Consider the following 243,793-nt stretch of genomic DNA (forward strand, 5'->3'; position numbering starts at 1 on the left):
CCATTATTTATAAGAATAATCATGTTCGGATGACCGAATTTAGGAGCATGACAGCTAATTGATTATTGTATGTGATTTTATCTTCTAACTCTTACTCCTCATAGTATTATAGAGGTAGTAACAGCCTGTAAATTACCCACTGCTGGGCTAAGGCCTCCTCTTTCATTAAGGAGAGGATTTGGGACATTTTCCACCACGCTGTTCCAATGCGGGTAGGTGAAATGCACATTTCGATGAAATTAGACACATGCAGATTTCCTCACGATGTTTTCTTCACCGTCGAGCACGAGATGAATTATAAACACAAATTTAGCACATATATATAGTGGTGCTTGCCTGGGTTTGAACCCGAAATCATCGATTAAGATGCACGCGTTCCAACCACTGGGCCATCTCAGCTCTTATAGAGGATTGACATGCTTTTCACGATTCAGGCTTCAGATGGCCTAACCGAAAAACATAATTTAATATTTGTCCAACACATGATACAAACTCAAGACCGCATAATTTGCAGCCTTATAAAATGGCCACAAGACCAACGAAGCATTTATAGCAAACGACAAGTGTCATAAATAACGACGGCCGCTATACAATGATAATCACACAGGATATTCGAAAATTGCTCCGTAACGATCAGTCGTGAACTCTCATTTCTATTTCAAAGGCTCACACACTTCTCAAGAACGTAATCATAAAATATTGTAGCTGATCTCCAGGTATACAAGTGTTTATTCACAATACCATACCTAGTAAAATATACCAACCTTTTAACTGATTTTTAAAGAATATCACTACATATTATAAAACAAAGTCCTGTGACTGTCAGTCTGTATGTTCGCGATACTCCAAAATTTTTCACTAATAGAAACAGGTATTTATGAGGTTTTTTGTAAATAAGTTAAAATGCAATGATTGATAAAAAAGCTTGGAATTAAGGCAGGACACATTACATACATATATAATTGTATTTAACTAATATGATTGTATTTTTGAAATGTTGAAAAAGAATAACTACTGAGTTTCTTGCTGGTTCTTCTCGGTAGAATCTGCTTTCCGAACCGGTGGTAGCTTCACTGAATTTTTAAATGACGATTCAAAAGTGCTTGTAAAAGTGCACTTGAATAAAGTTTATTTTGATTTTTTCGAAAAAAAGCAAGCCGCCGGGGAGTTTTACCATGCGAAGCCGGGACGGGTCGCTAGTTAGAAATAAATCAATAAGTAAACGGAAGATAAAGTGTCACAATGATATATTTATTAAGCAAATGATTAATATTTCAATCTAAATATAATAATAATAGTTACGTTCATACCAATAAATCGTAATAAAGAGATTTATTAGTTGTCATAGTAGTGACAACAATTACACGTATACAAACATACATACCATGCATACAGTAAGATGTTGATGCCGAGACATACGAGTACCTTTCCAAAACTCCAAAAAATATTTAAAATGGAACCTCCCAGAGATAATCCTGCGAGACGAGATTATAACAAAGGCCTTTTAACCTAGTTTTATGATCCCTTTATAACCAATTCTACCTTTCATAAAACGACCCAAAGGTCTTATTCCTGTTGCTTGTACTTATACAAAATTACATTGTTAAAATATAATACATACACAAAGGAATTTAATTTTGAAGACGACAATTTTTTATAAATATACCAACAGTGGAAAATCCTCTGGGTATCCATATTCAGAATGGTATCCCTGTGCAGGTGGGTTGATAAGGGATGCCCATGCTACCATATGAATTTGGATCACGCACATGCGGTTAGATCTACCCTTGATATCACTGTAGCATATGATCTGACAACTGGTCATCTCTGATTTTGAGTTTCGGGGTATATAGTTGTTCATCATATTTACAGTGCCCATCGTTGAAAAATGGTGTCACGCCTCAAGACGCAACGCAAGTAACTGGACCATTTTGGATATATGAAAAGTGCCTATAGAAAAGACAAACCACGTGCCCAAGACCAGGCGTGAGTCAGTTACGAACTCTATTTTTTTTTGTTTTACTATTGTTTTTCGATGGAGTACAACGTAATGCAAAAATATGCACAGTCCTTAAATATATACAAATATGAATTAAAAATACTTAGCGTACCAATCATGACCGCGTGGAATGGTGACAAGAATGCTAGCAACAGTTCCCCATTGAAATGCAATTTAGATCCTCTAGACAAAAAATGAACGAGTCCTCCTTTTACCAGTAGAATCAAAAAGGCAAGGTTATACTTTTAATAAAGATTTTTGCAATACTCCACGGACCCAGAGTTTCAACTGCAAATGGAACAAAGAAATTCAGAATAAATGACGAATATTTGAATCGTTTATATTTTGAATATTTTATGATGCATAGCAAGCTTGGACTGTAGTTACAAAAAGTTCTTTTTATATTAAAACATCAAACCAAGGAAGTAAAGATGTTGGCAGTTGTTTTATTAACTGATTCCTCATTACCATACTCCTCACGTCGTTCAAACAATTCATCTGCGAGATTCAGTGTTCAGCTCTCCCCCGGGTCGATACCACCTTTTAACTTTACTAAACTAGTCACGACTTCGAGATGGTTATCCAATAAATTATACTTACAGAATTTTTGTTTCAGTTGTGTTGAAATATTGTTCATAATCAAACATTTTTATACGGAAACGAATGTTTGTTCTTGAAAAGGATTGGTGAAAATTTTCTAATTTAATTCCATAAAATAAATACAACTTGGTATGCTATATTTGCCGAATAAACAAAGCGGAATGATTTATTACGTTTTTATGGCATAATACTAAAGAGATCAAAAGAAACGGATAACAAATACCAATATTTCTTTATCAAAATATTTCAGCAATTTTTATTACAGAAATAATTGCCATTAAGAGGTAAATTATAGTCTAAACTTCTAACAAAGCCTATAATAATATTTCATTAAAACCATTTATTTTAATATGTACACAAAAAAATCAAGAGCACTCTCACGCTATTCGATTATGGGTCTTGATAAAGGAGAACCATAAAATGACCTCCAAAATATATGGCGTCTATTTAATAAATTATGGAAAGCGCCGTCGCACCTCACCGGCTTTTGTGATACGATCAGTGTAAGTGACGCGTGTATTTGTATAGTAACAATATTCAATACACGAATTAAAAAGATTGTCAGAAATTGAAACATATGAATACTAGTTTAATAAAGGAAAAATTAAACATAAAGGTAAGTGAAAATTAACGGTGGGTAAAAGTGAAAGACAATTCCAATAACTGACTGATGACTGACTTCGGAATGGTTTTCAATTGTTTATTCTTTGAATTTTCTAGTTTCATTGAGAATGGGTAATAAATAATGGGTGGTAGGTATACTTTTGATAAATTAGGCACGCGTGGCACTTCTGACAACACGGTATTTGCAAGGTCAGAGAGCTAGAATATGAAAACGAAATTAAGCGGTGACAATATGGGGCCTAATTCTAACGATATTAGTTATTCGTCAAATGCTTCATAAGTAGTTTCGATAAACATGGCACGAAAATCACCCCACTCTTTAAAATCGAACAAACAATTGTCACACAGAAGCAGCTCTAGGAAACACTCTTAAAATTAATAACATTTCACGATTAAAATAATTTATACAAATAAATTTGAAGAAACATATTTAGTCCTAACATCATTTTTGAAGATACATATTTGGTCCCAACATACATCAAATTAGAATATTCATATTCGTATGCACGAAAATGACGACAAATAAAGTAATTTCAAATACTTTAAAAACTATGACTATACATAAATATCTACATACCTACTATATATTATGTGTACCAATTTGTTTTTACAAAAAGCAAAACTTTTAATCTGGGTTAATAGTAACCATTAGTTTTACAAAATTGACGAACAAGTTTGTGAGACGCTAGAAAAAAACGCAAATAATTAATTATTAATATTATTTTATTAGAGCTGAGATGGTCCAGTGGTTACAATGCGTGCACCTTAACCGATGATTGCGGGTTCAATACCAGGCAAGCACCAATATGTATATGTGCTTAATTTGTGTTTATAATTCATCTCGTGCTCGGCGGTGAAGGAAACCTGCATATGTCTTATTTTATCGAAATTCTACCACATGTGCATTCCACCAACCCTCATTGGAACAGTGTGGTGGAATATGTTCCAAACCCTCTCCTTAATGGAAGAGGAGTCCATATCCTAGCAGTGGGAAATTTACAGGCTGTTACTTTGCTTATACTTTTACTTTTATTAATTTATTATAAATTAATTAATTGTTAACAGTCGTTGTAGTCAACTATCAATAAATGGACCAGTATCTAACAGTAATGTGCATTAAAACGCAAGCATCAAACGGGTCGCAGCTGAAAGCGATCACGCGAGATGTAATGGCCCAATTAGTTTTAACATTGTCCGAAATTGGACCCAAAGTGTGAACGATAAAGTTGCTTACAGTAGTTTTAAACTGTTAGTGAACTCTGTTGGTTAATATCGAGGACCTATTAGAAATTTTATGGCCTGTTAGTGTTAGAATATTAACAAAACAGATTGAATATTGCATTTATGATACGATGAAACGTACATTCCAAAATTAAATAATAAAAACCGAAAATAATCAACTATAAAAGGAATATTATTTTAAATATGGAATTATATTTATCTTTATAAGTCTACATCATACATACACTTGTCTTTATCAAAATTATTGGTAAGACTATTCTATAAAAAGCTTCGATAAAAAGACATGGGATTTTTTAAAGGTTAGCCATCCACGTTTTTTCCGAAGAAGTGCTTGATGATTGATTAATACCGACATAAGAGCTCTTGCTCGATTGATCTTTAGGTGTATCTTGGATTATGGACTCACAAATTGAATAATACACTTCACCTAAATAACTTTCAATTAATTTCTTTTTTCAGACATTCCAGGGCTTTAAACCTACAGATATTAACGCGCTGGAAGTAGAATCGTTATACAGATAATATAAACTTAATAATCTATAAATCACAAAATATTAATTAAAGATAACTTTTTAACATTAAAATCACCATCTGACCTTAGACAATCCGTAGACATTGGGGCCATTATTTTTTAACCATTCCTTATATCACCAACAGGCCCTAACTTGTGAACTAAGATATTGTCATGCCTATTATTAGCTTCCTTCAAATCGGAACATAATAAGACTGAGAATAGTAAGTAAATAACTTAGCCCCACAATCAATTTCGATAATAGCCCAATAATACCAACATTGCGAAATACAGATTTAGATTATCTTTGCATCTAAACGAAAAGGACACAGCTCTAAACAAAAATGTCGCTGTGACCAGTGTTCCGACAAAAATACTCCAAGAAATTGTAAGCATCGTGATTGCCACGAAGATACAAAGCTTTGTTGAATATATTTATTTTCATAAAATATTACAATATAAATGTATAATTTTGCAACATGTAAGAGGAGCTTTTTTGTTAAAAAAGGACGTTCTAATAAAAATATATCATCATCATCATCATCATCTGCCTGGGTTTGTCCACTGCTGGACATAGGTGTCCAAGTGCACACCGCTGTGGTCTTTCTGCGGCTACTCGTATCCAACTCCTACCTGCGGTCTTGCGTAAATCGTCACTCCACCTTTTTTGCTAAATATGGAGTTTATTAAAAAAAACTGTTTAATATTATTAACCCTACAGTTCGACATAATTTTCGTCATTATTTAGTTATAAATTTGTCTTCGAATGCTCTATTTATTTATGATATAATTTAATATGATAAGTTCTTGTTTAATTTAGATTAAACAATTATTAACATTTCCTGAAATCAATACATAATTTACAAGAAGTTGATGTTGAGCATTCATTTCGTGAATATCGTTAGAAATATTTAATTATAATTTTGATTTATTTATAATTGCGATAATTTACTTAAACATTGTTAACCAAAATATTAAATTACTTTTCTATTAATTATATATTTAATCGCTAGAAAATTATTATCAACTACGTCATCAGAATACAATTAATAATATTACCTGCATTTAAATAATGATTATCTAGTACTGAGTATAATTATATAATTATTGTCTAATATTGTACTGTCATGATTATTGCATAATATGCTCGATTTACAAAAAAGAATGTAGTTAGGTCCACAGATTTCGTGATGACATCAATATTGTGAAGGACCGATATAGCAATGTACTCTGAAAGCATGTGTTTTTATGTTATAGGTGATAAACGGGCACAAGACTTACTTGATGGGAAGTTGTTACCACCGCCCATGGACATCTGCAACACTGGGGGCTTGTAAATGCATTGCAGGCCTTTAAGGAAAGAGTACGCTCATTTATAAGTCCTTAGTCCTATAGGCACGATAAAACCGCCCGCGAAATCTGGTTCCACAGATTGGTTGTGCGAGGCAGAAAATATCCAAATAATCACGTTGTTGGGGATTTTATGTCATTGATTTGCAGGTTGACGTTTAACGAGCAAATAGACATTGCGTTGATCTGCACGGAATCATAGTTGTAGACCGTTTTCCTCTTTTATATTTTATGTCCGGGCTCTGGGATGGCAAAATCTTCCATGAATCGAAAGTAAATCTGCCATATCTGCACCAGCCCTTTTTGGAACAAACCTACTTGAAAATTGAGGAAGTCTTATAGTGCTATATTTGTAACAGTGATATATTCTACAATGAAACAATATTTATAACAGTAATAACAATATATTCTATAATGAACCGTGTTACAAAACCAGGCACAGGAGTTAAGTCATTTTAATTATACACAATCATTAGTATTAGTATAGAGTATTAGAATTACAATCTAAATTTATCGCTTATTGCTTCCTTACTTGCTGTGCATAATAGACTTGAGCACCAACTTTGTTGGAAAAACCACGTATTAAATACTTTAAAAACTCTGGACGAAATGTTCCTCTATTAGTTCAGAAAGGAAATGTGCAACCAGTATTAGAGTTACTGGAAGCAATTTATAATTTCACAATAGAATTAAATTGCGGTAACTCATCAAAGGTATTGAGGAGTTATCGGGAAAACTATTGTTAGTGAGTATATTGCCTTAAAGAGCCGATAATTGATTTACTCTTGCAACTTATCATCTTTGGCAACTAATTATAAAGTTTAATAAACTGCTTAAACACCTTATAATACGTTTATACTGACCGTTATAAGTTTGTACAGTAGCATAAGTAAAGTAAAGTAACAGCCTGTAAATTTCCCACTGCTGGGATAAGGCCTCCTCTTCCATTAAGGAGAGGGTTTGGAACATATTCCACCACGCTGTTCTAATGCGGGTTGATGGAATGCACATATGGCAGAATTTCGATGAAATTAGACGCATGCAGGTTTCCTCACGATGTTTTCAGCACGAGACGATATATATATATAGTGTTGCTTGCCTGGGTTTGAACCCACATTCATCGGTGTTAAGATCACGCGTTCTAACCACTGGGCCATCTCAGCTCAGTAACATAAGGCCTCTATAATCCTTTACTTTGATTATATTATCATCAAATGAGGGGGCAATCCACCACCACAGGAGAGTTTATGCGACTAAACGACCCAATATTTAATAAAGGTAAATTTGTGTTTAAACTACTGTAAAAGCTTGAACTACGGTAAATCTTAAGATTGAAGGGTAAATCTTAGAATTTACCGACATGAATTGGTAAATGTTAGTATTTCTGAAAAGGGGACGATTTTTTCAGACTTTTACAATTCAGTTTTTAAAGGACGGATTACATTATATGCTACGTTTTATAGCGGTCAGCTGGTCGATGTTGGATCTAGGAAGAAAATTAATGAGTAATTCTTTGTCATTTGTTTCAATTCACTGTAAGGCAATACCTTAGGTACATATTGTTATGAAGGTGCTCAAACGCGTCAGACAAGTGACTACCAGCGGAGCGGAGACGGTGCGGGGGTAGCGGGGGCAGCCAGCTGCCCGATGCACTGAACGCGTAATGACATGACATTTTTTTTTCAACATTTACCAAGCTTTAATGCATATTCAAGGTTTAACTTCTGAATGGTAGTAAAAGTTCGAATCGTAAACATTTTTGGACATTTATCGTTCATAATTGGTAAAGTAAATCTTATGTGATACTAGAAAATCTTAGAATTTCCTCTTGTTCGATTTTTCAAACATAATAACTTATTATTAGTGTGCTCCAGTTAGTTATTAACAGGCACAAGGAACATAACATCTTAGTTCCCAAAGTTTCTGCTGTATTTACGGAATCTTATCATAAGAGAAGGAAGTGCTATTATATATATACATACCTTACGTCGTCTGTCTCTATCTTTCTCTCTATCTATCTCCACAAAAGGGCGAGGAGATCTTTGCCCAGTAGTGGGGAATTAACGGGCTGATATTTTACTTTTTATAATAGTTTATGGACAGTGGTCATTATCAGGTGGCCCATTTATCCGAACACCAAGAAACATTTCAAAAAAATAATAATCATGATAATTTATCGCGTGTTTCTGGGTGAAGGAAAACATATTATTACAAACATATTATATAATATTTTTTGTCACACGTCCAACACGGCATGGGGTAATAAGTTACAAATCATTTGCTCAAAAGAAAAGGGAGTCTATACTACACTTCGGAAATAAACAGGGTGTGTTTCTACTAACAAGTTGTCAGTTTATTGCATAAGAATTGAAACGTACTGTTGTCTTTCAGACGTTTTCGTATTTGAATAACGCAACAATACAGATGTCTCTGTCGAACCTGACATTTAATGGAAAACAATATAATAACATGAATTGTAAATTAGTTTGGAAGCGGTTTAATTCTGAAACTTTTTTATATATGTTGGCCTATTGTCACCTATAAAAGTTGCTATGTTCTCTCATGATCTCGTCCTTGATATATATTGGAATAAGACAGATTTTTTTGTTTGGGTTGATGTAGGAAATTTAATTGAACCCTTTTGGTATAAAAAGTAGAATCGGCCCACATTGACGGTCAAGGTTTATTTTTATGAGGAATATTATAAGTTATTCGAATAAAATCGGAAACGTATCATTACTGTTATAACTTAGTAGAATTTCCCTCAGGACATTGTTACACGGATGTAAAGAATACTTCAATGTTACATTGTATCTTACCTCAATATGTACAGTTTTCTCATAACCAAGACAAACACGGAAACTATATTATTCGATCTTAATTCATTAACTGCAATGAACTACTAAGATGAACGATCTTATTTCTCAATATTTTTTTTAATTCGAAGTCTGTAATTGAAATTTAGCAAATGGAACCTAAAAATTATATTAATAAAAAATACTTCGACATTTAAAATTATACTTTTTTTATAAACTTATAACTTAACTTTTAAAACAAAAGATCCATTGATAAATCAGTAGCTAATTTGTAAGGTAGAATTTTTACTGAAATCTTAATACAGCATTTTGTTATTAATAAATATATATCAATGAAAAATACTTATTTTTTACTTTTAAGTATATTTACCCTAAGTATTTTATTATTATAGGTATTTGAATGCTTTTGAAAAGTGATACTATCGTTGTATAAAAAATATACCATATTATAAATATCCATACTCGTATATCCACAATATTGTGTGCCTTGTGCATGTCATATACTGACTCACACTTCAGAACGAAAAAAAAGATAAATTCAAATGTATTGCCATTTAAATCATAAATAAAAAGAAGCTCAATGTCATTTTAATTTGTCCCTTAATATGGTTACGATACAAATGATAATGACGCTATTTAAACTCAGCGAAATCGAGAGTTCAAGTGCGGGCAAGTACTTCTGGTATGTACTTCTTGACAGGAAATATCATAATTTTTTTAAAATATATATTCAAGTAAAATTAGCCAAAAATACACTAGTAAGTACCCTAATTAAAGTTATTAATTGCGCAATATTTACCATTTTTTTATGTTAAGTGGAGCTCGATATTTCGACATTATCTACGAATGTCTTGTTCAAGTTCCGTCTTGTGAACAAGACAATAAACAATCATAATAAAAATAACCATGTTAATTTAAAAATCTAAAAAAGTAATCCGTCACATCTCATGTATTACAGCTTCCTAATTTATCTCACTCGTCTCGTTTCTGTCCGTTGATCGCGGCCTATTTGCAAGACGGATTGTATTAGATAGTTTCAAGTCATATAAAGTTCAGTGACCTATTCGCGAATGTAAAGCTACAACCAAACTGATATACAAATCAGAAAATTAAATATATATATTAAGATTAGGAGATGAGATGGCCCAGTGGTTAGAACGCGTGCATCTTAACCGATGATTGCGGGTTCAAATCCAGGCAAGTAACACTATATGTCTTTGCTTAATTTGTGTTTCTAATTCATCTCGGCGGTGAAGGAAAACACCGTGAGGAAACCTCCATGTATCTAATTTCATCGAAATTCTAGGACATGTGCATTCCACCAACCCGCATTGGAACAGCGTGGTGGAATATGTTCCAACCCTCTCCTTAATGGAAAAAGAGGCCTTATCCCAGCAGTGGGAAATTTACAGACTGTTACTTTACTCTTAATAAGATTATGTGGCATATCACATAAATGGAAATAATATGAGTTATATATTTATTTGTTCGATTTTAATTCGAGACTGAGTAATTAGACATAGTATATATGTCTAATCGAGTACAACCACTCTGTGGAAAAGCTTTCGCCGGCCGTTTTTTCCGAACCGATACAACTCGGAAACCTTCAAGGAAAGAGCGTACACTTTCCTTAACGGTCGGCAAAGCACCTGCAAGCCCCCGGTGTGACAGATGTCCATGGCCGGTGGTAATCACTTTCCATCTGGTAGTCTTCCATCAGGTGAGCCTCCTGTTATATAAAAAAATATATATCAAGTAGTCTCAATGTCAACTGTTTACACACAATTTTTCGATTCACACCTTTATCGATTTGCCCTTAATGGGCTTCTAAATACAATTTATTGAGATATTTCTGGAAATATCTGCACAAATCGTAAAGCGTAGTTATTATTTTTTTTTGAGATGATGTTAGACACTACAATACACAAAATATATGCATACAACAACATTTATCTTAAATTACTTCATACTTAGAAAGAACTGAAACAATTGCGATACAAATAATATCCGATTCTGCCGATTTTCCGAAATGTTACATTATAGAGGAATAAAACAAATCCGCATAAACGTTGCTTATCCTGATATTCTAAATAAACGGTAAATTATAAATCAAAGAACAGATGTTACCTCATAAACGAATCAAAATTAATATTACTTTCCTCGAGTAAGACAAACTCTTTTGACTGACATTTTACTAGGTTAATTTTAATTTTTAGCTAATACCGATTCGAAATGTCAAGTCTCCCAAAAATAGGACTATAAGTACCTAATTTCCTAAATTATCCAAATTATCCAAAATTAATAAACCCTTCGCGAAAAATCAGTAAACATTAAATAGTCGTAGCGTTAAATAAAAACCTATAGGTTCAATATGTAAGGCTACTTTATAACAAGAAATTTGAACCTCACCGTAGAAGTCAATGTGGATTTTGGAAAATTGCGTATCACTGTAAGTGAGCTGTCAAAATTTCACGAGTGAGAATCGTAGTGAATTCCTTCAGAATAACACTGCTGATCCGAAGTCGATTATAAACCGCTATCAAACAAACATCTTGTAAAGAGCGTGCTCAATTACTATGTGGTCAATTTGCCGGAACGGGTCCCTTTACCGACAAATGTTTATACTTATTTAGTAACGCTAATTGAGCTTCAAACCGTTTTCCTCAACAGGGAGGAAGGTCGTTGTCCAGTGAGATAAAGTTACGATTGACGTTTATCCCATAAGGTATCAAGTATAGAGGGAATACGAAAAAGTTTTTATATATAAAAAAAACACTTACTAATAAAACTCATATAATATTGACTACATATTATTTATTTAGTTAGCATACCTTTGTATTTTATGCAATGGACTAGACGGATGAGCATATGGGCCACCTAATGGTAAGTGGTCACCACCGCCCATGGACAATAGTGCTGCAAGAAACATTAACCATTCCTTTCATCGCCAATGCGCCACCAACCCTGGCCCACTGGCCCACTGGCCCACTGGCCCACTGGCCCTCTCACCCTTCAAACCGGAATACAACAATAACAACAGTAATTGCTATCAATTACTGTTGTTTGGCGGTAAAATATCTGATGAGTGTTGGTACCTACTTAGACGGGCTTGCTCAAAGCCCTACCACCAAGTATATATTAATAAAATATAAGTATTGGCTATATATCATATTCATTTTGATATTTGATTTAGAACCGCTTATAAGTGAGCACGTATTTTTTGATGCGCAAGTTTATTTTCCTTGAATAACTAGACGACAAAAATATGTCAGTCACGATACGACTCATGACACGGCAAATAACATCGAGCTAAATTCACAATAGTTTAAATAAGTAATAGTTAAAGAAAATTAATATATTTAAAAAAAAAAGTAATAAAATTTAACTATGTTATATAATCTATGGTATACGAACAAGCACAAGAATATTACTTTATTTGTCAATTATCCAAAACGTGCCAATCGATGTTTGAAATAAAAAAGGACAATTAAAGAAAATCATATACAAACTTTTTAAAGGAATTTATTTTATTTCATACCAGGTTTATGCAGGTTGGTGGAGATAATTAATTAAAACTGCAATTCCATTATATTCCTTAGATCGAACTAATTTTTGACGTCACCGGCATCTGTAATACCGACACATTTTCTTCCGTTTCACTGGAACAAAATACAATTGCTGTAAGACGATAAAATAAATGGTGACTGGTTTAAATGGGTATCTTTAATAAATAGTATTAATTTAACAACGTTGAATTACTTGATATTTTGCGAAAAATCATTTACGAATTGTGAATTTGTTTTGAAACGGTTTTATTCTGATGAAATGGTACTCAACATGTTAACTCATTAGAGACGTTATATATTTTTTTAATTTATGGTCCGAATAAAGAATGAATGAAGAGTGCTGATGTCTGAATAAAGATATTAGACACTATTCGTTGTTATATTGTTAATTTTAAAATAATTATTTTAAAAAAAAATAAAAATATTTATTTTGTAACTAGCTGTGCCCGCGACCTTTTACGCGTTTGAATTTAAAAAAAAAAAAATATTATTGTAGCCTAAGCTACTCCCTAATATATCAGTTATCTGCCAGTGAAAGTCCCGTCAAAATCGGTCCAGCCGTTCCAGAGATTAGCTGGAACAAACAGACAGATAGACCGGCAAAAATTGTAAAAAATGTTATTTTGGTATATGTACCGTGTATAAATACATATGCATTGAATAAATAAATAAAATTTTAACAAAAAGAAAAACCGACTTCAAACAAAACACTATTTTAAAACAAATGAATATGCACGAAAAAGTAATAAAAATAATTGCGTATTCAACATATTTTTTAGAGTCTTCCTAAGTTAAATGAAATGAAAAATATTAGACTACTTAAAAGTCGATTAACGATTATATCATGTAGTTATAGTTATTGGTATATTTGGAGCCGGTGTCAGCCACGGTGCCCTTGCCCCAACAATCAAAAGAAAGAAGCGATACGAGCCCCTTGATTGATCCAGTATATTATTGTGTAAAAGGTAATTTGTAAAAAACATATTTGTTAAAGTATTCTCGTATTGTTTTTTGATAGATATACTGTAGGGTTTTATTGGCTGACACCGACTCCAAATATAACAATAATTATAACTACATGATATAATCGTTAATCGACTTTTAAGTAGTCTAATATTTTTCATTTCATTTAACTTAGGAAGACTCTAAAAAATATGTTGAATACGCAATTATTTTTTTTACTTTTTCGTGCATATTCATTTGTTTTAAAATAGTGTTTTGTTTGAAGTCGGTTTTTCTTTTTGTTAAAATTTTATTTATTTTTTGATTTTAAGTGAAGCTGATGTTGACTAACTAATTTTTTTTAATATGGATAGATTAAGCGTTCCATTTATATGAGTCAGAAACTACTTCGAGGAAAATTTCAAAGGAAACTTGCGAATAAAGCACAAATAGACTTTCGAAAATGCGGATTTAATACGTCACGCGGCGTAAACTACAAGGATCCCTCGAAAGAGCTGTAATCGAACTCAGCAAAAAAACTTTGAAAAAGACCAACTATATTTCGTCATCATTTGACATCACATCACATACACAAAATTTGATTAAAGACAGTAAGAAATTCTGCCCCATATCGCACCCTAACTGCGAGCCGTATAGGAGTTCCATCACTACATAGTATAAAACAAAGTCGCTATTTTCTGTCCCTATATCTTTAAATCTACGCAACGGATTTTGATGCGGTTTTTTTTAAAAGATAGTGTGATTCAAGGGAAAGGTTTGTGTATATAATACATGAACAATATAGTAAAGAAACACTGATAATTTTAGAAGTTTGCGATGTGATGTCGTATAGAAACAAATTCTGTAGTATATTTAGTATCAGTATTGCACCCGTGCGAAGCCGGGGTGGGTAGCTAGTTGATTATAATATTCGACTATGATAATTACATAAACATAACCACATTACGGAAGGTGACTCAAATATCCAAATAACCTATAAATAAAAGATTCGACCGAGTATCGCTAACGTGCTCCTCAGAATTGTTCCGTTCCCTTCCGTTCCGTTACTTTGTCATGGATCCTGTGCTCAGAACCTTACCAAACTTTCACCAAATTACCCTTGAAGTATATATTTTATAATAAAAAAAGAATTATCAAAATTGGTTAACGTGATTTTCAGTTATTCACCTATTTGTCGCGCATATACATAATGCAAATTTAAGACTTATGTCGTTTTCACATGGATACCATCATCGGAAAAAAAAATAAAAAAATGGGACCCCACGGGAAGCACTACCTTTCAAACAAAAAAAAAATTATCAAAATCGGTCCACCCAGTAAAAAGTTATGAGGTAACAAACATAAAAAAAAAAAAAAAATACAGACGAATTGATAACCTCCTCCTTTTGGAAGTCGGTTGAAAAGGGCTACTTTAATAGTATAAACTGACACTCCAATTTTATTATATGTATAGATTACAAATAAATAATGCTTTTATATAGGTATTTTAGTAACATTGCGTGCGATTAAAAAGATTGCCCACACCATAAGTTTTCCATATAGGCTGAAAAAGCCTGGAAAAAATATAAATAAATATGAATATGCGTTAAAAATACTTACCGTAAAAATCTTGCCCGCATGGCATACCACGTGGTTAAGATGTGGCAAAAATGCTGGCAAGCAAGCTTAAATTAGTTTAATGAAGAATTCAGTTGCTCTATACTTGAGACTTTATTTATATATACGCGTACATTTTCTGTGAAGACTTATTAAGACTATCTAAAACATTGCTATAGGAAAATTAATCTCGATCATGATACATTTTCATCTATACATATAATATAATAAAATTGGAGTGTCTGTTTGTAATATTAAAATAGCCCTTTTTTACTTAATGCATATGTATACTCGGTACATATACCAAAGTAATATTTCTTACAATTTTTGTCTGTCTGTCTGTAACGGCTCTGGAACGGCTGGACCGATTGTGACGGGACTTTCACTGGCATAACGGATATAATAAGGGGTAACTTAGGCAACAATAATATTTTTTTTTGTTAAATTCAAACGCGTACAATGTCGCGGGCACAGCTAGTATATACAAATAGGGATTTCAAAGCATTCTCTACAAATTTAAATAAGTGTTTTATCCTTGTTGTTCGTGCTAGTTTGATCGCGTGGTTTATATGTGAATAACAGAATCTTACTCATCCGAATAATTTCTTAAATGTAATATCCTGCGTCGTATATAAGTGTCAGTGTACAATATTCCTCTCAGTATATATTAGTGTGTGCGAGATGAAGATACTGGTAAATGTGTTGCTCCTTGTGGTCGCATCGCGTTGTCATCACAATCACAACCGTGACCACAGACATGACCACGACAATGATGCTCCAGGTCAGTTTTAATTGGTCAAATAATAATCGAAGTGGAAATCATTATGGTTATTTCAAAACTATTTAATCAAACCAATCTATCATGGAATATCAATTATTCTTAATTATCTATCTTAATAATTGATGTAATGGTTTTTATGGTTTAATTGTTACGCCACTCGGAAACCCCGGGTTCGATTCCCGATTGAATTGATGTAGAAAAAGTTCATTATTTTCCTATATTGTCTTTGTGGTGCCGTCGTTACTTATGATTTTCCATAACACAAGTGTTTTAGCTACTTACATTGGGATCAGAGTAATGTATGTGATGTTTATTATATATTATATTTAAAAACAAATTAAAAATCGACAGTTATTTTTAAAAAAGGTAGTTACAATTTGAGTGCAGTTATTAAATAAACATCTTATGTATAGTATGTAATACATTAAGATAATAAATACTTTTTAGTGCATACAAATGTCACGTAAGTGTGTTTACATAAAGGTCTTGGCCGTGATATAAATAACACTTTTATTACACTAAGGTCAGTTCAATTCAAGGACAATAACGTGATCACGTTCTAACAGCTCCTATCCTTCCTAGCTAGTCACTCAGTATACACATATAACTTTTCACTGGTAATGTTTTTACTAGTGATGTATTTCGTTACAATAATGAACAAACTTTTCAATCGCAACTTATACTTACATAAATCATATTTTCGTACTTACCAAGTGTAATTAATAATTATCTAAAATTTTGATCCTTTTTGTGACCAATGAATGACCAAACCAATGAACCGATTTTGATGAAATTTGTTGTGAATCAAACTTTAACTCAAAGAGAGGACATAGGTTACTTTTTTTCGGACAACCAATCACTTAAAATGCGATCGAATTCTGGTTCAATTTGTGAAGTTGATAAGCTAACTTATATATAACCTCTTTTTTAAACTAAATAATATGCTTTTGTTTGTAAGTATTTTTTATCTGTGTTTCAAGATTAGCATTAGCATGTTAACCATGTAAAAGGAACAACATAGGACTTCCTATTGATTAGCTGCTGAAGAAGGCCTATAAAATAAATGGTTTGGATTTTTTCCCACGTTACTCCAGTGCGTGCAGATAAAAAAATACACATGAAGCTGGTTTAAAATATAAGTGACACTTTCGCTTGATCATGAGAACTTTTTTAAGCGACTTCAAAAAAGGAGTGTTCTCAATTCGAACGTATATATTTTTTTTATTTTTGTTCGCCGATTACTTCGCCGTTTATGGACCGGCTCCAGATATAACAATAACTATAACTACGTTATATAATCGTAAATCGACTTTTAAGTAGTCTAATATTTTTCATTTCATTTTACTTAGGAGGACTCTAAACATATGTTGAATACGCAATTATTTTAATACTTTTTAGTGCATATTTATTTGTTTTGTTTGAAGTCGGTTTTACTTTTTGTTAATTTTTTTATTTATTCATTATTTTCGTTAATATCGAATAACTTTTTGAGTTTTGCAACAATCATTATAAACCTTTCGATTTTAATTCGCTAGTTTATGAATCCATGCATACAGTAAAGTCGTATTTTATAAGTTATAGAAGTATAAAGTGACTACTTATATAATAGGCACAAGTGCTCTACTCGATTGAGAAGGCGTTTATCAGAAAAACAGGTGAGATATTTTCAAGACCTTAATTAGTTTAATTGACTGCATAGTATCAATTAAAAATAGAACAAATAAAATTAATTTCAAATATGCGATTAATTTTCAAACAAGAGATTATAAATTTCAAGTTATACACTTATATTATACCTTTAAATTTACTTAAATAGATCCTATATCTTATGCTATATTTTAACAAAATAAAAAATAATACAAAATAACTTGCGATTTGATACCTGGTTGGAAGAAAAGAGAAAAAAAAAAGAAAATATACATAGTATACATATATAATAATACACATAAAAATATACAAGAAAAATAAACATAGTTCCACCAACCCACATTGGAGCAGCGTGGTGGAAAATGCTCCAAACCTTCTCCCCAAAAGGGAGAGGAGGCCTTTAGCCCAGCAGTAGGAAATTTACAGGCTGATGATGATATTGATACATAGAACAAAATTAAATTAAATGTTTGTGAATCATAAAATGTCAGCGGCATAATTATTAATAAGGGAAATTCCCATGTGAATTAAAACAATAAATGAGTTCTAACAATATGACATATTATAACCGCATAAAATAGAAAGAGACAAAGGAAAAGGGAAAGAGTGGGGAAGATTGCTTCGACTCAAAATTTTCAATAAACAAACTAGTTTTGCGTAAAATATTGCATCTTTTTATATTAATGGAAAATAAAAATGAACACATGCTTTATTATTAGATAATTACGTAAAATCATATTATCGCTATTTTTGTGTAAAATTGTATAAAGAACAAATAACTCTTTTTTTAAATTACAATCCGTAAACAATTATTTTAAATTTAGAACGCAATGCCAACAACGACTCCACGATATTAACGCCAATAAACAAGAACAAAACGGGTTACCAATAACAAGCAATAAAATGCAGAGACAAAGGCCATGAATTTTATAGCTTGAAAAAAAATAAAACCCAGTACTGAATTAATACTTTTTTAACAAAAAAATTCAGATGAACCTTCTTGTAACTACCGGCACCTGTAACAGAGAAGCTATGTGGAAACCGGCTGTCGTGGTATGGACATATTATGAGGATGAGGGCCATATTTTAAGGCAGGTCTTGAGTATGGATGTGGATGGATATAGAGGTAGACGACCAAAGAAACGATGGATGGATTGTGTGAAAGACGATATGGTTAGAAAGAAAGTTATTTGTGAGATGACGTCAGAGAGGTATTGAAGGAAAAGAAATACTTTGACCCAGGTAGATTTGGGATAAAGGCATGAGAATGTATGTATATATAACTTTCTAAAGTAAAATATCAATTTATGCCCCCTAAGGGTCACACCAAATTATATGCCGTCTCAACAAAAGGTATAACTTTTTCTTATACCGTCTACAACGACGGTTTTTCCTGTGAGGCGCGTAAATTACATACTTGATTTCTATATATTGTTACTAGCTATACTAAGATTATAAATGTGAAAGAATCTCTGTCTATTCGCCGCTCTTTCACAACCAAACCAATGAATCGAAATTGGTGAAATTTGGTGTGAAAGAAACTTGATCTCCAAGGGCGGACATAAGTTACTTTTTTTGTTGGACAACCAACCCCATAAAACGCAAGCGACTAGCCGACAACTAATTACAAATTATTACCGAACTAAATATGTGTTTTAAACACGTAGTTTTTAAGGCCCAGAGAGTCGGAATTGAAATCCGAAGCGAATTTCTGCTACTTGTAGCATTCTTGCCGCCATTCCACGCGGTCATGATTTTTACAGTAAGCTAAACTTTAACTAACCCAAAAACTTCCTATAATACGTATTTTAAACAAAGTTGAAAAATTCATATTACTAAAATTAATTACATAAATAAAGAATTTATATTTTAAAGTAGTTACCGTCCGTGGCTTCGCTCAAAATTTAGGAGTCGGCATGAAAGCCTCCCTCCTTGGAGATCAAGCTTGCTTTATAATATTAATCTAGGTAAAATAAGTAATTCATGAGATTTACTTTGGGATAACATGGTGCACCATAATGTAATGAAATAAATTTACTACTATTTTTAATTTTTTGAATTATGTCTATAGTTTTTATAATTTCGGCATAAGCTTTGTCGCAACTTATTTGTTAAATTATCCATTGTAGCTGAATTGGCCTTGAAACTCTGCTAGATAGCTGATCTGTAACCATAGAAATATACGAATTTAAAGAAAACATATTGTATATATTTGAAGATGTCACACTAGCATGATTTCACAATTTATAAAGCAGCCAGCCCATCTATATAAAAAACATCTCGTCCGACTAACATATTATATGTTTAAGTCTTTTATACTAACACACTTTTCCTTCGACAAAGATTTTTTTATTATATATTGGTTTATGAACAATTGGGCCAAACTCCCAAGATGCTTTGTCACTTTTGCCTGTACTTTTACTGGCTCACCCACCCTTCAAACTGAAATGCTATAATACTGAGTACCGCTGTTTAGCGGTAGAAAATCAAATGGGCCTGCACAGAGACCACCAAGTAAAATTTTATGTTGAAGTAAGGATTGACAACAGGTGATTATTTATTATTCATTATACATTTCTGTTTTTATTTTTATAAACACAAAACAGATACACCAAAACAGCCAATCACCGTATCGCCGTACGGAGAGTTTCACGGCGGATACAACGTTACTCGACGCGGGCGCAAGTTTGAAACCTACCGTGGCATACGTTACGCACAACCACCCATTGACAGTTTAAGATTTCAGGTAAGAATTAACTAAGAAGTATTCATTTTTTTATGCTATTGGTTGGCGAACGATCATATAGGCCAACTGATGGTAAGTGGTGACTACTGCCCCTAGACAATGGCGCTGTAAAAAAGATTAACCATTCCTATCATCGTCAATGCGCCACCAGCCTTAGGAACTAAGATGTTATGTCCCCTGTGCCCGTAGTTACACTGGCTCACTTATCCTTCAAACCGGAACACAACAATACCAAGTACTGTTGCTCGGCAGTAAAATATCTGATGAGTGGGTGATACCTACCCAGGCGGGTTTGCGCAAAGCCCTACCACCAAGTAAACATCATGGGAAACGTACCAGAGCAAATGCGTTAATGGCAGTGTTTATGTTGTAAAAAACTCATCTTCTATACTTATAATAAAACTGGAGTGTCTGATTGCAATATTAAGTAAGAAATACCTTAGCCTACTTATATTTTAGAATATATTATACAAAAACAATAATTAAGTAACGCTAAAATGTCCAAATACTGTCCAGTACCGCACGCAGCCCTCTTACCTCCACCACGTTGGGTTCCTTTCAGCAATTACTTAATATCAAAAAAGCTGAATTAATAAATTAAAGTAAAATCTGCAAACTAAACAATATTTTTTTTGTTAAATTCAAAAACGCACAAAATTGCGGGCTAGTCTTATTTCAAGTTAATCATCTCATTACGTTTCTATTCAACATTATTGTCAGTATACAGAGAACTTAATAATTACCGACAATATTATTACATACTTCATTTAATTAACTAATGAAATGGTAAAATACATACAAATTTCAATGCTGATTTATAGGGTTGCTCATCTAAGCCCTATGCTGGCTTAGGAATACAGTTAAATATGTTGTCTGTCCGTCATAAAGATCGATCACTAGAAGTGTAAGAACTAGACATAATATTTTTATAAGTTATTTGTATTTGCTATAATAACACTAAAGAATTCAATCCAAAGGTGGTTTCGACATTCTTAAACGGATTGAAGTACTAGTAAGTACTTGATGATTTTTGATTGAATACTTGGTACCTTTTCTCTTAAAAAAAATAAAACTATCAACATCAAAATATGCGTCACATATGATCACAATAAGATCGCAAGTAACAAATTTCATACAAAACTTTTCAGTAAGAATAAGGAAATAAGGGTACCTACGAGGACACCAAAATTGGAATCCAAATCCAAAACAGTAATATTTTTTTATCAGTGCAAATAACTGGTGAGAAAACCGCTTAAGATACAGCAATAACGCAAGCACGTTTAAAATTAAATACGCAAAATTTCCACAGCCACCAGTACCGATTCTGGAGTACAAGACTCCAGTTGACGCAAGTGAAGATGGTCCTGCATGCCCATTCCGAGCATTGGCTATCAAAAACATCGATGAAGATTGTCTAACTATCAATGTATACACTCCGCTAAAGAAAGACAGGTAAAATTTGAATTTCAAAAAAAAAATTCGAATTCTTTATTTAAATTGCTGAAATGGTCAAATGGTTAGAACGCGTGCATCTTAACCAATGATTTCGGGTCTGCCCAGGCAAGCACTACTGAATATTCATGTGCTAAATTTGTGTTGATAATTCATTTTGTGCTCGGCGGTGAAGGAAAACATCGTGAGAAAACATGCATGTGTCTAATTTCATCGAAATTCTGCCACATGCATTCAATCAACCCGCATTGGGACAGCGTGGTGGAATATGTTCCAAACCCTCTCCTTGGAGAGGAGGTCTTAGCCCAGCAGTGGAAAATTTAATTTCATTTATTTCCATTTAATTTTAACATTTCAGAACAGATCCCCTGCCAGTGATATTCTTCATACACGCTGGTGGATTCTACTCGATGACTGGACGTAGTGATCTGGCTGGACCGCACTATCTCCTTGACCGGGATATTGTACTTGTGACTATCAACTATAGATTAGGCAGCTTAGGTTAATAGCTTAATTTAATTTTGGCTTGGGTATAATTCTAATAGAATCCTCCCCAAGTATACCTTATTTAAACGTATAAAAACTTTTTATTCTTGCGGGGAATGAAGATTCATTACACGTTTAGACACAACTTAGATGTAGCATCGACAAAATTCGTTAAACCGTTCACATCCGAATTGAGTACGCTATCCCAAATTATCATATTTATTTCTCATGTGAATATGATCTTTTCACAAACGCAATAACTTGTAATATCATACGACCTAATATGTTCGTCAATTTGACACATCGATTTACATGCCCATGTCTTCTCGCAAGAATCTATAGCGTCGAATGGCGCGATAGGGTGCTATTTCTATTGGTCTTGTAAATCGGCAGTAATCGGTTTTATTTTCATTTCATTGCATTTTCCGATGCTACATTCTGCATCTTATTTGTATCATATTATACTAAACTCTGACAATTTTATATTTATTGTAAGAATTTTAATTAAAGGCTTCCTGAGTACTGGTGATGAACTGGCTCCCGGTAATAATGGATTAAAGGATCAGGTGGCCGCACTGCAGTGGGTGCAGCGCAACATTGCTGCGTTTGGAGGAAACCCCCATAGAGTAACTATAGCTGGCTGTAGTGCTGGTTCAACCAGCGTCATGCTTCATATGGTGTCGCCGATGTCCAAAGGTAGAACTAGTATAATGCTAACAACTTCCTGTTATCTTGTTAGAAGAAATGCTCAGCAGTTTTTCAGTCCACTCCTAGACCCTGGGGATCTCTAGATAAACAAGTCACTTTTATATAATTATAATAATTTATTGGTGTAAAAGAATATAATAAGGCAAGTATAGACCCATAGACTATTCAATGAAAGGAATATTCCTATGTGCTACCAACCATAGGACATACTACGTCATATCCCTTGTGCCAATCATACTCAGTAAGTCAATATTCCCTACAAGAACGTAATAGTAAGCAATTTTGAAATATCATAATTTTAAATTGGATATAACAACGACACAGAATGCAGTTCTTTGGCAAATTATCCATACGTATAATAAAATTGGAGCGTCTGTTTGTAATATTAAAATAGCCCTTTTTTACTCAATACATATGTATGTATACACAACATGGTATATGTACATTGTAAAATAATATTTTTTACAATTTTTGTCAGTCTGTGTGTCTGTTTGTTGCGACTAATCTCTGGAACGGCTAGACCAATTTTGACGGGACTTTCACTGACAGATAACTGATAATATAAGGTCGAACTTAGGCTACAATAATATTATTTTTGTTAACAAGCAACAATATGGTTAAATGTAACTTTCGAAAGATCTTATATGACCCGACAATATACTTTAATAACACCTGTAAAGTCTTTAATAACACAAAAGCATCCTCTTTGGCAAATTAATGGCGTTCAAATGTTGACATTGACTTCCTTAGTTTCAAACCCGGTTTTCATTCCTCAAATGTGTTTCAGATTTGTTCCACAGGGCAATTTCAATGAGTGGTTCACCCTTGAAAGTGAGACCCTTTCCAAACAATTTATATCAGTTAGCAGTGAGGCAAGCAGAGATTGTTGACTGTCCCACAACCAACTCAAAGGCCATCGTCGACTGCTTGAAGAATAAACCCTGGAAAGATATAGGAAACTCCGTATCGGGTTTTTATGTAATATTCTTTTAATGACAACTTTTTATAAACGAATATTAAATCTTGAGCCGATTTTTGCGGGTTCAAACCTTGGGAAGCACCACTGAATATTCATGTGCTTGAATTTATAATTAGTCTCGTGAAGGTATGATGTATCGGCGGTAAAGGAAAACATCGTGAGGAAACCTGGACGTGTCTAATTTCATAGAAATTCTGCCACATGCGTATTCCACCAACCCGAACCTTCTCCACAAAAAGGAGAAGAGGCTTTAGCTCAGCAGTTGGAAATTTACAGGCTGTTGTTGTTGACATAAAATATTGTGTATTATAATCGAAAATTTTAATCATTACAGGAATTTGGATATGACCCATTAAGTATTTGGGTACCAGTCGTGGAAAAAGACTTTGGGCAAGAGAGATTTTTGCCGATAGATCCTGTGACTGCCATTAAAGAAGGCAAGATGAATGCCGTCCCCTACATCATCAGTCAGACTCAGGATGAATTCTTCTGGAAGGCTTTTAGTTCGTATTAAATTATAATTTTACTTTTTTTTTTTGATTGTCCAGTATCTTCGTTATAAAGTTTAATTTTTTTTCTTTAACAGCAATAATAAGGAATGAAACATTACTGGATAAAATGAACTCTGAATGGGAATCAATAGCGCCTATATCATTCCTGTTACCGAAGACGAATGCGACTTATACTACGAACCGACTGCGTACCGAGTACCTTCACGACAAGCCATTGAAAAATGACAATGAAAGTGCAAAGAATCTAGGCCTACTATATCAGGATTCAATAGTGAGCTATCCTGTTCACAAGTATGTTGTTTCAAATAATATAACAATAAGCTTTTATTGAGAAAAATAAAACAAAAGAATAAAACCACAATTATCTATAAGAACTGGGTACATGAAATGTGTTAGGCTAATTATAGAAACTTCCAAACTGTATTTTGAGAGCGAAGAAAGTGATGATTCCATGCAATATATAATACTATATATACACTTATGTATATATATGTAGACCCATTAGACCAAGGGCGATAAATCACTGACTCATTATGGGGTATTGATTTTCTGTCAAGAAATTCTCAGTATACCCATGGAGTTTGTAAGCTGGCACAATTAACACTCCCTTGTTCAGAAAACAGGTCGAACTATTGATCCTGTCGGAATACCGTCCAGAATTATAGAATTCTAAAGAGAATGGTTTCCGAGGCCGATAGCGGTCAAGAGGAAACCAGGATCCCTATCTTATTATATTTTTTTAGTACTTATAAAAATGTATAAGTTAATTTAATAGTACTTAAGTAACGATATCCATATAAATGGAATCGGGATGGCTCAATGGTTAGGGCACGTGCATCAATGATTGCGGGTTCAAACTCCGGATAGCACCACTGAATTTTCATGTGCTTAATTTGTATTTATAATTCATCTTGAGCTCGGCGGTGATGGAAAACATCGTGAGAAAATCTGCATGTGTTTACTTCCAATGAAATTCTGCCACATGAGAATCCACCAACCTACATTGGTGCACATGGTGGAATAGGCTATCACCCTCTCCTAAAGAGAGGGGGGAAATTAATGAGAGTGGTATAAAAAAGGAAGTACTGACACTCGTCTAAAATTGCAGGTTGGTTAACTTGATGAGTCGCCACTCCCCGCAGCCTGTGTGGTACTACGAGTTTGCCTATATTGGCACTAACAGCTATTATCAGGATCTTGTCACTGAAAAACCATTAGGTAATTATAATTTTCGTTTTGTACAAAGCAATGACATTGAAGTTTTAAATTATTCGTTAGTTTATTCGTGTTCACATTTAATTGGGATCGTAATTTTTTTTAACTCTAAATTATTTATATTCACAATTGATTTTTTTAATCTCTAAAGAATATTCATATTAAATTAAGAAAACACTAAGAGAATATTTGTTTATTGTTTCAAGAATTATATTATGATGAAATTGGATTTACATTATCAATTATTTCTGTATTGGGTTTTATTAAATTTTTTTTTTTAAATATAGTAACATTTCTCAACTGACAATTAACGGCCGGCTTCTAACGTTTGGACATAAGTTTTTTTTTTTATATTTTTACCTTTTATTTGTTTTATTTTTGATACTATTTCCGTCATGTTTAAACAATTGTCGTTCTATTTCAACTTACTAACACAAAAACCTTAATAATTAATACACCTAAACCGTCTTTATGAATTCCTCTGTCCATTAGTGAAAACCTCATGAAAATCAGTCAGTAGTTTTGGAGTTAATGCGAACATGCAGACAGACGACGCCTTGGAACTTTGTTTTATTGTTATCAATTGGATTATCAATTTATCCAGGCGCGGCTCACCATGACGATCTGATTTATCTTTTGCCACTGAGCCTCCGTTTCCCGGCCATCGGCACCAACGGCTCGGACGCCACCACCGTCGACAGGATGACCGGTATTTGGTACAATTTCGCTAGACACGGGTAAGTAGTGTCATTAAAATAAAGACTACAAAACCCATAACATTCCTTACAAACAAGGTGGGCTCTACATTCACAAAGAACTTCAAAGAAGACATAAATATAAAAAACGGTTTATATTAGTCGTACCTTGATAATGTACATTAGCATTATTTCCTCCCGGAAATGAGTTGATACCATTTCATACGTGTTTGGTTTTACGTCATTTGTATATTTTATATGATTATATATTATTATAAACAGACGACCTCCGTGGTCGAGTGGTGTGTACACCGGTTTTCATGGGTACGCCACTCTGAGGTCCCGGGTTCGATTCCCGGCCGAGTCGATGTAGATTACCAAAAGTTTTCTATGTTGTCTTGGGTCTGGGTGTTTGTGGTACCGTCGTTACTTCTGATTTCCATAACACAAGTGCTTCAGCTACTTACATTGGGATCAGAGCAATGTATGTGATGTTGTGTTATATTTATTTATTTATTATTATTTATTATAAACAGACGATGTAAACGAAAACATTAAAAAACGGTGTTACATGACAGCCGTGGAACGAAGCTTTTGATATATCGAAACCTCCAATGCAATAAGTCGTATGACAAAATTTGTGATTTTTCAGGAGTGTTTTTAACTTTCATCTTTGCATTGCTCAGCCACCAAACTCAGTTTGTGATTAATTTTGGTACATAGCACACATTGTATGTTATGAGAGTATAATAAAGCTTGTCTATTGATTTAAAAATTTATATTTTAATGAAAAAGGGGAAAAAATAAAACTTTACGACTTTATTCGTGTTTTCACAAAGCCTCAAACGTCGACCACGCATAAAGTCGTAACTCCTGTGTTGCAACGTTTTGCGTCAGACATATGTAGCAATTTTTGTTCTTCTATCTAATCATTTTGGTTCACCTAATGTGCGCTTTAATGGATCAACGCAAGTCGTCATAACGGAAGACACGATTATATGCGCAGTAGTTTAAATATAATAAGACTATTAGCGAATTAAAATCTTATTATTTAAAGAAAATATGAAAATATGGTTTTAACGTATGTGCAGTATTTATATTTTAATACATTATAGGACCAAGTACTCATTTTTGCCAAAAATCAAGTTACGACCTAATTCGTGTCGATATATTAATAAGGTTTTTTGTTAAGAATACATAATCCATAAATAACATTGTTATTAAAATTATATTTTCATTCAAACAATAAAAGTTTAAATTGTATAAAACCGTATATAATAGAAAGAGATAGAGATAAAAAGAAAGAGAGGAAAAGGTCGCCTAGAGAGCATAACGCGTTTTCCTTACTCGACAATTTTATTCTTCTGTAAACCGCGTAACACAGCTTCCTTCTAATAATTTTATGCATTGAAATACTTTTGCGTTCCTAAGAAAAAGTTTTGCTTAAACAAATATATTTTCTTGTTAGTATTCTTATTGTTTTACAATATAACGTAACAAATGGAGAAGAATTAACTGCCTGTCAAAATAAATAAAGATGAGAATATAAACACAATATATTCTTACACGTCTCGAATCATATCGCCTGCAATTCGCCTACATTTAAAGTATTTTTCCGGTTGTGGTCAAAACAAAGAAGCATAATTGCCATATTTCAAAGTAGCTCGTTGAAATAGTTCTGATTTTATTCACATTTTTGTCCGCCCTGTAAAATTGCACTATTGTACATAAGTTTTGCTGTGAGCTTTCTGAAATATTTCTAAAGAAATTTTTAAGCGTCCACATCGAAAAGATATGAAAAAGTGAAAATCTTTAAACTGTCCCACTACTGGGCTAAGGCCTCCTCTGTCTTGAAGGAGAAGATTTTGAGCTTGTTTATATGGGACAGAATTTCGTTTAAATTAGACACATGCAGGTTTCCTCATGATGTTTTCCCTTTTCGACGAGCACGATATGAATTATTAGCGCCAATTAAGCAAACAAAAATTCAGTTTTGCTTTTCTGCGTTTGACCCAGTCCTAAGCAAATATATATCCCTTCTCACCACTACGCCCTCTCGACTCATTATTTTCATTAATAACAAATAGTTGATGACGACCTCCGTGGTCGAGTAGCATATATACCGGTCGTCAACGCCACTCCGAATTCCCTGATTCGATTGCCGTCCGAGTCGATGCAGAAAAAGTTCATTGGTTTTCTATGTTGTCTTGGGTCTGGGTGCTTGTGGTACCATTGTTACTTCTGATTTTCCATTACACATTGTCCAATATTTATATTTATTTACAATGCAAATTAATAGCACATACGTTTTAAATTTGGTTGAAATTCAATTTGGTATTATTGCTGTTTCAGTGACCCCAATTATGGCGACCTTCCCGAACTGGAGAATTTTAATTGGCCTCGCTTTTTGCCTGGCAATCGCCAGTACTTGCGTATTGACACAGAATTGAAAGTAAAGAAGAATTTGAAAGAGGACAGGATGAAGATCTGGGAGGAACTATTCCCAATGTCATATTAATTATATATAAATATTATTATGTATTCAGTAAAACAGATGCCGTTATTGATTAGTGTGTAATGTAAATATGCTTATTATATGTGTATTAAATTTTTTTTTAAATATTACTATGATCTTTTTCTACTACCTATAAGTTTGCTTATCATTTTACAGCTGTTGTAAGTTATGTCAAACTCAAGTTTACCCGAAGTTATGAAATAACGCTTATTTAAAATATTATTAATAAGCATTACCTATAATTTATTTTCTACATTAAGAATTGTTAATATTAAATCCTTAAATATATTTGAAATTTAAGTTTGAACACTTAGACGTTCCGAGTAGTGACGCAAAAAGGTTCATTGAAAGTATAACACCTCGCCTTATTGCCTCCACTGGTAACAGGAGTTTTGTTATTTTTTATTTGATTCGTTTTTTTTTTTCCAGAGGATCGAAATTGTGATTCAAAGGGGAGCTTGCATTTCCCTCTAGTGGTAACTGTTTAATTAATCTATAATTGAATTAATGATTCATATTCTTGAGTGTATCATTAACGCTATTAATAGATGAATTATATGGATTTTTTTATTGAATAAAGCATTAGACTTACCTATTTATAGTTAAAGTAAAAATATTAGTTTCCAAAAGACAATACTCATACAGACTGATATGAACTAAAATAATTCATTCCAATCTTCAATAGCTATAATGATTTACTTACATGAGTCTTTTGTCAATCCAAAATGAAAAAAGCTACTTAGCCAATGCACATAAAATTATTATTATTATAAGAAGATGCAGCACCCTTTGGACAGAGTTAAAGTAAATAATATGATTATACATACCCTTTGCAGATATACTTGCTTAAAATTTAGCCTATTGAAGAGGCAAGTGTGAATTTCATGTTCTTGTAAAAAAATATAAAAATATACACAATATACAAACATATACAGTTTGCACACAATGCAGTTTCGATATTTTTTGGCATTCGGCTGTTAAGCCTTAAACATTGGCCCGTTGAAGGAATACTAATGTAGTAAAAAAATGTAACAAATTTATCTTTTGTTCAATGTCATAGTGTCTCACAAAATCTAAATATTTCGAACATCAAACGTCCCAAACATTAAATTTGGACCACAAATAACCTTTCTCGTCCATCCATTCTTATACCCAATACCTTATTTGCTGTAACAACAAACCCACAATACGACATAAAGTTTATTTTACAAGGATTTAATAAACATGACACATAAGCTTAGAAGATCTGCATTTGCCTAATTTTACAAAACGAGTAATTTGAATAAATAATGTGAATAAATCAAGTATTCCATCCGAGGGAAACACAGCCGCTATCTGCGAGAGCTTGTTATCTTTGTAAATAAGATAAATAAAATTATATTTGTTTCTGATTACAAGGAATGTTTTATTTTTGTTACTCTTTTAAGTGTCATTAGCAAATGAGAATGTTTTTTTTTTACTTACAGTAATAATAAGAGAGATTGATTTATTTTATTTAAAAAAATAATGGTGTAGTGGGTCGCATAGTATGAAATAAGTTGCCCTCGCTATATATTATAAACTAGCGACCCGCCCTGGGAGTCGAGATGGCCCAGTGGTTAGAACGCGTGCATCTTAACCGATGATTGCGGGTTCAAACCCGGGCAAGCACCGCTGATTCATGTGCTTAATTTGTCTTTATAATTCATCTCGTGCTCAGCGGTGAAGGAAAACGTCGCGAGAATGCAGGTTGCATGTGACAAATTTCATAGAAATTATGCCACATGTGTATTCCACCAACCCGCATTGGAACAGCGTGGTGGAATATGTTCCAAACCTTCTCATCAAAGGGAGAGGAGGCCTTTAGCCCAGCAGTGGGAATTTACAGGTTGTTGCTGTTGTGCTGTTGCTGTTGACCCGCCCTGTCTTCGCACGGGTGCAATGCTGACACTAAATATACTACAGATAGATCTTGTTTCTTTACTATATTGTGCATGTAGTCAAAAACCTTCCCCTCGAATCACTCTATCTATTAAAAAAAAACGCACCAAAAGCCGTTGCGTAATTTTAAAGATCTAAGCATACATAGGGACAGACAGCGGTAAGCGACATTGTTTTATACTATGTAATGATGATTAATTAATAGACCCAATGCTATCAATTAACATCGTTCGAAAATAAATAATTAAATAACAACTTATTTTATTAATTCCGTGTGAATTAAAACATAGCAAATAAAACTATATATAAAAGAAAAAGACACACATCAATAGAAAGAGAGAGAAAGTGGTGACGATTTCTGCCACTTCAATCTATAGTAAGCCGTGTAAAAGAACATCGTTCCAAAAAAATCACCGCCTGCAAATGTTTCACTAGCGCTCTCCCGCTATTTTGGTTCTATTCAACACACATCACAGATCTTCGTTCGATATATGCAGGTTTCCTCACAAAGTTTTCCTGCAACTGAACGCGTGGAATGAACCCAAGGTTTTCACATATGGCCAATCAGTCAGCCAATCGTCAATCTCGGCTCAATAAAGCGTCGTAAAATATAAATTTAATGAAGTCGAGATGGCCCAGTGGTTAGAATGCGTGCATCTTAACCGATGATTGCGGGTTCAAACCCAGGCAAGCACCGCTGTTTCATGTGCTTAATTTGTCTTTATAATTCATCTCGTACTCAGCGTCGAAGGAAAACATCGTGAGAAAATCTGCATGTGACAAATTTCATAGAAATTCTGCCACATGTGTATTCCACCAACCCGCATTGGAACAGCGTGGTGGAATTTGTTCCAAACCCTCTCCTCAAAGGGAGAAGAGGCCTTTAGCCCTGCAGTGGGAATTTACAGGCTGTTGTTCTTGTTGTAGAATATAAATTTAATATACAGAAATTTCTAGCGTTCGTGTTTCCGTTCACATTTCTATTAACATTCACCCTTGTCTGTTGTTTTAAAACAATAATTATGCGCAAGTTGCTGGTGAGGTGATGTTCCGTTTTACATGTTTGAGCTTAAATTGGATGCGAGCCAACACGATCATTCAGAATAAAACAACTTCCATAGTATAATAAAATACAACGCATTTGTTGTCCCTTCACCCCAAAGTATGCTCGCGTGAACTCGCATATATAAATGAAAATAATACTTTAAATGAACAGCACTGCTGGGCTGAGGCTTACTCTGCTTTGAGGAGAAGGTTTGGAGCATATTCCACCACGCTGCTGGTTGTATAATGTGGGTTGGTTACAAACAGGTTTCCTCGCGATGTTTTTCTTCATCTAGCACGAGATGAATTATAAACACAAATTAACCATATGAAAATTTAGTGATGCTTGCTTGTGTTTGAATCCGCAATCTTCGGTTAAAATGCACGCGTTCTAACCACTGGGCCATCTCGACTCTGAAAGATAATACTTATGTTAATTTAATTTTAAAATTTGTTCTTTCTTAGAATATTTTGTTTGTTAATTAATTCTACGTAATGGTGCGTGAAGTCCGAAAACGTGTTGACAATTTACTATTCTGAGTTATATTTCGACGAGTATATTTATTTTTTACAAATCACATTACACTTTCACAAAATACAATGCATAGTATTTAATTTTCTTAATTTTTTATAAATATAGTCGTACTCAAACCCCATTTAAGTACAATATATCTTACTTATTTTTTCAAAGGGTGATATGATATATATGATGCATTGGAATAGCATGCTGAAATAAGCCTGTAAATTTCCCACTGCTGGGCTAAAGCTTCCTCTTCCATTAAGGAGAGTGTTTGGAACATATTCCACCACTACTACCAGATGGAAAGTGACTACCAACGGCCATGGACATCTGCCACTCCGGGGGCTTGCAGGTGCGTTGCCGGCCGATAAGGAAAGTCGACGCTCCTTTCTTGAAGGTTCCCAAGTTGTATCGGTTCGTAAAAACCACCGGCGAAAGCAAACGTTCCACAGAGTTGTCGTACTCGATTAGACATCTATACTATGTCTAATTACTCAGTCTCGAATTAAAATCGAACAAATAAATATATAATATAACTCATATTATTTCCATTTATGTAATATGTCACATAATCTTATTAAAAGTAAAGTAACAGCCTGTTAATTTCCCACTGCTGGGATAAGGCCTCCTCTTCCATTAAGGAGAGGGTTTGGAACATATTCCAGCACGCTGCTCCAATGCCGGTTGGTGGAATGCACATGTGGGAGAAATTCAACGAAATTAGACATATGCAGGTTTCCTCACGATGTTTTCCTTCACCGCCGAGCACGAAATGAATTATAAAGACAAATTAAGCACATATACATAGTGTTGCTTTATCACATACCATTTCGAAAATACCAATTAGTTCGAAACTATACATATGTCAATATTAAATTTTATTGAGCACTTGTCGGAGGACAAACAAATTGATGAATATAAAATACTTGCCTGGTACTAAAGCGTGACTCGAAGTAATCAAGAGTTAGTTACAAATATGTTACTTAAAGTTGTTTGAATCGTCGTTATAACAAAAGATATGCATATATTTCTTGACTTCAAACTTCACTTCTCAGATTGACATCATTCCATTGAAGATTGTATATACGTTTCGAGTCGAAATGAAAATATGTCAATGAGATATACTCCTCTGATTTGGGCCACGAACATAGCGATCTCTACACTCTTTTGATCGCTTTTTCAAGTCTTTCAGAGACTCGGAGCGAACGCGATTGTTTCGAAGCTTTGAACAAAGAGTGCCGACCCTCACGAGTGGCCGGAGAGCCTTCTATTTTGAGCACGAGCTCAAAACACACTCGAAACGGAAATATACACACGCTACTACTACGTATTGCTCTATACTGAGTTGTGTACTACGGAAACGTAATTAGTTTTCATTTATTTGTATTCAATGTGTTTGACTTTTGATCTCTCCAGCTTGGAACCAAATTTTTACATGGAAATTCCAGTTTATTTGTAACTAACTTTAAAAAAGAAAATTCAATTCGAATGTTTTTTTTTTAGAACGCCGTCAAGAATCGATTTTGTAATTTATTTATTTTTTTATTAGAGGAAGAACTTGTATTTTGGATATTTTAAAGTAAGCATCGCATAATACTGCCTCTGCCCAAAGGTTTAACTTATATTTGGATAGTTTTTTTTATATTAAAATACAATATAAACAAAACATTAAAATACATATTTTAGAAGCAGAAATAGGAATCACAAAAAGAAAAAAAAAGCAAATAGTCTAACCTCTAAAAACAATTAACTTAAATTTGCAAATACAATCAATCTATCATAAAGGAAAAATATTTAAGTAATCTGCAACACAAATAACCAACAATGATAATAACCCTACACCGTATTAAATGATAATGGCGGTAAAAATGTATAAGCCACAAAAGTCCCGCCCCTTTTTTAAAAAAAAGATTTTATGTGACGTGACGCATACGTCGTTCGACTTAGATGTTTATTCCAACAATATATTTATTTAATTAACCAATTGTTCCTATTCATTGTATTTACTTGGTGGTAGGGCTTTGTGCCAGCTCGTCTGAGTAGGTACCACCCACTCATCAGTTATTCTACCGCCACATAACAATACTCAGTATTGTTGTGTTCCGGTCTGAAGGGTGAGTGAGCCAGTGTAACTACAGGCACAAGGGACATAACATCTTAGTTCCCAAGGTTAGTGTCTCATTGACGATGAAAGGAATAGTTAATATTCCGTACAGCGTCATTGTCTATGGGCGATGGTGACCACTTACCATCAGGTGGCCCATATGCTCGTCCGCCAACCTATACCTAAAAAAAAAAAAATAACTAAGAAAAGTAAAATCATTTAAGTGTCACCATTCTGGGCTATGGACTAGTGTGTCCTGGAGATACCTGGGTTTTGAGCATATTCCACCATTCATTAAACTTAAACATTCAGATTTTCTCATGATGTTACCGGTTAGAACACGCTATCACCGGTTAAGATGCACGCGTTACCAAATTATTAGGAAAAAACCCGTTTGGTATAATAGTTTTTTTTAGTTTATCTTTGACTAAAAGAGTTACTTTCACGGGCTATAATTGTAATTGCGAAGTAAGGACTATAAACTCTTTATGTAATAACGGACACAGGAAGGAGTTCAGAAATGTTCGGAGTAATCTTTTTAAATAACACTGAGGTCACGTACAAGTTGGAATACACCCATTCCTTTTTATTTACCTCCGACCCACGCACACACGTAATGGTGTTTTGAATGGCTTAATTGAGGGTTGAGCATTTATGTTGCAAAAGTTTTTACTTTAAGTACATTAATGCCTTAATGGAAAAAAATATTATTTATTATTCCAAATTTGACATATAATCCAATGCATTTACTTGGTGGTAGGGCTTTATGCTAGCCCGTCTGGGTAGGTACCAGCCACTCATCAGTTATTCTACCGCCAAATAACAGTACTCAGTATTGTTGTGTTCCGGTTTAAAGGGCAGTGTAACCACAGGTACGAGGGACATAACAGCTTAGTTCTCAAGGTTTTTGGCACGTTGACGATGTACAGTTTAGTTAATATTTCTTACAGCGTCATTGTCTATGGGTGATGGTGACCACTTACCATCGGGTGACCCATATGCTCGTACGCCAACCTATACCATAAAAAAGACATATATAGCTAGATACAAATATATATTCGCTTCATTGATCTTCACATATAAGGAACATTGCCATATACATATATTTCGTTGTTGTACAAAGACATTTTCTCTTATGAAGGTGTGGAACATTTACCACCACGCCACTCACTGAGTTGCTAGATTTACACATGGCAGAATTTCATCCAATGATATTTTTCTTTAACACAATTTAAGCATACAACAAAATCCACATTTTATATTAAATTTTTGCTTGAAAAGAAAATAGTTTTTTACACGAAAGAATTTTGAACAAGCGAATCAGAGAAGAAAAATATGTAGTACGTAAAAATCACATCATGGCTGAAAATCAACGTTCACATTTTTGTAAATATATTGAAAGTCCTCACAAAGGTTTCCTAGTATCGGGTATATGTGTTATAAAGAAATGAATTTAAAAAATGTAGTTTTAATAAAAAAATGCTATGGCAATAATATTACACACTACCAACAATTATTTTAGAAAAAGTATTCGTCTAACATTATTAATTGAAGTAACTTAAATATATGAGAAATAATATATTAAATACAGATTATATAATTTTATAATGCTGGCAACATTGCATAAAACAATTATTTTTTTATATTTCTATGCTACAAAAATACTAACAAATAGCACAATCCAAACAAATTCTGAGAGGTCACTTATAATTATATTATTTGTTTCACTAAATTATATATTTCTTTTTTTTCCTGCCTGTATCTGCGATAGGTACATAATACTAGCGACTTGCTCCAGCTTCGCCCGGGTGCAATACTAGTATACTACAGAATTTGTTTATTTACGACATCACATTAGAAACTTCTGAAATGTTCAGTGTTTCTTTACAATATTTTCCATTTATTATGTACAAAAACTTTTCACTCGAATAGCTCTATTAAAAAAATACTCTATTAAAAAACAACATCAGAGTCCGTTGCGTAATTTTAAAGATCTAAGCATACATAGGGACAGCCAACGACTTCGTTTTATACTATGTAATGATTCTGTCGAGACGTTTAAAATAAAAACTCCTAACAAATATATACAGAACAGAACTGTCCGGTCTTACAGTTCCATTCGTCATATATAAGCGCAATGATTTTGAATATAAGATATAACATTACGTTAAAATAAATTGGCCTCGTCTGCATCGTAATCGGCACCAAACATTGTAAATAAGCCAGACTTCCGATGGAAGAGTATGCATTCGCATAACGAACACTGAAGTAGGACGTGAACAGTTGGCACCGGCGTGGAACAGCGAGATGGAGTCTGGAAATTCATGTTTTGAATCTACATAATGAATATTGTATACCTACTCGTAACTGAAGTGAAATATTCAGGAATTACATTTGCAAGGAAACGCTAACCTCCACTGACGTCACACTGTTTTTAACTGATCAACATATTTAGTTATTCAGAAATATATGTCTGCTTATACTTTCGATTTAGTACATCGCTCTATATAAAGATGGCAGAATTAAAACTAATAAATCGAATTTTGGTTTAAACTCGACCAAGCCCTACTGGGTTTTCATATTTTGACGAGCTCCGTGTTCGATTGGCGTGTACACCGGTTTTCATGGGTACGCAACTCCGAGGTCCCGGGTTCGATTCCCGGCCGAGTCGATGTAGATTATCATTAGTTTACTCTGTCGCCTTGAGTCTGGGTGTTTGTGGTACCGTCGTTACTTCTGATTTTCCATAACACAAGTGCTTTAGCTTACATTGGGATCAGAGTAATGTATGTGATGTTGTCTCATATTTATTTATTTATTATGTGTTTCTAACGTGTAAGAATCAGATGATATTTTAACACATAATAGTAAAAATTATTTAAATCATATTGCATATTTATGAATACAAAACAGATTGCACTTCATCCATTTGATAAATAACATAAATAAAATTAGTATGAAATATAATTCAGAAATGTGTTTATTAATTTCATGCGGTAAAGCCGCAGGCTCAACTAGTAGTAAATGATACCTATCGGATGACACATACGTTATATTCCATTTATTAAAAAAAAAAAAGTTTCGATATACATGTATTAAAATAAATAATGATTTTAACTCTAATTAAAAATGTTGTCCCGTTGTAAGGAAAGGTACGTTTTATTAATTCTAATATATACAAAGATAATAATAAAACGACTACTTTTATTAATAAATGAGGAAAATAAGAAAATATATAAGTGCGTGCTTGTCTTATCGCATAAACATATCAAATAACCCATAAATTGCAGATGACGTAAAGAAATCGACATCAACGGAATCATGAACAGCTGTCATAGACCATATTAGTGTCTTGATGTGCCAAATAATAACACTTTTAACGGATCAATTGAATTAATTTAAATATTGAAAGAGCTTCTTTGTTCCTTGTGTCGCATAACATTATAAAATAAAAATCGTCTACAAAGTTTCAAAGCATAAGAATTATATATACTAGCTAAATCGTTATTTTACGCCGTAAGTGAGTAACACTACTATGTTTTTATTATACTTTTATTTTTTAAATTTATTTTTAGGGGCTTATAATTATTTATTTTCTTTGTATTACCTGTACTGTATTTGTATGACCTTAAACCATATTTGTCTATGTTTGTTCTAGCTTAAGTTTTTAATATTATTTAAGAGTTTATTACTTTTTATTCAATTCAACAGTACTGTAAATGCCTGTAGTTGTGTACCACACTGCACTGGTGTACTTTTATTACATAAGTGTTTTTGTGCATATGCCGATGGTGTTTCAAATAAATAAATAAACGTGCGACTTTACCCGAAATTTTTAAAACTCAGACTTCCAGACTCCTTTTTAATTTTAGAGTTTCGTAAAATCTCAAGTCTGTAGGTGTTATGACTTCTGAAATTTCGTAATTAATCGACGAGTGTTATTTCTCGTATATATATAGATTTACTAACTAGTAATTTCGACACAGATAATCTGAAAAATAATTAGACTAACAAATACTTAACCTCGAAACTGCGGTGAAATATTCCCAAAACATTTCGAAACTTACGCATTCCTGTATAAATTTATCAAATACATTTTCAAACTACACCAGCGTTTAACGGGTAGCACGGTTTCAACTTCAAAGGCAACATTAGGCGAAACAAATCTTAATCCTTTATAACAGATGTTCCTTTGATCATGAGATAATAAATACGCGCCCCACCGAGATGACCCAGTGGTTAGAATGCGTGCATCTTAACCGATGATTTCGGGTTCAAACCCAGGCAAGCACCTTTATATATATGTGCTTAATTTGTATTAATAATTCATCTCGTGCTCTGCGGTGAAGGAAAACATCGTGAGGAAACCTGCCTGTATCTAATTTCATCGAAATTGTGCCATATGTGCATTTGAATAGCGTGGTGGAATATGTTCCAAACCCTCTCTTTAATGAGATAGGAGGCTTAGCCCAGCAGCGGAAAATTTACAGGCTGTTACTTTACTTTAATTATTTACTTCCGCAATTTTATCAATTAAAATATTTGCTATCACACATCAAAGAAAGTCTTGATATCGTAATTTTACGTACAAACAAGTCAAGCTAATAAAATCGTTGGCCTAAATACACTATCCACTTTGTATACAGTCTATTTAGTTATTTTTATCAGACATTTAATAAAATCAATTGAATCGAATTTAGATGGCCTAGAAAGAAACAAAATTATCTCAGACCTAGTTTTTGAAATCAATTTCAATTAATAAAAATAATCTATTGTATCTATAGAATGAATTTTAAACAAAATGATAACGAAAAAACCATAATAAATTTCTACATAACGTTATGACGAGTTTACTTTTAGTATGCGCAATGGTCTTGATTAAAATAATTAATAACGGTAATATATTATTAAAACGTTCCCCATTACGTAATAAATTGTTAAAATTAGCAAAATGCGGTTAAATTCAACTGCAATTAGTGGAGAAGCCGAGACATGCTATCTGATTAAGCTCGTTGAGACACAAGAACGCTTGTTAGCGTATATACCCTGTGTGTAGTGTTTATAATCAAATTCTCCGCTTTATACGTTCGTTAGCACGTTTTATCTATTTTTTCTTTCAATTGAATGGTAATTGAATTACTTTTAATCACGTTGAACTAGTTACAATAGTTTTAAGCCTAAAATTTGACAGGGATTTATGAGACAAAAATATTAAGCAAAATCAAAATAAACTTTATTCATGTAGGCTTTTACAAGCACTTTTGAATCGTCATTTTACAATTAAGTGAAGCTACCACCGATTCGGAAAGTAGATTCTACCGAGAAGAACCGGCAAGAAAATCAGTAGTTACCCTTTTTCAACATTTAAAAATACAAAGTCATGTTAGTTAATACAATCATTTAAATGTACCAATGTATTTTTTACAAACGATTTGAATTTACGAAACGGTAAAGTTAAAAATGTCTGCGGAATTTTAATATAGAAACGGATACCTTGCCTCAGGAAGCAACAATACAATTAATATATATTTCTTTAAATTTGTTTTTAGTTGAAGATTTTATTTTAATTTTATAGATTAGATACAAAACAACCCACCAGCGACTACCGACGACTGACAATTATAAAAAAAAATTAGCACTTTAAAAGTTTTAAATTATATTTTTTTAATTAAAATATGATTCTAATGTTAAAAATATATTTACTTCATTTATATTCCGCCTACGAAAGTATTATCCAAGCAATATTTCTAATATTTGCAAATCTATTATTTAGTATGACAGTTTGTTTCAACCTACGCTAAATATATTCCGTTCGTTTTGCTGAAAGTATTTTCTGGCTAAAGTAAGCAATATAATACTTTATTAAAAATATTTGTACAAATAAAAGCCTGTAAAACGATAAAAGCAATTTCATTTGAACTCATTATTGCTAAATTTGGGTAATGTGCGATTTCAATTTTTTTTATATTTTTAAACATCTGCAATTCTGGGGGGCTTACAGGTCGTTTATGGGCCTTTAAGGAAGGATTCCTGCACTGAGTCGATGAGAACATACACACATCTCACTCGTAAAAGCTTGACAACATTCTCATGGTCTCGTTTGTAGGACACTGTGGAAATCTACCTGAATAAGTACCATCTAATCATAACTTATTCTAGCGTTAAACAGCAGTAATAAGTATTGATACCGATTTAAATGGTAAGTGACAAGCACGGTTCCCTGGGTCGGCAACGCATTAGTAATGTAAAGAGATGGTGATAACCACTTACCATCAGGTGGTTGATTTATTATTATTATATTGTATGCAGTGTTGGGCATTAATCAAGCAATTGTCAATTATTTTATTAATTGACTAAAAAAGTAATTGCAATTAAATTAATTGCAATTAAATTAATCGCAATTACACTTTTAATTGCACCTTGCAATTAAATTAATTTGATTAACGTATGTCAATTGCAACTTACAATTAAAACAATTGCAATTAACTTTTTTAGTTGTTTTATAAAACAATTAAAACTAACAATTAACTTTATATATCAAAATGTAATTAGAAAATTTTTAGGAAAATTAAGCTATAAGTATTAGACTTCAGACGAATAAAAATGTGGTAAAAGGCTCTAAAAAAAGTGTTTATTTTTATATTATATAATATAAAGTTGCATTGATAAATATTTCTGCAGCGTAGGTATAAGACAAAAACATTTCAAGTCGTCGTCTTCGTTCAAGTCTTTTATTTGTTGCTAATATATTTATTGAACTAACTATATATGAAAAGATAGGGGGACACTATTCTACTACTCGGAACCACACTGGTATATTGTATTACCTTATATATTTATATACACCGGCTTTATATTATACAGCAGTATTTTTAATTGTTATTTTTAATTAAAATTAACAAAACAATTAAAAATTAATTAATTGTTAATTGTTACTAATACAGTTAACAATTAAATAATTGTTAGTTGTGATTTTACACAATTACAATTGATTAATTGTTAACTGTAGTAGTAACAATTAACAATTAATTAATTGTTAATCTTTAATTTTAATTGCAATTAAAATTTGCCCAACACTGATTGTATGGTACAATACAAATTAAAAAATTAAATACATTTTGTAATTCCACGACCGTACTCTGCCTTAGGTTTTGAGTTTAATTTCACAGAATATATTCTGAAAAACATAATTCCTCTAGCTTAGAGTACTTTATGAAGTCGCTTAAAAATGGTAAAATACAATATTTTTTATGAGAGCTGAGATGGCCCCGTGGTTAGAACGCGTGCATCTTAACCAACGATTGCGGGTTCAAACCCAGGCAAGCACCACTATATATATATGTGCTTAATTGTGTTTATAATTCATCTCGGGCTCGGCGGTGAAGGAAACATCGTGAGGAAACCTGCATGTGTCTAATTTCATCGAAATTCTGCCACATGTGCATTCCACCAACCCGCATTGGAACAGCGTGGTGGAATATGTTCCAAACCCTCTCCTTAATGGAAGAGGAGGCCTTATCTCAGCAGTGGGAAATTTACAGGCTGTTACTTTACTTTACTTTACTTTATTTTTACAATATTTTATATTTACCATTGTTGATAAATCATAGTAATAAACTGTCTGTGTACAATTCCTTGAATGTAGAAATTTCCTACCGACCTCTTTCTAAAAGAGATTTAAATTAATTATAACGTTGGAAAGTGTTCATGGTTGAACGCGCTAATTAATCTCACTGACCACAAGACCGATTTTAATCATTCTTTTTGCGAACGTTTATCGAATAAGTACTTTAACTTTAAGCTACGTAAACTTACGTACGTAACCTTAGGGATCTTAACGTTTACCACTACTGTAGCAAAATGTACGAAGTACGTACAAAAAATGTGATTTATTTGTGTAACAATCTCGATCGAAATATCTGACCGGTTAATATCTGGACCGATTTCGACGAAACTTTCACTGGTCGAAAGCTGATGTAATAATGAGTAACTTAGACTACAACAATAACTTTCTTATGGTAGGGCTCTGTGCAAGCCTGCCTGGGTAAGTACCACCTAATCATCAGATATTCTACCGCTAAACAACAGTACGCAGTATTGTTGTATTCGGGTTTAAAGGGCGAGTGAGCCAGCGTAACTACAGGCACAAGGGACATAGCATATATGTTCCCAAATTTGGTGGCACATTGACGATGTAAGGAATAGTTAATATTTCTTACAGCGTCATTGTCTATAGGTGATGGTGATCACTTATCATCAGATGACCCATATGCTCGTCCGCCAACCTATTCCATAAAAAAAGAACTTTGTTAAATTCAAACTCGCGCAAAGCCGCGTTAATCAAAAATTTGACATAAGTATAAATGAAAATTTTCTCGTTAGTTAAAGAAAAACTGGTTAATAACTAAGTCGAGACGGATAACGAGTGTCTTATAAAATTAAATGAAAGATTATCTAGTCGTAAATGTTATATTTTATTACATACTCACATACCTTGCACAGGACTAATTGCAATTTAACGGTCTAGCAAATCGAGTCTCGACGCTATAATATTATCGCGTAAATGTTTTACTAGTTGAAAGTAATTTTACATCAGGATAAAAAAAGCTTTCGCGCAATTAGCATGGGGTGACGAATCTATTATCAGCAAAGGGAGTTCGGCTTTTTTCAGATCTATGTTTCTTTTTTTTTTAAATCGTTTTAATCGACATTACGACCTCCCTGGTCGAGAACTGTGTCTGGTTTTCATAGGCATTCCGAAATCCCAGCTCCGATTCCCGGCCGAGCCGATGTGGAAACAATTCATTAGTTTTCTATGTTGACTTGGATCTGGATGTTTGTGGTACCGCCACTTCTGATTTACCATAACACAAATGCGACTCCAAATATAACAATAATTATAACTACATGATATAATCGTTAATCGACTTTTAAGTAGTCTAATATTTTTCATTTCATTTAACTTAGGAAGACTCTAAATAAATAAAATTTTAACAAAAAGAAAAACCGACTTCAAACAAAACACTATTTTAAAACAAAACACTACTTAAAAGTCGATTAAGTAGTCTAATATTTTTCATTTCATTTAACTTAGGAAGACTCAAAAAAATATGTTGAATACGCAATTATTTTTATTACTTTTTCGTGCATATTCATTTGTTTTAAAATAGTGTTTTGTTTGAAGTCGGTTTTTCTTTTTGTTAAAATTTTATTTATTTTTTGATTTTAAGTGAAGCTGATGTTGACTAACTAATTTTTTTTAATATGGATAGATTAAACGTTCCGTTTATATGAGTCAGAAACTACTTCGAGGACAATTTCAAAGGAAACTTGCGAATAAAGCAAAAATAGACTTTCGAAAATGCGGATTTAATACGTCACGCGGCGTAAACTACAAGTATCCCTCGAAAGAGCTGTAATCGAACTCAGCAAAAAAACTTTGAAAAAGACCAACTATATTTCGTACATCATATGACATCACATCACATACACAAAATTTGATTAAAGATAGTGAGAAATTCTGCCCCATATCGCACCCTAACTGCGAGCCGTATAGGAGTTCCATCACTACATAGTATAAAAGAAAATCGCTTTCTCTGTCCCTATATCTTTAAATCTACGCAACGGATTTTGATGCGGTTTTTTTTAAAAGATAGTGTGATTCAAGGGGAAGGTTTGTGTATATAAAACATGAACAATATAGTAAAGAAACACTGATAATTTTAGAAGTTTGCGATGTGATGTCGTATATAAACAAATTCTGTAGTATATTTAGTATCAGTATTGCACCCGTGCGAAGCCGGGGTGGGTAGTTAGTTGATTATAATATTCGACTATGATAATTACATAAACATAACCACATTACGGAAGGTGACTCAAATATCCAAATAACCTATAAATAAAAGATTCGACCGAGTATCGCTAACGTGCTCCTCAGAATTGTTCCGTTCCCTTCCGTTCCGTTACTTTGTCATGGATCCTGTGCTCAGAACCTTACCAAACTTTCACCAAATTACCCTTGAAGTATATATTTTATAATAAAAAAAGAATTATCAAAATTGGTTAACGTGATTTTCATTTATTCACCTATTTGTCGCGCATATACATAATGCAAATTTAAGACTTATGTCGTTTTCACATGGATACCATCATCGGAAAAAAAAATAAAAAAAATGGGACCCCACGGGAAGCACTACCTTTCAAACAAAAAAAAATTTATCAAAATCGGTCCACCCAGTGAAAAGTTATGAGGTAACAAACATAAAAAAAAAAAAAAAAAAAAAAAAAAAAAAAAATACAGACGAATTGATAACCTCCTCCTTTTGGAAGTCGGTTGAAAATATGTTGAATACGCAATTATTTTTATTACTTTTTCGTGCATATTCATTTGTTTTAAAATAGTGTTTTGTTTGAAGTCGGTTTTTCTTTTTGTTAAAATTTTATTTATTTTTTGATTTTAAGTGAAGCTGATGTTGACTAACTATTTTTTTTTAATATGGATAGATTAAGCGTTCCGTTTATATGAGTCAGAAACTACTTCGAGGACAATTTCAAAGGAAACTTGCGAATAAAGCAAAAATAGACTTTCGAAAATGCGGATTTAATACGTCACGCGGCGTAAACTACAAGGATCCCTCGAAAGAGCTGTAATCGAACTCAGCAAAAAAACTTTGAAAAAGACCAACTATATTTCGTACATCATATGACATCACATCACATACACAAAATTTGATTAAAGATAGTAAGAAATTCTGCCCCATATCGCACCCTAACTGCGAGCCGTATAGGAGTTCCATCACTACATAGTATAAAACAAAGTCGCTTTCTCTGTCCCTATATCTTTAAATCTACGCAACGGATTTTGATGCAGTTTTTTTTAAAAGATAGTGTGATTCAAGGGGAAGGTTTGTGTATATAATACATGAACAATATAGTAAAGAAACACTGATAATTTTAGAAGTTTGCGATGTGATGTCGTATATAAACAAATTCTGTAGTATATTTAGTATCAGTATTGCACCCGTGCGAAGCCGGGGTGGGTAGTTAGTTGATTATAATATTCGACTATGATAATTACATAAACATAACCACATTACGGAAGGTGACTCAAATATTCAAATAACCTATAAATAAAAGATTCGACCGAGTATCGCTAACGTGCTCCTCAGAATTGTTCCGTTCCCCTCCGTTCCGTTACTTTGTCATGGATCCTGTGCTCAGAACCTTACCAAACTTTCACCAAATTACCCTTGAAGTATATATTTTATAATAAAAAAAGAATTATCAAAATTGGTTAACGTGATTTTCAGTTATTCACCTATTTGTCGCGCATATACGTAATGCAAATTTAAGACTTATGTCGTTTTCATATGGATACCATCATCGGAAAAAAAAATAAAAAAAATGGGACCCCACGGTAAGCACTACCTTTCAAACAAAAAAAAAATTATCAAAATCGGTCCACCCAGTGAAAAGTTATGAGGTAACAAACATAAAAAAAAAAATACAGACGAATTGATAACCTCCTCCTTTTGGAAGTCGGTTGAAAATGGTCTTCTGGATTTGGAGCTTGCTATCAGAAGAACCTAGATGGCCCAATGGTTAGAAGACGTTAATTTTAACCGATGTTTTCGGGTTCCGTGTCCAGTAAGCAACGCGTATTTTTATGCCCTTAATTTGTGTTTATAATTCATCACTCGCTTGGAGGTATAAGAAAACATCGTTAAGAAATTTGTACCCGACAGCCCGCTTTAAAGTATCGCGGTGGAATAAGCTTCAATCCTTCTCGTTGATAAACTACAAATGGAGGCATTTAATGCTTGACCATCCGTAAGTATCAGAAGCCGAATAGCTGAGATATTCTATCTTGATATTTTAATTAAAGAAACATATTTATTAATATATTATACTTGTATTATTATCACATGTTTATATTGATATATAAACGATAAGAACGACAGAGTCGAAATGGCCCAGTGGTTAGAACGCGTGTATCTTAACCGACGATTGCGGGTAGCACCACTAAATTTTCATGTGTTTAATTTGTGTTTATAATTCTTCTCGCGCTCGGTGGTGAAGGAAAACATCGTGAGGAAACCCGTATAAGTCTGAATTGCAATGAAACCAACTGACACTGGTGCAGTCTGGTGAAGTATACTTCAAACCTTCTTCCAAAGGGATATGAGTCCTTACCCAGGAGTGGGAAATTGACAGGTTGTTAATGTAATAAACGATTGGTTTAATATTAATTATTCTAATAAAACCAAGATAAGTCACAATTATTTAAATTAATGGTGACGTAGTTCTGTTTGTCTATTTTATAATATATAAGTTTGTAGTATCTCGGCTCTTAGTTTGAGTAATCAAGAGTAATTATAGATATATGAGACACCATATTTTAGCTCGTGGCGCCAAATTGTTTGTTTAAGGAATACCTACGAATGACAAATGCCTGTGGTCGGTAACGAACGCTTTCCGTTACATACACATTTAAATTGTTTTCTTTCAATATACATAAAAATAATACATTATGTTTAAGCCATTTTAAGTGTTACTTTGTGTTACACTTAATCACAATTTAAATTAATAACAATATTATTTATACATATAGTAAAATTGGAGCGTAATTTTTTACCCAATGCATATGTATACACGGTTCATATACCAAAATAACATTTTTTACAATTTTTGTCTGTCTGTTTGTTCCGGCTAATCTCTGGAACGGCTGGACCGATTTTGACGGGACTTTCACTGGCAGATAACTGATATAATAAGGAGTAACTAAGTCTACTATTATTTTTTTTTACTTTTGTTAAATTGAAACGCATTCAAGGTCGCGGGCACATCTAGTTTTAAATATTTAACTTTCTATCTTAACGTATAAATTAAGTTTATACATGAATAAAAAATGCATCAATAATTCAAAGCATTCTTTATTAACATAATTGTCAATTTATTCGCGAGTGTCTACAAGCAGGCCTTAATCATCGCCAGCAAAATGATCCGTCATTGCGCCAATCGAGAAACAATCACTGTATACTTACTCATTAATCTTCGTCGAATCGATTCTGTATCGTCGTGTACACGTCATCGGCGCCAGAGTATTTAAACGAACACGTAACATAACAACACACGAACATAATTCCAGAGTTATTTTAACAGGAAATTCAGCATTCAGTATTGTGATATCCCTTTAATGGGCTATTTTACAATGCGAAAAATAAAGTATCTATTATTGTAATCAGTACATATTATGAGGTTAATAATGGTTATTTATTAACGAGTTGACAGTAATAATTAAATTGTTTAAAAATCCATAAATAAAAATGCATTTTTTCAAACGTTTGTCACACGACATAAAACGATCCTGATTGGTCGGGTTTATGTTGGCGTCGCTTGCTTGTTAAGCTCGTTTGCCTACTATATGCACCACAGATTACAATACAGGAAAGTGACGACACCGACCCCACTGCAGCGCCATATTGTCCAAGTAGCGTTTGCGCGCACTGTTTAAATATGGAATTTTTAATTTGATATCTTTCGCCAAATATGTACTAGAAATAAAACACAAAATCCTGTATTATTTATTAATTTGTCAAAGAAACTGCGGTCAATTAAAATAGAAAAATGCGTGAATCTTTTCCATTGCAACGTTCACAAATGGACGGAAAATGTTCGAATTTGATTGATGGCAGGAGTGGAGTGCTTTAAACGGCAGTACGTCAATGTCACAGGGGCTTTTCAAACTTCAACTCGCATAAAAATATTTGATACTATTTCCTAGTTTTACGGCCTTGTCTCGTGTCATTTATCTATGACGTAGTGTCGCTCTGATGTTTTCGTTTGTTGATTCAGATAAATACGTCAAATGGAATTTCCTGACGCGTTCAAATTAATTGTTTTATCTAGATTCTAATTTTAAAATATAAAACCTCTTTTTTACTTAATCACACCTGATTGCGTATAAACAAAAACTATTATAAATGGGTATTAATTTACGTGTTAATTATGTATCGTTTGATATACATGGTAAAGATATAAGATATCTATTGATACAATCATGATTAAAGGACATGTTATCGCTGAAAATGGGAAAACACAGAAAATCTCGGTCAGCAATTGCAAGTTATCGTAGCAACTGAACCCTTTACGATATCTAAAAACCAGCCTATACTCTACTTATTAAAAACAACATCTCAAATACGTTTTATTCGCACTTTTATATGTACACAGAATGTGCGCTTATACATGAATATATAAATTACTTAATTTACCTGGGATATGGCAAGCAAGTCTAGGATTGCTCATGCCAGTAGTGGCTATAATATTAGTATAAAAACGTATTTTTACCATGCATTGTTTTTTGACGGAGCTTGTTTGAGCCTGCATCAGATGTTACATTTTGAAAAGGTTCTAATTTTTTAGTAAAAGATTTTAAAGCTATGAAATCAAATAAATAAATATGTATTTATGTATTGTACCCAGCCTGACAAACATTGTTTGAATTGTTGTTTATTGTTTATAAGCGCCTTGGCTTCGTACGGGTGCACTACTGATAGTAAATATTCTACAGAATTTGTTTATTTACGACAACAACAACAAGAACAGCCTGTAAATTCCCACTGCTGGGCTATAGGCCTCCTCTCCCTTTGAGGAGAAGGTTTGGAACATATTCCACCACGCTGTTCCAATGCGGGTTGGTGGAATACACATGTGGCAGAATTTCTATGAAATTTGTCACATGCAGGTTTCCTCACTAGGTTTTCCTTCACCGCTGAGCACGAGATGAATTATAAAGACAAATTAAGAACATGAAACAGCGGTGCTTGCCTGGGTTTGAACCCGCAATCATCGGTTAAGATGCACGCGTTATAACCACTGGGCCATCTCGACTCTGTATACTGTATTTACGACATCACATTAGAAACATCTAAAATTAACAGTGTTTCTTTACCATATTGCCCATGTATATACAAAAACCTTAATCATGAATCACTCTATCTTTTAAAAATATGCACACTATAACTGTCTGAGTTTGACCCTTTATGGTAAAACAATATTAGCAAGATTTATAATTATGCTGTTAGAAAATTATACAATTTTTAATTAGTTTTTTAAAAAATATACAATTTTATGAAACATTTTTAACGTTCCTAATTTCTTGGAAAATAAATTTCAATTAGAACTAGTTTATATTTCACCCAAAACAATGGAATTACAATTAAACGACGCGATTATTATATTCTTAGAAAGCGAATTATTTAATCCATATAATATTTATTATCTAGTAAAATCGACTAATGTTTGTTTATTCTTTTGTTTGATAGTTTTTATGAATAGGTACAGTTTATGAAATTAATCAGATCAATTTCATTTCGAATTATATCGATGGACGCGATAAAAAAGTCCATCGTAAGTATCATGATTGTGAGTATAAGTGCTGTATCAATATTTTGCAGGAAAAACCGTAATTACTTTACAAATATTCTGACGTTGCTACTCACTTATCTAGTTCAAACGGTATTTGGTAAAACCCCTAAAATATGTGATTGAAATCATCTAATGAATTCAGCGTAGCAACGTGCCAATTTTTTTAAGTCATCTTTTTTGTTTTGGATTAGATCCAAATTGCCAATTTACTTGGTGGTAGGGCTTTGTGCAAGCCCGTCTGGGTAGATACCACTCACTCAACAGTTATTCTACCGCCAAATAACAGTATTCAGTATCGTTGTGTTACGGTTTGAAGGGGAGTGAGCCAGTGTAACTACAGGCACAAGGGACATAACATCTTAGTTCCCAAGGTTAGTGGCACAATGATGAAGTAATGAATGATGGCGTATGGAAGATATAGTTAATAAGAAGAAGAAATAGTTAATATTTCTTACAGCTTCATTGTCTATAGGTGATGGTGACCAATACCATCAGGTGGCCAATATGCTCGTCCGCCAACTTATACCATAAAAAATGCCAAGGTAGCTTATATAAATTAAATCACACACATTTAAAAGTAAATACACGGGTCAGGACAAATCTCTAAATTTTTTATCTGCCTAATTTACTAAACATTTTTTATTTGTAGTATAACATCAACAACAACAACAACGTTCAATCCGAGTTGGTGGAATACACATGTAACATAATATCTATGAAATTAGACACATGCAGTTTTACTCACGATGTTTTCCTTCACCGCCGTGCTCGAGATGAATTATAAACACAAATTAAGCACATGAATATTCAGAGGTGCTTGCCTGGGTTTGAACCCGCAGTCGTTGGTTAAAATGCACGTGTGTCCATCTCGGCTTTAGCGTAGTATAACTATAAAATGCAATTTTAAGACAAAAAAGCAACATACTATTCCAAAAAAGTGTAAGTTTGTGTATAGTATCTAGATATTTTCCAACGTATAATGAAACACGCAAACATAGGTGCAGTCTCTATTTCCTCTGCCATTGTCTGATGGGCGGAAATCCTACAGAGACCGGAAGAGGGATCAGACAAGGGACCAACGAGTTTAAGCAAAAACGTGAGTGCAACAATGCTAAACTCCAAAAATATGATAAAAATCAACAAATTCATCGTGTAATGTAAAATAAGTGACTTTCACTTCCAACGCGTGCATTTTTGCGTAAACGTAATTCGTTGACACAGCATTTTTGATGCGCTGACGATATCTACTTGCTCTTAAATTAAAATGTCGGTAATTTTCATCTACTTATTCAGCATTTTACCCATTCATAATTTCCTTATGTACCTACTTGTTTTTTTTTTATGTGATAGGTGGCAAACGAGTAGGAGGCTCACCTGATGGAAAGTGACTACCACCGCCCATGGACATTGGCAGCACCAGGGGGCTAGCAGGTGCGTTGCCGGCCTTTGAGGAAGGAGTACGCTAAATGTACAAATATACTTTCCATAAATATTACGATAAATCATGTACATAAAATCAATATTATAAACGAAGATCATAATTTCTGTGTTCTGTAGGCGTTTAATTAATATTAAAAAGGTGATCGTCCATAACAGATGATACAGTAATACTGAACATGCAAATGCTTGACGAAATTCGCCCACTTCTGCACAAAACGCAGCTCTGACCAGATCCAAATATGGAAGGAATGCTTAGCAATGAATCATTAACTAACTATTAAAATACAAACCAACATAACATCTCATGTGAATACAGTTTATGTGATTTTAGTTGTATGAAATTGTATTTTCAACTTTTATATTACTAAACTGAAACCAATCAGCTCGTGGACTCGTTTCAAGTTTCAAACGGAAAAGTTTTCATTTCTCGCTCACGATTTCATACTACTTACAACTATTGGGTTGTTTTAACGACTCCTCAAATCGTTCTTCCACGATTGCGATTAAAAGTCAGCGGGACTTATCTAGTTCATCGAGATGTCGTAAAGAGGATGGAGCTGAAAGCTAGCGAGGCATTTATGTTCCTCGTAAATAGTTTCACAAACGCTTTAACTAATGACTGTTTTACGACCATGAAATTACGGATCTGCTATCTGATGTCTAGCTATAGCAACGCTATATGAACAATGCAAGAAAGAAAGAAAGATATGTTTATTTAGGACACGACATAAAAGTGGTTAGAATGCGTGCATCTTAACCGATGTTTGTGGGTTCTAACCCAGGCAAGCACCACTGAATGCTTAATTTGTGTTTATATTTCATCTCGTGCTCTGCAGTGAACATTCAACAATTCTGCCACATGTGTATTCACGTTAAAACAACAGTACATATTCTACTTGATGACAGCTTTATACATGATGTAAACATTAGGATAACAAAAACATATCAATAATATTAATTGTATATTCAAACGCACTTACTAAATTACGTTCAGTTGGAATAGTTAGTAATTAAATTTGCAAAAATGATGTCTTCGTACGTTTGAATATAAGACCCAACATTTAAAAGTAACTGTTTTTTAATTTAAGAGTAGGACGCCAGCACACTATTACAATAATTCATATATTTTCCTTATAGAACTAATAAAAAAATGTAAGTAATATCCGATAGACTACATTTACGAAATCATATTTATAAATTAATTAATCACCGATTCAGGCGGAAAAACCAAATACTGAGTATTACTAAGAATTTGTGCGTAGCGAGTGATATGGAAATCACAAGATGCACAATATTATTGTGCAACTCAATACTTGGATGACAAATGAGGAACCAACCATAACTGGAGCCAATACTAATTTTGATTGTTTATAATTAATTTATAATTCATCTCGAGCTCGACAGTGAACATCGTGGGGAAACCTGCATGTGTATAATTACATAGAAATTCTGCCACATGTGTATTCCACCAACCCGCATTGGAACAGCGTGGTGGAAAATATTCCAATTGTTTATATTATTACTATATAATTGTTTATATTATTCAAATTGTTTATATTATTACTACTTACACAATATAGGTCCCAATGGCGTAGGAAGTAGAAATATTTGATCTCGAAAGTACGGAAATATATGTTTTGTTTTTTTAATATTGTCTCTAGAGCCTTTGGTGCTTTGCACTGCCTTGCATGAGGATAGCTACACCACTAGATGTTTTCCCCGTGTGAAACGTTATGGCGTGGTGGGTTTTGATCTATCAATAAATGGGCGATATCTAAACGAAAACATAATGGGCTATCTAACACAGGAACATTTTCAAATCGAGTTGGTAGTTCCTGAGTAAATAGTCGGGTCTCTCCAGCTTTACCTGGAAATAGCCCAAAGGTGGACTGAGGTTTCGGTACTGAGACAGATGTGATAGAAATTCGAACACATGTTTGTACTTCGTTATATACATTATACATGTCGCAGTCATCTAGTTAATCTGCTATTTGATTGTATGACTAGCGCGGTCATTGAATGACGACATTCAATAAAATGACTAAAGGACATCTCGTCGAATTATTTAATGTAAGGTTGATTATCATGATTGAACGTCATTCAATATAGTCGTTGAATGGGGTATAGCTGACTTTGTCATGTTTGGTTTGATTTGGTTAGGTTATGTTTCGATGAAATTAGATACATGCAGGTTTCCTCGCGATGTTTTTCTTCACCACAGAACACGAGATTAAGTATAAACACAAATTAAGCACATATCTACAGTGGTGCTTACCAGGGTTTGAACCCGAAAACATCAATCCCCTAACTAATTAGAACTTGAGTGACGCTTGTTTAATCTACGTTCGTCCCTAGTCATTCAATTTAATTTCGTCATTCAATGAACAGCTTTCTTAAAGGCTGGCAACGCAACTGCAAGCCCCCCGGTGTTGCAGATGTCCATGGGCGGCGATAATCACTTTCCATCAGGTGAGCCTACTGCTCTTTTGCCGCCTATAACATAAAAAAAAAACGTGCTAGTCAAAAAATCAAATACCAGATTCAACTAGATGACGGTGACATACATATATACTTTTTAGAAGTTACAAAAAAATATTCTAAAATAAATTAATTGGTGTTTACACGGATTTTAATTCGTAATTTCAGTAACGGATTTCTCCAATTGTATTGCAAAAAAATATAAGCGTCATAAAGGTTATTCGTTAGGCTTTTTTAACAATGATATATTATATGTCAATAGTAAGCAAATTACATTTTAAATTAAATGTTTCAAGGTGACAATAAATTCAAGGTATTTTTTCTCATGACTAAATTTCAAATGGTTTTTCCGTTAATTATACAGCGGATTTCGTCTTATTTTTTTAATATTGGATATACCCTAGCGTCAAGGATATTCACATCCTGGCATTCCCTAGATTTGCCCCAGTGGGGCATTCTATGAGCTCTATATATGTGCTTCAGTCTATATAAGTGGTGTCGATTTACTTCCCAGGAAATTATCCGGTTCATCTCTCGACAGTTTTCCTAATAGTTAAATCTTATTATAAAGTAAAAAGTAATAGTAAAGTAACAGCCTGTATATTTCCCACTGCTGAGATAAGGCCTCCTCTTCCATTAAGGAGAGTGTCTGGAACATATACCACCACGCTGTTCCAATGCGGGTTGGTGGAATGCACATGTGGCAGAATTTCGATTAAATTAGACACATTCAGGTTTCCTCACGATGTTTTATTCACCGCCGAGCACGAGATGAATTATAAACACAAATTAAGCACATGTATATAGTGATACTGGCCTGGGTTTGAACCCGCAATCATTGGTTAAGATGCACGCGTTCTAACCACTGGGCCATGTTATTATAAAATACTATAAATTTTATTACAGATTTTAATAAATGGACTTGTTTCAGAAGAGCCATTCTGTAAAAACTAACTTGATATCCCATTCATGATCTTGACTTTATGTATGATTATTACAGCAAATGAACAAAAACTTGATTATATTTGAAATGTCACAATCGTCTTGCGTTTGTTTACAAATAATAGCGTTAATGCTCTTCATAAAACTAATGACGTCAATCCAGTATTAATAGGTAAAAGTTATCACAGCTTAAGTTAAAAAACAAAATATAAAAACATATGAGTTATTAAAGTTTCAATCAAATGTCTGTATCCGGTTCTATTCGGTTGATGAACCTGTGAATCACTCGTAGTTTTACTGTTATTTAAACAATTTTCCTCGTTGTAAGGTCATCGCCGTAACATAAGTCACGGGTACAATGAATCTCGCGGCACTGAAGGTACTGGGTTTTTCTGAAAAGACGATATCAGAAGCAACACGAAGATGGACTAGGCATACATTCCCGTGCCTCGAAAAGCACGTAAAAACATTCATCCTGCTAATACCTTACCAATTGTGTCGGATTGTCTGACGGTAGATTATAACACAGATTATACAAATAATACAATTAAAAATCATGTAATGTTTGAATATAAGTTGTATTTATATTGTATTCGATAAGGCAAATTGTAAGATAACAATGGGACTGTCATATTTTGTATAAATAAAAGTCCCTTACATATAGAAATTAAAAAAATAATAATATAGAGTGTACCCTTGATGAATTCATCCTTTTTACAACATATCTTTAGGGTCTAGGTTTGCAAGTCCATCTAGCCAGGACGACCACCCACATATCTGACATTGTACCACCAAGCATCCATTCTTATTTTAGTGGTCCGGTCTGCAAGGAGCACTCATCTTTTTGAGATTGACTAACCACCCAGGATTACGTCAGGTACAAGGGACAACGTCTTAGGTTGGTAACGCATTTATGATTGTTTAATGAATATAATCTAATAGATAGGATAAATACTTGAAACACATTTATTAAATATGTATATAAAATAATCAGGTAGATTATATTACATTTATAGACCAACATAAAGTGTTAATATAAATACTAATAAATGCATACGAGTTAAAAATCCCCTTCCTTACGTATTGATAATCGTAAAAAATACGCTTTATAAATAATATACATTTTATTATATGAAATGGATTTCCGAAAATGTACAATCCCGATGTTGACAGGGGAAGTTTCTTTTCCAATATCTCGAACATTGATAATATTTATTTTCATTCAGAAAAGTCTTGCAAAGAAGAATACCAAAGAAATTATATTACACATGCTTACTTGAAAAATTTATATGTAAATAATAAAACTGAGAGCTATTTACTAATTTATTTTTTACGCTCAGCAAAGCGAGCTGATTAACTATTATGTCATTGGTTAGGTATGTCAGATAGATAAAAAAAGTCAACAATATTAATATTATTATAAAATCATCGTTACTAATTATCGGTAAAACCCGTAGCAAACAATGCACGCCAGGTCTTTTACACATGAATTGTAATTTAATGCACCTTATGTAAATAATAACGTCGCTGCGATAGGTACTTTTCGTTTTGCACGGGTGCAATACTGATACTAATTATACTATAGAAATTGTTTATTTACGACATCATAATAGAAACTTCTAAAATTATCAGTGTTTCTTTACTATACTGTCCATGTTTTATATACAAAAACCTTCTATTCGAATTACTCTATATATTAGAAAAATCGCATCAAAATGCTTTGCGAAATTTAGGAACAGACAGCAGTAAGCGACTTTGTTTTATGTTATGATAATACGTGTTGAGTCCAGTTTTATTTCGTGGAGATATTTACAGCTTTATCACTTTTTAGTAGACTTTTGTGCTCGTTTGCAGTGGCGTATTTACAAATTTGCCGCTAGTAGGCTAGCAGGCTATACAATTTTTGCCACCCCTACTTTTTTTTGCAAAATTTATGATTTGTGTTCTAACGTTTATGGTCTCATTACATCGGTTTTTTATGGTATAGGTTGGCGGACGAGCATATGGACCACATGATGGAAAGTGGTCACCATCACCCATAGACAAAGACGCAGTAAGAAATAGTAACTATTCCTACATCGTCAATGTGCCACCAACCTTGGGAACTAAGATGATATGTCCCTTGTGCCTTTAGTTACACTGGCTCACTCACCCTTCAAACCGGAACACAACAATACTGCGTACTGTTGTTTGGCGGCAGAATATCTGATTAATGGATGGTACCTACCCAGACGGGCTTGCACAAAGCCCTACCACCAAGAGTTATAGTATGATTATAAACTACGTGATATTTCTATCAGTTACTAGATTATTTTTTCAACCCGTTATTTAATGACGAGTATACAGATTACGGACGTAATGTGTATACATATAATTATAATTTTTTTTATTTCTGTAAAATAATAACAAGTTTGGGCTAAATCTGCCGCCCTAGGCTTCAGCCTACTTAGCCTATTGGTAAATCCGCCTATGCTCGTTTGGTCGAGTACTAGGCCTATAGTTGGAATCATATCAAGCACAAATAACATAAAATCTTACATTAAATAGCTTCTACAAACGATGGTTCTTGCCTGTTATGCTCATAGCCCAATTGCTCGCTAATCTTAATAAAACATCAGCAGCGGCTTCTTTTTTTATTTGGTCCATTCCTGCGGCACGGGGCTTTTAAGACCTTGTATGATAACTATTATAATACCGATACGGGGCTTATTAGAGCCCGTAGCGTTTAAGAAACGATAACTCGATGAGATGTGATGGTATGAAATGACCGAATTTTATTTCTTCAGTGCCATACGTGGTTAAAGAGACCCCGTATTAAAGTAGGTACGATATAGATTTTTGTTTTTAATAAGCATCATATTAATATATTTATCACTTTCGACAATATATCAAATAGACGTTACGGCCTCCACACGACAAAGAAATGTATGTTTTTCTTAGCTGCACCGAAAGAGAGACACGAGGCGTATAAGACCTCGCTCCACATTAAACGTGTTAAAGTGATCAAGTAATTAAAGATCACGTCTTGTTTGTATTCCTTCATAATCTAAATATTTGATATAACATTTTGACAAAATCGCATACATTACTCTGATCCCAATGAAAGTAGCTAAAGCACTTGTTATAGAAAATCAGAAGTAACAAGGGTATGACATGACTCGGTCGGGAATCGTACACGGGACCTCGGAGTGGCGTACCCATGAAAACAGGTGTACACACTACTCGACCACGGAGGTCGTCAAATGATTAGGAGGATATGATGATTCGTATCGATCAAATAATCCTCATCACAATAAAACTTCTTATGGTAATAACAATGTACAATCAAATTTTCCCTCTCCTTTATAAGTCCTACGTATAATAAATAAATACATTTTTTCCCACTAAATACTAATGACTTGGGAATCTCCAAATTAACTGACGGATTTTGCTTACATAAAATATTTATCATTTTGGAGTATTCAGATTCACGTTACAAATGAGTCAGGTTATCGAGGCACAAACATTCTGAGAATTACATTCGTTTAGTATTTAACTCTGTTGCCAAGTAACATATATTATACTTGTATCGCTGATTATCCTGAGATTTGACTGCCTCGTCTTTTTTTATGGTATAGTTTGGCGGACGAGCAAATGGGCCACCTGATGGTAAGTGGTCACCGTCACCTATAGACAATGAAGCTGTAAGAAATATTAAATATTCCGTCAATATGCCACCAACCTTGGGAACTAAGATGTTATATCCCTTGTGCCTGTAGTTACACTGGCTCACTCACCCTACAAATCGGATCACAACAATACTGAGTACTGTTATTTGGCGGTTGAATAACTGGTGAGTGGGTGGTACCTACCCAGACGGGCTTACACAAAGCCCTACCACCAAGAAAGCTAGTAGTCGTGCTAGTCGTGCTAGTAGCTAGTTTATGGACACTGATTACGATTACAGTTATTAATTAAGAGATATTTACCATGTTTTTTATTTTTATTTGGTGGAGCTCGATATTTCGACATTATCTACGAATGTCTTGTTCACAAGACTGAAGTTTGCGGGTACTTAAATGTTGATAATGTTAGAATTACACATATCTATACGGACTACCTCCTTTCTCGTACGTTTGGTGCGTGAACACCGGTTACTAATGTTGTCACTAGTTATATTTATTTTACGTACAGTCGACAGTCGATCCCGTGTTTTACATATGAAACTCACCGTATCGATTCGCGATTTTTTTTATTTTCTTTTAAAAACTGATTACGATGTATAGGATTCGCATCTCTGGTCGGTCTAATAAAAAAATATTAGTATTTTTATGGTAACAAATTCGCATTAGTGTCCTGGAATCTGACTGAAGGAATGTAGTGTACATACACAATTTAGTACTTTTATTGATTGTCCAGTTGACTGGTTTATCTAAAAAACCAATTGACCGATTTGAATTATACTGCGTTTTGAAATAAAGAAAATTTTAAGGATATTTTGAAGAGTCAAGGATGAAAACTTACAAGAATGTACTAAATTTATATAAGTGTGACATATTATGTGGCCTGAGTCTATGCTAAATATGAAAATCTTTTAGGCTTCTATGTTTAGATTATGTCGATATAAGGTGAAAGTAAAAATAACAATATACGTCCTCTCAGAAAGCGCGTTAAATTTAAGACTGCCTCAGGTCCATAAGTAAAATTAAATGTTTAAGTTTTCTGCGATGAATTAAGTGATACTTGAAAGACATTACTATATATTAGCCGTTTTAGACATCTTCATTTAACATAATTAGCAGATAGGCAGGTACCATACACTCACCAGATATTCTACCGCCAAACAACAGTACTTGATATTGTTCCGTTCCAGTTTGAAGGGTGAGTGGGCCAGTGTAACTACAGGCACAAGGGACATAGCATCTTAGTTCCCAAGGTTGGTTGCGCATTGGCGATGAAAGAAATGGTTAATGTTTTGTACATCGCCATTGTTTATGGGCGGTGGTAACTCACACACAAATAGCATAAAGAAAAAAGAAAAAGATAGATTAACCACAATCATAGATACTACTCGAATCTAAAATTGTTCTTCATATCTCCTACACTTAATTTATCTCGATAAATTATTATTCAAACGATATTATCATAACTTTCTTCAATAAACTATACAAAGCTATTGGAAAAGTAATAAATTTATGATTTCAGAAAAATTGATATCGATTTCTAAGTAATAGATATATTTCCTTCGTGTTTAAAATGAAATGAGTGAACTACATATTCCCAATAAAATTAACCGTTAGTACATAAGCACCCGTGTCCATGTTAGGTATGGCTATGTGTAACCGACCGGGTTTTCCTCTCGACCGGGAAAACCTCGCATTAATAATGTTTATCGATGTAACACGAGTACGAGACGAACAATGGAAATTTCACAATTTTTCCACATGCCTCCAACACTCAATATTTCAGACGTGGAGATCTTCATTGATAAAAACATAAATTTGTTCTAAATTGATAAAATTAATGCCCTCTTTCGTCTAATTTCTTAAACTTTGTGGAGTAATATTTATAAAAAGAAGTTAAAAGCTAAATGAGTTAAGACGTTTTCCATGTTAAATTATTAGTTAGCAATTAATATTCAAAACAAAAGTAATTCGCATCAAGTGAAACAAAAGCACATAATTATGTATGTATATGTATTCGATATTTTTTAAGTAGGTATTTTCATACCATACAAATGTGCTTGTATGTTATTTAATACATACAAGCACATTTGTAGTAAAAGTAGTATCCGAATGAAAGAAGATTTTTGGCCTGAACCGAAGCCGATGGTTTAACAGACCCAAGAAATTCATTCAGACATTAGTAAAACGCTATAATAAATATTTATAAGTGGGCTTTACCGATAAATTGTATTTAAGGGGTCATTCGTTCTCAATCCTGCCATTTGTATAAGACCATTTAGTGTTTAAGTCACCGGTTACGTAATGTTAAATACTGTCGAGAAATTCCAGACACGTGTAACTCAAACATTGTACATTGTACATAGTAACATACTAATTATAAAGGGCAAACAAGTCGAATTATGCTAGAATTATATCTAGAGTATTCTTTACAACAATAACAACAACCTGTAAATTTCCACTGCTGGGCTAAAGGCCTCCTCTCCCTTTGAGGAGAAGGTTTGGAACATATTCCACCACGCTGTTCCAATGCGGGTTGGTGGAATACACATGTGGCAGAATTTCATAGAAATTTGTCACATGCAGGTTTCCTCACGATGTTTTCCTTCACCGCCGAGCACAAGATGAATTATAAACACAAATTAAGTACATTTATAATCAGTGGAGCTTGCCTGGGTTGGAACCCACAATCATCGGTTAAGATGCACGCGTTCTAACCACTGGGCCACCTCGGTCCTTTATTGCTTCCTTAACTCGTAAATTGAATTGAAATATCGACATTTATTTGATTAAGATAATTGTATTTATTAATTGCTTCTCTTAAGATATTCAATAAATATCTTCTTCGCTTCCGTCTCAAGTTTTTAATTATCAATTAAGCTCCAGATGTGGACGCAGTCTGTCGAAACGTCGATGCGCTGCATGATAAATTATATTTATTAAAATTATTTGCATAAATTTTCTAAATATAATAAACTTTTAATACGTCCTGGTCGTTGAAACATTTGGGAAATCCACTTTGATCTTCCGTTACAATCCCGCATATCGGTATTTACCAAAAACCCAAAACCACAAAATAGCAATCGGTTTTTTTTATTTGTATAATAATACCATGTATGTACAATTTACAATTTGACCCGCTGAGTTTTTTTCCCCGGTTCTTCTCAGGTCAGGGTGTATCCTTTACCGAAACTGTGGTAGTGTTAAATTTGATTATCAATGAGTAAGCAATGCTTCCACATTGAATAAAGGAATTTAAGATTGAGTACATGCTATCGTAGTATTTATTCTGTAATTGATTGCGCATTTATGATATGAGAACTTATTAGGATACCTTCCAATACCAAGCTATGATTATCGGTGAACACTTACTTTCTGGTGGGCAATTGGTAAGTCCATTTATGACATTAAAAGTAAGTAGTATAGGAAATGAGATGGCAGAGTAGAGATACTTATTCTGATGTAATATTGTTAGATATTATACTCATATTTATCAGGATAACAGCCTGGCCTGGCTTGCCACAGTTGAAATATTGACACTAAATATACCTACTACGAAATTTGTTTATTTGCGACATCACATTAGAAATTTCTTAAACTATCTGTGATATTTTACTATATTTACTTGGTGGTAGGGCTTTGTGCAAGCCCGCCTGTGTAAATACCACCCACTCGTCATATATTCTACCTCTGAACAACAGTACGCAGTATTGTTGTGTTCCGCTTTGAAGGGAGAGTGAGCCAGTGTAACTACAGGCACAAGGGACACAGCATCTTAGTTCCCAAGGTTGGTGACGCATTGACGATGTAAGGAATAATTAATATTTCTTACAGCGTTATTGTCTATGGGCGATGGTGACCACGAGGTGGCTCATATGCTCGTCCGCCAACCTATTCCATAAAAGAAAAAAAAACATATTGTCAATGTATTATATACGAAAACCTTTCTCTCGAATCACTATATCTTTTAAAAAAAATCGCATCGAAATCCGTTGCGTAAATTTATAGATCTAAGCATACATGGAGACAAATAGTGGTATGCGACTTTTTTTATACTATATAATGATACCCTCAACTGTATCCGTAGGAAGAGTGGCGCTGTGAGTATTTCAAAGTGATATCGATCTGATGTCAGAGACTGAATGTCATAACGAACAACGTACGTACAGTCGGGGTAAGAAAAGGTTCGTCACTTTAAGGTCTATTTTCGGGTGCTCAGTATGAGCGATATCCGCTTTACCGATGGAGAATTACCTATTGCGTCGCAATAATTTGATGTTTAGATACAAAAGGTAAGAAGAGTTTAAGATTTGATAAAGGAATTAATTTGAAAACTGACGAAGGTTTTCTTACTCTAACTGTACTTGTAACCCGTTTTACTACGATCCAATATGAGCGCCTTATAGTTATATCCTATGAGGAGAACAAGCTAATATCCCAGGCGCAGGTGTGCGGATAAACTGCACAATTTTACCAGCGTTAAGTTTATTTCTCACGAGTTTATATTGTAACAACTGCGCGATCTACGGTAGGCTGAGATTAACGGTAATGTATCTACTTCCAAAAGGTTTTAGTTTCTAAAATGTTTAAGAAGATTTCTTTATATTAATATTGACTTGATATAGCCTTACCCGAAGACTGAATATCTGGATCTGGTTCAAATATTTCAAGTTATTTTGAGTTTCACATTTTGTTGTTAAGTTGGCTATAGTAAAAAAACCTCCCAAGTTTTTCTTAAAATTCAAACCGAAGTCATTGGAGAAGCGTGTTGGCGAAACTATAGCTACTTCTTCCTTAAAAATAGAGCAAGTTATTCCTCGGCTATAGATACCTACTGTACATTTTTATATATGGACATCTGTTACACCAAGCATTTGAAGGACGCTATTTTCTTGAAGGTTCCCAAGCCGTATCGGTTCAGTGAAACAGCTAGGGAAACATAATAATTCGATGTAAAGAATTTTATTTAAATACTCCCTGAAAATGTGAAAAACGTCCCTAGCAAAGGTTAGTGTAGTTATAACTTCGGTAGTAATAAAGAAGTAACAAACATAAAACATTCATGAAATTTGCAAAGCGAGTGATGAAAATTGAATTGTTTGTGAGTAGCTTCCTTTAAGCTTACTTTGTTTTATTTTCTCGACTATCCTTTTAGTTTCTCTTTATTAATACGGCTGAAGTACCCAATAATTTACTTGATAATATGACTTTGTTCAAGTCTGGGTAAATACGACCTGCTTTTCATATATTCTTTCGCCAAACAACAATACTTGTGTTGTGTTCTGATTTAAAAGGTAAGTGTAACTACAGACAAAAAGGGCATACTCGTAACATTTTAGTTTCTAAAGTTGTTAGTGCATTGGCGATTTATTTAATGGTTACTATTGGACCGCTGGCACTAACTATCCTGATGGCCAATCTTGCTAGGGACCATATAAAATTTTCACTTTCACAAATTAAATTGAAGAAATAAATTTAGAGTAATACTTGCAATATCTGTTCTTGCAAAAACTACGGTGCACATTTCGGCCCTCGATATATTAGCGAGACACGTTAACGTCACATAAACTTTAATTATTTATGGACCGAGTAGTGAATGCCAACTCCTTAAACTAAATAAAGTTTGGGAATAGCCACATATCATGAAAATATATCTTAAAAGACAATTCGTTATTTATTACGAGGTAAGCATCGATAAATAATAACTTGTTTTGGATTCATATTTCGTTACGAAAAGTTAATTTTAAAAGCATTATATAATTTTCTATGAAGTTTAACGGTCAGGGCGGTAATTCTACTAATAATATGTCAACCTTTCAACCTTCTAATAAAACAACGATCCCTTTGCGGTTCGGTTGAAGTTAGATCGGTATAATATTGAGATTGTATCATAGCCGATATAAAAAAATAGAGTTTATCCTCAGTTACGATGAAGCTGGGGCTTATTTTTGTAAGGAATAGTCCAAGTTTAAGCCGAATAGAATCAGGAACTTATCATTACAGATATAACTTAGTAGAATTCACCCTTTAGTGTTACCATTTATTATATAACGTTTTTAAATAATTCAATTTATTTTCCTTTGTTATTATAGCACGCCAAGTCTCCAATTCGTTCTCAGGATATATTTTTGATTCCCTATTATAGAACAATTTTCTTCAGTAATTGTTTCATCGTATGAGTTTGGAAACATGAAACTTAACTTGTTTAATGGGTTCTACAAGAATTACTCATACCTACTGCTTTATTTGTTTGTTATTTTCATTCACAAGTTTTCCTTTTATATTTAAATAAATTTCGTATTAGTAAAATCTTTATTATAGGTACGAATATAACTCAACGCGTATATGAAAATTATTATTATTAGTATTTGAAAACGAGTAGTAACCAAAGACAAAAAAACAACCCTAAAGATAGGAAGATATCGAATGATTGATTGTCCAACCACCGAACTTTTTGCTGTTAATCGATTCTATCACGTATAACTTTATACTGGATACGATTGAGATGATTCTTGATTTATTAGACAAGGAAAAAATCAAAGGTTCACATTCATAAATTTGAAAAACAAGATAAGTTCCTAATAGTAAAAATAAATCATTGTTTTTATCCTTCGAACATTGACGCACATAGCATTTCGATAACGTTTTAACTTAATGCTTTCATGACGGGTTGGAAATAATTTGGTGATTAAAACAAAAGACTATCTAACAGCTAAATTGTGTTGGAATTATTTCACGCGTCTTGTTGAGAATTTTAGACCTAATATTGTTAGCTGCCCAATCCCGTGTCATGCGGGGAAATGTGAGATACGGAATTTACCTAATTGTAAACGAGATAAAAAATCACCATAATTATTCACAAATTTTTGAATAAAGGCATTTTATGCAGGCTTACATAGGTTGAAAATTAAATTACAGTTGATTTATATGAAAGTAGGTATGTACTTTATAAAAGCAATTAATAATTAAAGTAGCTCATAATATAAATAAACAATAATTAAAATATAAGTAGTAATTATAAGAAATTTAAAAAGTTATCAAATATTAAAACGGCAAAGATTAGCAAGAAAAATATTTTTTTTTTTTTCGGTTATCTGTTTTGATTATATTAACGAACCTTCATCAATACCCGATTGAGCAGTGCATCCCGTTGCATCATTATTTTAAGCTTTTTAGTATTTTATTTTAGTCCGTATACATTTTTCGGTATATTTTTAGTCATTAATGTACACGAAACGCAATATGATTTTCCTTAGATATATTTGAACTTTTAACCATTTTTTTCAAACGTCATAATTTGTTACATTTTTATCAAAATAAATACGAATTTATTAATGGCACATATAGTAAATTAAATCATAACAAGATTCATCATAAAGTTTAGAAGAAGAAGGTATACGTACCCTAATACCATACCAAATAAAATTCTTCAATTTTAATTGAAGGTCAGGAGATCAATTTACAAATTTGAATTATTAATCGTCAACTTTGACGTGGTATTATTATAAGAATATTGACATTATATTTTGTACGTGATAACTTTAAGGTTCCAACCACACATAGATAGATTTAATAATGATATAGGATAGGGATCTTGCTATTCAGTCTATACAAAATATTTCTGATTTACTGTGGAATAAATATTGAGGTGCTACCCACGCTAAACCCTTCAATCACTACATAGTAAATAAAATCCCTTGCCGCTGTCTGTCTGTCTATCCTGTCTGCATATGCTTAGATCTTTAAAATTACGCAACTGATTTTGATTTGGTATTTTAATAGACAAGGTGATTAAATACATTGTGAATTTAATATAGATCAATATGTCCTTACAGCATGTGATTACAGATTTAAAATTCAAACATTTAATTAAATTATACTTAACAATATTTAATTAAATTATAATTAAATTATTTATTATTATATTATACTCATAAATTCAGACAAATAAGCTGTGAATATGGTATACAAAAACATTCTGCAGTTTATTTAGTTTTAGGATGCATGAGGGCGAGGACGAGTGGGACGCTGGTAATATATATATATATGCTCAAATATTTCAAATTAGTTGTTATTAATTCAAAAACAAGTGTTTTGTTAAAACTGTAATTAGTTGTATGAAAACTGTGAAGGTAAATCTAATGACTTCATGTTAAATTCTGTTAAATCAATTAAAGTTTGGGTTGTTGGAAGAGATGGCTAATTAGCCAAAAGTCCGCCTGTTGTACAACACTTTTAATTTACATTTTTTCTTTAATATTTTATTTTATGTTTTTGTATGTAAAATTTTAATGTATTGTAAGTAATTTTGTGTTACTTTTTTTTGTTTGTGGTGTGCAATAAAGTATGAAGTAATTTCAAATATTGCAGACAAATTTTCACTATTCAAAATTTCCCAGAATTATTCAAAATTAATCTTCTGTCACATAATGTTTACATAAATGTTTCAGTTCAATTTATAAGGAAACATTATATAAAATCATTGACCTTAAAAATAATGGCAATAAATAAAAAAGACAATAAATTTAGTATCAATTTTACTTTAACAATAAATACAAATATCACAAGTAAAATTGTCATTTTCATTTAATTACAAAATTAATGACATTAATTTTATTTAACATTATATGCCCAGCCATTACAGATTATAAAACAACAACAATAATATCAGATTATTTGTTTTAAAACACCCTGTCTTATAAGAGTCTGGCATTCAGATGTTGGTAAGAAATGTCTACTGTTTTTCTTGAGCATAATTACATCACCATCTTCCAATTCAAGCTTCCCGTAATCTGTGACACATAGTACCTCAATATATAGAGATTTCGGTGGCCTTAGGTTTTCTGTGAGATCTATACCACTGTAGCCTATGTCTTCTCCCAGTGATCGCATATATGTAGCCAGATTTGTTGAATATTTTGAGAACCACTCATATTCACTATCTGATAGAAGCTCTCGCACATCTGGTGGCAAGACAGAACCAAACTCCCATCGCAAAGTCTTAATTTTTATCATTCTATTGTAGAGATAGGCTAAAAGACATCTTTTGTTCCTCTCTAAAGCTGAATGACGGACTTGAACGGTTGTCCATAGTGATTTATTTTCAGTCGTTGCATTGCTAAAACATTAATGATCAATAAACATTGTACATAACCAAAAAAAATTTATTCAATTTTAAAAATTCATTCATGCCTTCTAACCACTTGGTTAAAGAAATGAATCTTAACTTATAATTAAAAATGACAAATTGATAATTTACTATTACATTATAAAAAACTAAAAACTTACGCATCACTCATATTCATTTTAAAGAGAACATGCATTTCTTGTATGATTTGACGTATTTTTTCATCCTAGAATGAAAGAAAATCTTATTATAATAAATTTATATCATATATTATCACAAAATTTATAATCACTACATGATTTTTAGCAGTATTCCAAAGATCTTAGAAAGATATCAAGATATTTACATTATATAAATCAATTGTCTCGCGGTTTCTCTCCGCTTCTTTTAACAGTTCTATTACTTTCTCTCCAAACATCACAAAAGAAAAATAAAGTCAGTAGTAACTTATAAACAGAAAACCTAACTAAAATTTGAAAATAAATTCAAACTAAAACAAACTTTCAATGTGATTGTTTACTTTCAAAATCATATTTCAAATGTCAATGTATTGTCACCGTATTTGTTTTTTCTTTTAAACTGTACTATAAAAAAGGCAAAAATATTATAGCATGCAGCTTCGTAATTTTATATAATCCTTTCTATTAAATGCAATGAATATTTAAAATTTTCATACGTATTATAGATTAGTACATATATGTATATGATTGATGAAAAAGAGGAACTTTTGAGTTTCTTATTGGTTCCTCTCAATATTTATATCCATGTATAAATAATAATTGGAACCTAAGGTTAGTCCTTATTAAAACACTTTTCATTATTATGAGCATCGATGCTGATTTTCAAAACACATTGCTAAATAAATTAAAACGATAAGTTTTATATATTTTGCTAGCCGAATATCCGATTGTTGTGAAATTCCCTTCTACGCAGTTGTTGACGTTGATAAAGTTCAAAGTTGCTGTGACGTTACTACATAATCACATTGAGCTCATTCATTCCCCATTCCATTTTCATTTTCCATTTTGTGATGGCATCTTGTCCTCATGCTCATTGCGCACGCGTACTTGCAGCGATACGGTTGCTTCTTTAAGAGCATAAACATAATATTTCAAAACATGTTATTGTGTCATTACGAAGTATAAATTTAATAATTTTTATTGAAATATACGTTATAGGTATAATATAATTTAATTCTAAAGTGTGATAATCAAAATGAGTGCCAAAAAGGTTTGCGAAACAAAAATTTTCGAGGACGAGAATACGGACTCTGGATTTTTATCTGGACCGTTGAGTGAACAGCTGTTGTCCTCGGATGATTTGGATACAAGAGAAGATCGGTTAGATAGTGAAAATGAGAAAAAAGTGATAAGTGATTGTACAGAGCTCGACAGTGGTGTGGACTTGTGTTTGTCAGAGTGTCTGTCAAATGTTAAACTCAGTGATCTTCCGACCAATACCCAGGGCCCCTTAATAGTTATCGAAAGCGAAAGAACCCAGGATATCCCACCACTCGCCATATTATTCCAGCAGGATGACGACGGTGATACGTAAGTCAACTTATTGTCTTTCTTTAAAACAAATCTAAATGGCTTTCAATAATATGTTACATTATGTAAGAAAAGTATGTTATATTGTCCATTACTAATACATTCATACATATGAATATACAATATTTATCTTGAGTATTTGTTTCCTAATTTAAATAAAGCTAGGATGCATTAAAAGGCAAATGTTTAAATGATTAAGAAACAACTAAACATACTACAACTTACAATATATTAAGTCTCTGATTGTATTAACATGTTGACCACCAAGCCTTTGACTCTTGAGTATTGAGTATAACACCAAATATTAGATTTATTTAAATTTTGTTGTAATATTCGAATATACTAATTTTTCGAGTTAATATAAATAAACTCGAAAAAATATTATTATTATTGTCATATTATTAAATGAATATTGGCATTTCTTATATTTGATTATCATGATCCCTTCCAGTGTCATGAATTATCTTAGAGATTCTACTTATCAGAACTAAAAATATTGTTAAACTACGGTCTCCGAATGGATCTTCCTATGTGTTTTAACAAAATACAGTTGTTTCATTGCTCCTTGTGGGTACTTTAGTTGTTATTTATTACAAAAAAGATTAATATTTCATACTATAACTATGTAAATTTAATATGTTAATAATAATCATTTCTATGCAAATAAAATTTATAATTATTGTATATATAATTCACAGTTAAATGAAAATTAACATTCTGACTTCCTTATCTCAACTACCAATTTAACATGATGCTACAGCTTCCTGTTTGAATTTAAATAATATATAATTTTATATATCCTACACTCGTGTCAATGATCAGTGCATTATTTTATCCTATAAATTTAATATTATGTAATTACAATACATATTTTTTTTATAACAAACTACCTACAAGAGTTTTTGTGGTTAGTTTTTATTTAATGTTTCAACTCTGTACAAATGTTTGAGGTCACACTATATATATGTTTACATAAGTGTGTTGTAATCATTTTAAATTTAAATATTACCATATTTTATTGGTAACCAGAATAGTATTTTTTTAATAATAGGAAACAAATGCTTAATATAATTTAAATAAATATTAATTAGTATAATTATAATAATTTTTTTTTTTATTAATTTTTTGGCTGTATTTGTAATGGTCTGTTTATTTAATATTATCTGTATACAGTTCATCTACAGCTAGTTCATTTCAATCAATATATTTAACCATACAATTTTGAACCTTATTCACATATGAATAGGACTGAGATTTCAACTACAGTAACTTTTCCTGTTTTAACAAGCTTTTATTTAACTTCAACACATGTGTATAACATACTAATTCCAACCCATTGAGCATACTTTTTTGTAACAACATACAAAATAAAAAGTTTATTCGCTACAAAGCTAATGTTCATTGTAAAATAGTTACATTTTACAAAATGCATTCACCATTTTGCAAGGTTCAATAGATTGGAAAACCCGCTTTGTTGCTCTCACTGTTTTCTTTATCACGTTGACAACTGCAGTATCTTGTTTTGATTAATACATTTAACAGACTTTGTAATTGATTTCAATTATTTTTTTTACCTAACAAAATTAATTGGTCGCTATTCTCTGATGTTAAGTCTTAAATTAATATTGTATATAATATATTATGATGTAGATGAGTTGTTGTTTGAGATGTTCTTAATACGAAGCTGATAAAAAAAACTGTGGGAACAAATATTTTTTGCTTAATCACATGTTTTGATTTTTGTATTTATTGTGAGAAACACTCAGAAGTATTGTGGTATGTAATATTTATCACAATAGTAAATATGTCCTGTACATATATCGAATTTTTTTTATAATTTATCGGAATCGATCACGCGCGAATTTACGCATTTAACTTTACATTTGTAAAGATTAGATTCCTTATATTAATTGTGTATTATTTTTTAACAAAATCCACTATCTTCTAGGCAACTCCACATTGCTGCGGTTCATGGTTGCGAAAAGTCAGTCGGTACACTAATAAGAGTGTGTCCAGACAAGGCATGGCTGGACGTGCCCAACGACTACGGCCACACGCCTCTTCACCTCGCAGTTATGAGCGGTCACGCCGTCGTCACCAGAATGTTAGTCAGGGCCGGAGCCTCCTTGGCCATGAGAGACGTCAGCGGAGAGACACCCATTCACAAAGCTGTCGCTGGAAAGAGACTAGAGTGCTTGAAAGCGCTACTGTCGGCGGTACCAGAACACCCACCTAGGAAGCTTTCGACGATATTGAATCAGAAAAATTACAAAGGTATTTATCCATTGTATACTTAACACTAACTAACTTTTCCTATGAACTTGTTTAGGTGATCAGCTGGCTCGTAAAGACATTTGGTATTAATTATATTTTTATGATTGTTTACAATTCCTTTTTTATATCTCAACAGCCTCGAAATGATCGTTAAACTTAGACGCAAGACGTTATCTTCTCTCAAGTATTCGCGTTATCGTCTATTCCCTCGTTTTTCTAACCTTTGGCACACATACTCTTAACATTTTACTTCGAACGTTTTCTGAGATAATGTTCTAAAAGCGAATATTAACCTCAAACTGTCGGCTAGATAACATTTGCGTACTTTTACGAATTCGCAGAGATACTTGAACTTTTAATTACTTGGAAATAATACACATGGAAATATTATTAAGTATTACTTAATAATATAAGGAGTTTGCTGTTATTGTGTTAACTTTGGAAATATTTCCGAAGCGCCGAAAATAAATCTTTCGATAAATTATCATTCTAGTAGCTTAAGTAGTGTAATGGCATCCGTTTGTAATTGTAACGAACTACGTTATTCGAATGACGTCATCGTACAGATAATAACAGTGGTCGTTGGGGTCACAGATAATAATTACAACTGGAATATTAATAAACGAGCTCCGTCTGCAGCTTCATTTAGTTAGACATTTCTCATAAATATATAGCTTTTTTACAATGCTCTCGGACCTCCTTATTAATCTGGTATCTAAATATTAATTAAAGAATAATACACACAGTTGTATTCACGCGACATCTGCGTGTGTACACTGTAAACAATGTTTGCATTTGACCTGTTTGAAAAAAAAAATTAATATTATAAAGTTTAATTATTTCAAATTCAATTGAATATAGTTATTTATTCAATTGAAATTGTAAACGTGTATTTTTTTTTGTTGTTTTGTCATTCATTTCATTCGCAATACGGAAATCCCACAGCGCTGCAATTCCCTTAATTGTTTTCTATGTACCATAAAGTACCAGCTTGTGATTCACAAGTAAATACCCAATAATCGGTTTTTCCATCATTCTCTTTAAAATAAAAATGTGCCCACACACAAGTAGACGGCGACAGCGAAAAGAGCATCATGTCTTTTGCTGCCACGGCGTACTTAAAAATCGGTTTTAAGGTTAGCTCTCAAAGTGCGCCGATTTGTATTTCACATTTATCATCAATTAACTTGTCTTTGGTATTTCGATATAGGTATTTGCCTTTGTAAGCTGCTCTTTTAGATATCAAGGATAGAACGGGTTAGTATGGATTAGTAATCTTTAATATATTCCAAATATAAGTAATGTTATCTCTCGTTTGTGTAATGGAAAATACTTTATCGATTTGTTTTGCTTCTATTTATATCTCTTGACATAAAAGTCGATACAAAAATGAGACGGTATTATTTGCTTAATTTATAATATTTAAACATGTTTTTTAACAACAGATTTGAATATAAATATTCTCGAAGTTGAACTTTTTAATATAAGCGTGGCCTAAACTATTTATTTAATTATGTAGCACTGGAATATCAATCACAAAAAAATATAATGATATCATAAGATCTTCATTTATCTTGACCTCTTGATACGAAACATCAAAGGCCTCCAATACAATGCGATAAATGAATTGATACAGCGTTATGAGAAAAAATATCTTTTGTGAACAATTCATTGATATTTTTATTAATTTTAGATGTTTTAATATATTTTTTTAATCTCTGATAAGCGATTGATTGATTGATTGATTGATTATTATAGCGTAGAGGTTCACGAATTGCGAAGCGTTTTGGAAGTAGCTGATCCATTGGACATTTTTAATGTGAGTGAACATATCACGCTGAACAAGTCCGTAAATGGAGGGCAAGATCAAGATTAAGGTTATTTATCAATTAATTGATAAATAAAACTTAAGTCATTCTTTCCGCGTTATCAATTAGATCATGGATAGTCCAGTAGAATGTTAATCGTAATTGCATAACGGATATAGAAGTGGTTTGCGGATATCAGAGGCTGTTTACCTTCACCGGATGGCATTGTCCTATGAAGAATTGTCCATCAGGACACAGCACGCGAGAACACGTCATCATTATAAAAAAATCGGTTTCACTAGGATCTTGAATTGTAATAGAAACCAGTTTATATACACAGACGTTGTTTACGCGTTCAGTCGCCGGCTTGGGTTTTCAAGGTCTCAATTGTGCTCTGTGCCATCAAATTCCCACAGCACAGGAAAATAACTATATAGTACAAAAAGTATTCGTATAAATTCAATTCCTAAACTTACGAATTAACGCATCATTACTCAGAACTCTATCTGGTTTTGAGTCGCGGTTTATACGAATATACCAACCAATTCAGTTAGTGTTTGCGGAAAAAACATACATGGAATTGTTTTCATTATTCGTTATCTTCGATTCTGAAATAATCCACATGAAATCAAAGTCAGACAAAGTAATATCTAGTGTACGTTTGGATTTTCCCGATTTCGTAAATTTCAATAAACAAAACATTTCTGCCGGTCGAAATAATAAACTTACGTACGGTTTTTCCGGCGTTATACAATGTCTTATTCTCGCCTCAACACTTTCAGCTTTGTATTCTTCATTTGCATTTGGTTTTACCCGTTCGTGTAGCGTCGTCTTTGAAGCGAAGTTTATATGTCATGATTATTTTACATCCAAGTTTTGAATTGTCTACATATTTCCTTGGCGGTTATTTCTTATGATCGGAGTTAAGAATATAAAAATTGATGATTATATCAAAACCTGTTAGTTTGCGAAGTAATAACAATCTAAAGATTTTGGAATAACCCACACACGTTGAAGATACCGAACTGTATAAATACGGTAGGTTGGCCCGCGGTCCGCGGTCACGACGACCCGTGGGTATTCCCAAAGTCAGGCGCTGGCGTAACAGAACGAACCGGCTAGCAGTGAAAGCGTGTGCCTATTCGTGAAACGAAACGTTTGGGCTACCCGATCTCAGCGAGCGCGCTAATTGAAAGGTGGTTACATGAATGCAAAAAAACCCACGGTCGATTCTTTGCCATTCTATCTACATCTGGTACGTTCAACCGATTCATCTTCGTTTGTTAATATTATTTACTTAAAATTTATTCAGTATGAAATTTTGTAACAATAATACCTACTTCGTCAGATAAACATAGGTGGATATCTAGAGCTATACGTTACACACTAAATGTAATAAATTATGTTTTTATTTTTTATTTTATCGTTTTACTTAGAAACTTTAAGGGAAACCTATGTGAAATAATTGACGTCGTCTCAGGAAAACCGCAGAAGTCGACGAAGCGCAACGCCATTCCGTAATGGTATTAGGACAATATCAACTGTAATGATGATTCTTTCGGGTTATTCCCACGTGAAAGTATACATACAATTATAAAAATACAACTACGGAAATCCCAAACGGGCTTAACTGTTATCGTGCGATTATATAAACTGCATCCTCTTACTTTTACTCCACCTCAATGTACTATTGTTATCTATAATAAATATTTTATCAGTCTTAGTTACTTGGTTATTATTTTTTTATGTTTGAAACAGTCTGCTGTTGGAATGAAACCTCTTTAGTTACCGCGTACCGACGTGTGGACACATTCGATCCCTAGATATATGAACAGTACCCGAACATAGGCCGTTATCTTTTAAGTGTTTCGAATTCTTTTCCTCATCGTTACTAGGTTACAATCTTATCGACGCTTTTTGTGCGTCATCTATCTCTTTTCTGTGATTACCGTCAATTGTCCTCTTATGTCGAGTCGAGATGGCCCAGTGGATAGAACGCGTGCATCTTAACCGATGATTGCGGGTTCAAACTCAGGCAAGCACCGCTGAGTCATGTGCTTAATTTGACTTTGTAATTCATATCGTGCTCAGCGGTGAAGAAAAACATCGTGAGGAAACCTGCATGTGCCAAATTTCATAGAAATTGTTTCACATGTGTATTCCACCAACCCGGATTGGAACAGCGTGCTGGAATATGTTTCAAACCTTCTCCTCAAAGGGAGAGGAGGCCTTTAGCCCAGCAGTGGGAATTTACAGGCTGTTGTTGTTGTTGTCCTCTTATGTTTTAAGTGTGATCGAATATATAAATCATTAACAGTTCATTTATTCACAGTCTGATTTGTATATTATATTTGATGTCGACTTTATTATATATAGATTACGCTATTTATATTTTCTTGGTATTTCCAAAGTATATGATAAATTACACAAGTACCGTGTCGTAATGAATTATAGTGTTGACGTTTGTTTGAAATCGACTCATTTTATTCTACAATATATGTATGTAAATCTTTACAAAATAAGCTTCTTTACACGTGTATATTTTTCAGTGTAATTATTGAACCTTTAAAATACATAAAACATAAACATAACCAGACTGTGAATTTCTCACTGCCGGGCTTAGGCCTCCTCTCCGTTTTACATATTCCACCACGCTGTTCCAATGGAAATTAGTGGAATACACATGTGGCAGATTTTTGATGAAATTAGACACATGCATGGTGTTTTCCTTTGCCGTCGAGCACGGGATGAATTATAAACACAAATTAAGCGCATAATCCAGTGGTGTTTGTCTGGGTTTGAACCTGCAATCATCGGTTAAGATGCACGCATTCTAACCATTAAATTCCAATCTATTAAATGATGCGCCTAATTTATGTTAAGTCGAATCAAGGTTTATCAGATGATAGGGGTAAGGATATCGATTTTGCGCACGCGCTCGTAAGTCCGTCGTAACGGAAATTCGGTCAGGGGAAGCTATTATAATTAGAACAGAATTGCACCAGAAATAGCTGATCGACCTATTTCGAAATAGTAGTTTCGATACGCTGTTACGCATCGAATTGAAAAACCTATTTATTCCATGCAAATATATCTATACTTAATATTATAAAGAGGAAAACTTTTTTGTTTGTTTTGTAATGAATAGGCTCAAAAAGTACAAGACCGATTTGAAAAAAAATTGTACCATTCGAAAGCTGTATTATCCACGAGTTACATAGGCTAAACGAAAAGAGACGTATGTACACCCGTGCGAAGCTGGAGACGGTCGCTAGTCTTTTGTTATTTAGGGATTCCTCTATTCCTTAAACTAGTGATTTATTCCTCGATAAATGACTTGAATAAATCGTATCAGCTTATGTAAAGATTGTTACTAAAGCATATATTTGCCTCGGCTGAATGTCACGTACGTATTCAACTATGTTAACGTTATCAGTATCATTTGTTTTTTTAATTTAAGTCGGGGTTTTCCACAGTTTGACCTGGTTTTTCATGTACTTGACTCGTATCTATAGTGAAAATTTCGTCATTTGTCGCGGATCGTGCCGTGGTGAAGGTTGCTTGTATTGTTTTATAATATGTCCTTCCATCGTTCGCCATGTAGTAAATAAACGTATGTATATAGATTGGTATTTAAAGAATGTTTTCTGTTCGTATTATTTTGTATGAAAGCAGCCACGTTTAACATTTACGAGTACGGAAACGAAATATATGTCGTCTGCCTTATATGGCGAGGGCAGTTCGCTGGCGCGTCGGTCGTCAGTCGTCACATTAATGGGAAAACCCCACCGTCCCCCGCCGCGCCTCGCCGCGCCCCGCCACCGTCCGGCGAGCGGCGCGCGCGCACCGCACCTACACGTTGCGTTTTAAAATTTAAATAATCGCAATTCATAGCATAATATAAACATATTTACAGCCTCGTGTCATGCGTATTGTTTTTACTACGTTACTCTAGTACAAGTGACTAAACGCTCACTCATATCTATCCTAACCACACATCCACCTTGGATTAATATGATGTAATCAATAGTGGAATTTTTTTATACACCAATAGCAGATAATATCGTTTCTGAAACAATAATTCGTTTTTAATAAACGCTACGTGATATTCTCATATGACATAATCTATCATGCTCGTGTTTATGTGATGTCGGCGTTTCTAGATATATATATATATATATATATATATATATATATACGTATGTACATATTTACACGTGTCAATGGAGTTCATAATTGGATATAACTAGTTTGCTATGTCGCTATGTCGTATGTTTCGACCGATATGAATCCTTGAGGACGTTATTCAAATGCGAGTAAATTAATTTGTAATTAATTTATACCCATTAAAGTTTTGTTTAAATTTAAATTCCTTTATGTAATAATGACAATAATAATTATCTATATCGCTATTCTTATATTTCTGAATATGAATTTTAAAAAAAGAAATTTACTGTTCCATTTTTAAAAATGACGTACGTGCCTAATTAAATACAGATTTTTTAGTTACTAGTCAGTATGAAAAGTTAGCATAGTTAGCCTTGTCGTTATTTCGACGGTACTATTATTATATTTAATCTTAAAATAAAATGGAATTTGTAAATGCTCATACAATTTGTAAACTTAAAAAAAGCCTGGATTTCAGCGATTTATTTTCGACGCGGTCGAAATAGTTTTGGAGTATTTCCAACTTCATCTATTGATTCTGGATACACCGGTGATGAAGAATATTCTTTACAGTTTTGTCTGAATAATCATTCTGAACCGGATCTTGCTGATCTTTGATCATAATCTTGCATTTTATTTATCAAATACCTAGAATTCGCTTATTTCTATTACATCATTTTATTAATCTTTACTTAAAGAATAATTTGTCCGAATGAATAATTATCAACGCCCAGTAATTATTGGGTCTAGGTAATCGGAATTTGGAGCTAGTTAGGTATTGTTTGGATGTTTCAACTTTGTAGGGAGGAAATAACTATTAGTATATTAATTATAACCCTACGATTTAAAAATAGGCATCTTATATTTTTATACGAATCCTGTTTGTAACATTTTTTTATTATTTAGTCGGATTATTATATATATAATTCAGTGTAATGAATGACTTTCGTGAAATTACGTTTAGTGTTGCATTTTTTACTTAGGTTTTTCTAAAAAAAATTTAAACTATTAACATCGAAAATACCTAGTAACTACTACTTAATATTCATAGAATATAATATGTCTTTCTATTTTCCTTAATCGATGTTTTCAACATGAATATAATTAAAGTTACCACTAGTAAACATATTAGAAGATTTGTATCTTATTTGTTGAAAAAAAAAAGGGTTTTTTTATGTCAGGATGCCAGACAAGTACATGAGCCAGTTGATTGCAAGTGGTGTCCTTGGTCCATAGACACAGGCTCTACGAGAATTTCGAAAAAAGCTCACTTGTCCTTCAAATTAGGACTCGATACAATTTTCCAGCAATAGTACCCTAAGCTTAGCGTAGCTTTGAAAACCCTGCAAGCAAATTCTTGTAGTGATTAGTAAATGATGTGCGTTTGAACGTTTTGTATAATGTATAATATTTGTTGTTTTAGGTCAGACGTGTGTGCACCTCGCAGCCACAGCGGGACACATCGAGTCGCTCCAAGTACTGGTCTATTTTGGAGCCGACATTAACGCCAGGGTGAGTTCTATTTGCAATTCTTAATAAACTTTGCAAAATATTTTAATGATACGATAGATACAGATACTGTACTCTGTGACGATTCAAACAATATAAAAGTAAAGTAACAGCCTGTAAATTTCCTACTGCTGGCATAAGGCCTCCTCTTCCATTAAGGAGAGGGTTTGGAACATATTCCACCACGCTGTTCCAATGCGGGTTGGTGGAATACATATGTGGCAGAATTTCGGTGAAATTAGACAAATGCAGGTTTCCTCACGATGTTTTCTTTCACCGTCGAGCGCGAGATGAATTATAAACATAAATTAAGCACATATATATAGTGGTGCTTGCCTGGGTTTGTAACCGCAATCATCGGTTAAGATGCACGCGTTCTAACCACTGGGCCATCTCAGCTCAAACAATATACTTTCAATATATTACCCATGTATCTCTAAGACCTTTCTCTTTGTAACGGGTCCGTAACGCTTGAGTCACAAAGGTACCTGGGGGAAATCCGCTAATCAGTCCGTCGACTAATCTCTTGATAACGCGATAAGTGTTGGGTTTTTTTCCGCCTCCAACACGCATAAAGTTGGATCAACCTTGCGCCCGCTGCCAAAGTCTGCCTGCATAACCCCAGGGTTTTACGGAGGTCAGAGTGCTTCATTGAAAAACCCCACATTTTCCCTAAAGAAACGCCCACACATAGTTTTTAAACGGTTAACCTTATCGGTGCTCATATATTTATATGCGAGACATTTTATGTCTAGTAATGATCGATACTATGATAATTAGTATATGCGCAATATTAATGATAATATTTTTTATCAATTCTATCTACTTGACTGTAGATATCAGATATTCTCCGGACAGTAGTACGTAGTACTATTGAGTTCCGGTTTGAATGGTGAGTCAGTGTAACAGGCACAAGGGATATAACACTTTAGTTTATGTAAGGAATGTATCAAATTAATTTAACAAAAAAGAAGACCCGCTAAGTTTCTTTCGCCGGTTCTTCTCAGGTCAGTTTCCTTTTTCCGAAGCAGTGGTAATGTTTACTTTGACCATCAATCAATAAGGGTAATGCTTCTATGTTGAATGAAGGAATTTGAGTTTGAGTTTGGGTACTGTTTCTTGCGGCGTCATTGACGGTGCGAACTACTTACCATCAGGTGGCCGATTTGCCCATCTATCAAAAGACATCTATCAAAAACTATTGAAACAATAATTCTGACAATATTAAACTAGAACGTATGTACGAAATGAGATCGTTTGCAATGAAAAAGTAATTTTAGATATTTTTGCAATTGTGACGATGTCGTTCTGTATGAGCGATATAGTTAGTTGGTACTATATGAAGTAGCTCATGAGTGTCTTCTACCATAGGAAGGTCTGGCGGGTTGGACGCCACTGCACGTGGCGGCGCGTCGCGGGGACGTTTCCCTCGCGAAGTTCCTGCTGCAGCGCTGCGGCGGCGCGGCGGACGCGCGCGACTACGCGGGCCGCACGCCGCGCCGCCTCGCGCGCTCCGCACGCGTCTGCGCGCTCTTCGCGCCCGACGACGACGAAGACGACAGCGACGACGATGTGAGTACTCGTTACCAACCAGATTACGATCGTGTTTCATATATTTCATGACGATTTGCCGATTTGATTTGACGACCTCCATGGTCGAGTGGTGTGTACACCGGTTTTCATGGGTACGCCACTCTGAGGTCCCGGGTTCGATTCCCGGCCGAGTCGATGTAGATTACCATTAGTTTTCTATGTTGTCTTGGGTCTGGGTGTTCGTGGTACCGTCGTTACTTCTGATTTCCATAACACAAGTGCTTCAGCTACTTACATTGGGATCAGAGTAATGTATGTGATGTTGTCTCATATTTATATTATATATTTATGCCAGACAGACAAACAGTTATTGTCAACGAAGATTGAGTAAATGTACAGCTCATCTACACATATAATAAAATTGGAGTGTATGTTTGTAATATTAAAATAGCCCTTTTTGACTCAATGCATATGTATGTATACACGGTACACATACCAAAATAATATTTTTTTACAATTTTTCTGTCTGCCTGTTTGTTCCGGCTAATCTCTGGAACGGCTGGACCGATTTTGACGAAACTCTCACTGATATAATAAGGAGAAACTTAGGCTATACTAATATTCTTTTTTGTTAAATTCAAACGCGTATAACGTCGTGGGTACAGCTAGTGTAGTATATTATTTACCGGAAATATTACAACCGTAACCTTATTGAGCTCGTAGTCTGTATTACAAATTAAAAAGATGAAATTTACTCAAGCTTTCTTTCTCTTTCAGATGTATGACAGTGACAGCGACAGCGACAGTCTGTTCGAGAAACTGCGACAGAACGCCAACCCCATCAACGTCGCCTGATAAGACGCGTCGTACAACAGCGGTGTCACTTACAACAGAGAATATTGACCTGACCTTGCATACATCGTTCAAAACGAATATTTTATCTTTGCCGCTCTGAAGTATGGTATTTGGGCACTTCAGGTAATTTCGTAAATATCTGTGACAAAATTAATAGCGATTACTGAGAACCCACTTACCGCTGCTTCAGAGCGGCAAAGTTAAAATAATTGTATCGTATATATTATCATATTATTATATAGCGAGGAATTATAAGCTCTATTACAGCGTATATGTTATTCAAATGTAAAACTGTATTAGAATCTTGAAACCCACTTCATATTATATACGATAAATGTAAATAATAAAAAAAAATAGAGATTCAATGACACGCCTTGTTATTATATACTTTACCTATATACAGAGCATGTTGAATTAATTATATATTACCGGCAAATTCCTCATGATTCAATGATATATTAATAATTTCCATTTAATCATCGTTTAAGTACATATTATATAATAATATGCAATTAACAAGAGAAGTGCTTTAGTATATCATTAAGCTATTATTTGGAACTGTTACTGTTATATTTAACCATTTTTTTATTCTTCATTTGTTTTGTATTTTATTATTATATCATTTAAAAAATATATATTTAAAGTAGGATTAAAAAATATTTCTTATGCTAAAAGCGAATTAAAAAAAAGTAATTGTGTTGAAATGTTTTTTAATCTATTTTATATTCATATATGCCTGTATAGTGGGTATACTTGCCGTATATAATTGTTTAAAAAAAATGGCGCCTTAATCTAAGCAACTAATTATATCATATCTTTGATTGATGTATGAAATGTAATGTTCTAAATTACTTCGAATATTGAATGTTGTAACTAAATTACTAAGTTACTCTTCTCTAAACTATGTTTGTCGTAGTTAAGGACTCAATTTGTTGTTTGTCATGTATTTGATATTGAAGTGGGTCGAAAGTGACACGACTAAGCCTTTAAGTGCTTAGTTATTGTAATGTTACATATCCAGGATTCCATTTCGTTACAACATGTTATAAATTTAAAAAAAAAAGTGAAACTAGAACACATTATGACAATTTTTAATTTATTATATATTTGGCTGAATAATTTTTCCTTTCACTTTTTGTAAGTTTTTTTTTTTAATGTATAGTCTGTAATGAAATGGAGCATATGTAACAATTCAAAATGTCTTCCTAAATATTGAATATTTATATTGTGTTACTAGAAATACTATGTTCTATTAAATATGTGTGTTATATGTATTTTATTTATTTTATACTCTTGATAATAAAATTCGAGGAAGGCATTGTAAATTAGGCCAGTTATAAACGATATATATTGTACGGTCTTGCCCTAACTTTCGTGAGAAAACAGCGGTTAAGGCCGTTTTTATCGTCGCGCCGCAGAGTTTTCAACTACGAAAACGTTTAACGCGATTAGGTTACAGTAGACAAATGTTTGTTAAGAATCAGCTGGTTATTGTATAAGTTTAGTGTTTAGTGTGCAGTTATACAACTCGACCGCCGAATTTCTCGTCGGTGAAGCGCCGGTCGGCGTACACGATCGCACGATCCAACTCAAGTAGGCCTCTAGTTCGTTAATTGTAAAAATATTTGAACGTATGTTCTGCTAGTCGTTGTATTTTATTAAATTATAACATGTTTGAATAATACAGATATTTTATTTCTCGACTTGAAACAAATACTCATTGAGTCAAATTATCGATACGAACGGCATTTAATCCTTTTTTTTTATTTTACAATAAATAAATAAACTTTTGAAGTTTATGATTTAGATTAAGATATGATTTTATATATTTAATTTATGTGTTGATAAATATAATCAGATTGGAACAGAACCGCCTGATGATATCAAAGATTTAATATAAATATATAACATTCTATTTCATAGTGTGATGGTGTACGCCAACCTTTTGACGCAAATATTCACTTTTAATTTATTTTTATTATTTCTATATATAAGTTCGTTGTACACGAATTATATTCACGTAGTACAGCTAAGTTTCTCTATTATTATTTGTAACATATATATCGTTTTCAGTTACAATATATAAAATAATATATCATATGCTTTTTGATTTCATCCCCATTATGACAACCAGCGGCGTACAAGCCGCCACAATATTTTTACTCCACAAATTGACGGTTTCAAAGTTACTATTAGCATTTCTTTAAAAATAACATAAGTTAAACAATCGAAAACTAATTGAAAGCCTACGCATGAAGAAAATGTTCTTAAAAACCTTAAAATATATTTTAGAGGAGTATCATTTTTCGATATACATTTAAAATAATAATTTCCAAGTACCCAATATACAGACTTTGAACCGCAATTAACAAATGCTGAATAGGTTCGCTAGGCCCATCTATCAAAGCATTGTTATTTACTTTATAATTTTGCATAAAAAAATAAACATTATAAATAATTCATTTAATGTTGCCCGAAAAAAAAATATCAGTCGAATTAAAACAACTGCCATACGTTCATTCACTAAAGGTGAACGTTTGAATTAGTTTTCTTTATATCTATGTAATAATAATTTACTGGGCGAAATTTGTACTATACGTTTTTAATCCAACCTCATTTTAACAAGTATTTACAAAAATAATTCTCAATATTTCTATATTATAATATTCTTATTATCTGGGGAACAATTCTATGAATTATAAAATTTTAAAACGAGTACCAAATCCGTTTCATAAAGTCATCAAATTTTGTTAGGAACATTGTTCCCTTAATTCGACTGTGGCGGATAATCTTATGGATTAGATATCTTCACAATGGATATATTATTTATATAAAAGCGTAAGCTACAATACAATACACAGGTGCGCTCAAGATTTTGAAGTTTAATCATCCTAGGTTCTGCCAGCCTGCCCATGATATTATAACTTTGCCAATAGAGCATATTGTGAAACAATCAGGGCTTTCTTAGACCTAGAACCTTTGATCACTCTATAAAATTGGACTATAGAAATCGCGGATGACTGTTTTTCGTAAATACTTCAAATATATAAGAGCCTCGATAAATTACAACAACAACAGCCTGTAAATTCCCACTGCTGGGCTAAAGGCCTCCTCTCCCTTTGAGGAGAAGGTTTGGAACATATTCCACCACGCTGTTCCAATGCGGGTTGGTGGAATACACATGTGGCACAATTTCTATGAAATTTGTCACATGCAGGTTTCCTCACGATGTTTTCCTTCACCGCTGAGCACGAGATGAATTATAAAGACAAATTAAGCACATGAATCAGTGGTGCTTGCCTGGGTTTGAACCCGCAATCATCGGTTAAGATGCACGCGTTCTAACCACTGGGCCATCTCGATAAATTACAAATCACAAGTTTAATACATATATTTTTAAATAGCTCTATGTTGCCCTTAACTTCGTCTCTAAATACTTTTGTTGGTCTATAGAAATCTTACAGTATAAGCGAATTTATCAGTCTTTCGTGATGCCGTATGATAGACCTCGCCTATGTTTCAAAACTCATAGTTGAAAAACATAATGATATAGTAATGTATCATATTATTGACACTTGATTAAGTTATATTTAGTTGATTTCAAATGTTAAAACATCAAAATATTAGAAATGCATACGATACTAGAAGGAAATTATATATATTTATCTATCGTTTCATTTCATACCTTTTAGGTATAAAACATTGCTAAACAAAGAGCTCGTATCATTTAAAATGAAATAAACTTTGTCTCCGCCGTATCAAACTGATAAAGATGTTAAATAAAACAATACAATCGTTATAAAAATATTTTAATATAGGTACGTCTGTGCAATTGTGTTGTATGGCAGTAGCCTTATCGTAAGTTATCACCAGTTCACGACATTGCGGTGCTCTGTGCGTATAATAAATTAATTAGTAACAGCTTGTATATACAGTCAATTTAAAACATGCTATTATTACAATCACATTTTGTTCTAAGATTAATTTCCCAATTCTAAATATACATATTTTCTAAATTAATGAAAAATATCAAAGTTCCTATGTAACTCGGCAATATAAATTATACTATTTTGTAACCTGCATTGATTATTATTTAGTGTGATGTTTTTTTTTATATCTATAACAAGGTCTTGGGCTTAATTGTAAACATCCTAGTACTATCAATAATTAAACGATTTATATAACCAGACACGTTCAAATTTTCCTTATAAAAACTATGCTTAATAAATGTAGGGTGTATATGTAATATGACATATTATATATGTTAACTTTTTTTTTAATTTATACAAGAATGTAAGATTTTAATGTATCAAAAATATATTTATTTCGAATTTATGGTAATGAATAACAAAAACGTAATAACACGCGATTTAATCTTATGATAATAAATTATATTTTTAGATTACAACGAAGAATACTATTGTACTTAAGTTCTAAAAGGCAAAAATGGGGACACTTGTCTTTTGGCGTTAGTTCTCGTTATCTATGATACTGATGTCAAAATGTAAATTGTAATCATAGTTTGTTTAAATAGATAGCGGCAGAGATCTGTGATGCTATTGCCTATTACGTCTAGAGCATAGCAACTGTTGCTATCAAATATTTGTTGCGTTGTAGACCTATACAGTAACATATGACCGCAAAGCACCACACCAACACAGATTAAACGTAATTTTTTGTTACTTATTGATTATTAACAATTAAAACAATAACAAGGAATTCGACAGCAAACATTTGAATATTTGTGTGTATTAATTACCTTTTAAAATATTATCCGCGCAAATTGACATGACTACTTTTCCATTCATAAACAATAAAAGAATTGCAGTACAGATAATATTTCGAAATAATTAAAAAAAATAATTACAAGTCTATTTATAAATAGTCCCAATTTTAATCTGTTTTGTGTGGTGATGTTAATTAAGGTTAATGTTTTGTAGTCATTACTTTGATATCTGGCGCTTCAGGAGGAAAATCATTAAAAAAAATATGGATACTATAACCAGTCACTAAATAGGTTGGCGTTTGGAAATTTAGTGTTAAAAAATAAAAGTAAACATGTCGAATCCAGCCCAAAAGTGGTCCTAAATTTTTTGGGGCACTTTTGGACACCCACCCTTTTCCTCTGACTAAATTTGCAAAAATATAAATCTGGTTTTTTATGGGATTCCATGGCGTCTCCCACCATAAATTTACATGGGACATCATCAGTTAATGATAAAAAAGAAAAAAAAATTTGGATCACTTTGGGGTTGCAGCCCAGATTCGACATATTTAAAATAATAAATTTTATGTTCCACATTAATGTTTAGTATATAACGGAATAAATATATCAATTAGTTGCCCTGTATTTTCAGAGCTTCTTTTGGATTCATATTATTTTATTAATATATAAGTTCAAAGTTAGTTTATGATAATGGAATACTTTAATGGTAATTTCTTCGTTTAGGAAGGACTAGAATGAGAAGAAAATGTGTTGCTTCTAAGAATATAAAAGATAGTTTATAAAAACAATTATCATTTTTATTTAAATTTAATAATGTAATAAATTATGTTGATCATGGACGCAAAATTTAATTAATCACATACGATGAGTGTGTTGCTAACAATATATTTAAAAAAAAACATAAATGAGGTAAAAAGTCACGTGATTCTTTTGTGACGTCATAATGTTAAATTATGAACATAAAATATTTTCATATATAAAATTTGTGCTTGTATTTGTTCGTATTCCATTTGTGCATGCATTGTTTGATTGTGTGCACTCGCTGCACTAGTGTGATTGTTTCCAATGTAGTACCATTGACGTACGATAGATGGCGCTTCTTGGTTTGGACAAAACAATTAGACATTACAGTAATAAGGAAAAAAATTAAAAATACCCAATTATATATAATAAAAACTTAAAAAAGAACAGTTCTAAGACTAGGCTATAATCTATTTACATATTATGTATATCGACCATACATACGAATACTAAGAATTTATATTACATTACAATTTATAAAATTAACAACTACCTACCTATATATTTGGAATGAACTAGTAAAAATTACATCGAAGGAGTAAATATTTAAATTCAACAAATCATGTAAGTTCAACTCTCGTTACAATATCGAATTGTTTAATAAGGACACTTTCCCACGAAGCTCGGATGCGACTAAATCTCGGTATAGTAGGTCGGCCTGTTTATGAACAGCAGATCGAAGACTGTGGGCAGCACGTAGGTGGTGTTGAAACCGATGAGGCCGTACGTGATGTACTTGTAGGAGTACTCGACGATGACGGTGCTGGCGCCGAGCAGGGCGCACGCCAGCGCGAACGACACGGACTTGGCGAGCGCGCGCGTGGCCAGCACGCCGCAGAAGCCCAGCGTGGTCCGCAGCAGCGTGCAACCCCACATATCCACGCTCGGCCACTCCACTGCGTAGGGCGGCGCCAGCGGGCTGGCCGACATGTTGCCTAACTGGTAGTTCGTCCACGAACCCGTCAGGATGCCGGCGCACACGCTCACTATCATCGTCGTGTCGCCCCTGGGGATGTCAAGTCATTTTTTTTTTAGTGTTGTCTTAAATTTTCGCGATTATTACACATTTAAATAAAACTAGTTATACCGGATTTGAATCGCGTATAATAATAATTATTATTTTTTTTTCTTTTATTTTTTTATTTTATTTTTTTTTTTATTAATATACGCGATTCAAATCCGGTATATCTAGTTTTATTTAAATCATTTTTTTTTTATTATAATTTTTTTATTAAAACATACGTTATAAAGCAATGAATTCGTTCACACACAAATCAAGTTACCACTTAAAACTAATTCATGCATAAATGTCATGATGTCATTATTATATCTTTAAGTGACAAGTTTTATTTTTGTATGAAACATTTATTGACACGCCACGAGCCCGTCAGGATGCCGGCGCACACGCACACTATCATCGTCGTGTCGCCCCTGGGGATGTCAAGTCACTTTTTTTTTTTTTTTTTTAATTGTAACTGGGAAACATACAGTATACACCACATACATTATAAAGCAATTAATTCGTTCACACACCAATCAAGTTACCACTTAAAACTAATTCATGCATAAATGTCATGATGTCATGATATCTTTAAGTGACAAGTTTTTTTTTGTATGAAACATTTTTTGATAAGCCGTGAGGGTAAAATCATCTTATGCGATCTAATGCCTAGTCTTACATACCATTGATTCATATAAATTATAAAACTACCAAAGTAAATTTAACATTGGTAAATAAAACATCAAATTATCTGTCAGTTCAAGCTCAATAAGCCATCCTCACTAATTTGCCTGTAATTTTTACTTTGATTTGAGATTTTTATAAGGTTCACATTTTCTTTGCTTACCTTGTGGGTGTCCACTTGTCTGATTGTGGGTGATATACAATAACAAGAATCGAGATGGTGATGACTAGTAGAGGTGACCATTGGGAAGTTAGCAAAAACCAATCCAGTCGGTCCACTACAGGGATCAAGACTACCAGCAATGCCGATGACAACAACAGACCTGCTGCTATATCCTATAAATAAATAAAATATATGTTATGTATATATTTTTAAATAATATTGTAGATTTACATGGGTTATATTGTTGGGAGGGGGTTCTCTTCTTATTGTAAAAGATTGTTTTCAGAAGTAATAAATATATTTTCATATTCCGGGTGCTTAATGATCAAAATCAAAACAATTAATTAACAGAATCTAACATAAACTTGATTCATTGTTGATTTTCTAATAATCATTATGTCTGGCAATAACAGTTTATTTTAAATGACCGAACTTAAAACATTAGAAAAATTATCAAAAGGCTACTTAAGATCAATGTCATGTATAGATTAATTTCATATATGATAAGCAATTGACAATATTTTTCTTTAATTCACTTATTAATAAATTACAAATTCTTAATTCCTTACCAGAATGCTATGCATCCCGAGATAAACTCTGCTAACACATATCAATGTACACCAAGACACTGCTATTATGACTCCCCAGTGCACAGGATACTGGTACCTATTCATGGTATAAAATAAGACTGAAAATGGTATTGAAACACCGACCATAGCGTGGGTTGAGGGCATACCATACTCTATTGCCCACTTATCCTGCAGCTTCTTAACTGGATAACCGGGCCGAGGCCATCTTATTATATCTTTGAAGCCTTGACCTGAAAAATGGAAGATTTATCATATAGATAAATGTTAATCATTCCCTATACTTTTTACATCACACTAATACTATAAAGTAAATAAACATACATCTTGTGTTTTTATTTAATGTAAAAAACATACTATTAAAATGGGACAAAGAAATTTATCTAGTTCTTATATCCACTTGGGAAACTTACACACAAACGAAACATATCTTGGTTCTCAATTATTCTAAATGACAATATAATAATAATAAATAATAAACAGTAATGCATTGTTACATTAAGTATTTAGGAGTTACAAATATTTATTTTTATAATCTCATTTTAAAAGTTGATACAATAATGGGGTAAGAGGTGGGAATCAAAATTATCATTTTAACAATACAAGATGGCCTCTGTTTAATATATAAATATTAGTATAAGGTGACAACGAAATTAAACCAATAAAAATAAAAATGCACAATCTTCTTTTAGAATCACTAAACATTAGTGGTATTTAAGTTGTTAAGGAAGTTGTTGAGCATGAAATGAGATAATATAGGTCAGAATATGAGACTATAGATGTCTGTATTATTATTTTATAGAAAAATCAAACACTTCCTACCTATATACATAACAATAGTCCACACTAACACAACTCTTCTCCCAACGGCACCATCAATATTCCAAAACCAAAATGGTATAAATGTTGCATAAAATATTTCATCACCCAGTGCAGTTCCTAGTACAAATAAGTAGTACCAGAATTTGTTATTGATCAAACATTCCACTTCTTCTTGACATTCTGATGAAGTATCAGTCTCACAAGAAGACTGTGAGGTCCCCGATATATCACTGGGGATTCTCTTGTGCTGCCTCGTACTATCATCTTCAGAATTATTTCTATCAGAATGAATGATACTCGTTTCATCACTTGAATTGTTCTTTTTATAGATGACACCAAAAAAGTTCTGTACTTTAACTACTAATAGTGGATCCTTCAAATAATCTATTATATTATCCCACATTTTTATTGGGTTCAGTTTTAACCTCCCTTGTATAAATTGTTTACTTTTTTCAAATGCAGTCTAATGATCTGATTCAAGACCTTATCAAATGATTACAACAAAAGTAATTTTACAAAACTGAGAAGTCATATAGTTATTAGTTATATTTATTTTTTCGTTTGTTGATCACTAGTTAAGAGTTACGTCAAACTGATTATTTCATTACACAATTTTAGGCACTGTTTTATATCATTTAGATCCATCTAAAAAGTAAAAAAAAAAAACTTTTATAACCATGACATTTGACGTGACAAATGACACTTGACATTTATCATTATTAATTTACCGAGCATGTACCATGTGAAAGTGTAAATGTGCATTGAATCGATGCATTCTTGTAATACCTGATGATAATATAACATTTAATTCAAATCTGTAGTATGATGAATCACAAATGATTTAACAAGCCTACTTAAATAAAATACCTACTTTTTACTTTATAAATAAAATGAATAGGAATGTAATGTGTGTTTTATTGGTTTCTTTTTGTGGATCACTATAATTTATAAGTTGGTATATACCGATAGTGTTATATTGTTATAGTATTATGTTATTTAATAAGCACAGCAATATATAAAGCGAAAGTCTTCACTCTTCGTTCTTTATCATTGGACTTATAGTAGGTACATTAATAGTTTTTAATGACATTTTAGCTTATGTTTAAGCTTACGCTTAAAAATGTTTTCTAAGACTTCAAATATCAAGTCCTGGATTCAAGTCTATTGTTAAGGTAATTGCGCAAAAAGTAATAATACATAATTTATACACAGCTTGCTAACAGCATTTCCAAGATTTCGATTTTCTTACGATAGTTATCAATGTCAAATTTGACAACTCTTTACGTCACAGTCAGTACGCAAAGTGTCAATATTGCAGTTCAAACTTCAAACTTTAAATCAAAGTGTGTTTCGCCGCAAATCGGATTATAAACAATTAACTTTGTAATATTTTTTGTTTAATTTTCAACGATATAGACAGTAAAAGTTTTCCATTTTTTCAAGTGTGTCTTTTTTATAGTAAAACTTTTACCCGCGCAGAAATAGTTCATGTAAGTCATACAAATCCAATAAATAAAAAATGGTTTGCAAACAATTGCATTTCGTAATAGAATTAATTAACGGTTTCCTTTAGCTAAGCACAATATTTTAACAGGTAATCATTGTTTTTATATTAACGCTGTTCTTTTTAAAATAATATATATTTATTCAGAAAAATAAATTCACTTATATTATTGTGAGGAAAGTTACCCCACGCTCAATATTTGATTTTTAACTATCAATTGTATTAACTGATTCTAAAATTTTTCCGACAAAATCCAGCCAGTGATTGATCTCGAGAATCATTCAACTACTCTTGGGGTAGTCTTTAATATAGTACAATAGCATACACTTTCTACTCATTCTTATAATCTTATTGGAAAGCTATTTGAGAGAAAGATAGTAAATCATACATTTTCAATTACTAAGAACATTTGGTTTTGCATTGTTTGCAGGTTACATTGATTAAAATGCAATATTTATCTAAATGCCTGTAATAAACAACAATGTTTTGATTTGTTTACATTCCGTTAGCCGTGTCACCTTATATAATAATATAATAAAATTAAGCATAACATAATTATAAATGAATATTAACAAGTAGATAAGTTTTTCTGCAGTTCATTACACTTAAATGTTTTTAAAAAACAGTGAAGGTGATATATTTTAGACTACTATTATTGTTTTTTTTTTTTATTTGTTACCTTTGCCTATGTTCTTCAAAATGTTCCAAGTTATTTTATGTATGAATTTTGCCTTTGATAATAATATATTGAAATTTCATATATTGCTATATAAATACATACATACATAGTTTCCTACCTATAGTACATTTGTACCTAGATTTTTTTGGTAATAGTAAAAACTAATGGGTTAATAATTATTATTATGTCCCCTTAACGGCATAGACACAATTTAGAAGATTCTTACTCGGCCACCTGCCCTGCGACAATGTATAACCGTGGAAAAGCTTTAAATTATAGTAATTGGTTTCCCTTTACCATGCTAGTGGGGCACTTGTGCTTGATATCGTTATAATTAAATTATATTCATTTGTAAGCATTATTTTTAGGCTTACTCTGATACAATATGTAACTTGTTTTTACATTCCCAAATTACCTACTAGAAATTATCAGATCTAGATTGTTCTACAAGAATTTCAAAAACAAACAGTTAAGAGTTTTAAAAAAATTGTACTGTCTTTAATAATAACTGTAGTGTTTTGTTTAGAGATGGATGTTGACGGGGTTTTTAATTATTACGATTATAATCTCTCAAAAATTAAGTAATAACTCTAGAATTTGTCTTGGCCCATCAATTTTGTTTATAATTCTTTAAAGCAATACTATAATAAATAAATATTGTGTGATATATTTTGTAAAATATTTGAATGCGTGAATTCGCGTCTTTGGGAATTTTTAGTTACCTAACTAATAAGCAAAGTTTAAAATGTTCGTGGTAGACGTAATACAATTTCGCAACGTATCGTTCCCAGTTGTAAATAAATTTACGCAATTTGTCATTTACACCTAATAACTATTGTTTTTGTTATATTGTGTGTACCTTTACAAATATGTTATGAACGTATGTACGTTGTACACTGGGCCATCTCAGCTCATCATATGTATGTACATATGCCCAGTGGTTAGAACGCGTGCATCTTAACAGATGATTCCGGGTTCAAATCCAGGCAAGCATCACTATATATATGTGCTTAATTTGTGTTTATAATATGTCCAATAATGACTAATCATTTTTCTACCGTGATATCACGTCAACAACATGGGTTCTGTTCTAAAAAATCCACCGTCACAAACCTTCTGAACTATACTACTGATCTAGCAAATGGTATCGATAGTAATAAAGTAATCGACTCGATTTACACAGATTTCAGTAGTGCCTTCGATACTGTTAATCATAATATTCTATTGGCTAAACTAAAATATTACGGGATACATGGAAACCTTCTGAACTGGGTGAAGTCTTACTTGTACAACAGAACACAACGAGTAACTATGCAGGGATACAAGTCATTTGCATATTTTCCTACCTCTGGAGTACCGCAAGGCTCACATTTAGGCCCAATTCTTTTCCTGGTGTTCATTAACGATATTAATAACCATATTAAGTATAGCAAATGTTCTATATTCGCAGACGACTTAAAGTTGTATCATACAATAGACTCCATGGACGATATTAAATTTTTACAAGCAGACCTAGATTCAATCTCCCACTGGTGTAGAATCAACAAAATGGATTTAAATGCAACCAAGTGCCATCATGTAAGATTTACTAAAAAAAAACACGTTTTGTATTCTCAGTACTCAGTTAATAATGTAACGCTTAGTGCGCCCACATCGGTAAGAGACCTAGGTGTCCTATTAGACAAAAAATTAAGTTTCGTAGAACACATTGACCAAATAACATTACGAGCCTGGAAGATAACCGGACTAGTTAAAAGGATTTGTAAAGATTTTAATAATCCTGCCTCTATCTTGACCCTGTACAAAGCACTAATTCGCAGTAACCTCGAATATGCATCTCCTATCTGGAACCCCTACTACAATGTTCACATTAATAGAATCGAACGCGTCCAACGTAGCTTCACTCGTTTCTTGGCTTATAAAGATCGCAATTGTCCCTACCGTGCCGATTATCGTACCAGGTTATCTTACTTTAAGCTCGATTCTCTTGAGATACGACGAAAAATTAGTGACATTAAAATACTTTACAAGCTCTTCCATGGTCAAATATTATGTTCTGATATTCTCCAGCAGATCCCAATAAATGTCCCAAGATCTATTCCAAGATACCCTATTACGAAAATTTTTAATCTGAAAAGTTCCAGGACCAACGTAGGGAAATATTCTCCTTTGAACAGACTCATGGCAACATAATAGGTTGGGGAAAAAGTTTCTTCGTATTTTATATGAAAATTCAAAAGGTTTTTTTATAGTTTATTTACATTTGACTAAAGTATGTAGGTGCCATTTTGTTCCATAACTTTTTGCCATCTTGTTGGTAGTGACATGATCCCATTGCTGTAAAAATTTTGGGGATTCTGATCGAAAAACTGCGACAAGTGGTTTTGGCAGTCCTCTCGTGATGTTAACCTGACACTGCCTAAGGAATTCTGCAGAGACCGAAACAGATGAAAATCTGAAGGTGCAAGGTCAGGACTATACGGCGGATGCATTAATACCTCCCAGCCAAACTCTCGTAATTTTTGTTGAGTGACTAAAGATGTGTGAGATCTAGCGTTGTCATGGTGAAAAACCACACCCCTTCTGTTGATCAATTCTGGCCGCTTTCTCTCAATTTCTTGCTTCAGTCTCATCAATTGTTCGCAATACAGTTCTGAATCGATGGTCCTGCCGGGCGGTAACAGCTCATAATGAATGATGCCCTTCCAATCCCACCATACACACAGCATTACCTTGTTGCGAGTTAATCCGGGTTTTGCCACAGTCTGTGAAGCTTGACCGGCCTTTGACCACGATTTTTTCGCACGTTCTTGTCGTATGTGATCCACTTTTCATCACCAGTTATCAGCTTCTTCAAAAATGGTTCGGTTTCATTACGTCGTAATAAAGAATCACAAATGAGTTCGGTTCATTAGGTTTCTTTCAGTGAGTTCATGAGGCACCCATATATCGAGCTTTTTTGTGTACCCAGCTTTATTCAAATGAGTCAAAACCGTTTTGTGGTCAATTGCCAGTTCTTCAGCTACATTGTAACTACTAATATGCCGATCTTGCTCCACTTTTTCAAAAATGGCATCAATTTTGTCCGTAACAGGGCGACCAGAGCGATATGCATCTTTGATATCAAAATTTCCGGCTTGAAAACGCTTAAACCAAACTTGCGCTACTCTTACAGATACTGCATTAGGTCCATAAACATCACAAATTTTTTTCGCGGCTTGAGTTGCATTTTTACCTTTTTTATAGTAAAATTTTAAAATGTATCGAATTTCTTCTTTAGATTCACTTATTTTAACAACAACAAAAACAATTGAAAATCACACAAATTCCTAATTTGAATTTGGAAGTGCCTTCTTTAAAATTAAAACTTTTTAATGATACCAAAACCAGCCAGATACAAATGGTGTAGCCAAAGAGATTTTATTACGAGTTCATACATACTATATGCGAAAAGACTTTTTCCCCAACCTAATATAACGAATTTTCGTCTAAGGGTGACATCGATATCTTTCACCCTCAAGATTGTGCCAAATTTGTTAGAAAGTGTTTAGATGTTATTTATGACGAAGAATGATTGTATAGTTAATAATTATTTGTTGCACTTTTCTTCTCTATCTCATCTAGATTAAGTGGATTAATATTGTTATTAATTTAATTCTTAATTTTTAACTTTGTTTGCACCTAGCTTTATTTTGTTTTGTTTTGTTTTAGTTTTATACTATTTAGATGATACCTTAATAGCATCATGTAATCGCACAGAAACAAATGCCAACAATGTTGTATACACCTGTAAAGGCAAATCATACTGAATTGTATATTTAGTGCATTATAATATTGTGTTAGTTATTATGATAAGTCGATGGTGTATCTTAATAAATAAATAAATAAATAAAATAATTCATCTCGTGCTTGGCGGTGAAGGAAAACATCGTGAGGAAACCTGCATGTTTCTAATTTCATCGAAATTCTGCCACATGTGCATTCCACCAACCCGCATTGGAACAGCGTGGTGGAATATGTTCCAAACCCTCTCCTTAATGGAAGAGGAGGCCTTATCCTAGGAGTGGGAAAATTTACAGTCTGTTACTGTACTATTACTTACTTTACTGTACATACATATTATAAAGCAATTTCTGCACGCGATTTCATTCATAATAACTTTCATATCTGCAGCAAAAATAGACTACATACACATACACTGCATTGCATAGATGTGTGTTTGTAATTAATTGATTAAGTAGACTAGATTTCTTTAATATGATATGTATAGCATCTGATGGAAAGTGAGTTTTGGGCCATGTAGGTGGTGCGGATGAAACTTAGTATTTTGTCTCGATGTGTGAAGAAAGTCAGCAGCCGGGATTAATGTCGATTGCCAAAAAAGACATTATTACAACCGGTGTCGATTCGGGGGCCGCATTCCGCAGTACGAAGGAATGCTATTGAATTATGAATATCCAAAGAAAGAATTGCTTTATATACGGTACTTTAGCGAAATTTAAACTCCAGCATTGTAGTATCACCGCGGGATTTTTGGTGGTAACTTTCGTCAGCCATTCAGAGTCAAGCTGGATGCGTAGAATATAAAGAAGCATGACAAAAGGTTAATTTAAATTTTTAGTTAAATATTTAATAATTTAAAGAACTAACAAACAATAAAATTTATTTTCTTGGTGTGCGTGTCAATTACGTTTTACACTCGTCATAGTGTTACTACTTTTAGTCTGTGTGTACTCAGTAGCCAACTGTTGGTCTTTATTTTCGACGTATGCTCAGTTCTGACGGTCTATCTAGATCAGCGGTTCATAACCTTTTTCGCTGGTGACCCAAAATGTAAATATCTTTTTATATTTATATGTTCCAGTGATATTAAAATATTAGGAGTATATTATTTAGTGCAAATAGATTCATTGTGGCAAATCTTTCTTTTAAAACTCTATCACCCTGCAATTCAAGCAATTCTTCTTATAATCCAGCCGTCTCATAATACGTATTGCGTTCCGATCCTAGTCAAGAATGACATAGATTACGGAGTTCACCATGTCTTTTTAAAATTTCTGCGACCCATCCCAATACAGCCCGCGACCCGGATTTGGGTCGCGACCTGAGGTTAAGAAACGCTGATCTAGACATAAATAATAATTTTTTGGTATTATGTTATATTGTTATATAACATAATACAGAACAGACTCCTGTTAACATGTTTAAATATACCACAACTGTTATTATTAAGAGCAGTTTTCAAATAATAATATCTTGGTATGTTGGATGTCTGTCTATCCCTTAGTGTATTTAGTCTAAAGTTAATTTAATTTGCGTTGTTTTTTATTCATTTATTTCCGTCTATTGTCCTTTTGCAATAAGTACAGGTGCAATATTTATTGAAGGTTTGATGACAAGAAAAAATTAACAGACGTATCAAATGAGTTTTAAATATTACAAGTATAAATCGACGCCAAAACTGTGCTCGTATATTTTAAAAATAAAAAATGCTTTACTGAATTTGATTAAACGAGGTAAAAGATTCATGTACTAGTAACCACCGATCGTCTTAACATGAAGGTTTTACTGAGACCGACTATCGATAAAAAACTTTTGTCTTTTTTTTTTCAAAAACAAATTTATAACATCAACTTTATAACTACCGTTAAACAATCCATAATGTAGGTTCATAAACGAATACCAATCAACAAAAAAACTACAAATAACGGTTTTAAAAGCTTTAAAATGATACTAAAATCTCAAGCAACATAATAATGTTTAACAACATTGTTTAACATTACTCAATAAATACCTAAATTAAGGCAGATTTTGCAGAACGCGATAAAGTTTCCAATTAAAGCGTTCATTCACTATTAAACCGGGCGCGGACACCGTATCACTTGTTAGTTGATAACATAAACACACACTGCTATCAGCGGACAACATGAAAACGACATGTAAATGACCGTATGTCTGTCTGATTATATATCAATATATATTTTAATAGAATCGATTTTAAAAAATATCGATTACAGACTGCGTCAAAAATAATTTAATCGTACCTATAGATACTTTTTTTAATTACTTAGATTTTTTTTAATCTTAAAATTACAATATTTAATTATATTTTATTTTACTCGTAATGAGAATGCTAACCTTTTCCAATGAGTTTGCAAATGAGGCTAATATTAAAATGCTAATCTTATTCTCAAAGATAATATTAAAATATCTTTCTTGTGTAATATCTTAAAATAAACACCCTTTTAAATTTTAGGAATAAATTATTTTCGATATCTAGGAATAATGGCCTCAGTTTCTCGCGATATTAATTTAATTAAATTGTGTTTATGTGTGTGTGTGAAAATAAGATAAAATAGTGTGCTTACTTATGCTTAAGTGAATTTTACAATAATATTATTTAGTAGATTTATAATTATGGGTCTGAAGATACAATATTAAGGGTAAATAATTATTCGCTATTTCTTAATTGCCGGATTTTTTTTTTTTTTTCGTCATAACTTTGATAATAAGGTGAGAAATTTTGGTTACGATTCATAAATTCGCCATTTTCAACCGACTTCAAAAAGGAGGAGGTTATCAATTCGTCTGTATTTTTTTTACACCGGCTCCAAATATAACAATAACTATAACTACGTTATATAATCGTAAATCGACTTTTAAGTAGTCTTATATTTTTCATTTCAATTTACTTAGGAGGACTTTAAAAATTATGCTGAATACGCAATTATTTTTAATACTTTTTAGTGCATATTCATTTGTTTTAAAATAGTGTTTTGTTTGAAGTCGGTTTTTCTTTTTGTTAAAATTTTTATTTATTAAAATAAGAATAAGGCGCTGTCAATGATTTTGTTAATTTTTTTTTCTTCTTCTAAATAGCGAAGTATTGTCGCGGCCTAAGAATATATTACATGTAATGACCGCTTAGATAAGGTTTCTTATAGTCAGTGAGTATCCAAACAGTCATTCTGTACAGCGTTCGTAAATATCTCGCGGATAAAGTGTTTACGTTTTATATAGCGATTAGTTGTGATTTATTTAAGGTAGTTCAGTGATTGTGAAAGGAAGACGGATTACTGCCATACTACTCATAGATCGGTAGATGTGGTTACTTACGCAGGTCAGATAATATTTATAAAATTAAGTCAAAAATAAAATTTAAAAAAATATGTTTTTAAATGTATGTTTATCGAGTTAATAAAAACAGTTCGTTAATTCGACTTTTATTATATTACACTATAGTACGATGTTTACATACCTAATTGTTTTTCATTCATAATCGTACTACGTCGTAACACCGGTATTATACTTTTAGCATAATGTTGTAATTGTAGTTTACTGAAATCCTTATAATATCATAATAATATAATTAAATTATTATTATTGTAAGTAACATTTAACATCACTTTTAATTGGTGAGGTGAAATATTACAATCATATTGTAAAATGTTTCTATTCATACCGGTTACGGATTACAATAGAAAATGTACTAAATTTGTTTAATATGTCAAAAACTTATTGGATGTTCCTTTAGTAGTGGGAGTCCGGCCATGTAGTTATACCATTTCAATGGCTTATGAGGTGTTGGTATAGACATAGACATAGATATAGAGCGAATGTATTTGCGAAGACACTTGTGTACTCGAGATAGAGTCGCCACTGTTTGCAAACATCCGGTCTTGAGAACATTAATGCAGTCTTACAGTTTGTTAGCAATATGTTCACAACAATATTACGTATGTTTACAATTATATACACGAAGAGGAAAGGAGCTAAAAAAACTTAATTTCCGAATTCGCAAACTTAATACATTTTGACTGGGGGATGGTATCCGTTTCTATAAAATACCATCAAACATCCATTCATCATCCACTTTCATCCACTTTTATTTTTAACTTTCCTATAAAAAAAATTAAACGATAAAAATTACTCAATATAATATTTTATTAATGCTATAAAAGCCTGATAAATACCGATTTCTAGGCATATATATAAAAAAAGTTATTGTATTTTATTGACATACTCGGTAATTAAAATGATTACAAAGTAGTAAACTACTGAGTTTCTTACCAGTTCTTCTGGGTGAATTTTAACTTCCGAACCAGTGGTTTAATTCAATATTGTTACATAAAGATTCCAAAGTGCTATTATGAGCCTACATGAATAAAGAATATATTGATTTTGGTTTGTGGAATGTGACTGTCACTTACTGCTTGTATGTTCAATACTTTCATTACTTTTACTTTTAACTAATTGTTTTTTATTCTTGTCCTGTTAAACTTATTTCTAGATATCCTCTTGTTGAATAGTTGATCATATAAACTATACATGATCATCCTCCTGTCCTTATCCCAATTTTATTTGGGGTCGGCGCTCCATGTCTTCTTTTTCCATACTTCTCTGTCTGACGTCGTATCATAAGTAACATTATTTACAACCTTATCGTCTTTTACATAATCCATCCATCGTTTCTTTGGTCGTCCCCTTCCTTTATATCCACCCATGCCCAAGACCTTCCTCACAAAATGGTCCACAATCCTCAGCATAACATGCCTATACCATGACTTCTCGGTTACCGATGCCACTTTCAAACTTCCTCTTATATACTCAGATCATATATTTATTTTAAAAATATGTTGTATCTATACTGTGCTCACCCCTATCTATATTTTTTCCTCTGTGTCTTTCCTCTACCTTAAGGTTGCTTGGAAATAATCGTTATAGCGATAAGGCCGGCTCTAGTGCTTCGTTCTTGAATGGGACTTATGTATGTGTAATAATGAGTCATTTAATCTGCTATGATTTGTAAAATAATTTGCAAGATTTTTAGTTATATAATTACGGTACTATTAATGACACCGCACAAAAAAAAGCCATGTACCAATATAGGTTAGGTTAATCTAGGTTTTTTCTATAAGTGTCACGGTAGCATGTGTAAGCGATCCCGTGGCGCCCGCCGAAAGACGGAAAGGGTACCGCTGGTTTTTTAGTGGGTAAACCCGGTGGACCTGGGCGCACTCGGAGTCCAAGAAACCGGGGAGTCCCACACACTCCCCCACTTTCCATCACGTGGGGGAAGCGCGTAAAGCGTTTTTCCAGCGATAAAAAAAAATATGTGAAGTTTTCTACTAAAGTGAAGTAACAGCCTGTACATTTCCCACTGCTGAGATAAGGCCTCCTCTTCCATTAAGGAGAGGGTTTGGAACATATTCCACCACGCTGTTCCAATGCAGGTTTGTGGAATGCACATGTGGCAGAATTTCGATGAAATTCGACACATGCAGGCTTCTTCACGATGTTTTCCTTCACCGCTGAGCACGAGATGAATTATAAACACAAATTAAGCACATATATTTAGTGGTGCTTGCCTGGGTTTGAACCCGCAATCATCGGTTAAGATGCATGCGTTCTAACCACTGGGCCATCTCAGCTAACTAAAGCATATTTAATACAACACGCACAATGTACGCACAAAAACAAACTAAGCAAACAGTAGCTATCTCAATACATCGAAAAGTAAATACGTTTATCATTTCGTTACATTTCACTCGAGTATGTTTCCTAGAAAATGTGTTTTATCGCTACTATTTCCTGAACAATTCGATAAACATAGTTTTCATGTAAAATCTGCGGGCGAAAATGGAGAGAGAGTAAATGATAACTACCCAAGCAGACGCTTAAACATTACCGTTTTTAACTTTGATAAAAAATATGCCAAAATATGTGTTCAATTAATGAAGATTAGATTTTAAACTAGCCTGTCCCAGCTTCGCACGAGTGGACATAAGATTTCTTTAGTATTTTTTCCTTATATTTTTGGTTGCTTTTTCCGACATGCTTAACAATTGTCGTTCTATTTTATCTTATTAAGACAAAAACCTTATTAAATTATGTACTTAAACCTTCTTCATGAGTCCCACTGTCTATTAGTGAAATCCGTATAAAAATCCGTTTAGTACTTTTGGAGTTTATCGCAAACATACAGACAGACAGACGCGGCTGGGAGACTTTGTTTTCAACCGACTTCAAAAAGGGGGAGGTTTTCAATTCGTCTGTACTTTTTCTTTTTTTTTATATGTTTGTTACCTCATAACTTTTCACTGGGTGGACCGATTTTGATAATTTTTCACACCGGCTCCAAATATGACAATAACTATAACAACGTTATATAATCGTAAATCGACTTTTAAGTAGTCTAATATTTTTCATTTCATCTTACTTAGGAGGAGTCTAAAAAATATGTTGAATACGCAATTATTTTTGTTGCTTTTTAGTGCACATTAATTTGTTTTGTTTGAAGTCGGTTTTTCTTTTTGTTAAAATTTTTACTTATTTATTAAATTTAGTGATGAACTTTATAAAATGCGGTTGATTAAACATTCCTTGTTTTTATTTTATTTAATCCATAATTATTTATGACCGTTAATTATTCGATTCCTCCTCAATATATTCTTGAACAAGTTTTTGATATTGTTTTGAAAGTACCTATTTTTAATTGACATTTCGAATGACATTATAACACGCGTGAATTATAATCTTGATCTTTCACGTGGAATTGAATGATGGTATGATATTAATTTCATTATCAAATTTTACCCAGAAGCAGCAATAGTTTGTATTACTGTTTCCTTGCCGAGAGAGACAATGTAAAATGCTGGCACATAATATCATGTCCATTACGATGACACCGCAATTTTTGAATTTCTTTTAAAATGAAAGTGTGCTGAAATGTGCCCAGTATGTGTCGCTTGAAAAAAAAATTACTCAAAATTTATGAGGAGGTCCTTTTTTATGTCCAGTTGGCTCCGCTACTTTACTTTTGTTTTTTTAATAGAAATTCAAAAATAGCGGTGTCTTCGTAATGGACATCATAATATATCATTCTACGGTTGGTTCAATGTGCCATTGGTGATATAAGGGTTTCTTTTTTAAATCGGTCTGGCGGTGAGGACCACTTACCCTCAACCCTGATTGCCTGACGTCCTACCAATTTCATTAAAAAATATACGCCTTTCAGTGCTATTACCTTTAAATACTGTCCATAAAAAACTAATTACATTTAAACGAAATGATTTTACATTATAATGAAGCATATCATCATTTATTTTGGTATTTGTGAGTAAATCTGAGATCCGGTGAAAATGCAATGAGCGTTCTCATCACAACTCAATTAATCTATTTATAACTCATACATGATAAGCAAAAATCATACAAGTATGTATATATAACGGCCACAATAGCGATCAAAATGTCAATTCAATTAATATAATATTCATTATAGATTTAAGTTTCGAATTTCACTATATGTATATTTTTTTATTTTGTTGATATAATATTTTTATTATAATAGATAACAAAAATAATAAATCGTTTTTGGTTAAACTTTCCATTGGATATCTACAATTGGACACTCTCTCCTGACTTGTATTGCTCTAATCCTCACACCTGTCCCACATATGCTCATTTCCTCACTCACACTTACGTGCGTGAATCTGCGGAAACCAATATTTTTTATGAATAACTTCACCACAGGAGAGGAAGGTTTTGTTCAGCATCGGCCCATTTTCCCAATGGGCACAATGCCTAGGGCTTTACGATCGATAAGGGCCCCCTCAGATCACATAAAAACATCGTTATATTTTCAAAATAAAGATTCAGACTTTGTCGATATATCCATAACATACATCAGTAACTTGGTATTTTAAAGAATTATTTATTCGCAAATTGAAGAACAATGAAAGTTTCTTTGATCTATCAATGTCATAGGGGCCTCATTATCCTAATATGCCCAGGACTGGAGGTCCTTAGGTTAAAGACGACCCTGCTCAGAATTATTATTTAACTAGCGCTAGTACTGAAAGTCTGACTTGCTTAGATATTACAATGAAGTAGTTAAAGTGTTTGTTTATTTGCAGGTTGGCGAAAAGCGAAGATGTCGACGGAGGAGGAGTCGAACGCCTTGAAAATATACTGGGAACGCTTCTTCAAAGCGGAGACTGGAACTTATGAGGTTTATGTCATACTGAGATAAGTAGGAGAGTCGAGATGGCCCAGTGGTTAGAACGCGTGCATCTCAACCGATGATTGCGGATTCAGAACCCAGGCCAGCACCGCTGAATATTCATGTGCTTAATTTGTGTTTATAATTCATCACCAGCTCAGCGGTGAAAGAAAACATCGTGAGGAAACCTGCATGTATCTAATTTCATAGAATATCTGCCACATGTGTATTCCACCAACCCGCATTGGAACAGCGTGGTGGAATATGTTCCAAACCTTCTCCTCAAAGGGGGAGGAGGCCTTTAGCCCAGCAGTGGGAATCTACAGTCTGTTGTTGTTGAGATAAGTAGGCGGGGATATGGGCCACGTGATGTGAACTGGTCACCATCAGTCATAAAGCATATGCCTTGTACGAAATATTAACCATTAGTTGTTAACCAGTAGTTGCTTTGCTTGCTTTTAAGGTTTGGTTTTCATGTATTAGGCAAAGAATCCTGTGTCCTTTCTTGGAGTTTAAATTTCATACCACATGTTACTTGGTGGTAGGTCTTATTGCAAGCCCGTCTGGGTAAGTACCACCCATTCATCAGTTGTTCTATCGCCAAATAATAGTACTCGGTATTGTTGTGTTCCGGTTTGAAGGATGAGTGAGCCAGTGTAACTACAGGCACAAGGGACATAACATCTTAGTTCCCAAGGTTGGTGGCACATTGACGATGTAAGGGATAGTTAATATTTCTTACAGCGTCATTGCCTATGGGTGATGATGACCACTTACCATCGGGTGGCCCATATGCTCGTCCGCCTACCTATAACATAAAAAAAACCAAGCGGTTTGATAGTGAAAGAGTGACAGATAGACAGACGGGCAGAGTTATTTTTGAACAATTTTAATAATATTTATGAACAATTTTAATATAACGAAGCTATTTATGAAAATGCTTTCTCTTTTAAAACCCACTTTTATCAAGGTAATTTTATTGAGAAAGTTGATTCGTTAATCGACAAAGTAAATTAAATCTTTTAACAAAATGTTGCATATATCCAACATTTTGTTAAACAAAAAAGCAATGAAAAGAGACACCGGCTCCAAATATAACAATAACTATAACTACGTTATATAATCGTAAATCGACTTTTAAGTAGTCTAATATTTTTCATTTCATTTAACTTAGGAAGACTCTAAAAAATATGTTGAATACGCAATTATTTTTATTACTTTTTCGTGCATATTCATTTGTTTTAAAATAGTGTTTTGTTTGAAGTCGGTTTTTCTTTTTGTTAAATTTTTTATTTATTTCCTAACACATGACAACCAACTTCCTTAAATACGAACGAAGCCGCGGGCTAAAACTAGTTTTTTATTAAGCAAGCGAAGAGAAGAACCTACGATATTATATATGTCGAATTTATTAGAAAAATAAGCATTAAGCCATTAATCGCGATTAATTATAATAAACTAGTATTTCTTAATATATTATTCATGACGAACGTTATATGTAAATAAATGATCTCGCCTGATTCTGCATAACGCGTACTACGTATATTTAGTATCATTTCATTCAAATATAATTATGATAAGTCAAGGTCGACGATTTTAAAGCATTTGTTTATCCGAGTTGTTTTAATTTATTTATTTTATTCTTATTCTTAAAATAAAACAGTATTTACACAAGTTATGTGCTCCTTCAATTATTTATAGGAGACTACCATGTATAGCAAATAGTATTTTTAAACGCAATTAAAATAAAAGGTAAGAAATAATACATAGCAATGGAATAAAAATAGAATATTTAAATTAAGAACAAGCTTGTTAATTAAACTTTTTTTATTATTGTATTAATAGTATTAGGTTAAAATTTTAGTGACACTCTGAATTTGAACAAGCTGTAATGATAAAAATCGAGTTCGATATTATTTCTAGATAGTGTGTTATATTGTCTACAGAGCCTTAGAACTGCAGCGTTATGTCCTAAGTTTGATTGAAATGTCGGAATATTGAAATGGTTATATGCTTTATATAGTTATGTTAATGAGCCTAAAACTGAACAACAACTTGTTATTGTCTACCTGTAAATTTCCCACTGCTGGGCTAAGGCCTCCACTCCATTTGAGGAGAAGGTTTGGGACATATTCCACCACGCTGTTCCAATGCGGGTTGGTGGAATACAAATGTGACAGAATTTATATGAAATTAGACACATGCAGGTGTCCTCACGATGTTTTCCTTCACCGCTGAGCTCGAAATGAATTATAAACACAAATTAAGCACATGAATATGACGCTGCTGGCCTGGGTCTGAACCCGCAACCATCGGTTAAGATGCACGCGTTCTAACCACAGGGCCATATCGGCTCGAAAAGGTTACATGTTTTATATTAATTAACATATTATTTTTCAGAAATCGACATGGCTGGAGTTGTTTCTGGCGGAGTTCATTATACGTCTCAACGAAGGGCAAAATGTGAAAAAATTGATAAATTTTTGGTAAGCTACTTTTCAAGGAAAGGTTTTACGATACTTCGAAACTTGATACAAATATCAATTCGATGTATTAGTATATGTAACGGTAAAGTTACTCTTTCGCGGGCAATGATCGGTTATGTAAATATACAAGAATTTTAATAACAGGCAAATTAAGTATTGCAAGTTATTTAACAACATAATAAAGTAAATATAAAAACTTTTACTTGATAATCGTCATTTATCCAATGTATTTATTTGGGTTGCCAGTGTTTTTTATGAATATCGAAACTGAAAAAAAAAACGAATTGGGCATATTTACTGTCGGCTCCCTGTGTTATGCTGACCGTCCTTGATATATTTTTTCATTTTTATTACCAACCGTACGAAATGTTTTCCATATTAGATTAAGAGCTATTTTTTAAATATTGGAATGACTTTTTTTCCTCAGTCCAGTGAGCGGCGTGGTGTCACTGGTCGGATGCGAGTTGCTGTGTGGTGTCCATCGCGTTACCTCATCAATCAACACTCACTACTCGCTGCCTTACCTCGAGTCCGCTGCTTTACCACCAGCCGCCACTGATGTCCCAAATTCTATAGAATCCGTAGGTCAGTTCACATTCATATTCCAACTATATTTCTCTCTTCGATGCCTGCTGATTATTAGGTCATGTGATCAAATTCCTAGTGTAAGTTAGTTTCAGTGAAAGTTATTTTATCTATCGATAAATTCTCAGTAGCAGAAAATTGGAAGCTGGCAGCTTAAGCTGGAAAATAAGCTGTTGGATCTGCGCTTGATATGACTCAAGTATCAGATTGCCATATCTTCATAGGATTGTGAGAGTAAGAGAATAGAGAGCGCACCTGAGTTTATGTACACCTTTGATCACAATATCTCCTCCAGATTTATGTGCGACCGTCGTCGCTCTAATAGGTCAATAGCACATCGTTGTATTTTTAGATTGAAAATTTGTAACATGTTCAATTTTTTTTTTATATACAGTGCTTATATTCCATTTGCTTCTAACCGTCACTATTGTTATATTCCGTAATCTTGATCTTCAATTATAACTTCAGGATATTTTTAGTCTTCATTTAAGCTCACATCGTCATTGCTCATTCGCTTTGAATCTCATTTATTTAGAAGAATTATAACACTTAATTGGCGGATTTTAATGGCACCTGCTTTCCTTACAATATGTTATACTTAGGAAGACTGTTACTGGTTATTGGTTAGTTGAGACTATACGAGTAATTGGCCACTGATGCTTATAGATAGGCTTAACCCAACATTATCCATTATTCGGCTTTTATAACATCCACAAATTAAGATGTTCTATTCAACTTTTCCGGAAATAAGTTTTTTTTGGTTTAATGTTCTTTTAATATATTAAAAGGTAATAGACTTAATATAAACATATTTTATAAAATAATAAGCTTAGTATGTAACGTAATTGTATTGTTTTATTTTCACCACAGATACCAAAAACGAGGAAGTCAGTGCCAAATTAGTTAGTGCGTTTTCTCGTATGAACACGCAATCCTCGACGGAGATACTGCGCAACTACCTCTTGGGTGGAGTCGCCTGGAGGTGCCTGGTGCTGCTCCGAGCTCTGGGGGTTGAGGTGAGATAACATCTGTATGGTAACGTGACAAGGACCAAATTAATATGATATTTAATTATAAAATACCAGCGACTTGCCTTCACGCGGTTGCTTAGTTGCTAATTCTAAAAATACTACAGAATGTCTTACAATGATTACAGTTTTTCAGACATTCTCTTCTATATTGTAAGTGTAGAATACATATAAACAAATCTTGAATCATATCTATTAAAAGAAACCGCTTCAAAATACGTTGCCTAATTCCAAATATCTAAGGGGCAGACAGCGCCTTAAAAATATAAATATTATTAATAATATTAAATATAACATTTTTAGAGCTTTGCATAAAGAACTGGACTTTACAAAGATTCAGTAGTGTTGTGTCACTATTACATCTCAAATACATAGTTTCAAAAACGGCGTTGCTTATTGACAATAATATTCATAACAATAATTCAATTAACCGCGTACGTCAATTTGTTTTACGAGCTAACAATAATATTTTTTGGAAATAAATCGATTTGAAACCTTATTCCATGGTCATACGATTCGAAATGACACAACGAGCTATAACAGTCCCTAGTACAGTAACACAGTGCACCGAGCTATCGACGCGTGATAGTTTACGAGCTTACCGCGACCCCCGATAACCGAGTGTATAATACATGTATTTAATAATAATGTAAACTATATCCCCCAGAAATTTATATTTCGATCCTTTATTCTTCAACAAAAGTTAATAGTACTCGACGACCTCTGTGGTCGAGTCACTCCGAGGTCCTGGGGTCTGGGGTAGAAAATTCATTAGTTTTCTATGTAGTCTTGGGTCTGTGTGTTTGTGGTACTATCGTTGCTATTGATTTTTCATAGCACAAGTTAGCTACTTACATTGGGATCAGGGAAATGTGATGTTCAATATTAAAAAAAAAAGAAATAGTTGCATACTATGCGGCTATTGACTCTAGATCGAGAAATGTGCTCCTACCGTCGTACAGTTCAACTAGTACGGGTTTCATTCATCAAACTTGAGTTGCTTAGCATTGCTTTATAAATAACTTAGAGTTATATTTTCTACGTCAAATAGTTGTTATAAATATTAGCACTAAGCTAGTTTATATAAATAAATAAATAGATTTTAATTTGACATGGTGCTAGCCACTCGTTATATTATATTCTACCGTCAGACAATATAGTATTATTGTGTTCCTATTAGAAGGGCGAGTGGACTAGCATAATTAAAATGACAAGGGACATAGCATTTTAGTATTTGAAGTTTATTGGCGCATTGGATGTAAGGAATGCGCCCATATCAAATGGCATGCGCCCTATGCTATTTAATATTAGGGGGCTCATTTTCCCATCTGCGGCCAGCCCTATATAATATGTATATGTTTCTTATGCATCATTACATGATACATAACAATTTACATTACCTTAAAGATTTTCGCAGATACGATCACAATTTCGGGAACAAAGCGAAAGAAACCCGTTAAGATTTTATAGATTTTTTTAATAAATCATACAAAATACATTTGTCATACTATAAGAAATCTCTGTGCTCGTCGTACAAGACACTTATGTTTTCTCTCGGGTCGCTTACAGTCTTAGTGAGTAAACAAATGAATGTAACTGGTATACATAGAGTCAATAGGCAGCAATAGCAATAAAATAATAATAATAAATTGTGATTTCAACACGGCGCCGGTGGCAGGGCCTGTCGTGCTGCCGTCAGCTGAGCTCGGTGTTGATCTGGTTGTTCGGCGAGACGAGCGCGAGTGCGGTGCGTGACCGCCCGCCCGCGCCCCGCGCGCCGCGCCCGCCCCACGCGCACGCCGCCATACACCACCTCTTCTCCGACAGGTCACTACACTTACACATACTAATCACAATTGCAGCTTGTAAATTTCCCACCTCTGGAACTCCTTTCCCTTTAAGGGGAAGGTATAGAGAATATCACACGACACTGCCAATGCGGGGAAGTGGATCCACATGTAATAGAATTCCGTTGAAATTAGACACGTACAGATTTCCTCACGATGTTTTCCTTCATCGCCGAGGACAAGATGAATTATAAACACAAATTAAGCACATGAAAATGTGACGGTACTTGCCTGGGTTTGAACCCGCAATCATTAATAAAGATTTACACACTGTAATCTAAGTCAACTAAGGATTTGATTTGGTCACAATAGTGTAATCTAGTATAAACCAGATCCAAAATTTTATTTGATAAAGTAGATGTTAAAATAGGGTATTTTGGTTACAGAATATGGTCCAAACAGAAACCGAGTAGCGTCGTAAGTTCTAATCTTTCTGCTGCTTCTTCTGAAAAAAGTTCAATTTCAGCAAGGTAAATATAGTGTAATCAACTTTAACTTGAAAATAGATATCATGCTATTTGCTTTATTCAAAAAGATAAAGTATTAATAAAAATAGCCTCCGAGTTCAATTCTGACCATTTCTTCCAGACCGAGAATCAATGGACAATCGAAATCTGTTGGAGAATACAAAGTTAAAAAAAGGATACCGAAAAAATCCGATCAGACGTCTGACTCCGGCGACTCCAATGACGACTTGCAGATTTTAAATAAGTCCATGACCATCAAAGTCTGTTCACCTAGCGATGATTTCGAGTATTTCAGCTCCAAGCTACTGCGCTCCTCAAACGAATACCCCAACCAGAGCCTGTACTCAGATCCATTTTTCTCACCCCGCAAAGCCAAACCTAAAGCAGAAGATTATATGACAGATAAACACAGGGAAATTATTAATTCCGAAATAAGTACATTCGAATTCACTATCATAATAACGGATCTTTTGCAAGAATTGTGTAAAGCAGAAAGCAGCCTGTCTGGTTCAGAGGGTTCCCAGATATCAATGCAGTGTATTAATTTTTCCTTAAAAAACTTATGTGCGCTGCAGTTCGGGTCGTTGCCCGCTAACGCAGCAGCTTATGAGCCTCTAGAAATGTCTCGGGTAAAAGTAGCGTTAACCGAACTACTCATAGTGTCACTGGACCAGGTGCTCATTCATTCCGATCTGTGTGCCAAATTGATCAACAACGGTATCCTACCGATGCTCCTTCGCATCCTCGAGGATGTCATATGTAAATCGAGTGCCAAATACAATACCAAAGTAGAGCGCGAAAACCAAGCCAACGTTTCGGAGAAAACGAACGAGACCGAATCTGAAAATTTGCTCAAATTCATATTCGGAGTCGCGTACTCCATCATGGCCTTTTTTCATTGCTTGCTAATGCAATGTAGGACTGTTGAGAAACTCAGGGAGTTCACTGAACAATTCAAGCTATACAGCGAGTGCCTCAAGGGCGGCCTGCTCAAGGAGTGCATCGAGCTCATGATTCGGATACCGGACGTCGACAAGGGGGAGACCGTGACGCTGATCAAGAAGCTCATAGAGTCGATAGGCAAGTCGATAAGCGCCATGAAGAGAGTCAGGAGCGAGGTGATCCACTCGGCGGCCTGCCCGCGCGGCCGGCACAAGGCGTGCCGCGCGCGCGTGGCGGCCGGCATGCACCACCACCACGACATCCTGGGCGAGGCGGGCGCCGGCCTGCCGCTGCCGGCCGCCTGCTGCGTGTCCGTGCTGTACGGCACGCTGGCCTCGCTCGTGCCCGACCGCGAGGTGGCCGCGCACAAGCCGCTGCGCAACAAGATCCTGCGCGTCATGCTCGCCTGCGGCGTGTGCTGCTGCTTCTCGCCCAGCTTCCTCATGGAGAGCATCGTGCGCCTGATGCTCACACACGACAGCGTCGCCACGCTCTGTCTGCAGCTGCTGGAGCACACCGTGTACGGGGACCTCGGCGCCAGCATCCTCGTCCCCAGGGTGACCGATCAGCTGCCCTGTTCCATTTGTGAGCAGAGCGACGACAACAGGGATCTCGGGAGGAAGTACTGTCCTCACGGAGTGAGCCCGATCGAGAGAAGGAGCGTGTGGTCGTTCCTGATACATTACAACTCCCTTCTTCAGCTGGATAACCATAATAACGTCCTACACGCGACCGTCGCTCATCTTCTGAAAGTGACGCCGAAGTGTCGGACGGAAATGAAATACGAGCTCCTCTTCAGCGTCGTCTACCCGACGTTCATAGTCGCCAAGCACAGGTACACGATGAGACTCGAGGACTCGGCGTACTTCCTGACCGTGTCCTGCCTCAACATATTCACGAGCCTCCTGAACACGGTCCCGTTTGCCGAGCAGTTCATCCAGAAGGGCGGGCTCAGCTACGTCCTCGAACTGGTGGCGCTGCCGGAGTTCTCGAACCAGTGCTGCGCGATCCTCGAAATAGCGATCATCGTTGAAATATTCAAGCTGATAAAGGAGAACGCGGAACTGACGTACTTCCGCGAGATGAGCTCGCTGGCCTCGGTGCAGATGCTGTTTAAATCCCTCACCGAGATGACGGACAAGTGCTACCAAATATATGAGGAGAGTCCCTCCGGCGGCGAGGAGGGAGAGGGCGCCCAGAAGCGCGCGGAGGCGCTGCGCGGCGCGAGTACGTTCTGGCGCGCATGCGCGCGTCTGTGCGCGGCGAGCGCGTCGTTCCGCGCGTTCGCGGCGTCGCAGAGCGCGGTGTCGGGCGGCGGCGCGCTGCTGCGGCTGCTGCTGCGCGCGCTGTGCGCGGGCCGCGCCGACGCCGCCGAGTCCAAGCTGCTCATCAAGATCATGGAGGCGCTGCTCACCGTACAATTCGCGGTATCCGGTCAGTATTTCAGTTACTTATGTGATTTTTATATTTTAAACGAGTCCCTTAACTCGCTGATTCGATTCTATTGCAAGTATTATGAAGGGTGTGTATGTAAATCATCTCGATTAAAACTTATTCAAATTAAAACACAATATCGAAATATACACATATCTATAATGTAATATATAAGTTTTTAAAAATAATTTATATTAGTTGTAATTTTCGAAATAATGTATTTTAATTAATCTATTGCATCAGCTTGTTCGTCGGTTGATAATAATCTAAGTCTAGACTATAAATATCGGACAAAAACATATACTTAAACAAAAATTTTCCATTTGCACTATTCCATTCGTTAATTAAATACAAAGTCTATTTATACCAAAATTTGAATATAATTTTTCGCAAATGTTAATCACACTTTAATCTTTTCGGATTAATAAACAAAATATATGAGTCACTCGTCTCTTGTCGAAAACCACCGTAACTTGATACGCGATCAAATTGTGGTTCGATATATTTCAATATGTTATGACAGTAAGTTTCATCACATTGATTTAAAAACGATTGGTCTATGGTACATTTTAAAAAATATATTTACTATGAAAAATAAAATTAAAAATTTGTTCTCTCATGAAACTCGTGGGCTGACTCTGGGCTGTCACTGAGTTTTTTTCCACTGAAAAACCTAATAATCCTATATCAGCTCGACATGGGGCTTGAAAATCAGAATCATAATCAGAATCTAGCCATAATACGTATATCTGTAAACCATAAATATTTTTTGTCCTTTTAAGAGTATTTCAATAAATACTTGTTTTAAATTTATTTTACTATTTCATTAGTAAACAAATCAATCTCAAACCACAGAATAAAACATAACAAAATGTGTACCAATTAGCAAACATTGTATTAAATTAATCCGTCTGGCTTTACAATGTTGCCGGTATGTGGTTATTAAAGACACTCCAGACGAAACCGATGAATATTTTATGGAAATTCAAATGTGGAACAGAGGTTGGTTTTGATTAAAATAAGACATATAAAACCTCTTTTATTTTTAGATTTCATCATAAATTATCTTGCTTATTATATAAATGTACTATCAGTGTCCCGCAGAGTTACCTGCTTGAAATTTGTGACTAAAAATACTTTACCTATTCATGTTATCGTAGGCACATCGACGGTTTTTATGCTAGAGCGGATTTTTTGAAGTTGTAGTTTTATATATTTTCAATTATTGGGTATAGTAGTCCCACTTTGAAAGTAACCCCAGATCAACAGACAGACGAATAAGAATAATTATTGCTTTCGCTTTGGTGCCTTTCAATATTAAGTTTAAAATAGAGTTTGACAAAATCTTAAAAACAAAAAAAAAACATTTCAATTTTATTTAGTTACAACAATCAAGCAAAATACTAATATTATAAATGCAAAAGTAATACTACTACTCTTTTACGGCTAAATTACTGAACGGTTTTTGATGAGATTTGTTATGAAGCAGAAGCTCCAAGAAAGGACTTACGCTATTTTATACCTGTATATATGTCTGAGGGTGAAACCCTAAAACGAGAGCAAAGGCGTAGATAACAACTATTACTGTATAATATATGTACATACACGAAATGTGATGCAATATTATCCACTCGAACTTTAAAAGCGCATATTTTAAGATACAAAACTTTTTTGATCGTTATCTCTTTATCATATCTTCAAAATATCAAACATTATATGCCATATTTAGAGAATGTGCGCTTGACCTTCTGACTTCTTATCTTAACAATAGAATTCAGAGGGTTGACGTTAAAGGAAAAAGGTCTCCTGGGGTCTCAGTTGGTATGGGGGTCCCTCAGGGATCAATTCTTGGACCTTTTCTGTTTCTCACATATATAAATGACTTGCCCTTTCTTGTTGGGAACAAACATGATATAGTATTGTTTGCTGATGATACCTCCTTAGTTTTTAAAATTAATAGAAAACAGGTACAGTACGACGACGTAAACAATGCTATAGCTGATATAGTACATTGGTTTAGCGTAAACAATCTTAGGCTTAATAATAATAAAACAAAAATTGTGAAATTTAGTACACCAAATGTACATAATGTAAAAGCTGATGTACTCATTAACGAGGAATCTATGGATCCAATTGATTCTGCTGAGTTTCTTGGCCTTACTGTTGATGCCAAGTTGCAATGGGGCCCCCATATTAACGGATTGGCGAGTAGACTGAGTTCTGCGGCATTCGCGGTCAAAAAGATAAGATTATGTACCGATGTTGATACGGCTCGCTTAGTATATTTCAGTTACTTTCACAGTATAATGTCATACGGTATTATGCTGTGGAGCAACGCAGCCGCTATCTATACTATATTTGTGCTACAGAAGAGGGCTATTCGCGCAATCTATAACCTAGGAGCTAAAGAATCGTTAAGGAATAAATTTAGAGAAATCAAGATATTGACTGTTGCTTCTCAATATATATTCTGTAATGTTATGTATGTACGAAGAAATATTAATGATTTCATGAGAAAATGTGATACTCATAGCATTGGTACAAGGAACAAACACAAACTTGTTACTCCTGTTACTCGACTACATAGAGTCAGTAACTCCTTTGTGGGGCAATGTATACGGTTTTACAACAGGATCCCAGAAAGCGTTCAAAATGCCTCTGTTGCCAAATTTAAGAAAATTATTAAGGAACGCTTGTGTGCAAAAGGTTACTATACAATTAATGAGTTTATGATCGATAGCACACCTTGGGAATGATACGATCGCCTCCTGGCTATTTCATCTCATATTAAATTGTTTAAATAATATATGAGACAAATAAAAAAAAAAAACCCGCTGAGTTTCTTTCGCCGGTTCTTCTCAGGTCAGGGTATTTTCTTTCCGAACCGGTGGTAGTGTTTCAATTGACCATCAATAAGAAAGTGTAATGCTTCTATATTGAATAAAGATATTTGAGTTTGAGTTTGCCATTCTCTTAAAAAACCCGATAATCGATCGATCGATCGACCTCCGTGGTCGAGTGGTGTGTACACCGGTTTCCATGGGTACGCCACTCCGAGTCAATGTAGATTATCATTAGTTTTCTATGTTGTCTTGGGTCTGGGTGTTTGTGGTATCGTTACTTCTGATTTTCCATAACACAAGTGCTTTAGCTACTTACATTGGCATCAGAATAATGTATGTGATGTTGTCTCATATTTATTATTATTATAAAGTCAAATATTTATGACTGTTTTACCATAAATAAGTAAAACCACATACTTCTATCTGATAAGCGAACTTTAATGTTTTACATTCAAAATCTAGTGTTTAAGTAAGGTTTTTCTTGGTTGTCTTTAGGCAAGCCCGTCTGCGTAGGTACCGCGCACCCATCAGATATTCCGTACCGTCAAACAAAAACAATAGCACTGTTATTAAAGTTATTAATTTCGGGATATGTCCATGTTTGTTAGGTGTCTCGATATTTCGACATTATCTACGAATGTCTTGTTCACGACACTCTCTTGATAAAAAAATAAATAACATGTTAAATAACCCGAAATTAATAACTTTTATAATAAAAATAACCACGTTAATTTAAAATCTTAAATAGTACTGTTGTTTGATGGCTTGATGGGAGAGCCCAAGTTTGATGACGCATTGGTGTGTCATGTCTATGGGAGACTTACCATTAAATTTACTAATAGTATAACATATTTAATAATAAAGGGTTATCAACAATTTTTCCAATAATAAGCAATAAAATGCATAAAGCGAAAAGTCAATTTTATAGCGGGTAAAAATGTCATACTATTCTGCTCCAAATAAATTGATGAAATTAAGTAAACATTATTTTTTTAATGAGAACAATATTGGCGCGTCTCGGGACTTAATCTGCCTAAAAAACCTTCGTGTGCTCTCCGCAACACACCGATCTCTATTCTGTGTGAGCAGCGCGTTTATTATATAATTAGTTTTTCGTTCGTTTTTTTTAAAATTATTATGATAATACACAACATATATTTCCCACAACCACTTTGTGGAACCAGCTTTCGTCGGAGGTTTTTCTGAACCGATACGACATGGGAACCTTCAAGAAAAAAGCGTTCTCCTTTCTTAAAGGCCGGCAACGCACCTGCAAGCCCCCTGGTGTTGCAGATGTCCATGGGCGGTGGTAGTCACTTTCTATTAGGTGAGCTTCCTGCTCGTCTGCCACCTATGCCTTAAAAAAATACAATAAAATATATTTATAAGCCTTATCGCTTTTTTCTAAAAATCTTCTCTTTAAATGAGCATAGTAAAAAAAGTAACAGCCTGTAAATTTCCCGCTGCTGGGATAAGGCCTCCTCTTTCATTAAGGAGAGGGTTTGTAACATATTCCACCACGCTGTTCCAATGCGGGTTGGTGGAATGCACATGTGGCAGAATTTCGATGAAATTAGACACGTGCAGGTTTCCTCACGATAGCACATACATATAGTGGTGCTTGTCTGGGCTTGCACCCGCAATCATCGGTTAAGATGCATGCGTTCTAACCACATGGCCATCTCAGCTTGATGAGCATAAATTTAGATTTTTCACGTGCATCCGTGATAGCGGCGTTTCTTTATCATTAAATAATATAAGAAAAATCTTAACTGTCATCACAATGTAAGGAAAGATAAAATCATGAGAAGGTAAACAAGAAACATTTGGGGCACATATCGTTTAAACTACTATTTTGACAGGCTTGCCTTCATACTTATTTCTGCAATAATCCAAAAATAAAAAAACCAATCTTTTTTTTCAGAAAAATTATATTTATCTATATGGGCAAACGAGTACTCGTTTTACGATACTTGCTCGCCCTTAGGCTTCGGGTCGTATCTGAAAATAACGAATTTCACAACAAAGGTCTTTTTAAGGAAGCTTTTTTATTTCGAGTTTGAAAGGAAAAAAGTAATTAAAGAAATTTACGCAATAAACGTAATAATATAATAAAGTAATTAATGAATTATTTCATACATGAAATAATGATGCAAATTAAGTTACCTACCTTCGTTTTAACGCTGTGGAATTCATAAAATTCATAGTTTATAGTATACACCTCGGTGATCTAGTTTCTAGCTTAGGCTGGAGGCTAAATATAAGGAAATCACTAAGTTCTGGTCAAAGAATTTCCGATCAGAGAAAGTTGCGAATGAGATAAGTTTGCATCTATGTAAAAGTAACAAAAAATAATATATAAAATTAAATTATTTTCCTAGAATAGTTTAAGTATTTACAACGTTATCTAATATACGTGTCTATATGAAATGCTTGTTTTCTTTATTATGCAAGGCTGTTTATCGTACTAATATATATGTATTACGAATACATATACGTAAGTACGACTGAGTTTCTTCCCGGTTCTTCTCGGTAGAATCTGCTTTCAGAACCGGTGGTAGCTTCACTTAATTGTAAAATGACGATTCAAAAGTGCTTGTAAAAGCCTACTTGAATAAAGTTTATTTTGATTTTGATTTTTTTGATTTAGAGTACTATACTAATGATATTCATTTTCTATCTGCTTTTAACTCGCCCGTAATCTGTCAGTACCAAGTGATTGAAATTCGTAATCTTAAGCAATGATTCTGATGATGCAGGGAAACATCGCAAGATGAGAATCTATGATTTTGTTTGATACAAAAGTTTGGATGGTTGTTCGATGCTCAATTAAGCCAGAATGGCTGAACGGATCTAAAGGAAATTAAGCTCAAAGGTTTAATATCCTAAACGTGTACCGAAAATATTTATTAAAAAAATAATAAAAACAAATATGGAAATGTTAATTGAAATCATCGTTTGAGTAATTATTAACCCGTGATACTGTTACTTATAATTTTCCATAACACAAGTTACACAAGTTCTTTAGCTACTTACATTGGGATCAGAGAAATATATGTTGTCCAATATTTATATTTATATATTAACTCACCACACAGAGGCGACTGGAGGTCGGTCCAAGGAGGAGAGTTGCGCGGTAGTACGCGAGGCTCTGAGCGCGCGCGCCGATGCGGGCGTCAGCGGCATGCGTGCGCTCTGCGACGCGCTCGTCGGCGTGGCGCTCGCCGCGCCCGCCGCACGCCGCTTGCAATCCACCGCTAGCCTGAGGGTAGGTAAAATACCTAATCAATTAGACAAATATATTTATTTCCAGCTTTTGATTACAGGTTATAATGGGATCTTTCTCATTTTAATAACTAGTTGCCCGCGGCTTTTCCAGCTTGGAAATTGTTTATAAACAATTTAAAATTAGACGTTAATTTTAGACCTATTTATAAACCACATTTGTGGTTCATCTTTCGTGGACTTTTAATAGAATTGATCCAAATCCTTTCCTAGCATATGCCTACGTCATAACTCGTGTGTCTGTAACCTGCATGCCAAATTTCAGCCCGATACGTCCAGTGCATTGGGCTGTACGATGGTAGACCATTATGTCAGTCAGTCATTAAGTCAGTCATATTTGAGTTATAAATATTTAAATATTCAACCTTTGTCACATTTTTTTCATTCGTATAAATTCTTACCGTTAAAGAAACTTGAATTTTTTTTAAATAAGTACATCTGTTAAATCCAATAATTGGCTAAATAATAACATATCTTTACACCGTTGAAATGTGTATTAAATCAAATTGCTTGCTTTAAAGGTCAGATATAAAAACAAAACATAGCAGTACAGTCAACGACGCGGTATTAATTGAATCTAATTGGATGAGATTAAACATAAAGGACTGTTTAGTTTGAAAATATTAGCATTGAAACAGCTGATATGAAGCCACACCAATCTATACATAAAATAAAATTGGAGTGTCTGTTTGTAATGTTAAAATAGCCCTTTTTTACTCAATGCATATGTATGTATACACGGTACATATACCAAAATAACATTTTTTTTACAATTTTCGTTACGTCTGTCTGTTAGTTCCGCCTAATCTCTGGACCGATTATGACGGGACTTTCACTGGCAGGTAACTGATATAATGAGGAGTAACTTAGGCTACAGTAATATTATTTTTTTACTAGCTTTTGCCCGCGACTTCGTTCGCGTGGACTTCAGGTTCGTCCCGTCTAGTCTAGTAATCGCTTAAAATCGCTTCGTAAATAAGTCATTATTTCTCGTACAAAGTAAAGGATAAAAAATGGTTATTGTGGGTTATTCCTAAGAGATAAACATATACTATCACGGACTTTTTTGTAGACCTTTTTAAGTTGTACAATACTGTAATACATTGTTTTGATCTATCTTGTAGGATTCAGTGAGCGTTTGCAATGTAAGCGCAAAAATGTGTTTTTTACGACCTCACATTAGAAACCTCAAAAATTGTAGCCTATGTGTTATTCTGATATATAAGCTATGTTGTGGTAAAGTTTCATTCAAATCCATTCAGTAGTTTTTACGTGAAAGAGTAACAAACATCTATACATCCATACATACAAACTTTCGCCTTTATAATAGTAGTAGGATTATATTCAAACGCGTATAAGGTCGCAGGCACAGTGACGGGATACTTTATAATAAACAAAAAAACAGTATATATTATTTAGTTATTTAGGCTGCATGAATGACAATATAAAAGGATCTGACGACAGATAAATAAACAAATCAATTATTCTTTGCAGGAAAAATACAGACTAAGTTATTACTTTACTGTAATATAAGTATCTATGTTTACCTACTTGAGTTACATTACCGCAGACTGTTAATTGCAGGGTTAATGTATATGTATAGTACGACACAACTTAGATGTAGCATCGGTAAATTCAATTAAATTCGATCACTCCCGATTTTTACAACCAATAGAAATAGCTCCCTACCGCGCCATTTGATGCTATTCGTCGCTATAGATTCTCGCGTCAGTTCAACCCGAGAAAACAAGTGCATGTAAATCGGCGTGTCAAATTGACGATTATATTAGGTCATATGATATTACAAGTTATTACGTTTGTGTAAAGATCATATTCACATAACAAATAAGATAGCGTACTTAATTCGGGTGTGATCGGTTTTACGAATTTTGCCGATGCTACATCTAAGTTGTGTCGTACTATATGTAAAGTATAGGTTACATGATTGATCTATTTTTCGAACACGCACACAAAGATGGTTCACATTTAATGATATAATAGATTTTTCAAAGAAACGTTGAGTATTAAACTCGTAAAAGAAATTTAAATATCAACAAATCTCTAAAATAAAACAAATGAAGGGTTGACTCAAGAATGACAATAAGCAACCTTTAATTATATTAATGTATTTGTTCCAGACGTTAAAACAAACTTAAAACCCCAATTTACTTAATTTGAGACAGTCGTAACTAATGTATCAATATAATTAAATACAAACAATCCTAAGACTTCGTATGGGGGAATTAGAGATTTGTACACGAATTCCGCGTTTTAATCGAAAAACTACTTGTCCTATGTTAAGCGTTTCCGAATCGAATGTGTCATCAATAGCAGAAAAACAAAAAAAAACAACTTGAAAAACAACATCACCCACACAAGTATGAAGATTTTATTGAGGATGTCTATAGCCCGACTATTCGTAGAGTATAAAAAATATCCGAGATAAAACAAGGAGTTATGCAATCGAATTTGAATAGAACTGATGCCTTATAAGAGGTCGGATATTCTTAACTAACACAGATAATAAAACTATTTTAATGCTATGGGAAATTAAAAAAAAAGATTCACTATAGTGTCGTATCGATCTAACGCTATATCGACCGGTTCCGCGTCGACCCGAGCCTGCAACCCACTACCCACTAGCTGCGCGGCCTTCGTACGTCGTGCACGCACACGTGACTCTATATTATTTTAATACGTTCAAAATTCTCGGTCCGACAAGTGAGGACGGCTTTCTCGATTGTGAAATGCACTAGACACGAAATAGTACAAAGTTTTCGAAGTTTAAATCACTAAATATCGTAGTGAAGAAGTTTAAAAGTGTAGTTAATGTCGCAGTGAAATTTGTTTTCAAGTAACTCGAGGCGTGGATAACTTGAACCGAAATGCCTCGGATTGAGAAATGCCCAATTAACGGGCTCGTATCTAATACGGTAAGTGATTCCTTATAAAATAGTCGTTTAAATTATTATACTATAGTTAATGGTACTTACATATTTTTGGTTAACATAAATTGTACACATTTGGGTATCGTTAGGTTTCTCGTTATCCCATACCTTAATTGCTTCTGATTCAAGGTTAGTTCCATCAGAGATTATTAAATATTTTCTGTGGTGTTTACAAAATATCGTGAATCATTTACTAACGGTTTAAAAACGAGAGGTTACAAAACGTGAACAAATGATTTTGTATCGATTTTCTATACAAGATTAATATTTAGTAATAATCTTGAAACAAGAATGTTTCATTGATGCGAATTAATAAATTATCCAATAGCTGAAGTTAATGAGCTATTTCCGTCCACGGTACAAATGCGTAGTAATAAATAATGTATCCTGATATCATCTTTCAATTAAACTCCAATTAACTCTATGTAGAGAAGACTTAGACTATTTTCACTGGAAGCATTCAGAAGCAAAACATTCATTGATACACTGTATGGTTTATGTGTGACCTAAAACGACACGCTCGTTTTTTAAAAAAATCATTCATTCATTCCCTAAATTAATACGTTTGGTATATAATAAACAAATATGTATTTTTAATCGAATCATAATTTAGTTTCAATGTTTTGGTATTCGCGTCAAATATTATCAGGGACGATGAGATCGTCCTTGAATGAATGATTTTGGTCACGTTGGCTGATCACGGATATTATGTTTCCTACAACTTATGGCACTCGATCGATGTAACACTCAATATAGAGTTGAGTCTGCTTTGCTTGACTAGATCTCCATAGATAATCTTTAAGATTTAAGTGTACTATGCATTGAGCCATCTAGACTACATACAAAAAAAACAAACGAACAAGAAATCATTTTACAATTTCACTGTTTTAAGAGTACTAAATTTTTTTAATAGTCAGTATATTTATTTTTGTTTATCGACATTGATATCAAATTTATAAATGAAACAAGTTAATTAAACTTAAATTAAAACTTTATAAAGTATTATGTGTGTGTGAGTTCAAACTTATAGCGTTTAATTCTAATCAAGACCGATCCGACGCGATATTCGATAAAGTTCCCTCAGACAGACAGAGTAATAAGTAAAAAACTTTATATTGCAATGTTATATCGATTAGTTTTCAAAAATATTTTAACGATGTCGAGATTCATGTTAATTATTATACTCGTAAATAATTGTAAAACTTTAATGAGACCTCAATCGATCTTCGCAACACTTCAATTAAAAACTCGTTAAAATGATTTGATTATATGCTAAGCTGCTATGCATTAACAGGTCAAGTAATGAGACATTGCTTCTAAGAAACTTAGTTGTAGTAAATAATAACTGTATTGAAAATTTCCATAATTTTTGGTTCATTTATCTTTAGAAATAAATTAATACTCAAATTTTGTAATTGTTCTTAATCCATAGTGAAACTCTATTCCAACTTTTAAAGAAAAAAAAAAACTAAATAAACATATATTGACGCGTTATCATTGGTCGAGAGCTTTTTTAATCTATGATATTCACTATGGATTTGCAAACATGACGTCTTAAACGTCGAAGAAACAGAAAGACTTGGTGGTAGGGCTTTGTGCAAGCCCGTCTGGGTAGGTACCACCAACTCATCAGTTATTCTACCGCCAAATAACAGTACACAATGTAGTTGTGTTCCGGTTTGAAGGGTGAGTGAGCCAGTGTAACTACAGGCACAAGGGACATAACATCTTAGTTCCCAAGGAAGTAAGGTATAGGTTTAAGGTAGTTGTAAGGAGTAGTTAATATTTCTTACAGCGTCATTGTTATGGGTGATGGAACCACTTACCATCAGGTGGCCCATATGCTCTTCCGTCAACCTATACCATAAAAAAAATTGAAAAAGGAGAATCTGTTATCGGAATTTTAGAAAAAAAAATTATAGTGAAAATATCTAGTTAAGTGCATTAGTGTTGTATTATTAATAAAGATATATCAATCATGAAGTCTAAATAGTGCACAACATAGCTGAGAAATTAACAAATCTCATGTAATAAGTAAATCGTAAGGTTTGTCTACCTTTTGTCCTACTTCCATTGGAATAGAGTATATGTTAGGTCGTCTCATGTCTTTTATTTATTATTATGGAAAGTTTTAATTTTCTTGAACGTACTCAAATTTCGAGTTATGATTTTTCTTATAAACTTTCTGGCTTCTATATAGTTTCCCATATTTTCTTCTTATTGAGCTATAATTGTTATCAATCGTCTTGCTGTCATGTAACCATGATATATACAAGTACATTTAATTTATTGAAGATAAAAACAATCATATTTTCGCTCTTCCTTTTGATTCATAGTTATTTTTGCTGTAAGCTCGTTTGAATAGACTTTTGAGTCGGTAAAAAATAAATACACCATCAAAATATGTATACTATATTCAATTAAGTTCTTACAGGAACTATTAAATTGTTACTAGTTGCATGATTAAACCTAATTTAATGTTATTAGTATTTTAAAACCCGCCAAGAAACAGTACAGTTATAATTTACAACCAATTGTATTGTTTGTTAGTTAATGAAATACGTATATATATGTTTAAACTATAATCAAAATGTGAAAGCAACTCTTGTCTCTTTGTCTGTTTGTCGCTCTTTCACGACCAAACAAATGAATAATTTGATAAAATTTATTATGAAGCAAATTAAAACTCCAAGGAAAGACATACGATACCTTTATTGCCTAACCTAACCTAACCTAACAACTCACCCACTTAAATGCGAACGAAGCTGCGGGTTACAACTAGTATTTTATATTTAGTAAATACAATTAATATTCAATACATACTAAATATTTTTTTCTATTTAATTTTAAGTAAATTTTATCGATATCATTTGGCATTATATTTTGCTAATAGCTGTGTAGCTAGTTCGTAGTTTTATAATCCACGACTATAATTGGACCATCATTTGCATATTGTTTTAAAGACATTTCATAACATTGCATAACAAGTATTGTGGGTATAAAAATAGCTTCCTCTTAAATCACTTTTTTTTTGTGTACCTCGATTTGGATTTCTACACAACACGACTATTTATTTCGTCATTTATCATTAGCCGTGTCCTTGCCCGCAGCTTTGCTAGCGTCTTTGGGATCGGACGTTAAGTATTAGGCATAAAAAGTACGTCCTACCTTGGGGAAGGGAATTCCAGCTTGTTTCATAACAAATTTCATCGACTTTGCTCAGTTGTTTGGCCATGATAGAGCAATAAACAGGCAGGATTACTTTCGAATTTATAATAGTGTAATTTCATTAGTTCGGGATAGCCAAACAATATTACGTTTTACAATGATGCTCCAATCTCTCTATTTTTTGTTACAATGCCCCGCAATCGTCCGATTGTTTTCTAATGACAGCTCAATCATTTTTAAAATGAGAAATAGTGTTACATGCCAGTATTAAATGTCATGCCGTATAAAATAATATAAATCACAGTTTTACAAATTATCGATCAATTAATTACAATAATTAATAATTGTATATAATATAGTAAATTCAAGAGCCCCTGCTATATTCATAATAAACAACAACAATGTGATACAATGAATAATTAACTAATGTAAGAAATCTAAAATGGAAGTATCTATCCGTTATAAGTAGGAAATAATTGTTAAATCACGTAACAATAATTTATAGATAAAATCTATGAAGTAATACAATCCAAAGAGTAATTTAAACTAATTAAGCGGTCGCAAGGCTTCTTACGAAATAATACGTATGGTAAGCTAATGACCTTCATAGCGCAGATCTGTCTAAATTAAGGCTGAGTTTATACGTGTATCTTAGTAATAACTAGATGTGCCCGCGACCTAGTACGCGTTCGATTTTAACAAAAAAAAATATTATTGTATCCAAGTTACTATTTATTATATCAGTTATCTGTCAGTGATAGTCCCGTCAAAATCGGTCCAGCCGTTCCAGAGATTAGCCGGAACAAACAGACAGACAAAAAAGACAAAAATTGCAACAAAAAATATTTGGTATATGTACCGTGTATACATACATATTCATCGAGTATAAAGGGCTATTTTAATATTACAAACAGACACTCCAATTTTATTATATGTGTAGATTTTAGTTCCCACGTATTTAAAAATAAAAATAAAATCTCAATACGCATTCGAGATAAAACAAGTTGTATTAAAGAGTATCGATTGGATTGGTATATAACACTAGGTAAAGAAACGCACGTGCATACGCCTGTATACGCACGCCACAGAGTGTATCAGGTGACAGGTAAACTAAAAGAAAACGTTTAAACATGTTTTTCAATTAAATTCTTAAGTACACAAGAGTACGTATTATTTATTGTCTTTATTAAACATTGATGTGAAATGAATGATCTTTACAGTGAATGAGATGAGTTTAAACATATTGTATGTACGCAAATTTATGTATTATAATGTTTTTAAAGATCTTTAAATTGATCTTCTATATACGAAAGTCTGTGTTCAATCATTCATTCATTCTCGAGATTAGTTCTCTAGAATTATACATAACGTATTATGCTTTTAAACTTAAATATATATGGCGACTGCGATCATCCGCAGGCTCGTCATCAGTAGGAGCTTCTGGTGTATGGCGTAGGTCTCAGGCAATTAATTACATTATGACAATTATGACACCTTTTGTATTTTATGCCGTAACAAATTGTAAAGTGGATATATTATTTTAGCAGTAATTATCACAATTGCGTGAACCAATGGTCCCGTTTGGAAGGTCCAAACTGTATTTCTCTCTTTATTAAAATTTAGCTTCCGACTCATCGCTATCAATTAAATTCTTGGGTTTATGGCTTTTAGTTGTGCCGACAGGGCACAGATTGTTTCGCCAATGTCACGTAGGATGGAGAAGACACGAAAGAGATTGATTGATACAGTTGAGGAAACAAACTCAATTAAATTTTTAAGACTAGCATAGTAGTAATTTCCTCATCGCTCTCGAAAAGAATTAAGAGAATGTGACAGTTGTCCCTTCAAACGATTTCGATCACCTGAGTTATTAAATCACAGCGTTCACACCTCACAGATACAAGAAAATTATCTAAGTTAATAATTATTTGTAATCGACGATATATAATATAAATAACTCATAGTGTACATACATTTAAATAATAACTCGCCGCCCATTAAGTTACGTAAGAAGATTTATATATATTTACATAGGGACATACAGTGTCTTCGGCGGAACTTTATTCTGCGTTTATTCAAAAGATTTTCAAAATGATAACACAACCGTTTTTTATGTGCAGCTATTATGCCATAATCACGGGCATAAAATCTGCTTAGAGCTAATAAAATCTAGATGACCAAATTTCGATCACGGGTGCTAGTCTTAAAGATTGGGAAATAACACGGGGAATACAAGCGCGCACATATTGTAAACATAGGTATAGTACGACACAACTTAATCTAAGTTTAATCTAAGTTGTGTCGTACTATACTCTTTACCACCGACAAGACCAGAAAGAGACCAGACGTAGGTTGACGACTTTGCTTTTCAAGAAACGGAATTGTACTACAAGTTCTACAACTTAGGTGCTACTGGAAAGTTCTCGATAAAGTCAAATAAACATTATAGGCACTACACGATATCTGAACCCGGGCGATAAAACTTATAACCTGCATGGGACAAGCTAGGCTAAGGAGGCAGTTAAAATCTATACATATAATAAAATTGGAGTGTCTGTTTGTAATATTAAAATAGCCCTTTTTACTCAATGCATATATGTATACACGTTTGGTACATATACCAAAATAACATTTTTTACAATTTTTATGTGTCAGTCAGTCAGTTTGTTCCGGCTAATATCTGGATCGGCGGGACCGATTTTGACGGAACTTTCACTGGTAGATTACTGATATAATAAGGAGTAACTTAGGCTACAATATATTTTGTTTTGTTAAATTCAAACGCGTAAAAGGTCGCTGGCTCAGCTAGTATATTTATTAAAGTAATAAATATACAGTTTGTGTCAGGCACATATAAACTATTATTTTTTTAATTTTGTTACTATTGTATTTTAATTTCAACAAAATGATAAATTATAAATCGCAAAAAGTAATTAAAAATTGGCACAAAATTAAGAAGTACCGAAAACAAGTTTTCCGTTTTGACATTCTTTAAAAACTCTTATTAAATTACCGTTACTTCTCGATCAACGGTGGTCAATGGTAAAAAATGTAAATAACTACATATGTACCAAATATATACATGACGTTGAAAACTTGATATCTATATTCATGGATTTAACTACCAAACTCATCAATATTTAAAAGTCAAATTTACTCAAAACAATCGGACAAATAGGATTAATTTGTGAAAATCCTACCACGAATTTGTGAAATTGGTCTGTGATTTTTAATGATTCTAATCCTTGTAAAAATCTGAGTTAACTAAATCACGAATAATGATCATTTCATGAGCGTTGATTGGCTGATATTCACGTTACGCTGTCGGCGGAAGCGCTGATTGGCTAATAAAGCTGAACCGAATTGAGATGTTATAAATCAACTCTTATATTATCCATATTATATTCCAATTATCCGATACTTTATAACCATTATCCGTTTTGTTCGATTTTCGTACGATATAATATATGTATCTTTTATTTACGACATTTTTTTGATCAAGTATTTATTTACTTAAATATTATATTATAGATATTAATATTGATTTAATGTTTGCAACGTTACATGTAAAATAAAGTAACAGCCTGTAAGTTTCCCACTGCTGGGCTAAGGCCTCCTCTCCCATTAAGGAGAGGGTTTGGAACATATTCCAACACGCTGTTCCAATGCGGGTTGGTGGAATGAACTTGTGGCAGAATTTCGATGAAATTAGACACATGCAGGTTTCCTCACGATGTTTTTCTACACCGCCGAGCACGAGATGAATTATAAACACAAATTAAGCACATATATATTGTGGTGCTTGCCTGGGCTTGAACCCGAAATCATCGGTTAAGATGCACGAGTTCTAACCACTGGGCCATCTCAGCTAGTATTACATGAAAGAAATATAATCAAAACATAATTAAAAAGAAGTATAGTCCAGTCATTCAAGACAATTAATTCATTATAATTCCAAAAGTTTTCAAATTTTTATGTAAGGTCGGGAATGGTATTAAAACAAACTATAAAATTTTGCAACCTGTTCTGCGGTCCGGAACATTGTTAAAAATGCAATAAATGATAATTTGCTCTGTTCTTGAGACCAAAATTCCAAAAGTTCTGCAAAGTTGGAGTGGTGTTAAATATATTATTTTACATCACGTGTCAAATTTGCAACCAATTTAAGTGTACGGAACATTTTTTTTTATTAAAAATTAATGTTTTTCTTTATTAAACTGAAGGAAAATGTTCCAAAAGTTCTGCAAATTTGACAGATGTATCGGAAAAATATACCGAACGATTGTCTAAATTTGCAACCTTTTATGTTGACCGGAACATGTTTATTTTGATTATTTTTAATTCGTAGTCATTTTTTCGAGTAATTTGGTCTCGGAATAATTACAAAAGTTTTGAAACTTGGTTGCAAACTTCAAAAACATCTATTCTGATGCATTTACAAATTTGCAACCTCATACGCGATCCGGAACTTTATGCAATTTGCAAAATGTATTTTTTTTATTTTTTCACCTTCAAGAAAATTTCAAAAGTTCTGCAAATCGAGGGGACTGTTTAATTTTGGGATTCATGTCAGTATTTCAATTTGCAACCATACCCGGAATACGGAAATATTTTTTAATCACATTCACGCAAAATATTATTTCCGTACACATCGCTGTTATTATTATTCAGGGCCTAACTATTGTGTTATATGAAGCATTTAGTATTTTTCAGCATGCCTCATCAACAATTTTTTCTACTATTCAATTTTTCATTATCTTTTAAAGGTACTATGGATCCTCCTAGTTCATCTTTCTATTGATGTAAATTCGTCTCTCAAATAAATCAATACTATACCATTCACATGCTTATTATTGAAATTGTTTGTAACAAAATTTGTTTCTAACAGATGTTAGTATAGTACTATTTTTACATGACAGGTGATTATGCCAAAAATAAATTCCGTTGGGCTTATTTAAACCGGACGTAGGATTTTGCCGGTACGTATTTTTTGATTAATAAAACGAATCTGGGGATTAAATACACTGTTACTCACCTACACTTTGTCGTCCATTAATGTTTACTTACCTTTCTTACGAATATTTGATATCCTCATACTTTTTTTCTTTACTTTTGAAATACTTATTATGCCTATTTATTTTTTCGACGGTAATAAAATTAAAAAAGTCGATTTTTGCAAATAAGACAAGGTTCCGGGTCTTGTGCGAAGTTGCAAATTTCAATAGTGGTATCGATCCCAAAATAAGACCATCCGCTCGATTTGCAAAACTTTTGCATTTCTTTCAAGGATAACAAAATGCGAAAAATCGATTTTTGCAAAGAACACAAAGTTGCGGATCTCATGTGGGGTTGCAAATTTTAATACTGACATGCACCTCAAAGAAACAATCATTGGCTCGATTTGCAAAACTTTTGCAATTTTTTCGAAAATGAAAAATGTCATAAAGTTAAATTTCCGACATCACACAAGATTCCGGATTGCGTGAGAGGTTGCAAATTTTAATACTAACATTAATCCCAAAATTAAACAGTCCCCTCGATTTGCAAAACTTTTAAAATTTTCTTGAAGGTAAAAAAATAAAAAAATTACGTTTTTGCAAATTGCTTAAAGTTCCGGATCGCGTATGAGGTTGCAAATTTGTTAATGCATCAGAATAGATGTTTTCGAAGTTTGCAACCAAGTTTCAAAACGTTTGTAATTATTCCGAGACCACCTTACTCGAAAAAATGACCACGAATTAAAAAGAATTATAAATAAACATGTTCCGGTCAACGAAAAAGGTTGCAAATTTATACAACCGTTCGGTATATTTTTCCGACATATGTGTCAAGTTTGCAGAACTTTTGGAACGTTTTTATTCAGTTTAATTAAAAAAACATTCATTTTCAATAACAAAAAATGTTCCGTACACTTAGATTGGTTGCAAATTTAATACGTGATATGAAATATTATATCGAAAACTTCCCTAAGTTTGCAGAACTTTTGGAATTTTTTTCACGACCATACAGCCAAAATTAATTTAATTGCAATTTTAACAATGTTCCGGACTGCGGACAAGGTTGCAAAATGAGATTTATTGTCGTCCCAATGTACCATTCACTTGACCGAAGTTTGAAAACTTTTGGAATTATAGTTAAATTTTCGATTTTGAATGTCTATAATGACTGGACTAGTAGGTAATATCGGATTAACAATATAAAATTTTAATTACGATAAAGATTAGCAAAAATTCTTTCGTGATAAGTTATGATGTTTATTGAATGAATATCAGTGACATTTTAAAGAATTCATGAATAGAGTAGGAAACGTGTTATGCAAGTCATTTTTTTTTAATATTATCGTCGACATAATAAGGTTTTATGCCAGAAATCGCTCTGACTAAAGACCGCCTTCCATTTTTTGCATATTATTTTTATGTAATTCTGTTTTTAATGTATGCATAGTATATTTTTGTATTTTAATGTATTCGTTTGCTTTTTTCTTTATTATTTTTAGAGTAATCCTTTTAAGGATAAGCGGCTTTACTGGATTTAAATTATCCGCTAACCTTTTCGCTACAGATTATCTTTGTGTTATTCGATGTTGGAATGTTGCTCGCCATCTACGAAAAAATCGGTTTCTCTCAAAAAATCATTACATAGTATAAAACAAAGTTGTTTACCGCCATCTGTCCCTATTTCTGCTTAACTTTCTAAGTATCTATTCTCTACATAGAGTTAATTGGAGTTTAATTGTTAGATGATACTGGGATAACTAGATTTTGATGCGGTTTTTTAGTAGATAGCATAATTCGAGAGGAAGGTTTTTTTGTATATAATACATAGAAAATATAGTAAAGAAACACTGATCATTTTAGAAGTTTGTAATGTAATGTCGTAAATAAACAAATCCTGTAGTCTATTTAGTATCAGTTTTGCACCCGTGCGAAGCTAGAGTACAATACAACGCAAATAACAATTCACTGACTACAACTTAGTTTAAATTCATATTCAAATTTACAGTTTGAGCTCGTGAAGAAATATAATTCTTGCTTGTTGGAAGGTCATTGTGGTTCTTTTATTAATTTAATGATTTCAAAAACAGTTCCTCTATTTATAAAATTATACACACAAATCGTGCTTGTGTAACCTGTTTTGAAGTATATGTTTTTGTCTTTAAATAACTGTTGTACTAGTTGTGATATGTAGATGAACTTTAAGTTAGCTAATCATATTTTTAAGTTTTATTTAAGTTGTATGTCTAACAAAAGTTAAAAAAGAAATACAGGATGTTTTTAATGTGAATATTAAGGTTCACAGCTTTTTTGTCATCTGACAATACAAACTATGTTAGAACAATGTCAATTTTGCTATGAGCTCTAACAAATCAAATTTTTTCGCATCCAAATTAGTTTTTAAAATCGACCCAGAATATCCAATATATCTAAAAGAGCTTGGTGTCCTCTTGCATGTAATTTGTTATGATTCATACAAGATTTGAAAAGAAATCTAGCTTTCAAAGCGGCTTCACCATTAGCCGGATCAAGAAGGTTTTTGTTTTTGGAGTCGTATATTGAAACAAATTATGCGTTATGAGAACTATGCGTTTTATATCTTTAATATCTTCGAAAATATTCGTTTAAATTACACGCTGTAAATAACCGTATTGGTCTATGTTAAATGCACAATGTATTTGAGGTACTTAATTGGATAAGGATGTATTTAAGATATTTAAATGATAAGCTCAAAAATAAATGTGTTTGTTTACGGCGTTAATTTAGAAACCTCTAAAATAATCAGTGTTTCTCTACTATACTTTGCATGTAGTATATATATAAACCATCGTCTTGAATCAAACTATCTATTTAAAATAAAAACTCATCAAAATCCATTGTATCATTTTAAATATCTAAGCATACATAGGAGTACACAGCGGAAAGCGGCTTAGTTTTATACTATGTATATATAAAGATTTAATTCTAAAGCCTTTTATACAAGTTAAACCTCCTCGAAATTTTTTTTTTTTTTTTATAACTGGTTGATAATGACTGTTGTTGTTTTTTTAATGTATTTTTTTAATCTGTATTTCTGTGACAGGTGCCTCCTCTCTTCTGTGCGTCAGGCAACAGCTCGCCGGATTGCTCGTCGAGCGAGGAGAGCGCGGGCGCGCCCTACGCCAGCGAGCACAGTGAGCCACGCGCCTGCGCAGACGATGGTTACGAGGTAATGGTAATAAAGTATACTATATTATATTTATGTATGTTGTGTGCGTCTTGCTATACACGGGACCATTTATATTGTAACCCATTGAACGTAATGTTATCTGTTCGTTTAATACTATTTCGATTCTATGATGTAAAATGTCTGCATCCTTTACCTTTGATGGCTCTCCGCCGCTGCCGTCTACTCGCTACACTAAAATTATAAATGTGAAAGTAATTCTGTTTGTCTGTTTGTTTGTCGCTCTTTCAAAACCAAACCAATGAGCCAATTTGAAGAAATTTGGTATGAAGCAAACTTGAACTCCAGAAGGGATATAGGCTACTTTTTTACCTATACATAACAACAAACCCCTAAAATACGACAACAAGAATGTTATATAATAATAGAAAAAAAATGTTCGTTATTACACAATTATTTCTACAACCATCAACTTTGTTGTTTCACATCTAGCGGGCTTTATGTAACGGTCACATTTTTCTATGTGTGCGTGCGTGTTCTATGTAACTCGCCCCACATATTCTATGTAACACTTAGTTAACCATTTCTTAGTATAAAAACATCAGTCTTGTTTATTTCATAAATAATTAAATACTTAGTTTATACCATAAATAATAGAAGCGAAGAAGTTCACATATATATATATATAGATATATGCACTCGCTCTATGCGCCCTTAAGGATGCTCGTATTTGTGTTTAGAGCTCAATGTCTCTGTGTGAGTAAACTAAAAGTAAAGACAGCAAAAAAATACAAACTTTATTTTATTTATTAAAATGATTTGATTTATTTAACGTGGATGAGCACGCCTTCGTGAGTGAATAAATCTATGCTTATTTATTATTTTGATGATGTCATTTGTATAATTTTATTTTTACGTCTAACCGAGAATGTCGAATATGCATATTAAAACACACAAACTACTTGTTTTGGAATTATTGATTTCGAAAATCGAATCAACATTCTGAAGATTTTGTGTCAAATCGAATGAGATTCGAAATGTTGTTTTTTTCAACTTTTTTTTTCTATTCAGGCAGACGTGGAGATCAGTAAGCTTGAAGTATCAATCAACATGAAGACACAGAAATTATCGGAATCGCTGTCCTTACTCAGTAATGTTTCAAGTAGGTAAACATTTTTACCCAAATTAATATCTTTTAAGAGTCAAAATAGTCGACAATGAAAGGACCACGTGGTCATAGACTATACGCCCGGGACGTTCTCGATAGGAATTGTGGCGTAAGAATTTGTATGTAGGTATGTAACGAGTTATAGGAAGCGCCCCCTGCGCGCCTCACCCCCGCTTACGCCTGCGTTAGCGATGTCGTTTATTAAGCAATGTCTATTTACGATCAAAATATACTAAGAGGGACAGGTGCGTGTATTATATAGCTAGTTATTTGCAAAAAATAACGGAATATTTGCCCGCATGTACACATTTTTTAAATATGAACTAGCAAGGAAAGTCCATTTGAAATGTTTTAATTTTATTATTAATTTTTAACTTTTCGTGGTATAAACATATCAACAAAAATAGATATAAATTTTGTTTTTCGAATTCATCTATTCGATATATCAAGTAATATATACAGAACCAATGACGAATCCACTAACAAAAAACGATAAATTCACAAAAAATATGAGGCTGAATTCCTTAAGCTCATTAATTTGAAGGTGACTAAGAAATTCGACCGATGTGGTCCCGTAAGATTTACGTCACGAGTGTGTTAGTGGGGTTACTGTGACCGTCATTATAGGAAGTAGTAAAATAAGTTACCTGAGGCGACGTAGATACTGCCCGATATACGACCTTTTTGTACAATTTTTTTATACTCTTCAATTTTTGTTTATTTATCAATTCGAATTAAATTTTCACATTGTGGTCAACATTCACTTGGTGGTAAGCCTTTGTGCATGTCTGGGTAGGTACCACCCAGTCATCAGATATTCTACCGCCAAACAACAGTACTTGGTATTGTTGTGTTCCGGCTTAAAGGGTGAGTTAGCCAGTGTAACTACAGACACAAGGGACATAACATCTTAATTCCCAAGTTTAGTGGCGCATTGGCGATGTAAGTAATGGTCGCTGTTTTTTACAACGCCATTGTATATTGGTGGTGGTGACCACTTCCAATAGACATGTTTGGAAATGCACACAAATAGAAAACAAATCCGGTAATACAAAACGAAATAATTAATTACATAGAGAAAGTTTGTTGCCGGAAACCAACATAGGCTACGTTTTACTTCGAAACATGCAAACGTACAAAGTATTATTGACGACCTCCGTGGTCGAGTAGTGTGTGCACCGGTTTTCATGGGTACGCCACTCCAGGGACCCGGGTTCGAATCCCAGCTGAGTCGATGTAGAGAATGTTCATTAATTTTCTACGTTTTCTTGGGTCTGGGTGTTTTTGGTACCTTCCTTACTTCTGATTTTACATAACACAAGTGCTTTAGCTTACATTGGGATCAGAGTAATGTATGTGATGTTGTCCAATATTTATTATTTATTATATGTGTGTTTACGACGTATATGTTACTGATATATAAAGTAATTACTTGTATGTTTCAGATATTCAAACACAAGATATACTAACAGTCGATTGTCCGGAGAACAACAGAGACGGCGAAATGGTTCACCCAGAACTGTGTCTCATTGTCATCGACATTCTATCGCAACTTATCGACAAGTATTTCATTGTTCCTTGCTTAAATATTCATTATCTTAAGACGTCATTTTATTGTCGGCATTTTATTGATAGCGACCCGACCTCGCATTAGTAGGAATTGTCTAAATGATCAGTGTTTCTTTACTATATTGTCCACGTATTATATATTTCACCGTATATATTCGAGTCGAGATGGCCCAGTGGTTAGAACGCGTGCATCTTAACAGATTGCGGGTTCAAACCCAGGCAAGAACCGCTTATTCATGTGCTTAATTTGTCTTTATAATTCATCTCGTGATCGGCGGTGAAGGAAAACATGGCGAAGAAACCTGAATGTGACATATTTCATAGAAATTCTGCCACATGTGTATTCCACCAACCCGCATTGAAACAGTGTGGTGGAATATGTTACAAACCTTCTCCTCAAAGGGAGAGGAGGCCTTTAGCCCAGCTGTGGGAATTTACAGGCTGTTGTTGTTGTATATTCCGGGGCGGCGGGGAGCTCATAACGTTTAACCAATCAGCGCGCGTCATGTATCAGTTCTACGCCAGTTCACAATTTGACCGCTTCCCATCGATAGATTACAATATAGCGAAAAATAATGCATTGAATTGCAATCATATTTCACGGTTCACAATATTTCGACACATTATAATCTGTCTCGTCACATTTTAATCTAACGAATTTTGTAATCACATGGTGACATATACAAGAACATTCCTTTCGAATCACACTATCTGTTAAAAAAACCGCATCAAAATCCGTTGCGTAATTTTATAGATGTAAACATACGTAAAGCTGAGATGGCCCAGTGGTTAGAAGTCGTGCATCTTAACCGATGATTGCGGGTTCAAATCCAGGCAAGCACCACTATATATATATGTGTGTGTGTTTGTGTTTATAATTCATCTCGTGATCGGCGGTGAAGGAAACATCGTGAAGAAACCTGCATGTGTCAAATTTCATCGAAATTCTGCCACATGTGCATTCCACCAACCTGCATTGGAACAGCGTGGGGGAATATGTTCCAAGACCCTCTCCTTAATTGAAGAGGAAACCTTATCCCAACAGTGGGAAATTTACAGGCTGTTACAAAAAAAAATTACGTAGAGACAGACAGCGGTAAACGACTTTGTTTTATACTGCTTAATGATAATGATACTGTTTGTGACCGTTGCGTCATTTCGAGGCAATTTCATTCATACGGGAATTTCAAACGGAAAAGTTTTTACTGTTTTGTTCTGTTATTTTCCTGTTATTTAGTAAGTAAATAATAAATTAATGTCGTGTTTATACGTTGGAATGTAAATTTTGTATTTCGAAGGCAATTTTATTAAGAATTATTGTGATTTGGAAACCGTTATAACGAAAATGCGCAATAACCATGAGACAAAATTTATTAATTTAATTATCTGGTCTGTGTATGTATAATCTGTGTACTGTGAAAGAAAGAGTGCATTTGTGTGTACTACTCACAGTAGCACACACAAATGCACTCTTTCTGACCTTGTAAGTCATCTTCGCAAGAAGTATCGGATGTGATCGGTTTTACGAACTTTGACGATGCTACATCTAAGTTGTGTCGTACTATACCTCTGTACTATGTATTTTTAAATGTTGAAAAAGAGTAACTATGGTATCTTGCCGGATATTCTCGGTAGAACCTACTTTCCGAACCGGTGGTAAAGTGACAGCCTGTAAATTTCCCACTGCTGGGCTAATGGCCTCCTCTCCCATTAAGAAGAGGGCTTGGAACATATTCCACCACGCTGTTCCAATGCAACCCGTGGAATGCACATGTATCAGAATTTCAATGAAATTAGACAAATGCAAGTTTTGCTCACGATGTTTTCCTCCACCGGTGGTAACTTCACTTAATATAGTTGTTAAATGACGATTCAAAAGTGCTTGTAATAGCCTACTTGAATAAAGTATATTTTGATTTGATTTCCACTTATCGCATTAGCAATTCCACCAATTCATAAGTTCATTGACTAACAGTAATCAAGTGTACCGCGTATATATAAATATAAAATCGTATTTATATAATCATTTATCAATTAAAGCTTTTGAAATAATACGGAACCAAGAGTAATAGTTAGACTGTATGTATGTAGACTGACGACCAACTGACTGACACCGGTTTCTCATTTCATTTCGATTCCCGGCCGAGTCGATGTAGATTATCATTAGTTTTCTATGTTGTCTTGGGTCTGGATGTTTGTGGTACCGCCATTACTTCTGATGTTCCATAACACAAGTGCTTCAGCTACTTACATTGGGATCAGAGTAATGTATGTGATGTTGTCTCATATTTATTTATTATAATTTTTTTTTATTTTAAATAAAAACTTTATACATTAACGCGTCTTTAAGAATCATTATTAATTAAGACTTTTTAATAAACTTAAATATGTTTTTAAATAATTTCTTATAACCAAAAAAAATGTACATTTATATATTTGAATAAAACACCACGCGTTCCCAGACAAAGACAGTTTATTAGTACGTATTTTCCAGTCTTATATATTTTCCTTTGAAAAAGGATATCGCGATTTAGAAAATCAAACTTTTTGAACAACGACATCTATTGACAAATGTTTAAAAATTATACAATATTAATGATGTGTGTGACGTAATGCTCCGAGGAGACCGAATCCAAAAATGATATGAGGCAAAAATAAGTTGTCAGTGTAATATAATTTTTATTTAATTTATGTGTCGACCGTCCGCGGGTTGCAATTCGAATTAACATAAAATTCTCGTTTCAGTAATCGTACTTCAATGCGCAGGTTTTCTCACGATAGTGCAAAACCCATTATCGCAAAGCGCAATATGAATTTTAAATAAAAATCAAAAATATTCAATATTTGTGTTCCGGGTTTGTCTAACAGCCGTTTTCAATAATCTATTTATCCCTTGTTTCAGTAACTAAAGATAACCAAATCTATCCTTCTGCCTTTACTTTGTTTTCAATTACCTATCGACGGTTAGCATTTCCTGTCTATATTACTTTTGAATGCTCAAAAAACAAAATGTGTAGTTTTTACCCTACCTAATGTTAGCAAGCAAAATTATAATATATCTTTAAATGGTGACCGTCTTGAAGTAGCAGAATTGGATTCCAGACTTCAGTGGACTTCTCATTTATCATCCCTAACAGGAAGACTCAGTTCCGCAACATACGCGGTTAGAAAAGTTAGACAACTAACTGATATTGATACCGCTCGTTTAGTTTATTTTGGTTATTTTCACAGTATTATGTCATATGGCATATTACTTTGGGGTAACGCTGCAGATATTGAATCTGTCTTTATTTTACAAAAGAGAGCAATTCGGTTTATTTATAATCTTGGAGCTAGAGACTCTCTTCGGGATGTTTTTAACAGAGTAGGAATACTTACTGTTGCGTCGCAATATATTTACAACAATATCATGTATATTCACAGTAACATTGATCACTTTGATAAAATCAGTGATAATCATTGTATATGCACTAGAAGTAAGGATAAACTTATAACGCCAAGTTTCCGACTCTGCAAAGTCAATAGATCCTTCTTGGGGCAAGGTATCCGTTTCTATAATAAAATTCCGCAGAAATTTTTAACTTTGCCGTTTAGTAAATTCAAATCGTTTGTTAAAAATACATTTGTAGAAAAAGCATACTATTCGATACAAGATTTTGTAGATGATAAAAAAGCGTGGAGTTAATACCTGTTGACTTCCAAGCAGGATACATTAATTGAAATCATTGTATTTAATTAACATGACGTTGTATTTTTTAAATGTTAAAAAAGAGTAACTACTGAGTTTCTTGCCGGTTCTTCTCGGTAGAATCTACTTTCCGAACCGGTGGTAGCTTCACTTAATTGTAAAATGACGATTCAAAAGTGCTTATAAAAGCCTACTTGAATAAAGTTTATTTTGATTGATTGATTGATTGATATCGAAACTAGCTATCTGTCATCGGGAGGGCAGATAGCTTACTAGAGATAGGAAAGCTCATACGATTCGTGGTTACCTACGTTTCTATATACGTTTGACGTTACTATCGGATAGACGAAACTATCTCTAGTAACGTCAATCGCTTATCCGTCAAATTTGGCCGATCGACTTGAAAGTTTGAAATATAATTGGTCTAATTTTTATTAATGATGTAATATTGGAGCAGTGATGATAGTGATATGGAATTATTATTCATCATCGTTTGGTCTCTGGTCATATGTGCTGTCTTTGTTGACTGAAAAAGTTGGTAGATCATCATCGTCGTACCATCGTTCATCTCATCTCATATGGTATATGATATGAGATGAACGCAATGTAACTATTAAACATAAATATATTTCGTAGATACTTACATGAGCCATTTTGTAAAACTTTTAAAAAAGCAAATACAAATTGATAACCAAAACCAACCAAAATTGAAAGTTCAAACTGTCAAGACGTTTTGTTTTTTTATTGACTTTGGATGGCTAACATTACCGTGACTTTATTAAAAAGAATGCAAAATCACACAAAACAAATACCTAATTACATTTTGATATATTTTTTTATTAAAATTAATTTATTACTCAATTTGAAATAGTAAACAAATAAAAAATAAATATATGAAAAAAAATTGAGCTTGACATTATTTCGAGGTTATCGTAAAACGAAACATTCGAAGAAGCTAAGATAGGTGAGAGGGAAAAGTAATCAAGTAATCTATCGTTGGTCGAAGATAGGTAGCACTTATCCTTGATTGTGAAACGCATACTAACGATAGATAAATTCTAACTGACAATCGGGGATAGCGACCTATCTGTAATCTCAGATAGGTTATTGAAAACGGGCGTAAGCCACTGGCCGTGATTACATGAAAAACGTCAACGTATATTATGTATCCAGTGTATAGTACGACACAAGTTAGATATAGTATCGGCAAAATTCATAAAACCGATCACATCCGATTTAAGTACGCTATCCAAATTATCAATATTTATTTCTTATGTGAATATGATCTTCACACAAACCTTATAAATTAATTGTAATTACTATGATAAATCGGCAGTAATCGGTTATATTGAATTTGCCGATATTACATCTAAGTCTATGTCATCTATGTCGTACTTTATCCTTCTCATCTATTTCGACCTTGACTTTGATAAAGTGTCTCTCTCGCTCCTTTACCAGCTAATAACATTGTTGCCAATTTTCGGACTCCGCCCAGTTAATAAAATTTATTATAAAATCCGGCGTTGATCCCAGGACCTCGGTCTCATGTCGTTCTTGATGGCCAATAGATCAAGTACGCCATTAATCTGTTCTGTAATATGTAGTAGTACCTTCTAACACTAGTCATTATCCAAGTTTGAAAAATTGGCTCTCCCTATGTGACGTCATGTCACATGTGGTAAGTCTCAATTTTCACATGTTACTCATGTGAAAATTGAGACTTACCAATTACTATTATTCTGTTAAAATATTATTATAAGGTGTCCTTAAAAGTTTACTCCAAAATAATGAAATATAAAAAAATAAGAGAAAGGTCAATTTTTAATATTCTGGGTAATGAAAATATACATGTATGACTTGTCTATGGTTCAGATTAATGCAGTCGGGTACGCGCACGCGCGCGCAGTGCGAGGAAGTGTCGCGCGTGTGCAGCGGCCTCGCGCGCGCCTGGCGCCTCGCCCCCCCGCGCGCGCCGCGCCCCCTGCGCCGCCTGCTGGCCGCGCACGCGCCGCCCGCGCGCCTGCTCGCGCTGCCCGACCCCGCCTACACCGGTACGCACTTTATACACACTTCCAGCCATGGCATTGAGGAAAAAGCGAGAAGTACTTAACATAATTCTGTGACTTGTTAATATGTGCCTATTTCTAAGCAAATAAAATATAATAGTGTAAGGATCAGAAGTGGTTAAAGATTAAAAAAAATAACAAATATGACAAACACTATATTTCTATTTCTTACAATTTATTTAAGGAAACAAAATGTCAATCAACACTTTAACAAAAACACACAGCAATTCGATAATAGAAATAAACGTAAACAAAAGAGTAATTGAAGGGCTCACGTGACCAGCGATCCGACCTCTCGGACTGTCGACAAGGAAATGTTCCTACAAACATCTGTTACCGCTCTTTTATAAGATTCGGGTAGCAGCAAAAAAATTGTTTGTCCGATTTTATAGAAGCTTAGCTTATAATAGAATATAAATGGAATAGTTTGGTCGGACGTTAGATTTGCAGCGCAGCGTGCTGGAGCTAGTGCAGGCGGTCGCGTCCCACAGCATCGAGGCGGGCGAGCTGGCGGCTCTCCTGCGGCTGCTGGCGGCGGAGCGGCCGCCGCTGTCGCTGCTGCTGTCGACTCTTCGTTCGCTGCTGTCGCGCGCACGCATACACACGCCCGACCACATACTGTCCTTCCCCATCGACCTGGAGCCGGGTTCGTATATTTTTGTATTAATATGATAAGCAATTAATAAATTTAGTGTTTTTTTTTTGTAAAACATTTGGCTTTCATATTATTATATTAAATTAGCGAGTAGTTATAGTTAGTTAATATGTTTATATTTTTTTGTTGTTTTTTCTTCCTTTTGTTTTAAATTTTTATACTTCTTATTCTTTTATTATCTACTGTGTCCTAATAAACATTTCTTTCTTTCTTATTCTTCGATAATTCTTTTTTAGAAGACCGTGTGCCAGAAGAAGCACTGAGTTCGTCGTTTGGCCATCAGGCCGAACTCGCTTGGCGTCGTTTACGTCAGGCTCACCTTCGTGCCGGTAAAATAGAAATAACTTTTATGTCAAAATATCTTTAGTACTTCGACTCCTTAATTAAAAAAGGGTAATGAATTAAGAAATAATTAAATAAGAAGTGAACGTAAATTTCCATTATATGATATACTGACACGGAGTCGTAACGTGCGCGTGCCGCAGGCGTGTGGTCGCCGTGGTCGGCGGGCGCGGCGCGCTGCGGGCTGGGCGGCTCGGGCTGGGCGCCGTGGCTGCAGGGCTTCGCGCTGGCGCTGTGGCTGCGCCTGCACGCGCGACGCGACCACGAGCCGCCCGACCCCGACGACGCGCTCGGCGACCCGCGCAACGAGCCCCACAAACCCACGGAATTCATCCACGCCTTCTCCATCGGCCACGACTCGCTCATGTTCGAGCTGTGGATCAACACCGCCAACGGTATGCGATGACGATGTGTTCGCTCACTCACACTTGCTGCTGTGGTTGGTTTACACTACACTAGAAATGAAAGTCACTTACTTGTATAATGTCTATATTACAAGTCCACATATAAAGTCAGAAGGCACACATACTTTCATAGTACATTAATACGCAAGCACAAGAATTAGGAACACAAGCACAGATAGGAAAGCAGATGAAAGTATAAAGATGAGAAGAAAATAAGTATGAAATTATGAGAGCAGTCTTAAGCGTATAGGAATAAAGTCTAAGGTTGCTTAGCAAAGTTATTAGCGAGCGCGAGCGGGTCAAGCGTATGAAAGCCGTCGGCGAACTGACGCGTTGTTTTGCGAGTTGCGTAGACAAAGGATTGTCCGATCGGCGCGTGCGGCTCGCGAGCGGTGCTTAAGACGTTGCTTCTTGGGCCGCTAAGAATGTGGACAAAATAGTCCCACACTGCCTTTATGTAATACATTAGTCACCTCACCCACACTATGATATCTTGCGAACACGAATGTCAATCATACTAATGCACGCCGAGGGGATAGATATTCGATGTTGCTCGTATAAGTTCGCATCATTGATCAGCGTCTTTAAGACTGACAACTGCTTAATATAATATACTCTGCTTATTGGTTTAGTGACGACATATATATACGGTCATTTCGAGGTCCTGGATACTCAGTGTGTCTTGTAAAGTCCGAGAGTTAGCCTGATCTTCTTTCGTTGGTTTTCACCTTCAGGCGAGTTGTCGGTGCGACTGACCCGGCCGGACTCGCTCAGCAACAAGCTGGTGAGTTCGGCGCGAGCGCGCACGGCGCTGGCCGCCGGCTCGCGCTGGCACTGCCTCGCGCTCAACGTGGCCGAGCGCGTGCACAAGCGACGCATCCACATCCAGGTACATTAACCACCGACTTCAGTCACATTTCATTAATATTCGGCACATTTTTGTAACGTTGTCGAGTAATTTGTGGAGGTTTTGAAACTTTTTAATAAAAAGGCACCTTATTTTGCCTCTTTGTTACAAAGTATATTCACTAATAACTATTCATTTATTATGTAAGAATATTTTCGCTAGGGACCTATTAACCTACCCAGGGACTATTATAAGGAATTTTATGAATAGGCCGACCACCTTCCCATTAATATTTATTACGTAAAGGAAGAAAATTAAAACACGTTTGGTTTATCTTAATTATTATTTTTCAGTTACAATTTTTTAAATATTAAATTGTAATTTCACTGTTTTTTCAAATAATTTGAACTTTCTCTCTTTTTTTATCTAACGTAAGAACTATCGAAACTCCTTCCCACCCCCTTGTAAGAAAACATATGACATGGCCCCCTTTAAATCGTCTTACCTAAATGAGTAGCCCCTAACTAAATGAACTAAGTAACTTATCGTCTGCAGGTCACAATCTACGTGGATGGACGAGAGTGCGAAACGCTGTCGCTACCGCTACAAGGTAATATCTCGCGTCGGATCGTGATTGGTGGGCAGCCCGGACCGATACGATGTGACGTGTGTGTGTGTGTGTGTGTGTGTTGGTGGGCAGCCCGGACCGATACGATGTGACGTGTGTGTGTGTTGGTGGGCAGCCCGGACCGATACGATGTGACGTGTGTGTGTGTTGGTGGGCAGCCCGGACCGATACGATGTGACGTGTGTGTGTGTTGGTGGGCAGCCCGGACCGATACGATGTGACGTGTGTGTGTGTGTGTGTGCAGGTATCCTGGTGCGCAAGGCGACGCCGAGCTCGGCGGTGCTGGGGCAGGCGGGCGGGCGCGCGGGCGCGCTGCACGTGGGCGGCGCGCGCGTGTTCCGCTCGCCCGCGCTCAGCGCCGCCGCCGCGCTGCACCTCGCCGCGCACGGGCCCGACCTGCCCTGCCAGGTACCGCACGCTGCGACTAGCCGCCGCATTCATTTACAGACAAACATTATAGTTTTCAAATTAGTACTTATAATAATAACTCTATAGTATATATATTTTTAAAAGGGTAAAAATTATTAATAACTAGCGACCCGCCCCTGCTTCGCACGGGTGCAATACTGATACTAAACATACTACAGAATTTGTTTACTTACGACATCACATTATAAACTTCTACAATTATACGACGACGACGTACGCGTGGCGTGGGAAATTTGCAAAACGCAACGCAACATACACCCGATTAAGTACCAGTATAAGCTGACCCCCAATTCATATCGACAACCATATCAGAAAGAGATCAACTTAAGTTGGGCGCTTATATTTCCAAAACTTTGTATTATTTGCGTATAAAAAGTAGCCTAAGTTACGCCTCAGTACATTACCTACCCGCCAATGAAAGTCCTGTTCAAATCGGCCCAACCGTTCCAGAGATTACCCGGAACAGACAGACAGACAGACAAAAATTCTAAAAATGTGTGTTTTGGTATGTATACCGTATATAAAGACAAATGCATGTAGCAGACAGCGGTTATTTTAATATTACAAACAGACACTCCGATATTATTTATTTGTATGGATTTAAGTTAGGGTTAATGCTTCTGTATTGAATAAAGGAGTTTGATTTTATTTGACTTGAAGATTCTTATTTTCGATACCGATTAATTGTTATAAAATTTCAGATTCCATGCGAATCCGCACACTTCCCGTCAATTATTACGCCTGATCTCTTGGAGTTAAATATCGACTGGGATTCGGTAAGATATACATATATTTATATTCGATATGATACGTCATTTTTATCCAAAGTTTGTTTTGATAAATATAGTCATATGTCTAATCTTATCTAGGTGTATGAAATTTCGAGTCAAACCCTACGCGAGTTGCACGAGAACCTGCTACTGACGTTTTACCCCCACGCCCCGGACACCATGAATCTCTACCATCAAGCTCCATCGGGGCCGACAGGTTAGACTTTGATATTCGCGATGATATATTAAAATACAAACCAAAATAAATATCCTATATACACTGTGGCTATAAAACGAGACGGAGATTACGGAGTTCATCGCCCCGATAGCGATATGATGACCTTAGGAATTCCATGAATACCTCTTCTCTCTTTAAAATGTTGTGCACGACGTCTCCGATTAGGGGTTGTCCATTAATCACGTGAGGCTTGAAAGGGGGGGAGGGGTTTGATAAAAATCACGAAAATAACACAAGGGGGAGGGGGGGTGTAGTAAGATATCTCGTGTATTTATTTTTTGTCTAATTCGCGATTTTTAAACAAATATGGTCAGAATAAAATAAGATTATAGTTTATACCTGTATTTAAGTTAAGATAATATTCAGAAAATTTTAAGATTCGTTGTAGGTACTAAAAATACACGTGATGTTGAGAAGGGGGAGGGGGGGGTCTTAAACCTCACTACGTATCACCAATGGGGGAGGGGGGAGTTAAAAAATGCTAAAAAAAGATCACGTGATTAATGGACAACCCCTTACTTGAATACTCAAAGTATATTTCGAAGACAATAGTGGAAATATAAGACTTCGATCGAGTAGCATTATCGTGTCAGTGTTCGGCGGGCGCGCGTCGAGCGGCGGCGGCGGCGGCGGCGAGGCGCCCGAGGCGCTGCGCGTGCGCTGGGCCGGCGCGCCGCGCGTCAGCGCGCACCGCGGCGTGGCGCCCGCGCTGCTGGCGCTCGGCGGGCCCGACCTCCTGCTCTACCTCTTCGCAAGGGTGACCACCTTTATAACAACTTACTTCCGTTCGTTCAATATTTGTGTGCGAGCCCGTCCGGGTAGGTACCACCCACTCATCAGTTATTCTACCGCCAAATAACAGTAGTCAGTATTATTGTGTTCCGGTTTGAAGGGTGAGTGAGGCATGAACTACAGGCACAAGGGACATAACATCTTAGTTCCCAAGGTTAGTGGCGCAGTGACGATGTAAGGAATAGTTAATATTTGTCACAGCGTCATTGTCTATGGGTGATGGTGACCACTTATCAGGTGGCCCATATGCTCGTCCGCCAACCTATAACATAAAAAAAAATAATTATACAAAAGAAAAATTCGATCGACTTGTATGTGAGATAAATAAAGCAAAGTGTGTCAGGCGGTGGAGCTGGACGGCAGCGCGGAGGAGCAGGCTTGCGCGCTGGCGGTGCTGCTGCGCGCGTGCGGCGCGGACGCGCGGCTGAGCGCGCAGCTGCACGCGGGCGGCGCGCTCGACCTGCTGCTGCCCGTGCTGGCGGCGCCCGCCTGCCGCGTCACGCACCACATGCTCAAGGTCAGCGCCGCGGACGTCCCGACCACGTTCACATTCTTATATCTAACTAGCCCGCGTCTTCGCCCGCGTAGATAACGGTTCATAATCAGTCTTCTAATATCCCTACTGCTGAGGCATGGTCACATTTGAAGAACTACTGCAACCGGCGCTTGGATCTATTGTGATCTCAAATTCGTGATCACAACACCTCAGCCAGACCAACATCAGCCACGAATCTGATGAGGTTCTTAGGGTCGGAGCCCATTATGCCCTCTAAGGACCGGAGTTAGAACATTTTATAGTTCTATCTTTTATAGTTTAGGCATCATACGAAAAAAATCAACTTTTTTGGTAGATTTTTTTCCTTTTTTGTCTGAAAAACTCAAAATATCTTACGGAACCCTATTTTTTTTTTTCAAAATAAAATTTAGCCTATGTTATGCGGGATTAATTTAGCGAATGGTGAAAGATTTTATAAAATCGGTCCAGTAGTTTTTGAGCCTATTCATTACAACCAAACAAACAAAGTTTTCCTCTTTATAATATTAGTGTAGATGTCTCGCCGCTTTCCTAACCGCTCATACTCGTATACGACCAGGTTATTCTAGACGAAGCGTGCAGCATTCCCATCCTCCTGCCGAGCGGGAGCGCCGGTAGCGCGGTGACGCTTCTCGTACGCAACGACAGTATACTAGTGGAGCCGCGATTGATTCTGCTGCTCATGCGGGCTTGGAGACATTTCGACTCCGATGAGGTATAGTTACTAAAAATTTATAAATATTCCTCATATTCAATAAAAATGTAATACTGTCAATTTTGTGAACTATGGAGTGATCTGACGACCTCCGTGGTCGAGTGGTGTGTACACCGGTCTTCATGGGTACGCCACTCTGAGGTCCCGGGTTCGATTCCCGGCCGAGTCGATGTAGATTACCATTAGTTTTCTATGTTGTCTTGGGTGTTTGTGGTACCGTCGTTACTTCTGATTTCCATAACACAAGTGCTTCAGCTTCTTACATTGGGATCAGAGTAATGTATGTGATGTTGTCTCATATTTATTATTATTTATTATTATAACTTAAGCAAATATAAATAATAGATATTCCTTACCAATAGCTTGATTTCAAGTCACATAAGTTATAAGTATCACAAGATCAAAGATTGACGAAAAAAAGACAAAATAGATTGCTTTTAATCGAATTCCTTTTAAGCCCACTGTATGTAAAACAAGAATTGAATCCCAACTCTCGTCTCAGGAAGTGGTGTGGGAGGAGAGCCCGGGCGCGGGCGCGGAGGCGGGCGGGCGCCAGCGCGGCTCGGCGTGGCTGCTGGCGCTGGCGGCGCTGGGCGCGCTGCTGCGCCCCGCGCACCCGCACGCCGCCTTCAACCACTACCAGGCCTGCAGGGTCGACCTGCTGCGACACCTGCTACACGCCTGCAAGGTACCGAACTCAAACTCAAACTCAAATTCCTTTATTCAATATAAAGGAATCAAATTTTTATAGCAAATCCTTTACTGTTCAAGCATCCCGTCTTTGGAACTCCCTACCGCTGTCCATTAGACGTGCACAATCACTGCCAGTTTTTAAAAAAGCTGTCAAGAAACATTTCCTAGAAATGTAACCTGGTATTATATAAATATTTCTTTATATGTATTTATCGATTAGTTTATATATTATTTATATATTTATTGATTATATATGTATGCCTGTGTGTATATATCTATTTATTTTTGTATGCACAAATATACTCTTATGTATGTATATTGAATATTCCATTTATAAAAATTGTACACCTATGCCTTTAATAGACCATTTCCTCTGCCCCAAGGTTGCCTGGAAGAGATCGTTTTTAGCGATAAGGCCGCCTTTTGTGCCATGCTTTATTTTCTTATATTTATTTCCTGTGTGTTATACTTGTCTTGGTGTACAATAAAGAATATTATTATTATTATTAAAAAAGCATTACACTTACTTATTGATTGTCAAATAAACACTACCACCGTTTCGGAAAAAGGAACACCCTGACCTGAGAAGAACCGGCGAAAGAAACTCAGCGGGTCTTTTTTTTCTGTTATTTTTTTTTTTGTCAAATTTATAAGGTACATAGTACCGATCGTATACCCTCGGTCTTAGATGTCGTTTGTCCAAAGCGACAGTAAAATATTGTATTGACGCAGGAGAGGTTCCTGAATTCGTCGCGCGCGGCGCTGGGCGGCGCGGCGAGCGCGCGGTTGGTGTCGCTGCTGCGCGCGCTGCTGGGCAGTCCGCCGCCGCTGCCGCACCTGGCTCTTCTCGCCGACTTCCTACTGCTCATGCACCAGGTGCGATACTGACGCTACGTTGATTTTTATTGCTATCTGGTATGACCTAATACTGGAATAAAAAATAGAAGAAACCTATAGAGCGTTGGGCTTGCTCTGTCAAATATGACTTATGATGAGGCTGACGTTAATTTGTCAGTACTCGAATAAGAAATAGAAGAAGCCTATAGAGCGTCGGGCTTGCTCTGTCAAATATGACTTATGATGAGGCTGACGTTAATTTGTCAGTACTCGAATAAGAAATAGAAGAAGCCTATAGACCGTTGGGCTTGCTCTGCCAAATATGCCTTATGATGATGCTGATCTTAATTTGTCAGCAAGTCTATAAAATGCGAGTATCTTGCCGTTTCTTCTCGCTAGAAGCTGCTTTCCGAAACGGTGGTAGTATTTAATTGTTGACGATTCAAAAACGCTTCTTTGTGAAGTTTACTTGAATAAATTGATTTTTATTTTGATTTTGAAAAAAAATAGATTAAAAATGTAATAAAAAAAATAAAAAAGCATAAAAAATTTTACTATTGTTGTAGGCCAGCGACACATTCGTTACGCATTCCCGGGCCAACTTCTATTTCCTACTGACGGCCGATACGCCGGAGACGAGCGACTTCAACTTCCTGAACTTTATCAACAAGCGCAGGAAATCGACGAAGTCCACCGACAACCGAGGACTGTACGACACTATGGAGCGATCGAGTTCGTCCAGCGTCTCGAACGAGGACGTGGCGGTCGAAAACCATCTCAGCGACTTGAGGGAGATCGTTCAGAATAGGGACACGGAGAGCGACAAGACCGACCCCGAAAGCACCACGAGCGCAGACTCCACCAAGCAAATGAAGGGATTGATAAACACGCAGATCAAAGAGAGCAGGTAAGAAAATCTTATTTATATTGTTGTGTAACAAACATCTTATTAAACCTGAAACCTATAATTTTTCCTACCATGTGATCATTTTTTACATTTTTGTCAAATTAGAATCACTTAAACAGGGTGTATATATTAATCGTACATGTCGTGTTTGCTTTAATATAGTTGTACATTTAGAATGTAATTAGTATGTAAATTAATAAATTCTATCAGCAAAATGTAACAACTGCTCGCAAACCTAATAAATAAATAAACCTATTTGTCATCATCAGAAGACTACAGCTGACCTGAATCTCCTATGAGAAATTTAAATCACAATGTTGTAAAGACACTAAGGAAACGTTCATTTTATAGGGAAATGTTACTTGTTTCTGGACGGTTTATTCCGATTGCCAATATTAAATATAAAACATTAAAATACTATGTCACAATAACCTAACTATATGTGAATGCGAATGGGTGACTGTAAATGGGTTTACTAATACTAATGGGTCTTATTTACAAATCAGAATTCCAATTAATTATGTAGCCATTTAATTTCAGACAAAAGCAAGCTTCGACTTTAGAAAACTCTGAAGAAGTTTCCGGTAAGTGAAACATTAATGGAATTCATGACTTATATTTTAAACGCCAAATACTCAACAAGTTCAGATTGTAATTGATAGTTTCTTTTCAGAGGTGAGCTCTGAACAAATAGACGACAATACAGGAAAGGAGAAAATTGATGACGTACCGTCACCCACGGAACCGGGCGCCGCCGATCAGCTGTACGCCGGTGGCATATACCAGCAGGTATCCAGATTTAGCCGTTTGATCTCTAAAAAAAAGTAAAGTAACAGCCCGTAAATTTCCCACTGCTGAGAAAGGCTCTTCCGTTAAGGAGAGGGTTTCGAACATATTCCACCACGCCGTTCCAATGCGGGTTGGTGGAATGCACATGTGGCAGAATTTCGACGAAATTAGACGCATGCAGGTTTCCTCACGATGTTTTCCTTCACCGCCGAGCACGAGATGAATTATAAACACAAATTAAGCACATATATATAGTGGTGCTTGCCTGGATTTGAACTCACGATCATCGGTTAAGATTCACGCGTTCTAACCACCGGGCCATCTCAGCTCTTTTGATCTCTCGTCAGCGCTAATTCATAAATAGAGAAGATAGCAGGTTACATGTGGACGTATTTGTGCTTTGACAGCGGCGCGTGCGCACGGGCGCGGAGCCGGGCTGGCGCGCGTGCGAGGGGCTGCTGCTGCTGCTGCGCGACGCGCTGCGCTCGCTGCCGGCGGGCGCGGCGGGGCTGGCGCCCGACACGCTGGTCGTGCTCGCCAACCACGGCGACGCGGGCGTGCGCGCCGCCCTCGTGCGCGCCGCCGCCGCCGCCGCGCTGCCGCCGCGCTGCCTGCCGCTGCTCGCCAACCAGGTGCGCGCCAATGCAAAACCAACAACAACAACCACCTGTAAATTCCCACTGCTGGGCTAAAGGCCTCTTCTCCCTTTAAGGAGAAGTTTTGGAACATATTTCACCACGCTGTTCCAATGCGGATTGGTGGAATACAAATGTCGCAGAATTTCTATGAAATTTGTCACATGCAGGTTTCCTCACGATGTTTTCCTTCACCGCTGAGCACGAGATGAATTATAAAGACAAATTAAGCACATGAATCAGTGGTGCTTGCCTGGGTTTGAACCCGCAATCATCGGTTAAGATGCACGCGTTCTTACCTCTGGGCCATCTTGATTCCATCCAAAACCAATTGCCATTAAATTATTAACATTGCTATAGCAGGTGCTCCTCACTGTATTATCTAGCACTTTATCCTTAAAGTGCTGGATGTTCCTGGAACAAAAAAAGCTTGCCTGTACTCATTGATCAATATGTTACCCCTCCTGTACTGAATAATCACTTAAATAGTCTTACCAGTTAATCATAATTTAGAAATATTTCAAACGTTTAAGATATAATTCTGTAATATACAGACTGACTTTGATGTTATGATGTTTGACGACTACAGATTTCTCTGTACCAATGTTCGTGGGAGCTGGCCACAGCGTGTGCAGTTCTCCTCACCGGCTGTGATGTTCCCCTGGAAGATCAACTAGACGTAAATATTTTGAAGTATAATAATATCTTGTATGTAACTATGCAGACTTGCAATTAGTCAAAAAACAAGACGAAGATACATATTTTTGAACATAATTTAAGCTATATAATTTATTTTTTTATATTTATAATTAATTATGTTATATTTTTAATTTTCTGAACAGGAGCAAATTTGGGCGACGCTAGACGAAGAGGCGACGGCACGCGCCGCGCCCCTACTGGCGCTACTGCCGCGCTGCGCACGCGCAGACGCGCCGCTCGCGCACAACATCGCCGCGCTGCTGCGCCGCCTTGTGGATAAGGTACGCGCCCGCCGCCCGCGACGCCCAGCATTAGCGTTTCAATGTCACACGGTGTATCTTTCTCTTGCAGTCGTCGTTGAAAGCACTAAACGAGGTAGCCGTCGTGGAGGTGGTAGTGCGATCCATCCGTGCCGTCGGGCAGGAGGAGGGCGATTTCGAGGGACGAGACCTCCTCCTGGAGGACCTGTACGACCTCCTCTGCAGGATCGCCGTTAAAATTCTAAATGGAAATCGTGGCACACAGGTGAGGGTTCGTCGTCTCGCCGGCTAGCTAGATGTTGACGCTTTTAGCGAGGGGCCGAATCTACACTAATATTATAAAGAGGAAAACTTTGTTTGTTTGGATGTAATGAATAGGCGCAAAAACTACTGGACCGATTTTAAAAATTCTTTCACCATTCGAAAGCTAAATTAATCCCGCATAACATAGGCTAAATTTTATTTTGAAAAAAATAGGGTTCCGTAAGATATTTTGGGTGGCCAAAAATGTTATTTTTTTCCATATGATGCCTAAACTATAAAAGATAGAACTATAAAATGTTCTAACTCCGGTCCTTAGAGGATATAATGGTCTCCGACCCTAAGAACTTCATCAGATTCGTGGCTGATGTTGGTCTGGCTGAGGTGTTGTGATCACGAATTTGAGGTTTATCACAATAGATCCAAGCGCCGGTTGCAGTAATTCTTCAAATGTGACCGTGCCTTAGCAGTAGGGATATTAGAAGACTGATTATGAATCGTTATCTACGCGGGCGAAGCCGCGGGCGACCGCTAGTCGGTTATAAAGTAAATCGTTCGTGTGTGTCGCGAAGCAGGCGATAGCGGACATGCACAACATGCTGCGCTTCGTGGAGTGCGAGGGCGCGGCGCGCGCGGGCGTGCAGCGTGCGGCGCGTGGCGCGCAGGTGGCGCTGTTCGGCGCGCAGCTCGACTACCTGGAGCGCCGCCTGCAGGACCTGACGCGACGCCAGCAGCCGCGCTACACCGGCTACTTCAGCACGGGTCGGTGCAGCCCACAATTTGTATCACGGGCCACATGAGGAATATAGTAAATTCAGTTCACAAATCTACGAGTAACTTTGAAAGAAATTGTTTGTAACTAATACAATTAGGAGTAGTATTATGACACTTTGCTCCAAAGTTGATAGAGATTTGGTTAGTTTTCAGAGCTGGTTTAAAAACTCTAGATCAAGTTATATTTCAAACTAAGAACTCTAAATGAATATCGGTTCTTCTCGCCTTTTTCATCGACGTTTTATAGATGAAAATAATTAGAAAGTGAAATAAACACAGTCATTAAAAATAGTACCTTCCTCTGTCGCCACCCAGTGCTGTCGTCTGTGGAGGGCGGGCTGGGCGCTCGCGCGGGCCGCTCAGAGGCCGCGGAGACGGCGGCGCGGCTGGCGTCAGTTCTGTCGCGAGCCGCCACCTTCTTCACCACTCGACCGCCGAACGCACCCCTGCAGCCCGATGCGGACTTCTTTGATAGATTGCTGGCTACGTTGCTCAATGGTAAAATATTTCGATTGCCTAACGATATACAGCTGTGTAGCATTCGTATAACCTTCGATAACTAATACAAATGTTTCTTGACAGCTGTAACCGGTACCGGTAGCGGAGCGAGCGGCGCGGAGAGTGGCGCAACGCTGAATACGCTGTTCTGGTGGGCGGCCAGCCCGGCGCCCGCGGCGCGCCCTCTGCAGCCGCGACTGCTGCGAGCGCTGTACGCCGCGCCCGCACACGCGCTGCACCTGTTGGCCGGCAACTACCGGGATCCGCCTACGTTACGGAAGGTACCACAGCGTTCTATAAAATTAATGAGGACATTAATGTAAATAAATATTCCAGAAACCATCATCAACCTAGTACTTGTTTTCTTCTAAATTCTGATATTTTGCGTGCACAGCTGTCGGTATACTTGCTCACGCTGATACAACACGTGCACCTCGAGGCCGAAGCGGGCGGACCGAGCGTCGAACTCGCCATAACGGACTGGGCTCGCGACTGGGCGGTCGGGTCGCAGGCAGAGCTCGCCGAGCGCGTGAGAGGCGAGGCCCTGCCCGCCGAGGCCGAGCGGCTGCTGCTCGACGACCAGCTGCGCTGGGCCCGGCACGCGGGCGCCCCGAGGCTGCGAGCCGCCATCGGAAAGTCAGTAACGCTCGATCGCCGGAGCCACGACTTTTTATTTTTTTTATTTTTTTATGGTATAGGTTGGCGGACGAGCATATGGGCCACCTGATGGTAAGTGGTCACCATCACCCATAGACAATGACGCTGTGAGAAATATTAACTATTCCTTACATCGTCACTGCGCCACTAACCTTGGGAACTAAGATGTTATGTCCCTTGTGCCTGTAGTTACACTGGCTCACTCACCCTTCAAACCGGAACACAACAATACTGACTACTGTTATTTGGCGGTAGAATAACTGATGAGTGGGTGGTACCTACCCAGACGGGCTCGCACAAAGCCCTACCACCAAGAAACGACTTCGAAATTCCTTCGGATATTTGTACTACTCTATTTGTACGCTCGCAGGTCCGTGTTCGGCAAGGAGGCGCTGGCGCGGACGGTGACGGAGGCCGCCATGAGCGCCACGCGGCGCGTGGTGGAGGCGCAAAACGCGGAGCGCAAGGCCTTCCTGGAGCAGCTGCGCCGCGCGCACGCGCTGGCCGCCGCCGCCGCCGCGCGCTGGCAGACCATCATCGACGCACACACGCACGAGAGAGGTGCGAGCGTCGCCAATGACCTCGTCTACCCGGCTAATAGTCACATGGGAGGTTAAACTATTGGTATTCACTTCAGGCGTGTGGCACGATCCTCGCGGGTACCCGGCCGCGTGGCAGCTCGACAGCACGGAGGGGCCCGGCCGAGTGCGCGTGCGCTTGCGACGTGCGCACCTAAGGATACCATCCCGTTGTTTCCAGCCACCTCACAAATATAAATCCGGTGAGCATTTGCCGACTACCGTTTACTAGCACGATCGATTCATATTGTTAGTTGGATAATGCATGTCGCTCATATTAATGGATTATAATGTTGCTGGTGGGCAGAGAGCGCGAGCTACCCGAGCCCCCTGCACAGCGTGCTGGCGGGCGGCGCGGACGCGCGCGGCGCGCTGGCGGCGCAGCTGGCGCTCAGCGAAACCGTCGCCTACATGGCGCGCGTGGTGCGGGTCAGCGTGGACAGCGAGATCAGCGGCGAGCTGCTGCTTACGGACCGGTAAAATCACAATATCAGTAACATGACTGGCTTCGATTTCTCGATCGAAATGAATACAGAATAGTATCGAATGTCGAGCTACACTTGTTCACAATGTAGATCGACTGCTAATGTTGAAGTACAAAGTTATGGCAAATAATATCCAATCTCGAAGACAACAACAACAACAAAACAACAACAGCCTGTATATTCCCACTGCTGGGCTAAAGGCCTCCTCTCCCTTTGAGGAGAAGGTTTGGAACATATTCCACCACGCTGTTCCAATGCGGGTTGGTGGAATACACATGTGGCAGAATTTCTATGAAATTTGTCACATGCAGGTTTCCTCATGATGTTTTCCTTCACCGCTGAGCACAAGATGAATTATAAAGACCAATTAAGCACATAAATCAGCAGTGCTTGCCTGGGTTTGAACCCGCAATCATCGGTTAAGATGCACGCGTTCTAACCACTGGGCCATCTCGACTCAACTCGAAGACAGGAATTACAAAATTAAATTATCCGTACGGAGAGTCGATTCGAGGTTTCAAGTATGTAACACCCGGCAGCTGCATCCACTTCGTGCCGGAGGAGGAGTGCGGCGGCGCGGCCAGCTGGTCGCTGGGCGGCGTGCTGCGCGTGGCCACGCGGCGCTGGTGCCTGCAGGAGCGCGCGCTGGAGCTGTTCCTGTGCTGCGGCCGCGCACTACTGCTCGCCTTCGCCGACACCAGCGAGCGCGCCGCCTTCCTGCAGCACCTGCAGCGCGCGCACTTACCCAACAGGTAGCGCTACTTTTCGGTGCATTTAACTCAAACTCAAACTCAAATATCTTTATTCAATATAGAAGCATTACACTTTCTTATTGATGGTCAATTGAAACACTACCACCGGTTTGGAAAGAAAATAACCTGACCTGAGAGGAACCGGCGAAAGAAACTCAGCGGGTTTTTTTTTTTTTTTGTTTGTCTTATGTATTATATAAATAAACAATTTAATATGAGATGAAATAGCCAGGAGGCGATCGTTTCATTCCCAAGGTGTGCTGTCGATCATAAACTCATTAATTGTATAATAACCTTTTGCACACAAGCGTTCCTTAATAATTTTCTTAAATTTGGCAACAGAGGCATTTTGAACGCTTTTAGTGGAGCTTCTATTTTGGCAATATTTCAATTCTGCTTTTCCCTAGAACGGAGCAGGAGAGTTTGACGGAGGCTATGAACCAGTGGCGCGTCGGTGCCATCACTAACTGGGAGTACCTGATGATTCTCAACGGGTTGGCGGGCCGCTCCTACAATGACCTAATGCAGTATCCGGTCTTGCCTTTTATCATTGCTGACTATGCGTCCAAGATACTCGACCTTACGGATCCGACCTCCTTCCGTGATCTCAGTAAACCCATGGCTGTACAGAATAAGAATAGAGAGCAGCATTATATTAATACTTACAACGTGAGTCCTATTTCAATAATAATACTTTTCAAGGACTTTTAGTCTCATATAAGGATAATTCCGGTCCTATAGCTTTACCACAATTGACATATTGATAGAAATGTATTAATTTCGTAGTTCCATCATAGTAATTTTTTATAGCTAGAAAATTTGTATACGTAATATTTCAGGATCTAAAAGCGGCCAGGAGAGAAGGCTGCAGTCCGCTGCTGTCTCGTCAGCCGCATCACTACGCGTCGCTGTACTCCAACTCGGGCGGCGTCCTCCACTACCTCGTTCGACTACCACCTTTTACAGAACTGTTCCTTAACTACCAAGGTAGAACGATAGTTAACGTCACTGGGATCACTTACAGATAAATTTAATACAAGTCTTTAACAACGTTTACTCTTGCACAGATAATAACTTCGATATGCCCGACCGGACATTCCACTCGCTGGCGACCACGTGGCGACTCATCACCAACGACTCGCCGACGGACGTCAAGGAGCTCATTCCGGAACTCTTCTATTTGCCCGAACTGTTCTACAACAACGAAGGTATTATAACGAGTTAAAGGTCCTCGGCGGGCCGAGCGCCGAGTGGACTGTGCTAACGTGAGTCCCCTCAGGGTTGGAGCTGGGCGTGCGGCAGTGCGGCGCGCGCGTGGACGACGTGGAGTTGCCGCAGTGGGCGGCCGACGCGCGCCTCTTCACGCTCGTGCACCGCCAGGCGCTCGAGGCGCCCTACGTGTCCGAGCGCCTGCCGCTGTGGATCGACCTCGTGTTCGGATACAAGCAGACCGGCCAGGCCGCCGTCGACGCGATCAACGTTTTCCCCGCCTGCGTGAGTCTCGACTGATGATCGCTTTGCCAAATTAAACACATTATGACACATGTGCGCTTACTATCGTCGATTGCAATATCATATTTCGAAGATACCTCAGAAAGTAATTTCAGTTGCTATTTCAAATAAATAAATAAATAATAAATATGAAACAACATCACATACATTACTCTGACCCCAATGTAATTAGCTGAAGCACTTGTGTTATGGAAATCAGAAGTAACGACAGTACCACAAACACCCAGACCCAAGACAACATAGAAAACTAATGGTAATCTACATGGTCATGGTAATCTACATGGTCTCGGCCGGGAATCGAACCCGGGACCTCAGAGTGGCGTACCCATGAAAACCGGTGTACACACCACTCGACCATGGAGATCGTCCATGTCTTAAAATAATTCCGGCCGTAAATAATGCAATGTCTGTGTCCAGTATGGGTATGAAGTCTATACTTGCATATTGAGTCGACTACTAGAATTAGAGTAGTGGGTGATCGTGACGGATGTCTTATATCGCAGACCTACTACGGCTTCGACCCGTCGTCCCTGGAGGACGAAGTGGACCGCACGGCGGCGGCGGCCATGGTGCGCACGTACGGGCAGGCGCCGCGGCAGCTGCTGCGCGCGCCGCACCCGCACCGCGCCACCGACCTGGCGCCGCGGCCCAGCGACCGGGTGAGTGACAGGTGTGCCGTCAGCACATCGCCTTTTTAGTTGTACTCCATATTTGGCATGACGAAATCATAACAATTTATTGTTAGATCATTATAATACATTAATCAGTCAGTCAGAACAGGGTACTCAAACAATTGTGACATGTCGTAAATAAAAAATATATTATTCCTTCGGTCTTTGAGTATTGGCTTGCCTCATACCTGGATCCGTCTCTGAATATTATATGCCTCAGTACCTCAATAGCCTACACGCTAAAAAGGTTTCCGTGGTTCTAACGCGGCTCTCGCGTCGAGTCGAGATGGCCCAGGGGTTAGAACGCGTGCATCTTAACCGATGATTGCGGGTTCAAATCCAGGCAAGCACCGCTGATTCATGTGCTTAATTTGTTTTTATAATTCATCTCGTGCTCAGCGGTGAAGGAAAACATCGTGAGGAAACCTGCATGTGACAAATTTCATAGAATTCTGCCACATGTGTATTCCACCAACCCGCATTGGAACAGCGTGCTGGAATATGTTCCAAACCTTCTCCTCAAAGGGAGAGGAGGCCTTTAGCCCAGCAGTGGGAATTTACAGGCTGTTGTTGTTGTTGTTGTTGTTGAACGCGGCTCTCCCCGCAGCCGGCGGTGTGGGCGGGCGTGGCGGGCGCGCGCTGGGGGCGCTACTGCGGCTCGCCGGAGCGCGCGCTGCCGGCGCTGGCGGCGCGGCGCGTGTGCGCGGGCGGCGCGCGCCTGCAGGTGCTGCCCGCGCCGCGCGCAGTGGCCGTGTGCTCGCGCGCCACCGCGCTGCTCGTGCTGCGCGGTTAGTGATACTTTTCAGTTATTATAATATTATACTATATGCAAAAAAGCACCAAAATCAAAATCATAGTATACTTTATTAAAGCGGGCTTTTACAAGCACTTTTGAATCGTCATTTAAAAATTAAGTGAAGCTACCACCGGTTCGGAAAGTAGATTCTACCGAAAAGAACCGGCAAGAAACTCAGTAGTTACTCTTTTTCAACATTTAAAAAAATACAGTCATGTTAGTTAATACAATTATTAAATTAATATATCCTGCCTGGAAGTCAACAGGTATTAATTCCACGCTTTTTTATCATCTACAAAATCTTGTATCGAATAATACGCCTTTTTCACCAATGTATTTTTTATAAACGATTTGAATTTACGAGACGGCAAAGTTAAAAATGTCTGTGGCATTTTATTATAGAAATGCAGTAAACTGTTTTTTTGTTTACTCCCTTACAATCGTGTACGATTCCTTATAGACGAGTGGTCGTGTTCGGGTAACGAAGGCAACGGCAGCGGTGGGAGTGGCAGCAGCGAGTCACTGTGTGTGGTTACCTGGGGACACTCGGATGGTGTGGTGCGTCTTCGGCGCCGAAGAGACTCGCCTCCTGTGCCTCTGCTGCATCTTCCTGCACTCGACCAGGTACCTAGGAACTGATGGGATTTTACATACACTAACAACAATATGTGCAACAATGCGAGAAAAACCTGTCAAATCTATCTTCGACACTAAATATAATGACTATTCAGGTGACGGCAGCCTGCGGGTGGAGCGGTGGAGGCGGTTGGGGCGCGTCGGGAGCGCTAGGGCTGTCGTCGGGCCGAGTGCTGGCCCTGCGCGCCGGCGCCCGCGTCACCGCGCACGCCTTGCATGCGCACAGTGCGCCCATAGTCGACGTCGTGCTGTGTCCGCGTGCCAGCCTGCTCGTGACTGCTAGCGTCGACGGCCTCATCGTTCTTTGGGATCTTAACGAGTGAATATGACTATTTATTTCTTGATCAATGCTCACGTATCATATAGGATTTTAAATTAACATGGTTATTTTTGTTATTAAAGTTATTAATTTCGGGATATTTACCATGTTTTTTATTACGAGACTTTTCTCGTGAACAAGACATTCGTAGACAATGTCGAAATATCGAGCTCCACCGAACAAAAATAAAAAACATGGTAAAGATCCCGAAATTAATAATTCACGTATCATGTTTTCTATGAATGATAAATGAATCGTTTTATAATCGTATAAAATTGACCTTTTGCTAAAGTATCGTGTTAATCCTCGCAGGTTAACATACATCCGCACGCTGCCGAACCGCGACATGCTACCCGTGCGCTGCGTCGCAGTCAGCGAAACCCTGAGCGACGTGGCCACCGTGCACGAGCCGCCGGCGTGCAGCGCGGGCGCAGCGGGGCGGGGCCCGGCCGGCGACGCGGACGCGTACGAGCGCGACGCGTCCGTCAAGTACAAGTCCCTGCTGCGCGTGCACACGGTCAACGGCAAGTTCGTGGGCAGCGCCCGCGTGGCGGAGGCCGTGACGTGCGTGTGCTACTCCAACGCGCCCGAGGGCGTCAGCGTCAACTGCGTCGTGGCGGGGCTGGCCAGCGGCGGCCTGCGCCTCTACTCCTCCTGGGATCTCCGCCCCGTCGCCTACGTGCCGCCGCCCGGGAAACCGCAACCAGTGCTCAGGTATGTAACAAATACGATTCGTTTGTATCAACATCTGAAAAGAAACAACAAGTGTCCATCTCCTCTGTAGAGAATAATGTATAGTACGACACAACTTAGATGTCGCATCGGCATAATTCGTAAAACCGATCACATCCGAATTGAGTACGCTGTCCCAAATTATCAATATTTATTTCTCATGCGAATATGATCTTTGCACAAACGTAATAACTTGTAATATCATATAACCTAATATATTTGTCAATTAGACGCGTCGATTTAATGCACTTGCTTCCTCTGACGCGTGAATCTATAGCGACGAATAGCGTCGAATGGCGCGATAGGGAGCTATTTCTATTGGTCGTGTAAATCGGCAGTAATCGATTTTATTTTCATTCCATTGCATTTTCCGATGCTACATCTAATTTGTGTCGTACTATACCGAGTCTGCTTTCTCGTTGCAGTGTGACGTACAGCTCAGACTCGCAGCTTCTGTTCGCGTGCTACGCGGAAGGCGCGGTGGTTTCGTGGGAGAGCTCGGACGGCGGCTCGCGCGCCGCCCCCGTGCGCATCGTTCCCGCGCTGGCGCTGCTCTGAGACCAAACAAAACCCTTGACGACAGTTTGCTACGCGTGTAAATAACTCATTTCATTAATTTTACAATACAAATTATAATGCAAATTATTATGAACTACATCCAAATTTTCATATTTAAGTATTTTAATCCAATAGCTCTAACTTGTTAGGATTTAATTTATGATTTATGAGTATTTAAATAATCAGTTGTTAATTATTCCTATAAAGCCAAATAATTGTGATTTATTATTACATATAAGTGTATACGTGGTGCCGATCTGCTTGCCTTAATATTAATAAATGTATAAAGAATATGTATATTGATAACATTTGGAAATAATTATTTCACAATTAAGTAATTGGCCCTACTGTTTTGTTGTTTTGTTTCATATTTTAATTAATAAAGATGTTTTAACCAAATTGCTGAAATTTAATACTTTAGAGAAGCTGCTAGCAATAACGTGTCTTCCGATATATTTGTAAGAAAGAAGCTTTATATAATTATTTTGTAGTATTTTGAATATTGATGGACATATACAGATTTAAATTATATAAGTAAAAAAATATATACATATATATACTTCATGTAAATAGATAGGTTATAAGAATGTATTGTCCATTATTTTGTTATCATCTTTATGAGGCGTTATTTTAGTGACATTAAGAATATATATTTTTTTATACGAATCATTCCCATAATTGTAAAAAATACTCAATTATATGATTCCTTTCAGATCAGTTACTACTTAATTATTATTATTAAAGTATGAAAATTAAATATTGAATTATATAGATGTCTCAAATGTATCGCATATGTTTTGTTGATGGATTAAATACATCTGAGCTACTAAGCTGTGATGTCACCAAGACGTGACAATAGGCTATTTGACAATGCGAAAAATAAACTGTGAATTATCGTAATCAAACCAAAAAATTTTAAACCTTGCTTTTCTACTATATGTACCACAGATTCAATTACAGCAAAGTGACGTCACCGACTCCTTTGCAGAGCCATATTGTCCAAGTAGCGTTTTCGCGCGTTATTTAAATATGATATGATATTTTTCGACAAATATGTACTAGAAATAAAAAAATCAACTTTTGCTGGGTTCCTTAACCTCTACTAAATAATATAAAATGGATTTAAAAAACCAGTCAAACAGCCTATTCTGTAAATGTAGAGTATCTCTAGACTTTGTCCTGGAGGAATAAATCCCGATCATTAACTCTTATTACCTCAGATGTGTTTAATTCTATATCACGCCGATATTCAAATCCAGATGAATGACGATCTGTTGAAGTATTGATTGTTAAAGTTTCAAATAAATATTAAAATATAACAAGAGTTGTTGTTTTTATCCGCACCCTTATATCCGATATGTTATTTTTTATGCCATATGTTTGCGGACATCATATGGGCCACCTAATGGTAAGTCGTCACCACCGCCCATAGACATTAAGAAATATTTGTTGTTAAATATTTGCGCTGTTAAAAATATTAACTATTCCTTACATCGCCAATACGCCACCAACCTTGGGAACTAAAATAGTATGTCCCTTGAGCCTGTAGGTACACTGGGTCACTCACCCTCCCAACCGGGTTACATTAATACCAGATACTGTTGTTTGGCGGAATATATAATGACTGGGTGGTACCTACCCAGATAGGTTTGCACAAAGCCCTACCACCAAGTAAAATTATAAGAATGTCGTATTAAGCAATTTTGAACTTCGTCTTATTAAGTCTTTAACTGATCGATGTGTGAGAATTTGGCAAAACTAAGATTACAAACTGAGTTATTTTAAAAAAGACGCTCAAGCCCAGCATCACGATTCGATCCATCGTGAATCAAACTCCGACATTGAACATGTGGACAAGTTCCTGAAAGGTTAATCCAATCGCCGTGACAGAGGTCTCACCCACTAGCCAATAGGAATAATTAAATAACAAATCGAACGCTTCATGGAATTGGGAGGAAACCCGATCTTGTGGTGTAGCGTATATTACATGAAAACAAGCAACAGCATTACACTGTATCGAAATGCTTCCTTTATACTCTTAAAGGAAATATTATTGAAAGTGTTCGCCACATCCAAAACCGCCTTGACATCTCTTGGGTGTTCCCAAGAGATGTCTTGATGGTATTTTACAAGGCTCGAGCCTTCAAAGCATTTTGTGCGTCAATGGCTTATCAGCCCATGTTTAGCCTCTAGGCGATTATATTGCACAGTTTATACTTACCTTGTACTAAAATACAATCTGAAAGGCATTTATTAAAAACTAAATAATTATATCATAAAATAATATGGACGTTTTAATTATATTTCGGATTACTTTATTTAGGTTTGTAGAGTTTTCATCAAATCAAAATAGCAACCAGAAAGAGGAACGACCAAAATGCTGTATTTGTATATTTTTATTGTGATTAAAGATTTTTAAAATTTTAAGAAATAATTTAGGCCCTAAAAATAAAGCCTTTGTACGTTAATGTACGAATTAAAAATATACAGGCAAGCAAAAGCATTAACCGAGCAAATGGCGTCGTAAGCTTACTTCATCTGTCAAAAGTTAATTGTGATTGTGAATTAATTGTCAACGCATTGTATTATTTCCAAAAATACAATTAGATATTTCTAAATATTACTCTCTATTTTCAATCTTATTGTTTCTAAACTTCTAAAAAACCCGAAATACATAAAATGGGATCGAAAAAACATAAGAAAGAATCAAAAAAGAGGAAACATCGCAGCAGATCACGATCACCTTTGGATGGCGAAGAACGTGAAAGGAAAAGACATAAGAAACACAGAGATCGCAAGAAAGATCGATCACCTGACGGTCAGTAGACTTTTTTTACTTTTGATTACGCTGGATACTTGAAATGATCTTCATATTAAAGATAACCTACTTTAAATATTACAATGTAAATTTCAAAACATCAATGATAACGATACTTAAACATGAAGATCATTACAAGAACCGGCGTATCATCAAATTGACGTGATAATGGCATATTTTGCTCATTATTTCAGAATGGCGGCATTTGAGATAATACAACATCGCGAGTGCTACTCCTGTGAGGTTGGTATAATCCATCGGGTGTAGAAACCATCAGTTCATACTCTGCAGCAATATACGATGGATTGCTAGTGTATGATAGTTAGGCAAATAAACACACTTATAATTCCAGATAAATAAACCTTATTTTGCTAAAGTAGATCCTCAGGATCTTGGTTATATGTATACATAAGAACATTGAATGGAGGAATTTAATAATCTATGCCAACTCAGATTATTTTTTCTGGAAAAATTTTAACATATGTTATTACTTTAATTTGTGCATATTGCCGTTGGATATACAGTGTGTCTGAATAAGGTCTAAGTCATCTCATTTAATGAAAAGGGAGCTTCAACCTAACAGCGGGATATTATGTGATAGATTTTTGCTATCAGTTTATTGTTCACAAAGAAGTTTCCAGTATAACAAGCCTAGCATTAGGCATTTTGATGTAAAATTGTCAAATAATGTAGGTACATAGAAGGATATCATAGACGTTGAACAGAGAGAAAATAACAGATGTTGTCCAATTCAGTGTTTGTTTTAGCATAAGTCTTACCAATATATCTTATCTATAATTTTGATGATTACTTTTTCCAGCATTATTCTTATCGTATGCTTTTTGACATTTGCTAGTTATGCAGTCATGAATGCAATGCAGAATGCAAGTATTGACAGTTGTCCTCTGAATATAGTTACTTAAATCTTTGGAAGGATGTATGCATTATTTCCTTCAGAGAAAAATACTCTGGGTATTTTCCTTGCAATTTGTAAACAATTATTTTGCTAACTTCCTTGCACATTGTGTAATGGGGAGAGATAATTTATACTATGTAAACATAGTTGATCACACACTTAAAACTGTTTCCATAAACTTGTCAATCTTTCTGGAGTAGTCCTTTAACTAATGTTGTAACAATTGCTCAGTTCGAACTATTGATTTTAAAATCATATCTGTCCAATCTTATTCGTTAGTAGGTATATTCCAGCTCAGCATTGAATATCTTGGTAATATTGGATCTCCTTGTCTGATGATGATCTACGTTGTGGAGAAGCATTTTCTGTCATTTCCATTTTTATATGGCTTTTACTCCTAATGTGCATTTTGTTTGTAAGATATACACAGTGTTTTCTACTCATAAGTATATTAGATGTTATCATATGTTTATTTTAGCTTTTGTTGTCCACTTGTCCCAACAAAGTAAAGTTCAGTAAAAAAATTATTATTCAATTAAAGATTTCCTATTCTTAAAGTTTCCCATCAAAAGTCAGTAGTGTTTTATGTTGTTTTGAGTATGGATGTTTGTGGTACTTGTGATTTTCCATAATGCAAGTGCTTTGGCTACTTACTTTGGGTACAGATTAATGTATGTGATGTTGTCTAATATTTATTAATTATTATTTATAAAGCGATACAGCTAAAATATTAAGTAGATGAAGGGTGAATGTCACCAATTGTTCGAAAACACATCACAATATAATTTGTTTTATATAGTAGCTAACATTTTACACCATTTTATTCCTCACTGCATAATATAGTGTTTATCTATCTTCTATAAAACGTAACATGGAAGATACTAGTGCCATAACTAAAGGCATCATAAAATAAATACATAGTATTTCAAAATGAGGGTAAATTTACGTTTACTGAACAATTATTATCATACCTTAGTACATATTCATATCTGAACATCGAAAGTCATCTTTAGCATTAAGGGAATAATTACACTTGATGAGAATCATAAAAATAACGAAAGATGTACATAAAAAGTCAAATTAAAAAATAATAATAATATATGGAGCCAATTTCTTACCTATAATAATATTTATAGATCTAAACAAAATGTTATAAATGGTCCATTGTACGTGAATCTTAAAAATTTGTTTACAAGATACTTAAACAAATTCCTTTCCATTATAAATTGTTTAAATGTCTTAATGAGAACTTTATGAATAACATTATTGATGGATAACTTTTAAGGAATATTAAGTTAATTTAGCCACAATAATTATTGTATAATGATTGACACAAGTCTGAAACAGCTCGATTTTTTTTTAAATTATCATGTACATATAAGTTTGCATGTGTACTTCTATAATTGGTTCTTACAAGTGACTTCGGAAATTATTAAAGCACATAACAATTATATAAATATCTATTATTCTTATTAATAAATATACAAAATATCTGAAAAAATTTGGCTATGAAAGACATGTATAATATGAATAAGATTGTATAGGCTGTATATAAAAATGTAATTGTTTGTTGTAGTTGAGGAAGTTCCTGTGGACTCGCACCTGCCGCCCGACAACGGCGTCAGCTCGGGAAGTCGCAGCAGCAGTCTCAGCGTGCGCGACCCGCGAGACTCCAAGCCACGTGAAGAAGCCTACAGGTCAGAAATGCATATTTATAATAGCTATCATTTTGCCAGACGTAAATTCACATGAACTTAACATAGTTACATTTTTTATATTTAATAAACAATTAGTAAGAATAATTTTATCAAAATGTATGTTACCCGAGAGTCGAGATGGCCCAGTGGTTAGAACGCATGCATCTTAAACGATGATTGCGGGTTCAAACCCAGGCGAACACCGCTAATTCATGTGCTTAATTTGTCTTTATAATTCATTTCGTGCTCAGCGGTGAAGGAAAACATCGTGAGGAAACCTGCACGTAACAAATTTCATAGAAATTGTGCCACATGTGTATTCCACCAACCCGCATTGGATCAGCGTGGTGGAATAAGTTCAAAACCTTCTCCTCAAAGGGAGAGGAGGCCTTTAGCCCAGCAGTGGGAATTTTCAGGCTGTTGTTGTTGTTGTATGTTACCGAGAGATTACAAAGATCGTTAGATTACAATCTACGTCGTCTGATTGTAAACTGTCTAAATATTGTGATCCGTGATATGATTGCAATTTAACGCATTATTTTTCGCTATTTTGTAATCTATCAACGTTAAACTGTTAGATTACAATCTGTCTCGCATCAAATTGTCGAAAGCTCTTCCTGATTGGCCGGTCTTATTGTAAGAGCGACCAAACATATGTCACCGTTATTACTAATGAAAAATAATGCGTTCAATTGCAATCATATTTCACGGTTCACAATATTTCAACAGTTTAAAATCTGATAGAGTTAGATTGTAATCTAAACATGTTTGTAATCTTACAGTGACATATATAATAATAATAGCTATAAATGTAAATTAACGTTATACTTTTTTGTATAATTGAATTATTTTACGAAATACTCAGTACAACAAACAGCTTAGACATTATGTTGTCTACCCGTGACCACGAACACTGCAAAGTGCTCGAAACGTCGGGATGTTTAAAAATAATTAATATACGCGATTCATCCGTTATAATTAGTTTTATTTAAAAAAGCTTAAACATTATAATATATGTATATATTTTCATATTAAATGAATCATATATTATGTCACTAGATATTTTGAAACTTAATTAAACGACAAAATACTAAATGAGTCAATGAAGAAATGTAGCAAGCTTATTTTTACAACGCATATGGTAATGGAGGGCTTATCCGCAGAGACAACAGTCAGGAATCCGAGCGCGCCGCGTCGCCATCGCCCGCCAGCAGCGCCGCGCACGACAGCCTCTCCGTCGAGGAGACCAACAAGCTGAGAGCCAAGCTAGGGCTCAAGCCGCTCGAGGTCGCTGAGAAACAAGCAGGTGAGACAGATTGCTCCATATCAGTCTATTTCTATGACGACCTCCGTGGTCGAGTGGGTACACCAGTTTTCATGGGTACTCTACTCTGAGCTCTTGAGTTCGATTCCCAGCCGATTCAATGAAGAAAAAGTTCATATAGGTTGGCGGACGAGCATATGGGCCACCTGATGGTAAGTGGTCACCATCACCCATAGACAATGACGCTGTAAGAAATATTAACTATTCCTTACATCGTCTTTGAGCCACCAACCTTGGGAACTAAGATGTTATGTCCTTGGTGCATGCAGTTGTTTCTATGTTGTATGAGTGTTTGTGGTACCGTCGTTATATCTGATTTTCCATAACACAAGTGCTTTAGCTACTTACGTTGGGATCAGAGTAATGTTTATCATGTTTTCCAATATGTATTAATTTATATTATATTTATAATTTACTCAATATCATAACAGGTTTTATTGTTATATCGTTGTTATTTAAGCGGTCTGCTAATAAAAGCGGTTTTGTTTATCACCAAAATGTATTCTGAAATTAAACAAAGTAAAGTGTGTAATTTTTAAATATTTATTTAGTTTTTATGTGAATCAATAGAGGTGATTCACTTTTAATATTTTTCTGAATCACACTATCCTTTGACAAAGCAAATAATATTAGAGTAGTTATAATAAAATAAAAAGCCTTTTACTGTTTACTTTTTTTTTTATTGGTTACGGTAGTTTTTCTATTATAGAGTAGTTATACACATTAGTAAATTATCGTTCAGATGACGGCAAAATAAAAGATGATCTGGGCGAGTTCTACCACAAGCCGGCCGCGAACATCTCGCAGCAGCGCGCCGCGGACAAGCTGCGCGAGCGGCTCGAGCTGCGACGGGAGAAGCGCCAGCTCGAGAACAAGCTGCAGACCACGCTGCTGGCCGACGGCTCCGACGACGAAGACGCCTCCGACTGGATTAAGAAGTCGCGGGAACTCGAGAAGCAGAAGAAGGAAGCTGCAAAAAGGGTGAGAATATCTGTCAACATGAAAACATGAAATCAAAATAAACTTTATTCAAGTAGGCTTTTACAAGCACTTTTGAATCGTTATTTTACAATTAAGTGAAGCTACCACCGGTTCGGAAAGTAGATTCAACCGAGAAGTACCGGCAAGAAAAGTAGTTACTCTTTTTTATGACGTTTAATTAAGAAGAAGCTTATATACTCGTGCTCGGCGGTGAAGGAAAACATCGTGAGGAAACCTGCATGTGTCTAATTTCATCGAAATTCTGCCACATGTGTATTCCACCAACCCGCATTGGAACAGCGTGGTGGAATACGTTCCAAACCCTCTCCTTAATGGAAGAGGAGGCCTTATCTCAGCAGTGGGAAATTTACAGGCTGTTACTTTACTTTACTTTACTTTTATATACTGAAGTCTCGTTTCGTCAGGCGGCGATGCTGGATGAGTTGGATGAGGAGTTCGGCGTGGGCGCGCTGCTCGCCGACGACCGGCGCGAGACCCGCGAGCGCGCCTACGCGCCCACGCAGCTGCGCGGCTTGCGCGTCGCGCACGACTTCGCCGCCGTAAGCTACACACACGCACACGCACACAGACACGCACGGACACACACACACACACACACTTCAAGTATAGTAAGACACAAATTAGATGTAGCATCGGAAAATGCAATAGAATGAAAATAAAACCGATTACTGCCGATTTACACAACCAATAGAAACAGCTCCCTATCGCGCCAATCGACGCTACTCGTCGCTATAGATTCATGCGTCAGAGAAAGCAAGTGCATGTAAATCGACGCGTCAAATTGACGAATATATTAGGTCATATGATATTACAAGTTATTACGTTTGTGCAAAGATCATATTCGCGTGAGAAATAGATATTGATAATTTGGGATAGCGTACTTAATTCGGATGTGATCGGTTTTACGAATTTTGCCGATGCTACATCTAAGTTGTGTCGTACTATACAGATTTAGATCTAGATGTACGGATAAGTGATTTGTCAATATGCGCAGCTACCGGACGAACGCGAGACCGTTCTGACGCTAGCCGACAAGGAAGTGCTCGCCGAGGACAGCGAGGACGTGCTCGTCAACGTGAACATCGTAGACGACGAGAAATATAAAAAGGTACGAATGCGGTGATCAAAATGTCACCACCAGACTATTTTGATAGTACTCGTTAATCCGGGTCTCACGTAATCGTCAATCCAAAATGTCGTCACCAGACCGTTTTGATAGTACTCGTTAATCCGGGTCTCATCTAATCCTTAATCCGTCCGACCGATAGAACATCGAGGAGCGCAAGAAGGCGCGTGCGGGCTACCGCGCCTACGACGAGGAGGCCGAGCTGGCCTCGGCGCTGGGCCTGGAGCGCTCCGTGCTGTCCAAGTACGACGAAGAGATCGACGCGGAAGCCAAGCTGCGGAGCCGCGGGTTCCGCCTCGGGGACCAGGCCGCGCTGGAGGCCGAGCGCGCCAGGGAGGCCATGGTAACCATCTAACTAGTTATTTAATATTAGTTATCCGGTAACGAAAATATTTTTATTAATTGACTTGGTGGTAGGGCTTTGTGCGAGCCCGTCTGGGTATGTACCACCCACTCATCAGTTATTCTACCGCCAAATAACAGTAGTCAGTATTGTTGTGTTCCGGTTTGAAGGGTGAGTGAGCCAGTGTAACTACAGGCACAAGGGACATAACATCTTAGTTCCCAAGGTTAGTGGCGCAGTGACGATGTAAGGAATAGTTAATATTTCTCACAGCGTCATTGTCTATGGGTGATGGTGACCACTTACCATCAGGTGGCCCATATGCTCGTCCGCCAACCTATACCATAAAAAAAAAAAAAACAAAAAATAAATAATACATTTTCATTTTTAGAGGGCAGAGCGTTTAGCCGGAGGACCTGACAAGCGCTTGGAATCATTACAACTTCCGGAACTGCGCATAGCTTCCGACTATTTGGACGAGGAGGAAATGCAGATAAAGTTCAAAAAAGTCAAGAGAAAGGTACATTAAATATTTTGTTTATAGAATCAGATATTCTTGTGTATTCCATGATACTAAATTTTCTAAACATGCTTTGTCGAACAGGGTAAAATTCGCAAAAAACCAAAGCAGGAGCCAATAGATGTAGACGAGCACGAAGCCGGAACAGCGCCGCTGGAAACTGACGATACAGGTGATTTGGCATTCGAAATCAGATAAATGCAACAATAGGCTATTTGACTGGTTTTTAAAATCCATTTTATATTATTTAGTAGAGGTTAAGGAACCCAGTAAAAGTAGATTTTTTTATTTCTAGTACATATTTGCCGAAAAGTATCATATTAAAAATTCCATTTTTAAATAACGCGCGAAAACGTTACTTGGACAATATGGCGCTGCAATGGGGTCGGTGACGTCACTTTGCTGTATTTTAATCTGTGGTACATATAGTAGAAAAGCAAAGTTTACAACAAAGTGACTTCATCATAAGCCCGGCCAATCAGGAGCGTTTTGTGTCACGTGACAAACGTTTGAAAAAATGCATTTTTATTTATTGATTTATGAATAAATTAAGTATTATTTTTATGTTTCGTTAGTAAATAACCATTTATAAACTCATAATATACACTGATTACAATAGTTCACAATTTATTTTTCGCATTGTCAAATAGCCTATTTTCACTTGTAATATTTATCAAAATTAAAACTCTACAATGTTGTTGCTTTTAGGTAATGTAAACAACACCCAACATTTGTCTAATTATTTAATTTAATAAATTATAAATATCTTTGTGTTAAAACAGCATAATATTAACATTAACCAATACAAACAATGTATAAAAATAAAAAATTAACACAACTAACATCTGTCAGTTGTTTCCTTTCCGAATGCCAAAAGTAAAGGTGGAACTATAATTATTACATTGCTTAAAACAAGAAGCTCCATTGTAATATCAATAATCGGTGTTTATAGAGGTGAAGCCGGAGCAGCTGTGGGCCGCCGACGAGGACGAGGTAGAGGTCGACACGGAGCTGCAGGCCGCGCTCGCCCGCGCGCGCCGACTGCGCCTCGCCGAGCGCGCCGAACACAAGGCCGAGGTAAGGGGGGCCCGGGGAGGGAAAACCGATTATGTATAGTACGACACCAATTAGATGTAGCATCGGAAAATGCAATGGAATGAAAATAAAACCGATTACTGCCGATTTACACGACCAATAGAAACAGCTCCCTATCGCGCCATTCGACGCTATTCGTCGCTATAGATTCACGCGTCAGAGAAAACAAGTGCATATAAATCGACGCGTCAAATTGACGAATATATTAGGTCATATGATAATACAAGTTATTACGTTTGTGCAAAGATCATATTCGCATGAGAAATAAACATTGATAATTTGGGATAGCGTACTCAATTCGGATGTGATCGGTTTTACGAATTTTGCCGATGCGACATCTAAGTTGTGTCGTACTATACCTATATTTCATTTACTCAATGAGTTTCCTTTGTAGGTGGACGAGATATTACAGCAACCGAAGGAGGAGCCCCCGGAGGTGGACACGTCAGACGCGTCCGCCATGGTGCTCGATGCCACTGCGGAGTTCTGCCGAACGCTGGGAGACATACCCACTTACGGGTTGGCCGGCAACAGAGACCATCTCGCGGAGATCATGGTCGGTATCGACGCATTTGGTTAGCGTATTGCTCGCTAAATAATAATAATAATAAATAATAAATATGAGACAACATCACATACATTACTCTGATCCCAATGTAAGTAGCTGAAGCACTTGTGTTATGGAAATCAGAAGTACCACAAACACCCAGACCCAAGACAACATAGAAAACTAATGGTAATCTACATCGACTGGGCCGGGAATCGAACCCGGGACCTCAGAGTGGCGTACCCATGAAAACCGGTGTACACACCACTCGACCACGGAGGTCGTCAAAAGTCACTAACGATTACATACATATAAATAGCTAAATACACGCATCTCTATCAGGACTTCGAGCGCGACGAGGTAGAAGCGGAGCCGGAGGTCGACACGAACTCGGGCGCATGGAGTCGCGTCGACGTCGACAGCGAGAAGCCGGCGGACATCGCGGCCGGTACGTACACTGAGAGAGAGAGCTGGTGCAGCCGTAGGAAGGGAGCGACAGTGACCGAGCATGTGTTGCAGGTCAGGGTTGCCAGATTGGGCGATTTATCGCCATTTGGGCTACCTCGCCGACGAGACGGCGATATAAAAATATGAAAAATCGCTTGTCGCCCAAATGGGCTACATGAGATTTTATTTTGACGATTTTGGGCTACTTCGCCCAAATGGGCTACATGAGATTTTATTATGACGATTTTGGGCTACTCCAGCTTTCTCAACATTTTCATTAGTCATAGGGATATTTATGCGTGAACATCTAGCAGGTGGCAACACTGTTGCAGGTGCGGCGGGCGGGCTGGAGGCCGAGCCGGCGCTGGGCGCGGGCGTGGCGGGCGCGCTGCGGCTGGCGCTCAGCAAGGGCTACCTGGAGCGCGCGGGCGCCGCCCCCGCCCCGCGCCCGCGCACGGCCGCCGCGCTCACCGCGCACCACTACTCCATCGAGGACAAGACCTACGGGTGAGTGACGCGGCTTCCGCTAACTATATCCCAAAATTAGTGAGCGTTCTATAGTAAGACACAAATTAGATGTAGCATCGGAAAATGCAATGGAATGAAAATAAAACCGATTACTGCCGATTTACACAACCAATAGAAATAGCTCCCTATCGCGCCATTCGACACTATTCGTCGCTATAGATTCACGCGTCAGAGAAAGCAAATGTATGTTAATCGACGCGTCAAATTGACGAATATATTAGGTCATATGATATTACATGTTATTACGTTTGTGCAAAGATCATATTCGCGTGAGAAATAAATATTGATAATTTGGGATAGCGTACTTAATTCGGGTGTAATCGGTTCTACGAACTTTGCCGATGCGACATCTATGTTGTGTCGTACTATACATTCGACGACCGTGAGCTAATCTTTGCCCTTACTCTTACCAGCGAGGACGACAAGCACGGTCGCCGCGAGCGCGGTGGACACTCGGGCCCGCTAAGCGAGTTTCGTGAGAAGAATAACTTCCGGCCGAACATCAAGCTGGAGTACGTCGACGACGACGGGCGGCCGCTGTGTCCGAAGGAGGCCTTCCGCTACCTCTCGCACAAGTTCCACGGGAAGGGGCCCGGCAAGAACAAACAAGAGAAGCGCATCAAGAAGGCCGTGCAGGAGGGGGTACGTACTTGGTTGATTCATATTGTATAGACGTATTGCGATCATGTAGATTGTATGTTAATTTCATGTCCGTTAATGATTGGTATTTCGATGATAAGCTTATGAACTACTCAAACAAAGAGTAATTGAAAGTAAAAAATCAGATACTAGATAGACCTTGTAGCGGAAAACTCTTATTCTACATAAATAATGGATTACATATAACACAACAAAACATAACAAAAAAACGATTATGAAAAAACTTGTAAAATAGGAAAATGGCTGCAAGTTAACATTTCAATTTAATTGCGCATTGTTTGTGTAAAACATATTTAAAATACATACTTTCAACATCATATATTTAAAGTAAGATTTAATCTAAATTACATTTAGTTGTAAAGTCAATAATAACATTTAATTAAAATTGCAGTTAATGAAGAAGATGAGCTCGACGGATACTCCGCTGGGTACGCTGCAGATGTTGCAGCAGAAACAGCGAGAGACACAGTCGCCATTCGTCGTGCTCAGCGGCGCCAAACGAGATGCCAACAACTGACCCCGACGCCCTCGGCGAGCGATACGTGCCGTCTATGAATAACTAGATTTGTCAACTGTAACCGTTTTAAATATTGTCACGTATTGAAATAAAATTTATTTGGTCTACCAAGCCGTTTTTGTTTAATCCAACATCAAAATGCATATCAGAAAAGATAAAAAATTGGTATGTCTATGGCACCATAAAATGGTAAATACCGTTAGATTATAATCTATCGTATAATACTGTTTACAATTTAATGCATTACTCTTCGGTAGATTATAATCTTCCGAAGTAAATTTCAGTGAAATTATAAAAACACTAACTTAACCGAAATATTATGTAGTATCGAAATTGTATGTGTTTTATTGTAAGTTGTATAAACGTTCACAATCTTTCGACAGTTTTCAATCTCACGAGATAGATTGTAATCTAACGATGTTTATAAATCTTACGTTGATATATATAAATATTCAATATTTAGATAATATTAAGGATAAACAAAATAATAAAACGGTCAGTTATAAATGTTCGAAGTTAAAGATTACTTTCTTTATGCTGAAAAAGTAAATAAAATTTTAAAGTCATAAAATTATTTAATTTGTAATAGAAGATCAGTCTTGAGCGACGTTCATATCAAAATAATAAAAGATTTTACTTAACATGAATTGCACTATTCATTCCGATTCTCAAAGTGCGTGCGCGGGCGGCGTTCGGGCTCGCGCCGCAAGCGCGCGGCGCGCACGAGCTCCGGCGTGGGCGCGCGCCGCACCGGCTGCGTCGACGCCATGCGCAGGTGAGCGTACAGCGGGATCTACATTCAAAGAATTCAAATTTTTGAGAATAGAGAACTATTTTGGATGCCGTAATTCCATGACGAAATATCACGCATGTATGATCTAGCGTACAGTAGGTAGCGAGTCGTCGAGTCGTGGCAGGGCCTGTGTCTCGGGCCGCGCGGGCGGTGCTACATATCGGCCCAGCACGGGTTCAGGGCACGGCGCGCCAAACGTGCGTGTTTGCAGTTCATGCACGGTGATGTCACGCAGAGCGTCCGGCGCCACCCGTCCTGGCACGTAGCGTGACACTTCTCCACCACGCCATACCTGTACGGAATAAATACGGTCGCATTATCATTGACTTGACGACCTCCATGGTCGAGTGGTGTGTACACCGGTTTTCATGGGTACGCCACTCGAGGTCCCGGGTTCGATTCCCGGCCGAGTCGATGTAGATCATCATTAGTTTTCTATGTTGTCTTGGGTCTGGGTGTATGTAGTACCGTCGTTACTTCTGATTTCCATAACACAAGTGCTTCAGCTACTTACATTGGGATCAGAGTAATGTATGTGATGTTGTCTCATATATATTTATTTGTCTTATATATATTTATATATTTATCATTACTATAAGTAAATCTACTCTACTTTAGGATCCATAAAGTGACTCACTTTAAATGTTGTGAAGCTGGCGACCTTTCTAACGTCCGGAGGAAATCGGGTGACTTCAAGACTCCAGGGTAGGAAGCTTCCCAAGGTCTGTAAATACTCACCTGATAACTTCCATACGCGAACGCTATAATCTGATGAGCCACTGGAACAGGTAAAAATGTTAATCGATGAAATTTGTCGTAGCGGAAAATATATTTGAAAATATTCTTGAGATACCTAAGAACAAGGTGCAAGTCATCGATGTAAGCGAGGCTAGTGATACAGCGCAAATGTGCACGGTAGCTGCTGAGCAGTAAAGGTAGTGGCTGATCGCGCACACTCCGCTTGGCACGACCCTCAATACGGTCGCGCCATAAAAACGGAAACGTTAACCGGAGCTTCGGCATATTTACGTGCACCTGTCAATAAATTATTTTAAACGTTTACAAAACACAGTCGAAAATATTAGAAATAGTGTAGAATCTACCTTTTCATCTCTAAGGTAATTGGTCATGAGCCAAATTTTAATGTATCCCACAGTGGTGCCGGTGAAGAGGTAATCATTATCGACGTCAGTGGCCAAGGCGGACACGTAGTCACCGGCAGTATGGATCCCCTGGAAGGAACCTTGTATACCGCCCGCCGGATGGTCGGACCAGCACTGAACCTGACCATTCTCCAATGCGACCATCAAGGATGCTAGAATTACAATATGAAATTAAATGATTTTTCGACAAAGATATTATCAATTTGGTAACTGTTCGGAGTCAACAGTTGGCAGTGATTGCTCCTAAACTATATAACTGTAGTCGTGGCGGACTGCCGTCGAATCGGTTTTGAAAAAGTGTGAGTGTATTCCCTATACAGAATATACCTGTACTATAATATCTGCTGTGCAGTTAGCCATGGTGGGTCGGCAAAAGAGCCCCGAGGCTGAAATCGATCAGGACTACATAAAATGATGGACGAAAAACATTTTCCCAATGTTACGAATTATGCAATTGTAATTAAAAACTTTGCCTACCAACGCGCATCGCACAAGGTCTTGTAGTGAGAAAGATAGCGGCGTGTACAGCGAGCTGGCGCATTCGTTGCGCGCGGGCCGGCAGCGTGACGCGAGACACGCGACGCGCACGCGCTTTCTCTGTCGCTGCCGCGGCGTCTATTGACTCGCGTCCGGCCGACATGCTAGAAATAGAAGTGAGTGCTGATTGATATCTAGTTTCTCATATTGGTCAACAACAACAACAACAGCCTGTAAATTCCTACTGTTGGGCTAAAGGCCTCCTCTCCCTTTGAGAAGGTTTGGAACATATTCCACTGTTCCAAAGCGGATTGGTGGAATACACATGTGGCAGAATTTCACGATGTTTTCCTTCACCGCTGAGCACGAGATGAATTATAAAGACAAATTAAGCACATGAATCAGCGGTGGTTGCCTGGGTTCGAACCCGCAATCATCGGTTAAGATGCACGCGTTCTAACCACTAGGCCATCTCGATGTAGCGAGTCGTCGTGGTCGTCTTGATAAAATATCCCTGCATGTCCAACGTGTAAATCTTTTGGAGGATAATTATTTAATAATTACTGCTGTAGATATTGTGATATGTTAGATTACTTTCATCAATACTTAATTATTTATTATTTTTACTGCAACAAAATTTAAAATGTCCATCATAATTTTAATAAGGCAATGTGTATTTTTTTAATTTATAATTTTTAAAAGAACACTAAAATTTCATACAATGCATATGAACTCAGTAAACCTGGGTTTTCGGACTGTAGAAGTACTTCGTCGTCCAGTAGGTGTTGTACTTGTTGGCGGTGAGGCAGCTCGTTTATTGTATTGCATCTTGATGCGCAACATTGGCTCAGTGCACGAAAACCGTCTGACGATCGATCAAAGAAGCCATATTACGTCAATGTCAAATGAGCTAGCAAGTACACATCATATCTCGACTAGCAATGAGAAAAGACCTATAGGGCTGGCCGGTCTCGAGCTTCCAGAGGATTAGCTCAGAGTTGTATGTGGCAGTGGCGAGCGTGATTGGCGCGCGAGCAGCCGCAGCCAGCACGTCGTCTGAGTGCCGCGTCTCCCAGCTCTTCCCGTTCTCGCCGGAGCCCGCATCTTCGAATTCAGTTACGTGACGATTCCATCCTACTGCTAGGATTCTGCCATGTACGTGAAACATTCCCAGATCATCAGTTTATCCCAGCGCTCGACTACAGCGATGGTCTTTTATCATTAATAGGTTTTTACGTCCATGAAAAAAAAATATTTTAGAATATATAAACTCACCTTCCTTCCACCCAAAAACAATTCGTCACCTCACACATATATTCGATCGACATATTTCTCAAACAAAGTCCCGTATTAAAATTCCAAACCTATAATATTTGAAAATATCTGTTAAATTGACCTGGATGGTAAATTTATTACAGCGATAGACTTCATTACTAAGAATTTTATTATTTTATAGAAATTGTAGATAATCTAACCTTAAGTGTACCATTCCGCGCCCCAGTCAATAACAACTGATAGCCGGGGTCGAAGCAGGCTGCTGTGATCTCTACTGGAATTAATTCCCCATGCAGAAGTCGCGTGTGAGCATCACGTACCATCGCGTTACGTTTACCTACCATTGATTTATATTATAAACCTAATTATAATTATTATCGTCTTAACCTATAACTTCACAAACCTGTCACTGGATCCCAGTTAATAATGATGCTATCCATCCCACAAGTGATCACAACTTTGAACAGCGGATTGTAAAGAACTTTTGCAACTGCTCGCGAGTGAGTGAAACCATCTGTGTGTTGCGGATTGAGTTGTTCATCTAGCACCACAATTGCTATCTTAATAGCGGCCAAAATGAATTCTCTAGTAGCAGGGTTGTACACGGCTGATATTGGTGTACGTTCTCCGATTTGGGGAGGAATGTCAATATAAGTCTGCGGAAAAAAATGTTAAAAAATAAATTAAACACATTTCATTAACAATAAAAAACTTCAATTGTAAACAAGTTCACCTGTACACAAACTTGCCCCTGGACGTCCCAAACCTTGATGACACGATCACGAGATAGCGAGTAGATGATAAGACCGCCCCCCTGCAGTGCTAGGGCCGTCACCGCGGCGTGGTGACCCATTAGCACGACGCTAGCCTTGCCGGGTACAAAGGGGTTCCAAACACGAACCGCGCAGTCCGGCCCACCAGTCACCAGGACATGTGCCTCCTCGTCAAATGCAAAACACTGGATACCCTGTCAAACAGTAATCTACCTTTATTTTGAGCTTTAAGCGAACCTTTATTACGACTCACAACTTCTTTCTCCTGGGTTATTTTTGCTTATATATAATTCTATTCAGCTACGTTTAATTATTTCAGTAACAAAACAATTAATGGGTTTTAACTTTTTCGACTCTAAACATGTTGTGCGTCTTGGAGGCAGCGAGGTCACACATCAGCAATGCATCGTTGCACGTGGAACACGAGACCACACAGTGCAGCGAGGCGTAGAAGGACACCTGCCGTACCCAGTCCGAGTGCACGCGGTTCATCTCCACCAATTTCATCTCCGAAAGAAGATACGGCTGCCGCATAAAATCATTAATGTATAAACTGAATCAAAGTTCAGGATTACCTTCAAACACATATTATTGTATGTATATATTTAGATTAAATTACATAAAAATGTGGGGGCTGCACAAAAATCATGAAAAAAATATCTGTAATGAAATGCAATTTATCTAATCTTACCCTACGCTGTAGATCGACATGCCTCAGTTGCAACAGGGCACGGCCTGGTTGGTTGCGAAACGGGCCGCGCTTAACAGGCGAGAATAGCAAGACGCGCACGTTGCCGCCCACATCTCCACATATCAAAATGCTCTTTTCTTTCAGATCCTTGTAGAAGTGGTAGTACATTGTACATATCTGACGACAAGTACGCTAGTTATTCGCTGCAGCCTCTTTCAAATATAACAATACTACTGATTATTTTCCTATTTCTAGTTATTATAAGTACAAAAAGTTGTTTATTGATTTTGCTCAAATCGTTGAATTTATACTAGGTAAAGGGATCACTTAACCACCATGGATGAGTTTTGACTCGATTATACCGAACTGATTCTTTTTGAAAAAAAAATTACGTTCGAATTGAAGTTTTAAGTCCTAATATATTAAAGTAAAAATCTTTTACAACTTGTGGACTAAGATTTTCTGTCCTTTTAAGAAGAAAGTTTTTGAGGATTGGTTGATTGTCCCCACATCCGTGTGACAGAATTTTAATCCGACGCACGCATGATAATTACCTACAGCCAATCACGAATATAATTACGAGCACTTAATTTGTACATAATTCAGTAGTAGGTTGAAACCCGCAATCTTGGACGAAAATTCTCGTATTCTAAGCACAGGACTATAATATTAGAGAATAATAATGTTCATATCTGTCATATATTACACATCATATAACTCTGCCTCCAGGTCCTTCAAAAACGTGATAGCTGAGGCGAAGTCGAAGTACATTGGCAGAATTGGTGAGAGACTGGTGCGCTTCCCATCAGGAACACGTGCGTTCTGGTCTCTCGCTAAGGCTGTCCTAGGGAATTTCTGTCAGCCTTCTTTTCCATCTTTGCACAGGGACGGTGAGTCATTGGCCCATACCGCGAAGGAGAAGGCCGATCTTTTAGGGTCTCTCTTCGCGTCGAACTCGACTCTGGATGACCAAGGAAAGTCACCACCATCAATCCCGCGATGTGATACGACGATGTCGGGGGTTAAATTTCGGCAAAGTGCAGTTCGGAAAGCACTTCTTTCCTTGGGCATTCACAAGTCGAGTGGACCCGATGGCATCCCTCCAATCGTGCTACGGACATGTGCTCCCGAGTTGGCACCGGTCTTAACGCGTCGTTTCCGGCAATCCTACGCATTAGACGTCGTCCCGAACTCCTGGAAGACTGCTTTGGTGCATCCGATCCCTAAAAAAGGCAACCGCTCAGATCCGTCCAATTATAGGCCTATAGCCATCACCTCCTTGCTCTCCAAGATAATGGAGTCCCTTATTAACTGCCAGCTCAAGCGGTACCTAGAGGAGAATCAGCTGATTAGTGACCGCCAGTACGGTTTCCGTCGGGGTCGCTCAGCCGGTGATCTTCTAGTTTACCTTACTCACAGGTGGGCTGAAGCAGTTGAGAGCAAGGGGGAGGCATTAGCAGCCAGCTTGGACATAGCGAAAGCCTTCGATCGTGTATGGCACAAAGCGCTTCTTTCGAAGCTTCCTTCCTATGGGCTTCCCGGGAAATTATGCAATTGGATTACCAGCTTTTTGGCAGATCGGAGCATCAAGGTCGTTGTCGACGGTGCATGCTCTGACTTAAAATTCGTCAATGCTGGTGTTCCACAAGGCTGCGTTCTATCACCCACTCTGTTTCTTCTGCATATCAATGATTTGTTGCAAATCGGGAACATTCATTGCTATGCAGACGACAGTACCGTTGACACCTTATACACCGGCCGCGCTAATATTTCTCGGGAAAACGTCGAAGAAAACCGGAACAAACTTGTGTCTGAAATCGAGTCTTCGTTAAACGAAGTCTCGAACTGGGGCCGGCTAAATTTAGTCTATTTCAACCCCAAAAAGACGCAAGTTTCCGCGTTAACCGCTAAAAAAACACCATTTGTCGTATCTCCACGATTTGAGAACATCCCGATAGCCGCTACAGGTAGTATCGGAATACTTGGCGTTGATATTTCGAACCTCGTTCAGTTCCGCGGTCAATTGGAAGGCAAAGCCAAATTGGCTTCAAAGAAGCTCGGTGTGCTCAGCAAGGCGAGACAGTATTTCACGTCGGCCCATCGCCTAAAACTTTACAAGGCGCAAATTCGGCCTCACATGAAGTACTGCTCTCACCTCTGGGCGGGTGCTCCCCAGTACCAGCTCCTTCCATTTGACCGCATCCAACGTAGAGCGGCTCGAGTTATCGACGATCAAGCCCTGGCTTTGCGTAGAGATGTTGGATCACTCTGCATCTTCTACCGAATTTTTCACGGGGAATGTTCCGAGGAATTGTTCGGATTAATCCCGGCTGCTGAATTTCACCTTCGGACATCTCGTCAAAATTCTAAGTTTCACCCGCACCATCTTGATGTCCGAAAATCCACAACAGCGCGATTTCTTAGACATTTTCTGCCTCGCACAACCACTCTGTGGAACCAGCTATCGCCGGCGGTTTTTCCGAACCGATACGACATGGGAACCTTCAAGAAAAGAGCCTACTCCTTTCTCAAAGGCCGGCAACGCACCTGCAAGCCCCCTGGTGTTGCAGATGTCCATGGGCGGTGGTAGTCACTTTCCATCAGGTGAGCCTCACCTATTCCATAAAAAAAAAAAAATCTTAAATGCAAATTTGAGATTAATTTAAAATGATTAGATCTATTTTTAATGCAATAATTATTGGGTACCATATACTCCCAGCTGGTTATGACGATTTTTAGGGTAAAGGTTTTAGCCGTGCAGTCGTAAAAGCGGAGATCCCGTTCCGTCGAGCTGGTTACGACGATATTCACATCCGGCATGCACACCATATCAGTCACCCACGTTGTGCGTACCTTTAGATGCGCTGGTAGGAAAGTTAATCTAAATACATGTCATGAATAATAAATTTTATCAAATTGTCTAAGTCTAAATGTCATTGTCTTTGTTTAGTTAGTTAGAATGCTTAAATTTCATACTTTGGGTTTTCCAATAAATCTTTACCTATATTAGATTCTCAGAATTCAGTTTTTCTCAGAATTTTTGCTACGGCGTGCAGTGTAAAAGTTAAGCTATCCCTTAAACGATTAAAATAAGTCTTGATTCAGTTAAAAATATAATGAGTATAGCTCCGTGTTGTCAGCCCACTGTCTAGAATAAATTACATAACTTATTTGAAAGAAACAATAACTTAACACTAACGACTGGAAGAAAAGGCCGTTCTCAAGAGGGTCATATCCAGAGACCACCAATTTATCATTCCATCGCGACTAGCTGTGACGTAATTGCCTTGCATTGGATCCGTACTGCGATCCTATACGTTAACATTAATTTTATACAAACGATCTCGTTATACGTTGATTACACGAATGTTTTTAACGCTTCCCTTATTAACATCTGGACAAAAGCATATTCTGGATATGGGATGCCGATGCTGAGACCGCATGACATTAGGTAAACCCATTATTGGCAGCTGAAGAGATGCACGTTGATTCTCAGGATCGTTCGCGAAATAGCCCAGCAACAGATGCGACACCAACTCGTCCCAGTCGATCTCACCATCACGAGATGTGTTAATCTGTATAATTTGTTTAAGGTAAAGTAAAGTAAGATAATTTAAGTAGGTTAAAGCTTGCTCAGTGGTACCTTCATAAACAATATTTTAAATTCATCTTCATCGTATTCAACGCTAAGGAGTGTTCGTAAGAGGTTTCTAAATTCAGTTGGTAACATTTTATTTCTATAAGCAGCTTGGAAAGCATCTTTGATTTTTGTCATATCAGACATAGTGCATCTTTCGTGTAATGGAGCATTACGCCAGCGCAAACGCGATAAAGCACCAGTACTGCCATCCGACTTCGAAGATATCGACATAATAGACTTGACATCACTTTCATTTGGCATTTCCATTTTATAGTATGAATTTTAATTCACCATATATACTAAAAAACAATAGCAATAATACTAGGCAACACACCATACACTAATTATCAAATATAATGGAACGTATTGGATTCAATTTTAATGGAGTTTTGATTGAAACATATTTCTGTTATGAGTAATGATGAGATTATTTAAGTCAAAGCCAATAGTCGCACAAAAAAAACTTAAATTAATACAAAAAGTTTGCATATAATAATAAAATAGGAGCTTTATAAAGGTAAATGTTTCTTTATTATAAGAGAAAATAAATAGTTCTTAACTTCTTAGGATCTTCCTAACTGCGGTATTTACATTTTTTTTTTCGAATATAATTGGTCTCTGTATTTAAAAACTAAAAAAAAATTGTTCTATTATAAAATAAAATGTCTAAGTAAGGCTGTAAACCAAAATTCTGTCGTCTTATAAATAAGAAGTAGGTATAAAAGAGGTGAAGTGTCAAATGTCAATTTGACAATGTCATTATTGTTATTTTATTAACTAGAGTCTAGACCTGTAACCATAACCTATAAATACATTATTTATTTCACTGATCATGTTTTTAACACTTAAATTGTTAGCTAACAGACATCCGTCATTTATTGCTCGCACAGTCTTCGTTAAAAATAACAACGTTGATGATGCATGCAGACTTGTTAATAGGATTTTAGGAAAAGAAGGCATCTTGGAACAGTATCGACTTACTAGATATTATGAAAAACCATTTCAGGTAAATTATTTCATCAGCGAATTATGGCTCATAAATCATTTATTTGTATAATTCAGAGTAGTTAATAATGATCACATAGTCTGTTAAATTAATCATTACATTTTTTTAGTATATTTGGTAATGTATTTATACTTTTACTAATTTTCAGACCAGGCGACGAGTAAATCATGAAAAATGCAAAGCTATCTACAATGAAGACATGGAAAGAAAAATTCAATTTGTACTGCGAAAAAATCGCCATGAACCATTTCCAGGATGCCACTAAAATTAAGCCAACATGTAGTTTGTAAATGTATTATATTAACATAGATATGAATAAAACAATGAAAATTTACTTCATTTATTCTTAGTTAAAAACAGTTTTCTAGCAAAATATATAATACAAATGTAGATACAATTTTCACAGTTCATAGTCTTGTAAATATATAAGAAAGCTACAAGTAGATTGACTAGATGCACAGTTTGGCATAGTGAGAAGCCCGGTGGGCGAGCGTGGGGTCACATGTAGTTGAGGCAGGTGTCTCTTCGACGGACGTAGTAGTGGTAGCGATAACAACGATGACATGTTTTGATCCCACAGCGGTAACTGAGGCCACCCTGAGGTTTTCCTTTGCAGTACTTTAAGCCACATGGGTACCAATTAACGCAGACCTATACAACAAAACATTGTAATTAATAAAGATCCAATATATAAATTTGTATTAAATGTATATATGACCTACAATATTACCTCTAAATGACAGATGCACTCTTTAGAAGCATCTTTCTCTGCCACACATACACTTACTGATGGATTTCCATCTGAAGTATCAGATGAGAGTGCATGGGCAGGAAAAGGGGTGACTTCAGATGAGTATGATGATTGTTCGACACCTTTTAAAAAAGTATAAACTTAATTAAGAAATTCTATAAGTATATTGTATATTGTATAACACAAAATGTAAGAGATCATACCAGGCCTTGGAGCCCATCTCGATAAATCAGCAGAGCGCAAATAAACCTTGTCATGGGCTTGGGCACAGTGTCTTGCTGCAGCTGGGGATAAGAGTAGCGTGGCACGACCAGCCCACGCAGTGGCAGTAGTCTGCCGCCATCCTTTATCTTCCTCTGCCACTCTTACTGTTCCTGGATTTTTCTTTAAATAGAGTCAAAAAATAAAACAGACAATGAATATTTGAGACTTGTACAAACATTTCAGAATTCACATTTTAAAATAAAATGAAAACCAAATAACTCACTCACTATTCATAATGTATTTAATTGAACTTAATTATCAAACTTTCTAATTTGAAAGGCAGTAATTTCTTAATCTGTTCTAACTTTCTATACATTTTGTACATTACTTTAATATGTAGCACATTGTATTTCTTTAATATTTACAATACTTTTCAAATGAGATTTAGTAGAAAAAGAAATACCTGTCTAAGCTTGGCCATTGCATCTGGAGCTATGAAGTCAGCTTGAGCCGCATGGGTTAGGAAACAAAGTATTTGATGACCTGATTGCCCCAACTCTTCTTCGCCTGGTATAATAACCTTCATCGCTTCAACTTCCTACAGAATTGTGAGATTATTTGATTATGGCTATAATTGGTTACCTTTTAATAATTTTCAAATGCAAATGATTTCTGTTGCAGTTCACTTTTTCGAAACTATGTAATTAGAAATTATGGCATCTTATTCGTTTAATTCATATATCATTAAGTGTAATGGGTACCTAGCATAATGTGTGTTTGATAAGTATTAATTATAAAATGTTAGTGAATATTAAATAGCAAGTAAGCAATTTGCTTACATTAAAGAATATTCAATACAAATGAATGAAGAAATGAAAATGCAAGAACTCGATTGAATATTATTGTCAACTAAATAGGAAGACGATTGTTTAGTAACGGATACATACATTAGTGAAATCCACTAGTTGGGAGACGTAAACACCGTCCAATCGTAGAAATTCTAGCGTCACCGTATCTTCAGATACGTTCGCTGTAATATTTTCTTGCATAACATCGCCACCCTACAGTTTTTATAAATTAAAATGAATTATACGTTGATAGATTACAATTACTATGGAACTTTTATTTAAAGTATTCTAGATTTTACCTGATTTTTAACATTAATTAGAAGTTGAAGATTTGTGGGTCGAATGCATATATTAATTAAGAATATAATTTTCAAAATAAAAATTAACATGGTTTATCTTAAAAAAATAAAATTATTAATGAATGCTTTCTTTTTTTTACTTTACAATCTTTACATTCACAACAATAATTGACTTTATTAAAAATGTTTACAGGGATAGTCAACTCATTTAGGATCCTTGCTTTTCTTGTTGTTCTTAATTACAAGAAATGAATATTTAACTGAGCTATGTTGAAATAATTGGTTTAATTTTCACAACTATCAAAATAAAGTCAGAAAACATATATATTTATACATTTTCATTTTCTTCGTAAATGTACATGACATTATATATTTACAGATTGACAGATTATAAACAGTCAAGTGACAATTCAAATACAATAACCAAGTTTCAGTACACGCAGACGTATTCAGCCAAAAATATATGTTTTTTTTTTCTTTTTATTTGCATCCTTGGGTACCTAACTCGTAAAATAAATATAATTTTATTAAATGTATTAAAGTAACTGTCCTTTCTTAATATATTTCCTTTTAAAAAATTTCACTTTATCATTGCAAGACTTTTTATAGCAATTTAATTAGTAATATAAACATTTTTCTTTGTTTATTTGATACATATATATATATATATATATATTATTCACATCCAATAAATTACTTTAGTTGTTTCATTACGATTACGATACTGTTTCGTAAAACGCGATACATACTTTATATTTTTGTTTTGAGGTCATTACATTGCACACGATTTTATCCGATGCGCAACCGAACGATACACGAACGTCATCCGAAACAGAAAGAAGGGCGATGTTGAACATAGCGAAGATAGACAGCTGTCGTTTCATTTTCAGCTGATTTTTGTGTACGCTGTGAATATCAACAGTGATCCTAGCTTTTTGTAAAATACTCTACTGAATAGTTGTTTTTGTATAACTTTTGTTTGAAGAAAGAGCAGAGCGAGGGTGTCGTGGGAACAATCGAGAAACGTTTACCATCGAACAAAGGGAGATGGTTCATTGAGCGCGGGCGGCGGGCAGCGGGCGTGACGTCACGCCGCGACGAGGCCGATGCGGCGGGGATCGTGACCGGAGGAGCGCGGCGAGCACGCGCAGCGGAGCAGGCCAGCCTGGCCTCCAGTGACTCCGGGGACGAGGGCCAACGGCCGCCGCGCAAGCGGACGCGCAGGCTGTCGCCGGAGCCGACTATGCATCAGCCGTGCACCAACGGCGCTCACCTCAACGGTGACGCCGCTCGGAATGGAGACCTATCGCCAGGTCTTCGCATGGGCCAGACTGACCAGGAAATTGTCCGTCTCATTGGGCAACATCTCCTATCTGTTGGACTTGAGTGAGTTCCATTTTTATCATTAATTGAATCTAGAAAGTAAAATTATGGATTCTTCTATATAGACAACATAAATATTTTAAGTATGTAATAATCTCTACTGTATATGTTTCAATTTCACCCACAGATGTTTTTTGTTTACTTTACAACAAAACAAATTTAGTACACAGTTATACAGATGTTCACCCTTTTGATGCTTTGTCTACATGATGAAATTACAACTTTTTTATGCATTAATTTGCACTAATTGAGTCTGCTTTATATTTTTAGAATAATAAATTAGTGAAAGTTTTATGCTTGCTTAGTTATTTGTCATTGTTGTTGAAAAGATTAAAAATAGTACTTCTTTATTTAAGAGATAAGAGAAAAAAATTTAGATCTCTATTTATATTTTCTATAGATACCTATTATGCAGAGTAAATACTTGTGAGTAATACAATTGGAAGATTTGTCAACAGTCTTACTTCTACTTATTGTTTAAATCTACAAAGGAATCTCATCCAATGAGAAAATTGAGGCACTACTTGTAATACATATTTGAAATAAAAATAATTTGTTTATTGATTGATAATGCGATGAGGATGTTTTCTTTTAGAGGATAATGATTAATGCAATTGTAGTCTTTGTCTAGTAGGAAAATAATTATTTAAAGTGCATCAGTAATACTTTTAATATAATTGAATAATTAACTTTGCAATATTATACAATTTTAAATAAGGTTTTGTTGGCTAGGCTTTGTGTTTTTTTAATACTGGCTGAATGCATTACTACTATTCATAGAAAAAAAAACACATAATAATAAGGAATATGGACCAAGTGATGATCCAGGTCCTTTCCTCATAGACAATAACATTAAATTAGATAATTATTTCAATTAGTCATGATATGTTAATACTTTATCTGTTCTTGGTTTTTAATCTAGTCCAACAAAACAAATTAGAGTTATTAATTGTTTTGTTAGGCCAGTTTAACAAAAGAATAAGCTGGCTGGATAAAGTTTTGGGAAATACACAAAATCTTTATAGTAAAAAGAGTATATTCCTGGTTATTATAACTGTGCTATAGTATCTGTTGCTTTGTGTAAGCTTGGGTAGGTGCCACCCACTTATCATACTTTGTTCTACAAAGCAGCCCTATTAAGTATACACTTGTGTTCCAGTTTGAAGGGTTCTCTTTCTTCATATTTTTGGTTCCGTGTGGTTGGTGGTTACGGCACAATAAGGCATAGTTTAACATATGATGGACCAACTATAGGACATGTAATACTTATCATTAGTGACATTTAATACTGACCTTTTGCATTGTCCACATACCGATCAAAATATATAATATGAAAAAAACAATAAAGTTAGATGTTACCTTGGGTATTACTTTTTCAATGTGTTTTCGAAATGCCACAAAGAGCAGTTAAGTTAATAATAAAAACAAACAAACACACATATACAATTATTAAATGTATTTGAAAGCACTTTTGAATTGATAATCTAAAGAGTTACTAGAATAAATTATATTTTATCATGGATTCTCTATTCTATGTATGATTGTGATTTATTTTATTGCTTTCTTCTTATGTAATACAATGTATTTATTCATATTAATATTTGAAAGTGTTAAAGATTTTTTGCTTGATGTCAGATATGTATGTAATGTAATGTAATTAATTCTTATTGGTATATAGTTACAATATTCCCGAGTGCTAAAGATTATAAATTATATTTACATCACATAATTGTCGGCGCGTTTCTAGTCTTTACTAATATTATAAATGCAAAAGTAACTCTCTCTGTCTGTATGTCAATCGCTCTTGTAACCAAACTACTGAACCCTATTTGATAAAATTTGGTATGAACCAAGCTTGATAGTCAAGCCCGAAGTTGCAAGCGAAATATTTATATATAGCTGATTTCTGTTTAAAGTTAATAACAAAAGTATTATAATAGAAAATATTTTCATGGTTTAATGAGTGCACTCATTCATTAAATTATATCACAAAAATAGTAATTCATACCAATATAATAAAGTTGGTTCCTTTTAGTACATTTGTATTGCAACACTCTATCTAGATATATAAATAATTTAAATTTCTTACTTTGTGTTTAACAATACATAGAGTAATAGTAATAAAGCACGCCAATATAAAAAGTGGGCTCCTTTTAATACATTTGTATTGCAACACTCTATCTTGATATATAAATAATTTAAACTTCTTACTTTGTATTTAACAATACATAGAGTAATAGTAATTATACACTCCTATATCGAAAAGTTGGCTCCTTTTAGTACCTTTGTATTGAAACACTCAATCTAGGTATGAAAATTATTTAAACTTCTTACTTTGTTTATAGCAATATGTAGAGCAGCGCTTCTTAACCTTTTACAGTTCACGGACCCCTGGGCAATCAAGCACAATTTCAAGGACCCCTTAATAATAAAAAAAAACATTAATAATTTTCTGAACATTTATTTTAGTATCTACTATATATATATTAAGAAAAGTACTTAGTTATACAAAAACGTTAGTGTGAAGGTTGGTGCTGCTTTTTTGCAACTAAGTTAGTGATGTTTGGGTTGATGTTGCTATTAAGTTGTAATCTCAAATCGGATTCCACATGCAATCTGTTTCTGTATTTATTTTTAGTATATACCAGAGCAGAGAATGCCTTTTCACAGAGGTATGTGGTTGAGAAAAGCAGCAAATGTTTCAGTGCTTCTTCTGATATTTCCTTATAATCTTTTTTTACATTCAACCAAAAACTTGACAAAGAGAATTCCTTGAAAGTTCGTTTCAAAGCTGAATCACAGGATATTTCGATTAATTGATTTTCCTGTACCGTTGTCAAGCCAATGATATCAGTAACGTCTGTGTTGAAAGGGTCTACTATCCAAGTTTTATTTTTGTCGGGTACTGGAAAATAATTCCGAAACGAAGACCTCAACGTGCGGAGGTGTTTAATCATTTCGTCTTGTACTTGTGTTGACAACGTTGCTTCACCAGAGGATTCCAAAAACGCTGCCAGTGTAGGAAAGTGATTATAGTTTTGTTTAATTGTACGATTAGTCCAAAGGTCAATCTTTTTTAGCATCGTTTCTATTTTATCTTCAACTTGGAAGATGTTGTTATCTCTCCCTTGCAGACCCAAGTTCAGCTCGTTAAGGGCATTAAAGATATCAGCTAAATATGCTGCCATTGAGAGCCATCCAAAGTCATTAAATTTATCAGCATGTTTATTAGCTCCGCCTACAGAATTTTTCAAAAAGAATATTCTTATCTCATCTCTCAGCTCAAAAACACGTGACACAACTTTGCCACGAGATAACCAACGTACTTCAGCATGCAATAACAACTGCTTGTGAATGCTTCCCATTTCTTCACAAATCATTCCGAAAATACGGGAATTTAGAGGCCTCGCTTTAATAAAATTCACTACCTGCACTATGTCATCTAACACTGTTTTTAATTTTTCTGGCATATTTTTAGCAGCTAATGCCTCTCTATGAATGCAGCAATGATGCCAGACAATAGATGGATTCATCTTCTTTACGCGCGCCTGAAGTCCTATTCGTGTACCGGTCATAGCTCGAGCACCATCGGTACTAACCGCCACACATTTATCCCACGGTATTTCATGAGTGGACATAAATTTGTTCAATACTTCAAAAATAGCTTCACCTGTAGTATGCGAAGGCAGAGGCATACAGAATAATAAATCCTCATTTATACCGTCGTTGTGTTCGTAACGAACATATGCAAGCAAGTTTGCATCATTGCTAATATCTGTGCTCTCATCTAATTGCAAAGCATAAAATGTGCTCGCTTTAACGTTCAAAATCAACTGCTCTTTAACATTTCCTGACATTTCATCAATTCTACTCTTCACTGTACTGTTTGATAACGATATTATGTCCAATTCCTTGGAAGCTTTGTCTCCCAACATAGCAGAAACCATAATTTTAGCGCACGGTAATATTAATTCTTCGGCGATGGTGTGAGGCTTACCACTTTTTGCAACTAACAAGGATACTTGGTAAGACGCTAATACAGCATTTTCGTTATTGGTCCCAGTAGCAGTCTTCATCATTGTTTTTTTGCTTCGCTCTAATTCCGAAGCTTTAATTTGGAAAAAGGATTTAGATTTCTCACGAAGATCTTGGTGTTTTGTTTCTAAATGACGTCGGAGTTTGGCCGGTTTCATTGACTCATTCGACAAAACTTCGTAGCATATGACGCACTGAGGTCTTTCTTCGCCGTTTAAATTGGTACTTGTGAAACCGAAAGCTAAGTATTCGTTGCAAAACTTTCGACGTTTAACCTTTGAAGTCGAAGATTTTTCATTTGCTTCGTCTGAAGCGGAATCATTTGATTTTAACCAGCGTTTCATTGTCACAAATAGTCACAATCACTTTAAAAACGTAACGTAACGTCTCCAACGCAACACAACACAAAACAAAACAATGCAGGCGCAAGCACACAACACAAATGATTACTCGGCGCTAGTGTCAGGCGCGGGCGGTGCGGGGAGAGTTATAGCCTGCACGCACATTTCGGACTTCACTTCAGTCTCGGACACCGTCGCTGGCGCACGTTCGCCATGCTAAAAGCGTAGCGATTACGAGAGACTTTTAGTTACATTTATTTGTTATTATTAAATGGTCCATAGATGAGACTACGGACCCCCATACCTATACTCGCGGACCCCCAAGGGTCCGCGGACCACAGGTTAAGAAACAATGATGTAGAGTAAAGTATAGTATCTTAGTAACCGCTGACTACTCATCAGTGGCGGATTTACCAATAGGCTAAGAAGGTCTAGGGTGGCAAATTTAGCCCAAATTTGTTATTATCTTACAGAAATAAAAGAAAAAACTTATATGTATACACATTACGTCCGTAATCCGTATACTCGTCACTACATAGCGGGTTGGAAAAATAATCAATTAACTAACAGAAATATCACCTAGTTTATAAGTCATATTAATAACGGGAAAAAACCGATGTAATGAGGACGATAGAACACAAATCATAAATTTTGCAAAAAGAAAGTAGGGGTGGCAAAAATTTAACAGCCTACTAGCGGCAGATTTGTAAATCCTCCACTGCTAGTCATATCTGTCTACGAGTGTTTCTGAGACAAGATATTCTGTCACTGTGAACTATCTACTCACGAAATTCTAATTACGTACACTAGCTAGTGTAATTACAGGACAAGGGCACTTGAGTGAGACTTAAGTTCACTGAGTGACAATGATGATAAGGTGTAGTTAGCATTTGTTATAGTGCCAACATCGCATTTCGACATATTAAGACCACTTTCTATCAGATGCATTCTATAAAAAAAACATGAACAAAAAACCAGAGATAGGTTTTAGAGGTTACAATACGTTACGTAACAGGTTATAAGATTATGATATTACAAATTAGAACATATATTATTAGATTATACTGGTTTGTATAATTATTTGTGATCTACCTTCCAAAGTAGACTTAGGGCATTTTCTACTCCACAATAACAATTTTATTTAATAACTCTTTAACACTCAAAGTGCCAAATTCTGGTTTCAATCGGAAGGTAGTTCAATGACGATAATAAGAAAAACCAAATCCCATCAGGCGCAGTGCATCGTTGCTGATGGAGGAATCAGGACTGCACTTGGAGCACCCGGCGGCCGCCACGTTTCGGCAGCACGTGCTGGCCGGCGACTGGGTGAAGGCCGACCACGACCTGGGTGTCCTGCACGATCTGCTGCGCGACTCGCCGCACGTCGACACGCATAATCTCTCTGTGAGTTTTGTTCGCTACTCCTAACATTGCTTTTCTCCACAGTAACGTATAATTTTGTCTCGACCGTGAGTGTTTAATCGCCTTACGGTTTCTTGTTAGTCAATTTCATTATCTACAACTCGTCACTGGAGCCGCTCAATTACGTGACCGTCGTCACGTAATTCAGTCTGACCGAACGGCGAGTGCGAAGCAATGTATGGTTTAAAAAATGTAATAATTCGGTCGCTCCAGGAGATGAAGTTCGTGGTTCTGGAACAAAAGTACCTGGAGCACCTCGAGGCGGGGCGCGTGCTGGACGCGCTGCACGTTCTGCGGAACGAGCTGACGCCGCTGCAGCACGACACGCCGCGCGTGCACCGCCTGTCAGCGCTCATGATGTGCGCGGACGCCGCCGAGCTGCGCGCGCGCGCGCACTGGCCGGGCGGGCCGCCCTCGCGCGCCGCCGTGCTCGCGCGCGTGCAGGCCGTGCTGCCGCCCGCGCTGATGATGGCGCCGGGCCGGCTGCGCGCGCTGCTGGCCCAAGCGGCGGCGCAGCAGGCCGCGCGGTGCCGATTCCACGCCGCGCCGCGCCCGCCGCTCGCCCCCCCTGCCACCACTACCGCGACCACCACGGTGGCGGTCACCACACCACCCGTGGACCCTATCCCCTTCTCTCTGCTCGCGGATCACCACTGCTCCGCCGATCAGTTTCCTATACACTCGCTGCAGGTACTGGCTACTTTAAAATAATGTATTGAAGTCACATTTCCAATTTAGCTAGAACTTTTAATAATCGAAACACACTGGTTTACACTTTTACAATTTTATTTCTCTCTCTACAATTTCGACGCGTCCGTATAACTTTTCGAGAACATTCTGCATGCTTCTACCCACATTGTCAATCATACCGCTTTTTTTAATTCGTTTATTTGTCTAGTGTTGCTATTTTAAGTATATTTATTAGTAATTATTTTAAATTAATAATAAGTGTTATTTTACACAATAAAAGTCTATAATTAGATAATTATGACTTATTATTTAGCTTATATTATACACAATTTACCTAATGATCCTTTAAAAATATATATCTATATTATCTATATAAATAGGTAGGCTTACAGTATTATTTATAATTTTATTTGCCGCGATTTTTGGGTGAAGCTCGTTTTCATTAAGTTAATCTATCTTATTTTAACGAGAGGAATACTTTTTGACGCCAGGTGCTAAACGAACACTGCGACGAAGTGTGGTACTGCAAGTGGTCGCCCGACGGCTCCAAGCTGGCGTCGGGATCGAAGGACAACACTGTTATGATATGGGATTTTGACCCCATAGCCAAACGACTCTCCTTCAGGTACACTCTTTGTGCTAATTAAATTTGACTAACATATTCGAATAGTATTCAGCATCATCTCATTTTTAATGAATGCCTTACAGAAAGTCCCTGGAAGGTCATTCATACGGCGTGTCGTATCTATCGTGGAGTCCGGACGGCCGCTACCTCATCGCCGCCGGGCCCGAGGACTGTCCCGATCTCTGGATCTGGAATATGGAGGTAGAACACTATATTCGAATAACAACAACAACAACAGCCTGTAAATTCCCACTGCTGGGCTAAAGTCCTCCTCTCCCTTTGAGGAGGTTTTGGAACATATTCCAGCACGCTGTTCCAATGCGGGTTGGTGGAATACACATGTAGCGGAATTTCTATAAATATGTCACATGCAGGTTTCCTCACGATGTTTTCCTTCACCGCTGAGCACGAGATGAACTAACCACTGGGACATCTCGTCCTCATATTCAAATACAATACAATATAAGCCATTGTGTTTGTTTGTCACACGTGTGTAATGCCCGTGCGTGCGTTCCAGACGGAGCAGTTGCATCTGAAGATGACGCACTCGCAAGAGGACTCCCTCACGGCGGTGGCGTGGCACGCCTCCTCCGACAAGTTCGTGTGCGGCGGCGCCCGCGGACAGTTCTACCACTGCAGCCTCGACGTGAGTCTGCCTGCCGCTTGTACAGACTAGCTATATCCCCCCCCCCACTGCGTCAAAGACAAAGTCAATAATCCTTATTCAAAACTAGCATTGCCCGCGACCCTGTACGCGTTTGAATTTAACAAAAAAAAAAAAAAAAATTGTAGCCTAGTTAGTTACTCTTTATTATATTATTGCCAATGAAAGTCCCGTCAAAATCGGTCCAGCCGTTCCAGAGATTAGCCGGAACAAACAGACAGACAGACAGAAATTATAAAAAATGTTATTTAGCAATATGTACCGTGTACATACACATGCATTTTTATATTACAAATAGACACTTCAATTTTGTTATATATATATAGAAGTGTATACACTTGCTTATTGATAGTCATAAATCTAACACCGGTTCGGTTTAAAACCTCGGACCTGAGAAGAACCGGCGAAAGAAACTCACTATATACTAAGGTCCGTGTGTAACCTTGACGACCTCCGTGGTCGAGTGGTGTGTACACCGGTTTTCATGGGTACGCCACTCCGAGGTCCCGGGTTCGATTCCCGACCGAGTCAATGTAGATTATCATTAGTTTTCTATGTTGTCTTGGGTCTGGGTGTTCGTGGTACCGTCGTTACATCTGATGTTCCATAACACAAGTGCTTTAGCTACTTAAATTGGGATCAGAGTAATGTATGTGATATTGTCTCATGTTTATTTATTATTTATTTATTTAAGAGTTTAATTTTATAGTTGAGCGTTTGTACCAAAATCAAAAAGTTGGCTCCTTTTAATACATTTGTATTGCAACACTCTATCTAGATATATAAATAATTTAAACTTCTTACTTTGTATTTAACAATACATAGAGTAGTAGTAATAATGCACGCCAATATAAAAAGTTGGCTCCTTTTAATACATTTGTATTGCAACACTCTATGTAGATATATAAATAATTTAAACTTCTTACTTTGTATTTAACAATACATAGAGTAATAGTAATATTGCACGCCAATATAATTAAGTTGGCTCCTTTTAATACATTTGTATTGCAACACTCTATCTAGATATATAAATAATTTAAACTTCTTACTTTTTACTTAACATCAGATCAGAGTAATGTATAGTACGACACAAATTAGATGTAGCATCGGAAAATGCAATGGAATGAAAATAAAACCGATCACTGCCGATTTACACAACCAATAGAAATAGCTCCCTATCGCGCCATTCGACGATATTGGTCGCTGTAGATTCACGCGTCAGAGAAAGCAAGTGCATGTATATCGACGCGTCAAATTGACGAATATATTAAGTCATATGATATTACAAGTTATTACGTTTGTGTAAAGATCATATTCGCATCAGAAATAGATATTGATAATTTGGGATAGCGTACTTAATTGGGATGTGATCGGTTTTACGAATTTTGCCGATGCGACATCTAAGTCGTGTCGTACTATATGTGATGTTGTCTCATGTTTATTTAACCGAGCGTCGTTTCTCAGGGCACGCTGCTCAACAACTGGGACGGCGTGCGCGTGAACGCGCTGGCGTGCCGCGCCGACGGCAAGGTGCTGGCGGCCGACACGCACCACCGAGTGCGCGCATACGACTTCGCCGACCTCACCGACCGCAACCTGTGAGCCCACCACCACACTGTTGACCACACTGTTACCACCACCTCCACCTCACGTTCCATATAACTACCACCAGACGTGCTCTATATTTATGAAACAATTGCCAATTTTTTGTCATTTATTAATTACCTTATGATCCTACCTGAGTGAGATCCTAACCGATGATTGAGGGTTAAAACCCAGGCAAGCACCGCTGTTTCATGTGCTTAATTTGTGTCTATAATTCATCTCGTGCTCAGCGGTGAAGGAAAACATCGTGAGGAAACCTGCATGTGACAAATTTCATAGAAATTCTGCCACATGTGTATTCCATTAACCCCCATTGGAACAGCTTGGTGGAATATGTTCCAAACCTTCTCCTCAAAAGGAGAGGAAGCCTTTAGCCCAGCAGTGGTAATTTACAGGCTGTTGTTGTTGTTGTTATCATTCTACCTATTTCTGTCAACCTGCCAAAACTTATTAATTAGATTTTAATGAGACTACCATTATACCCTACTACTGTTTTTCGAAACTATTTTACTTTAAATCTTTAGAAACAAGCCTCAAGGCAAAGTTTCTTAGTAAATAATGGTCTTACATGAGTTGACTCCCCCGACAGCATCCAAGAGGAACACGCAGTGATGGCGATGACTCTGAACGCGGCAGATTCCCTGCTACTACTCAACGTGGCCAACCAGGGCGTGCACCTCTGGGACATACGTGAGTTTTTGGCTGAGTTTATTAACTCACTAAAAAATCTAATTTTCCATCTTCAAAATTAATATACTTATGATAAGTATTTTAATTAAAGCGTCACTATTTGTATTTACAAGTAATATATATACTCATGTTAAGTGTTTTAAGTTAACAAGTCACTATTTACTTAGTTAGTTTTATTCAGTAGAACAAACGTTCTGAACTATAAAATTAAAATCTTAAATAAATAGACATGAAAGAAGAATAATAAATAAACATGAGACAACATCACATACATTACTCTGATCCCAATGTGAGTAGCTAAAGCACTTGTGTTATGGAAAATCAGCTATAACGACGGTACCACAAACACCCAGACCCATGACATAATAGAAAACTAATGATAATTTACATTGTCTCGGTCGGGAATCGAATCCGGGACATCGGAGTGGTGTACCCATGAAAGCCGGTGTACACACTACTCGACCACGGAGGTCATCTTTAGGAGGACGTAAAATGACAACATTAACGTACGAAAGCATTCGAATAAAGTAATAAATATTGATTTAAATCATGTCTGATTGCATTACAGGTGCGCGTGCGCTGGTGCGACGCTTCCGGGGCCTGTCGCAGGGACACTTCACCATACACGCGTGCTTCGGCGGCGCGCACCAGGACTTCATCGCATCTGGCAGCGAGGACAATAAGGTGACCACACGATGAATTCTATCACATAAAAACCCGCAATGCACAGAGGTTTAATATTAAAGGCTACTTGGTGGTAGGGCTTTGTGCAAGCCCATCTGGGTAGGTACCACCCACTCATCAGTTATTCTACCGCCAAATAACAATACTCAGTATTTTTGTGTTCCGGTCTGAAGGGTGAGTGAGCCAGTGTAACTACAGGCACAAGGGACATGACATCTTAGTTCCCAAGGTTAGTTGCACATTGACGATGTAAGGAATAGTTAATATTCCGTACAGCGTCATTGTCTATGGGCGATGGTGACCACTTACCATCAGGTGGCGCATATGCCCGTCCGCCAACATATACCATAAAAAAAAAATCTGCAATGATTTGTAAAATAATTTGCAAGATTTTTACTTATATAATTACGGTACAATTAATGCCACCGCATTAAAAAAACAAGCCATATAGTTTATATAATATAGGTTAGGTTAACCTAGGTTTTTTTATAAGTATCACGGTAGCATAGTAGCGAAAGACGGAGAGGGTACTGCTGGATTTTTAGTGGGTAAACCCAGTGGTCCTAGGCGCACTCGGCGACCAGGAAACCGGGGAGTCCCACACCCCCCCCCCACTTTCCGAACATATACCATAAAAAAAGGGGTGCCTATAGATTTAAATAAAACTAATTATAACGGATGAATCGCGTATATTAATTATTTTTAAACATCCCGACGTTTCGAGCACTTTGCAGTGTTCGTGGTCACGGGTAGACTGTCTACCCGTTATAATTAGTTTTATTTAAATGTGTAATAATCGCGAAAATTTAAGACAACATTATAATTTGTTCGCGTTAAGAATGCAGTGAGTTGTCATTTTACTGACTGACCAATCAAATCTTTTTTAACAGCAGGGTGAAGGTGTATGCATATTTGTGTTAAAATTCCAACAAATTGTATTTGTTTTAAAGACTAAGTATAATGAATTTAAAAAATACACATTAAAATAAAAAATCAAATCGGGGTGTTTAATCAACAAAATTCTAAACACTATATACAATCGTTTGCGAATCTTGCCATCGCGATGTAGAAATTTACATATTTTGACATAACGTAATCTAGTAGCTATATGTTACATTAATTATTACGTGTACAGCTTGAATATAAATATATAAATAAAAAAAATTTAAATTATAAAAATAAAAATATCAGTTAATAATTAATTAAATGTGAACTTGACTTTGTAATTTGAAAAGATTTGATTGGTCAAAGGGGGCGGAGTCAGGCCGGTAAACAATGACAACTCACTGCATTCTTAACGCGAACAGACTATAGGTGCCTATAGATATCTGTGGAGGTAATGTCACCGGGTGTATCCGTTCGCAGGTGTACATCTGGCACGTGGGCGGCGAGGAGCCAATCGCAGTGGTGTCGGGGCACACGCGCTGCGTCAACGCGGTGGCGTGGAACCCGCGCCACCACGACGTGTTAGTCTCCGCTTCCGACGACTACTCGCTGCGGCTGTGGGGCCCGCGCGCGCACCAGCACTAGCGACCACCGCACCACCGCACCACCGCACCACCACACCACCGCGCCACCACACCACCGCGCCACCACCCGACTGACATCGCCCGCCGCGGTGTGAGCTTCTTAAATTGAAGTCGAGAGAAGATTATTTTTTACCACCGCGCCACCACCCGACTGACATCGCCCGCCGCGGTGCGAGCTTCTTAAATTGAAGTCGAGAGAAGATTATTTTTTACCACCGCGCCACCACCCGACTGACATCGCCCGCCGCGGTGCGAGCTTCTTAAATTGAAGTCGAGAGAAGATTATTTTTTACCACCGCGCCACCACCCGACTGACATCGCCCGCCGCGGTGCGAGCTTCTTAAATTGAAGTCGAGAGAAGATTATTTTTTACCACCGCGCCACCACCCGACTGACATCGCCCGCCGCGGTGCGAGCTTCTTAAATTGAAGTCGAGAGAAGATTATTTTTTACCACCGCGCCACCACCCGACTGACATCGCCCGCCGCGGTGCGAGCTTCTTAAATTGAAGTCGAGAGAAGATTATTTTTTACCACCGCGCCACCACCCGACTGACATCGCCCGCCGCGGTGCGACCTTCTTAAATCGAAGTCGAGAGAAGATTATTTTTAAAATACCGGAGGAATTACTCACAGCAACCGAACACTCCCTTCAGATATATATTATAATACAGAGTATACAGATCCGTCTCCTGAACAGCAGAAGTATTTTATTACGAATGTGATTTACTTTGTCCGGGAACATTCCTTGAATCAAGGATGACAGTCTATAGAGATCGATTATGAAGAAATTATTCGAGTTGATTATAAAAATTATCGTCACTATGTATTATTCGATGAAGTGTTGTGCGGTTAATGTCCTTTCATGTGATCGATATAAATAGATGGTTTTATATTAAATGTAATTAATTTGCTAACGGTACTGAAAAAAAATCACCAATGAATATATTTTGTTTCTGCAACGGTATTCATTGTTGTACAGTGATGTGAAATATTTATATTTTGATATACAAATGAAAGTGTGTACTTAATTTTCTTTTATCGGAGGATGTGTCGTTTTAAATTGTTTAATGATAGATGTGGAAGTTATTATGATGAAAATTCTCAATGGAAAGGAAATCTTTATAAGATATATCATTGTTATGTGCAATGCGAGTGCCATTTCAAAGTGCAATAATATCGGTTTTTCCATTACAGTACATCGAAACTATGTTGAGACACCGATGGTGTGCACTCAGCTTTGATTGGAATCGATGTAAACAGTCGAGATAAATACAGGAGATTTGTTCATATGACAAGTATAGCACGACACAACTTATATGTAGCATCGGCAAATTCAATAAAACCGATTACTGCTGATTTACACAACCAATAGAAACAGCTCCCTATCGCGCCATTCGACGCTATTCGTCGCTAAATGTTCTCGCAAATTGACGAATATATCAGGTCATATGATATTACAAGTTATTACGTTTGTGTAAAGATCATATTCACATATGAAGTAAATATTGATAGTTTGGGATGGCGTCCTTAATTCGGATGTGATCGGTTTTACGAATTTTGCCGATGCTACATCTAAGTTGTGTTGTACTATACGTTAAGTTTAAGAACTAGTGCGCACTGGTAACTTTTGTCACGGTGACTGTTTAGTCACTCTTGTCGAGTCCGTGAATATGTACAGATTCAGACACAAATGTCACGTCGTAACGTGCGCGCACCTCCATACATATTCATAGACTCGACAAGAGTGACGAAACAGTCACCGTGACAAAAGTTACCAGTGCGCGCTAGTTCTAACTCGGCGATTCGAACATGAATATTAGAAAATTTAAGGTTGTGTCAGACGAATGTCCTTGAAAATCGTATTTTGTTACGTGGTTTGTTTATTAGATTAGACACGCGGGGCGGTCGCGTCCGCGTGCGTAGGTTAGTTAGAATAAGCTTTCTATATCAAAATTTATGAACTGATGGTATATTTGATAATTGAGACAATGACGTTTTTTAGTATGTTTGGTTAATTATGAGAATAAGCCTTCAAGCCGTCACAGTAGCTTCCGACGTAAGGCTCGATGCACACTAGCTGTTAGCTGCAACGTTTCGCTAGTGTGCATCGGCCTTATTGCTATTGAAGATATATGAGATGTCTATTGAGGATTGGTTTTATAAGTTAGCGAGCGAGCACTCGAGCTTGGAGTGATATCTTTGAATGCAATACTATAGCTCTAACGGTGTTATGTATTAGTGCGTTAAGTGATTTAATATAAAGTCGGTCACCGGAACGAACTTAGAATAATAATTTAAGACTGTACTATAGCTATCGACGGTTGCACCACCACCACCACTACTAACACTGAATCTCTCTCGAGGTTGTCTGCCGGCGGGCCGTTGCAAGGACCGTCACGAAACGTCCGAATGATAATGACTTGTTATCTTATTTAGTTGTATGTACATAATGCCTAAATTGTAAGGTTTGAATGTCACCATTCGCCGCCCTCAGCGTCCACCACCCCCGCGCCGCCCTCACAGGATATCACGCTGTCAGTAATTCGAGATAGATATTTGTATTCGTTGATTTAACGCTTTAATTGTTACGAACTCCGGGACCATACATACACACCACACTCCCACATACGAACAAACTCACCTAAGAAAAATTTGAAGAGTCCATCGAGGCCTATTTACCGAATTTACAATCTGTGATTTTAGAGTATTTCCTAAATTTCCCGGCACAATATAAATTAGCATCGATTCGAACCATGGTTTTAGAACGGGGCAATGTCCGCCGGCTTGTCGAGACGGCGTCCGGAGTTCGAGTAAGAGTTCGTACCAAATATCAGACGATAGTTGCGTGAGTGTCGTGTGTAGAAGTACAAAGAGCGATCGATAATAAATAACCTAACGTTAGCATAGAGTAGAAGGTGGCGATTGTTATAAATAATTATTATATATCAATAAATTTTTTATCGTAAAAATTTATGTGTTTTATTGTTCTATGTGTGTATACCCAATTATTTACATAAACCTACATAGCTTATAAATCTTTATAATAGTATTATTAGTACTCTAAAAAAATATTGAGCTGAAAATTAACTAGAAATTTGTAATCCAAACTTTTTTATATATACAAATAGGTTAGTAAAAGAACATTTGATTCGTCATTCAGACATGTGGCATTATAGTGTTGAATTAAATGTAAAACTATTTATAGTTAAAAATGTGATGAAATACATCGTCTCAAACTTTCAAGTCAGTCGTTAAGTGTATAATACTTTCGGTTCAATTTATATAAAACTCACACTATATCAATAGATCAAATATATTTAATACACTTTATATACATAACAGTAACATATCTTAACATAAGCTAAACATACAAATAAAATAATAGCTTAAATTAATTTCTTGCTCATATTTTGGTAATACAACTAGTACCTCAAATGAAGATTACTTTAAGCATAATACCACCTCAGATAAGTTACACTGCTGATAGCAAGTATGTGTACAATGGAAACAGAATAAGGTTGTTGCAGAATTAAAACTAAACAAAACTTAAAGTTATTAAACATGTTTCAATAGCAAAATTATTATAATATAATTATTCCATAATGAGGAGCAAACAAATTAATATTGCATTGTTTTTCACAGCATCTATTTCCTTTCAATATACAAACACATTTAATAGTCTTATTTTAATTCTATACACATCAAGTCAGTTATAAATTGGCAGTTCCAGATTTCTCAACTAATTCAAGTAGTGTATGCAATGACGTGTCAAACAGCTCACAGCGTATCGGCATTTCCAAGGAATAGAAGGGATTTTTCAGAGCATAGTCGGAGTACAGCTCATATATTCTTTTAAGCACTACATCAGGCCCCTGCATGTTGGGATCAGTTACCACTATGAACTTCACACCTGGAGAAATATTTAAATAGAATTATTTTCATTAAATTGTGTTAAATTTGGCAGATAATTGTAATGTAAGCATACGTACCTGTTAATGTTTGGAAACATGATAGTTTGAATGAGTCTGCTGTAAGAATCTCGATTCCTGAAGATTTAGGGACAGGACTAAGTTGACTTGCTAGTGCAAATAGTGGGTAGAACATACTCGCTAAAACAATCTTTTCATTGGTTGTGGCTCGAGGCCGTCCAAACTTCAAACTTAGAGGATAACTTTCCTGAAATGTAAAAATAAGTCAATTATTTACTAATAATATTGATGGTAGGGCTATGTGCAAGTCCGTCTGGGTGGGTATAACCCACTCATCAGTTATTTTACTGCTAAATAACAGTACTCAGTATTGTTTTGTTTCGGTTTGAAGAATGAGTGAGCCAGTGTAACAACAGACACGAGGGATATAACATCTTAGTTCCCAAGGTTGGTGGCACATTGACAATATAAGAAATATTTCTTACAGCGTCATTGTCTATGATGTGATGGTGACCACTTACCATCAGGTGGCCCATATACTCGTCCGCCAACTTATACCATATATATAAAAATATATAGATATCAATTTGGGAAAAATTTAAGATTATTAGTCATGTAACTAATAAAGATACCTTTTGTTCTATAACGTCGAATACGTCTTTGCCGTCTTCTGTGGTTCGGCCGTTGACTGGTGAGCCGTTTACTGATAGGAGGACGTGACCGACTGAAATTAAATCAACGCTATTAAAATAAACACGGTCAATAGATAAATACTGTCTAAAGAGAACTTACCATTTATACCGTCTCTTTGGCCAAAAACAACTACAACTTTCTTATTTTCATATTCTAGTTTGATATCTAAAGGAAACCCGAAAGTTTTTTCAGTTTCTACTTTCGGAATATTATGATCATAGTTATATATTAAACCGCCTGATTTACTAACGATATAAACTCCGTAGATTACCATTTTTAATTTTTTTTCATACAGTTTTTAAGACAAAATATTTATTTTATAAACACAAACAAATATGTTTCTTCGTACTTCTAATCTGACAGATTACAACTGATTACTAATTGATACTAACTGTCAAATGACGAAACGTCAAGTATGAATTACGTTCCAATGTACTTAGCAATTTTTTTTTGATTCATTTTTCACTCGGGCTAATCTTGAAAATAGAGACTCTTCGGGATGTTTTTAACAAAGTAGGAATACTCGCTGTTGCGTCACAGTATATTTATAACAATATTATGTATTCTACACATTGATTACTTTGATAAAATCAATGATAATCATTGTATGTGCACTAGGAGTAAGGATAAGTTTATAACGCCAAGTTTCCGACTCCGCAAAGTCAATAAATCCTTCTTGGGGCAAGGTATCCGTTTCTATAATAAAATACGCAGACATTTTTAACTTTGCCGTTTCTTAAATTCAAATAGTTAAAAAAAATACATTGGTAAAAAAAGCATATTATTCGATACAAGATTTTATAGATGATAAAAAAGCGTGAAGTTAATACCTGTTGACTTTCAAGCAAGATAAATTAATTTAAATAAATGTATTAACTAACATGACTTTGTATTTTTTAAATGTTGAAAAAGAGTAACTACTGAATTTCTTGCCAGTTCTTCTCGGTAGAATCTACTTTCCGAACCGGTGGTAGCTTCACTTGATTGTAAAATGACGATTCAAAAGTGCTTGTAAAGGCCTACGGGAATAAAGTTTATTTTCATTTTGATTTTATAATTATTTGTCAGGAAACGGTGGCAGTGTTTAAATGGACATCATATGTAGAGTAGCTAGGTTTAATTATGATTTACTTATATACCTATATAACTATTTTAAGTCACGAGATTTCTGTGATACATGGGTGACTTGTACCGACAAGGAATAAAAAATCAAGATCTAACTCAGCCACCGATTTAGTACCTGAAACTCTGATTTATATTTGAAAGCCTATTTCATCACTACTCTAAGGTCTGAGGGTAGAGACAACTCTGAGCAATCGCTCTTTCAAATACAGATCAGCTTTTCATTTAATGGTAAATTTTTTTTTATGTAAAAAAAAAATAGTTACATTCAGAAATATGCTTTCAATTTCTATTGCAGACATTTTTCTGATATGAATCATGAGAGAAAAATAGCAAAAAAATTATTTCAATAAAAATTCAATAACTTCAATTTTTTATATGCTTGTTCATTTTGCAACAACGGCAACAAGATTTATTTTTCATAATGGTTGAGAAAGCTCAACGTGGTCGAAAATTTCAAAGTAAGCCTACCGATATCTAACAATCAAGTAGGTGTGCACTTAAATTCATGTTTTATCTATGATTACGATTTGACTGATTATGTTAACACACTGAACATACATAGATACGTCAATATCGTCACCGTATTTTCATATGAACACATTATGCCTTTGGATATATTATAAGATCACGAAACTTGAAGGTTTAAACTCAGAGTCGAGTCAGTAAAATTGTCTTTAGGTTGTATATATAAACGTAAACTATTTCTTCGTCTAAATTATTTCTGTTAATTTCGGAACGTTCCTTCGTATTATGAGTGTGTTCACATTTATTGTTCAGCCTAAAAAAATTATAATCTTTCTTGAAAATAGACATTGTCCAAAGATTTTGGTTGCTGCGATCATCTACAACAGAACATTTCTCTGTTAAGTATACGAATACCACATAAAAAATAATTCCAACAATGTTTTGGAACTAATTGTATATACGATCATTTGTTACTAAGCCACAGATAAAAAAGTATCAATAAAATGTATAGATAATAACGCTTAATATTAATGTGTTTATTCAGTGGCGTAGCTGGTTGAGGAAAGGCCCCGGTGCACTGAAAAAGAATCAGGCCTTCACCCACTCTTTCCCATCCCTCTCTAACTAATAATTACCCTTAAAGAAGCTTAAGATTTAGTTTAGAGGGCCCCCTGAGCTCGGGGGCCCTGGTGCACTGCACCGCCTGCCCTACGATAGTTACGCCATTGTGTTTATTACATACTAGCGACACACTTCGGCTTCGCGCGAGTCCAATACTGATACTAAATATTCATAAGATTAACATACAGAAATTCATCATATACAAAATTCATGGCTTTTTATATGTAATACCTTCGGAAATATTCATTTAAATGACATCCTGTAAAAGCCTTTATTGATCTATATGAAATGCACAATATCCATACTTAAGGTAGGTACTGGTACTAGTATTGGATAAGGATTGATGGTATAGTACGACATCGCATTAGAAACCTCTTAAATAATTAGTGTTTTTCTACTATATTGTACATGTTTTAAACATATAAAACTTTTTCTTGGATCAATTATCTATTAAAAAAAACATCAAAATCCGTTGTGTAATTTTAAAGATCCAAGCATGCACAGAGTCGATATGGCCCAGTGGTTAGAACGCGTGCATCTTAACCGATGATTGCGATTGGTTCAAACCCAGGCAAGCACCGCTGATTCATGTGCTTAATTTGACTTTATAATTCATCTCGTGCTCAGCGGTGAAGGAAAACATCGTGAGGAAACCTGCATGTGACAAATTTCATAGAAATTCTGCCACATATGTATTCCACCATCCTGCATTGTAACAGCGTGGTGGAATATGTTCCAAACCTTCTCCTCAAAGGGAGAGAAGGCCTTTAGCCCAGCAGTGGGAATTTACAGGCTGTTGTTGTTGTTGTTGTAAGCATGCACAGGGACAGACAGACAGCGGTAAGCGACTTCGTTTATACTATGTAATTTAAGAGAGTATTATCATTATTATATCTTATTTAAGAAATCGCTTAAATTATAGATAAGACGACACTAATATAACGAATTTAAGCTTTTGTGATGGTGAGTCACGCTTGATACAGAATTAGATATTGTTATATTTACCAAATACAAGTGATTGTCTTATCATATTGAGTGTAGTGAATCATTCGTGTTGTTAGTCAAATTTTATCAATTTTTATATTTTTAAATGTATGCATCAATTACTAAAAGTATTAAAAAATCATCTGCGATCAATCATATTGAGAGATTATTGTTGTAACTTAATTTTGACTAGTATTTATATCGACAAAGATTGGACTCCGTAGCCCAGAGATGGCTCTAAGTTTTATACGCACTCGTAATTAATTGAAAATTACTTCACTTCTATATACCTAATATATATACATAAGGTAAATAGAGTTATAAAAATGTATGTGTTAAGGTAAATAGTACAGAAAACTATTCAAAGCCAAAATCGAAATTAGAACAGTAAAAAATATTAGTTATTATACGAAACTATTATACCCACAGAAAGGTCATATTCGCAAGCGAAATCTATTTGGACTAAAGTTAATTATTGTAATACAATAAGACTGTAATTGTGATCGCTGGTGTCTATGGAATCATAAATCTTTAAAAAAAAGTTGACCTAACCTCCCAAAATTTATTTTATTTAATATGTAATTTTCTTAAATCGTAGATGTAGTTTTTAAGCATTTTTTCGTTAATTAATTGTCTTTTGCAATTAACATACATCTAATTTAAGATATTTTAATAAGCACATAGGAAAAAATCCGAGTACGTACGTACCGACGTTGAATGTACCGACTGAGAGATTGCTTGGCTTGTAATGGCTTAAATATTATGTCATTGCTTAATTAAGATTTCATAGTAAAACGTTATTGTACGTGTACCTAGTAAGTGTTTTTTTTTGTTTTTACTTTTTATAAAAAACAAATGATCTAAATTAAACTATGTACTTTAAAAAAACCGCAATTGCGACGATGAGGCAAACAATGGCAAGTATTTCATTATAACTAAATGAATATGGAAATATAATGTTATTAATAAAATAGGTACCTGTTATAAATACATACATTATACAATAGTACCGATTTTGTAATTTGTGAAGATGGTTTTTCCGCGACCTCTACAATATAATGTATTTTGAAATATTTATAAGATTGCGGTTAAACAATGCTGGACAAAAACAAATTAAATCAGATTAAATGTCAAAAAAATAAATAAAAAAAAGCAAAGTATGCCACATATAAACGTGCTTTGACGACAAAATGATTCGACGCTGAGGACAGGATTCGAACCTGCGCGGGTAAAACCCATTGGATTTCAAGTCCAACTCCTTAACCACTCGGACACCTCAGCTGTGAGTATTACATATGAATTATCGTATCTGAAACGAAATAAATCTTTATTTACTCAGCTGAGTATTTCTCATTATCCTATATCTAACAAACCAATTAAGTATAATATTACTCTATTATTTCTTAGTTTAGTGATAAATTACAAATTGTATAAAAGTACATTGAAAAAGGTTCAGTTCAAATTTTAAATATAAAATATATAAGCTATTTTTTTGAGAGGAGAGATATTTGTAATTTTTTATCCATATTCGATGCTTCAGTTTTCAGATATATAAAAAATAGTAAGTGCTATTTTAGCTCTTAAGGGACTGAGATATGTTCATGTTGCTTTTTAACTTTTCATACGTTATTGATATTTTATATAAAGTCATACTTTGAAACTCGAATTCGAAGCACAATTCAGTAGAATTCAAAAGACACTTGACTAATTAATAAATGTTACAAGCCAATATACAATGAGCGAAGTATAAGCGCGGGCGCAGCTTCCCAGAATGCGTTTTCCTCGTCATACGCGTGCGCGTTGAGCGCTGACGAATCTACGACGTCACAGCTGACGCGCCGGGCGAATAAAAAGCAATGAGAGGTCGCGCCGCCGCCTATAGCAATCACTGACATGGTAGGGTGACCATCGGTGCTACCGTTTAAGTGATCAGGTGGTAAACAGTGAGCCGAGTGTCGTGTGTGGTGTCGTGACCCAGTGCCCAGCAACCCTGGCGCCTCGCAATGCTTGTATGGAGCCCGCCCTCCCCACGCCGCCCTCTGACTCTGATTCCGAATCAGGGGACGAAACCGTTCCCGCCGGTAAATTTTATTTTTATTTGTCGTGATATAACATTTAGTATAGTTTGTTGTCATAATTGAATCACATGATATTTTATTTTTCAATTGTTTTATAACGTGTCTTAAAATACTTTTCTGTTTATTGATATAAAATATGTGATTTCTAAATTAATTTATGTAAGTTTAATAATGTGTTAGGCCGATAATTGCCGCCGGAGACATTACCTACTACCTATATTAGGTCAAAGACAAAGTCAAAAATCTTGCTGATTGATAGTCAAAGCTCTACTTAGGTTATTATTTTGTATCAATAATTTGTAAATTTATAATGAATGTCAAAATCAAAGAAGCATTTAATTGACAATGACAGCTGATATGGAGATCCACGACATCAGAATATTGAAAATTATTTATGATCATTTTTATTTCTATCTGTAATGACATTAAATGGCTTCATTTAAATGTTTCATATCCGAAAAAAATCAAAGAAATTATGCATTGAAATTGATTCAATTTCAAAAATTTGTATATATTTTTTGAACTTGCTGAAATTTTTAAGCAAACTATGTTTACGGATTATTTTTTGTAATCTTGAGGTTGTTACAATTTTTTTTTTAGAAAATTGTCTTTGGAATAGAATATTTTCTATATTTTTTTGAATATTCTTGATTCAAAATTATAGACTATCTTTATCCAGAGTAATATATCATATCGTAGAGTTACATAATATCTTGAAGAAATCTTTTATTATTGTAAGTAATCTGTAACAGATAAATGACATAAAATGTCTACGGCAATTTTGTGATTCACTTAAATATTATCAATAACATACATTACATATTCTCAATTTTATAAAAATATTACATGAAGATATAGAAGACATTTAGCGATTTTCAATATTTTTTAGCAAAATAAAAAAGTAACCAATGTGCGTCAAAATATTGAATATCAAAATATTCTGTATTCAAGTAGGCACATAAAAGCACCTTTGAATATGTGCACTAAATTAAACAAAAAAAAAGAAAACTTTTATAAATATTTCAAACCAAAAATTGTCTAAAACTGTAGAAACACAAACTGCTCATCAATTATTATCATCCATCATTCATTCAATATATTATACATATATGTATAAGCTTTCTCTATAAAAACCTAAATCACAGAAGGTGAAAATATTGGCAGTTAAATATTCAAACATTTCTTTTAGTCAGTTATTTTAGTCTTATTAACTTCTTACAAGATATGTTAAAATTTACAAAAATAATGTTATGTTATTTATCTAACTCTATATCGTCCCTTAAACTCTGCTTTCCAATATCAAATATCAATACACTAGTTAAAGATAATAATGATTTGGATATATTGTATTAATTTAAATTTTAAAGTGTGCTTTGGCCATGTTAAGGACAATAATAAGATCATGGAGGAAAAGTTTGTAAATCTATTCGATTTGTAAATCTGTTAGAAAAAATCTTATTAGGGAAGGACGTATTGATGATGAGGACAGTTAACGTCGTTGTCACTGTCCATTTGTCAGCCTTTCTGTCTAAAATGTATAAAAATATGTGTAACTTTTGCTAGGTCTTCCCTCCCTATCCCAATAATTATTAAAAAATTGATTAATTATTATGCCCTTAATTACCGCAAAAAGTTAGTAACAATCAATGTCGATCCACATTAAATCAAGGTCCCAAGCAGTTCAAAAGTGAGGCCTTCCAACTGTTAGTAAAGCAGTTAGACAAATATATGTATGAAATATCTATTAGAAAAATTGCCATTTTGTTTTAATACTTGCAATAAAAATTGGAGGTTATATTATTTTTTTAACTTGCCGACTCTATGATGTCGTAGAGATTCTTTGCCGTCGCTTAAAGTAAAACTACAAATAAGGCTTATGTATATTCGACATAACAGATGTTTTTGAAAATAATTTTGGGCATCAATTGGACTACGAAATCGTCGCTTTTGCACAATCGAACCGAAATGTAATGCCGTTGTGCTATTCTCCTGACACAATCATTCAGTTTCAGTTCGGTTAGTTGGATCGAAGTCATTTGTCGAAATTGGAATAGGGATAGTATCATAAGTGAAATAAAAAGTATAATTGGACCTCAGTTACGAAGAAGATGGTTTATTTTTTTGAGGAATATACGAAGTCTGAGTGGAATAGATTCTGAAACATATCTTTATATATTAGTAGAATTGGTTCGTTGTATTTTAATAATATCGTCAAATTGTAAGACAGTTTTTTGTCGAAGAACTACGAAATAATGAAATGGTTTTCGTAGAATGAAAAGATTCTATCAACTCTGTATTAAATAGTTTCGGCGAAACTGCTTGTTAATTTTTTTTTGTAAAGGATATAATGAAAATGTACATTTCAAGGAAAGGCGTCGGTTATACAAGTAGGCATGGATATGTTATGCGGAAAAATGAGGAACTTATTGTGAGGAAGGTTTTGAGCATGAATGTGGATGGATACATAGGAAGACCAATAAAACGCATGGATGGATTGTGTGAAAGATGAAATGGCCGGAAAGAATGTTACTTGTGAGATGACCTCAGACAGGGAAGCATCGAAGAAAAAGATATGCTGACCCCAAGTTAATTGGGATAAGGGCAGGAGGATAATTATAATGTACAAGTAGGTTTATACGTAAGGAACAGGAGTATTTGAATACATTTTGATATATAAAGTCTTGTCTAATTGTTATACTTCAATAAATATTTTAAATACAATTCAAATCTTTCTTACTATCCAGGAGGACTTTGTGAACTAAGGCGCACTTATTACGCATTAAGGTCTAACGAGTTGTGCGTTTAAAATAAAGTTTATTACGACGACTTTATTGATTGATTTTTGACATGTACTTTTCTATTAAAATAAAATATCATTTGTCCTGGGTAGTATGTGATGTAAGTTTGAAATGTATTTAACTGTATAATCAGGATATCAAAAACCGAATACTCAATTATAAGGAAAGATCATCTTCAAATATGTAAGTACTATTTTATTTACAAGTACGCTGTCACACTTAGTTCCAGGTATATTAGGTATATAGATTTGTGAAATCAATCAATTTAAATATATAATAATAATATATCCTATATTTTATTCAAGTAGAGTCGGTTTTTACAAGTACTTTTGAATCTTCATTTAACAATTGTTTTAAGTGAAGCTACCACCGGTTCGGATAGTAGATTCTACCGAGAAGAACCGGCAAGAAAGTCAGTAGTTAATTAATTTCATCATTTAAAAATACTGTCAAGTTAGTTAATTACAATGGGCTATTTGACAATGCGAAAAGTAATGTGTCTATTATTGCAGTAATCAGTAATATATTATGAGAAAAAAAGTGACCATTTATTAACGAAAGTTGAAAATAATACGTAATTTATTCAAAAATCCATAAATAAAAATGCATTTTTAAACGTTTGTCACGTGACACAAAACGCTCCTGAATCTATATGTACTACAAATTAAAATACAGGCAAGTGACGTCACCGACACCGACACCGTTTTCGCGCACTATTTAAATATGGAATTTTTAATATGGTATTTTTCGGCAAATATATACTAGAAATAAAAAATAAACTTTTATTGGGTTCATATAACCTCTACTAAATAATATAAAATGGATTTTAAAAACCAGTCAAATAGCCTATTATATATGTATGTGTCATGTCACCTTTAGATCCGGAACAATGGAAGCAGGTTGACGTGGTGCGATGTGTGCGTTGGGTTTCCCGTACTTTCAGCGTGCCCGCACCGCGCCGACACCTCCTGCCCGCCACCGGCCCTGCGCTACTCGCCCTCACCGAGGACAACTGGCTTCAGGTCAGTTGAACATACTACATACATAAATAGATTGTGTTAAGGGCTTGAACTTGAGATAGGTCGAAAATATTTGACGACCTCCATGGTTGAGTAGTATGTACAGCTACAGTACAGTTTTCATGGGTACGTCACTCCCGGGTTCAATTCCTAGCCGAGTCAATGTAGAAAAAGTTCACTAATTTTCTATATTGTCTTGGGTCTTAGTTGAAGTCGGAATAGCGAAGTTGGTACTGTAACACTCTTGTGCATCGAAAGTATTTAAACGTGGATGTTAATCTACAAATTAACTGCTATTAAGTATAATTTGTTCGCACCCTTTTGAACTGTATTACCGCCTGCATAATTGGCTAGAGTATTTGCCACATATATTGGTTTTAAATTATAATATGTGTAATGTAATTTTAGGTATGCAGTGGCAACTCTCAGGCGGCGCGCATCTTTCACGCTTACCTCCAGCACGCCAACGCGACTGCCAAGGGTCGTCCGCCCCCACCGCCTCTGCCAGAGCATCAGGCGCCCTCTACGAACTCTGTTCCTGAACGTGAGTCTGCATTAAATATTTTAAATTAAGAATAAACGACTTCGTGTGATCTCCAAGTAACATCTAAATATTAAACTCGTCTTTTATCATTTAAAATTAACCACACTGTGATGTAAGAATAGAACGTTTTGTTTATAATGGGATGAAACGTTTATTCCGCCACTAAGCGAATCCCTTCGCACATTTTCCAGACGTTTTTAACCAAATTCGCTCTACAAAATGATTGCTCGGTTTAACAAATGATATAATTCCATAATTATGTATTTTTAATTAACTATAAACAGTAACAGTACACTATAACTATAACTCTTTCCATCCTGAGATTTTATCTTTCTTATTGTCAATGGATCATGCTTTGATGAAATGTAGTGTTAAAGTAAATAACAAAATGACTCACCGCATAATCTGACTCTAAAATGATAAAAATACTAATTGGAAAACCACAAAGGCTGTTTGAATCGCTTTATCGAAAGCGAATGTAAAACTATTAATACATTTTAACATATCGACAAATAAATAGTAAAATCATATATATCAAATAAATATAAAAATATAATAATAATAATAATATACTTAAAAATATATATGTAAAAAAAAAATAATCTCACATATAAGAGTGTTTACAAGTCATATGTTCGCGCAGTGATCATAATTCGACCGTGGTCGTCAAATTTGACAATAAAAACACGCATGTTTGAATGCATTTTACGAAGATTTATTTTCAAACAGTTATTCTTTTTTACCTGAAAAAAAAAGAAAATCAATATTGTAACTATAAATATATCAATAAATCGACCGAAAGATGTTTCCTGAATAAAAGCGGGTAAGTAGTCCTTACGTCGAGGCTCGTATAACTCACTACCTATAAAAACATAATCGAACTTCCGATAGTCGAAAATTATGAATGGAGGCGCTACATGAGTCATGCATCTTACTCCGCCGGCGGCGCGGTCGCGGCCTATTCATCTGGCGCACCGCGCGCCTCTGACTCAGGGCAATACTCCGAATAAAATATATTGTGTAACTTGTATATCTACGGCACATGCCGCCTCTATAATCTTGTCATGTTGACCAGTATTAAAACTCACATGATTAAAGCTCTAGTACTACGTTATTGGATATGGAAAGCGAAAAACGTTAATCGAAATGAAATCTTAAATAGTTAATCTTAAATCTTAAATATAGACCGCTTTTTTCAATCGAATTTTAACATACGTATTTAAAATATGACGTAGGTACGTAAATTTTTATTTAATAAATTGAATTATACTTTATTGTATACAGTATAGTAATGTTTGTGTAGTGCTCTGAGAACTTACGATTATATTTATTTTATTATATTTGTTTCTTTTTTATTCCGTTTTTGTTAATATTATTGATAATGCGGCTTTTACAGCTAAACCACCAGCTTGTATCCCAAGGACGAAAACATATATTTCTTTTTAATACGTAACACCAGACTATCAACAAATAAAACGTGAGCGAAGCCTGCTAGTATTAAATTAAATTAATCCCATCAAGGGAAAAATACTTGTTTTTTGTACATGATGTTTTATTTTATATACATTTAAAAATAATTTATTTAAAATTAATGAAGAAGAAAACATTTATAATATATAATACAGGCAAATTTATGACTAGGTGTCACGATTAAAAAAAAAGATTGTTAACATTTTCTCGACATCAATTAAATATGAAAATATGTAAGTTAAGTTGCATCTGAATCTTTAAGGTCGATATTTTGATAACTACAATCATCAAAGTCTGTAATAATCTGCAAATTGAAAGCTATTAATCAGATAAGATCAGATCAGATACTTTTGTAGAAGTTTCATTGTTCGTATAAAATGCCAAAATGATAATCTTTTGTTTGAAGTAAAACAAGACGAATCTGAACCAATCGCTCATCGGACATCAATATAAATTCTATAATTCCATTTTCTTAATTACATTAGTCGTTCATTGCTTTCATGTTATGGAAGAATTCTCTTTTAGTTTTTCAATTGTTTGTTCAAATTGATAAACATTTAAAGTCAAGAGACATGTCTTCATCGAACAACCGTATGGGATCATTCGTTTATTATGTAAGACTATTATCGCTAGTTTGACCCCCATATTATAAGAAAATATAGAAACAGGCCGCCCCCCCTGTTTAAAATTTATCACGTAAGAATCTAAAGGAAAAAGTGGAATATACGTATGGTTTATGTAATTTCAGTAGTTCGGGATGGCCAAAATAATATTATCGTTTTACTATGATGCTCCAATTTCTCTATCTTTTTTTAGAATGCTCACGCTATCGTCCAATTGTTTTCTAATGACAGCTCAATCATATTTAAAATAAGAAATATTGTTACATGCCAGTATTAAATGCTATGCCATATAAAATAATATTAATTACAGTTTAAAAAATTATTGATCAATTAATTACAATAATAATTGTATATAATAAAGTACATTCAATAGCCCCCCCCCCTTCTATATGCAATAATAATGTGATATAAATTATGATATTGAATCAAATGTCATAAAATGTGTTTTTTTTTCAAAGTAACAATTTTACGAACAAAGTTTAAGATATGTATCCAAATGAACCTCGACAATCAGGCGGTTTCTCGCGCTTTTTCAAATTTTTGATCTCACGTTAAACCAATCGAAACTTCTTCCTTTCTTGTAAAATAAAAATTTTAACAAAAAGAAAAACCGACTTCAAACAAAACACTATTTTAAAACCAATGAATATGCACGAAAAATCAATAAAAATAATTGCGTATTCAACATATTTTTAGAGTCTTCCTAAGTTAAATGAAATGAAAAATATTAGACTACTTAAAAGTCGATTAACGATTATATCATGTAGTTATAATTATTGGTATATTTGGAGCCGGTGTCAGCCACGGTGCCCTTGCCCCAACAATCAAAAGAAAGAAGCGATACGAGCCCCTTGATTGATCCAGTATATTATTGTGTAAAAGGTAATTTGTAAAAAACATATTTGTTAAAGTATTCTCGTATTGTTTTTTGATAGATATACTGTAGGGTTTTATTGGCTGACACCGACTCCAAATATAACAATAATTATAACTACATGATATAATCGTTAATCGACTTTTAAGTAGTCTAATATTTTTCATTTCATTTAACTTAGGAAGACTCTAAAAATATGTTGAATACGCAATTATTTTTATTGATTTTTCGTGCAGATTCATTGGTTTTAAAATAGTGTTTTGTTTGAAGTCGGTTTTTCTTTTTGTTAAAATTTTTATTTATTTTTTGATTTTAAGTGAAGCTGATGTTGACTAACTATTTTTTTTAATATGGATAGATAAAGCGTTCCTTTTATATGAGTCAGAAACTACTTCGAGGACAATTTCAAAGGAAACTTGCGAATAAAGCAAAAATAGACTTTCGAAAATGAGGATTTAATACGTCACGCGGCGTAAACTACAAGGATCGCTCGAAAGAGCTGTAATCGAACTCAGCAAAAAAACTTTGAAAAAGACCAGCTATATTTCGTACATCATATGACATCACATCACATACACAAAATTTGATTAAAGATAGTAAGAAATTCTGCCCCATATCGCACCCTAACTGCGAGCCGTATAGGAGTTCGATCACTACATAGTATAAAACAAAGTCGCTTTCTCTGTCCCTATATCTTTAAATCTACGCAACGGATTTTGATGCGGTTTTTTTTAAAAGATAGTGTGATTCAAGGGGATGGTTTATGTATATAATACATGAACAATATAGTAAAGAAACACTGATAATTTCAGAAGTTTGCGATGTGATGTCGTAAATAAACAAATTCTGTAGTATATTTAGTATCAGTATTGCACCCGTGCGAAGCCGGGGTGGGTAGCTAGTTGATTAAAATATTCGACTATGATAATTACATAAACATAACCACATTACGGAAGGTGACTCAAATATCCAAATAACCTATAAATAAAAGATTCGACCGAGTATCGCTAACGTGCTCCTCAGAATTGTTCCGTTCCCTTCCGTTCCGTTACTTTGTCATGGATCCTGTGCTCAGAACCTTACCAAACTTTCACCAAACTACCCTTAAAGTATATCCTTTATAATTAAAAAAAGAATCATCACAATTGGTTAACGTGATTTTGAGTTATTCACCTATTTGTCGCGCATATACATAATGCAAATTTAAGACTTATGTCGTTTTCATATGGATACCATCATCGGAAAAAAATAAAAAAAAAAATGGGACCCCACGGGAAGCACTACCTTTCAAACAAAAAAAAAATTATCAAAATCGGTCCACCCAGTGAAAAGTTATGAGGTAACAAACATAAAAAAAAAAAAAAAAAAAAAAATATACAGACGAATTGATAACCTCCTCCTTTTGGAAGTCGGTTGAAAACACATAAGAAATGGTCGCCCCTACTCCCTCTTTAAATCATCTTACGTAATAATTAATGGCCCTACATTGTGATTAAAATAATGTGAATTAATTCATCAATTCATTTAAGAATATGGATAATAAGAAATGTCAAATTAAATTATTTTTTTTGGCTTAATTCCAAAAAAAAACACTTATGAACTAAAGTTAATTTAAAAATTTAATTAGTAATGGTTGGTTACAACGAATACCAATGACGTGTTGTATTGTTGTTTAATAGTAAAAAATTAAGTATTAAATTTCCAGTTACGGGCTTTTATTGAACTACATGTGTTAGTATTCTTGGAAGATAAATTTAAACGAGTTCCATGAAACTGATTTATCTTAACTTTCTACGCACTCTTGGTATAGGTGACAATACAGTTAAGACGGACCCTTAAATATATACCTTAAGCATATACCCTATTCCCATGGAATTAGGAAAAAAGTTAAACAAACCTGTGTTGAAACAAAACTAGTTTTAACGGATTTAAAACGCGTATATTAATTATTTTTATCATCCCGACGTTTCGAGCACTTTACAGCGTTCGTGGTCACGGGTAGACCCGAATAGGTCGAGTAAATAATTAATATACGCGATTTAAATCCATTAAAACTAGTTTTATTTCGATGTGTAATAATCGGGAAAATCTAAGACAACAAAACCTGAGATTGACATATTTCATGCGATTTGTTAATTACTCAGCTATATTGTGCACAGTGGCGGATTTACCAATAGGCTAAGTAGGCTGGAGCCTGGTGCGGCAGATTTAGAAGGGCGGCAAATTTAGCCCAAATTTGTTATTATCTTACAGAAATTAAAAAAAAAACCTTATGATTATATGTATACACATTACGTCCGTTATCCTTATACTCGTCAATACATAGCGGGTTGGAAAAATAATCTAGTTTACTGACAGAAATATCACCTTGTTTATAATCATACTAATAACGGGATGTAATGAGGACGATAGAACACAAATCATAAATGTTGCAAAAAAATGTAGGGGCGGCAAAAATTGAATATCCTACTAGCCTACTAGCGGCAGATTTGTAAATCCGCCACTGATTGTGCACTACGAAGAGTAGAGTAAGAGTTTCTCTTATCTATATATTCTTCTCACCTATACTAATATATTAAATGCAAAAGTAACTCTGTTTTTCTTCGCTCTTTCACGAACAAACCAATGAACCGAAATTGATGAAATTTGGTGTGAAGCAAACTTGAACTTCAACGAAGGATAAAGGCTATGTTTATTTTGCTTAACACATGACTACTTGTGTGTTTTTATTTATAATACAACACTTTTCCCTATCACACATTTCCACTGTAATGTTACTTCCGAAATTCCGGTAACAGTTTCGTCGACGTTTAAAACACCAATTTTATCCAAATCCATAGAGAATATCATAGATTAATCAAGCTCTCGACCAAAGAGATCGCGTTAATTTGTAGTCAAATGCTGTTTATTTGGCTTTTTCCTGTTATGTTTGGTACAGAGTATAGTACAAAATATGATGTTAATGAGATTATTTTTGTTACGGCGTTTCAAACTCTTTGGTAATTGTTAGGGCGTTGTGAAAAGCTGTCTCGTTAGTCGTTACGTACTACCTCATACATATTCCACTTCGTAAAATAGTAATTACATTTAGTATAGTTCTGTTCTGATTTAAAGGGTGAACTACTTAGTCAAACATAATATTTTTTTTTCTCAGATAGGTTGTGAGTTAATATAATTAACAGCGCAAATGTCTTATCCTCTATTTGGAAAATACTTTGAAATTGTTTTAATTATCTTAAACTATTCCTTTCATCGCCAATTTGCCACCAATCTTGGGAACTAAAATGTTATGTCCCTTGTGCCTGTAGTTACACTGCCTCACTCACCCTTCAAGCCGGAACACAACAATACGAAGTACCTACTGTTGTTTTGCTATCTAATGAGTGCATCAGATATTCTATCCTCCATTGGTGGTAGCTACACAGACGGACTTGCACGAAGCCTTAACACCAAAAAAAAAGAAAAAACAAGAAAGCAAAGTTCGCATCGAAGCCAATAATTCTTCTCGGTAGTCAGTTTAAGTTAATACTACACGTGTTAACTTAAACCGGATAGTTTAACTGATTATTTGTGTTCACATTTGAACTTCATGCTCAGCGTTGAAGGTTTTCTTTGACAGGAGGAAATATCTCTGCCAATCGGAATTACAACAACTTGTATAGCCCACCAACAACCAAGCTCATAATCTCTTTAATGGATAATTCACGGTAAAATGAACTTTTCTCTAATGCAGTTACAACTCAAATGTCTTAGTTGATATTTAGTAGTAATACTCTTATGTAATACAAACTTATACTAACACATTTAACAGACTTCAAAGAATGAAAGAGGTAACTGTTTCGGTTGTAATTTTTTTTTATCTTACAATTTTGTCTTAACATTTTTGGATTGGGAGAGTATTCTTAGCCTTTGGCGTACTGTAATTTTTTTTATTGTAAAGTTTGGCGGACGAGCATCTGGGCCACCTGATGGAAAGTGGTCACCATCGCATATAGACATAGTAATATAAGAAATATTAACTATTCCTTACATCGTCAATTTGCCACCAACCTTGGAAACTAAGATGTTATGTCCCTTGTGCCTGTAGTGACACTGGCTGCTCACTCGCCCTTCAAACCGGAACACAACAATACTGATGAGTGGGTGGTACCTACCCAGACGGGCTTGCACAAAGCCCTACCACCAAGTGAAATCTTTTTATGATTGAATTTGAATCTATAATCTGTGAATTGGAATTTTTTTATAATTAATATCTAGAAACAGAGTGAGTCATATTCATTTCAACTTTCTTATTTAGTCTATTTGGAGTCCGTATTACTATATTGCCTAGAATTAGGTTCTATTATAATTGTAATATTTTGATCTTGTAGTCAGATATATATATTATTTTATTTAATATTTGTGTAAATAACTACACAAACAGCAAATCATATCAAATATAAAATTCCACAAAAGTATGATGCAATTTATAAATCATTTGTAAAATGTGAACCGGCCGGTAAATGCATGTTGGTGATCTTTAGACAAAGAGATCAATGCTCTCCGAACTATGCGCTAAGATTGCAATGTAGTTCTTTTATTTTGTTTCCTTTTAGTAAGCAGTAAGCAGCCGTACGTTCACATTTCGCATACGTATAAGATAATATAATGAAGACTAACACGTGACCGTCGGGCCCTTCAATTAGATTACTGGATGTTGGACTTTTAGAGACTTTTTGTGTTGACAATTTCCTTTTATTATATTTCTTCCGCAAGAGAAATCTCAGATATAAACGTGTTCTCACTCTTGTACTATGACATTTTCACTGACAAAGATCTAAATAATATTTGTAATGCAGTTTGCATTGTTTAATGACAAAATAACTAAACGTTGTTAGACATTCTGTATTATATTTTTTATGCTAGGTGTGCCCACGACCTTGTACGTATTTGAAATTAACAAAATAATTATATTATTCTAGCCTAAGTTACTCCTTGTTATATCAGTTATCTGCCAGTGAAAGTCCCGTCAAAATCAGTCCAGCCGTTCCAGAGAGCCGGAACAAACAGACAGACAGAAATTGTAAAAATGTTATTTTTTACATATGCATTGAGTAAAAAAGGCCTATTTTAATATTACAAACAGACGCTTCAATTTTTTTATATGAAGCTGCGGACAGGAGCTACATATATATTAAAAGATTGATCGAAAACTTCAATGAACTTAACATTAAAACACATTCTAATAACAAGAGTTAAAAAGATAGAATGATATGTATAAAGTCATTCATCGTTCTAACAACCCTTTTACTATGGCAAAAAGATTAAAAGAAAATGGGATCTACGATGAGATCGGTTCGTAATGTCTGTCATTACGGCTATCTGCCCGTATTACTGGGGGATAGAATGTGTGAATGAATACATGAATGAATGAATGTTCTGAATGTTTTTAAATCGAAATTAAAAGAATACGTATATATAATTTAATCAAAGTTTTAATGAACCGTTGTTTACAAATGTTTACAGTTAGCGTTCAAGAGGTAAATATAAATAAGGTAAATATTGTCACATCTTATAGAATATCGATTGTATCTCATTGTTAGTGAACTTTATATTTTTATGAGAAATTAATACTTTAACCTATATAAGTATCAACGACAGATGCTGTTGCATTCATTACATTTGTTAATTGAAATCTTTATAAAGGGGTCTAAGAGAAAACTATAATATAATAATTTGATCTTGGGTATAATTAAAAATAATCAGTAAGTTCTAAAACAATTAACTATACAAAACTATATTAAAAGTACATACGAGCGACCTACCCCGGTTTGCATGAGTACTTGATATGTATCATTATATTACCAAATTACATAAAATCTTTATACATTTTATGCGCTAATCTAATGTATGACCTATATTACAGTAAAATTTCATCCAAATCCGTTCAGTAATAACAATAATATTTTGAACGAGTAACAAACACATACATCCATTACTTATCCTCAGAAACTTTACCAGTTACAATATTAGTAGGATTTAGGTGATTAGTTGAGAAATGTGGCGTCTTTTTCATTCATCAATGTTGACAGATAGAGATCAGGTTGTTAAGTGTAAACCTGCTTATCTACGATAATAATACAGCCGCACATGCATCTGTATATACTCAATTTAATTCATCCTTTTAACTCATATCGTATTTGACGTCGAAGGAAAGTTCGTGCGGTAACTTGCATGTGTTTGAAGAAATTTTTACATACATATGTGTACATCTGCTATTTCGTTTTAAGTCGAATAAGACCGATCAGCTTTAAGAATGAAATAATGTTCAGGGCGCAAGATGATTTCGATTAAATGTTTACGGTACAAAATATTATTACAACTAATGTATTTATTTATGTTTGTAAAACGTAAATCAAGTGTTTGAATTTTATGTAAATTGATATTATACTTTTTTTTAAACTATCAAAATTTCACGCGATGTTTTTGGTATACTCGTAAATCGTTATATCGATTTCTATTTTATATTAGAAATTTAATTAATGTAGGAAACGAATACTTACTTTCCTTTGAAACAGCTGCTTTTGTTATAAGCTTAGGAAATACGAAAACATATGCACATTAAACGTTCAACAATTCAAAGTATGTGGAATCTAATGAATATCGAAATAAACAGCAAAAGATTGAATGAATCACAAAAATTTCTGAGTAATGTGGAACGTAGTGACTGTCGCCAAAAATGTGAGCAGAAATGTGCGCCTGCGCCGGTGGCGTGTGTCCCGCGACTCCCGCGTGTTTCAATCAAAACAACATTCCCGTCTTACTCACCATTGAAGCGATTTTCCTCCACATGACACCTATTTTCCAATTCCATTTACGTTTTTTTAAATTCTCGATTTATTTACTAACAACAACAGCCTATAAATTCCCACAGGTGGGCTAAAGGCCTCCTCTCCCTTTGAGGAGAAGGTTTGGAACATATTCCACCACGCTGTTCCAATGCAATGGTTGGTGGAATACACACGTGGCAGAATTTCTATGAAATTTCTCACATGCAGGTTTCCTCACGATGTTTTCCTTCACCGTTGAGCACGAGATGAATTATAAAGACAAATTAAGCACATGAATCAGCGGTGCTTGACTGGGTTTGAACCCGCAATCATCGGTTAAGATGCACGCGTTCTAACCACTGGGACATTCGACTCTTATTTATGAAATGCGATCAAAATTGGGCCTCGGATCCGCGTTTGAGATTTTGAAATGTACTGATTCACTTTAATATGAATGTGTCGAGTTCATCCGGGTGTTTAAATCATTACCCAATGTCGCTGTGACGCAGCGATGAATTACTGGCCTAGAATTAAGACTCTACTTTTAAAAAGTGTGTGACTTTCACTATTAAGTTAATCCTGTTATATTTATAGTGTATGCAAATACACAACAATACAATTTAAATACATTTAACGTACTTAACAATTATTTAATATTTTTAATTACTTATATTATATTCAATGAGAAATCTATAAGCTATTAATAAAAAATAACTTGCAAAATGTTGAGATTTACTGGAAGACTATAATAATTGAATATAAGATATACCTAATTATTTTATAAGAGTAATAACTTTTTTAAATAAAATAACTCATACTAACGGTACCGATTAGTTAAATTCAAATAATTTTTTAACAAATCGACTGAGTCGATGGAAATAAAAAATATTATGAATACCATTCTATCATAACTCAATATATAAAAACTTTTTTCATTATTAATTTAAAAAAAAAGACTTAACTATAATTCTGACAGCGTTGTACAAACTCCTTTAGCTAATTCCTTACTACGGAAGTGAATCAATGTTTACTAGGAACTGTGATTCACTGTTCCGGATCGACTAGATCTCCATGATCCGTCATTGAGATGCGCGATCTGGGTCTTTACATTCATTAATTTACTGTTTAAATTACCTTGTAAAGAAGTATTACACTTACGACGTTCTGCATAGAAGTATTGTTATATAAATTGGCGCCGGTGACTGACAAAAACTTCGTGGGAGAGTTCAGAATCGATGTGTCATCTCATTTGGTCATGTAAATATTCTACTACTCATAAATAATTGTTTTGTTACGAATATTATTTGTTACTAATGATATTTAAATATAAATAAAACTTATTATTTATTATGTATAATTTAAAGTAAATTTGAAAAAAAATAATAAAATAAAATAAAGAAATCAAGAATGAAAACTTGTTTGAAAATACTTATTACTAAATATAAGTAATAAATCTCCTTTATCAAGATATATTTATTTTTAAATATAATATAAAACCTGTTTTAATTGCGATTCATTATTCTAAAACAAATCCTGCATATTATAGATATGTACTAACAAAAAATAACTTTATATTTTTATTAAACGGTTTTTAATGTAATTATGAATAAAAAAAATAGATATGCATGCAATAAATTATATCGTATACAATTTATGGCATAGATACATATCTAATCTTATTTTTTACTATATACCGCATATATGTATTTCTATGAATGTCTTTACGTAAGAATGGTTTATCTGAAGACTTTAATTATATACGAATAAGATGAAATAGTAGACCACCAGCTACCATGGCAAGTACTAGTAATCACTGACAGTGTCACAGTGATATAGTCGGTAGAAAACGCTCAGCGCCGCTATTTGTCGACGCAAGCGTAAAGGTTCACGGGTGTTTGTGGCGCTAATAATATGGACCGCACGTCGCTGCGACCCATCCAAGGTATTAAGTACAAAGCGGAGCCATCCCAAAGGTGCGAGTAATTCAAGATTAAGCTAATTAATAGTCATTTAATTTCTACATATAAGTTGTATTAATATTATATTCGATGACACAAATTGTAAGAAAACAATGGGACGGACATATTTTGTATAAATAAAAGTCCCTTAATTAAATAAAGAAATAAAAAAAGACCGCATTTGCGTTTTGTATGATAGGAGCAGTTGTTGTGGCGTCAAAAGTCGCCGCACCTTGTTCAGGATCCCGAGTTTTTGTGAGGCTGTTTTGATAACAACAACAAATAACAACGGTCTGTAAATTTTCCACTGGTGCTCTAAGGCCTCCTCTCCCTTTGAAAAGAAGGTCTGGAACATATTCCACTACGCTGTTCCAATGCGAGTCGAGATGGCCCAGTGGTTAGAACGCGTGCATCTTAACCGATGATTGCGGGTTCAAACCCAGGCAAGCACCGCTGATTCATGTGCTTAATTTGTCTTTATAATTCATCTCGTGCTCAGCGGTGTAGGAAAACATCGTGAGGAAACCTGCATGTGACAAATTTCATAGAAATTATGCCACATGTGTATTCCACCAACCCGCATTGGAACAGCGTGGTGGAATATGTTCCAAACCTTCTCCTCAAAGGGAGAGGAGGCCTTTAGCCCAGCAGTGGGAATTTACAGGCTGTTGTTGTTGTTGTTGTTCCAATGCGCGTTGTTGAATGGTTTTGAAAACAGCCTTATTATATGTATATTCCTTGGACTAAGCTACCAGCGAACGTCAATAGTCAGTACGGCAATTTGGCTTTGTATCACTAGCGTAGTGCTACAGAGAGATGGAGTAAGCGAAAAGGATGATTTTTCGTTGTGAATACGCATACCTGCGTTTTCTTGGCATTAAACTCGATAAGATAATCAGAAACCCATTTGGCAATGTGCTCTAACGTCCTATCGAGTTCAACAACAAGATCCCTCCGCCTCTCCTCTAGTTTCGGCTCATCCGACTACTGCGCGTTAATTGTAGCCCCATGTACTGTATTATCATCTGCATAGCAATGTATATTCTCAAGGGTGAGCGTGTAATTTATGTGCCAAAGTAAGAGTGTGGGGGAAAGCACAGAACCCTGGGGAACCTCAGCATTCATTGCATGGAATTTTGAAGCGAAACCGTCAACTAAAACGCGAAGGCTACGATTGTGTAAGAAGCTGGCAATCCAGGTACAGAGCTGAGCTGGCAGACCGTGTGCCGGCCGCTTAGCGAGGAGATTTCTGTGTCAGACTCTGTTGAAAGCCTTAGAGATATCGTTTGTTGATAGCCAGAGGTGTGTTACGTACGCTGGTTGAACACGTGAACCGTTTTGGTCGAAACCCGCACTGACGATCATTAATTACACTGTGACTTTCTACGGAATAGATCAGTTGCATGTTTAACATCCGTTCCATTACCTTACAAAGTACTGGGGTGATAGCTATGATAATCAAAATTTCTTTTACAATATATTTCATTATTTGAAGAATCTTTGTTCATTATATTTTTATGTAGCTCTTTCTTAAGAAATGTTACCTAATTAAAAAATGTGCTCAAGATGGTCTTCAAGCGATTTGTAATTAAATGAATATTTTTATACGTGACTTTGCTGTCTCGTGCAATACTTAGTCGTTTTTCGAGGCTAATAAACATATTAAATAAATCATAAATCTACAAGGCTATTGGTTAGACGCAGCTGTTCGCCACTCCCACGACCGTTTCCTTCGAATTTTATTATATACTTATGTTAAATTATAATTAATGCCGTTTAGTTTATTTTTGGTTCGCAGGATCTCGTATAATTTTAAATTAACTTGACATCCAAAATGCAATAAAAAATATAGACGTCAAATGTTTCTGATCAGGGAATAAAAAAGTAGAGATGTAAATTTTGTAACACATAATCGATTCTCATTGTATTGGATCACAAATAGGGAGCTTAATGTCAAAAATGTAAAAACCAAAGCAAATTATTATAGAAGACTTGTGAAAATGCTCGTACGTCTCCACCCAAAACATATATATTTTTTCTTTTTTAGTATTGGGACTTTTGTCCTAATTTGTCAATTCTATCTGTCTGCGATTCAAATAAAAATAATACTAAAAGAAATATAATTAATAGCAAACTCAAATATTGAGAATTATTGACTGTTTTGGAATATTTCATCGCAAATTAAAATGTTTTAATCTATCCTTCTGCTTAGTTTAGCTATTAAACAAGCATGTTGATGTAGACGATTTGCGGTTTACAACCAGACAAAATGCCCGACATATACTGCAATAATCATTCTTAATTGGTTAAAATATTGTGTCCGATTTCCTTTTGCGATTTACCTAATTATAATTTAAATAAAAGAATGTTAAAACATCATATAATGGACCTTATAAATTTTTAATGTAATAATAATTTCACCTAGACACCTCATTTGAATAAACCCTTCATAAACATGAGACTAGTATAGCTATTCTTTTATCTTGCCTTAGAAAACTTCTCATAAGAGCACTACCGCCAAAAGTAAAAATCTTAATTTTAAAAAATAAGTAAATTTTTGACGTAAAACATAATAATGTCACTTGTAATAGATTTGAATGCAGGTTTTTCCATGATGTTTTACTTCAAAACAATGATTTTTCAGTGGTCCTGGTTGTAATCAACAATGTTCGGTTAAAATTCAGGTGTTCTAAACACTGAGTCGCCACTGTTTTATCGAACGTAATTTATTTGATATTCATATCGTTTCTATGTAGTAGTTTCCCGCGGCTTCATTCGTGTTTTAGGGTGTTGGTTGTCATGTGTCAGGCAAAAAAGTAGTCCATGTTCTTTCTTGGAGTTCAAGTTTGCTTCATATCAACAACAACAACAAACAACAACAGTAGCCTGTAAATTCCCACTGTTGGGCTAAAGGCCTCCTCTCCCTTTTGAGGACAAGGTTTGGAACATATTCCACCACGCTGTTCCAATGCGGGTTAGTGGAATGCACATGTGGCAGAATTTCTTTGAAATTTGTCACATGCAGGTTTCCTCACGATGTTTTCCTTCACCGCTGAACACGAGATGAATTATAAAGACAAATTAAGCACATGAATCAGCGGTGCTTGCCTGGGTTTGAACCCGCAATCATCGGTTAAGATAACCACTGGGCCATCTCGACTCATTCATATCAAATTTCATCAAATTCGGTTCAGGGGTTTGGTAGTAAAAGAGCGACAAACAGACAGGCATACAGGCAGAATTACTTTCACATTTATAGTATTAATATAGATAATATAGATTAGAAGTTTTTTTTACATACATTTTTTCAACATGTAATCACAATTCTGGCACAACGGGATGTAGGGAATATTTACTTTAAGGTTAAGTTTCTATTTCCTTGTAAATATTAAATTTCATATCGTGAAGCCGCGGAGATTTACTTGAATAATGGCACCTGGCTTGATACTTCACCCTGAGACACACCCACCCTTCAACGCTGTAGGCCCTACTAAGATTGAGCGATTCTTTATGAAAAAATAAGTTGCGAAAAAGTATGATTAAATATATTTTGTTGATTTCGTTTTATTTATTGATATAAGAAACACAATCTTCATTTATTAGTATAGTGTGTTGTAAAATTAAATTTATTTTGGAGAAAAATTAAATTACTTATTAAATGACAATAGACAATAAGTATAACAAAACTACGTCCAACTTATAACAACAATAATGTACGTAGAAATAAAAAAGAGACTCCATAAAACGCTTAATACTGCTGTCATTAAAAGTAATGACGTTTTGGTCGTGTATGTCGATTTCATGTCGATTGAGAAAAAAGCGACAGTGATCGTAGATAAATAAATATTGTGGGTATACGTGTGTGTGACATATTTGTTTCGAAAAATACTACGAATGTAAATATTTACAATTTAATAAACCTAACCTAACCTCAACCTTATTTAATAGTATAACGAAACGGTAGTAGGGGTTGTCTTTTGTCACAGCGGGAGCGCATTAGCAAGTCAATGGTGGTGAGATCGGTGTCATGACTCTTACAAGAGAAATCCAGGGCACGCGCAACTTACACACTTTTCAGATTTAATTAAATTTTGTTTTTTACACCCCTAACCTTATAATTTATATATTTCTTTATATATTTCTTTCTATATTATGACAATTATTTCAAACGTCGAATTATTAAAGCTTAATCGTAAGGCGTTTATAAATCATTAATTGATAAATCAGGGGTAACTCTACTAACTTAACAGTAATGATAGATAGTTCAGATCGGAATGTGATCAGGATCTTATAGTTATCGATATAAATACAGAGAATTGAGTGATTAATTTTAAGTTAATTAATACAATATTAAGAAAGAAATTAAATACTGAGAGACACCGGCTCCAAATATAACAGTAACTATAACTACATTATATCGTAAATCGACTTTTTAGTATTCTAATATTTTACTTCGAAGGACTCTAAAAAATATTTTGAATACACAATTATTTTTATTACTTTTACTTTAGTGCATATTAATTTGTTTCAAAATAGTGTTTTTTTTGTCGTCGGTTTTTTCTTTTTGTTAAAATTTTTATTTATCTACATTTCGATATGATTTCGGCTACCTCTCTTTTTCCTCGTGCATCTTATTATGACATCTCTGTTTAATGTAAAAAAAAAGATTCAACAATGTTAATTACATTACGGCTACGTACAGGTGAGTCGGTCGCAGGCCCGCGTGGGAACTGGTGCTGTAACATTCCAGCGTGTTGAATCACGTGGAATGCGGACCCGCTAGCCGTGGTTTATTTTCAGGGCGAAAACGCATGTCCGATATTCTATTGATCATTATTTCAAATATTAGAATATAAATATTTGACAGTTAAAATCAAGACACTGCTACTAATTGTTTTTCACTTATTAATAGAAGAATTACTCATTTATTAACTGGTAAAAAAGTCAAATCAAAAAATTAATCTATCTTCCAATTTAATGGTACAAATTCATTTTTCTAGTATCAATTCTGAAACCCATTTCTTAAAACCTTTTGTTGGTTTACTAAAGTTTTTATAGGTATAACCTAAAAAACTATTTAATTGGCAATTTAAACCTACTGTAACAATGGATATTATGCAACTAATCTTTGATTAATATTAGTTATATTATGAAATATATATTAATTATGTTAAAAGTTACAAACACGTATATACGCTTATATAATTAGTTCCACGAGTAAATTTAAATACCGACTGCTATTTTTGTACTCTGTGGTATATTGTGTTGTTGTTGCTGATGTAACTCGGTATGAAGTGGTATGTTGTCGGGCGTCTCAGATCATGGCTTCGATGCGAACATCTCGAGTGTAATGTGCCCGGAAAGTGGGTGGAGCAAAAAACGACACTCCTTCTTTATGCTCCGCCTTCTGCCCTCCTCCTAAAGGCAGTGTGGTGTAAACCTCACGCGTTAGAGGGTAGAGAAAAATATAATAAAATATGTGGAAGATTTTTTAATGAAATTATAGAAATATGAAGGCGATTTGTTAGATTTAGGAAGATTTACTGGCAGTGGTCTGTGGCCTGAAGACAATATTGGTTTTATCGATTTCAACTGATCTCACTTATAATAAGTGACTCTAGATACGATTCTCATACATGATGAATATGATCTTTAAATAAATTAGTAAAATTATCATAAGGCCTGTCTTAATCCAGGGTGCGAGCTTGAGAGCTTATTCGGGACCTTATAAGGGTTCACAGAGGGAAGATTGCCACCCTATTATTGATACTTTACAAAAATCAAAATAAAATGTCTCATAGTCCAAAATGTATTATATACATTTTAACTTTATTAACATAAGAATGAAATACATTATTTGTATAAATATATATAAATATGAATTAAAAATATTTACTGTATAAATCTTGACAGGGTGGAATGGTAGCAAGAATGCTAGCAGCATGTCAGCGTTGAATCGCAAAATTTATGTATAGGTTAGATTTTATTTTATTTTATAAATTAAGAAAAAAATTATCGATAATGCGAAGATATTTTTTGCCACTAAACATTTAAAGCCTTAAGTCCCGAGTGTCCTAGTGTAATCTACCTAGGTGACTCTACATCTTAACCTACCTCAATGCTATCGACTAATAAAGTTTGATTAATCTGAACATTGTTTTGGTAAATTAAAGATAGACTTACCGGATTCTGAGTTATATAAAAATTTTATTTCATCCCATGCAAAACTTGATCAATCCAATTAAAAGACACCTTTTAACGTTGATTAAAACGAAAAAGAGTTAAATCAAATCAATTTGGTGTTAATAACAAACTGGCTTGCTAAGATTGAATTATAAATTTTTACATAATTTGAAATCTAAAGATATAAAAATGTTAAGGTCAATCAAGGTCATCGGCTAAGAATTTTTAATAAACATATATAAGTACCTTTATTAGAAAACGCTCTTGACAATAGGCAGTCTCTCCTGCCTCGAGCCGAGCTTAGGAAAGATTCCTAGAAACGTCGAGGTTATTAATGACGGCCTTGTGGATCCATTAACATTTAGACGCCTCCAGTTAAGCACTTGTTTATTATCATCCTCAAAATTTATATAATTGACACACTTAAATTATTTAAGGCGATTTTTTGAACATATATATACACGCAAATCATTTAGGCTTCTAAATATATAATAATTATTGCTCACGTATTTATGTGTAGAGCACGCAACTAGCAGTGTTAATCGCAATAGAAATTGAAGAGAGAGGAAATAGCTATACATATAATACAATTATTGTATACAAGGTACATATACCAAAAATATGTTTTAAAATGTTTGTCTGTCTGTCTTTTTGTTCCGGCTAATCTCTAGCATGGCTGGACCGATTCAGACGGGAATTTCCAATACATTTACATAATTCTTACGGCTTATAACGAGCTCAACAATACGGCTTTTTACGAACTATTGACGATGCAATAATCCTATGTAGATTATAATCTTTAAATTTCCCAATACATTGAATAAAATTGCGACTTTATAATTGTCTAAGTAATTTATAATGAAACCAATGAAACGATGGATGGATCGTCTGGAAATAATGTTACTTGTGAAACGACGTCAAATAGGGAAGTAGGTTAAGTAATATGTAAGAAGAAGACACGCTTTTTTATGGTATATGTTGGCGGACGAGCACATGGGCCACCTGATGGTGGTCACCATCACCCATAGACAATGACGATGTAAGATATATTAACTATTCCTTACATCGTCAATGTGCCACCAACCTTGGGAACTAAGATGTTATGTCCCTTGTGCCTGTAGTTACACTGGCCTACTCACCCTTCAAACCGGAACACAACAATACTGAGTACTGTTATTTGGCGGTAGAATAACTGGGTGGTACCTACCCAGACGGGCTTGCACAAAGCCCTACCACCAAGAAAATTTAGATAAGGCTTCGCCGATTCCAAGTAAATTGTGATAAGGGCAGGAGGATGATGATTACGTGACGTCATCAAAACAGGCTATTACAATCATTGTAAGATGATTTTCAAGTAAAGAGTTGACAAATTATATAATAATGTATTATTCCGCTATCTCTTATCGTCCCTCATGAGTATCTCACTGTCTGACCCCTCGGACGTTTCCGTAATCTTCACATTCGTTTAGATGAGGATCCGGCGATAGAACGGCATGCATTATGCATGCGGACTGGGGCCTCGGGGAGCGCGATTATTAAAAGTTTCCAACGCAGAGCAAAGCCATTAATCCAATTGACTGCTAAATAAATATACGTTATTAAATTCTAAAAGATAAACAGTTATTTACATAAAAAATATGTAAACTATTACCTAAAACTAAAATGCCTTTTGATGATGAATATAATTTTACAAATATAGGTATACTAATAAATATTGGACAACATCACATACATTACTCTGATGCCAATGTAAGTAGGTGTGTTATGGATTGTGTTACACTTGTGCTATGGTAAATCAGAAGTAACAACGGTACCACAAACACCCAGACCCAAGACAACATAGAAAACTACTTTTCTCTACATCGACTCGGCCGGGACTCAAACCCAAGTACAAACATGATAACCGGTGACAACACTATTCGACCACAGAGGTTGTCAAATAAATGCCTTAAAGATAGATATAATTAATTCTCTTACTGTAGGTAAGTTTTGTTTATAGTGTCTCCCAGACGGGATAAGTCGTATGAATACAGGATGGCTGTCTCGTAACTAAATGTTTGTGCGAAAGAAATAAGATGTATTGTTAGAAATAAATGTCCGCAACCCGCGGTGATGTGCGCGGAGTTAGACAATAAAATAAAGAACAGACAAAGCTCTGCCCGCTGGGTCACTAAGCCGCATCTAAGCTCGGTTTTATATCATGACCCCGTGTCTTTAAATGTACGATCCCACTGCGAATAGTTTTTTATGTAAATTTCGAATACTATTCGCGTAATTAAACAATATTAAATATTGTAACAATGTGTCACAGCTACGAATTTAAATATTATATTTATGTCGGTATGTTATTTCTTTTTAGAATTTGAATTTTATCAATGACTAACTCACTAGACCATAAGATACGATTCATAACAATTTTGTTAGAGAAATAATTAATTTCTTATTATTACTATTCTATTCTTACTTATTTTACAGACCACTTAATCTGTTCTCCGTATTTTAAAAAATGTCTTAGAAACAAATAAAACCTAATGGATAAGGAATTTCGCTTTCCGCGTTGCTCAAGTCCTTCGTTATCATTAAAAATTTGACGGTTTAAATTTTTATTTATGGTATAGGTTGGCGGACCAGCATATGGGCCACCTGATGGCCACTATTACCCATAGACAATGACGCTGTAAGAAATATTAACTAATCCTTAAATCGTCAATGCGCGACTAAACTCCGCAACTATGATATTATGTCCCTTGTGCCTGTAGTTACACTGGCTCAATCACCCTTCAAATCGGAGTATTCCAGTTTGAAGGGTGAGTGAGCCAGTGTTGTTTAACAATACTGAGTATTGTTGTTTGACGGCAGAATAACTGATGAGTGGGTGGTACCTACCCAGCCGGGCTTGCATAAAGCCCTACCACCAAGATAGCATTCATAAAATTAAATTATTTTTTTTTTATTACATATTCCGAATCCAGAGCCAAGTTGAAATACAATTATTGGAAAAGACTTAAATCATCATATATTTTAACAAAAGATTCGTGTACTGTTTATGACCTCCTTATATACTAAGGAAAATAATATATATCATTATATTAATAACAAAATTAATATTTTGGTATATTTTTGACAACTGAATAAATCAATTCTATTTACGTAGTAAAAATTAAATACTTCTTGAGGTATACTTTTATGAACATATTAATCATATATAAATATATAATGCAATCAACGCTATATATAAATAATGCTAGTGTTTTTAAAATTTTAATTAGAAAAATAGCCTAAATAGTAATGTGTGCTATGTAAAGAACATACTAATTATAATCAAATTAACACACTACATTCATATTGGTATAACAATTAGAATAATGTGCGACAAAAGTTATTCTTGTTAGGAATATTTTTTTCATAAAAAAAACTATATAATAGATCAGTAATTTATAAATTCCATACGTTATCCTTGCTATTGTTTAAAGCAGCATATCGTGTGGCGCGCAGTACGACCTGACTCGTCCTTAATCCGGGAAGGAGAGGGGAACGCCTTCAGCCGCTTCCGCCACTCGGCGGTTTCCGGTCCCGCATCCGGACGCACATCTGATGATTCACAGAACCGGAAAGAGATATATAACCTCTTTCTTGTCAAAATTATAAAAATTGTGTCAAATTATACCAAAACCATATTTACGATATATTGGGATAAAACATTAGGAAGCATGTTTATTGAAATTTTATGTTGTATTAAAAAAAAATAACATGATTAGTTTCAAATTAAAATGTTATTGTGTACAGATGTGAAGTGAGTGTTTGTGGTCGTTGTGAAATGTTTAAAATATGAAATGTTGTGGTTGGCGAGCGAACGACGCCGAATCCAGCAGTTGTATCACGGTTGGTTGAATTAGATACATTTAGTTACAGAAGTAGCTTTAGCTACTACTTGTATAGTTTAAATATTTAGTCCATATCAAATCGTCAATAGCGCAATGGTTCACGGGTTGCTTAGTGACGTAAAAAGTCTCAGGATCAAACCTCATCCCTTGGGCTAATGTCGTCTGCACTCCTAAACTAAGTGATAAGAGGCGTGAATAGAAGTATTAATTAAATTATTCCTTAATTAAATTTTGAGTGTTGCTATCATTATTCACAAAAAAATATTAAATTATACGTGTCATTCAAACCAAACCAGTTGTAAGGTACGGTTCAGGGATAATAAACTTTTAAAATATCAAATCAAAAGATACTATTTAAGCGTTTGGAATAAAATTTGACTATATTAAAATACGAATCAAATAAAATTAAAATATATTTTATATACAAGCACTTTTGAATCGTCATTTAACATCTTTTTTAACATTAAGTGAAGCTACCACCGATTCGGATAGTAGATTCTACCGAGAAGAACCGGCAAGAATCTAAGTAACACTTTTAAAACATTTAAAAATACAGTTATGCGAGTTAATTACAATTATTATTATTTATATTTATATGTATGTAATTTATCCTGTCTGGAAGTCATCAAGTATTAATACCACGCTTTTTATCGTCTGTATAATCTTGTATTGAATAATATGCCTTCCTTACAAATGATTTAAATTTATCAAACGGCAAAGTTAAAAATGTCTGTTAATGTCAAGTAACCAATTTTCTTAGACTTTTGTTTATTACGTTACAAGAAACTACCTACTTGTCTCTGTTCCGGTGGGTTTTACCACATCGCAATGTTTTGCAAATGCTATATGAATAATAAATAGCTCTACAGTTTTGAGTCAAGCGATCTATCCGCCCATGTTGTAAATAATAATACAGGATGTATATACTCACGTCCTACGTCTTTTGTAATATATACGTTTAGTTTAAAATAATAAATCATATCTCTTGAACTTGTGGTCTAAATTTCAAAACGTAAATACATGTTTTTATAACGTACATTTATTTTTCTCTGTTACTCATTTTTCTATTCACTATATGTATTTATAAATATCTTTTGTTGTGTTAGTGATGATCTAAAATCTTTTAATGAAGATGTTATCAATTCTTAAACTCTACCCTATTATATCAGTTATCTGCCAGTGAAAGTCCTAATCGATCCAGTCAAAATCGATCCAGCCGTTCCAGAGATTAGCCGGAACAAACAGACAGACCGATAAAAATTATAAAAATGTTATTGTGGTATATGTACCGTGTAAAAATACATATGCATTGAGTAAAAAAGGACTATTTAAATATTACAAAGATACTCCAATTTTATTATATGTATAGTTAATTTTTAATTTTAAATAGTATAGATTAAACAGAGATGTCATAATAAATTGCATCAGGATAATGTAAAGTGGTAGTTTGCATAGTCAGAGTAAAAAAAAACCTTCGTCAGTTTTCAAATTCATTCCTTTATCAAGTCTTAAATTCTTAGTACCTTTTGAATCTGAACATCAAATCATTGACGCAATATGTCATTCTCGATCGGTAAAGCAGATTATCGCTCATAATGAGCACACGAAAATAGATCTTAAGGTGACGAACCTTTTCTTACCGCGACTGTATATAAAGTCACCTAAGGAAAAAGTATTTGTTTTATGTCATCAGAACCATATGCGGCGTTAAGTGCGTGCGCAAGGAGCGGCGGAGGGCAGGTTCAACTGTGGCAGTTCCTGCTGGAAGAGCTGGCAGCTGGTGCACCTGGTATCTGCTGGGAAGTAAGTCATACTTTAAAACATAAAGCTGACTCGTTTTTGTGATTATATTACGAAGAGAATACATTAATTTGGTACAGATATGACAATGTGACTCGAAAATTGATCGTATCATACAAAATAATTTATTATAAAAAAAAACGAAATGTAGGTACTTTATTCGAGCAGGTTTTTACAAGAAATTTTGAATTATAATTAATTAGCTATATTAAGTGAAGCTACCACCGTTTAGGATGTTATCGAGAAGAACCGGGGAGAAAATCTGTACTCAATCTTTTTCAACATTTAAAAATACATACTTAGTCATGTTAGTTAAATACAATTATATGTATGCAATATGTCCTGCCTGGAAGTCAACAAGTATTAATTATATTGTTACAACTACTGCATGTATAAGTATGTATATATTTATTATGTTATACAAATACAGACAAATTATGCAAACAAGCAGGACCACCGCCCATGGACATTTGAGGAAGGAGTGCCTACTTTCTTGATGGTTCCCAAACCGTAGCGGTTCGATATAATATTAAAGATTTATGTTATGGTAGAAAAGTGGCTTGGTCTTAATAATCTCATTTCCAGGGTGCTCCCGGAGACGGCGAGTTCCGTCTGTCGGACCCGGACGAAGTGGCGAGGCGCTGGGGCCGCCGCAAGCAGAAGCCCAACATGAACTACGACAAACTGTCCCGCGCCCTCAGATACTATTACGACAAGAACATCATGAGCAAGGTACACATATGAACCAAAATACAGTGAAACCTGGTTAAGCGAAACTTCAAGGGACCTGCAATGTTGTTTCACTTATAGAGATATTTCACTAACCCAGTGTCTCAGATCTCAGATATAGAGGTGCGCTTTGAAATTTTGCAAATAAACACCTTTATGGTAGTAAAGCAAAACTAAAACTTGGAGTCATTGATACTTCAAATTACATACATAGTTAAGTGCGGAATTTGCGGGTAGAAAAAGAATAAGTTAGTAAAAATACAAAACAATGTTATCTCAGTTACAGCAGTTTATGCATAAAAAATCACTTGCTGTCTCATTTGTAGAGGTTATTGTAATGATAAAACAAACTAACAAATCCCAGTTATAGAGGTTTGCTTCGTCCTAACAGAGGTAATACAATGCCAAAGTGATGGGACCGCAGCATGAGTTCCAGTTATGGAGGTATTTCACTTATCCAGGTCCCACTTAACCAAGTTTCATTGTAACATATATTGGGAAAACATTCAAGTAGACTTTTGCGAGGATATTTGATTGTACCTTAAATTTAAAGCTCTGAAGAAATTCAATTGTTACTTTTTCCAACAATTAGTTACATAGATTGTCACATAAAATAATTTATGTACTACATAACCCACATATAAATCGAAAATGACACCAGACTACATTCATAGCACGCAGTGCAGAAGTCATGTTCAATGAGAAAAGCAACCGCCTGTAAATTTTCCACTGCACACAACTCCCTGAGCGGAAAGCCTCATACATTCGTGCAAAGCCTTGGACGAGGCGGTCACACATAAGACCGTCGGAGGATCGCTTGATAAACTTGTCTTGCCTCTAGTCTGTGTTTAAACTGTGTTAACATCGAAAGCTGAGCTAAGATGGCCCAGTGGTTAGAACGCGTGCATCTTAACCGATGATTGCGGGTTCAAATCCATGCACCACTATATATATATATATATGTGCTTAATTTGTATTTATAATTCATCTCGTGCTCGGCGGTGAAGGAAAACATCATGAGCAAACTATGCATGTGTCTAATTTCATCGAATTTCTGCCACATGTGCATTCCACCAACCCGCATTGGAACAGCGTGGTGGAATATGTTCCAAACCCTCTCCCTTAATGGAAGAAGAGGCTTTATCCCAGCAGTGGGAAATTTACAGGTTGTTACTTTACTTTAACATCGAAAAAAGATATTAAATGCCGAATTCTAGCATATAGAGATATTGGTGGCGAAATTAGCTCTCTTTGAAGTTTTTTTTGAAGTCTTACTTTATTTTTTATTTGGTGGTAGGGCTTTGTGCAAACCCGTCTGGGTAGGTACCACCCACTCATCAGTTATTCTACCGCCAAACAACAGTACTAAGTATTGTTGTGTTCCGGTTTGAACGATGAGCGAGCCACTGTAACTACAGGCACAAGGGACATAACATTTTAGTTCCCAAGGTTAGTGGCGCATTGACGATTTAAGGAATAGTTAATATTTCTTACAGCGTCGTTGTCTATGGGTAATAGTGACCACTTACCATCAGGTGGCCCATATGCTCGTCCGCCAACCTATACCATAAAAAAGAATTGCTTATGACATGCGTTAAGTATAGCGTATACATTATTATAATTAAACAGATATTTATCTATTTTAGAATATGTTAAAGATATATTTTTAACCTTAGTCAATCTAAAACTTTGCTACTTTTAGAGCCAAACCATATTAAAAAAGATTTACATTATCTGGCCTGAACTTAATTTTAATTTAATTTACAGGTCACAAAACGAGTAATTTATATTTCCTTTTATTTTATTAGTAAAATATTAACAAGTTATCCTATATTGTTTTCACGGTGTAACGTCATATATAAACTTTTAACTTATATAAAATAAATAAATAAAAAAAATATCCGTATTTCTGCAGTTTTGATTTCGAACTATTTTTACATATGACCTTTTGTAGTTACAGTAGCAATTTATTTAAATAACTTATAAAATAAACTCTTGTAATTAATATGTTAGTGTTGCAATTATTAAAACAATGATAAATTCATTTTTTTTATTCTTGTCTAACTAAGGTCCATGGAAAAAGGTACGCATACCGTTTTAGCTGGGCGGGGCTGGCGGCGGCGTGCCAAGCGCAAGCGCCCGACGCGCCACCCTACTGGCACTACCTGGCGCCTCGGCCGCCACATCCTCACCCGTCTGCTTCGCACCCGCCACCCGCGCCACAGCCTCACCCGACCGCGGCCGATAACACGCACCATCTCGGCACTCAGTGACGCAGTACAGACTACAGTGAATTAGTGAAAGTTACAGTGTGAAACTTATATAAAACTATATTTTTTTCGTTACCAGTTACCTACTCATAAAGTTTGAACTGCAACTTGAGGTTTGAAAAATTCTATACTTCTTTTATGTACGATCATTGTACTCATTATTAATCGAAGCTTTGACTAAAATTGGGAACTCCTTCATTAGTTTTTGTTAAATGAATATATAAGTATATATTTATGTTGTATGAGTTACGTTGTATGTCCTTGTGTGAGTGAATGATCTTTGGATGCGTGCAGAGTATTTCTTGTTAATATTTTTTGATAACATTTACTTATTTCTATTGATTAGTACGTGATTTTTTTTTCTTATTTTTTTTACTGATCTTCGTTGATACATTGTTAAGGATTACAATATTTTTTTATGAATTATCAAAGTCCTTACACATACCTACTATATTTTTTGGTATTTATATATTAAGTTGTTAAATTATATGTTATCTTTTGTATAAAAAAAGGAGAGCTTAATAATTGTTTGAATTCCATTTAAGAACACGTAAATATTTTGTATAATTTTGATGTTCTTATGGGTGAATTTTTTTTTTCGGTTTAATATTTTTAATATGTTTATACAAATAACATTTTACGTGCAACCCGCACGTAAAATGTTATTATTTTTTTATACCATTTATGTAAAACTATTGTGTTGTTAAAATATTAATCAAAGACAATTTTACTACTATTAACTAATTGTTATATTCTGTATTTCGAATATTTTTATTATTATGTTTGGGTAGAAGAATTGCCCACCCAGTAGGCTCAAGACCAAATCTGCCTCTTCAAACATAAATATGTAATACGATCATAAATCATAATATATTCCTGATTTGTATTTGCTTTATAAAATTAATATAAATTTAATATATGCCGGAAGAATAGCAAATACCCTGATGGTAATTTAGTGATTACCACTGGTCAGAGGCATTGGCAAAGTGAGAAATATTAGCCATTCTTTACATCATTGTTGGAACAACTTTGGGAACTAAAGTGTTGTGTCGCTTGAGTCACTTAAGCTGGACACTTAGTATTGATGTTTGGCGGGAATATATATTGAGTGGATGGAAATAAGTGCGGACCAGTGTATGTTGACCTCTTAATAAAATTATAAATGACGGTAAACTTGAACTCTGTTTATAAGTATGCGGTTAAAGATGCTATTAGTTGAGATAGTGTAAAGTTTATTCTTATATAGGTATGCATTATAAATAAGTAGGTATAGTATGACACAACTTAGATGTCACATCGGCAAAATTCGTAAAACCGATCACATCCGAATTGAGTACGCTATCCCAAATTATCAATATTTATTTCTCATGCGAATATGATCATTACA

At 35.4% G+C, this 243,793-nt stretch overlaps 12 protein-coding genes and 1 non-coding gene across 14 annotated transcripts; 7 read left to right on the plus strand and 6 right to left on the minus strand.

Annotated features, from left to right (window-relative positions):
* Positions 1–15,872: 15,872 nt before the first annotated feature.
* On the plus strand, positions 15,873–30,396 carry LOC124532124 (juvenile hormone esterase-like). The gene is made up of 11 exons (XM_047106828.1): positions 15,873–16,048; positions 20,302–20,441; positions 21,751–21,893; positions 22,252–22,394; positions 22,890–23,075; positions 23,875–24,065; positions 24,401–24,569; positions 24,653–24,869; positions 25,687–25,796; positions 26,398–26,530; positions 28,841–30,396. Exons 1-11 carry the CDS (start codon positions 15,949–15,951, stop codon positions 29,004–29,006), a joined length of 1,698 nt encoding a protein of 565 aa, XP_046962784.1. The 5' UTR covers positions 15,873–15,948; the 3' UTR covers positions 29,007–30,396.
* Positions 30,397–67,150: 36,754 nt separating this feature from the next.
* LOC124531867 (DNA replication complex GINS protein PSF1-like) lies at positions 67,151–68,212 on the minus strand. The gene is made up of 3 exons (XM_047106426.1): positions 68,016–68,212; positions 67,831–67,895; positions 67,151–67,660 (listed from the first exon to the last, which is right to left on the minus strand). Exons 1-3 carry the CDS (start codon positions 68,085–68,087, stop codon positions 67,210–67,212), a joined length of 588 nt encoding a protein of 195 aa, XP_046962382.1. The 5' UTR covers positions 68,088–68,212; the 3' UTR covers positions 67,151–67,209.
* A 449-nt stretch (positions 68,213–68,661) lies between these two features.
* On the plus strand, positions 68,662–83,463 carry LOC124531691 (NF-kappa-B inhibitor cactus-like). Its single transcript, XM_047106189.1, has 5 exons — positions 68,662–69,219; positions 71,168–71,493; positions 78,892–78,980; positions 80,349–80,549; positions 81,288–83,463. Exons 1-5 carry the CDS (start codon positions 68,885–68,887, stop codon positions 81,363–81,365), a joined length of 1,029 nt encoding a protein of 342 aa, XP_046962145.1. The 5' UTR covers positions 68,662–68,884; the 3' UTR covers positions 81,366–83,463.
* Positions 83,464–85,157: 1,694 nt separating this feature from the next.
* On the minus strand, positions 85,158–90,858 carry LOC124532086 (sphingosine-1-phosphate phosphatase 1-like). The gene is made up of 4 exons (XM_047106724.1): positions 90,149–90,858; positions 89,309–89,559; positions 88,740–88,912; positions 85,158–87,898 (listed from the first exon to the last, which is right to left on the minus strand). Exons 1-4 carry the CDS (start codon positions 90,549–90,551, stop codon positions 87,526–87,528), a joined length of 1,200 nt encoding a protein of 399 aa, XP_046962680.1. The 5' UTR covers positions 90,552–90,858; the 3' UTR covers positions 85,158–87,525.
* Positions 90,859–91,448: 590 nt separating this feature from the next.
* On the plus strand, positions 91,449–163,317 carry LOC124531739 (lysosomal-trafficking regulator). Its single transcript, XM_047106251.1, has 51 exons — positions 91,449–91,638; positions 104,247–104,341; positions 106,733–106,818; positions 107,246–107,403; positions 108,274–108,419; positions 110,110–110,258; positions 110,665–110,748; positions 110,867–113,121; positions 119,063–119,232; positions 133,442–133,567; positions 134,597–134,687; positions 136,139–136,256; positions 141,823–142,001; positions 142,459–142,662; positions 142,908–143,000; positions 143,157–143,408; positions 144,152–144,306; positions 144,820–144,874; positions 145,137–145,300; positions 146,023–146,097; positions 146,191–146,308; positions 146,923–147,086; positions 147,465–147,638; positions 148,216–148,371; positions 148,874–149,059; positions 149,797–149,940; positions 150,468–150,808; positions 151,349–151,392; positions 151,440–151,597; positions 152,005–152,229; positions 152,822–152,911; positions 153,075–153,212; positions 153,283–153,398; positions 154,000–154,214; positions 154,542–154,724; positions 154,809–155,005; positions 155,119–155,360; positions 155,752–155,942; positions 156,019–156,162; positions 156,267–156,435; positions 156,984–157,196; positions 157,604–157,865; positions 158,036–158,183; positions 158,264–158,404; positions 158,476–158,690; positions 159,212–159,367; positions 159,987–160,167; positions 160,636–160,799; positions 160,907–161,130; positions 161,443–161,844; positions 162,288–163,317. Exons 2-51 carry the CDS (start codon positions 104,264–104,266, stop codon positions 162,418–162,420), a joined length of 10,272 nt encoding a protein of 3,423 aa, XP_046962207.1. The 5' UTR covers positions 91,449–91,638; positions 104,247–104,263; the 3' UTR covers positions 162,421–163,317.
* A 1,617-nt stretch (positions 163,318–164,934) lies between these two features.
* On the plus strand, positions 164,935–176,067 carry LOC124531913 (U4/U6.U5 tri-snRNP-associated protein 1). Its single transcript, XM_047106481.1, has 15 exons — positions 164,935–165,238; positions 167,731–167,874; positions 169,017–169,157; positions 169,918–170,156; positions 170,582–170,716; positions 171,172–171,285; positions 171,446–171,646; positions 172,038–172,166; positions 172,251–172,338; positions 173,119–173,243; positions 173,656–173,817; positions 174,151–174,256; positions 174,588–174,762; positions 175,197–175,425; positions 175,835–176,067. Exons 1-15 carry the CDS (start codon positions 165,100–165,102, stop codon positions 175,958–175,960), a joined length of 2,253 nt encoding a protein of 750 aa, XP_046962437.1. The 5' UTR covers positions 164,935–165,099; the 3' UTR covers positions 175,961–176,067.
* A 545-nt stretch (positions 176,068–176,612) lies between these two features.
* LOC124531740 (WD repeat-containing protein on Y chromosome) lies at positions 176,613–185,093 on the minus strand. Its single transcript, XM_047106252.1, has 18 exons — positions 184,776–185,093; positions 184,510–184,707; positions 184,332–184,443; positions 183,839–183,996; positions 181,133–181,309; positions 180,787–180,966; positions 180,402–180,635; positions 180,072–180,324; positions 179,869–180,005; positions 179,669–179,757; positions 179,347–179,541; positions 179,136–179,258; positions 178,394–178,557; positions 177,857–178,068; positions 177,607–177,788; positions 177,391–177,532; positions 176,848–177,045; positions 176,613–176,753 (listed from the first exon to the last, which is right to left on the minus strand). The coding sequence occupies exons 1-18, from the start codon at positions 185,037–185,039 to the stop codon at positions 176,613–176,615; spliced, it is 3,159 nt and encodes a 1,052-aa protein (XP_046962208.1). The 5' UTR covers positions 185,040–185,093.
* Positions 185,094–185,524: 431 nt separating this feature from the next.
* On the plus strand, positions 185,525–186,112 carry LOC124532050 (28S ribosomal protein S21, mitochondrial). Its single transcript, XM_047106677.1, has 2 exons — positions 185,525–185,778; positions 185,927–186,112. The coding sequence occupies exons 1-2, from the start codon at positions 185,605–185,607 to the stop codon at positions 186,041–186,043; spliced, it is 291 nt and encodes a 96-aa protein (XP_046962633.1). The 5' UTR covers positions 185,525–185,604; the 3' UTR covers positions 186,044–186,112.
* On the minus strand, positions 186,103–188,242 carry LOC124532049 (out at first protein). Its single transcript, XM_047106676.1, has 6 exons — positions 187,881–188,242; positions 187,681–187,794; positions 187,197–187,331; positions 186,733–186,913; positions 186,509–186,651; positions 186,103–186,429 (listed from the first exon to the last, which is right to left on the minus strand). Exons 1-6 carry the CDS (start codon positions 187,968–187,970, stop codon positions 186,277–186,279), a joined length of 816 nt encoding a protein of 271 aa, XP_046962632.1. The 5' UTR covers positions 187,971–188,242; the 3' UTR covers positions 186,103–186,276.
* A 386-nt stretch (positions 188,243–188,628) lies between these two features.
* On the plus strand, positions 188,629–202,760 carry LOC124532047 (WD repeat-containing protein 26). 2 transcript variants are annotated; one of them, XM_047106674.1, is made up of 11 exons: positions 188,629–188,788; positions 188,866–189,266; positions 194,872–195,043; positions 195,275–195,751; positions 196,243–196,376; positions 196,460–196,577; positions 196,894–197,022; positions 198,505–198,638; positions 199,235–199,335; positions 199,904–200,019; positions 201,385–202,760. In XM_047106674.1, exons 2-11 carry the CDS (start codon positions 189,124–189,126, stop codon positions 201,547–201,549), a joined length of 1,689 nt encoding a protein of 562 aa, XP_046962630.1. In that variant the 5' UTR covers positions 188,629–188,788; positions 188,866–189,123; the 3' UTR covers positions 201,550–202,760. The 2 variants fall into 2 exon arrangements, with proteins under 2 accessions (XP_046962630.1, XP_046962631.1); XM_047106675.1 differs by having other exon boundaries at positions 188,629–188,781.
* Positions 202,761–204,848: 2,088 nt separating this feature from the next.
* On the minus strand, positions 204,849–206,541 carry LOC124531822 (trafficking protein particle complex subunit 4). Its single transcript, XM_047106359.1, has 4 exons — positions 206,272–206,541; positions 206,112–206,203; positions 205,540–205,726; positions 204,849–205,460 (listed from the first exon to the last, which is right to left on the minus strand). Exons 1-4 carry the CDS (start codon positions 206,444–206,446, stop codon positions 205,261–205,263), a joined length of 654 nt encoding a protein of 217 aa, XP_046962315.1. The 5' UTR covers positions 206,447–206,541; the 3' UTR covers positions 204,849–205,260.
* A 4,025-nt stretch (positions 206,542–210,566) lies between these two features.
* Trnas-uga lies at positions 210,567–210,648 on the minus strand. Its single transcript has one exon. It is a non-coding gene; the product is annotated as a tRNA-Ser (tRNA).
* Positions 210,649–211,182: 534 nt separating this feature from the next.
* LOC124531909 (DNA-binding protein D-ETS-6-like) lies at positions 211,183–242,755 on the plus strand. The gene is made up of 6 exons (XM_047106478.1): positions 211,183–211,448; positions 215,123–215,265; positions 215,671–215,806; positions 239,301–239,410; positions 239,993–240,139; positions 242,206–242,755. The coding sequence occupies exons 1-6, from the start codon at positions 211,379–211,381 to the stop codon at positions 242,407–242,409; spliced, it is 810 nt and encodes a 269-aa protein (XP_046962434.1). The 5' UTR covers positions 211,183–211,378; the 3' UTR covers positions 242,410–242,755.
* Positions 242,756–243,793: the final 1,038 nt, after the last annotated feature.

This window comes from Vanessa cardui, chromosome 8 (assembly GCF_905220365.1).
Source record: "Vanessa cardui chromosome 8, ilVanCard2.1, whole genome shotgun sequence".
In the NCBI taxonomy this organism is placed as follows: Eukaryota; Metazoa; Arthropoda; class Insecta; order Lepidoptera; family Nymphalidae; genus Vanessa; species Vanessa cardui.

Excerpts from the sequence above, each read along its gene's own strand:
- LOC124531740 (XM_047106252.1), bottom strand. The coding sequence starts at position 185,039 with ATGGAAATGCCAAATGAAAGTGATGTCAAGTCTATTATGTCGATATCT. Across the intron at positions 179,758-179,868 it reads CGCGGAATGGTACACTTAAG|GTTTGGAATTTTAATACGGG; the intron begins GTTAGATTATCT and ends CAAATATTATAG. Across the intron at positions 177,533-177,606 it reads GACTTGCACCTTGTTCTTAG|TGGCTCATCAGATTATAGCG; the intron begins GTATCTCAAGAA and ends TACCTGTTCCAG.
- LOC124531739 (XM_047106251.1), top strand. The coding sequence starts at position 104,264 with ATGTCGACGGAGGAGGAGTCGAACGCCTTGAAAATATACTGGGAACGC. Across the intron at positions 152,230-152,821 it reads TGCCGCTGCTCGCCAACCAG|ATTTCTCTGTACCAATGTTC; the intron begins GTGCGCGCCAAT and ends TGACGACTACAG. Across the intron at positions 153,399-153,999 it reads GACCTCCTCCTGGAGGACCT|TAAATCGTTCGTGTGTGTCG; the intron begins GTACGACCTCCT and ends TCGGTTATAAAG.
- LOC124532047 (XM_047106674.1), top strand. The coding sequence starts at position 189,124 with ATGCATCAGCCGTGCACCAACGGCGCTCACCTCAACGGTGACGCCGCT. Across the intron at positions 195,752-196,242 it reads TTCCTATACACTCGCTGCAG|GTGCTAAACGAACACTGCGA; the intron begins GTACTGGCTACT and ends TTTTGACGCCAG. Across the intron at positions 198,639-199,234 it reads GACCTCACCGACCGCAACCT|CATCCAAGAGGAACACGCAG; the intron begins GTGAGCCCACCA and ends CTCCCCCGACAG.
- LOC124531691 (XM_047106189.1), top strand. The coding sequence starts at position 68,885 with ATGAGTGCCAAAAAGGTTTGCGAAACAAAAATTTTCGAGGACGAGAAT. Across the intron at positions 69,220-71,167 it reads CAGGATGACGACGGTGATAC|GCAACTCCACATTGCTGCGG; the intron begins GTAAGTCAACTT and ends ACTATCTTCTAG. Across the intron at positions 71,494-78,891 it reads GAATCAGAAAAATTACAAAG|GTCAGACGTGTGTGCACCTC; the intron begins GTATTTATCCAT and ends TTGTTGTTTTAG.
- LOC124532124 (XM_047106828.1), top strand. The coding sequence starts at position 15,949 with ATGAAGATACTGGTAAATGTGTTGCTCCTTGTGGTCGCATCGCGTTGT. Across the intron at positions 22,395-22,889 it reads CTATAGATTAGGCAGCTTAG|GCTTCCTGAGTACTGGTGAT; the intron begins GTTAATAGCTTA and ends TTTTAATTAAAG. Across the intron at positions 24,870-25,686 it reads GTGAGCTATCCTGTTCACAA|GTTGGTTAACTTGATGAGTC; the intron begins GTATGTTGTTTC and ends CTAAAATTGCAG.
- LOC124531822 (XM_047106359.1), bottom strand. The coding sequence starts at position 206,446 with ATGGTAATCTACGGAGTTTATATCGTTAGTAAATCAGGCGGTTTAATA. Across the intron at positions 205,727-206,111 it reads TCGACGTTATAGAACAAAAG|GAAAGTTATCCTCTAAGTTT; the intron begins GTATCTTTATTA and ends TTTACATTTCAG. Across the intron at positions 205,461-205,539 it reads ATGTTTCCAAACATTAACAG|GTGTGAAGTTCATAGTGGTA; the intron begins GTACGTATGCTT and ends ATATTTCTCCAG.
- LOC124532086 (XM_047106724.1), bottom strand. The coding sequence starts at position 90,551 with ATGTGGGATAATATAATAGATTATTTGAAGGATCCACTATTAGTAGTT. Across the intron at positions 89,560-90,148 it reads GACTATTGTTATGTATATAG|GTCAAGGCTTCAAAGATATA; the intron begins GTAGGAAGTGTT and ends TCCATTTTTCAG. Across the intron at positions 87,899-88,739 it reads GACAAGTGGACACCCACAAG|GGGCGACACGACGATGATAG; the intron begins GTAAGCAAAGAA and ends TGACATCCCCAG.
- LOC124532050 (XM_047106677.1), top strand. The coding sequence starts at position 185,605 with ATGTTTTTAACACTTAAATTGTTAGCTAACAGACATCCGTCATTTATT. Across the intron at positions 185,779-185,926 it reads ATTATGAAAAACCATTTCAG|ACCAGGCGACGAGTAAATCA; the intron begins GTAAATTATTTC and ends ACTAATTTTCAG.
- LOC124531867 (XM_047106426.1), bottom strand. The coding sequence starts at position 68,087 with ATGTTTGGAGAGAAAGTAATAGAACTGTTAAAAGAAGCGGAGAGAAAC. Across the intron at positions 67,896-68,015 it reads AGACAATTGATTTATATAAT|GATGAAAAAATACGTCAAAT; the intron begins GTAAATATCTTG and ends CTTTCATTCTAG. Across the intron at positions 67,661-67,830 it reads AAAATGAATATGAGTGATGC|CAATGCAACGACTGAAAATA; the intron begins GTAAGTTTTTAG and ends TTAATGTTTTAG.
- LOC124532049 (XM_047106676.1), bottom strand. The coding sequence starts at position 187,970 with ATGTTAATTTTTATTTTGAAAATTATATTCTTAATTAATATATGCATT. Across the intron at positions 186,652-186,732 it reads GAGATGGGCTCCAAGGCCTG|GTGTCGAACAATCATCATAC; the intron begins GTATGATCTCTT and ends CTTTTTTAAAAG. Across the intron at positions 186,430-186,508 it reads AGTGCATCTGTCATTTAGAG|GTCTGCGTTAATTGGTACCC; the intron begins GTAATATTGTAG and ends TTTGTTGTATAG.
- LOC124531909 (XM_047106478.1), top strand. The coding sequence starts at position 211,379 with ATGGAGCCCGCCCTCCCCACGCCGCCCTCTGACTCTGATTCCGAATCA. Across the intron at positions 215,266-215,670 it reads CCGAGGACAACTGGCTTCAG|GTATGCAGTGGCAACTCTCA; the intron begins GTCAGTTGAACA and ends ATGTAATTTTAG. Across the intron at positions 240,140-242,205 it reads ACAAGAACATCATGAGCAAG|GTCCATGGAAAAAGGTACGC; the intron begins GTACACATATGA and ends TGTCTAACTAAG.
- LOC124531913 (XM_047106481.1), top strand. The coding sequence starts at position 165,100 with ATGGGATCGAAAAAACATAAGAAAGAATCAAAAAAGAGGAAACATCGC. Across the intron at positions 169,158-169,917 it reads GGTCGCTGAGAAACAAGCAG|ATGACGGCAAAATAAAAGAT; the intron begins GTGAGACAGATT and ends ATTATCGTTCAG. Across the intron at positions 174,257-174,587 it reads GCCGGCGGACATCGCGGCCG|GTGCGGCGGGCGGGCTGGAG; the intron begins GTACGTACACTG and ends ACACTGTTGCAG.